This window comes from Elephas maximus, chromosome 8 (genome assembly GCF_024166365.1).
Source record: "Elephas maximus indicus isolate mEleMax1 chromosome 8, mEleMax1 primary haplotype, whole genome shotgun sequence".
Taxonomy (NCBI): Eukaryota; Metazoa; Chordata; class Mammalia; order Proboscidea; family Elephantidae; genus Elephas; species Elephas maximus.
Window position 1 is genome coordinate 85,547,655 of NC_064826.1, and position 272,757 is coordinate 85,820,411.

Below are 272,757 nucleotides of genomic sequence, written 5' to 3' on the forward strand. Positions count from 1 at the left end.
AAAATAGTTTACAAACACACAGTTTATTAATCTGAAAGGAGAGATGGAGGAATAGAATCAAAGAGATGGAGTGAGAAAAAAGACTTCTCTGACTCAGCCTTGTTATAGATATAGTTTTGGCTTTGGAATCATGTACATGTTCTACACATTAAAAAATTTAAATCAATACAAAAGAAAAATTATAATGCAAGTATTATAATTAAATGTGGGTAATTAAAACTATCTTATGCCAAGTGTTAAATAAATTCCAGTTTTGTTTGATTGTTTTTTAATATTTTAGAATACTCCACAGCAGGCTATTGTTTCAGGGTTTAGTATAAGTCTGAAAACGAACAAGGCCTAGCTCTCTGAAATGCTAGAGTGGTAATTCTTGATTTGATTTAAAAGCTGGAACAAAATTGTGAATGCTTACAAGCTCGAGCCCTAGGGAAACAAAGAAGGGAGGTAGAAAAGTGAGCAGCTGGAAAAGCACTCACTGTTATCCAAAACAAACAGATGTACTGCAGTTAGGCACGGACTAGCCTAATGGCCTTGGAATTAACAAAAATGTGTTTAAGAAGGCAGGTGGCTCTGTGAGCTAGGCAGTAAACCAAACGCCCAGACAGGGCCTCCACCCTTTTGGCCTTGGGCTGAATCAGTTATTCTGTACATTTAGTACTGGCCACTGCAGAACTATGAAAAATGAAGGATGAAGATGATTAAATAGTTCTCGATGTGTTTTATCCTGAACTTTAGCTTCTTCTTCCAGCCAATTAATGCCCAAGACTTTCCCAAATGGTCCTAACCTGATGAACCATTTGTCATCTAGTCAGTTTTGACTCACAGTGATCCCATGTGTGTCGGAGTAGAAGTGTGCTCCATAAGGTTTTCAATGGCTGTTTTTTTTTAAGTAGATCTCCAGGCCTTTCTTCCAAGGTGCCTCTAAGTGGACTGAAACTCCAACCTTTCAGTTAGCAGTCAAGTGTGTTGTTTGCACCACCCAGGGAGGTGATAGAGGATAATGGGAAGAGCCTTAGAATCCTCATCTTTGAGGGAGGCAAGGTGTCACCATGAGTCGGAATTGACTCTACCGCAACTAACAACAACACAACACACAATGAATAAAATTAATCAGAGAATTCTAACCCCCAATAGATCCTACTACCACCAATGGGGTCCCTCTAGTTTGGGAGATTCAAATTCAGCTCTGCCACTTATCATGTGAGTGTGGTCATGTTTCTTGATCTCTCTGAGTCTAAATTTCCCTCAGCTATAAATTGATGAGGAACCCTATTAAGTGGTTCTAAGATTAGATCTGATAAGGCACATGAAGTATGTACTACAGCATAAGTACTCAAAACCAAAATCCCATTGCTGTCGAGTCAATTCTGACTCATAGCAACCCTATAGGACACAGTAGAACTGCCCTATAGGGTTTCCGAGAAGCGGCTGGTGGATTCAAACTGCTGACCTTGGTTAGCAGCCAATCTCTTGACCGCTGCACCCCCAGGACTCCAGAAGTGCTCAAGCATGCTAATTATAATTATGTTACCATATTATATCTTATCTTTAAATATTACAAATAGAAAAAATTAGTGAGTGAAGTAGATGAGTATGGTATATGCTAGGTTCCTCACTAAGTATTTAAATAGCGTAAAATTTTATTTCTTTTATTTAATCTTTACACAGCCCCATGAGATTACAAATGAGGAAATGATGTTCAATGTCACAGTGCTAATAAGTGGCGGTGCAAGGATTCAAACCCACAGCTACCTGACTCCAGAAATTATTTTTATGCATCTACAAGAAAGCAATCACCAGGATGAAAAGAGAACCACACCAGGGTGATGGCCAGAGACTGCCAGGAACACATTCATCAGTCATTCATAAATGAGCTCCCCCCCGCACCAAGAACTAAGTAAAAGGGCTCACTCCCTCTTGGAACAGACAGAGCCAGTTCTATTTGCAAGATGGAGGTGGGCTGGAATGGACAAAGCGTGGGCAGGCTGTAGGTGGTGGCCTGGAGAACAATGCCTGGCACAATAAGTGAATGAATAGGAACATTTAATGTTGAAAAAAGGGTCCCCAGTCACTATGAGTCCTCTGGGTGGAGCTGAGGTCAGAATTTAGTGGGCCAGGAGAAACAAGAGGACTCAGACTGAAGGAACATGCATTGTGAACCAAAGCCAGGGACCACAGAACAAAGTGTCTTGAAAATGTCTTGAAAAACCCAGGAAAGATAAGAGTTGCTATGGGTATAAGCAATGGGTGGGCTCATCTTGATGATGACAGCTCAAAGCTTGCCTGAAGCCCTAGGTGGAGAAAATTATGTGGGGAAGGTATGGACCAATTGGGTTTGCAGTTCAGGTTGGGCAGTAGAATAAACAGAAGAAAATATAAACTAAGCAGGGAGTTACTACCAGCTTTCCTCTGTGGGTCCTAGGATAATGGTGATTTGCCTGCTATTCTGGTTTTAGGTAATTAATATTGTAAGTGTATGTATTGTTTCATCAAAGTTTCAATGAGTGTTCTGGGTGACACTGTAAAACATATTGTGAGTTTTTTTGTTTTTTGTTTTTTTGCTGTAATTGAGTGCTGTAAGTGAGTTAAGTAGATGAGTATGTTATATGCTAGGTCCCTCACTAAGCATTTAAATAGTGTAAAATTTTATTTTATTTAATCTTTATACAGCCCCATGAGATTACAAATGAGGAAATGATGTTCAATGTCACCAAGCTAATAAGTGGCAGAGCAAGGAATCAAACCCACAGCTACCTGACTCCAGAAATTATTTTTGAAATAATTTGAAATATTTTGAAAGCCCCTGCTTTAGGGAATATGGGACCTACTAGAAAATTACACTCTTGTCAATGGCAGTTACGGAAATGAGCTACAGTTGTTGATTAGTTGTTGGTCATGTTTCGGGGATAGCTTCCAGGGGCAGCATTACCTTGATAAAATCACCATGTTCCAAGGTCAAGTCCACAGCTCCACGTGTAAAGAAGCTTGATTGTATGGTCCATGAAGAAATGGCCAGTATATTAGAACTGACTCATTTATTAATTTAATGGCTGCCTGAAGCTATTCTGATCATTCACTCCCTATGGGAAACTCTGCCTGGAAAGTCACATGAAAATGAGAACGTGGCTTGGTGCATTTTGATTCAGAGGAACAGGAATTAGTGACCTTTGGGTATGAAAACTCCCTATGGTAATAATAACTGATAAAATCTAACATTTTTTGCGAGCTTACTACGTGTCAGGTATTGTCCTCAACACTTTATATCTTATTTAATCAGGGACATAGCCCTATTGAGACAGATAGGACAAAAGAGCTGTTCAAAGATTACCATCTAGAAGTTGGGTAAACAGAAACCACACCGTCAACAAGAGATTGAAACAACCCACGAATTACTATCTCCTTCTTTTTTTTTTTTTTTCTTAGTGTTTTTCTAGTCCCTTCTTTTTTTCCCCCCTTTACAGGCTCCCACACACACAGAACAAAGTATGACTGCTGTTTAACCTTTCTCTGCCCTCTGAAGATGGCAATGTAGTGCCAAAGATCAGTGTGCTTGAGCTATATCCCGTAACAGGTGATGCCAAGGGCTGCCGAGAGGACTCCATCTTGAATATCAGTGGGTTCCATCTTGGATTCCAGATGCAGAGCAACCTAATTAGCATACACTGCCATTCTGAGAAGTACCCGCCCCTTGAAAGAAGCCCACCAAATATTCATTCTTTATTATCTCCACTGAACCCATATAAGCCCCTTGCTCCCCTTTTCGAGTTAGTCTTTTGGAGGGGCTTAGATCGCTGCTGGCTCCTTTTGCTTGACTCAAGCAAAATAAAACTTGCTGAAGGTAAAGTTTGTCTTTCGCATGTATTCTTACTTGGGAAAAGACAAGGACCCTATGTGTCAGACTGGCGATTGGTAACACTATTAGGTTTTTCACTACAGAAATATACCTGCCAAGTAGATGGGATATTGATACAGTTAGTCAACCTACCCCTCTTCGGAACACACATTGACAAACTCTCTTTTTCACTCTGTTTTACTAAACTCTACATTAATCCTGCTTACTAACACTGTGTTCCCAACCTCACATAAGCATACTCTCCTAGTGGCATAGTGGTTAAGAGCTACCAAAAGGTCAGCAGTTTGAATCCATCATGTGATCCTTGGAAATCATTTGGGCCATTCTCCCCTGTCCTATGGGGTTGCTATGAGTCAGAATCAACTCGATGGCAGTGGGTTTGGGTTTTGGTAAAGGTAACCAAAGAATGTCAGCAGGAACACAAGTCAAAGAATAACATGGAGAATTTCCCACAGAATCAATTCTTATTTGATAGTAAACAATTTTAAACATTTGTGTATGAAATAAACTGGATATTTTATGAAGCACAATTTAAATGAATGTTGAGGATAAAACTCAAAAAAATTCACACTTGAAGTAAAATCTCTGTTTTAGGATAACCAAAATCCAAACCCGTTGCAATCAAGTCAATTTCTACTGGTAGCAACTGTCGTGGATTGAACTATATCTTCCCCAAAATGTGTGTCTCAACTTGGTTAGGCCATGATTCCCAGTATTGCATGGTTGTCCTCCATTTTGTGATTGTAATTTTATGTTAAGAGGATTAGGGTGGGATTGTAACACTACCCTTACTCAGGTCACCTCTCTGATCCAACATAAAGGGAGTTTCCCTGGGGTGTGGCCTGTATCACCTTTTATTTCTCAAGAGATGAAAGGAAAGGGAAGCAGAGTTGGGGACCTCATAAGACCAAGAAAGCAGCACCAGGAGCAAAGCAAGTCCTTTGGTCCCTGCACCTGAGAAGCTCTTCAACTAGGGGAAGATGAAGGACAAGGACCTTCCTCCAGAGCCAACAGAGAGAGAAAGCCTTCACCTGGAGGTGGCGCCCTGAATTTGGACTTGTAACCTAATAGACTGTCAGAAAATAAATTTCTCTTTGTAAAAGCCATCCTCTTGCGGTATTTCAGTTATGGCAGCACTAGATGACTAAGACAGAGACCCTATAGGACAGGGTAGAACTGCCCCATAAGGTGTCCAAGGAGCGGCTTGTGGATTCAAACTGCTGACCTTTTGGTTAGCAGCCAAGCTCTTAACCACCATACCACCACCAGTGCTCCTCTTTTAGGATACATGGTAGAAAAGTTTAAAAATTATAGTACTATCAGAAAAGGGCAACACAAAACAGCTAAATAGGGCTCAGTTTCCTGAATTATAATCACATGTTTGTCAACCTGCCTGCAAAATTGCCAGTTTATTCGTCATCCATGACTGAACCGGTTCAAATAGGTTCAAAGTCCTGGTCTGAATTAGCAAACAGTGAAGACACTCCAGGAGGCAAAGCTTCTGTCACTGAGACCTGCATTGGAAGAGACAGATGCTTCCCACGTCCATCAAAGCAGATCTTCCCTATCACTCTAGAGCAGTGTTTATCACTGAAGTTCATGACCAATTGGTGGGTCATGGAATCAATGCATGCTAAATAAAATAGGACAGAATAGAACAGGATAGGGTGGGATGGGATCTGGATGGGATGGGATGGAATGGGACGGAAAGGAATGGAATGGATGGGATGGGATGGGATGGGATGGGATGGGATGGGATGGGATGGGATGGGATGGGATGGGATGGGATGGGATGGGATGGGATGGGATGGGATGGGATGGGATGGGATGGGATGGGATGGGATGGGATGGGATGGGATGGGATGGGATGGGATGGGATGGGATGGGATGGGATGGCATGGGATGGGATGGGATGGGATGGGATGGGATGGGATGGGATGGGATGGGATGGGATGGGATGGGATGGGATGGGATGGGATGGGATGGGATGGGATGGGATGGGATGGGATGGCATGGGATGGCATGGGATGGCATGGGATGGGATGGCATGGGATGGCATGGGATGGCATGGGATGGCATGGGATGGCATGGGATGGCATGGGATGGGATGGCATGGGATGGCATGGGATGGATGGCATGGCATGGCATGGGATGGCATGGGATGGCATGAGATGGCATGAGATGGCATGGCATGGAATGGCATGGCATGGCATGGCATGGAGTGGAAAAGAAAGAAGACATAGCACATAATAAAAATAAGTGTTGTTTCATAATAAATTTGTTTCCATTTAAAAAAAAAATTGCCAGTTTACCTTGACTGAACTGGATGTTTCAAATTTCATGAGCCCTGTATAGAGTCCCTCTCTATATATAATTTTATCCATTAACATTTTTGCAAAATTAGCATTTTTTCTCTTTCCTCTGACTAAAAAAGAAATACTAATTAATTGTAGAAAGTTTACAAAATTAGAGAAACATAGAAAAAATTATTTTTTATACCTTAAGTTCACTATCCAGAAATAAGACTGTTAACATTTTTTGGTAGACAGTCATAAATATTCATTGACTAACTAATATGTTTCCAAAAACTCTTTAAGCTCTGAGGCTACACCATAAACTAGGTAGTCAAAATCCTGGCCCTCAAAGACATTCTACTTCTTCATTCTTAGATAGATTAGATAGATGGATGGATGGATGGATGGATGGTTGGATGGATGGATGGATGGATGGATGGATGGATGGATGGATGGATGGATGGATGGATGGATGGATGGATGGATGGATGGATGGATGGATGGATGGATGGATGGATGGATGGATGGATGGATGGATGGATGGATGGATGGATGGATGGATGGATGGATGGATGGATGGATGGATGGATGGATGGATGGATACAGGTATAGAGAGATATACAAATACACACATATTTTTATAAACGTGAGATAATATGAAACATTCTCTTATGACTTTTTATTTAATAATATAAATATTATTTTATTTTATTACATTTTCCTTTCACCACAGTTGTTAAAAGCTGCACAATAATGTATTGTAGGAACATGACATATATTACCTAATAAACCTCTGACTTATTGTTGGAGATTTAGCTTGTTTTCAATTTTTTATTTTCATAATTTTTATAATTCTTGTAATCATACTAAGGAGCCCTGGTGGTGCAATGGTTAGAGCACTTGGCTGCTAATCAAACCCACCAGCTGCTCCTCAGGAGAAAGATGTGGCAGTCTGCTTCCGTAAAGATTTATAGCCTTGGAAACTACATAGGGCGGTACTGCTCTGTCCTATAGTGTTGCTGTGAATCAGAATCGACTCCACGGCAGTGGGTATAAACATATTAAGGTGAACATCTTTTAGAGACAAATTTCTATGCACATCTATGGCTGTTTCCTTTGCTTGAATTCTTTTCAGATTAAGAGGATCCTCTTTCTGGGTCAAAGATTGCACATATTTTGAAGGCTTCTGACACATTACCAAATTGTACCTTAGAAAGGGTTATACCAAAAGCTGTTCATGAGAATGTCTGTTTTCCCACACCCTCAACAGCATTAGGTATTTATCATCAAAAAATTTAAACCAATTTGTAGGCGAAAATTGGTTTCTTGCCTTAATATGCTTTTTTGATTTCTCACAAGGTCGAACATTCATTGGCCTCTCCAGATCGTCTTTTGTGAATTCCCTTTTCATGTCTATGCTTTGGTCATTTTTCTACTGGGGTGGTTGTGTTTTTCTCTCCCTTTTGTAAGGGTTTTTTGTTTTTTGTTTTTAATAATGCACACAGTGACTTTTTTGCCCGTCATACATGGTACGGCTATTTTTCATTCTTTGTAACTTGCTTTTTATTTTTGTTGTTTTTAAAAAATACTTCGTTTTATTTTTGGTGAAAATATATACCACAAAACCCATGCCCATTCCACAATTTCTAGACATAATGATCAGTGACAGTGGTTACATTTTTCACATGGTGTCAACGTTCTCATTTCTGTTCTAGTTCTTTCACTCCTATTTACTTAAACCCCCTGCCCCCCGCTCCCCACCCCCCTGACTTGCTCATCTATGCTTTAAAATAGCTGTTGGCCCTTCGGTCTTATATAGATAAACATATTTTTTAAACAAAATACTTAAGGGTAACAATATATGTTCTTTGTGCTAAACTGTTACTTAGTTTAAAGGTGACTTCAGGGGGTAGTTTCAATTCAAGGTGTAACTTGCTTTTTAATTTTTTATTGAGTCTTTTGACCTTGAGGAGTTTTTAAATTTTATGTAGTCAAGTTTATTGTAAATTTCCTTTACAAATTCTGCTCTTGCTCCTGTGCTTAGGAAGAACTCTCCCACCTCAACATCTATTAATTACCTTTTGATTCTGGCTCCAAAAGACAACATCAGAAAATGTGTCAGACACATTCTGAATATCTCCCAGGTTTGAGGAAAGCAGTAAGATCCTTCAGTTGCGTAAGAAGGAATTGAGAAAGAAAGAGGAGAGAGGGATTGAGAGAGAGGATAGGCGGTGTTAGGTGAAGTGTAATACCTTGAAACATGAATATTCCTGCCTTTTCTTCCCCCAAACAGACAATCCTCTAGCCCAATGGTCTTGGGTAGGGCTCAAGCATTTACACTTCTAACAAGTTCCAAGGTGAGGCCGATGCTGCTCTAATCTAGATGAGAACACAGGGATTCTTTAATTTAATAACTGACTTGAATTGATTTATTATTCCTTTTCCAATCTAATGACTTTCTCAATCTGACACTTTAAGATAAGCTTATCAAGCGTGAGCAGATTTTCTCTGGTTTGCCTGTCAGCCACTCAATACAGACAACTCAAGACCTAGCTGAAGGGCCAGTGAGGAAAACCCTGTGCAGATGTGAGTTTCCAGAAAGTCTCTATGGTTCCCAGGACACCTGAGATGCTCCTGAGGATTCAGGCAGCTGTCAGTGGCTCAGGTCTGGTTCTGATCTGATTGGCTGCCAAAAGATGGTCTGTCCATTCTTTCGTGCTTAAGTAGCCCACTTTGTAGCTAACCTCTATGGCAAACGTTGATGTCAAACTACCCTCTGAGCAAGAAAGTGTTTTTTATTTATTTATTTTTCTTTTTAAGTAGCAAACCAAATTCTCACTTCTGAGATTCACATTTGTTTTTAAAAATAAGGAATGATGGCAAGTCAGATCTCAAAGCCAGTTAATATCACCATGTCTCTCATCCCATCACCCCTGTGTACATGCAATCTGTCTTGGAAGAAGTACAACCAGAATGCTCCTTAGAAGCAAGGGTGGCGAGACTACATCTCACATACTTTGGACATATTATCAGGAGGGATCAGTCCCTAGAGAAGGACATCGTGCTTCGAGGTAGAGGGTCAGCGAAAAAGAGGAAGACCCTCAATGAGATGGATTGACACAGTGGCTGGAACAATGGGCTCAAGCATAGAGGCGATTGTGAGGATGGCGCAGGACCCCGCAGTGCTTCGTTCTGTTGTGCATAGGGCCACTATGAGTCAGAAGCAACTCAACGGCACTTAACAATAACAAGGTTTCATCTTCCATCCACATTGCTCTGTACTTCCTCTCCAAAGACTGCTTTGCTGGCTGCTTCCTCCACTCTTCTTTCCCCATCTAAAAAAACCCTGCCATTTCCACTTCACTTCCTGAAATCTCTTGTTCTACTCCAAATTGACACCTCTACACCCTTCACTGTGTTTTCCTACATCTCAGGCCCTTTCCTCATTTCCACATGCAGTCACACACCAGGACTGGGAGGTCATATCAATATCTCAAAACAATCTGTTCTTTTGACTATCATTGCTATGGTTTTAATTCAAGCTCTCATAATCTGTCTCCATAGTACAGAAATAAACACACAAATGATTTGCTATCAGAAAGACCTGGGCTTGAAGCTCACATTTGCCCTTCATAACCACCTGACATCGGTTATAATGGTCATTTCATTCCATAAATTTTCATCAGACCCGACCATCTTTCAAATATTTCTTTTTAATTCTAGGAACTCTATTAGTTGATTATCTTAGATCTTTTAGAAAGACAATTTCATCACCTGTAAATAGTGATAACATTGCCTCTCCCTTCCAATACTAATACCATATTTCTGATTTCTCTTTCTTCTCTTATTGCACTGGCTAAACTTCTAGATCAATGTTTAACAATAACAGATATGACAGAAATTTTGTCTTATTTGGAGGAAAGATAATCCAATTAAGGGCTGTCTTGGTGGTGCAGTGGTTAAGCACTCAGGTGCTAACTGAAAAGTCAGTGGTCCAAACTCACCAGGTACTCCTTGGGAGAAAGATGCAACAGTCTGCTTCTGTAGAGATTACAGCCTTGGAAATTGTATGAGGCAGTTCTACCTTGTCCTATAGGTTTGCTATGAGTCAGAATCGATTCGGCAACAACGGGTTTGGTTTTGGGTTTAAGCTTAAATATGCACAAAAAATAATTAGTAAATGATCATTTGCTGCTCAATATATTGTAACAAATAACAATGGTAAACAATTATTTTTTTCTCTGAACAAGCAACTGTATTGACATTTTATAGGTTTTATGTATAATCCTTAAAACATTCTGCAAGATAGGACTATTATATCCATTTGTGAATGAGGAAAGGAAGTTTTTCATATATTGAAAAACTTACTCAAGTGTATCCAGCTCATAAGTAGTGAATCCAGAGGTAAAACCAAGATTTCTCTGATTCTAAACTCTTCTTTTGCACCATATTGCCTGTTTTTTATTAATCACATAGGCTTAACTCTGACATATGTAAATGAATTATCTGATTGGACAATTAATGTAGGTTGCAATGATATACTTTAATACATTTTAAGTATTCCACTTGTGAAAATTACATTTTGACTTAGAACAAGATGAATTATAATGTTGCTTCTCAATTTTAAAAAACTGGAAAGAGTTAATCAACTAACTGTTAAGTACTGTACCTACAATGTCAGTCTCTTCATACTTACTTAACTGTTTCTCTAATTTGGCATTTATTATATACTGATTGTATTGTGCCTTAATATTTCATATATCTAATACCTACTCCCTAAATAGATTGTCTATTAGCCAGAACTCTGTTTGTAACAAATGATAGAAACCCAATTCAAATTTGCTTAGGTTAAATATGCTACATTAAATAGAATTATGTGAAGCATGACTAAATATTCCCTTTTCTGAGTTTCTCCAAGTAAAAAGATAAAAAATGATCTTTCCTCTTGTGTTGTATATTTAAAAATCCAAGATTTTCTTAATTTGCTTAGCGTGTATACTTTGACCATTCCCTGTGGTTGAGGGAAGGGGGGCTATGATTGGCTAGACCTGGGATACATGACCACTCCTGTGATTTGAGAGCATGATAAGGGCACTGTGATGAGCAGCCCCACCAGAATCTAACGCAATGAGTACTGAAAGAGAAGCATATCCCCAAAGGATGAGAGGGGCTTCTATTATTGGAAGATATGGAAAGGAATATTAGTTAGATAAAAATAAATAACTACCATAAATTGTAAGCCCTTCTAAGTCAGCAAAGTTTCTTTTACTTAGTTGTATCACTCTGTTGTTTTTAGGTGCCTTTGAGTCAATTCTGACTCATAGAGACCCTATGTATAACAGAAAGAAATGTTGCCCAGTCCTGTGTCACCATCACAATCATTGCTATTATTTGAGCCCATTGTTGCAGGGACTATGTCAATCCATCTTATTGAAGGTGTCTAAGAGTAATACTCATACTCTGTTATGATTAAAAGCATGGAGATTTATTGAGGGTTTGAAAACAGTCCAGACTGGCAAAAATCTCTAACCTTACAGAGTGGAACAAACAGTTGGCCTTTTGGCATATTTGAGCAATATTTTGCTCCACCTCCCCTGTGGTGTTTATCCAAGTACAACAAGAGGTGTTTGCAACGGCACACACTCCTCCCTGCTGTGCAAGTAGGAAGTTTAGAGCAATTCTTTTATCCCATACAACTTTAACTGAATACTCTAGGGACTTCTGTTGTGCTTCTATGCTATCAGCAAGCCTATCAATTATTTGGCACATCCAAAAACCAAACCAAACCCATTGCTATCAAGTCAATTCCAACTCACAGTGACCCTATAGGACAGAGTAGAACTACCCCATAGGTTTTCTAAGGAGCAGCTTTTGAACTGCCAACCTTTTGGTTAGCAGCCAAACTCTTGACCATTGTACCACCAGAGCTCCATTTGGAGCACAGTAGCAGATAAATTGCAAATAGATTTTTCAAGTTCAGTTGGGTATCTTAATCCTCCACATTATAACGGAGAAAGGCTGCCCAACAATAATATACCAATGCAAAAAGTCAGCAAATGATGGCTATTATAAAAGAACCCCTTCAGGTACTATCATAGGATTATAGCAATGATTCTAATTTTAAACAAGTCGTTAGATCAGAATGACTAGCAGAGAATAATGCCAATGATATTTGAGCAGTACAGTGATAACATAAGGTAACTGCAAGAGAGAAAATGATAGCAAAAATGTCAATAGAAGACAAAAAAGCAATGAGTATTAAACAAAGTCCAAAAATTTCAAGAACTAGTGTTAGATGTGGGTTGAATATAGGCCTGACCCAGAGTCTTGGGGAGAGCAGTCTATACCAGATGTCATCTTCTTTTGATACTTGTAAAGTTTGAATTTCAGTTTAAGTCTTTTGGTGGGCTGGACAGTACAAACAGGAGTAGCAGCTTTCTTTAATTCAGAAAGGTGCATCTAAATCTTAGCTCCTTGTAATTTAGCGGCATAAGAATTAGTAAGGAGAATTACAAATGGTTCTTTCTGACAAGACTCCAGGGAATCTTAAACCTGGTGTCCTTTTTTTTTTTTAACACCCGTGGTTCCCTGGAACAATGTCAGGGATTTTGGTCATCAAAACCTCCTTTAACCTGTGAAAACATTTCTTAGAGAATCGGATTAAAGACAGACAATATTTAATAATAATATTAGAGTCAGTATAAGCAACATAAAAGAGGGCTCTTTGGTTTTGAAGAACTACTTTTCTCATCATAGTTATTTTAGCATTCATTTTTTTCTTGGATTCTACAGGTAGAATCACTTAAAACATTTTGAATGTAGTCATAACTTTAATATGTGTCATAACATGTTTTGATCTATAGAATATTTTGTAACCATCATAATGTTATTAGTTACTGAAATAACTGATTGTTATATTAAAAGAGGGAAAGGAAAATAAAAATTGCTTTGTATATCTAGAAATTAGAACATCGAACATCAGTAATATTTTCATAAAAACCTTACGGTAATCTTTTCAGTTTATTCAGTCCCACTAGCTAATTTTGGTTCCATGTTACTCTGGATCCATAGTAACTTAAAAGGAAAACCTTGACAGTTTTTACATGAGTTCTAAAAACCTTGATTTAGTCCAATGATATCATGTTTAAAATATTACAGCCTTCTTTATGACTTTGATATAGTCTATTTTTGTTGTGTTCTCAGTAAATCAGCAAAGTGAAACGTATCTGTGAATGACAGACTTAAAAATGGCTATGGTTAACCTATAATAATAATTTTTAAAAGTTGAAAGTCCTGATGGGGATTCACTATGAAAGTAACACAAAGCTAAATAAACTAAAAAATTAGACAAAAATATTTCTAACCATAATGATTAACCTGATTTTCCAAAGAGTTTCAGATATAACACATAATAATCATGAGACATCATACCACATGGTCACGACACATCAAGAATGTATTAAGTTAAACATTTGAATCGTAGTAAAAATTTTATGGGTAAATGATATAAATTTTCTAGTTAAAACCATTGACTTTGAAGATGCTAGGTTTCAAGAAAACAAAGTTGAAACCAAATTAGCAATTGAAATAATAAAACTTAACATAATATTATGTGCTTACTGTGCAACACTAGATAAACATCACTGATGTATAAAATTTAAGGAAAATTTGGCACTTTTCCTGATTTGACAACATGTTTTATATAATTAATAACACATTAAATAAATTTTTTTTCCTTTTTTATATAAAACAGAAACAAATTCCTTGTAGAATTACATGAAGTTTTAACGTTGTCAGGAGCTTATTATAGATCACTGAAAAACAATACTTAATTTTTTTTTATTAATTTTATTGAGCTTCAAGTGAACGTTTACAAATCAAGTCAGACTGTCACATATAAGTTTATATACACCTTATTCCGTACTCCCACTTGCTCTCCCCCTAATGAGTCAGCCCTTCCAGTCTCTCCTTTCATGACAATTTTGCCAGCTTCCAACTCTCTCTATCCTCCCATCCCCCCTCCAGACAGGAGATGCCAACACAGTCTCAAGTGTCCACCTGATATCATTAGCTCACTCTTCATCAGCATCTCTCTCCTACCCACTGTCCAGTCCCTTTCATGTCTGCTGAGTTGTCTTCGGGAATGGTTCCTGTCCTGTGCCAACAGAAGGTTTGGGGACCATGACCGCCGGGATTCCTCTAGTCTCAGTCAGACCATTAAGTATGGTCTTTTTGTGAGAATTTGGGGTCTGCATCCCACTGATCTCCTGCTCCCTCAGGGGTTCTCTGTTGTGCTCCCTGTCAGGGCAGTCATAGGTTGTGGCCGGGCACCAACTAGTTCTTCTGGTCTCAGGATGATGTAAGTCTCTGGTTCATGTGGCCCTTTCTGTCTCTTGGGCTCTTAGTTATCGTGTGACCTTGGTGTTCTTCATTCTCCTTTGATCCAGGTGGGTTGAGACCAACTGATGCATCTTAGATGGCCGCTTGTTAGCATTTAAGACCCCAGACGCCACATTTCAAAGTGGGATGCAGAATGTTTTCATAATAGAATTATTTTGCCAATTGACTTAGAAGTCCCCTCAAACCATGGTCCCCAAACCCCCGCCCTTGCTCCACTGACCTTTGAAGCATTCAGTTTATCCCAGAAACTTCTTTGCTTTTGGTCCAGTCCAGTTGAGCTGACCTTCCATGTATTGAGTACTGTCCTTCCCTTCACCTAAAGTAGTTCTTATCTACTAACTAATCAGTATTGAGTATCGTCCTTCCTCTTAGCTGCTAATTAATCAGTAAAAAACCCTCTCCCACCCTTCCTCCCTCTCCCCCTCGTAACCACAAAAGTATGTGTTCTTCTCAGTTTATACTATGTCTTAAGATCTTATAATAGTGGTCTTATACGATATTTGTTCTTTTGCCTCTGACTGATTTCGCTCAGCATAATGCCTTCCAGGTTCCTCCGTGTTATGAAATGTTTCACAGATTCGTCACTGTTCTTTAACGATGCATAGTATTCCATTGTGAGAATATACTACAATTTATTTAACCATTCATCCGTTGATGGACACCTTGGTTGCTTCCAGCTTTTTGCTATTGTAAACAGAGCTGCAATAAACATGGGTGTGCATATATCTGTTTGTGTGAAGGCTCTTGTTTCTCTGGGGTATATTCCGAGGAGTGGGATTTCTGGGTTGTATGGTAGTTCTATTTCTAACTGTTTAAGATAACACCAGATAGATTTCCAAAGTGGTTGTACCATTTGACATTCCCACCAGCAGTGTATAAGAGTTCCAATCTCTCCGCAGCCTCTCCAACATTTATTATTTTGTGTTTTTTGGATTAATGCCAGCCTTGTTGGAGTGAGATGGAATCTCATCGTAGTTTTAATTTGCATTTCTCTAATGGCTAATGATCGAGAGCATTTCCTCATGTATCTGTTAGCTGCCTGAATATCTTCTTTAGTGAAGTGTGTGTTCATATCCTTTGCCCACTTCTTGATCGGGTTGTTTGTCTTTTTGTGGTTGAGTTTTGACAGAATCATATAGATTTTAGAGATCAGGCGCTGGTCGGAGATGTCGTAGCTGAAAATTCTTTCCCAGTCTGTAGGTGGTCTTTTTACTCTTTTGGTGAAGTCTTTAGATGAGCATAGGTGTCTGATTTTTAGGAGCTCCCAGTTATCAGGTTTCTCTTTGTCATTTTTGGTAATGTTTTGTATTCTGTTTATGCCTTGTATTAGGGCTCCTAAGGTTGTTCCTATTTTTTCTTCCACAATCTTTATCGAAAAACAACACTTAATTTTTTTAACTCAAGTATTTTAAAGGTAAAAGCCTTAGTTTTTCAAACTATGTAACTTGGTTTTAACTCAAGAATTTTATTTTAATGAGAGACAAAACCCTTGTTTTTGAGGCAGAATAAATAAATTTAGAAGACAGAATAAAGAATTAATTTGGAAGACAGCTTCCTGGCCAACAGACTGGAAGAGATCCATATTTGTGCCCATTCCAAAGAAAAATGATTCAACAGAATGTGGAAATAATCAAACAATATCATTAATACCACACACAAGTAAAATTTTGCTCAAGATCATTCAAAAGCAGTTACAGCAATATATCCACGGGCAACTGCCACAAGTTCAAGCTGGATTCAGAAGAGGATGTGGAATGAGGGATATCATTGCTGATGTCAGATGGATCTTGGTTGAAAGCAGAGAATACCAGAAAAGTGTTTACCTGTGTTTTATTGACCTTGCAAAGGCATTCGACTGTGTGGATCATAAAAAATTTTGGATAACACTGTGAAGAACGAGTATTCCAGAACACTTAATTGCGCTCATGAGGAACGTGTACATAGACCCAAAGGCAGTCATTCAAACAGAACAAGGGAATACCGCATGGTTTAAAATCAGGAAAGGTGTGCATCAGGGTTGTATCCTTTCTCCACACTTATTCAATCTTATGCTGAGCAAATAATCTGAGAAGCTGGACTATATGAAGAAGAACTGAACATCAGGACTGGAGGAAGACTCATCAACAAACTGTGATATGCAGATGACACAACCTTACTCGCTGAAAGTGAAGAGGACTTGAAGCACTTACTAACAAAGATCAAAGATTACAGACTTCAATATGGATTGCATTTCAACATAAAGAAAACAAAAATCCTCACAACTGGACCAAGAAGCAACATCATGATAAATGGAGAAAATATTGAAGTTGTCAAGAATTCATCTTACTTAGATCCACAATTAATGCTCACAGACCCAGTAGCTGAGAAATCAAAGGGCGTATTGCACTGGGCAAATCTGCTGCAAAAGACCTCTTTAAAGTGTTCAAAAGCAAAGATGTCACCTTGGGGACTAAGGTGTGACTGACCCAAGCCATGATATTTGCAATCACCTCCTATGCATGTGAAAGCTGAACAATGAATAAGGAAGATCGAAGAAGAGTTGACCCAATTCTTTGTTTTATATGTTATTTGATATTAAACTTTAAAACATTTCTTAGGAAGTAACCTATCAAAATTTCAGTTGCAGTAAACAAGAACCTTGATTATATTAAACGAAAAATCCTTAAAAATTTTTTTCCAAATTCCTTGTCATTTCTCTATATTTTTATAGCATAATCCTCAAGTGGTAAATATATTTAGTATTAGACTTAAAAATGTATACACATATCTTTTCTCTGTGGCATAAGTTTAGCCTTCCTTCTTTAGTATCTTTAACTTTCTATTTAACTTTTCTCTGATCTTTTACTACCTTTTATATATCCATTTAAATTCTTTTCTCTTTCTTATTTTGGAACAATTCATTTCTTTCATTTTAGGACAAAATAACTATTTTTCGTTTAACAAAAAAAAATTACATATATATAATTTAGCTTCCACCAAACCAAACCCGTTGCCATTGAGTCAATTCCGAATCACAGAGACCCTATAGGACAGAGTAGAACTGCCCCACAGACTTCTCAAGGCATGTCTGGTGGATTCAAAATGTTGACCTTTTGCTTAGCGGATGTAGCATTTAACCACTATGCCACCAGAGTTTCCTTAATTCAACTTACCCATTACCAGTGCCATATTAGGTTACCCTAAAATTGTTAGAAACTATACTAAGTTGACATGTTATAAAACATGAAAACTTTACTAAAATATACTTTTATCAATTCATGGGAATATTAGTACTATTTCATTTCTATGAATGCTTATTTATTATTAAATTAATCAGAGCAATTTCTTTGAAAAAATACTGTAATTTAATAATACCATCCGGAGGTAAGAAATTATCATATGTCCATAACCTTATCTTCTGAATACTTTATAGGCTCCTTTAAAGAAGCAATTTAGAATACTTTGTTTCTTTTTAAGCCCTTGTTATATCAATTAAAATAAACAATTTATGCTTTTTAGTGCAATTTTTAAATATATTAATTTATATCAAAGTTTCTCAGAGTAATTACCAAAATCCCACATGCAAAAAATGGTTTTTCTTGGAAAAGACAACTTATGACAAACAGTAGCTGCCAGCCATGGCCTTCATTTGATGAAAAACAGAAACTTAAACGACATTAGAGGCAAGGTCTCAACACAAAATGAAACAGAAAAACTATAAGAATTTACCGAACTGTGAGGCCAGTTCTAGACTCAGGCTTATATAATATTATGCAATGTAAGTAATTCAGTTTCTTGGCATCAAACAAAACTTCCTCAAGGTTAAGAGAAGACACCACAAATGGGAACTTATTTTCTTAAAGTGATCACTGAGATTCTTAATTACTTCTAAGTATATTCAAGGTATAGTTGTTTTGAAATGTGAGCTTTAAATTAGTGTCTTGGTAGAGGGGCAATCCAAGCTCATTTATTAAAGATATTTTTTAAGTTTTTTAAAAATTAATTCATAAAATTATAGTCATCAATAAACAAATTTGGGAGAAGCAGCTTGTTCAGCTACTTGGCAATTAATTTTGAAGGTCAGAAGGCTTGGGTAAATATGGCAGAGTTTTTATTTATGGAGATAGACCTCCACCATTTCAAATGTAGGCATCATGGTGAGCTGGTAACACAGAGGCAGCTCTCCTTTTTTTTTTCTGGCTTTCTCCTTACTATTGCAGCAGTTTGATTACCTTGGCAGGGGCAGTTGTTGAGGAATTTCAGAGAAGGTCTCTTAAGGTCTCTTTGAGGTTGCTTTAATATAAGCTGTTTGGAAGGGCTTTTACTCTTTTTTTTTTTTTTAAATACTTTTCATTGTACTTTAAGTGAATGTTTACAAATCAAAGTCAGTCTGTCACACATAAGCCTGTATACACCTTACTACATACTCCCATTTACTCTCCCCCTAATGAGACAGCCCACTCCCTCCTTTCAGTCTCTCCTTTCATGACCGTTTTGCCAGTTTCTAACCCTCTCTACCCTCCCATCTCCCCTCTAGACAGGAAATGCCAACACAGTCTCAAGTGTCCACCTGATACAAGTAGCTCACTCTTCATCAGCATCTCTCTCCAACCCATTGTCCAGTCTCTTCCGTGTCTGATGAGTTGTCTTCGGGAATGGTTCCTGTCCTGGGCCAACAGAAAGTTTGGGGACCATGACCGCCGGGATTCCTCTAGTCTCAGTCAGACCATTAAGTATGGTCTTTTTGTGAGAATTTGGGGTCTGCATCCCACTGATCTCCTGCTCCCTCAGGGGTTTTCTGTTGTGCTCCCTGTCAGGGCAGTCATCAGTTGTGGCCAGGCACCATCTAGTTCTTCTGGTCTCAGGATGATGTAAGTCTCTAGCTCATGCGGCCCTTTCTATCTCTTGGGCTCATAGTTATCGTGTGACCTTGGTGTTCTTCATTCTCCTTTGCTCCAGGTGGGTTGAGACCAACTGATGCATCTTAGATGGCCGCTTGTTAACATTTAAGACCCCAGATGCCACACTTCAAAGTGGGATGCAGAATGTTTTCATAATAGAATTATTTTACCAATTGACTTAGAAGTCTCCTTAAGCCATAGTCTCCAAACCCCCGCCCTTACTCCACTGACCTTCAAAGCATTCAGTTTATCCCAGAAACTTCTTTGCTTTTGGTCCAGTCCAGTTGAGCTGACCTTCCCTGTATTGAGTATTGTCTTTCCCTTCACCTAAAGTAGTTCTTATCTACTAACTAATCAGTAAATAACCCTCTCCCATTCTCCCTCCCCCCTCCCCATAACCACAAAGGAATGTGTTCTTCTCAGTTTATACTATTTCTCAAGATCTTATAATAGTGGTCTTATACAATACTTGTCCTTTTGCATCTGACTAATTTCACTCAGCATAATGCCTTCCGGGTTCTTCCATGTTATGAAATGTTTCACAAATTCGTCACTGTTCTTTATCGATGCGTAGTATTCCATTCTGTGAATATACCATAATTTATTTAACCATTCATCCGTTGTTGGACACCTTGGTTGCTTCCAGTTTTTGCTATTGTAAACAGAGCTGCAATAAACATGGGTGTGCATATATCTGTTAGCGTAAAGGCTCTTACTTCTCTAGGGTGTATTCCAAGGAGTGGGATTTCTGGGTTGTATGGTAGTTCAATTTCTAACATTTTAAGAAAACGCCAGATAGATTTCCAGAGTGGTTGTACCATTTTACATTCCCAACAGCAGTGTATAAGAGTTCCAATCTCTCCGCAGCCTCTCCAACATTTATTATTTTGTGTTTTTTGGATTAATGCCAGCCTTGTTGGAGTGAGATGGAATCTCATCATAGTTTTAATTTGCATTTCTCTAATGGCTAATGATCGAGAGCATTTCCTCATGTATCTGTTAGCTGCCTGAATATCTTCTTTAGTGAAGTGTGTGTTCATATCCTTTACACACTTTTTGATTGGGTTGTCTGTTTGTCGTTGAGTTTTAGCAGAATCATATAGATTTTAGAAATCAGGTACTGGTCGGAGATGTCATAGCTGAAAATTCTTTCCCAATCTGTAGATGGTCTTTTTACTCTTTTGGTGAAGTCTTTAGATGAGCATAGGTGTCTGATTTTTAGGAGCTCCCAGTTATCAGGTTTCTCTTTGTCATTTTTGGTAATGTTTTGTATTCTGCTTATGCCTTGTATTAGGGCTCCTAACATTGTCCCTATTTTTTCTTCCATGATCTTTATTGTTTTAGTCTTTATGTTTAGGTCTTTGATCCACTTGGAGTTAGTTTTTGTGCATGGTGTGAGGTATCAGTCCTGTTTCATTTTTTTGCAAATGGATATCCAGTTATGCCAGCACCATTTGTTAAAAAGACTATCTTTTCCCCAGTTAACTGACACTGGGCCTTTGTCAAATATCAACTGCTCATATGTGGATGGATTTATATCTGGGTTCTCAATTCTGTTGCATTGGTCTATGTCCCTGTTGTTGTACCACTACCAGGCTGTTTTGACTACTGTGGCTGTATAATAGGTTCTGAAATCAGGTAGAGTGAGGCCTCCCACTTTCTTCTTCTTTTTCAGTAATGCTTTACTTATCTGGGGCTTCTTTCCCTTCCATATGAAGTTGGTGATTTGTGTCTCCATCACATTAAAAAATGACATTGGAATTTGGATTGGAAGTGCATTGTATGTATAGATGGCTTTTGGTAGAATAGACATTTTTACTATGTTAAGTCTTCCTATCCATGAGCAAGATATGTTTTTCCACTTATGTAGGTCCCTTTTAGTTTCTTGCACTAGTACTTTGTAGTTTTCTTTGTATAGGTCTTTTACATCTTTGGTAAGATTTATTCCTAAGTATTTTATCTTCTTGGGGGCTGGCGTGAATGGTATTGATTTGGTGATTTCCTCTTCGATGTTCTTTTTGTTGATGTAGAGGAATGCAAGTGATTTTTATATGTTTATCTTATAACCTGAGACTCTGCCAAAATCTTCTATTATTTTCAGTAGTTTTCTGGAGGATTCCTTAGGGTTTTCTGTGTATAAGATCATGTCATCTGCAAATACAGATAATTTTACTTTTTCTTTGCCAATCTGGAAGCCCTTTATTTCTTTGTCTAGCCTAATTGCTCTGGCTAGGACCTCTAGCACAATGTTGAATAAGAGTGGTGATAAAGGGCATCCTTGTCTGGTTCCCGGTCTCAAGGGAAATGCTTTCAGGCTCTCTCCATTTAGAATGATGTTGGCTTTTGGTTTTGTATAGATGCCCTTTATTATGTTGAGGAATTTTCCTACAATTCCTATTTTGGTGAGAGTTTTTATCATGAATGGGTGTTGGACTTTGTCAAATGTCTTTTCTGCATCAATTGATAAGATCATGTGGTTTTTGTCTTTTGTTTTATTTATATGGTGGATTACATTAATGGTTTTTCTAATATTGAACTGACCTTGCATAACTGGTATAAATCTCACTTGGTCATGGTGGATTGTTTTTTTGATATGTTGTTGAATTTTATTGGCTAGAATTTTGTTGAGGATTTTTGCATCTATGTTCATGAGGGATATAGGTCTGTAATTTTCTTTTTTTGTGATGTCTTTACCTGGTTTTGGTATCAGATACGGCGGCTTCATAGAATGAGTTAGGTAGTATTCCGTCATTTTCTATGCTTTGAAATACCTTTAGTAGTAGTGGTGTTAACTCTTCTCTGAAAATTTGATAGAACTCTGCAGTAAAGCCATCCAGGCCAGGGCTTTTTTTTTGTTGGGAGTTTTTGGATTACCTTGTCAATCTCTTTTTTTGTTATGGGTCTATTTTGTTGTTCTATTTCTGACTGTGTTAGTTTTGGTAGGTAGTGTTTTTCTAGGAATTCATCCATTTCTTCTAGGTTTACAAATTTGTTGGAGCACAATTTTTCGTAATAATCTGATATGATTCTTTTAATTTCAGTTGTGTCTGCTGTGATATGGCCCATCTCGTTTCTTATTCAGGCTATTTGTTTCCTTTTCTGTATTTCTTTAGGCAGTCTGGCCAATGGTTTATCAATTTTGTTAATTTTTTCAAAGAACCAGCTTTTGGCTTTGTTAATTCTTTCAATTGTTTTTCTGTTCTCTAATGCATTTAGTTCAGCTCTAATTTTTATTGTTTGTTTTCTTCTGGTGCCTGATGGATTCTTTTGGTGCTCGCTTTCTATTTGTTCAAGTTGTAGGGACGGTTCTCTGATTTTGGCTCTTTCTTCTTTATGTATGTGTGCATTTATCAATATAAGTTGACCTCTGAGCACTGCTTTTGCTGTGTCCCAGAGGTTTTGATAGGAAGTGTTTTCATTCTCGTTGCATTCTATGAATTTCTTATTCCCTTCTTAATGTCGTCTATAACCCAGTCTTTTTTCAGCAGGGTATTGTTCAGTTTCCAAGTATTTGATTTCTTTTCCCTAATTTTTCTGTTATTGATTTCCACTTTTATGGCCTTGCGGTCTGAGAAGATGCTCTGTAATATTTCTATGTTTTGGATTCTGCAAAGGTTTGTTTTATGACCTAATATGTGGTCTATTCTAGAGAATGTTCCATGTACACTAGAAAAAAAAGTATACTTTGCAGCTGTTGGGTGGAGTGTTCTGTATAAGTCTATGAGGTCAAGTTGGTTGATTGTAGCAATTAGGTCTTCCGTGTCTCTATTGAGCTTCTTACTGGAAGTCCTGTCCTCCGAAAGTGGTGTGTTGAAGTCTCCTACTCTAATTGTGGAGGTGTCTATCTCATTTTTCAGTTATGTATAAGTTTGTTTTATGTATCTTGTAGCCCTGTCATTGGGTGCATAAATATTTAATATGGTTATATCTTCCTGGTCAATTGCCCCTTTAATCATTATGTAGTGTCTTTCTTTATCCTTTGCAGTGGATTTAACTTTAAAGTCTATTTTGTCAGAAATTAATATTGCTACTCCTGCTCTTTTTTGATAGTTGTTTGCTTGATGTATGTTTTTCCATCCTTTGAATTTTAGTTTGTTTGTGTCTCTAAGTCTAAGGTGTGTCTCTTGTAAGCAGCATACATGGATCATGTTTCTTTATCCAGTCTGAGACTCTCTGTCTCTTTATTGGTGCATTTAGTCCATTTACTTTCAGGGTAATTATAGAGAAGCATGTGTTTAGTGCTGTCATTTTGATGCCTTTTTGTGTGTGTTGTTGACGATTTCATTTTTCCACTTACTTTTTTGTGCTGAGACATTTTTCTTTGTAAATTCTGTGTTCCTCATTTTCATACTATTTGGCTTTTGTTTGCTGAGTTGTTACGTTTTTCTTGGTTTTTATTTTGAGTTATGGAGTTGTTATACCTCTTTGTGGTTACCTTAATATTAACCCCTATTTTTCTAAGTAAAAACCTAACTTGTATTGTCCTATATCGCCTTGTATCTCTCTCCATTTGGCAGTTCTATGCCTCCTGTATTTAGTCCCTCTTTTTGATTATTGTGATCTTTTACATATTGACTTCAATGATTCCCTGTTTTGAGCTTTTTTTTTTTTTTTTTTTAATTAACCTCAATTTGTTTTTGTGATTTCCCTATTTGAGTTGATATCAGGATGTTCTGTTCTGTGACCTTGTGTTGTGGTAGTATCTGATATTATTGATTTTCTGACCAAACAATTTCCTTTAGTATTTCTTGTAGCTTTGGTTTGGTTTTTGCAAATTCTCTAAGCTTGTGTTTATCTGTAAATGTTTTAATTTCACCTTCATATTTGAGAGAGAGTTTTGCTGGATATATGATCCTTGGTTGGCAGTTTTTCTCCTTCAGTGCTCTATATATGTCATCCCATTGCCTTCTTGACTGCATGGTTTCTGCTGAGTGGTCTGAACTTATTCTTATTGGTTCTCCTTTGTAGGAGACCTTTCTTTTATCCCTGACTGCTTTTAAAATTTTCTCTTTATCTTTGGTTTTGGCAAGTTTGATGATAATATGTCTTGGTGATTTTCTTTTTGGACCAATTTATATGGGGTTCGATAAGCATCTTGGATAGATATCCTTTCGTCTTTCATGATGTCAGGGAAGTTTTCTGCCAACAAATCTTCAACTATTCTCTCTGTGTTTTCTGTTGTCCCTCCCTGTTCTGGAACTCCAATCACACTCAAGTTATTCTTCTTGATAGAGTCCCACATGATTCTTAGGGTTTCTTCATTTTTTTTAAATTCTTTTATCTGATTTTTCTTCAACTATATTGGTGTCAATTGCCTTATCCTCCAGCTTCCCCACTCTGCATTCCAGTTGCTCAATTCTGCTCCTCCAACTTCCTATTGAGTTGTCTAATTCTGTAATTTTACCGTTAATCTTTGGGATTTCTGAGTGCTGTCTCTCTATGGATTCTTGCAGCTTATTAATTTTTCCACTATGTTCTTGAATAATCTTTTTGATTTCTTCAACTGCTTTATCAGTGCGTTCCTTGGCTTTTTCTGTAGATTGCCTTATTTCATATATGAGGTCATCCCTGATGTCTTGAAGCATTCCGTAAATCAGTTTTTTATATTCTGCTTCTGGCAATTCCAGGATTGTATCTTCATTTGGGAAAGATTTTGGTTCTTTAATTTGGGGAGTTGTAGAAGCAACCATGGTCTGCTTCTTTATGTTGTTTGATATCGACTGCTGTCTCTGAGCCATCTATAAGATATTGTAATGATTTATTTTATATTTGCTCACTGAGTCTTATCTTGTTTTGTTTTCTTTCAATATACGTAGATGGGCTACTAGATTGTGCTGTCTTGATTGTTGTAGTCTTTGAATCACTTATGTCCTATTACCAGCTGGTTTGTTCTGTTACCAGATATACAAGCCTAAGAGTTTACTCACTATTTTTGAGTAGAATCTGATTTTCAGTCACCAAATGCATGGTGTAGTCTGTCACCTATTCACTTAGAGGAGTAGTGGTGATAGTTGTGTGCACCAGATTCTAGTAGCAGCATGGGGTCACACTCTGGGGGGGGGGGGCAGGATGCTGACAGGCTTCCCCCAAGTGCCAGTGAGGTAGGTGTGTCTCTATTCCTAAAGCACTTTGGTGGGTGGGCTCTGCAGGTGTACCTTAGTCACCCAATGCCTGTACCTCTACAGATTGGTAGGTGTCACTATCCTCAGGCTCCTATGGCAGTAGGCTAGGTGGTTTGGGTGGAGCTTCAGCCCTCAGTTCCCCGTTGTGGTTCAGTGAGGGCTCTGTTTAATGGTAGAGATATCAAACCTGGGAAACTTGTCTTTCTGTAATCTGCTAAAACAATTACAGGCAGATCACTGTCAGAATTGCCTTTGCATTATAATAGCCACCTTGTTACCTGTAGGGATGAAAGCCCAAGACTGTGGATCTCATATGCTTGGCTGGAGCTGGTTTTTTATTTTTAGTCCAGTTTTGGGAAGTCAGGGAAAGATTTTTGGTCCCTGGGTTTTTTGTAGCTGCTTCTCTCAGGGTAGGAGAATGGCTTAGGAAAAGACAAACAACAGCAACAACAACAAAAAAACCAGAGAACTCTTCACTCTCTGGCCCAGGAAATTGGGATCAGATATATAGGAGATAGTAGCACCCAGGAATATAGACAAAGTTACTTATCTTGCTTGGAGATGGCTGTTTTGTCTAAGATTCCCGAGGAGTGTGTAGCCTGTGTGCATTGGCTGGGTCGAGATTGCCCCCGAGCATCAGGCCTGCATCCTGTGCTTGTGCTGTCTCAGAAAAAAAAAAAAAAGCCGTGGTCAATTCCTCCGCTCCCAGTCCAAAGCCCAGCGCCAAGGTTCTCCAGCTGGGACGCTGCACCCCAGGCTCCAAAACCAGTCGCTGCCTCCCAGTGACTTCTCCTCCTATCAGCCGTGTTACTGCGCTGCCTGCGTGTGCTGGCTGGGCTTCCCCCAAGGTCACTTCAGGGAGCTAGGGCTGCGTCCTGTGTTTGCACCGTCTCAGGGTGCCGTGCTCAGCTCCCCTGTGCCCAGTCCAAAGCCCGGTGCCAAGGTTTTCTGACTTGGGTGCTGGCTCCAAGCTCCAAAAACAGTCGCTGCTTCCCCATGGTTGCTTGTTCTCTCGTTAACCCTGTCAGTGTGCAGCCCGCTTGCACTGGCTGAGTCTCTATGTAGGTTACCACAAGGGGCTAGGGGTTAGGGATGTGTCCTGTGCCTGCCCCATGTCAGCAAGCCACAATCAGCCCCGCCACTCGGCACCTGGGAATCTCGAGGGCTCAAGGCTATGGCGGAGGTTGGCAGTTCCAGAAGTGGTCACTGCTTCAGGGTGCAGCTTTTTGCTCCCCTGTCACTCAGGTCAACTCTTTAGATCTGTGTTTGATGGTCAGGGTTCGTAGATTTTCATGTATGTGATCGATTCACTTGTTTTTCCGAGTCTTTGTTGCAAGAGGGATCCGAGGTAGCTTCTACCTAGTCAGCCATCTTGGCCCCTTACTCTTTTTTTTGTTTGTTTGTTTTGCTTTGGGTGTTTTCAGTGTAGGGAACTTAGAAAGCTGTAATTTTTCTCAGTTCCTTGAGCCTTGCATTTCTTGTTTCTTTACGGCTTGAATTAGATCTTTTATTTTTAAAGTAGAGGGACTTCCCTTTGCCTAATTACTATATGCCTAGTTGGTGTAAGTCAGTGAGTCCAAGCTTCAATAAGCAGTTTACCAACTTTAAATTGCTCACAATCAGACAAACAAATGGATTAGGCATACTTGCAAGAACTATTAACCTGCATGTGTGAGCAAAATAAACAAACCAAGAAAAAAAAAAAAAACAGGAAACAAGAGCAGAAAGTTCAAAAGATTTTCAAAGTGGCCACCAACTTAAATTGTTCCATGTTATGGTACTAAAATAGAAGACAGGCAGGAGCTGCCATCTTCCCCCTGGGAATTGGCATTACCTATTATCTCCTTGCAGATTTCTGAGGATTGTGAGCTTAAACAAATACCCCCTCTGGAGTCCTTAAATGTGCACTCAAAATGAAAGAGAAAGTAACCTTACAAAACAGGCAGGAGCTGCCATCTCCCTCCCCCTGCAAATTGAAACTCATCAAAACATTCAAAAAAGTGAACTGACAAATGAAAGTACAGAAGAGAAACACAGACAGTATTCAACTATAAATCCCAAGGAACTGAATTCAAAGAGGCAGAGTTTGGGTAGCTGTCTACCTGGGGTGACCCTGCTGGTGTCCCAGGAACATGGAAAGTGCACACGAGGCTCATGTGCCACCACAGCTCTGATTTCATGATGTTCCAGGAAGTTGCTGAAGGTGACGTGCCTCCAAATCCCACTTCTGACACCATTTAATGTCCAAGTGTAGTAACTCATACGCCACTATAATAATAATATAAAAGATTTGAAAACAGTCCAGACTGGAGAAAACATATGATCTTACAGAGTGGAACAAATGCTTCCAAAATGGCGAAGCTGCAGAGACCTTTTAAAGGGTGAGAACAAAGAACCAAAGATTCACTATTTTGATTGCACATTACAAAAAAGATTAGTTACAGTGCATAATAGCATAGGAATGGGCTAATGGGGAGGGGGGGTTAACTAAGACATGCATCAATTCTTCTTCGGTGTTCCTTGTTCATTGTCCAGCTTTTTCATGCATATGAGGTGATTGAAATATTATGGCTTGGGTCAGGCACATCTTAGTATCATTCGTATCGACGAGGAAAATGATTATCCACTTGGTTAGAAGACATTCAAACAATGCAGTAAATACATAATACAATATATAACTGTCTTAGTCATCTAGTGCTGCTATAACAGAAATACCACAAGTGGATGGCTTTAACAAAGAGGAATTTATTCTCTCACTGTCTAGTAGTCCAAATTCTACAAGTCCAAATTCAGGGCGTCAGCTTCAGGAGAAGACTTTCTCCCTCTGTTGGCTCTGGATGAAGGTCCTTGTCATCTGTTTTCCCTTGGTCTGGGAGCATCTCAGTGCAGGAACCTCAGGTCCAAAGGATGCACTCTGCTCCTGGTGCTGATTTGTTTGTGGTATGAGGTTCCCACGTCTGTCTGCTTGCTTCTCTGTTTTATATGGCAAAAGAGATTGGCTTAAGACACTACCTAATCTTGTAGTTCTCATCAATATAACTGCCACTAATCCATCTTATTACATCATAGTAATAGTGTTTACACTATTTACAACACATAGGGAAATCATATCAGGAGATAAAATGATAGGCCATCATACAAGGGAATCATGACCTAGCCAAAAGGGCAGATATTTTCGGGGGACACAGTTCAATCCATGACAATAACCTATTGAAGTTGAGTTGATTCAGACTCGTGGAAATCCTACAGCATAGAGTAGAACTGCCCTATAGGCTTCCTAGGCTGTAATTTTTATAGGGGAAAATATTTCTCCCATAGAGCCTCTGGTGGGTTGAAACTGCTGATTTTTCAGTTAGCAGCTGAGTATTTAACCATTGGGTCACCAGGTCTCCTTCATACTATATATACATACAAATAATTGAATTGATTCAGGGTCAGCAATAAACCACCCTTAACAACTGAATTTGCATGCATGACTTGATTTTGTTTTCTCCTAAGAGTAAAAAAAAAAAAAAATGTGATGTATGAATCAAAATGTGCACCTTTTCTGTGTCACATGTTGGGCTGTCTAGGAGATGAATCCTGACACAGAGTTTAGTGAGCAGGATGTTTATTATAAGGGAGTGATCTTGGGATTAACACTTGTGGAAGGAAGGAGAAGCTAGCAGGACTGGGCAGAGAGAGAAGAAAATGTGTGATGCTCTGGCTAATCCCACAGGGAACTCTGGGATTAAAATGTCCTCTCAGGTGTGCCACATTGAGCTGAAATGGCTGGGCTTTTATACCCACCTCTATCAGTCATTAGATGTGGGCCACCCTGGGAAGGGATATCTTTGGGCCTGGAGGACTCTCTGGAGCTGAGGTGATCCCAGAGGGGCTACCAGCTAGAGGTTGTCTTTTGACACCTCTCTTCACAGCTGGGGTCACAAGTCTTTCCTTGAAGGCTGATCTAGGCAGGGCATCTCAGCATCTATGACATTCTCCAAGGAAGTTGAAACAAATGGGCACTAGAGGGGGAAAAATTGACCAATAGTTTTTGCAAAGCTCTGCTGTAGATAATTTATACAAACTGTGCTTAAAATCTGGAAACCCTTGTGACGTAGTGATTAAGTGCTAGGGCTGCTAACCATAAGGGTCGGTGGTTCGAATCTCCCAGGCACTCCTTGGAAACTCTATGGGGCAGTTCTACTCTGTCCTATAGGGTCACTATGGGTTGGAATCGATGGCACTGGGTTTGGTTTTTGTTTTTTTGGTGCTTAAAATCTATTTCATTTAAATCCTAGTGTTATTCTTTCAGTGGAAAAGTGGACTTAGACCTGATGAAACTGAACTGATGGTCTCCATTCTTTCCCACTTGGGAAGCACCATTTTCAAAGCAATGTGTTGAAGTTATGTAATGACCATGTACTGAATGAGTAGAAGAAACTCTTATTACTTTTTATTTATTCACTTATTGTTTCATTTATTATTCTTCTACTTCTTGAAAGGAATGGTTCAGAAAAATGTGTACTATTCTATAATATAGTTCTGCTATAACAGCAACAAAAATAGTATTTCCACAGATTATACATTGTTAAAATACATACACACACACACACACAGGGTAAGTTTAAAGATCATGGTGATGAATCTGAGTTAAATAACATGCTACAGAGAACCCTTGATTGTAGTGACTTGTACTGCAATTCATTACGGTTGAATGGACCTGAGCATGACAGAACACCCTGTGTATGAAATGTGGAAACAACCAAGAGCTTTGGATTCAAGCAGACTTGAACCCTTCCTAGTTCTTGAATCCAGGGCATGCTAACTTCACCCTTCTTTACTTGTTTCCTCATTTATAAAATGGGATAATAGTAATTAACAACCATAATGGGATATACTCTTTAAAGGGCTTAAAACAGTATCTGCCCCAAAGGGATGCTCAGAAAAAAAAAAAAAAAGTTGTATTACTCATTATTATTGCCAAAGCAGAAATTTTAAAAGACCTGGTCTTTGATATTTATTAACAGCTGATATTTTACAGAGGAACTAAGTGCCCATAAAAAAAAAAAAAAAAAAAAAAAAAAAAAAAAACCAGTGCCCATACTTCCTGGCATATAGATGGCCTCACTTTTAAATGGATCATTAATTTCTTAGTATTTTTAACAGCCAAAACAGCTTGCCCTACTTACCCCCTACACGCACACACACACGCACACACACGCCCTGCTTCCTGATCATCTTTCATTCACTTATTTAATGAAAATGTCTTAAGGCCCACTATATACCTTCTTCCACCACTTGTCTTATCAGCTTTTTGTACTGTGGAGGCTAGTGTATTGCTATGATGCTGGAAGCTATGCCACCAGTATTTCAAATACCAGCAGGGTCACCCATAGTGGACAGGTTTCAGCTGAGCTTCCAGGTGAAGACAGACTAAGAGCAAAGGCCTGGCGATCCACTTCCAAAAATTAGCTGATGAGAGCCCTATGGAGCCCAACAGAATATTATCAGAAATAGTGCTGGAAAATGAGCACCCTAGGTTGGAAGGCACTCAAAATACACAACAGCCACCACGGACTTGAATGTACTAATAATCGTGCAGATGACACAGAACTGGGCAATGTTCTGTTATGTTGTACATAAGCTCTCCATGAGTTGGAGCAAACTCAATAGCAACTACCTACAACAACATGTGTCCTCTTGACTTGTTTTTTCTGCCTCATGCACTCTCCCTAACCCTCTGGAGGAGCATCGGCCCCCAATTTTGGTCATTTGTTTTTGTGCTTTATCACTATTCAGATCCCCTTTTTGTCTGTGATGTCAAAGAACTTTTCATGAAGATGTCCCTGCCCTCCAGGACTCTATGCTTCTCTGCTCCTCCAGTGAGGCCAGCACATTATACTGAAACCATATTGTGTTCAATTTTTTAAAAACATTTTTCATACTCTTTTAAAACTTTCTTTTGATGCCTGAATAGAAGGGCTATTAATTTTTTCAACTTATACGTAAATTGGAGAGGTGGAATTTAGAGGCCAATTTTAAAGAATTGAAAATGGTTAAACAGATATAAAGGCTGTTTGTTGGTAGGATAAACTCAAATAGCTCTATTGGAGTCCCTGCCTGGAATCTGACTGGCCTTGTAAGAGCTTCTCAGCTGTAACTTGTAAATTTAGGGCCAAAAGTTAGGTATAATTAGCAACATTTTTTTAAGCCTAATTTTTGATTTAGTAGTCCTCTAACTTACAACTCTATGTGTTTCAATAAATGAGCACCTACCAAGTGCAATTCTCTGGCAAGTGCTCCAACGTTCCTGTACAAAAGGCAACACCTTGGCCCTTACCTACAAGCAAGATGGAGATGGAGCTGGTATGGTGGTAAAAGAGAATGCTAATACAAGTACTGGAAAACATAAATAATGTTGGGTGGCACACATGGCTGAGCGCTTGACTACTAGCTGAAAAGCTGGTGTTCTGAACCCACTCAGAGATGCCTCAGAAGACAGGCCTGGCAATCTACTTCTGAAAGGACACAGCCTTGAAAATTCTATGGAGCAGTTCTACTCTGCACACACGGGGCCGCCACGAGTTGGAATAGACTCAATGACAACAACTATGAAGCACAACAGAAAAAGGCCATAAGAGATCATCAAAGCGTTACATGAATTCAAAGGAGAGCAACTGCCTCTGTTTGAAGTGTGGCAGGAAAGGTTCAATGGAAAAGGAGGATATGACATGGGCATAGAAGGTTGGATTTTGACCAGCAGAGATAGGAGAAGGCATTCCTAACAAAACAGAAAGGTGGAAACATAAAGGTGCAAGATGAGACTAACAAACAATGTCCACATGGGGGAGCCTTGAATGTTATTGTGAACAGAGTCCCGTAGGCAGTGAGGAGGCAGGGAATAATATGCCTGACATCTGGCGTTCAGGTATAGATGGGATTAGAACAGGGAGACCCTGAGGCAGGGAGGTGAGTTGGGATATTTTCCTTGAAGGGTCAGCGGGAATGGAAAAGAGCATCCTTTCCCATGACATTGAGAAAGTGGACCTCAAGGGACCTTGTGCAGGCTGAATGTGTGTCTGCCAGGGAGAGGATTAAGAAGATGAAAGAAAAGGAGGTCGAAGGAAAGCCAGCAGGAAGAAATGGATTAAGATAGTGGAAGCAATGAATTTGACTTTAGGCATGTTCATTTGAGCTGTGGGTGGTTTATCCAGATGGAGATATTCAACAGGAAATTGGGACATGCCTCTGGGGCTCACAGTAGAGAAGAACTATAGATAGAGATGTGGAGGCATTGCTGATAGAGCCCTAAGGGTCCATGATATTTTTGAGAGAAACAGTGTTGCCTTCTCTATACTTTCTCCCTCAAAACCCCTTCCATTCTTAGTGGAATATTTTTATTTGAAAATATTAGAGAGTGGGAGAGATGAAGCCACAAGAAGTCAGAGAGGCAGGAGGTCCTGGGTTGTATGGTATCAGGAAAGTTGAAGGAAAGGAGAGGTTAAAAAGGTGGAGGTAGAGGGGTGAGGCTCCTCAAACTCTACAGAGAAGCTGAATTGCATGAACACTATGCAAACCTTCTCATAATTCCATGATGTCTTGTTAAGATTTCTGACATGGCACTTACCACATGATATTTTAATTGCTTTTTATTTCCCAATGTCAGGTAAGGAGTATTCGGTATTGTTAGGAGGACATTGCAGGTTCAGCAGTAGAATTCTTGCCTTCCATGTGGGAAGCCCAGATTGGATTCCCAACCAAAACACCTTATGGGTAGCCACCACCCATATGTCAGTGGAAGCTTGCATGTTGTTATGATGCTGAACAGGTTTTAGACAAAGACAGACTAAGAAGAAAGGCCTGGTTATCTACTTCCAAAAATCAGCCAGGGGAAACCCTATGGATCACAATGGTTTGATCCCCAACCAATCATGGGGGATGGCACAGGTCCAGATAGTGTTCACTTGTGCATGAGGTCTCCACAAGTTGTGGGCCAATCGGAATCCACCTAACAGCCACATTTAGTATTATTATTAGTTATTGTATTTCCAGCATTTATCATTAATAAATGAGTGAATGAATAAACATATGCATGAAAATATTAATGGTAATCTAAAGAGTAGTTTCAGTAGAGAGATGAGTTTGGATGCCAAATTCCAATGCTTAATGTAAATGATGGTGGTAAAGAGAGGCAGGGAGAGATACTGAGATACAGTTTTCCATTTGTAAGAAAAAAAAAACCCAAACATTTAAATTCTTACAATTGTTGGCTTTAATTGTGATGATAATAAAATGAACTGCCATTGTGTCCGATAATGTTCTTTCAAATAGTTTTGAGGAGAAAGTTCTTCTAAGAATAATGGTTCTGCTTATTTTGGGATTGTCTGTTGACCCAGTGAGACTTCAAAGAGGCTTAGATTACAAGAAAAGCCTCTGGCTGATACCTACGACAGCAAGATTAAAACAATAATATACAGAATCAACGTGATCCAAAGGCTTGTCAACCAGTGCCAGTCAGAATGCTCAGAGCTGGAAACAGCCATCTTCAGGCAGCCAGGTGAGACTAATCTAGAGAAGCTTTAAAAGACAGGAGATAAGTTTAAGCTGTTTTGAAAGGGGACTGTTCTAGTCGATTGGCAAAGAGTCTTAAAGCACAGGATTAGGTATTTTAATTTGATTTCTTAAGGTAATATGGAGCCACCTCAGTTTTCTCAGGAAGACTTGATAAAAATGTTTGGAAGATGATTCATTTTCGTGTTTCTCCACATTGGCTACATATCAGAATGACCTAGGGAGCTTTGAAAAATCCTGGTGCCCAGGCTGCGCCCTAGACCAATTAAATCAGAGTTTGTAGGGGTGGGCCCCAGCCATCAGTGTTTTTTGTTTTTTTGTTTGTTTGTTTTAACGTTCTTTGGGTGATTCCAATAAACAGCCAAATTTGAGAAGCACTGCTGTAAGCGTAAGGAGCCCTGGTGGTGCAGTGGTTAAAGCGATTGACTGTTGACCCAAAAGGTTGGCGGTTTGAAACCAACCTTTTGCTTCCGTAGAGATTTATAGCCTTGGAAACCCTATAGGATTGCTATGAGTCGGAATTGACTTGATGGTGGTGCGTTTGGCTTGGTTTCATTTGGCTCTAAGTGCAGAGGGCTCTTGTGGCACAGTGGTTAAGTACTCTGATGCTAACTGAAAGTCAGCTATTGGAAAGCCACCAGTGACTCTACGGGCAAAAGGTGTGGCAGTCTGCTTCCTTAAAGATTTACAGCCTTGGAAACCTTATAGGGCAGTTCTACTCTGTCCTACAGGGTCGCTGTGAGTCAGAATTGACTCCACAGCAGTGGATTTGGTTTGGTTTTGGCTGTAAATGTAGGGTAAACTGGAAGCTAGTGAGACAGAGCGACTAGAATTAGAAAGATTATCAAAGAGGCTGGAAATTGGAGTCTGACCTAGCTTTGCAAACAGAGATAAAAGGGGTGAAGCTAAATAAAGTATTCTGAAGGAGAATTTGGTTGGACTTTGTGATGTATGTCAGTTGCAATTTTGTTTATAAAGCTGTGCTCCAGGAGTGTCACTGCTGTTATTAGTTGGAAAACAAGCAGGTAAGACATGCTTTGCTAAAATTTGGGGCTTTTTACTCCCAGCAAAATTCTCAATTTCTGTAGCAACAAAGCAGGTCAGAAGAGAGAACATAATCCTATAAAAGGTATACAAACTTTCGTGTATATTTGAGGGAAGAAATGAAAGCCAGGGATGGATGTTGCTGGATTAAGAACCAATATTCAGACTTTAAACTGTGTTACACTTAAGAAATATTGGGCTGTGGTAAAATTATGATCACTTTAGAGTAACCTTGAAGGAAACGAAAAGTCAGACTATTTATTGACTCTGACGAGAAAGATTCACCATCATTTTCAATCATAACATTGACCTCTCCTGGAATGAAGAATTTGCACAGACATGGGAAACAGCTGGGTGGTGTCTCAGAAACGATGACCTCTTGGAAAGGGACCCTGGCAAAGCAAGGTGGGAGTTCTAAATTAATTACTTGAAACTTATTCTGATATATCCTACCTTTAAAGTTTAGAGAAAGGGCAAAATGTCAAAGTGGGACTGTTATTTATATTTTTTAAAAAGTAGCGTTTCATAATATAAACTGTATGAATATAAAACAGACACTGAAAGAGAAATTTCACTGGCAAGCGCATCCTGAAGAAAGGCAGTTGAAGGTATTTATCTGAGTGAAATATTTTCCTGCCTCTGAGTTTTACAGCTAAGCCTCCATCTAATAATTGCTGGCAGTATTTAGAGAACAGACTTGGACTGTAAATGAGAGACAATTGTGCCTGTATTCCTGCTCCCAGATGTTGGGTCTCTGGTGGACACTGAGCTAAGGTTGTTGGCCAGGGCTGGTCCTAGCTGTCAGGTAGGTCTACATGTTGATCTGAGGGGCACAGACTGCCTTATCTTCCCTCTGCCAAACTTCCCCCATTAACTTCATCCTATTTGCAGGGATTGGAGTGGGGTAGGAGGCTAGGGCATTGTTTCCAGATGACCCTTGAAAAAATAAAAGTGCACTGTAAGAAATCAGTAAGGTCCCTGGATGGCATTTGAACGTGACTACTAACCTAAAGGCTGGTGGTTTGAACCCATTCAGTGGCACCTGGGAAGAAAGGTCCGGCAACCTTCTTCAGTAAAGATTTCAGCCAAGAAAACCCAATAGAGCAGTTCTCTTAACATACAGGGGTGTCATGAGTTACAACAGCCTCCAGCGCAATGGGTTTGTTTTTTGGTTTGTTTGTTTATAAGGAGTAAATAACACACCTGGAGGAGCTCAGGGCAAGTATACTACCTGGCTAGGAGGCCGTGTAGTGAGGTTGGGGTCAGAAAGAGGAGAGAATAAAAGTTCACAGGCTTGGGTAGGGTGTAACAGGGAGGAGCCACTGGGCATTCTGTAGGAAGCAAGTGGGCTTGAGGCAGCAAGCAGGAGAAGAAAGACATGAAAGGTCTGATGAGACCCTGAGAAGAGAAGCCTCATCCTTCCGTTCTGCCTCCACCTTGCCTCCCTATTGGGCACATGGCCAGTCTGCTTCATTTCATCCACCTGGCCTGACTACAAGAGGGTCATAACACCTGCCCAGCATTACTCTGTGCCCCTAAGTGCATTCGAGTCTCCTCAAATGTTTCCCATTTATGTCCCTCAGGTCTGCTCTTCTAGGAAGGAGAGTTCTAAATGAACACTTCACAAAGTTCCCCTACATGTTAGTTTGCAAAATTAATGATCCTTGTGGAAAGGCAAATTAATCTTTGATGCTTGGTTGAAGCTACTGAGACAAATCACTGTTTCCGAGCCTGGGCCTTCTTAGTACATCGCATTCCTAACAGTCGCTTCTTCCCTTCCATGCCAGCCACAGTCACAAAGAGGGGAAACAATACAGCCTATATAACTCCATATCTGAATCCAAAGGGTCACGATGCATTCACTCCTTCTGCAAACATTAACCAAGTGTCTGGTTTGTGCAGGGCATGTGCAAGGTGCACGGGAGGAGCCAGGAAAGGCTGTGCAGGGGAGGCACCTGACGTGTGAAGTTCTATTTGCAATTTCTACATCCACGGTTTCACCAGACTGCAGTAAAAATTTTGTAAAATTGAAATACTATACAAGTAGTTTTCTTCAATTTAAGGATGAGCACAACAGCTTTTCCGAGTCATCTCGGTCTGAAGGTTCACAGCGGTCTTTTGGGATTTAGTTGTTAAGGAGGACGGAAGTTCTCTGACTGCCTTGCTTTGTTTTTTCTAGCCAGAGGCCTCTGCTGCAGTGTACTGCTCAATTCCTCTCAACTGAAAAATTAAATCTGCACTCCTGTCAGAATGTGTCATCTGCATACCCGGGCACTCATCACAGTTCACCCTGCGCCACGCAGTTCGGAAGAGGCTGAGCTGCGCATTGGATGGCATATTGGAATCGGACCTTCCCCACTAACAGGTCTGGGAAAGCCAGATGTTTGGGAGGAGCCGAACAACTGGTGTCTGGGGAGAGTCCGGCCAAAAGGAGTCAGGGACTTCCACGGAGACTCGGAGCTATGAACAGAGCTAGTGTCCGTCTATTTCCTCGTGTGTGAATCAGTCCCCGGCTGGGGCTTTGGGAGAAAATTCATGAACGACACAGCAAGTCGGCGCTGTAGAACCTGACAAATACAAATCAGAACCTCTGTGTGTGTGTGTGCGCGCGCGCGTGCGCGCGCGAGTGGATTTTCCAGAGGCTTTTCTTCGAGTCTATTTATCCTTTGTGTCCACGACCGGGTTCTTTGAATGTAAACTCTGAGAGGGCAAGGGAGCAGCCTCTTCTAGGCCCCCTGCAGCGTCTTGTCCACCGGTGACTGCTGAATGACAGCGGCGATTTCAGCCTGGAAGCCCCGGCGTTGATTGGGTGTGAAATGCCCTGTCGCGGGCGCAGGGCGGAAGCGGCCCTGCGGGCCGGGACCAGGAAGACCCAAGGGAGGACGACGGGCGCTGGTGGCACCGTCAGGCCCGCCCGGGGGCGCCGTCTGCGGGCGCTCGGAGGGGGCTCCACCTGGCCGCCGCGCCGCGGACCGAGGGGCGGGGCCGGTTTCCCAGCAGCGGCGGCGCCTCCTCGCGCCCAGCGCGCGCTCCCCGGCGTCCGGCGCACGCGCGAGGCCGGGAGGGAGCGCGCCCCGGCAGCGGCGGGCGGAGGAGGGCGGCGGAGGGGAGCTGGCCGCGCGCGCGGTGGTGGCGGTGGCGGCGGCGACCGGGGCCGAGGCGGAGTGGGGAGCGAGGAAAGGGGCGGAGGGAGCGGGCGGAGGAGGGGAGTGAGAGACGCATTTCCAATTCCCAACTACGAGCCCCGAGTTTGTAGATGGGGCTGCTCGGCAGCGCCTGCGGCTGAGCGAGACCAGCAGCGGCGGGCGAAGGGAGCGGCGGCGGCGCGGAGGCGGCCGAGGTGCGAGCCGGTGAGTTGCCGGGGCCCCCAAGCCGCTCGCGTAACGGTCTCGCCGCGCGGGAGCCGCCGTGCGCCGCGGCGGGCCGGGCTGGGGGAGGTGTCCTGTTGCTCGTCGCCGCGCGCCACGCGGGGACCCCGGCCCGCCCCGCCCCCTCGGCACCTGGGCTTCGACGGGACGGGGTCCGGCGGCCGGGGCGGCGGGGCGGGTGGCCGGGCGTGCCCGTCGCCCTGGGCCCGGCCCGCGTGGAAGGGGCCCTCTACTCCCGGTCTGCGGGCGGGCGGGCCGGAGCGCGGCAACGTGTCTGGCCCATGCTGCCGAGCGCCGTGCCGCGCGCCCCCTGCGCGGTCCCAGGGCCCCGGCGGCTGCCCCAGCTGGAGGCGCCAGGGGCCCCCTTCCGACGCAGCGCTCGGGCGCGGACCCCTCTGCGGCGGGAGTAGCGTTAAAGCGTGAATGGTGAGCCGCGCTGGGGGCGGTGTTGCTGTGACTGACACCTTCGGGGTCAGACCCGGGAAGGGGCGATTTCGCTGGCTTCTGGCTTTCTCCCGAGCTCCGAGTTCCTGGGGGAAGAGGGTTTCTGCAACTACTGCTGCTACTTCCGAGGCATGGGACTCCAGTTCTTTGGCCAAAGTAGCTGTGGGCCGAGCACACGCTGCTCCGGGGGCGTTCGCTGCTAAGGCAGTGCTTTACCAGCCTGGGTACGTTTATGTGGAACCAGAAAGGTGCCGGGGCTTTTCTTTTTTTGGAGGGTGGGGGAGCGAGGTGGGTGGAGGCCCGGAGAGTTGATTGAGGGATCCTACAGTGTGATGACAAGCATGTGGATTGGTTGGTGGGTATTTTTTGCTGAAGGACTTTTTAACACTTTATTGGGAGTTTAGTATATCCTACCAGCTCCTAGGGTTACAGCTCTAGATTACATCCATTAAACATATCGGTTGGGGTGTGCATTTGGGTGTGTGTGTCCAGGGTGTAGGGGTGGACTAGGAAGGAATTGAGGACTGATGGGAAGGCTCAGAAAATTCTCCGCATTACTTATAAACAGCCTGTTAAGGCCAAGCTAGCCACGTTTTACCCTTGCCTGCGCCTTTGGGGATTCTTGGCATTTTACTTTATGCTTCCTGAATTGGTGTTGTAATAATGGTTCCGAGAACATTTGAGGTGCGTTAAAATGCTGTTGAATGGAGTATGATTTAGCAGCCATTTCTTTACGTGAAATCATTCAAACGGTCCTTTGGAAACTTCTCTATGTTGAATTTGTTAGACGAGGTGATATAGTGTTACGAATGCGGAGATAGTTTTGTTATATAGGTGTTAACAACTGAACCTCAAGTGATTTTACTTATTTTGGGGGTGTGCAGTTATAAGGTGTTGGGCCTCATAGGAGTGTCTTGTGAGGCCTTATTACAGTAAACAAAGAACTTTTATGGGTTGTGACATTTTGAGGTCATTTCTACCTTAAATCTGTCATATATTTAAATACGTATAAAAAACCCGTTTCCGTCGGGTCAATTCAGACACATAGTGACCCTATAGGACAGAGTGGAACTGCCGCATAAGAGTTTCCAAGGAGCGCCTGGCGGATTTGAACTGCGGACTCTTTGGTTAGCAGCCGTGTCACTTAACCACTACCCACCAGGGTTTCCTAAATACATGTTTGAATAATATGTTACTCTTTCAGGTTCCTGTTTATTCTAGAATAAAAGGGTTACATAATATACAAAGGATAGCACTTTTAATTTCACTGTTTTGCCCAGTAGAAACTGTACACTAAACCTCTTTTTGAAAAAACACTCAGGGGTGTGTGTGTGTTTGTGTGTGTCTGTCCTTTTCTAAGTGATTTCACTTGATCCCTTTTCCACCTGGAATGTCAAAATGAATTACTTTATATTCTAGATTAAATCAACACTGGAAAAATTAAGGTGCATAATTAAGTCTGGTATATGATACAGATGATTTTTTTTGTTCTTTATGCCAACTGTTGGATTAAAAAAAATGGATCATATTTTTCTTAAACATTTGAGGGAGCAGTTTGCTTTTTTTTTTTCTTTCCTTAGTCTAATTTCAGGCTGAAATTGTTCCAGGCTACACAGCCTGCTTCTCGCCTTCCTCTCCCACCTTCCTCCTTCCTTCTTCCCTCCTTCCCTCTTTTTGCCTTCAGATAACCAAGAAAATCATAATTGTGAGACTGTGTATGTGTTACCTTTTGAAAAGGTGTTTTAAAATTGTAGTTGCTAGAGTATCTACCATCCGTTTATATACTTTACCATTTAATAATGAATGGTTAGCGGAAGACAACAGATGTTTTAATAAAATGCCTTTCACATTTTGGACATCTAAGTTTGTTAAGAGTAAGTAGCACCAGCAAATTAGTGCTAAGAGATTTGCAAATAATACAGGACTAGTGTTAGTCAAAGGTTATGTAGTTGTAAAAACACCAAAAAAGTAAATGTTGAAAGAGGCAAGAGGACCCATCTATACTTTTGATATCATTACTGTAATGTAGGTGATTTTTGAAAAAGTATTTTGTAAATTAGACATTAGGTATATAATGCTGATAATTCTTCCTTTGCAACATGATTGATTTGATTAGTGACCAAACTGTATCAAAACTCTAGGTAAGTGTAATTAACATACAAGGGGTGTTCTGATACTTATTTTAGGAAGAATGATAAAACGAATACTGGGCTGACTGAGGATATGGTATGGCCAGCTCTTCCTAAAAAAGAACTATACTAAGAAAAGGTATTCTCGTGTGGTTTTACCTGTAGGTTCTTTCCTTCCAAAAATAGTTTTCACACTTGTGAATGTCATAAGAGCAGGTAAGCACAAGCTATCTCTCTACAGATATGGTGCTAATATTGAATTAAAGATTTTATTTCTTAGTTGTGGTGATCTGTATTTGCTTGGAGAGTTTTTGGTCAGTCTCACCGACGCTGCAATGATCTCGCTGTTCCTGTTAGCTGTACATGACCACTGGAGGGAGACTTGACAATTTAGGTTGACATATCCTTGTTCCCATACACTGCTGCTAGCCATCTCTGGGCACTTTGCCAACTGCTGGAAATGTGTTGAGGAGGATGCACTCAGAATCAAGTCTTGATCAAGGTGTCTAATGGTTTTTATTTCTTTAACTCACACCACATTCACAAAGTGCTTCTCTTTATAGACTATGTTAAACAGTCTACATTTTAGTCTGCTATTTTTATTAAGTGGGCTAACCAAATACATCTCTAACATGGTGAAAGATAAGATGCATGAATACATTATAGTTTCAAAGATCTGACTTTCCTGACTAGTATTAATTTTTTTTTTTTTTTTAATCTTAGGTTTTAGTTACTTGCTTAGTGTACACAGACTAGTTATCTGGGAGGACCTGGAGATATCACCACTCTTCCATGAGGTGTATATATACTCTACTCAAACCTCTCTTAACAGGTTGGCCTCCTATGTTAATACACTTTCAGAGAAGGAAATACTGCGGCAAAGCATCCTTTGTCCCTAATTTTAGTATTCATTTCACTACATGGAGGAAGTTCTTCGTTTATCACAGTAAGAAGATTACAGCCTCACAACTTTGTTGCCCATTAGCTGGCTATTCTTGATGTTGTTGTGTGCTGTCACTTGGATTCCGACTCACAGCAACACTGAAGTCAGAAGAGCTTCGTTTCCACTTTTTCTCTTCTGAAAATAGTTTACCTTATTAGTGTCTGATTTCAGTAATAGTGAACTCACTAAACAAAATATGTTACGTTTGCAGCCAGAGAGAACTTAAGTTTTCATTACCTTTTTATAGAATAATTCAAAGACCTTTGCAGTCTTCCTCATACTGAATTCATTCACAGAATGATAAACGGGACAGGATTTGGGGTAGTCTCTTATCTTTCTATCCCCCTGGATTGTTTGCCTCCTTTCCTTTAAGATGGCTTTGCTTTTGTCCTAATAATTATTTAAAATAAAAGAAAAAACAATCTATCAGAAGAGATGTTTTCTACTTAGGAAAATGTTCATTCCTGTCTAGCCTCAGGATTATGTTAAATACTTAGGGGAATGGTACTTTTTAAAGGCTCTTCTGTTAAAGTTATCTTTGATTCAAGGCAGAATGAGAATTAAAGACAAATATAGTGAGTTTTCATAAAGCTTACTTATTTTCAAAGCCTTACAGCCACCTACTACATGATCTGACCTTTACATCACCAAGTTATATCTTTCCCTTGTAGACATTCCTTTACCATGTTTTTACCGTCCACCTCATTCACAACACTCTATCCACATTGCCCTTCTTTTAGTCCCTCAGAAATGCCATGGCTTATTTCTGACTTAGGGCTTTTGCGATTCTTTTTTCCTCTGTCTGGAACTCTCTTCCTAAATCATTATGCAACTGTCTCCTTTTCATCATTTCAGGTCTCAATTCAAATAGTACCTTCTCAGACAGGTATTACTATCTAACCACCCTTCCAGAATGTTACTGTCCTTGTTCTCCTCTATCCCATTACCTTTTTAATTTTCCGTAAACTATCACTGTATGAAATTATATTTTTTAATTGTTTTATTATCTGGCTACTCTCACTAGAATGTAAACCCCATAAGAACAGTGACCTTATCCCTCTTGTTTAATGCTACCTTTTAGAGACTTAGACCCATTTCGGGAACATGTTGATGTTGTTTTAGGTGTCGTTGAGTCAATTTCAATTCAAGTAACCCTCTGTATGACAGAATGAAACTCTGCCTTGTCCTGAGCCATCCTTAAAATTGTTGTTAAGCTTGAGCCCATCGTTGCAGCCACTGTGTCAGTCCATCTCCTTGAGAGTCTTCCTCTTTTTCACTGACCCGCTACTTTACCAGGCATGACGTCCTTCTCCAGGGACTGGTCCCTCCTGATAAAATATTCAAAGTAAATGAGATGAAGTTTCGCCATCCTTGCTTCTAAGGAGCATTCTGGCTGTACTTCTTCCAAGACAAGTTTGTTCCTTCTTCTGGCAGTCCATGGCATATTCAATATTCTTTGCCAGCACCATAATTCAAAGGCATCAGTTCTTCTTTGGTCTTCCTTATTCATTGTCCATCTTTCACGTGCATGTGAGGCAATCGAAAACACGATGGCTTGGGTTGGGAACACCTTAGTCTTTAAGGTGACATCTTTGCTTTTGAACACTTTAAAGCAGCAGATTTACCCAATGCATTGTGTCGTTTGATTTCTTGACTGCTGCTTCCAAGGACCTTGATTGTGGAATCGATGGAATCCTTGACAACTTCAATTTTTTCTCTGTTTATCATGATGTTGCTTATTGGTCCAGTTGTGAGGATTTTTGTTTTCTTTATGTTAAAGTGTAATCCCTACTGAAGGCTGTAGTCTTTGATCTTCATCAATAAGTGTTTTAAGTCCTTTCAAAAAAAAAAAATTTTTTTTTTCACTTTTAGGAAGCAAGGGTGTGCCATCTGCATATTACAGGTTGTTAATGAGTCTGTCTTCAATCTTGATGCCCAGTTCTTCTTCATGTAGTCCAGTTTCTTGGATTATTTGCTTAGCATACAGATCGAATAAATATGTTGAAAGGATACAACCCTGGCATACACCTTTCCTGATTTTAAACCAGGCAGTATCCCCTCGTTCTGTTCGAACAGCTGCTGCTTTGTCTATGCACAGGTTCCACAATTAAGTGTTCTGGAGTTCTCATTCTTTGTAATCTTATCAGTAATTTATTATGATCCACATGGTCGAATGCCTTTGCGTAGTCAATAAAACACAGGTAAACATCTTTCTGGTATTCTCTGTATTCAGCTGAGATCCATCTGACAGCAGCGATATCCTGTGTTCCATGTCCTCTTCTGAATCCAGTTTGAATTTCTGGCAGTTCCGTGTTGATGTACTGCTGCAACCACTTTTGAATGATCTTCAGCAAAATTTTACTTGTGTGTGACATTAATGATAATTGTCTGATAATTCCCTCATTATGTTAGGTCACCTTTCTTTGGAATGGGTACAAATATTGATCTCTCCCATTGATGATGAGTGAGCACTTCCAGCACTGCATCTGTTTGTTGAAACATTTCAATTGGTATTTTTTCTTCAGTTTTTTCAGCCTGAGAAATGCTGAGTTTATACATCCCTTTTGGTTTTCTAACTCTCGGTATTTGCACATTTCGTTATAATACTTTGTCTTCTTGAGCTGCCTGTTGAAATCTTCTGTTCAGCTCTTTTACTTCATTTTTTCCTTTCACTTTAGCTACTCTACATTCAAGAACAAGTTTCAGAGTCTCTTCTGACATCCAATTTGGTCTTTTCCTTCTTTTTTGTATTTTTAATGATTTCTTGCCTTCCTCACATATGATGTTCTTGATGTCATCTGATCTTTGGTCACAAGTGTTTAATGAGTCAAATCAATTCTCGAGATGGTTTCTGAGCCCTACTTTGGCTCTCGTGGACTTGTTCTAATTTTCTTAAGCTTCAACTTGAACTTGATAGTCTGTTCCAGTCGGCCCCTGGCCTTGTCTAATTGATGTTATTGAGATTTTCCATCATCTCTTTCCACAGATGTAGTTGATTTGATTCTTGTGTATCCCGTCTGGCGAGGTTCATGTGTATAGTTGCTGTTTTGTTGGTGAAAAAAGATATTTGATATGAAGCAATCTGCAGGTACAGTGCAATCCCATTCAAATTCCAATGGCTTTTTTTAATGAGATGGAAAAACAAATCACCATATGGAAAGGGAAGAGGCCCCAATAAGTAAATCATTACCGAAAAAGAACAAAGTGGGAGGCCTCACACTACCTGATTTTAGAACCTGTTATACCACAATGTAGGCAAAACAGGCTGTTACTGGTACAACAACAGATACATAGACCAGTGGAACAGAACTGAGAATCTGGACATAAATGTATCCACCTATGAGGAGCTGATATTTGACAAAGGCCCAAAGTCCATTAACTGGGGAAAAGGCAGTCTGTTTACCACATGGTGCTGGTGTAGCTGGATATCCATCTGCAGAAAAATGAAGTAAGACCCATACCTCACACCATGCACAAAAACTGACTCAAAATGGATCAAAGACCTAATTATAAAATCTAAAATGATAAAGATCACAGAAGAAAAAATAGGGACAATGCTAGGAGTCCTAATACATGGTATAAACAGAATACAAAACTTTACTAACAATATACAAACACCAGAAGAGAAACTAGATAACTGGGAGCTCCTAAAAATCAAACACTTATGCTCATCCAAAGGCTTAGCCGAAAGTGTAAAAAGACAACCTGCAGACTGGGAAAAAAATTTTGGCTACAACAAATCCAATCAGCATCTCATCTCTAAAATCTACAAGATACTGCAAAACCTCAACAGCAAAAAAGACAACCCAATTAAAAAATGGGCAAAGGATATGAACAGGTACTTCATCAAAGCAGACATTCAGGCAGCTACCAGATATGTGAGGAAATGCTCATGATCATTAGCCATTAGAGAAATGCAAATCAGAACTACAGTGAAATACCATCTCACCCCAACAAGGCTAGCCTTAATCAAAAAAACAAAAAATAACAGATGTTGGAGATGTTGTGGAGAGACTGGAACACTTAAAACTGTTCGTGGGAATGTAAAATGTTACAACCACTTTGGAAATTGATTTGGCACTTCCTTAAAAATCTGGAAATGGAAGTACCATACGGTCCAGCAATCCCACTCCTTAGCATATATCCTAGACAAATAAGAGCTCTCACATGAATAGATATATGCGCACCCATGTTCACTGCAGCACTGTTCACAATAACAAAAAGATGGAAACAACCTAGGTACCATCAATGGACGAATGGATAGACAAATTATGGTATATTCACACAATGGGATACTACGTAGCGATAAAGAACTACTAAAAAAAAAAATTTTTTTTTTTTTTTTTTAGTATGAGTCTGTGGAACATCTCATAACATGGATAAATCTGGATGGCATTATGCTAAGTGAAATTAGTCAGTTGCAAAAGGGCAAATATTGTATAAGACCACTATTGTAAGAACTTAAGAAAGGGTTTAAACACAGAAGAAAACATTCTTTGGTGGTTACAAGGGTTGGGAGGGAGGGCGAGTGGTATTCACTAAATAGATAGTAGACAAGAACTATTTTAGGTGAAAGGAAGAGCAACATACAATACAGGGGAAGTCAGCACAACTGGACTAAACCAAAAGGTAAGAAGTTTCCTGAGTACAAGCAAACACTTTGAGGGACAGAATAGCAGGGCGGGGATCTGGGAACCATGGTTTCAGGGGACATCTAGGTCAATTGGCATAACAAAGTTTATTAAAAGAAAATGTTATGTATCCCACTGTAGTGAGTGGTGTCGGGTCTTAAAAGCTAGCCAGTGGTCATCTAAGATGCATCAATTGGTCTCAACTCATCTGGCGCAAAGGAGAATGAAAAACACCAAAGACACTAGGAAAGTATGAGCCCAAGAGACAGGGCCACATAAACCAGAGACTCTTATCAGCCTGAGACCAGAACTAGATGGTACCTGGCTACCACCAGTGACAGCCCTGACAGGGAACACAGTAGAGAGTCCCTGACAGAGCAGGAGAAAAGTGGGATGCAGAACTCAAATTCTAGTAAAAAGATTAGACTTAATGGTCTGTCTGAGACTGGGGGGACCACGGAGGACATGGCCTCTGGACTCTCTGTTAGCCCAAAACTAAAACCATTCCCAAAGCCAACTCTTCACACAAAGATTAGACTGAACTATAAGACATTAAATGATACTTGTAAAGAGTGTGCATCTTAGCGTAAGTAGATACATGAGACCAAATTGGCAGCTCCTGTCCGGAGGTGAGATGAGAAGGCAGAAAGGGACAGGAGCTCGTTGAATGGACGCAGGAAACATAGCATAGAAAGGAGGAGAGTGCTGTCACGTTGTAGAGAGAGCAACTAGGGTCGCATAATAATGTGTGTATAAATTTTTGTATTAGAAACTAACTTAAACTGTAAACTATCACTTAAAGCATTAAAAAAAAAAAAAAAAAAGAAAATGGCTGGAGAGAGCGTACCTGGATATTTACTTTGAAAACAATGTTTTGGGAAAGTCTTTTTAATGGGCCTTCTGGTAATGCAAAGGAAAAACAGAAATCCTTTTCGTAAGTGTTAAGATTTAAGACAATGATCAGCTAAATTAGTTGGTGAAGTAAAATAAAAGACTGCCTTCGTTGTGAATAAGATAAAGTCTTTGAAGTTAAAAAAAAAAAGTTAGTCTGTCCTTCGCACCTCCCTTCCATGTTTTTCCATTAGTATTCCAAAACTATTGAGATCTATACTCAGCTCTAGAACCCTGTTGTATCCCATTTTACAGATAGAAAAAGGAATTCAGCTATGTAGATTAGACAACCACCTTTGTCATCTGATTTCAAAGGCATATGGATAATAGCCAACATTTATTGATCACTCACTGTAGTCCATGTACTTTGCACACTTATCATATTTAATCATATGAGAGAGAGGAGAGAGGAAGCGTGAGGGAGAGCAAGTGAGCCCTGGCGGTGCAGTGGTTAAGCACTTGGCTGCTAACCAAAAGGTCAGCCTTGGAATCCACCAGCTACTCCTTGGAAACCCTATGGAGCAGTTCTACTCTGTCCTATGGGGTTGTGAGTGGAAGCATTAGTTAAATAAAAATAGCTGGGAATATGTATACATTGATAAAGGTGTCTGTTGGAGAGGAGGAAGAACTAATGTATACCTTATTTATCTGAACACTAACTTGTATGGCTTTGTTTTAGGCTTTAGTCATGAAACAAATCCAGTTTAGGGTAAAGCCAGCAGTCCCTCCCTGCCCCTGCCACCATTCTTTTTAGGATCATATCTAGTTCCCCTTCCCAGATCCCCTTTTCTTCTGCCCTAGTATTGGTGAAGTTGTTTCTGACTCACTGATATTTCTGTATACTTTGTATCCTTCACAGAGCCTAGCACTTTGTTAGCTACTTAGTAGCTAGCACTAAGTGAAGATGGAATTGAATGTACTTAGCTTATTGGCTTTCTGTACAGCCAGTTCATAATTGTATGCTTTTAGAAGAAATCTTTTGTAAAGAGTGATTGACAATTTCACTTGGTAAATGCAGTCAAGTTAGAATAAATGGGCAGCAGAGCAGTTTTTATAAGTTCTGACTTATTATGTAGTATATTAGTGGGACTTTACTTTTACCAGGTTCCTTTGTTTTGTAAGATACTGTTAGATCTCATTTGGGTTGGATAAATGTTGTGAAAAGATGGGGGAGGGCAGTTAAAGATGCTAGGAATGTTCTAGACATGTTTGTGAGAAAGTGTGAGCAAGGTGCTTTTCTAAGGTAACCAAGGACCATATACTTAGGAAGGGAAAAGTGAAGGGTAAGGGATTAGTTTCCGGAAATTTTTTTGGTGGAACCCAGAGGGACTACATCTTGGGAGATGTTTTAACCTAGGAAATGCTAAAGTGATTTAGTTGAAGGCATACATCATCAAGGATACAATTTATAGTTTATGATATTTTATTCTGTAGATCATTTTTACCAGGAAGTGAGTATAGGTATAGAGGTTCTCCACCTAAGAGGGTATCAGAATCCTTGGAGTTATCTTGCACTGAAGGATTCTGATTAGTAGGTGTGAGACAGGAATATATTTTTGTTTTTTTAAGTCCCCGATAGCTACTATTTGGATGTAGAATAATAACATCCTATGGAATATTTTATTTATTAACTAAACCAGTGTAGCTTTTAGGGCCCTATATCTTTTAGAACTTGGTCTGTCTCTCCATGGTCTCTACTTTAGCCAGGCTCACACCTCCACAAGCATCTCTCTGCTCCATCAACTCATGTCTTTCTTGCATGCGTGTGTGTGTGTGTGTGTGTGTGTGTCAGAAATCTGCCTGTCTCTTCTAAGGACACTTGTGATGGCATTTAGGGCCCACCTGACCCAGTATAATCTCCCTATCACAAGGTCATTAATACAATCACATCCATAAGACCTTTTTTCTAAACAACATTCATAGATTCCAGGGATTAGGACTTGGATATCTTTTTGTTTTGGGGGGAGGGGTAGTGGTTAATTAAGCCTACCATCAAAAAAAGAAAAAAACCTAGAGCAAACCCATTTTGCCCTCAAGTCGATTCAGACTCACAGCAACCTTGTGCCACAATGATACTGAATTCAAATGGCTTAGAAAAGGAAGGTGGTGGTAGAAGTTGTCTTTTTACCTCCTCCTCATTCCTCTCTTTCTAAATCAGTGTTTCTTAACCAGCAACAATTTTGCTGTCCCCTTTCCCCTGGGGACATTGGCAATATCTGAAGACACTTTTGGATGGGAAGGGGTTGCTACTGGCATCTAGTGGGTGGAGGTCATGGATGCTGCGAACAGTGCCCAGGAAGGTCCCCACGACAAAGCATCATCCAGCCCAAAATGCCAACAGTGCCGCGGCTGAGCAACCCTGCTCTAAAGGTAACCATTGCCAACATTTTCTTGTGTATCATTGTAGAAAAAAATTATGCCTATATCAGCATGTATCATGAGTAAAAACCCTTTGATTTGATCAGGACTCCTCTAGTTTTTGGTTGATTAAAATTGATTAAATTTAGGAGTCATTAAAAAGTGATTCATACGTACCTTAAGTAATATATTTGTACTTAAAAAATATAGGTGTACATGCATATGCTAATCTTTTCTTTGAATATGGGTCTTTGGAGTGGAGCCCTGGGTCACCTTTCTTGTATAAACTAGTGCATTATCACTGATTACTAGCTTTAATTTTATAAGTAGAGTGAAAACTTAAAAGTTTGTGAAAACTAATTTGAGTATAGGATCCTTCCTGTCTTTATGATGCCTCAGTTGTTTACAATTGTCATGCTTATGCTTCATTATATAGCAGTTTGGCTTTTTGTTTTGTTTACCTTTGCTTTGCCACTTGCTTTCTTTGAGTCTTTCCAAAGTATTCAGCTTGATTTTCATATAAAGAACAATTACAATTCCTATGGTCTTGTAGTCTTGTTATCAAATTGTATGTATATATATATATATATATAGAAATCATATTTTGTACCCTCCCCCCGAAAAAAAATCATGATTCTCTGATGTACTGGGAATATTCCTACCTGTTGCAACTCATTTGAATAACTTGTAATCTGGTGACATGGTGAGGGCTAATGTAGAAGAAATTGAAGTTGTCCGTGATTTCATTCTACTTGGATCCGTAATTGATGTCTGTGCAAGTAACAGTCAAGAAATCAGACGATTTATTGCATTGGTTACATACGCTGCAAAAGACCTCTTCAAAGTTTTAAAAAGCAGAGGTGTCAGTTTGATGAGTAAGGTGCTCCTGATCCAAGCCATGGTCTTTTCATTCGCCCATATGCATATAAAAGTTGGATAGTGAAAAAGGCAGGCAGAAGAAAAATCAATACATTCCAATTGTTGTTTTGGTGAAGAGTATTGAATATACCATGGACTGCCAGAAGAATGAACAAATCAGTCTTAGAAGAAATACAATCAGAATGCCCCTCAGAGGCTAGATTGCAAGATTTAGGCTACCTTACTTTGGGCACGTCATCAGGAAGGAGCAATAGCTAGAAAAGGACATCATGTTTGGTAAAGTAGAGGACCTGGGAGAACAAGGGACCCCTCAATGAGATGGACTGACTCAGTAGCTTCAGCAGTGGGTTTAAATATACCAACGATCATGAAGCTGTCTCAGGACTGGGCAACCTTTCGTTCTCTTATACATAGGGTCACTGTGAGTTGGAGCTGATTCATCCGAAACTAACAACAAATGCTACCATAGCTTCCAAATCCTTGGATGCTTCAGAAAATTTTTCTTTTAGTACTGTAATGACAGAATCAGCAAGTTATCTATAAGATATAAGTGCAATATCTTGTTGATATTGCCAGCTTAATGCCAGTACCAATGGAAACACTGCTTTATTTTCATTAATTATAATAACTATTATTCGAGGTTTTGCTTATTAGCAAAATAATGTTTTCAATGCTTCTTATATAGCTAAATCATACAAGTCCTTGAATTTATGTATTATATTTTATTACTTTCTTTCTTGGCATAGTGGGGGAATTGAAGGTCTGGATTATAATCCCAGTTTTCCTATCTTCTAGCTCTTTTACTTTGTTCAGGACACAGAACTCTATTTGGCATACATGCTAAGTACTGCTGGTGGGGGGATTTGGAGTTACTGTTGAACTCAATATGCCTCATCTCTAAAACAGGAATTATAATATCTACCTTACAGGGTCATTGCAAGATTTTAATTGGGTAGTATAAGTAAACATGTCTAGCGCAGAGTCTGGTGCAGTCGAAGTGTTCAGTAAATGTCAGTATCTGAATTTCCGTCTTTTACTGTCTGCTACAGTGTTATATGAAGAGTAGATAATACTTGTCGAACAGACATGTTTTCACTTGCTTGTGCTTGATTCCTAACTTTCCAGTGTAAGAGATATGTCTCATTTAATAAATATTTTTTGAAGGAACTTTATTTTTATTTATTTACTTTTATTGTGCTTTAAGTGAAAGTTTATCAATCTCAGTCTCTTACAATTCCTATGGTCTTGTAATCGTGTATCAAATTACATATATATATATATATATATATATATATATCGACATTGGAAATCCTGGTGGCATAGTGGTTAAGTGCTACGGCTGCTACCCAAGAGGTCAGCAGTTCGAATCCACCAGGCGCACTCTAAGGCACACTTCCTCTCTACACTGTATTCCCTGTGTGCATTCAACCAGCTTCTGTCCCCCTCTGTCTTCTTATCTTGCCTCCAGACAGGAGCTTCCCACTTAATCTCAGGTGTCTACTTGAGCCAAGAAGCTCACTCCTCACCAGTATGATTTTCTGTCTTATAGTCCAGTCCAATCCCCTTCAGAAGAGTTGGCTTTGGGAATGGTTCCAGTCTTGGGCTAACAGAAGGTCCGGGGACCATGACCTCTGAGGTCTGGTCTTTTTCTGAGAATTTGAGGTCTGTATCCCACTGTTGTCCTGCTCCATCAGGAATTCTCTGTTGTGTTCCCTGTCAGGGCAGTCATCGGTAGTAGCCAGGCACTATCTGGTTCTTCTGGTGTCAGGCTGATGGAGTCTCTGGTTTATGTGGCCTTTTCTGCTCTTGGGCTTATATTTACCTTTTGTCTTTGGTGTTCTTTATTCTCCTTTGCTCCAGGTGGGTTGAGACCAATTGATGCACCTTAGATGGCTGCTTGCTAGGGTTTAAGACCCTAGACGCCACTCACCAAAGTGGAATGCAGAACATTTTCTTAATACATTTTGTTATGCCCATTGACCTAGATGTCCCCTGAAACCGTAGTCGCCAGACCTCTGTCCCTGCTGCTTTAGCAAACGAAGCATTCAGTTGTATTCAGGAAACTTCTTTGCTTTTGATTTAGTCCAGTTGTGCTGACCTCTCCTGTATTGTATGTTGTCTTTCCCTTCACCTAAAATAGTTCTGGAAATGCCGGTGGCATGGTAGTTAAGAGCTATGCCTGCCAACCAAAAGGTTTGCGGTTCAAATCCTCCAGGTGCTCCTTGGAAACCCTATTGGACAGTTCTACTCTGTCCTATAGGGTCACTATGAGTCAGAATCAACTCAACAGCAATGGGTTTTTTGTTTGTTTGTTTGTTTTAAATAGTTCTTGTCTACTATCTAATTAGTGAATACCCCTCTCCTACCCTTTCCATTCTTGCAATCATCAAAGAATATTTTCTTCTGTGATTCAGCTATTTCTTGCGTTCCTGTAATAGTGGTCTCATGTAATATCTGTCCTTTTGCAGTTGACTGATTTCACTCAGTGTAATGCCTTCCAGATTCCTCCATGTTATGATATGTTTCACGGATTCATCATTGTTCTTAATCGTTGCATAGTATTCCATTATGTGAATATATCATAATTTATTTATCCATGCATCCATTGATGGGCACCGTGGTTGCTTCTACCCTTTTGCTGTTGTAAACACTGCAGCAGTGAACATGGGTGTGCATATATCTGAAGAACTTTGGTTTTAAAGTATTGAAAAAACAGTCCTTGCCGTTGAGTCAGTTCCGACTCGTAGCAACCCTAAAGGACAGAGCAGAACTGCCCCATAGGGTTTCCAAGGAGCTCCTTTTGGTTAGCAGCTGTAGCACTTAACCACTGCACTACCAGTGTTCCCTGGAGTATCATAGTCTAATAAATTGTGTGCTGTTGGCTAAATTTAATGTCTCATTTTTATATGACATTTCAGTGTGTTTACAAAGACAAGTATTGAGTAGGTAGATAGACTAGAGGGCCTCAAAGATTTCTTCCAGCTGAATGTAAAGCTTCTATAAAATTCAAACAGTTGTGATGTTTTTTTTTTTTTTCTGTTGAAGTTACGGTTTGATAATGTAGCATTTTGTTTTAAATGAGAAAAATCATCATATGTATAATATATCCATAAGAGTTCATAAGGGACCCTGGTGGCACAGTGATTAAGCACTTACCTGCTAACTAAAAGGTTGGCAGTTCAAACCCACAAGCCATTCTGTGGGAGAAAGATATGGCAATCTACTTTCATAAAGATTACAGCCTTGGGAACCCTATGGGTCAGTTCTACTCTATCCTGTAGGGTTTCTATGAGTTGGAATTGACTCAACAGCAATGGTTTTTGGGTTTATTGCATAATAGAATTCTTTAGTATTTTGAATAAATGTGGTGGCTATCCTAAAAAGTGGATTTGTCTTTTTTTGAAAAAAAATTTTTTATTGTGCTTTAAGTGGAAGTTTACGAGTCAGTCTCTCATATAAAAATTTATATACACCTTGCTGTATACCCCTAATTGCTCTCCCTCTAATGAGACAACACACTCCTTCCCTCCGGTCTCTATTTTCGTGTCCATTTGGCCAGCTTCTGACCCCCTCCACCCTCCCATCTCCCCTCCAGACAGGAGATGCCAACATAGTCTCATGTGTTTACTTGATCCAAGAAGCTCACTCTTCAGTAGTATCATTTTCTATCCCATAAAAAAATCCCATAGTCCAGTCCAATCCCTGTTTGAAGAGTTGGCATTGGGAATGCTTCCTGTCTTGGGCTAACAGAAGGTCTGGGGACCGTGACCTCCAGGGTCCTTCTAGTCTCAGTCAGACCATTAAGTCTGGTCTTTTTACGAGAATTTGGGGTTTGCATCCCACTGCTCTCCTGCTCCCTCAGGGGTTCTCTGTTTTGTTCCCTGTCAGGGCAGTCATTGGTTGTAGCCAGGCACCATCTAGTTCTTCTGGTCTCAGGCGGGTGTAGTCTCTGGTTTATGTGGTTTTTCTGTCCCTTTGGCTCATAGTTACCTTCTGTCTTTGGTGCTCTTCTTTCCCCTTTGCTCCTGGTGAGTTGAGACCCATAGATGCATCTTAGATGGCCATGTGATAGCATTTAAGACCCCAGAAGCCACTCTCCAAAGTGGGATGCAGAATGTTTTCTTAATAGATTTTATTATGACAGTTGACTTAGATGTCCCCTGAAACCATGGTCCCCAAACCCCCACCCCTGCTACGCTGGCCTTCGAAGCATTCAGTTTATTCAGGAAACTTTTTTGCTTTTAGTTTAGTCCAGTTGTGCTGACTTCGCCTAAATAATTCTTATCTATTATCTAGTGAAAACCTCTCTCCCTCCCTTCCTCCTCCCTCCCTCCTCTCGTAACCATCGAAGAATATTTTCTTCTCTGTTTAAACTATTTCTCCAGCTCTTATAATAGTGGTCTTATACAGTATTTGTCCTTTTGCAACTGAGTAATTTCACTGAACATAATGCCTTCCAGATTCCTCCATGTTATGAAATGTTTCACGGATTCATCACTGTTCTTCATCCATGTGTAGTATTCCATTGTGTGAATATACCATAATTTTTTTATCCATTCATCCATTGATGGGCACCTTGATTGCCTCCATCTTTTTGCTGTCGTGAACAGTGCTGCAGTGAACATGAGTGTGCATATATCTGTTCAGGTAAAGGCTTTTAATTCTCTAGGATGTATTCCAAGGAGTGGGATTGCTGGATCGTATGGTAATTCTATTTCTAGTTTTTTAAGGAAGCACCAAATCGATTTCCAAAGTGGTTGTAGCATTTTACATTCCCACCAGCAGTGTATAAGTGTTCCAGTCTCTCCACAACCTCTCCAACATTTATTATTATTATTTTTAAATAATTTTTATTGTGCTTTAAGTGAAAGTTTACAAATCAAGTCAGTCTCTCACCCAAAAACCCATATGCACCTTGCTACACACTCCCAATTACTCTCCCCCTAAGGAGATCCAACATTTATTATTTTGTGTTTTTTGGATTAATGCCAGCCTTTTTTTTGTTTTGTTAGAGTGAGATGGAATCTCACTGTAGTTTTGATTTGCATTTCTCTAATGGCTAATGATCGTGAGAATTTCCTCATGTATCTGTTAGCTACCTGAATGTAGCTAATCAATTTTTTAATTGTTTTTTTTTTTTTTTTTTTTTTGTCTTTTTGTAGTTGTTTTTGCAGTATCATGTAGATTTTAGAAATCGGATGCTGATCGGAAATGTCATAGCTAAAAACCTTTTCCCAGTCTGTAGGTAATCTTTTTACTCTTTTGGTGAAGTCTTTGGATGAGCATAGGTGTTTGATTTTTAGGAGCTCCCAGTTATCTAGTTTTTCTTCTGCATTTTTAGTAATTTTTGTATACTGTTTATGCCATGTATTAGGGCTCCTAGCATTGTCCCTATTTTTTCTTCTGTGATCTTTTTTGTTTCAGGTTTTATATTTAGGTGTTTGATCCACTTTGAGTTATTTTTTGTGCATGGTGTGAGGTATGGGTCTTGTTTCATTTTTTGCAGATGGATATCCAGTTATGCCAGCACCATTTGTTAAACAGACTGTCTTTTCTGCTTTTAACTGATTTTGTGCCTTTGTCAAATATCAGCTGCTCATATGTGGATAGATTTACGTCTGGATTCCCAATTCTGTCCCATTAGTCTGTGTATCTGTTGTTGTACCAGTACCAGGCTGTTTTGACTACTGTGGCTATATAATAGGTTTTAAAATCGGGTAGAGTGAGGCCTCAAACTTTGTTCTTCCTTTTCAATAATGCTTTATTTATCAGGGCCTCTTTCCCTCCCATATGAAGTTGGTGATTTGTTTCTCCATCTCATTAAAAAATGTCGTTGGAATTTGAATTGGAATTGCATTGTATCTATAGATGGCTTTTGGTAGAATAGACATTTTTACAATGTTAAGTCTTCCTATCCATGTGCAAGGTATGTTTTTCCACTTATGCAGGCCTCTTTCGGTCTGTTGCAGTAGTGTCTTGTCGTTTTCTTTGTATAGGTCTTATACATCTCTGGTAAGATTTATTCCTAAGTATTTTATCTTCTTGGGGCCACTGTAAATGGTGTTGATTTGGTGATTTCTTCCTCCATGTTCTTTTTGTCGGTATAGAGGAATCCAACTAATTTTTAAGGGTTTATCTTGTATTCTCATCCTCTGCTGAACTCTTCTGTTAGTTTCAGTAGTTTTCTTGAAGATTCTTCAGGGTTTTCTGTGTATAAGATCATGTCATCTTCAAATAGAGACACTTCTACTTCTTCCTTACCCATCTGTATGCCCTTTGTTTCTTTGTCTAGCCTAATTGCTCTGGCTAGGACCTCCCGCACAATGTTGAATAAGAGTGGTGATAAAGGGCATCCTTGTCTGGTTCTGGATCTCAAGGGAAATGTTTTCAGGCTCTCTCCATTTAGGATGATGTTGACTTTGTATAAATGCCCTTCATTATGCTGAGGAATTTTCCTTCTATTCCTATTTTGCTGAGAGTTTTTTATCATGTATTGGTGTTGAACTTCTGTCAAATGCCTTCTCTGCATCAATTGATAAAATCATGTGGTGCTTTTGTTTAATTTATGTAATGGATTACATTAATTGTTTTTCTAATGTTGAACCATCCCAGCATACCTGGTCTGAATCCCACTTGGTCACGGTGAATTGTTTTTTTTGATATGTAATTGAATTCTATTGGCTAGAATTTTGTTGAGGATTTTTGCATCTAAGTTCATGAGGGATATAGGTCTGTAATTTTCTTTTTTTGTGGAGTCTTTACCTGGTTTTGGTATCAGGAATATGCTGGCTTCATAGAATGAGTTTGGGAGTATTCCGTCCTTTTCTATGCTCTGAAATACCTTTAGTAGTAGTCGTGTTAACTTTTCTCTGAAAGTTTGGTAGAACTCTGCAGTGAAGCCATCTGGGCCAGGGCTTTTTTTTGTTGTTGTTGTTGGGAGTTTTTTGATTACCTTTTCGGTCTCTTTATTTGTTATGGGTCTATTTATGTGTTCTACCTCTGTGTTAGTTTAGGTAGGTAGTGTGTTTCTAGGAATTCATCCATTTCTTCTAAAGTTTTTAAATTTGTTACAGTACAGTTTTTCATAGTAATCTGATATGATTCTTTTAGTTTCAGTTGGGTCTGTTGTAATAGCACCTGTCTCATTTCTTATTCGGGTTATTTGTTTGCTTTCCTGTATTTCTTTAGTCAGTCTAGCCAATGGTTTATCAATTTTGTTAATTTTTTCAGAGAACCAGCTTTTGTCTTGTTAACTCTTTCAATTGTTTTTCTGTTTTCTATTTCATTTAGTTCTGCTCTAATTTTTATTATTTGCTTTCTTCTGGTACCTGTGGGTTTCTTTTGTTGCTCTCTTTCTATTTGTTCAAGTTGTAGGGATAATTCTTTGATTGTATGTGTGTGTTTATTGATATAAATTGACCTGAGTACTGCTTTCACTGTGTCTCAAAGGTTCTGATAGGAAGTGTTTTCATTCTCATTGGATTCTATGAATTTCATTATTCCATCCTTCCTGTCTTCTATGACCCACTCATTTTTGAGCAGAATATTGTTCAGTTTCCAAATGTTTGATTTCTTTTCCCTGCTTTTTCTGTTACTGATTTCTACTTTTATGGCCTTATGGTCAGAGAAGATGCTTTGTAATATTTCCATGTTTTGGATTCTGCTAAGGCCTGCTTTATGACATAATATGTGGTCTGTTCTAGAATGTTTCACATGCACTAGAGAAGAAAGTATACTGGGCTGCTGTTGGGTGGAGTGTTCTGTGTATGTTTATAAGGACAAGTTGGTTTATTGTGACATTTAGATCTTCTGTGTCTTTATTGAGCTTTTTTCTGGGTGTCCTGTCCTTCACTGCAAGTAGTGTGTTGAAGTGTTATACTATAATTGTGGAGCTATCTCACTGTTCAATACTGTTAGAGTTTGTTTTATGTATCTTGCAGCCCTGTCATTGGGTGCATAAATATTTGATATGGTTATATCCTCCTGGTATATTGTCCCTTTAATCATTATATAGTATCCTTCCTTATCCTTTGTGGTGAAATTAACTTTTAAGTCAATTTTGTCGGAAATTAGTACTGCAACTCCTGCTCTTTTTTGATCATTGTTTGCTTGATAATTTTTTTCCATCCTTTGAGTTTTAGTTTGCGTCTCTAGGTCTAAGGTCTGTCTCTTGTAGGCAACATATACATGCCTTGTATTTTTTAATCCATTCTGCCAGTCTCTGTCTCTTTATTGGTGCATTTAGTCCATTTACATTCAGTGTAATATAGATAGGTATGAGTTTAGTGCTGTCATTTTGATGTCTTTTTTTGTGTGTTGTTGACAGTTTCTTTTTTCTACTTAATTTTTTGTGTTGAGTAGTTTATCTTTGTATGTTGTCTTTTCCTCTTATTGGTTGTTATTGATTTTGTTTCTGCTGAGTCTCTATTTTTTTCTTGTATTTTATTTTGATGAGTAGGATAGTTGGTCTCCTTTGTAGTTACCTTAATATTTACCCCTATTTTTCTAAGTTTAAACCTAACTTTTATTTCTTTATATCACCTTGTCTTCCTCTCCATATGAAAGATCTTTGACTACATTTCTTAGTCCCTCTTTATTGTTTAATGTTGTCTTGTTTTATATAATAACATCACTGTTTCCTTGTTGTATTTTTTTATCTTGATTTGTTTTTGTAATTTTCCTGTCTGGGTTGACATCTGATTGCTCTATCCAGTGTTCTCTTTTTGGGTTGATACCTGATACTATTGATCTTCTAACCAAAGAACTCTCGTTAGTATTTCTTGTAGTTTTGGTTTGATTTTTACAAATTCCCTAAACTTTTGTTTATCTAGAAATATCCTAATTTCTCCTTCATAGTTGAGAGACAGTTTTGCTGGATATATGATTCTAGGCTGGCAATTTTTTCCCTTCAGTGCTTTATGTAAGTCATCCCATTGCCTTCTTGCCTGCATGGTTTCTGCCAAGTAGTCTGAGCTTATTCTTATTGACTCTCCTTTGTAGGCGACTTTCATTCATCTCTAGCCGCTCTTAAAATTCTCTCTTTATGTTTGGTTTTGGCAAGTTTGATTATGATATGTCTTGGTGACCTTTTTTTTAACCTACTTTACGTGGAGTTCGATAAGTGTCTTGGACTGATATTGTCTCATCTTTCACGATATCAAGGAAGTTTTCTGCCAACAAATCTTCAACAATTCTCTTTGTATTTTCTGTTGTCTGTCCCTGTTCTGGTATACCATTCACTCGTAGATTATTTCTCTTGATTAAGTCCCACGTGATTTTTAAGGTTTCTTCATTTTTTTTTTAATTCTTTTATCTGATTTTTCTTTAAATATATTGGTGCCAAGTGCTTTATCTTCAAGTTCAGAAATTCCGTCTTCCACTTCCTTAATTCTACTCCTACTTTCAATTGAATTGTCTAATTCTGTAATTTTATTGTTAATCTTCTGAATTTCTGATTGCTGTCTCTCTATGGATTCTTGCAGCTTATTAAAATTTTCATTATGTTCTTGCATAATCTTTTTAACTTCTTCAACTACTTCATCTGTGTGTTCCTTGGCTTGCTCTGTATATTGCCTGGTCTTCTTCCTAATTTCGTTTCTGATGTCTTAAAGACTTCTGTATATTAGTCTTTTGAATTCTGCATCTGGTAATTCCAGGAAGGCACCTTCATCCAGAAGATCTGTTGATTTTTTGTTTTGAGAGCTCGTTAAGGCAATTATGGCCTGTTTGTTTATGTGACTTGATATTGACTGTTGTCTCCGAGCCATCTATAAGTTATTGTATTTGTTTATTTTGTGTTTGTTCACTGTATCCTAGCTTCTTGCTATGTTTTGATATGCCCAAATGGGTTGCTTGAGTGAGCTATCCCGTTTATTTTCGCCTTTGAAACTCTGACATCCTGTTACCAAATGGCTAGAGCTATTATCAGGTGTATCAGTCTAGGAGTCCATTCACTTTTCTTGTATGAATTCAGCTCAGGTGTCCAGGTAGCTGATCATCAAGTGTGTGGTACAGGCTCTGTCCTACAGTCTTAGAGGGGCAGGGGTGATTGGTGTAGGTACCGGTACCTGGTTGCAGCAGGGAGTCACACTCCTAACAAGGCAGGGGGCTGAGAGCTGTCCCCTGAATGTCTGTGAGGAAAACATGTCCCTGTTCCCTAGAGCGGACAGGTGGGTGGGTTCTGCAGATGGACCCAATGCTTTTGTTTGTAAGGACCGGGAGATACCAGTTTTCCTTGGACCGCTGTCATGTGTGGGTGAGTGACCTGAGGGGAGCCACCAGTGCTTGGGCCCCTGATGTGGGTAGGTGAGGACCCTATTTAATAGGCAAAGCAGCGTCAAATATCAAACACCCACCTCTTCACTGCACAGCTGAAACTGTTGCAGTCTGCCAACAAAGGCTTGTTCTCTTGAAATAGGCCCACACATGTTCATGCGGGGGAAAGGTATTCAAAGTCCACGGACTGTTTATGTCTGGAGGGTAGCTGCTTCTGTCCTGAGCTCCCCTGTTTAGTGGAGCTGGCAAATTGTCTTTTCCCCCAATTGTGAATTTATTCCTACCCCAAGCCTGGGAGGATGGCTCCGGGCACTCAGCAAGGCCTATCTTAGGCCCAGGGAAATCGACAGCCACTGAAGCCAGCTTGGGGGCAGGGGGGCGTGTTAAAATATACGCAAGTACTTAGCTTTTGGCAAGGGTGCCATTTTTCTCTGGTTCCAGAGGTTTGAGTAGGCTGTGTGGCCAGCTGCTTCTCCATGAGGAAACTGCGGCTGAACGCTACCACCAGCCCGCCGCTGCCGCTCTCGGGCATGGTGCCTGAGGGATCTGGCAATTCAGGTCTGGTAACTCCCTTCCGCTTCTGAACTGTCTCTCCTTTCCCCTGCTGCTCAGGCCATTTTCTACCTTTGCCTTTGATGTTCAGGGCTCCTAGCTTGGCATAAATATAATTGTTTCACTTGTTTTTTTGGATCTTTGTTGTAAGAGGGATCGCAGGAAGCATCTGGGTATTCCGCCATCGTGATCCTGCCTCTGATTTGTCTTTTTTTTTTTTTTTTTTAACTATAATACGTATGTCTACTGGCAGTTCAACTCTGTCTTATAGGGTCACTATGAGTTGGAATCGACTCGACGGCAGTAGTTTTTTTTTATATATATACATATAATATATTTTGGAAAATTTAACCTTAAGTACATAAATAAAATTGTTTTCCTTTTTTAAATTCATCCATCGACTATTCTTTTCTTTGGGACATTGTAATAAGAAATTTAGGTAATTGAATTTTTGTTAGGTGCCATCAAGTCGATTTTCTACTAATAGTGACCCCATATGACAAAGTAAAGGAGTTTAATTTATTGAAGCTGCTTATTTTAGAAATGATTATCATTTATATTTTTATATAAATGAATTCAAGTGTTTTCATTTTCTTTTAAAAAAAACAGTAATCTTTTGAAAGAGGAATAAGTTATTTATAAAAAACACATTTTTAAGAAGGTTGTAATATCTTATGAGACTAATGGGCAAAATGATCGCAGTATATACCCTTACCAGTCTTCAGAATTAGGTTCTTGAAAATCCCCAAGGTAAGAGAAATTTTCCATGAAGGAACTTAAGACTTCATGGAGGAAGTAAGGTTAAAGAGACTGAGATTGTGAATGAACCCATAAAAATGCTTGTAAAAGTAGCATAAGGGGGGGATCTGTCTTCCTCTAACTTTATGAGGGGAAGAGAGAATCATCATCAGCCTCCCAAGAATGATTTCTGTGAGGTGAAGGTCAGGTAGACTTCCTCTTTCCAACCTTTTTACCAATTCTGACACCAGCCTTCCCTCCCATGGCACTCTTTCCTTCTCTGCTAGGTTTGATACTTCATTGCAGTGGCCACACAGAACTCACAGACAGTACACACAATTACGGGATTTGTTAGGGAAGTAACAGGTTACAATTAAAGATACAGTTCTTAGGTCAGGACAGCCTCTCTTAGCCGTGCCTGCAGACAGGCCTCTCTCTGGTCCTCAGCCCCTTGGCCCAGCCTCTGCCCTGTTCAGGCAAGTGTTACAAAGCTCTTTAGCTCTGCCAGTAAGTGGCCAGGGGAACACCACTCTGCCAGCAAGCCTCCTGCCTGAAGGCACTCAGCTCTCTCTCCCCATGGGTCAGCAATCCTAGCTCCGTCAAGTGCCTGAAGTCACCCCACTCTGCCAGCAAGCCTCTTGCCTGAAGGTGCTCAGCTTTCTTGCTCTGTGAGCCAGGAAGCCCATCATGCCATCACCTGGTTCTGTTGCCTCTGCTTTTGCTGTCTCTCTGCCACTGCTGCTTGCCATCTCTGGTGTTACAGCTCTCTGTCTCTGTCTTCTGGGCCTAGGCAGTTTTCATCACAGGGAACCAGGGTCCAAAGGATGTGCTCCACTCCTAGCTCTTCTTCCTTGGTGGTGGTGAGGTCCTCCTTTTCTGCCTCTGGGATGGAGTATTTTAAGCCTAGTAGGGGGGCAAAACTGACCAATCCCCTTGTTAGGGTTTCATACATCTTATTTACATGGTCTCACCCCCACAAGGGTGCCATGCACTTTATTTGTATTACTAGCTAGCTGTTCAGTCCCCTCGGTGGGCCACAAGCACCTTATTTGCGTAGTCCCACCCAGTCATTTGGTGAGAGTTACAAGACCACGGTAAGAAAGAGCCTATAAAAGCAATGCATTGCATTGCAGTGCTTGTAAAGTTTTTATGTTTACCCGTTTACCCCATTAGAGCATTAAATAAGATATATCAAACTGATTATCAACAGCATTTTACACTTTTTAATTTGTAAATACCAAATGTACTATACAGTTAGTTTCCATTTACCATTAGTTTCTTGATAGAAACATTTTAGGTTTTGCAGTGTGGGGAAAAAAGTGATTATAAATTCTAAGAGACTATTTTTTAGGTTTTCTTATTGAAAGCCTTCCTGATTTTCACTTAAAAGCTACCGACTCCAAACTTCTGGTCCCAGTTGTTTTCCTGCAAATAGTGTAATTCCAATGTTTGAGATAAAAAATAAGCTTTTAGTAAACTTTATTTAACTCGTCAACTTGCTATAGCTGAGGAGATATTTACAGTTTGTTTCCACCCATGATAACTTTGTGCCAGTACTCATCAGAATGTAACATAGCGAGCACTGACTTGGCTGTCTGTCCTTCTTTTTCTCATCTGCATTCTCTCCTTTCCGACAGACTACATTTCTCAATGAAAGGTTGGAATTTGTCATACCTCTGGTCTCTGCTTCTGTTATCACTTCAAAGGCTACTACAAATGTCTACTTCAACTCTGACTTCTTTTTATTTCCTTTCTGTATTATCTTCCAAACTTGTAGTTGTATCTTTTCTAAAATATGTCTAAAAACAGCAATTTAGAATTTGTCAAACAAGTAGAAATTTTTGCCAGAAGTAAATCTGGGTGTACTGGAATTTCATGTAATACAAGGGTTACCTTATACAATTTATTTGAGGAGAGAAACTACGTGTGTCTTTGTACACCAGCAGCCATAGGCTATGATTAATGTTTATTATTGAATAGATTAGAAAAACATAAATTAGCATATAAATAGTGTTTTATCGTGTGCCATAGACTAAATTCTCTTAGAGTTCAGGAAAAGAAATTCTCATCTGTGATGGGGTGGGGGAGGGAGACTCTTGCTACTGAATTCGAATTAATTTTGATAGGAGTTCTAAAACTTCTTTTAGCTCTAAAACTTTGATTGCACGTATATAAGAGTTGGAACTGGTTAAGTGTTGAATAGCCAAGAAAAAGGGATATCCCTGAATGAACTGAGCAACATGAGCAAAGACTTTTAGGTGGGAATGAGATGTATGTACTTGCTAAGTATGTGTATGTTGTTGTTGGGTGCCACTGAGTCGATTTCAACTCATAGCAACCCCATATGACAGAGTAGAACTGCACCATAGGGATTTCTAATCTTTCAGATCACCAGGTCTTCCTCCCTCAAGCAGCTAGATGTGTTTGACTGCCAGCCGTTCTGTTAAGCAGCTGAGTGCTTAACAGTTGCACCAACAGGACTCCTAGTGTGGTGTGTACAGGAAGAAAAAAAAAAGATTAGTATTGTTAGAACAGAGAGTTTGTGTTGGGGAATAATAAATGAATAGATGGAAAGCTAGATTTTTTTCTTTTTTTTTTGAGAAGAGAGATCTGAACATTCCTAGGTGACAGAGAACCATAAATTTTTCTAATGCAGTATTATTTTAAAAAATGACTATTTGACATGATTGATGATAGCCTTAGAGTGAAGAAGAGAGTAATAGAGTCTTGTGGTGATAATTTAAAGGCAAAGTGATGAGAGCCTGAATGATAGTGGCCACAGGGGGAATATAGAGCAAGATGAACACGAGGGGATTGTGAATTCACTGCGTCACATCAAGTGACGTCAGAGGTATACTCGGAAGTCTTCAAGCGAGTCCTAAGCAAAAGATAGTTCCTGGATTTTCAGGGGTTGGGAATCTCCCCAAGATCCTGGTCTTTTCTAAGAGTTCTTTTAGGGTATTTTTTAATAAGGTATATATTCCCTAAATTTTTAAGGGTTGTTCTCACGATATCTGACCCCCTTTATTATTAATGAATAAACAAGGATGGAAAAGTTCTTTTGAGACTGCTTTACCTCGATATTAATTAGGAAGTCAGATGTCATTTATCCCTACACGATATACTGTTACTCTCAAAGGAAGGATGTTTACACTGATGGTGATGGATGAGCTAGGTGAGTGTTGCAACCAAAAAAACCCGTTGCCATTCAGTTGATTCTGACTCATAGCTAGGGGAGGGTGAAAGGCAGAGGAACTGTGAAAATTAGGGAAAAAGGGAAACTTAGAAAATCAAGATACTGATAGTACTGAGGAAAGTGAGAAGAATATTAAGGAAAAATATTAAAACAAATTTTCAAAGAGTTCAGATGCCAGACATATACTCAGCACAAAGTTAGATGTTGTGGAGAAATGTGAAAAGTGTGTGACTTGATTTTTACTAGTAGAAAGCTTATGTAATGTATGGTCATGGTTCCAAGATTTATTTACTGTACTGTTTGATGAAACTGAAAAAAAGTTATCAGAAAGGAAAAACCTTTAGCTATTCAATCAAGGTCTCTAGGAAGTCCAGCTAATACATACTCCAAAAAACCAAACCAAACCCATTGCCATCGAGTCCATTCTGACTCATAGCTACCCTATAGGGCAGAGTAGAACTGCTCCATAGCGTATCCAGGGAGCACCTGGTGGATTCAAACTGCTGACCTTTTGGTTAGCAGCCATAGCTCTTAACCACTATGTCACCAGGGTTTCCTAATACATACTAATATTTAATAGTTAATTTGTTAATGTTTATTGAGCTCTTACTGTGTACCATGCAAGTGGATTACTCAATTTTATTTTTCATGTGACTGAGGGAGGCACTGTTGTTACTCTCACCTTACAGGTGAAGAAAATATGGCACAGAGAGGGAAATAACGTGCTTAGAGCCATACAGCTAAAGTACGTGGTAGAAATGGGATTGGAGCTCAGGTAGGGTCACTATGAGTCAGACACAGCTGGGCAGTTACTGGGTGAGCAAGAAAAGTAGAGTGACTTGATGCTAGAAATGTCAAACTATATTAGCTTGATGCATTTATTTGTATTATGTAGAATATATCAGTGAAAAAAAAATTTTTTTTTTTCTCCAAGGGGGCAATTTTGGTAATGTCTGAAGACATTTTTGGTTGTGACAACTGGGGGAGGAAATGCTACTGGTATCTAGTGGGTAGAGTCCAGGAATGCTACTAAACGAAGCACAGCGAAGAATTATCCAGCTCAAAATGTCAGTAGCGCCAAGGTTGAGAAACTCTCGATTATAATGTAGGTACGTTCTCCCCTGGACAGTTTTGGAGACCGACATCAGTTTCCTAATTTCATTTTCTGGGTTTCACCTGTTAACATACTTTCTTCCAACAGCATGTGATACAGTGGATTGTTACTGTTTTCTTCTTATCCTGAGGGTGTATCTTAGACACTTTTATTAGACAAAAATTTTCAAATATTTTTGCCCATCTTAGCCTAGAGTGGTTCACTTTTACTAATTTAACTCTTGAGGACTGACCCTGTTTGCAAATTCTGGGGGCCTCTTGTTTTAATTTCTTAAGCATCCTCTATACTACCTTGGTTCCAATGCTTTCCATGTGCTTCAGGGTGCCTCATGTGCCAGGTCTGGGCTGACCTGGCTCTTGAGAATTACCCAAGGTAAATTTTTTTTTTTTCTGATAATATTCAAACTTACTCTAATTTTTTTTTAAGTTTATTTAAACAAGACGCTTCACTTAAAAGAAAAACCAGGATTTATTTCTTTTAGGATAATTTTATCCCCATTTAAAGACACAGATTGTCTTACATATAACAACTACAGACAGAAAGGTTTTAAATGATAAATGAAAAACATTGAAGTTCTAGAATGAAACAAGGTATGTAAGGATTTTTGTTTGATTTTATTGCTGCTGTTACACAGAACAAAATAACTCCCTGAAATGCAAAGAGTGAAATGAATATATTTGTAACGGAGAAACAGGATATTTTCAAAGAACCAGTTTATTTTTTCCTCACCCCATCTCAATGTAATCTTGATCTAAGCATCTTATTGGCCTTTTAGTAAAACATGAGGGCAGTGTACCTATACATACTAGCTGCTCTGTATACAAAAAGGCATAGAGAGTGAAAGCAAAAGTCTACAGGAAACTATAGTAGTCAGGATATAGTGGAGTCACACTGTGTGTGTATGAGTGTGTGTGTGTGTGTGTGTGCGTGTGTGCGTATTAAGAATTTGTCATCTGTGGGAGGCAAGGTTCTGGAGTAAAATGCAGGCTTTTTTAGTAGCCAGTTCCTGTCTGTTTCTGGTGTACATCAGTTGCATTTTCTTTTTTCATTTTCATCTGTGAAAGTGTTTTGTTAATTAGCCTTTCATTGAATTCAAAACTGATCTGCCTCATTGCTAGATCAGTGCTAAGCATAAACTTTAATTTTTTCACTAAGCGATGTATTCTTGAACTGCACCACGGGACCATTTGTCCCCACCACTTCAGATTTATATGGTCATTGTTTTGAGTTTTGACTCCTTTAGGCTTTTTGTCAGCTGGGAAAGCACTGGTATTGCAGCAGCTGCTTCATCTTCACTGTATGAGCACACAACTAGCATCATCAGTAAGCCTGTTTTAATTCTGGAGACATTTCAGCATAGAGATGTTTAAGCGTTTAAAGAGGACCTCTTCTGAGACTGGGAATTCCAGCATAGCCGAGTGCATTGCCTTTTATCTTTGGAGCTCTGAACATCCCAGTTTATCTAGAGGGAGGGATTTATATTGACTAACGAGCAGGACAAGGAGCCCTGGTGGTGCAGTAGTTAAGTGCTCAGCTGAAAGGTTGACAGTTCGAACCACCTGCCGCCTCCTTGGGAGAAAGATGTGGCAGTCTGCATCAGTAAAGAGTACAGCCTTGGAAACCCTGTGGGGCAGTTCGACCCTGTCCTTACAGGTTCGCTCTGAGTTGGCGTCAACCTGATGGCACTCAGCAACAACAGGGAGCAGGACAGCTTCCCCCTCCCATTACTTATGTATGGTAGATTTATTTTTAAATAGGTTTAAAAAGTACAGTAATGATGCACAGTGAAAGAAAATTAAATAGTGCAGAAGAATGCATGTACAATAAAAGATAAAAATTTCTATCCCTAGTCTTACTTGATAATGTTAATTGTTGCTAATAACAGTTTCTGATTTAGCTGCATTAGTGAAGCCTTTCTCAACAATTCATGGTTGGCATTTTTGGCAGTACTAGACTCTGCTGTGTGGAATTGTCCTGAACATTACTCAGTGTATGGTGCCCCTGTTCTCTACGACTGTCATTGAGATATTCATGGAGGCACTTACATTTCCAAATGCTCCTTGGGAAGGGGAGTGGTACTTACCCTGAGTGAGGGTATTAACAATTTTTAAAAAATGTACCTCTGTGTCTCAGAGTTTTCAACTTAACACGGTAACTAATGATCTACTATAAAAGAAGATAAGGTGAGCACACATATGCTTCTCAAGGGAGGCCCAGCGAAAGTCCCCTTAGGAAGAACTGTGCCCACCGCTAAGGTCTTGGATTACAACATTGGTTAAATCTTAGCTGCTGTCTTTCATAATAGTGTTATTTTCTTGTTTTTAATTACCTCCCCTTTTTTTGAGCGTGTGGTTGTTGAATTATGAGCTCATGCCTGGCTGGGTTTTAACCCAAAAAAACCCAGTGCCCTCAAGTCGATTCTGACTCATAGCGACCCTATAGGATGGAGTAGAACTGCCCCATAGGCTAGGTTTTAGTCAGTGGAAATCTGTGCAGCCTGGTTAAATGTTACATTCCTCCAGAATGTAGGAATGCCTTTGTGAAGGCTTTTCTTATGGGAAGTAACAGCCCAAGATCACATTGTAATTTCTCTGCTTTGGGTTTTCCGAAATAGGCAGGTATATTTGAACCCTAAATCCTTGACACTAAGCTGTAGTTGCAAATTCTCAGGCAATTACAAACTACCACATTTGTATGAGAAAACTGGAAATAGCCCTGTATGAGCTCTATTAAAAAATGAATCTCTGTAGACCTAGCTTTTTTTCTGTCTGAGCACTGTACTTAAATAAGGATACTTCTAGACGTAGTATGGAAAATGGAGATTGGGGATTAGTAGACCAGGTGTGGAGCTTTTTTTTTTTTTAAGTAAACATTTTTTTTTTATTATACTTTAGATGAAGGTTTACAGAACGAACTAGCTTCTCATTAAACAGTACACATACTGTTTTATGACATTTGTTAACAACCCCGTGACATATCAATACTCTCTCTTCTCAACCTTGGGTTCCCTATCATCAGCTTTCCTGTTCTCTCCTGCCTGCTAGTCCTTGCCCCTGGGCTGGTCTACCCCTTTAGTCTGGTTTTGTTTTATGGGCCTGTCTAATGGTTGAAGGGTGAACCTCAGCAATAACTTCATTACTGAGCTAAAAGGGTATCCGGGGGCCATACTCTCAGGGTTTCTCCAGTCTTAGGCCAGTAAATCTGTTTGTGTATGTGTGTGTGTCTGTGTGTGAGTTAGAGTTTTGTTCCACATTTTTCTCCAGCTCTGTCCAGGATCCTCTATTGTGACCCTGTCTGTGGTGGTAGCCGGGTACCATCTAGTTGTACAGCACTCAGTCTGGTGGTGGTTCATTAGTCCTTTGGACTAGTTTTTCCCATGTCTCTTCAGTTTTCTTCATCCTCTCTTGCTCCTGAAAGGGTGAGACTAGTGGAGTATCTTAGATGGCCGCACACAGGCTTTTAAGATGCCAGATGCTATTCACCAAAGTAGAATGTGGAACATTTTCTTTATAAACTATGTTACGCCAATTGAGCTAGATGGTCCCCGAGACCATGGTCACGGGGAGCTTTTTAAGTAGTCTAGGCAAGAGATGATACAGATTCTGAACTAAAGGACAGAGAGTGGAATTTTTTTTATATATATAATTTTTATTGTGCTTTAAGTGAAAGTCTCTCACACAAAAACCCATATACACCTTGATACACACTTCCAGTTACTCTCCCCCTAATGAGACAGCCCGCTCTCTCCCTCCACTCTCTCTTTTTGTGTCCATTTCGCCAGCTTCTAACCCCCTCCACCCTCTCATCTCCCCTCCAGGCAGGAGATGCCAACATAGTCTCAAGTGTCCACCTGATCCAAGAGAGAGTGGAAATTTTGACAGGGGTGAATTTGACACATTTATGAAGCAGAGTGAAAGTATTTGAAGAAGAATTAGATGTCTGGAGATTAGGGAGAAGAAAAAATTGGATAATTCTGAGGTTTAAGCTTTGGAGGACTGGTGGTTGGTGATGTCATAATACAAATGAGAGGTAGAGTCTGTAGTAGGAGGAGCAGCCTTAGTTAGGATAAATGGTTGGAGTTTGGAAAACGTAAGTTAAGGGCACCGTCTTTGAGACTTCCGGGGAGGGGGGAAAAAAAGGTAGTTAGAGAAAGATTAGTGCTATAACTAAAAATTGGAAGTCTTCTTCATATAGAAACTAGTTGATGCCCTGGAAGTGAGTGAGATCACTCAAGAAAAGGATGAAAACCTGAGGATACCAACAGCAGTGACAGTCTTCCTCAGACAAGATGTGATGACACAGACTATGTGATTGATTTGTCAGGTAGGTCATTCCTACTTGTACTCAGAGCAGTTGCAGGAGAGCAGTGGCTAGGGAAGGCAGACAGCCAGTGACTGAGGTGAGAGGGAGGGAGAAATGAAGAAATGACACAGTGCAGGCTAATCCTTAGAAAAGCTTGGTGGTGAAGAAAATAAGGGAGATAAGGCTGTGACTTAAAAGGAAGGTAGGATTCAAAATAAGGGTTTTAAAGAATTATTATATAAGGATGGGGAAGACTTTAGCAGAAGGATCAAATGAAAAGATATGGAAGCTTCAGGAGAGAGATACCTGATGGCCCCTAGTCCTACAGTGAGTGGGAGGGGCTTGATTCATTCAGCCTTGTAGAGGAGGAGGGGCGTATTTTCTTCTGAGATTTGAGGAAAAAAAGTAAGGAATGGTGCTGATGTATTTGAGTCAACTAATGGAGGAGGATTTCAATAAACCATAGATCATGGCCTCTTTTTTCCTTTCCCTTATGACAAAATCATTTACAAATGTAAAAGGGCTGACGACTGAATGTTTGAAATATGGAATATGAGAGCAATCTCAGGAGGGGCAGGTAATGGGATTGTGGAGCAATATTCATGGCCTTGCTTATTTTTGTGGACCAGGGTAGTTTGAGACTATCGAAAAACTTGGGGATAAGAGCAGGAATGGAAGACACTGAAATGAAGGAAAACAACAACAACAAAAAAAACCAAACCCCTTACTGTCGAGTCATTTCTGACTCATAGCAACCCTGCAGGACAAGGTAGAACTGTCCCATAGGGTTTCCAAGGAGTGCCTGGTGGATTTGAACTATGACCTTTCGGTTAGCAGCAGTAGCTCTTAACCACTACGCCACCAGGGTTTGGAAAGGGCTGTGGAAATAGCATGTGAGGGAGATGGAGACAAACTTGATTACTTCACACTTTGTTTAGGTATACTTATATTGAAATAAGTACAGGTAAGCTATAGCCAGGACACTGGGTGAATCTTTTTGTTGAGTCTAAATGTAAAAAAAAAAGCACATCATTAATATTATTTTATCAAACCAAAGCATATAAAGGTATGTTAAAAGAGAACGCTACCATTACAGAAAAAGGAATTAGTTAAGCATTCTGCATATTTGAACAAGTATTTTTATGTAATGTTTTAAAAAATTTATGAAGGACACAGATTGCTATATTTTTAGTTCATTTTATTGCCAGTATTCTCAGAAGAGGTTACCCAGGTCAATCCTGAACTTCTAGCAATAAAGGGCCAGCAAGAATACCCAATTATCTCTAGTGTTTATCCTTGCCACAGGGAAATTTGCAATGAGGAAAAGATATTTAAGATAGCAACAAAGTTCAATTTGTAATTTTATATATTTAGAATGTTCTTTCCTCACTTTGAACAAATTGCAATATTGCTTAAATTTCTTACAGCCAGAAAGTCTTTCAGATAAGAAATGTGAGGTTAAAACCCAAAATAATCTCTCTTCATTTTGGATAGGACATAATCTGCTGCCCTCACTATAAAGAACCAAGGTATGCCTCTTTGGATGTCATCAATTTCTAAAAAAAAAAAGGCTGTATTTCCTGCCCAGCTTTCATCTGGACACATCGAGTTGAAGTTCTGTAATGTTTGGACTGTGTTCTACCATTCTGTGTGAGGATTCCCCGTGTGGTATGCCTGTGTTCCACTGCTGTGACCTGAGTATTCATGCCCACAGAGGATTACTTAGTGCCATTATGCCTTTGGAGAAGAGTATTTGTTTCCTACTTCTCTTCCACTATCGAAAATAAATTTTTGTGCTTATTTTTAACACAGGGCTTTGTACTTGTTGTTAGGTGCCATTGAGTTGATTTCAACTCACAGTGACCCCATGCAACAGAGTACAACTGTCCCATAGAGTTTTCTAGGCTGTAATCTTTATGGGAGCAGATAGCCAGGTCTTTATCTCACAGAGCTACTTCATGGGTTTGAACTGCCAACCTATCAGTTCGCAGCCAAGTGCTTAACTTTTGTGCCACCAAGGCTCCTTGCTTTGTACTTAGTTTTATGTAATGTTTTGATCAGTGCTTTAAAGGATGGTATAAGCCTGAGTGTTATAGGGTCGCTATGAGTCAGAATTGACTCGACGGCAGTGGGTTTTTTGTTGAGTGAAGTCAGAATATAATTTCCAAATTGTTGAGCTGATTGTTGGAAACTCTGGTGGTGTAGTGGTTAAGAGCTACAGCTGCTAACCAGAAGGTCAGCAGTTTGAATCCACCAGGCACTCCTTGGAAACCATATGGGATAGTTCTCTGTCCTATTAAAAAAAAAAAAAAAACCAAATCAAACCCACTGTCGTCAAGTCAATTCCAACTCATAGCGACCTTATGGGACAGAGTAGAACTGCCCCATAGAGTTTCCAAGGAGTGCCTGGCAGATTTGAACTGCCGGCATTTTGGTTAGCAGCCGTAGCACTTAACTCTGTCCTATAGGTTCACTATAAGTCAGAATCAACTCGACAGCCATGGGTCTGGTTTTTTGTTGTTGTTGTTGTTTATACGGTATTTTTACATACTTTTATGTAATTTAATATAACATAACACTATAATCTGAATTGTATTGGAAACCCTGGTGGCATAGTGTTTAAGCGCTATGGCTGCTAAGCAAAAGGTCAACAGTTCAAATCCACCAGGCACTCCCTGGAAACTCTATGGGGCAGTTCTACTCTGTCTTGTAGGGTTGCTATGAGTCAGAATCGACTCGACGGCAGCGGGTTTGGTTTTTGGTATTTTTGGCAGGTCAGTGATTTTTGAGTCCCAGTTCCTTGTTACAGTGTAATTGGTAGGGTGCCCATTAAGAAGAATAATTTAGGTTGACGTTAGATAAACACAGTAGTAAGTAGAATCAGTTTTATGATGTCTTAAATAAGGTTTTTTTTTTTTTTTTTGGTTACGTTTATGAATGTAGAGAATAGCCATATCTTTACAATTTTTTAAAATATATTTATAGGTTTGTAAGTATTTTTCTATCTTATATTTTAATCTAATGCTTTGCTAAAATATATTTTATTTCATAATATGTACAAAGAAGAGTTCAATGAAGCATTTCATCTAAAGCCAACTTTAAACCTCTTGCCCAAATTTCTTCAGAGAAAAAGTCCAGAACGGTTACAATTCTATGATTTTGCTACATTCAAACTGGTTACTGTTTACATGTGATAGTTGTATTCCTTTGTTTTTCTTTAAGTATTTTTCCTTATTATTAAATTGTTAATGTATATGGATGAAAATCAATAATGCTTCCTAGCTCTCTATCTCTATCTTTTGCTCCCAAAGACTACCACTTTTGACCTTTTTTAGCTGATTCTTTTGGCAAGCTCCGTATCAGTAAATGACTTGCTTATGTTACTGATTCTTGATTTTTCAGTTTTAAGCATAATTAATATCTTCCCTTACGGAAGATGAGGATTTAGCTCTTTTTCACTCTATTCCCACCACATATACGTATACGTGTATGTATACTCTTATATGCATATGTGTATATATATATGTACCATATACACTTCCCATTCTGCAGTCTTCCCAGCATAATCATATTTCTAATTTTGATTAGGTTAGTATTCATTAGCTCATCTATTAGTAAACTGTAGTTACCTTTCTCTGTTCCTGCATTACTTTTTATTTTCTTTGAGTTAATTATTATTTATTTGCTTAGTCTTCCATACAGAGTACTTATCAGTATTTTAGCCCCCAAATCTCTGCTAGTTTTCAAAATCACCTTTCAATAGGTTTATTCAAATTCATCCATTTATTTTCTCAAAGGTGTCACTCCTAGAACCTTCTGACCTATCCAATATGAACTTGTTATTGTCTAAACCTGCTATATACTTGTCATCTTGGTATCTCTCCTCACCATCTTCCTGGGAATTAGCTTTGCCTATTTCCTAGGTCAGAAACCCTGGTGGCATAGTGGTTATGTGCTATGGCTGCTAACCAAGAGGTCGGCAGTTCGGATTCGCCAGGCGCTCCTTGGAAACTCTATGGGGCAGTTCTACTCTGTCCTATAGGGTCGCTATGAGTTGGAATCAACTCCACAGCAGTGGGTTTGGTTTTTGGGTTTATCTCCTAGGTCAAGTTTAGTTTCTGTATCCCATCATCTCCCCCTTTTCTATTTTGCTTCTCTGTTTCATGATCAGAGGAAGCATGTCCTTTTTTATCATCTGAGAAAAAGTGTATTTGGTGGATTAATTTTGTGAGAACTTACAAGCCTGAAAATTATTTTTAACTATCTTCATGCTTGATTGACAGTTTGGTGGTAAAGTATTTTAAGCTAAAAATCTTTTTAAAGGCATTGTTTCATCATTTCCATCTTCAGATGTTGTCATTGAGAAGTTCAAAACCATTCTGATTCCTGATTCTTGACATGTGAGTTTTTTTCCCCTTTGTCCGCCCTAGTGTTCTGAAATTTCACGGTGATGTGTCATGATATGCGTCTATTTTCATCTATTGTGCCGGGCACTCAGAGCCCCTTTTAGCCCAGCAACTCAAAGCTTTCAGTTCTGCAAAGTGATGAATTAACTCATTAAAGGTTTCTTCCCTTCCATTTTCTCTGCTCTTTCTTTCCAGAACTCATGGTTACTTACATGCTGTCTAATCACATCCTCTAATATTCTTCTTTTATGTTTTCCAACCTCTGTACTTTCTACTTTTTGTGGCATTTTTCCAGATTTATTTTCCATCATATCTCTTGAATTTTTATTGCTGCTTTTGTATTTTCCTTAGAACTTTTGTTTCCCTTGAATGTTCTTTTTTCTGTAGCAGTCTTATTCTAGTTTCATGAATACAATGCTGTCTTATCTCTCTGAGAATTTTAATGACTGTCATTTTCTTCACTCCTCATAGTTTCATTATCCTAGGTCATTTTTATCTGTTCAGCTGTTTATTTTGGTCTCTATCTTTCATGTTATAGGCTTCCTTAGCCATCTGATACCTCATGGTTATTAGCTCTTTGTTAGGAGTGGGGGCCTAAAAACTTAATTACAAGCTCTGATTGCGTATGTGAACTCTTGGTGCTATCCTGTGGGTAGGCTGTTGGGAGAATACCTAATCTCGATATCTGTGCCCTTCCTTTTTTTATCTATTCCTATTGCTTTTGAGTCAGTTCTGAGTCATAGTGACCCCGCGAGACAGAGTAGAACTGCCCCATAGGGTTTCCAAGGCTGTAATATTCATGGAAGCAGACTGTGGGTTCAAACCCGCAGACCTTTCAGTTAGCAGCCAGATCATATTCTCCAGATAAGACTCTTTACATCTACCTGGAAGGTAAAGACCAGCCTGTAGGCTTCTGATAGTCAGGTGAAAAGCGGGTGGAGGGATGTCTCAGCATTCAGTATATTCAATATTGCTAAAGTATATTTTATTTCATAATATATATGAAGAATTTAGTGAAGCATTTCATCTAAGGACAACTTTAAGCCTCCTCTGGGTTTTCTTCTTCAAAGAAGAATTTTCATATGATTTCCTTGCCCTCGGCCCAGCATAACCTCTAATCTTATACTCCCCAGAAAATAAACTCCTAGTTTTCTAACCTGGGTGGTGGGGTTGAGGGGCTGGCAGTTAGACAGCAAGGAGAGTAGGGGGTGGACCCTAGAAATCTAAATAGAAACAGATTTTATTTGATTCTCCTTATTGGAGCTCCCCTCACCTCAAGTACCTTGTGTAGCTAATTCCCAAGTCTTTTGAAGATTTTATTGTATAAATGAAATGGTTTTTTTTGCTTTTCCCATTGCTGGTTTAGGAGCCCTGGCGGTGCAGTGCTTAAGAGCTTGGCTGCTCACCAAAAGGTCAGCAGTTTGAATCCACCAGCCACTCCTTGGAAACCCTGTGAGGCAGTTCTACTCTGTCCTAATAGGGTCGCTATGAGTCGGAATCAACTTGACTGCAACGGGTTTGGTTTGGTTTCTTTTTCTAAATCAGGTTCCAAAGTAGACTTTTCTCTCACCTTTTCATCTTTGTGAGCTTCAGCCTTTAAAAATAAAAAAACTGCAAACACACACGCATACATCTTTATTGCATTTTAGAGGATTTTTAGGCAAGAGAAAAATTAAATGAGCTCACTGTCTGTATCTTTACCTGGGAAGACAAATATTTGTCCTCTTGAATAAAATACAAATTCAGTTGGCATTCGTGTTTATTTATATTTACTTGTCTTCCAAACTTGACACATAATTTTTCAAATCCAAGTACACTAAAATTTTGGAGCCAGTCACAGGAGGAGTTTTCTGCTTAGAAAACCATTCATAATTTTAATTTTGAATTCTGCCTTGGATGAAAGAAAGATCTTTGATGAAGAGCACCCTTCAACTTTCTTTTCCAAAAGAAGAGTGTTTGCTGCTAGAGACACTATAGCCATCTATGCTCTTGGGTGTTAACATCAAGAAATGAACTGACTCTTTTGGGATACCGATGCTATTACAAACTCAGGCTAATCCCAAAGAGACTTTGTGTTTTACTTTGCTATATGTCAGTTGGTTATACAAAATTTTGGCTCCAGTTAGAATTGAAAGCTAGAGAATAAAAATGAAAAAAAAATAATTCAGAGCATTAGTCATTCTTCACACAATTGTACATGTTTAGTAAGCATTTGTTGACTATACCAAGAACTATAGTATAATTATATAATTTAACTATAATATAATTTAAGAGAGAGAAATAAGGAGTGTACATTAAACAACTAGAATATCCTGGAAAACCATTCTTTTCCTTTGTTTTGCCAGGTATCTTTATTTAAAAACAATTGGGGAAATGGGAAAAGAAATTGTGAATATGTGGATTCCCTTTGGATCTTGGTTTCATGTATTAACCATTGTTGTTGTTAGGTGTTGCTGAGTCGGTTCTGACTCATAGCGACCCTACGCACAACAGAACTAAACACTGCCGGGTTCTGCGCCATCCTCACAATCGTTGCTGTGTTTGAGAGCCCATTGTTCTAGCCACTGTGTCGGTCTATCTCACTGAGGATCTTCCTTTTTTTCTTTGACCCTCTACTTTATCAAGCACGATGTCCTTCTCGAGGGACTGGTCCCTCCTGATGATGTGTCCAACATATGTGAGACAAAGTCTCACCATCCTCACTTCTAAGGAGCATTCTGGTTGTACTTCTTCCAAGATGGCTTTGTTTGTTTTTCTGGCAGTCCATGGTATATTCAGTATTCTTCACCAACACCATAATTCAAAGGCATCAATTCTTCTTCTTTGGTTTTCTTTATTAATTATCCAGCTTTTGCATGCATATGAGGCTATCGAAAATACCATGCTTGGGTCAGGATTAACTTAGTACTTAAGGTGACATCTTTGCTTTTCAACACTTTGAAGAGGTCTTTTGCAGCAGATTTGCCCATGCAATACATTGTTTGATTTCCTGACTGCTGCTTCTGTGAGCATTGATTGTGGATCCAAGTAAAATGAAATCCTTGACAACTTCAATATTTTTTCCATTTATCATGATGTGATAATGTGAGAATTTTTTTTTTTTATGTTGGGGTGTAATCCATACTGAAGGCTGTAGTCTTTGATCTTCATCAGTAGGTTATTTAAGTCCTCTTCACTTTTTAGCAAACAAGGTTGTGTCGTCTACATATTGCAGATTGTTATTCAGTCTTTCGCCAATCCTGATGCCACATTCTTCTTCATATAGTCCATCTTCTCAGGTAACTTGCTCAGCATACAGATTGAATGATGTGAAAGGATACAACCTCGATGCACACCTTTCCTGATTTTAAACCATTCAGTATCCCGTTGTTCTTGTGCTAACCATTACAATAGTCTTTTTCTGAATTATGTAACATACAGTGAAATAATTAAAATCTGTATCTGTTACCATTCTTCCTTTAGCATTTTTGTCATTCTTGACCAGTGCTAGTCTGGAATAATAATAATAATGATCTAATAATAATAATAAACTAATCTAGGTGGAAGACAATGGAAAACCAAATGGACCCGACTTGACAACTAACAACAGTAAGTGGCTTAAAGCAACATTTAGGATTCACTAAGTTATGGATAGTTAGGGAAAACACCAAGATGAATATTGAAGTAACTGATCTAGTTGGAGAGCCCTGGTGGTGGAGTGGTTAAGAGTTACAGCTGCTAACTAAAAGGTCAGCAGTTTGAATCCACCAGCCCAGCCACTCTTGGAAACCCTATGGGGCAGTTTTATTGTTCCTATAGTGTCGCTGTGAGCCAGAATCAACTTGATGGCAATGGGTTTGGTTTTTTAAATCTAGGCGGCAGACAGTGAACAGCTAAATGGACCTAAAAATGATATTAAAATAAGATAATCTACCAACTGACTGGAAAGTGAAATTAAAATAGTCTGTATATCTATGGAGCCCTGGTAGCGCAGTGGTTAAGTGCTCTACTGTGAACCGAAAGGTCCTTGGTTCAAACTCACCAGCTATTCTGTGGGGGGAAAGATGTGGCAGTCTGCTTCCCTAAAGATTTACAGCCTTAGAAACCCAATGTGCAGTTCTACTCTGTCCTGTAGGATCACTGTGTGTTGGATTCAACTTGATGGTAACAGGTTTGGTTTTGGTGTTTGAAATATGTATCTATAGTGGTATGAAGCAGGGGTGGATTATCTAATAAGCAAGGTAAGCACTAGCTTACATGTGCTTACTTACTAACCTGTAGTGAACAGTTTCACACAGGTGTCACCACATCATGCTTACCTTGCTTGCTGAGTCATCCACCCCTGTCAGGGATTGTTAATCTGCAAAGAGGCTTTGATTCTGTAGGAAGGTGCTGTGGGTTGAGAAAGAGTCAAATGCCAGCAATACCTAGAAACAGAATCTTTGATGTGGTGAAAAATGTGAAATTGTTTGCTATAGATGATCTGGTAAGCAAGGTAAGTACTGTGCTTAACTTAAGTATTGGATAATCCTCCCCTGCTTCTATCACTGACATCAGTTAATGGCTTTAGTTAAGTCAGTGCATGTAGGTGTGTGTTTATAGTACCCAAGCAGCCTGAAAGAGAACTCTTATAAAAGGATCTCCTTACAGTAACAATAGTAATAATTCTTCCTCAGTCACTTAGTATAAATAGAAAGGATTGTGTTTTACCATTTTACAATCATGGGAAAGTGATAGTATTACAGGAGAGTAAAAAAAGTCCTTATACCTGATAAATATTTATCAAGAATCAATATACTACTTAATTCTTAGTAATCTCAGACTGAATAGCCTGGAGCTATGTGTAGGAGTTACAGTTTTCATTTGCGTGTGTAGCTAAAAGTGGAAGATAAGTTTTATTTGTTCCCACAGTGCTTTTGAGGCCTCAATTTTCTTTCTGAAATATATAAAAGATATGATCAGGGTAAAATATGTTTGATTTAAAAAAGTTGATTTGTAGAATAACAGTTTAAACAATTTAGTGTGATCATTAATGGGTTTCATTTTAATTATTAACTGGAGGCATTAAACAGGTCTTGTGACCTATTCAAAGTACATCCGTTAAAATTATTAAAAAGTATTATTTAGCCACTAATAAACTTTAGTCCCTATACATTTGCCTTTTCTTGTCTTTTTTATATAAGTGAGGTCATATGATACATGTCCTTCTGTGATTGTCTTATTTTGGGTAGCATAGTGTATCAAGCATGTACTGGAGTGGGAGGGAGCGGGAAAGGAAGGGTTAACGGTGATGGAAAAATCACGTTGATTAAGAGTAGGATTGCTATCAGTAAGTAGTACACCTGTAAAAAGTTGAATTGGCAAAAGTTGTGTGTTGTATTTACAACAGTGACCAAAAGGAAAAAAAAAATTGCTGAGACTGCTTATATGCAGCCAAACACCTCATAGAATTTGGTTCCTTGGTTTGGAGGTTTAGGGTCATATTTCATGAGATATTCTAGTTAATTGGCCTAATAATGTGTTTGGTGCCTCTGTTCTACCTCCTAGTTTGTTGCGTAGTGCCTAGGGTCTTAAGAGGCCACCCAAGCCACAAAAATTGGTCTGTGTTCACCTGGAGCAACTGAGGAAGAAGGAGAGTCAGGAATAGGAAGAGGATATGAAATGTGTGGCTAAATGCCTCTATGAACAACTGCCTGCTTTGCCATGAGACCAGAAGAACTAGATGGTGCCCGGCTACCATTATTGAACATTTTGATCAAAGATTCCAGAGAATGGTCCTGCACCAAAAGGGGGAAATGCAGAACAGAATTTCAGATTCTCATGGACTGTAGACTTTCTGGAGCTATGGAGGGTAGATGAACTCCTGAAACTATCTTGAAACCAAAAATATCCCCTGAAGTCATCTTAACTGAAAGTTACTGAAAAAACCAAACCTTATTGCTGTTGATTCGATTCAGACTCATAGGCTTAACTAGTAAAGAAGTTCTGTCTTGAACATTATGCTCTTTTAAGAACTAAAAAAAAAGGTATTATTTAATGTAACAGACAAAAATGGCTTATTTGAAAAGAAACCAATGATAAAAAAGTACAAACTAATACATAAAAAAAAATAAATAGGTAAGGCATGGGTTAATTAAAGGATGAATCGTTCTGTAGAAGGAGGTTATCTTTGGAGAGATGAATCCATGAGTTAAGAAATGATGTCAAGCATGTGTTTCCTAATAAAATCTGCTATATAAGAGTACTTAATTCCATCAGGTAAAGTGGTTTTATCTAACCTTTATGAATCTGTATAGAAACCTCTGGAAACCTAATGATATTGACTCTTCAAATATGGAGTTCATGGCTTGTGTAACCTATTATTGTTTTGTTATACAACTATACATAAATGTATTAACTTTGTAAAAAAAAAAAAAATTCAGATATTAACCTGATAGATCCAAGAGCCTTTTAAAATATACTTTCCTTCAATCTGTGCTCCTTCCACAGAGGTGAAATCTTTTACCCGTTGGTTTGTATTTGTCCAGACCTATTCCTTTATATTTACAGATTTCTATCTGTAGAAAATATATTGTTTTATGTGCTTCATTTATATAAACAGCATTCAACACTATCTTTCTGAAATGTGTTTTTAATTAAATAAGTGTTTTGGAGACTTTTTATATCAGTACATAGAAATCTACTTTATTCTTTTAACTGTTGCAGACTATTCATAGTATAGGAAAAAAAACACTAAACTCATTGCCATTGAGTTGATTCCGACTCATAGTCGACCCGATAGGACAGAGTAGAACTGCCCCATAGGGTTTCCAAGGAGTGCCTGGTGGATTTGAACTGCCAGCCTTTTGTTTAGCGGCGGTAGCTCTTAACCACTATGCCACCAGGGTTTCCATTCATAGTTTGGGTATAGCTTATTTAGCCATTCCCCTGCTGAGGATCATTGAGATTGCTTTCTATTTGTTCCCTGTTTTCAAAGAATGCTACAATGAACATCCTAATAAATTGCCTCATTAGAAGTGCCATTACCTGTATTGTGATGACCACTTTGACTTGATATTCAAGTTGTGATTATAAAAGCTTAGTAAAATTAAAACTTTGAAAATCTTTTATTAAAAACATTGTTTGAATTCTAGATAATGGTGGTGTAAAGAAGTTGGCAGCTCCCCTCTACAAAAAGCAAATACAACACAGAACAAAATTGCAAAAACCATTTGGTGACGTCGAAAATTGACCAAAGGCAGTTAAAAATTCAGAAGCGTTTATTCTTATAAAACTTCTAGGACATGGGGTAAGAACAGTGCAAGCCCGTGGCCTTCTTGCCTGGAGCTGTTCCCATATATACCTCCCTGGACCCCCAGCTCAGTTGGTGAAAACTGTAGTTTTATCAGCTTGGGAATGATTGAGAAAGCCAACAGATTTGCTGCCAGAATGACTTGATTCAGGGTTGGGGAGAGTAAGAGGTGACACAAAAAACCTTTGGCTTTGCTGGAGGAAAATGGTGGATTTGGCTGGGGAAACCCAGGAGAACACAGTAAAAAGTGAAAGCCAAGCTTTAAGAACTGACTGCAACTTTGAAAACAATGCCTAATCCACACACAGATAACCCACTGAAAAGTGGAAGTCTTACAGGCTTGAGGTGTTTGAGCACGTTTGTCCAAATCATTGTTGACCATTAGCTATACAGACATAGGCACAATCCTTAGGGAGCCAAGCTAAAATATATAAATAAGAATAAAAAGACTGAACAGAGACATCCTGGCTACATACCATGGGGAGGGACAGATTCTGCAGTTCAGGCCAATTACTGGGGAAAAAATTAAAAAATAAAACTGAATACTATGTTAAAGTTTCATTTTCAACCAAAAATTGCTAGCCATACAAAGAAAAAAAGAAAACCCAGGGAAGTGCGGCCCATTATCCAAAAAAACAGTTAATAGAAACTGACTCTGAGGGGGTCTAGATGTTAGACTTAATAAAGACTTCAATTTGGCTATTTTAATTTTGTTCAGAGAATTAAAGGAATATATGCTAATAATGATTCAACAATTAGAAAATTTCAATAGAGAAACAAACAAGAAAAAAAAGTTTAGATTTAAAAATTACAGTAATTGAAATGAAAAATCCAGCGGATAAGCTTAACAGCAGATTTGAAATCACAGTGAATGTGTAGAGATCAATAAAAAGTATTCACCCAGAAAAAAAGGCGTAAAAAAAGTGAACAGAGCCTCAGAGACCTATGGAGCATTGCCATGCATTCCATTATACATATAATGAGAGTTCCAGATAGAGAGAAAGGAGAGAAGGAAAAGAATATTGGAAGAAATAATGGCTCCAAATATCCCAGATTTGATGGGAGAAAACAAACAAACAAAACTTCCAGTCCCAGGTAAGATGGAGTAAGCACCCTCCATTCTGTGTCCCACTGAATGCACTTATAAAACTGGACAGAATGCATGGAGTAGCTTTTTTGCAGACTCCGAAAAGTAGATAGTAGCAGGTAGATTGGAAGAAATACCTGAAAAATTTTTGAAAAATTTATTGTGCTTTAAGTGAAAGTTTACAAATCAAGCCAGTCTCTCGTACAAAAAGTCATACACACCTTTCTATGTACTCCTAGCTGCTCTCCCCCTAATAAGACAGCACATTCCTCCTCTCCACCCTGTATTCCCCATGTCCATTCAACCAGCTTCTGTCCCCCATTGCCTTCGAATCTCGCCTCCAAACAGGAGTTTCCCACATAGTCTTATGTGTCTACTTGAGCCAAGAAGCTCACTTCTCACCAGTATCATTATCTATCTTATAGTCCAGTCCAATCCCTGTCTGAAGAGTTGGCTTCAGGAATGGTTCTAGTCTTGGGCTAACAAAGGGTCTGGGGACCATGACCTCCAGGGTCCCTGTAGTCTCAGTGAGACTGTTAAGTCTGAAGCCCTGAAATTTAAGTATCCCTGAATCAGTGGTGAGTTTACCTTTTTTTTTTTTTTTTTCACTTTTGTATCTCCTGGCCTGAACTCAACTTAGCCTAAAGCCCAGAAGTGGGCATCAGAACGGGCAGAAAGAACTCCAGAATCTCTCTGGTTATGGCTTGATGAGAATGCTCAGTTGAGAGTACAGAAATGCTGCTTTTTTTCTTTCTTTTCTGCATTCTCTTGTATCCCAGTCTCCAGGAAATCCTGTGGCAGAAGTAGCAGTGGCAACAGCAGCCACAGTGGCCAAGAGGAACCTAAAACCAAGGGGCCAAAGGAAACTTCCTCTTCAGTTGGAGGAACTGTGGTCCTCAGAGAGTGGGATGAATCCCTGTTGTTTTTTCTCGTTTTATCCCACTTGGACCTGGACATGAGCACAGTTGTAGGAAGTACCTGATAGAGTGGCATAAGTAAAGCTGCAGACTTCTGGCTGGAGGATTGGAAAAGGGCATCCTAGAGAACCAGAAGTACTAGGCAGATTACAGAGGGGGAAAGGGTCTGGAAAGAGACCCCTTAAAGTTGTTTATGTACTCTGGGCTCACCCCAAGCTATGCATATGGGGATCTGACCCGAAAGAGGTCAGATCCCCGTATGCATAGCTTGGGGTGAGCCCAGCTATACATAGACTTTGAATAATAAAATATGGAGTAGATCACCATCCATGTTCCAGACTGGCTACTGAGAGGCACATATATGAGGTAGATCCAAATAGGACCATGAAATTTTCAAACAGCTTAGTAGTTTCTCAGTGGTTTCTTCTTAATTGTGGTGATGGTGTCCCAGGCATATATATGTCAAAACCTGGCGGCATAATAGTTAAGATTTCAGCTGCTAACCAAAAGGTCGGCAGTTCAAATCTATCAGCCACTCCTTGGAAACCCTATGGGGCAGTTCTGCTCTGTCCTGTGGGATTGCTGTGAGTCGGAACAGACTTGATGGCACCTAACAACAACAACATCAAATTGTTCACTTTAAATATTAATTTTGTGTCAGTTACATGTAATTTTTTTAACATTTCAAAAAAGATTATGCATGTGTATTATAAGTTGTTATTCTTTAAAGGGCAATTTTTGTCATATCTCTAAAAATTCACACACACATACTCTCTGATGCAGAGATTCCACTTCTAGAAATTTATACTAGACATACAACTATATACAACATTCATAACAATAATAAAAATAATGGGAAACAACTTAAATGTTTCCATTGGACTAGTTAAATTATGTTGTATCTACACATTAAGTGCTATACATTTTTACATGTCTACAGATTAAAATATTAAGCAGCTATTTAAAAAATTGACGTATGTGCTGATATGAAATGACCTCTAAAATATATGGTAGCAGGGAAAAGGTATATTATGATAAGTTGTAACTAAACCTGTTTTTAACCATACACACATATATAGGATATAAATATAGGAGCATATATATGGTGGTAGATATATCTACTTCTGTGTTCACTGACAAGTTGAACAAGAATACATGAAAAAAAAAAATACAGAACCATGGTATCTTATCCATAGTTACACAATCCAAACAGCCCTAAAAAAATGAGTTCTTCTTAACTCATTAGTGGCAACTGACTTGAACTGACCTGAGGATATTAATAATCTTTATCCCACTTAATTGTGAATATTTATGTTTCACTGCAGAAATTTTAGTGTGCTGCTGTGTTTTGACATACAAAGCCTAATGATCATCTGGCCATATCTACAAAGAAAAAGAAGCCTCCCGTGTTTTTCACAAATAACGTGCCCACCCATATAATATACACTATGAGTTAGAATTGACATGACGGCAGCAGGTTTTTTTTTTTTTTTGGTTTGATGCTGCATATGAAAATAGCACAGAGGGGGCTGTGCTGTTGGCAAAAATGTATAATGCATGCATTATTTGTGTAAAAATAGGGTGCATCTTTTATAAGCTATGCAATATTGGTAAACCAGTGACTACAGTAGTAAAATTATAATCAATATCTAGATTCTTCCACACTCAAATTTGTCTTCAAGATTTTATTTAGATAAAATATGAACAAATTTATGCCAATAAAGCTGGAAAATTCCTTGAAGAACACAACTTTGTAGAACTGACACAGGAGGAAGCAGAAAAGCAAGTACTGTGTCTTTAAAAGAAATTCAATCTGTAATTTAAAACTTTACAACAAAGAAAACTGTGCAGGTGGCTTCACTGGTAAAGAAAGAGAAATATGACATGCTTGTGTATATAGAAAATCCGAAAAGATTCCCAGATACACTGTTAGCATTAATAAATAAACTTGCTTGGATATAAAGTCAATAGAAAATAAAACTTAAGAAATGGTGTCTTTTATAATAGCATAAAGCGTTCAAGTACCTAGGAATCAGTCTACCAAAAAGCGTCAAGACCTTGACACAGAAAACACCAAGTTGTTAGAGAAATAAAGAAAACATTGTTTTCTGCATGATTAAAACAAGAAAAGATGTTGATTACCCTGCAAATACTTTATATTATGAGAGATTTTATATTTCTGTCCCACCTCTGTATCTGTCTTTAGGGGAAATAGGATTTTTTTTTTTTTTTTTTAAGAACAAAATGACTATATAGATGATAGAAAAAAAAATTTTTTTTTTTTTTTTTTTTTTATAGAAGAGGGCTTTAAGACATTATTTCAAAGAGAATTTAAGCTCCAACTTTATATTTTAGGCTGCTAGCTTAAAAAAAAAAAAAAAAGCTTTTATAGTTCAGTACTTTTTTTTCAGAATAACATTTTTAATTGCGTAAAATAAAATAACATAGGATTACAGATGAAACCAATTACATTGAAATAGTTATTAAAATATACAAACTGATATATATTTTAGTAGCGCATTAACACATTAAAAAGATCTAGTGAAGGGTCTGATCATTATCATAATTTCAAAGAAATAAGTATAAATAATATTTTTAGATATCTTCAACAACTGTAATATATAAAGATATCTGTGATGTTTGTATTGACAGAGTCATAGGTGCTGCTAATACTACAATGATTTTTTGTCTACACTTATATTCAAAGAAAATGGTAACTTCAGTTGGAGTTCAGTGAAAATAATACAAGTTCACGGACTCCCTGAATTCTCTCAATGTGCCCTTGTCTGTAAACCTCACGTTAAGAAGCCCTACTCTAATTCCTACTACCAGGCATATCTTCCATTCAACAGTTATTTATTGTGTGTCAAGACATCTGGTGTGTCAAGCACAGTGCTCAGTGTGCTAGACTCGGAGGATTCAGCGGCCTTTACCAAAAACTCCAATTCTGTTGCCTTCCAGTCAAGTCCAACTCATAGTGACCCTGTAGGACAAGTAGAACTGCCCCATATATAGTTCAGCACTTTTAACAGTCTAGAATATAGTTGTTTTCTGTTTTTTTTTTGTTTTTTTTGAGAGAGTTCTTTTCTGAAAGCATTGCACATAATACAAAATTGTGTGTAAGAAGGAGGATTGCCAGAAGGTTATTCTAGTTGCCTTTGGAAGGCATTTGGTTTGTAATATAGGAAGTGATGAGTTCATTAAAAAATAGTAGTTCACTTTCCTTTCTGAATTAAATTTGTCATCAGAATATGACAAGATGCAAAGTAATCAGTTAAGATGATTAAAATTGGGGAAAAAAACCCAACTACTTTAATACAGACAAGGCATTGTTAAATTGGAAAAATTTTAATTAAATTGCTATATTGAGATTAGTTTTTTATCGACTCTGAATAATTAGTCATAAGAAATGGTTGAAGATTGAGTTGCAGAATACAGATAACATTTAGCATTTGCATATAGATTAGTCAATTAATTTTCTTGTATAACCTTTCATTTTACTTGGATTCACTATTAACGCCCATGGAAGCAGCAGTCAAGAAATCAGACTATATATTGCATTGGGCAAATCTGCTGCAAAAGGCTGTTGAAAAGCAAGGATGTCACTTTGAGAACTAAGGTGTGTCTGACCCAACCCATGGTATTTTCATTTGTTTCATATGCATGTGAAAGCTGGACAGTGAATAAGGAAGGCTGAAGAAGAATTGATGCACTTGAATTATGGTGTTGGCAAAGAATATCACATATACCAAGGACTGCCAAAAGAACAAACAAATCTGTCTTGGAAGAAGTGCAGCCAGAATGCTCCTTGAAAGCAAAGGTGGCGAGGCTTCCTTTTATGTACTATGGACGTGTTATTAGGAGGGACCAGTCCCTGGAGAAGGACATCATGCTTGGTAAAGTAGAGGGTCAGCGAAAAAGAGGAAGACCCTTAACGAGACGGGTTGACACAGTGGCTGCAGCAATGGGCTCAGGCATAACAAGGATTGTGAGGATGGTGCAGGACCAGGCAGTATTTTGTTCTGTTGTACATAGGGTCACAATGAGTCGGAACCGACTCAATGGCACCTGACAACAACATGAGTCATATCTGTGCTATTTATATTTTACAGATAAGGAAATCAACTTATTTTTAAAAGATATTACATTGAGGAAGGTGAGATTAGAAATCGAAATTTAGTTCTTACCCTATTTTAATCACTCCTTTTGCTAAATATGTCCTCAGCGTTTTTATTGATGTGCCTTATCATGAAGTAAATCAATATTATTATAATAATAAAATGAGTGCCTCTTGGTGGACATGTAATTGATACAAACTGTTTAAAGGACAGTTTGACAAAATCTGACATTGAAAAATCACATATTCTTTGACCTAGCAGTTTCACTCTTAGGATTTACTTCCTAATGCAAAGGAGTCCTGGTGGTGCAGTGGTTAAGCAGCTTGGCTGTTAACTGAAAGGTTGGTGGTTTGAACCTAGCAGCCACTCCCTCGACTAGAGAAAAGATGGGGCAGTTCTGTTCGATCCTACAGGGTTACTGCATCTGATGTGACGGCAGTGCGTTTGGTTTTTTAATGTATGTCCGGGTCTGTATAAGGATGCTGATTATAACAGTGATTATAACTGCAAAAAATGGAAGGAACCTTTGTATCTTTCAGTGGGGGGTAGACTAAATGAATTTTGGTGCATTCATACAGTGAGTACTAGGTATCTTAAAAAGAATGAAATTCAGTATAGAAAGATCACTAAGGTATACAAATAAATAAGACAATCACATTCATGTACATAATGGATATATTAAAATACAGACATAACCTTGTCTAAATATTTGTTTAAATATTTCAATATAATTGGACTATTTTACTACATACTTGTGTTTATGTCTATAACATTTCATGTATGTGTGAATGTATAATGAATTTTTAAAAATAAATAACACTGATGTAAAAGTTTTTTAGTTATTTTTCATCAAAATTTTGGTATCTCTATTCCATTTTTTTGTAGTTTCGGTATTACCAGCGAGAAATGTTATGTAAGTCTGATTTTTGTACATTTTATGTAACTCGTTTTTTTTTTTTTTCCTCTATGGAAACCCCCACTTTTCCTCTTTTAATCCCTAGCATTCTGAGGTTTCACTTAGATGACTCTAAATCTGGGTCTTTTTTCGTTGAACATGCTTTGCACTTGCAAAGGCTCTCATTCTTAAGTTTTGTGTGTCATTGAAACCCAGGGGCTTTTTCTTCTAATACTTCAACTATTTCCTCCTCACCCTTGCCTCTGATCTTTTCTTACGAAACTCCTGATAGGAGTGTTGGACGTGCTTATGACTCGTAACTTTACTCTCATATTTTCTCTCTTTCCTGTTTGTTCTGCATTTGGGAGATTATCTCGACTTGATTTTCCAGATTATTAGCTTCAACTTTATCATTCTATCATTTAGTCTGTTTTTTTGGTTTTTTTTTTTTTTTACAATAACATTTTTAATTGCCAGGAAATTTTTCTTATCCTCAGTTTGCTCTGTATTCTCCCCCTTAGCAGCTTGCTTTTTTTATGAATGCCAATGGCCTCTCACATATCTCTGAGAATGCCAATACAAATAAAATTTTAAACTTCTGTTCTCAGCACCATGTGTTTCCCCCCATAGTTCAGTTTGTTCGGCCTTATCCACTGTAACTGTTGTTTTCTTCAAATATCTGGTGACCTTGTAACTGTTGGTTTCAATTTATGAATAAAGGGCTTGGTTGATTAATCCAGAATATATATCTGATGAGGGTTTCCTCTGTAGTTGTAGAGCCTGTCCCCCTTACCCACAAGTTGTCCCTGTGGAATAGGATGGCATTGAACAGGCTCTTAGTAGGGTGGAGCTTGTCCTCAGGCAGGCTTCTCCATAGACTTTGTAGGAAAAGAGCAAGTGGGTAGGCTGGGAACCCTTAAAATAGCTAAATTAAGAAGGAAGAATATACTCTGGAAATAGAAAATATTTTTGGAAGAGTAGGAGAGAATGTGGTACCACCCCTAAAAGTATTAGGAAGAGTGGTAAGGGGAGTTTTTAGTTGTCATAGTAACTGTGAAACACTACAGGCATTTGGTGGAGAACGATCCTGTGTAAAAGGGATTTTTTCCTCCCCAAGTGCCAATAACTTCCTGTTTGAGAAACACTGCTTTAGCGTCTTCACTCCTAGACAGAGTCACCTTTCCTCCACCCCTCCTGCTTCAGTGTCTGTTCTGAAGAACCAGATACAGAGTTACTATGAGTCAGAATTGACTTCACGGCACTGGGTTTGGTTTTTGGTTTAGTTTCTGCTCTCCCTTTTCTCCAGCCCCAGCGTCCACAATAGGAACCCTTCCCAAGCAGAACACCCACTGTCTTTAGAAAGAGGTTTGAGGTATTAAAAAAAAATAGTTATCATCAAGTCGACTCCAACTCATGGCGACCCCATGTATGTTTATCAAAACCCGCTGCCATATATGTTTAGCCAGGCCAAAAAGTGTGCTCTGTATTTGGGGCCCTAATTGCCCTGAATGACACCTCTCCAGTGTGCTGCCCTTTTCTTTTGTTGACTCCAAACTTGGATTTTCTCTAGAAATGCCTTGGGAAATAGAGCTCTACTTTGTTGTTGTTGCTAAGATTTTAAACTATCCATCTTAAATTCAGTATTGTTAGTGAGGTAAATTCAGTTTAATTATTTCCACTAGGATGCCTTACATTGTCGTCTCCCTCTGGCTTCCCGCCACCCCATCAAATAGTTAACCTTTAACTCCTTTTCTGTGTGCCCTCAATGTGAGTAATGCACTAGGAGGTATTGTTCTAAGAGTTCTACATGTATTATTTAGCAACAACAACCCTGTGAGATAGACACTATCATCATTCCTCACTTAACAGATGAAAGATACAGCCTTTGGGAGGTTGTTTACCCAAGTTTTCCGGATCATTAAGTGGTACAAGTCCAGGCTCTTAACCACTATGCATGTCACCACCTTACTGTGTGATTATTTGGTATTGTTCTTATCATCATGCTTTGTATGTTTGTTTACACATTTTGATCTACTCTACTTGATGCAGTTTTGGAGGGCAGATAGTGTGCCTTTGTACTTTCCTCAGCATTGAAGCATTGAAGCATGGTGCTTGCCTGGCATGTCAGCGCTTGGTAAATGTTGACTGGATTAGCTGAGCACTTAACAAAACTTTATTTTTCTTCTTTGATTCAGTATAACTAAATTTGAATTTTAAGGTGTTAGTCTGAGAGCTAAGGAATTGGCATCGTACTGTTGTTTTATAGAAAACAATTGTTTTTATTTTTATGGACTTAAATGAACTCAGTTGTCATGGTCAAATCAGTTATATGAAAACAGTCAAAATTTAAACCTAAATAAAACTAGATAGGTACAAATTTTAATAGGTACCTTTCTATATCAATTCTTAGACATGTATTTTAAAATAATTTTACTGTTTTATTCTATTGCAAACATATTAGAAATAGTGCAAATGACTTCTAGGTATTTCATTAGAAATTATGTTTAAATATCTCCAGATACACATAGAATGACTTTTGGTTTTGCATTTCCTGTATTCTGTAAATTGTACTGCATGGATTGGTGAGATAATCTTTATTTTATCTGTAAACTATAAGAGCAGAATTAATTTTTAACATTTTATGAAAACTTAATTTAGCTGTTGTGTTTTTAATGGGGAATTCAGTTGTTGAAGTGTGAACATACCATGAAATGTGGTTACAAAAGCATTTTTAATATTAAAATAGAATCTAGTGCTAATTTATTAACAATAACTTATTTAATTTTCTGTAGTTCTAAAACTGGGTAGAAATACTTTTATAAAGCAGTTTTAGAAAATGTTGAGGACAGACTATAGGTGGGTAAATTTATTTTTATTAAATTTATGTAATGAAGTATATTGAGGAAAATTAGATATTTAAACATGTTAAGTTTTACTGTAAAAGGTTTTCATTAGTTACTATTTAAGCATTAAAAAATACAATTTCTGTATTAATGGCTTGTCACGCAGTCCAAGGGAACTTTACAGTTTTAAGATTGTTGTTGGGTGCCGCCTAGTTGATTTCAACTCATAAGCTACCCCATGTGACAGCATAGAACTGCTTCATAGTGTTTTATAGACTGTAACCTTTACTGAGGAGCCCTGATTGGCACAGTGGTTAGGTGCTCAGCTGCTAAATGAAAGGTCGGCATTTGAAACCCGGTTCAAAGCCACCAGCTGCTCCGGGGGAGAAAGATGTGGCAGCCTTGGAAGCCCTACGGGGCAGTTCTACTCTGTACTATGGGGTCACTATGAGTGTAATCAACTCAACTGCAGTGGGTTTTGTTTGTTTTTTGGTAATCTTTATTGGAGCAGATCGCCAGGTCTTTCTCCTGTGGAGCCGCTAGGTGTGTTCAGATCGCCAGCCTTTTGATTAGCAGCTTAACTGGTATGCCACCAGGGCTGCTTGTTTCAAGATTACATGCTGTGTAAACTGCACCACATTTTGCTTCTTCCAGGTATTACATTTACAAATAACAATATGTAATTTAAAAACGGTTCTTAATTTTGGTAATAGAGAGCTATTACATTTTTGTGACTGCAGCTGTATGATCGAGAACTTACGACGTGCAGGTGCTGGGGATACAGATCTGAACAAGGCAGATAGGATTTCTGTGCTCATCAGACTTGCAGTTTCGAAAGGAAATCATACATTAAACAAATAATTACCAAAATATTTGACTGTAGGTTTATCAGAATTATAAACCATAGGGTACTATGAAAACATATAATAGAAGAACTTATCCTACTTGGGGCAGGGAGGGAAGTTGAAATTCTGCTCCTGAATAATGAATATGAATTAGTTACACAAAGGTGCTTGTGCCTATATGGCAGTCAGTGGGGAGAGGGCTCTGCATCAAGGCAGGGGAAAGATTAGTGTGGCTTCAGCTACCAAGGGTGGTGTCGATTGAATCTAGCAATGTATTAAAAGAATCATAGGTCATAAATTTTACATTTTAATTAGTTTCTTATGGGTTATGTATAGATAGGAGGCTGTTGTGGTAGTTTAGGGAAGAAAGAAATGATGTGATGGTTAGGACTCTAGGGAGTGATGAAGAGAAATTGATAGATTGCAGAAATACTTGGGAGGGAGGCAGAACCTACTTCCTTTGCTTTCAGTTAAGTTTCTACTTCTACCATTTTCAACCTTTTTTTTTTTTTTTTTTGCTATTTTATGTCTAATGTTTTCTCTTTAACCATTCTCCTTGTTCTTATGGGTTTATTATTTTTTAATCTTTATTAATACTTTGCTACTGTTTTAATAGCAATTCTGGAGGGAAAGAAAATAAACTCAACTAGTCAATCTACCATAACTGAACCCTACTGCACTGATCTGAAATGTCACTTTAGCATGTATTAAATCCCATGTAGCTACTCTGTTTCAAGATTTGTCTGTTGCTGTGCCAATACTACACTGTTTTAATTTGTAATGTTTTTATGCTTGATAGCCCAGGTGCTTCTTTACATTTATTTATGCTCTTTCCAACAAACATGCCGTCTAGCTTTCCAATGTGTTTGAAGTTTTCTGTAGTATTAAAAATTGTGGTTTTGACTAGGGTTTATTCGTTCTTTTAGAATAATCTGGGGGAACTTTATGATAGTGAATCTGCGTGTCCCAGAATATAGTCTCTTTATTTAATCACCATATTTTGTGTGTCCTTTAGTTTTATAATTTTCTTCATATTTGTCTGAACATTTGAATTTTAGCTTTATTTCTAAATGTTTTGTAAATTTTTGCTTTGTAAATGGGAATCTCTCCCCACCCCACCCAATTTTCTAATTGGTTGCTGCTAATATTTAGGAAAGCTGTTGATTTTCCTGTATTACTCTTATGTCTGGTCACTTAGCCAAACTCTTGGAACTAATTTTAATGATTTCACAACTGATGTCTTGTAACTTTTTAGTGATTTCCTCTTCGATGTTCTTTTTGATGACGTAGAGGAATCCAACTGATTTTCGTATGTTTATGTTGTATCCTTACCCTCTGCTGAACTCTTCTATTAGTTTTGATAGTTTTCTTGAAGATTCTTTAGGGTTTTCTGTGTATAAGATCATGTCATCTGGAAATAGAGATAACTTTTACTTCTTCCTTGCCAATCTGGATGCCCTTTATTTCTTTATCTAGCCTAATTGCTCTGGCTAGGACCTCCAGCACAATGTTCAGTAAGAGTGGTGATAGAGGGCATCCTTGTCTGGTTCCTGATCTCAGGGGGAATGCTTTCAGACTCTCCATTTAGGATGATGTTGGCTATTGGCTTTGTATAAATGCCCTTTATTATGTTGAGGAATTTTGCTTCTATTCCTATTTTGCTGACAGTTTTTATCATGAATGGGTGTTGAATTTTGCCAAATGCCTTTCCTGCCTCAATTAATAAAATCATGTAGTTCTTGTCTTTTGTTTTATTTATATGACGGATTACATTAATTGTTTTTCTAATGTTGAACCGTGCCTGCATATCTGGTATGAATCCCACTTGGTCATGGTGAATTATTTTTTTGATATGTTGTTGAATTCTATTGGCTAGAATTTTGTTGAGGATTTTTGCATCTAAGTTCATGAGGGATACAGGTCTGTAATTTTCTTTTTTAGTTGTGTCTTTACCTGGTTTTGGTATCAGGGATGTGCTAGCTTCGTAGAATGAGTTTGGGAGTATTCTGTCTTTTTCTATGCTCTGAAATACCGTTAGTAATAGTGGTATTAACTCTTCTCTGAAAGTATGGTAGAACTCTGCAGTGAAGCCATCTGGGCCAGGGCTTTTTTTTGTTGTTGTTGGGAGTTTTTTGATTACCTTTTCAATCTCTTCTTTTGTTGTAGGTCTGTTTCATTGTTCTACCTCTGTGTTTGTTTAGGTAGGTAGTATGTTTCTAGGAATTCATCCATTTCTTCTGAGTTTTCAAATTTGTTAGAGTATAGTTTTTCATAGTAATCTGATACGATTCTTTTGATTTCAGTTGGGTCTGTTGTAATATCACCCATCACATTTCTTATTTGGGTTATTTGCTTCCTCACCTGTTTTTCTTTTGTCAATTTGACCAATGGTTTGTCAATTTTGTGATTTTTTTCAAAGAACCAGCTTTTTGTCTTGTTAATTCTTTCGGTTGTTTTTCTGTTTTCTATTTCATTTAGTTCTGCTCTAATTTTTATTATTTGCTTTCTTCTGGTGCCTGAGGGCTTCTTTGGTTGCTCTCTGTTTTTTGAAGTCGTAGGGATAATTCTTTGATTTTGGCCCTTTCTTTTTGTACGTGTGCATTTACTGATACAAATTGACCTGTGAGCACTACTTGCACTGTGTCCCAAAGGTTCTGATAGGAAGTGTTTTCATTCTCATTGGATTCTCTGAATTTTTTTTATTCCATCCTTAATGTCTTCTATAACCCAGTCATTTTTGAGCAGGGCGTTGTTCAATTTCCAAGTGTTTGATTTCTTTTCTCTGCTTTTTCTGTTATTGATTTCTACTTTTATGGCCTTATGGTCAGAGAAGATGCTTTGTAATATTTCGATGTTTTGGATTCTGCTAAGGCTTGGTGTATGACCTGATATGTGGTCTATTCTAGAGAATGTTCCATGTGCACTAGAAAAGAAAGTATACTTGGCTACTCTTGGGTAGAGTGTTCTATATATGTCTATGAGGTCAAGTTGGTTTATTGTGGCATTTAGATCTTCCGTGTCTTTATTGAGCTTCTTTCTGGACATCCTGTCCTTCACCGAAAGTGGTGTGTTGAAGTGTCCTGCTGTAATTGTGGAGCTGTCTCTCTCACTTTTCAATGCTGTTAGAGTTTGTTTTATGTATCCTGCAGCCCTGTCATTGGGTGCATAAATATTTAATATGGTTATATCCTCCTGATATATTGTCCCTTTAATCATTATATAGTATCCTTCCTTATCCTTTGTGGTAGATTTAACTTTAAAGTCTATTTTGTCAGAAATTAATATTGCCACTCCTGCTCTTTTTGATTATTGTTTGCTTGATCTATTTTTTTTCCATCCTTTGAGTTTTAGGTTGTGTCTCCAAGTCTAAGGTGTGTCTTTTGTAGGCAGCATATAGACGGATTGTGCTTTTTTATCCATTCTAACACACTCTGTCTCTTTATTGGTGCATTTATTCCATTTACATTCAGGGTAATTATAGATAGGTGTGAATTTAGTGCTGTCATTTTGATGTCTTTTCCCTCTTAATTTTTTGTGCTGAGTAGTTTATATATTGTCTTTTCTCTTATTCATTGTCATTGATTTCATTTCTGCTGAGCCTCTATTTTTTTCTTGTATTTTATTTTGATGTGTAGGATAGTTTGTATCCTTTGTGGTTACCTTAATATTTACTCCCTTTTTCTAAATTTAAAACCTAACTTTTATTTCTTTATATCGCCTTGTCTTCCTCTCCATACGAAAGATGTATGACTATATTTCTTAGTCCCTCTTTATTATTTTAATGTTGTCTCCTTTCACATAATAACATCACTGTTTCCCTGTTTCGAGCATTTTTTTTATTGATTTATTTTTGTGATTTCCCTGTCTGGGTTGACATCTGATTGCTCTGTCCAGTGTTCTAGTTTTGGGTTGATACCTGATATTTTTGATTTTCTTACCAAAAAAACTCCCTTTAGTATCTCTTGTAGTTTTGGTTTGATTCTTACGAATTCCCTCAACTTGCGTTAGTCCGGAAATGTCCTGATTTCGCCTTCATATTTAAGAGGCAGTTTTGCTGGTTATATGATTCTTGGCTGGCAATTTTTTTCCTTCAATTTTTTATATAAGTCATCCCATTGTCTTGCCTGCATGGTTTCTGCCGAGTAGTCCGAGCTTATTCTTATTGGCTCTCCTTTGTAGGTGACTTTTTGTAATCTCTAGCTGCTCTTAAAATTCTCTATCTTTTGTTTTGGCAAGTTTGATTATAATATGTCTTGGTGACTTTCTTATAAAATCTACCTTATGTGGAGTTTGATGAACATCTTGGATAGATATCTTCTCATCTTTCCAGATATCAGGGAAGTTTTCTGCCAACAAATCTTCAGCAATTCTCTGTGTTTTTTGTCGTCCCTCCCTGTTCTGGTACTCCAATCACTCATAGGTTATTTCTCTTGATAGAGTCCCACATGATTCTTAAGTTTTCTTCATTTTTCATAATTCTTTTTTTCTGATTTTTCTTCAGATATATTGGTGCCAAGTGCTTTATCTTCAAGTTCAGAAAATCTGCCTTACACTTGCTCAATTCTGCTCCTCTGACTTTACTATTGAGTTGTCTACTTTTGTGATTTTATTGTTAATCTTCTGAATTTCTGATTGCTGTCTGTGGATTCTTGCAGCTTATTAAATTTTTCGTTATGTTACTGAATAATCTGTTTGATTTCTTCAACTACTTTATCTGTGTGTTCCGTGGCTTGTTCTGCCTGATTTCCTCCCTGATGTCTTAAAGGGTTCTGTATATTAATCTTTTGTATTCTGCCTCTGGTAATTCCAGGAAAGTACTTTCATCTAGAAGATCCCTTGACTCTTTGTTTTGAGAGCTTGTTGAAGTGATCACGGTCTGCTTCTTTATGTGATTTGATATTGACTGTTGTCTCCGAGCCATCTATAAGTTATTGTCTTAGTTTATTTTATGTTTGCTTACTGTGTCGTAGCTTCTTGCTTTGTTTTATTTTGATATGCCCAAGTGGGTTGCTTGAGTGAGCTAGTTTGATTACTTTCACCTTTGGAGCTCTGACGTCCTGTCCCCAGATGGCTAGAGCTGTTATCACGTATATCAGTCTAGGAGCCCATTCACTTTTCTTGTATGAATTCACCTTAGGTGTCCAGGTGGCTGATCATCAAGTGTGTGATATAGGCTCTGTCCTACAGCCTTAGAGGGGCAGGGGTGTTTGGTGTAGGTGCTGGTATCTGGCTGCAGCAGGGTGTCACACCCTGAACAAGGCAGGGGCTGAGAACCATCCCCCAAGTGTCTCTGAGGAAAACTTGTCCCTGTTCCTTAGAGCATACAGGTGGGTGGGTTCTGCAGACAGACCCATGGGCACGCAGTGTTTTTGGTTGTAAGGACTGGGAGGTACCAGTTATCCTTGGACCCCTGTCATGGGTGGGTGGGTGACCTGAGTGGAACCACCAGTCCTTAGGCCCCTGATGTGGGTAGATGAAGACCCTGTTTAATAGGCAAAGCAGTGTCAAACATCAAATACCCACCTCTCCCCCACACAGCTGAAAGAGTTGCAGTCTGCCAACAAGGGCCTATTCTCCTGAAGTAGGCCCACACAGGTCCATGCAGGGGGGAGAGGTACTCAAGTCCACAGACTGTTTATGCCTGGACAGGAGCCACTTCTGTCCTGAGCTCCCCAGGTTAGTGGAGCTGGCAAATTATCTTTTCCCCAAATTGTGAATTTATTCCTTCTCCAAGGCCAGGAGGATGGCTCTAGACACTCAACAGGGTCAATCTCAGGCCCAGGGAAATCAACAGCCACTGAAGCTGGCTTGTAGTCGGGGGGAGACATGGTAAAATATACACAAGTACTTAGCTTTTGCTGAGAGCGCTGTTCTTCTCTGGTTCCAGAGGTGTGAGTAGGCTGTGCGGCTGGCTGCTTCTCCCTGAGGAAACTGCAGCCAAACGCTAGTACCAGCCTGCTGCAGCTGCTCCCGGGAATGGTGCCTGAGGGCCCCCGGCGATTCAGATCTGATAACTCTTCTCTGCTTCTGTACCCTCTCTTCTTCCCCCTGCCGCTCAGTCCGTTTTCTAACTTTGCCTTTGATGTTCAGGGCTCCTAGCTTGTCATAAATGTAATCACTTGACCTGTTTTTCTTGGTCTTTGTTGTAAGAGGGCTTGCTGGAAGCATCTGTCTATTTCTCCATCTTGGGCCCGGGTCTCCTTGTAACTTTTTAAAGTAAGTAGTTATATCATTTTTTTTTTTCTTTCGTCATGTCTTAATACACTGTATAAAACTTTCACTACAGATTTGAAGAGTAGTAGTCTTAATGGGCCTTACTGCCTTGTCCCTGAATTTAATGGTAAAGTTTCTGACACTTCCCCATTAAGCGTGATATAGATTCTGGTATGAAACATCTCTGATTCTCTTCTGTTCTTACTAAGGTAAGATTGTCCATCAGAATTCGGTTTTGAATTTTGTCTAATGTATTTTAAGCATTGAGATGATTATGGAGTTTTATTCTTTTAATAAGATAATATACTAAATTACATATATACATATATTCTTTTTTAAATTATTTTATTTTTGACAATATACACGGCAAACCATACACCAATTCAGTAGTTTCTATGTGTACATTTCAGTGACATTGATTACATTCTTTGAGTTGTGCAACCGTTCTCACCCTCCTTATCGGAGTTGTTCTTCCCTCATTAACATAAACTTATTGCCCCCATAAGTTTCCTATCTAATCTTTCAAGTTACTGTTGTCAGTTTGATCCCATATAGATAGATCTTAAAAGAGCATAATGCTCAAGGCAGACATTCTTTACTAAACTATCATTACATTACCAGGATAAGCCGTGTTTGCCCATTAGTCCTTATATTTTGAAAACAGTGCTAGATTCAATTTGCTAATGTGTTATTTAAGATATTTGCATCTATAAGTAAATTTAGTGTATAATTGTCTTTTTTACTGAGTTTTGAAATACACATAGAAGAATTTGGGATTTGTCTTAGTTTTGTTTAAAAAAACATCAGTTATCCCTTTCTTGAAGGTTTGTACAATTTAGCAGTAAATTTATTCAAGGCTATTGCCTTTTTAGAAGAGTAGTAGTTTGAATCAACCTTTTCAGTTTCTTGTGCTGTAATCTATTTCCATTTTTCTCCTAAGCTTTGATAATCTCATTTTCCTAGAAAATCATCTACTTGACTACATTTAAAAATAAAATTGTTCATTGTATTCTTTTCAGTCTTCTCTATACCTCTTTTCTTAATCAGACCAGCCAAGTATTCCATCTCTTTTTATTGGTCTTTTGCAAGAGCTAACTATATATTGGCTTATCGATCAAATCTATTGTTCTTTCCTTTTCAATTAATTTCTGCTTTCCTTTTTATTAATTCCTTCTATTTTCTGGATTTCCTATTATCTTGTAAATTGTGGTCTTTCCTGGCCTATATTAGTTTTCTCATACTTTCCTTCTCCTTGCCCTTTTGTAGTGGGAGAATTAATTGTTCAGCTTGATCTTCTAACATATTATAATTTAATCTTTTGCTTTCTTTCTTTCACTCTTTCTCCCCCCTCCCCATAGTAATTCTGTTTCTTTGTAGGTTAGTGCTTCTGTTTGTTGAATTTGGTGAGTCTCATCATGCTACAACTTTTCATAAATGTTTAGTGATTCTTGATTTATTTGCAGTTATAATTGAAGTGTTTAGATATAGTATATTAATTTATTACTAGCACAAATGAGAATCCCATTCATAAATCATTGAATCTAGGTTTGATCAAAAGTCTCGTTGCTAACAATTACTGAGGAGTGATGGGCTTGTAGGTAACTTACCTTCTAGGGGCTTTCCTTTCTTCCTGGAATCTCTACATAAATTGGGGGCACTTCCCTGCTTCTCTGGCTGAGCCTCAACTTTGCAAGGTTCTTGTGTCACAATTCCCACTATAAAGAGCTTCCTGTTTCATATATTAAGCTTCTACATATAATCAGGTTGTCTTGTGGTTCTTCATATCTGACTAATTGTTGTTGTTCTTAGGTGCCATCAAATTGGTTCCAATTCATAGCAACCCTAGGTACAACAGAGTGAGACACTGCCTAGTCCTGCATCATCCTCACAACTATTGCCACATTTGAGCCCATTGTTGCAGCCACTGTGGCAATCCATCTTGTCGAGGATCTTCCCCTTTATTGCTGACCCGTTACATTACCAACCACGAGGTCTTCTCCAGGTCCTGGTCCCTCTTGATACTATATCCAAAATATGGGAGACAGTGTTGCCATCTTGGCTTTTTAACTTGAAAGAGGTCTTTTGCAGCAGATTTGCCCAATATGATAAATTGTTTGATTTCTCGACTGCTGCTTCCATGGGTGTTGACCATGGATCCAAGTAAAATGAAATCCTTGACAACTTTAATGTTTTCTCTGTTTTTCGTGATGTTGCTTATTGTTCCAGTTGTGAGGATTTTTGTTTTCTTTATGTTGAGGTGCAATCCATATGAAGTACAATACATATGAAGTCTGTAGTAGTCTTGATCTTCATCAGTAAGTTCTTCAAGTCCTCTTCAATTCTAGCAAGCAAGTTTGTGTCATCTGCATATCACAGGTTGTTAATGAGTCTTTCTCCAATCCTAATGCCACGTTCTTCTTCATATAGTCCAGCTTCTCAGATTATTTGCTCAGGATTCAGAATGAATAAGTATCGCGAAAGGATGGAAACCTGACATCACCTTTCCTGACTTTAAACCATGCAGTATCCCCTTGTTCTATTCAAACTATTGCCTCTTGGTCTAAGTACAGCTTCCGCATGAGCACAATTCAGTGTTTTGGAATTTCCATTCTTCACAATGTTATCCATAATTTTTTATGATCCTCACAGTCGAATGCCTTTGCATAATCAGTAGAAGACAAGTAAACATCTTTCTAGTATTCTCTGCTTTCAGCCAAGGTCTATGTGGCATCAGCAATGATATCCCGCATTCCACGTCCTCTTCTGAACCTGGCTTGAACTTCTGTCAGTTCCCTGTTGTACTGCTGCGACTGTTTTTGACTTACCTTCAGCAAAATTTTACTTGTGTGTGATGTTAATGATAATGTTCGATAATTTCCACATTCTGTTGGACCACCTTTCTTTGGAATTGGCACAAATAATGGATCTCTTCCAGTCGGTTGGCCGTCTGTCTTCCAAATTTCTTGGCTTAGACTCCAGTGCTGCATCCAGTTGTTGAAACATCTCAGTTGGTATTCTGTCAATTCCTGGAGCCTTGTTTTTCTCCAGTGCCTTCACTGCAGCTTGGACTTCTTCCTTCAATACCATCGATTCTTGATCATATCCTTCTTCCTGAAATGGTTGAACATCAACCAATTCTTTTTGGTAGAGTGACTGTATTCCTTCCATCTTCTTTTGATGCTTCCTGCGTCATTCAATATTTTGCCCATGGAATCCTTCAAAACTGCAACTTGAGGCTTGAATTTTTTCTTCAGTTCTTATAGCTTGAGAAATGCCGAGTGTGTTCTTCTGTTTTGGTTTTCTAACTCCAAGTCTTTGTACATTTCATTATAATACTTTATCTTTTCAAGCTGCCCTTTGAAATCTTCTGTTCAGCTCTTTTACTTCATCATTGCTTCCTTTCTCTTTAGCTACTCTCTTTGTTCAAGACCAAGTTTCAGAGTCTCTTCTGACATCCATTTTGGTCTTTTCTTTCCTGTTTTTTTTAATGACCTTTTACTGTCTTCAGGTATGATGCCCTCCCATAATTCATCTGGTCTTCGTCAGTCATTAGTGTTCGGTGTGTCAAATCTGTTCTTCAGATGGCCTCCAAATTCAGGTGGGATATCTTCAAGATCATATTTTGGTTCACAAGGACTTGTTTTAATTTTCTTCAGCTTCAAACTTGGACTTGCGTATGTGCAGTTGATGGTCCGTTCTGCAGTCAGCCCTGGGCCTTGTTCTGGCTGATATTGAGCTTTTCCATTGTCTGTTTCCACAGTTGTAGCTGATTTGATTCCTGTGTTGTCCATCCGGTGAGGCCTACGTGTAGTTGCCATTTATGTTATTGTGAAAAGGTATTTGCAGTGAATAAGTCCTTGGTCTTACAAAATTCTATCATGTGATCTCTGGAGTGATTTCTGTCATCACATATTTTCCAATTACAGATCCTTCTTCTTTGTTTACAACTTTTACATTCCCATCACCAGTAATTATTAATACATCCTGACTGCATGTTTGATCAACTTCAGAGTACAGAAGTTGGTAAAAATCTTCAATTTCCTCATCTTTGGGGTTAAGTAGTTGGTGCTGAAGTTTGAGTAATAGTTGTATTAACTGGTATTCCTTGTAGGCATTGTACTTTAAGATAGATCTTGAAATGTTCTGAGTAATTATTATAGGTGTATTTGATTTTTTAGTATATTATAGGGCTAAATCTCACATACTGTTATAATTTTCTCACATATTTTTTCTCATTTATATTTTTGGATAATCTAATAAAGAGAACTAATCCTATTAGTTCACCCTATTGTATTTTAATTAGAACTCCATTAAACCTGTACATTAGTTTGGGAATATTTGGTAACTTTATAATAATCAGGATTCCCTTTCCAGGACATATGGGAAGTTGGCAGACTTAATGGTTTTTAATTAAATTTTATATAATCAGGAACCAGTAACAACTTCTGAAGATCTTTAAAATAACCAAGGGTATATTTCACATTCTCCACCACTTAAGCACCAATATAAAAAATTAAGTACTTCAAGCACCAATATAGAAAATACATTTTAAAAAATCTTTAGTACAACTGGAAATTTGAATACTACTGACTAGATATTTGATGACATTAAGAAATTATTATTAATTTGTTAGGTGTGTTAACAGTGTTTTGGTTATGTTGTATAAAAAAATCCTTATGTTTTGGACTTACACACTGAAATACATCTGGGATTTGCTTTGAAGTTACACAGTGTGTTATGTATGTGTGGGTATGAAACAACATTGGCCATGAGTTGCTGATGATTAGGTCTGATAGTTTGGTTCGTTAGAGTAGTCTGTTTCCTTTTGTACATGTTTGAAATTTTCCATAATAAACATTAAAAGTACAGACAAATTTAGAATGTTAAAGAAAAATAAGTGATCATGAGAAACAGAGGTAACTACATTTATATGCACAGGGCAAAAATACTTTTGAAGACTGATTCTATTGTTCTGTGCCCATTTAAAGATAAACATTGGACCTTAAGTGAAATTATGAAATAGCCTTTGCTTACATTCTTTACTTCTACCATCTTTCTTCATCTTGGTCCAGTACCGGTTTTCCTTCTCTGTTTTAAGTACATGATATTCTGTGTTCACTCTTTACTGCCAAAATTGATGTCTATTTATACACACTGTGTAGGAGACCTAGTGGCCAGCCTGTCCAGATTAAGGTAGAAGAGAAAGTAGGGAGGAAGATGAGGGAATAGGTCTGATAAGAGTATTAGAATAGTATTGGAGCATTTGGGAAAATTACTGATAGAACTGGAAAAAGTGAAAGTTTATTTGAGCATTTCGAAAAAACTTCAAGCGTCCCATGTGAAAAACACTAATTTGATTTTATTAAAAAAAAAAAATTCAGACTCTGGGGATATGAGAAGGTGAAAACTTAATCCCCAAGTATTCTAACAGAAAATAAAATAATGTCCAAAATGGGTAAATCAGAAAGTAGGAACATTGGTATATTGCCAAAAATATAGCTAGGATTAAAAGAAATTAACAAATTCTAAGTAGTTGCTTCTAGGGAGTAGATAAGTTGGGAGGGGGCCATCTGGTCCATTCTGTACAACCTAACATTTAGCAATGTATGTTTTATTTTGATAAAAATAATTAATATTGAAAGCAAACAACTGCAATATTAGTAGATTTACTTTTTTTATTATTATTGTGCTTTTTTTTTTTTTTTTTTAGGTGAAGTTTACAATTCAAGTCAGTTTCTCATACAAAAACTTATGCACACATTGTTATATGACCCTAGTTGCTCTCCCTACGATGTGACAGCACAGTCCTTCTCTCCACCCTGTATTTCCTATGTCCATTCAGCCAGCTCCTGTCTCCCTCTGCCTTTTCATCTTGCCTCTAGAAAGGAGCTGGCCACATAGTCTCATGTGTCCACTTGAGCTAAGAAGCGCATTCCTCACCAGTATCATTTTATGTCTTATAGTCCAGTCTGTGTTGGCTTCAGGAATGGTTTTAGTTTTGGGCTAACAGAGCCTGGGGGCATGACCTCTGGGGTCTCTCCATTCTCAGTCAGAACATCAAGACTGGTCTTTTTACTAGAATTTGAGGTCTCGATCCCAATTTTCTCCTGCTCTGTCAGTGATTCTCTGTTGTGTTCCCTGTCAGGGCAGTCATTGGTAATAGCTGGGTACCATCTAGTTCTTCCAGTCTTGTGCTGATGGAGTCTCTGGTAGTAGATTTATTCTTAAGAAACATCAAGAAGGGATAAGACTGATCAAAGTAATCCTAACAAAATTAAGATACTGATTTTGAATGAGGAAGGGGTCCAATCTTATTCTTTTTGAATGTATGTATCTAGTTGTCCCAGCGCCATCTGTTGAAGAGACTATTCTTATCGAATCTACTTGACACCTTTGTCAAAAATCATTTGGCCATAGATGCATGGGTTTATTTCTGGACTCTCAATTTTATTCCATTGGTTTTTATGCCTGTTCTTATGATAGTACCACGCTGTACTGATTCCTGTAGCTTTGTAGTAAGTTTTGAAACCAGGAAGTGTGAATCCTTCAGCTTTGGTCTTCTTTTTCCAGATTGTTTTGGTTATTCTGGACCCCTTTCAATTCCACATGAATTTAGGGTCAGCTTTTCCATTTCTATAAAAAACGTTGTTGAAATTTACATAGGGATTGCATTGAATTTGTAGATCAATTTGGAGAGTACTACCATGTTGGCAATATTAAGTCTTTTATTTTGTGAACATGGGATGTCTTTTCATTTACTTAGGTCCTTAATTTCTTTTAGTGGAGCTTTGTAGTTTCAATGTCCAAATTTTACACCAGTTTTGTCAAATTTATTTCTAAGTATTTTATTCTTTTGATGCTAGTGTAAAATAAATGGTTTTCTTGATTTTATTTTCAGGTTGTTCATTGCTAGTGTATAAAAATGTAATTGATTTTTGTATATTTATCTTATATCCTCTAACCTTGCTGAAATCATTTATTAGTTCTAATAAATATTTATGACTTAGAATTTTCTAAATACAAGATTATGTTATCTGCACAGAGGGAGTTTTATCTTTTCCTTTCCAATCTTTTATTTCTTTTTCTTGCTGATTTGCCCTGGCTAGAACTTCTAGTAGAATGTGGAATAGAATTGGCAAGAGTAGACACCCTTGTCTTAGGCTTTATCTTAGGGTGAAGGCTTTTAGTTTTTCATCATTAAGTATGATATTAGCTGTGGGTTTTTCATAGATGTACCTTATGTTGATGAGTGTTCCTTCTATTCCTAGTCTTTTGTTTTTGTCATAAAGGATGTTGGATTTTGTCAGATGTTTTTTTCTGCATCTGTTGAGGTGTGTTTTTAGTTCTTTGTGCTATTAGTAAAGTAGGTTACATTTGTTCATTTTTGTATATTGAAACAGTCTTGTATTCCTGGGTTAAATTCTGCTTGGTCATGGTTTATAACCCTTTTTGTATTTTCTGTATCCAACTTGCTAGTATTTAGTTAAGGATTTTTGCATCTACATTCTTAAGGGACATTGACTACAGTTTCTTTTTCCTGTGATGTCTTTGTCTGGTTTTTGTATTAGGATGATAATGATCTTGTAGAATGAATTGGGAAGTGTTCTCTCTTCAAATTTTTGGAAGTTTGTGAAGAATTGGTGTTAATTCTTCTTTAAACATTTGGTAGAATTCACCCATGAAGTCCTCCTGGTCCCAAGCTTGTTATGAGAAGTTTTCTGACTACAAATTCAATCTCTATTCAGATTTTCTATTTTTTTAAATTGTGATTTAAGTGAAAGTTCCCAGAGCAAATTAGTGTATCATTAAAAAGTTAACATACAAACTGTTTTATGACATTGGTTGCCAACCCTGCGATGTGTCAACACTCTCCTCTTCTCCACCCCAGGTTCCCTGTTTCCATTAGTACAGTTTTCCTGTCCCTTCCTGCCTTCTCATCTTGCTTTTGGGCTTGTGCCCATTAGTTTCATATACATGATTGAGCTATGAAGCACATCCCTTATGTGTGTTATTGTTGGCCCTGTAGGCCTGTCTAATCCTTGGCTGAAGGATGAACCTCAGAAATAACTTCAGTACTGAGTTAAAAGGGTGTCCGGGGGTCATACTTTCGGGGTTTTCCCAGTCTCTGTCAGACCAGCAAGCCTGGTCATTTTCATTTTTGTAAATTTAAATTTTGTTTTAAATTTTTCTCCTAGTCTGCCTGGGACCCTCTATTGTGATCCCTGCCAGAGCAGTTGGTGGTGGTAACTAGGCACCAACTAGTTGTGCTGGACCCAGTCTGGTTGAGGTTGTGATAAGTCGTGGTCCATTAGTCCTTTAGACTAATCTTTCCCTTGTGTCTTTGGTCTTCGTCATTCTCCTTTGTTCCAGCTGGGATGGGATGAGTAGATGTGCCTTAGATGGCCTCTATCAGGCTTTTAAGACCCCAGTGGCTACGCACCACAGTTGGATGTAGAACATTTTCTTTATCGACTTACGCTGATTAAGCTAGATGTCCCCCAGGACCATGGTCTCCAGCCTTTAGCCCAGTAGCTCAGTCTCTCAGGGAGTTTGAATGTGTCTGTGAAGTTTCTATGACTTTGCTCTGGTTCTGTTACTTCTTGTGTGGTGTTTTTAAATTCGAAAAATACAAAGCCAAGTGTACAGTAGGTAAGTATGTATAAGGTAGTCCTGTGAAGCCCAAATTGAGTATAAGAACGAGTCCTACTACTAATTTCATGGGAAGTCAATTTGGAGCCTATACCTATTTAACAATTCCATTTTTTAAATATGATTTTTAAGAGTGTTAATGTCTTTTACTTGTACTATTTTATAATCTTTATTCCGTAGTGGCTTGGAATTTAAATTTTCTTTTTTTATTGCTTTTTATCTCAGCAGCAATGCAGCAAGTGTTGGATAACCTTACGGAACTGCCCTCATCTACGGGAGCAGAAGAAATAGACCTAATTTTCCTCAAGGGGATTATGGAGAATCCTATTGTAAAATCACTTGCTAAGGTAATATTGGTTTATGCGTAAGATTACTGAAGAATTGTTTTTAAAATTGTTTTTTGCAGAGGTCTCTTTCAGATACTACTATTTTAGAATTTGGTTGATATACCATAGGCTTTCCCATTAGTTAGCAAATAATAGCACTTATCACATCACATAATGAAATCTTAATGTACATGAAACTTAGACCACTTTTGCCTTTTCAATGCTGACTTTAAATATAGCATAAAATGACTCTAGTTTTGACCTAACACTATTATTGTTTTAGGGGAATCTTAACTGCATAATCCTGTTAGAATACCAAACAAAAACCAAACCCATTGCCATCGAGTTGATTCCAACTCATAGCGACCCTATGGGACAGAGTAGAACTGCTCCATAGGGTTTGCAAGGAGCAGCTGGTGGATTCGAACTGCTGCCCTTTTGGTTAACAGACGAGCTCTTAACCACTGTGCCACCAGGGCTCCTCCGTTAGAATAGAGCCTGTGAAAAAGATCCTGTTTATTTCTCAACAACAGCAATGAACTGATTTTCTTCTGTTATGTTAGATTATGTACTTGTTTTCATATAAATTCTTGCCTTCCTATTAGTACTTTTCAGAGTACTGTGTTTTCATGCATAACCCTGATATTTTAAGTCTATTTCCATAGTCAACTCAGTAATTTCTTCTCAACTTATACAATAAGTATACTTTTGTAACCACTTTTTGTCCAGGCCTATTACACTTATACTACTTTTCTGTTTTAATAAACATCCCTAAAGGCTAGTGTATTAACTACTTTACAAACGTGCTATACCATTCTTTAGAGCCCCCCACATGATTCTCGTTCTCTGTAATCTTTACTAGAATATTGGTTTACCCTGTACCATGTTCTTTTTTATCCACAGCCTATTACTTATTTTCTAAGGCTACTGAAACTCATATCTTTTACAGAATCTTCTGTTAGTAAAAATAAGTTAATGATGCAGAATCTTCACTTCATTCGCATGCTTACTGATACTAAGATCACGTGCTTTGGCTCCTAACTAGAAACTAATCCACTTGTAGATCACTTAACTGGAATTTTTATCTTAATCGTTTTTGATTGTGTTCCTATATTTTATTAATAATATGCAGGGCACAATTTACTTTCAGAGCCAAGCTTTTTGTCCTGAACACCAGCCACTGTATTGTGTTGTAGTAAAGTAATAGCATCAAGGTCTGTTGAAATAAGTAGGGACTGTTTGATTCTGTATTAAATAACATACTCTAAGTTCTTGTTGGTACTTTAAAAATAGCTTTTCAGCTCTTCCTTTGATGTCATACTGTTGACTGTCCTTTTTTTGTGTGTGTGAATATATATTATACCCTGTATCCACTTCTGTCTAATTTATGGCTTTTGATCTGTTGTAGATTGAGAAACTAGATAAGAATCATTTAAGTCATTTTAAGCAGTGCCGATAGTTTACAAATGTCTCCAAAATATACGGTTTTTTCTTTGCAACAACTTTACAAATTGAAAACTAAGGCTAAAAGTAAATAAATGGTTTGCCTAAGGTCTCTTTGCTAGTAAATCAGAGATGGTGTTTAGGCCAGATCATCTGTCTTCAAATTCTCTGCCCTTTCTGCCATAACACAGGGCTTGACTATATATATAAAATCATAATAAAGAAGTTTTGAGGAACTTTAAGAACTTCTCTATGGGTAAAAATTTATTGACCTTTGTGCCTCTGACATTGGCCTCTCCGAGGATCATCTTGTTCATGATTCTTAACATGAAGTGATTAGGTGACTTCTGAGCAGGTGAGAAGCTACTTTGCTTTTTGATGATAAAAATGAAATAAAGAACAGAAACACCCAGGAGTATCCAACATTCAGGCAAAAAAAAAAAAAAAAAGGTTATTAATAAAGAGAGGCAATGATAGTTCGGCGCTCCACAATGTAGGTTAAGGAAGGACTTCTGCTTTCAAGAAAAAGGTAATTAAGTCACAGCAGGCCAACACTCCCAGTACAATAAACCAAGAAAACCATTGCTGTTGATTGCAACTCATAGAACTCATAGCAACCCCATGGGACAGAGTAGAACTGCCCCATAGGGTTTCAAAGGAGCCGTTGGTGGATTTGAACTTCTGATCTTAGTTTAGCAGCTGCTCTCTTAACCACTGCACCACCAGAGCTCCAATAAGTAGGAAATAAATGGATAAATTGGTGAGGAAACAAAGAAGCATGCATTGCTAGACATGTGTAGAGGCACAGACAGGTGACTAATAATCATGAAAAAAATAAAGAGTAGATGGATTCCCAAAGATGGTCCTTTTATCAGAGTTTGTAAACAAGGATTGACAAATGCAGTATCTGAAGTTAAGGGCTCATGATGGGTTTGCTAGAAGACCAGGCACAGCAGGATACAAAGTTAGTGAATATGAAGACAGGTCAATAAGAGACATCCAAACTGCAGCTCAGGAAAAAAGAACGGGCAGGGACAGAACAGAGAATATGTGAGACATAGTCAAAGGATCTAAAGTGCGTGTAGTTAGTATTCCAGAAAGAGAGGAGATGGAGAAAGGGGCAGAAGAAATAATTGAAGATATAATGGCCAAGACTTTTCCACAACTAGTGAAGAACAACACCTGACAGATGCGGGAAGCTCAGTGAACCCTCTGAAAAGAGAAATATAAAGAAAAGCACACCTAGGAACATCATAGTAAAACTCTTCAATGTCAAAGATGAAGTGAAAATTTGTGAAGTTCCCACAGAAAAAAGGCACATTTCTTTTTTTAGGAAACAAAAGATTTATATAGTTTGATTTTTAATAAAAATTCTAATATGAATTATAATCATTTTCAAATTTGCATGATTTACGTTTGTTATTTCATACTGTGAGTTTTATTCATCACATCACTGTGCTAAATACAAGCCCTCTTAAGGGTAAAAAAGTCACTCAAATGTTCGCTTCAATTCCTTTAACATGGCGATAGCATAATTTTGTTCATATATCCTCACAGTTCACAGTTTTTCTCCATGAAATATAGTTATTGGTTCACAATTTTAAAAAATAAGAATGAATTATACTTGTTATTTTTTATTTGCCCCCCCCTTCCATTCTCCACCCTTAAATGGGTGTACATTACCCGTTTAATATGTTGACACAAGTACCTGGCAATGATTTAATAATCTGCTTGGGTCACTAATTGAAGGCTGGATTCAGCAGTGGTTTACAGTCACTTAGGTTGAAATGCTGGAATCCCCTTGACATTCTGTAGAGTCCAAAGTCTTGTAAAGATGGGAATATTGAAGGGCATCTATATGTGCAACCTGTCCTAGGGTAAAAATATCACAAAATTATAGCAAAGCAAAAAGAACCATTTTATTTGGCACATGTTCAAAGAGGCAAAAGAGAGAAATAGACAAGCATGCTGCCAGAGCTATGTCTGCCCAAGTCCAAGGAATATTACAGAGTCATCAGTATATATTAACATTACAAATGGGTAAAATCATTGAAAGCTTCACCTTTTCACAGATTGGCTAAAAACTGCTAAATCACTCCGATTCTACATTTTGAATTATCTTAATAATCATTAGTACAAGCTTTATTAACAACACTCAGGAGGCCCAACAAATCTTGTTGTTGTTAGGTGCCGTCGAGCTGATTCGGACTCATAACAACCCTATGTACAACAGAACGATAAACTGCCCAGTCCTGTGCCATCCTCACAATCTTTGTTATCCTTGAGCCCATTGTTGCAGCCACTGTGTAAATTCATCTCGTTAAGTCTTCCTCTTTTTCACAGACCCTCTACTTTATCGAGCATGACGTCCTACTTAGTGAGACAGAGTCTCACCATACTCGCTTCTACTGAGTATTCTGGTTGTACTTTTTCCAAGACAGATTTCTTCATTCTTCTGGCAGTCCATCATATATTCAGTATTCTTTGCCGATACCATAATTCAAAGGCATCAATTCTTCTTCGGTCCTCCTTATTCATTATTTAGCTTTCACATGCGCATGAGGCGATTGGAAACACCATGGCTTGGGTCAGGTGCACCTTAGTCCTTAAAGTGACATTTTTGCTTTGGAACACTTTAAAGAGATCTTTTGTAGCAGATTTGGCAATGCAACGTGTCTTTTGATTTCTTGACTGCTGCTTCCATGGGTGTTGATTGTGAATCCAAGTAAAATGAAGTCCATGACAACTTCAATTTTTTCTCCATTTATCATGATGTTACTTATTGGTCCAGTTGTGACGATTTTTGTTTTCTTTGTGTTGAGTTGTAATCCATAGGGAAGGCTGTAGTCTTTGATCTTGATCAATATGTGCTTCAAGTTCTCTTCACTTTCATCAAGCAAGGTTGTGCCATGTGCATATCATAGGTTGTAAATGAGTCTTCCTCCAATCCTGATGTCGATCCTTCTTCATATAGCCCAGCTTCTTGGATTACTTGCTCAGCATACAGATTGAGTAAGTATGGTGAAAGAATAAAACCTAACGCACACCTTTCCTGACTTTAAACCACTCAGTATCCCCTTGTTCTGTTTGAACGACTGTCTCTTGGTCTAAGTACAGGCTCTGCATGAGCACAGTTAAGTGTTACGGAATTCCCAGTCTTTGCAATGTTATCCATAATTTGTTATGATCCACGCAGCTGAATGCCTTTGCATAGTCGATAAGGCACATAAATACATCTTTCTGGTATTCTCTGCTTGCAGCCAAGGTGCATCTGACATCTTCAATGATATCCCTTGTTCCACTTCCCCTTCTGAATCCAGCTTGAATTCCTGGCAGTTCCCTGTCAGTGTACTGCTGTAACTGCTTTTGAATGATCTTCAGCAAAATTTTACTTGTGTGTGATATTAATGATATTGTTCGATAATTCCTGCATTCTGTTGGATCTCCTTTCTTTGGAATGGGTACAAATATGGATCTCTTCCAGTTGGTTGGCGAGGTAGCTGTCTTCCACATTTCTTGGAGTAGATGAGTGAGTGCTTCCAACACTGCATCTGTTTGTTGGAACACCTCACTATGTCTTCCATCAATTCCTGGAGCCTTCTTTTTCACCGGTGCGTTCAGTGCAGCTTGAACCTCTTCCTTTAGTACCATCCATTTTTGATCATATGCTACTCTATGAAATGGTTGAATGTCAACCAATTCTTTTTGGTACAGTGACTCTGTGTGTTTCTTCTATCTTCTTTTGATGCTTCCTGCATTGTTTAATATTTCCCCTGGAGAATCCTTCAGTATTGCAACTCGAGGCTTGAATTTTTCTTCAGTTCTTTCAGCTCGAGAAATGCCAAGTGTGTTCTTCCCTTTTGGTTTTCTGACTCCACGTTTTTGCACGTTTCATTATAATACCTTACTTTGTCTTCTCAAGCTACCCTTTGAAATCTTCTGTTTAGCTCTTTTTACTTCATCATTTCTTTCTTTCACTTAAGCTACTCTACATTCAAGAGTAACTTTCACAGTCTCTTCTGACATCTATTTTGGTCTTTTCTTTCTTTCCTGTCTTTTTAGTGACTTCTTGTTTTCTTCATGTATAATTACTGGCTATTAGAATGTGAAAGTTGGAAACAAAGCAGGATTTGTAGTTGGAAAACATGGCTTTGGTGATAGAAACAATGCTAGAGAAAACATGATAGAATTTTGCAAGACCAATGACTTCTTCATTGCATATACCTTTTTTCAACAATATACACAGTGACTATGCACGTGGACCTCGCCAGGTGGAATCAAATCGACTACATCTATGGAAAAAGATGATGGAAAAGCTCAATATCATCAGTCAGAACAAGGCCAGGGACTGGCTGTGGAACAGACCACCAATTGCTTACTTGCAAGTTCAAGTTGAAGTTGAAGAAAATTAGAACAAGCCCACAAGAGCCAAAGTATGACCTGAATTTAGAGACCATCTCAAGAATGGATTTGATTCATTGAATGATGATGACCAAAGACTAGATGAGTTATGGAATGACCTCAAGGATATCAAAAAATCTTACTGGTTACTAAATGCTAATAGAAAAAAATAAGAGTGGAAAACATATGGGTCTTTTCTGCTGTGAAAGTAATGACTGGAAGAGATCTATATTTGTACCCATTTCAAAGAGAGGAGATCCAAGAGAATGCGAAAATTATCAAACAATATCATTATGTTGGTGTAAAAAAGTTAGCATAGTGCATTTACGAAAATACCTCACTGGGAGAGCATGTGGTTGGCAAACAATGTAAGTGTGCGTTATTTGTGTAAAAATGTGGTAGTTTTTTTTTTTTAGTTTTCATTATTGCCTTTTATTGTCAGTATCTTTATAAGTCTGAACTTTGGATATTGGAAACATTACATGTAAACTGACAGATATGTTTTCATACATATGTAAAAAATACACAGAGCATAAAAATTTACTCTGACAATGTTATGGATTGAATAGTGTCCCCCTAAAATGTATATCAACTTGGCTAGGCCATGATTCCCAGTATTGTGTGGTTGTCCACCATTTTGTGATATGATGTGATTATCCTATGTGTTGTAAATTCTAAACTCTATGGTATTAATGAGGCAGAGTTAGAGGCAGTTATGTTAATGAGGCTCCAAGTCCTCTTCACTTTCAGCAAGCAAGGTTGTGTCATACGCATATCTCAGGTTGTTACTGAGCCTTCTCCAGTCCTGAGGCTGTGTTCTTCTTCATATAGTCCAGCTTTTCGGGTTACAGGGTTAAGTTGTATCTTGAGTGAATCTCTTTTTGAGATGTAAAACAGAAATGAGCAGAGAAGATAGGGACCTCCTACTACCAAGAAGATAAGCTGGGATCAGAGCATATCCTTTGGACCCAGGGTCCCTGCACCTGAGAAGCTCCTAGACCAGGGGGAACATTGATGACAAGGACCTTCCCTGAGCTGTCAGAGAGAGAAAGCCTTCCCCTAGAGATGGCCCCCTGAATTTGGACTTCCACCCCACCTAAACTGTGAAGGAATAAATTTCTGTTTGTTAAAGCCATCCACTTGTGGTATTTCTGTTGTAGCGGCACTAGGTAACTAAGACAGATGAGGAGAAGAGTTGGATGATGTTGGCATTTTGTTAGTTGTAGTAATAAGTCCACTTGTGGAAGGTTCTGGATCATCTGGATTATCCTTGGGAACGGGGATGATGTTTCTAGTTCGAAAAATTAGTGGAAGTTGCCTGTATGGTCCTTTTCTTTTTTTCTTTATATATTTCATGATAACATCTCACAGCCTACCAAATCTGCCTGCCAGCTTTAGCAAAGTGATCAGCATCAGGGTCTATGTTTTCAAGCAGCTGAGTCCCTGATTAGTTTAGAAAACTAAATCTGTATGGCAGTGTTTTGAACAGTAAATCATAAAATTGAACATCTGTGAATGAGCATCTGAGAATGATAACGACAGCAAATTTTGCTCTGCAACATTGCACATGTACGTATTATGAACCGTAAGCTGTACCCCCTGCCCCCCCCCCAAAAAAAAACCTGCCGTAAGTACAGTTCATCGTAACTTGAATATGTTATAAATCGGGGACTACCTGTAATCCCTGCTGAGGGCGGTAGTATTTCACCATCATCAGTAAGTGCTTTAAGTCACCTTCATTTTTGAACAAACAAAGTTGTGTCACCTGCATATCATAGGTTGTTAATGAATCTTCCTCCAATCCTGATGCTATGCTCTTCTTCATATAGTCTGGCTTCTCAGATTGTTCAGCAAACCGTACAGTGAGATGTTATCCTGAAGTATATGGGAAAAAAAGAAAAAAAGGGGCCATACAGATAACTCTCACAAGTTTTCTAACTAGAAATGCCACCCCCATTCCCAGGGATAATCCAAATTGAATAAATAAAGTGAAAGGATACAATTTTGTATCAGGCAGAATTCCCTTGTTCTGTTTGAATGACTGCCACTTGATCCATGTACATGCTCTGAATGAGCACAGTATAAAGTGTTCTAAAATTTCCATTCTTCTTAGTGCTATCCATAATTTGTTATGATATACACAATTGAATGCCTTTGTGTAGTTGATAAAATACCAGTAAATATCTTTCTGGAATTCTCTGCTTTCAGCCAAGATCCACCTGACAGTATCAATGATACCCTCATTCTACGTCCTCTTCTGAATCTAGCTTGAACTTCTGGCAGTTCCCTGTTGATGTACGGCTGCAGTCGTTTTTTAATTATCTTCAGCAGAATTTTGCTAGCAGATGATGTTAATTATATTGTTCAGTGACTTTTGCATTCTGTTTGATTGCCTTGATTTTTTGCATTTGATTCTGTATCAGCACCTCATTCTTTGTAAAGACTGCGTAATATTCTATTGTATGAATATACCACAGTTTTTCAGCCCGCCTTCTGATAGACGTTTAGATGAACCTGCTGAATATATGTATAGGATAAATATTCAGAAGAATTGCTATAATTTTGGTAGATATCATCTGATTTCTCACCAGCGTATATTTCTACCAGGCATGGATGAGAGCACTCATCTTCTCTCATGTTCTCACCAACATGCTGTGTTATCAGACGTTTTACCTTTGCCAATCTGCAAAGGAGGAAAAGGGTATTGTGGGTGTCCTTTTTGTGAACTTTTTGTACATATTCTTTCCCAGTTTCTCTTAATGACTTTTAAATCCTTTTTTTTTTTAAATTGATTTTTAGAAGTTATTTATATATAGGAAAATTAGCATTTTGTGAGACGTGGCTTGTCATTTGTATTTTGACTTTGCCTGATTTTTGACAAGAAAAATTTTTAAATGTTCACGCAGTTAAGTTTACCAGGTTTTTTTCCTTCTTTCTTTCTTTCTTTTTTGGTGTGATTTATAGCTCCAGATTTTGCATCATAGTTGGAAAGGTCTTTCCCACTCAAAGATTATAAAAAGATTCTCTTACGTTTTCTCTGAATACTATTAAAGCCAAGCTTTCAAAAATGTTCTCTCTCCTCTTGAAAAAAGTATAACAGATTCCCACTTCTAGTTTTCTGACATCTGTGTGATCTCTGTAATCCTACAGACACTCCTAAGAGGTACTTAGCCATGTTATTTAGAAACTGTCTTGGTACCTTGAGATATAATTTGTCTGATTTAGGAATTTGAACTCATTTTGGTTAAAAAGATGCTTCCTAATATTTTTACTCATTTACTGATAATTATTCCGTCCTTTTATTTTCAGAACAAAGTTCATTGTTTTTGACAGAAGGTGTACAAAAGGAAAATAAAAATTGGGTTCTACTTCTACACAAATTCAAATTTATTTTAAAGTATGAGGCCTTATCTTGATGTTTCTTGTTCTCAGGTGGAAGAGAATGACTCTTGACCACAGAACCAAACCTATTTCCCATGTTCTTAGATTTTTCAAGAGCTATTTAATGGGCTACTACTACATATAAACTCACTGCCATTGAGTCCATTCCAACTTATGGTGACCAGGACAGAATAGAACTGCCCCATAGGGCTTTCAAGGCTGTAAATCTTTACAGAAACAGACTGCCACATCTTTCTCCCACAGAGCAGCTGGCGGGTTCAAACAGCTGACCTTCTGGTTAACAGAGGAGCCACATGCCTCCTGAACTACTACATATAGACCTGTTATAATGTGGTCCTTGCTTTTAAGGAAAGGCAAGCCTACTACACATGATGTTATTATTATTATTAATATTAGATTATAGTATTTGTCACTTTAAACATAGCCTACAACTTTTGTTAAAAACCTTATTTGCAAGAGTGGTTGGACTGTGCTTGGGTGAAATACTCAAAAGTCCTGAAAGACCTTTTTCTTCTCTGTAGTTCATTTTTCTAAGACGTAGTGATAAATAGGATTCTCAGAATTAGACATACAAGAAGGCTAAGCCATAACTGTGTCAGCTCCAGGTGTTCTACGAACCCAGTTATGACATGTTCTTCCAACCACTTGTGGCAGATGAAATGTATGTGTGTGTGTGTGTGTGTGTGTGTGTGTGTGTGTGTGTATTTGAGTTACATTAGCTTTCAGTTTTTCCTTAATGGAAGACAAGACCCATTTAATCAAACGATGTCTGTCTGGTCAGGTTTCAATGTTTCCTTTGTCATTTTTTTAGTTTGTTAAATTCAGGCTGGTACTTCCCTCTTGAAAGCTATTAAATGAATTCTGACTTTAATGTGAATTAAAGGTCCCAACTTCTTTCACAGTTATCTTAGAGCTTGAAAAGTTATTTATTAATAAATGCAGTGGAAAAAATATATATGAACCTGTGTTTGCTTTCTTGTAAACAGTAAAGTTGATCTTGATCGAACCCAAATATATTTCAGAAATTGGTTTTCCATGTTAATGTAATTATGGCTGCCATTTCTTTAGGAAGAAAACCATATTTTTCCCCTGAGAATTTCTGTATTTTCTAGTGAGATTCTTTTCCTATCATAGCACCAGTCTGTGAGGTTGATAAGAAAAAGCCTTCAGGTATGTTTTTTTATTTTGATAACATAATTCTGCCTTCCCACTTAACTTCCTCTTTCTCTCTTGTGTTACTCCTTCCACATTCTCACTTGTTCTCACCCCAATTTGGGAGTCATAGTGATGGATGAACATAGAAAAAAGGGGAAGATACATTAGAGTTTGCTATTCATTGGTCATTTCTTTTGCTTTACTTGCTCCAAAGTCCTGAGCTGAAGCAAACTCAACCAGTATCTAAAGTATTGTTACTGTGTGCTGATCATATAGCACAGGACTGTGGATATTATAGAATATGTGGTGCCATAGTACCTGAAAACAGTAAGCCAATCATCATGTTTCCTGTTTGCTTTTACTTAGAGTGAAAGAGTGAAGGTTGGAGGAGGGGGAGAGGTGGCATTCTCGGAACCCCAGGAGTGTAAAATAACTATGCGGGTAGTCTGGGCCAACTGGGATTAATTTATCACATCTGCACTGAAGGAGTGATACTGAAGAAGCAGCAACTCAACTAGCAGTCAGTCAGAGCGTATCTCATCCATTGAAGTTAGTAAGAATAAAACATCAGATGTGAGATTGAATAATTCACTGCAAGATGTTGTCAGAGTAGCTCTTTGTAGAGTAGTGAAATGCAATAAGCTTTAGTAGGTAATGTCCAAGCGTTGGTGTCGGACTGCCTGACTCTGTCAATTACCAATAGTATGAACTTCACCTTTGGTATCAATGGCTTCATCTGCAGAGTGAGGATGGTGAGAGAATGCCTGCCTTTGCTTAATACACCCCCCCCCGCCCGGCCCAACACACATCTTAGAATGTAGTTCCCGTCACAGAGAAAGCCCTCAGTAAATGTTAGGTTTTTTTTTCTCTTTTTAAAGCTTTTTTATACTCCTGTGAAAGTATTAAGGGTATTATAAAATTAAAGATGCTAAGTTGAGTATTTTCTTAGCAGAAAATATTTGTATGTACACAATTGGCAATTCTAGCTTGTCGTGTGAGAGTTAACTGATCGTGTCGATTGTTTGTTTTTTCCAGTGGTGACTGTCATTCCATAACATCATCTGTTGCCTTCGCATCACCCTGCCATTCATTATCTGGTTGTATTTCTACTTCCAGAAAATTACAGATTTACCCCTTCCATTCTTTGTGGCATTTTCTAGTCTTCCTGATTTTTTTTCTCATCTAAATCTAACAGAAATGTCTTCCTCTGTTTAAATTATATTAGATCTTTTTGGCATTTTTCCTTGTAATTATGATTTCTTCTTTATCAGTCTGTTTCATATGACTTTTAAAATTTGTTCCTCTGAAGTTTTTCTCAAAAATATTGCTTAATGTATAGCTAGCTCCTTTTTCACTTAAAATTTTACTCTTGTGAGCCACCTAGGAAAAAAAATACATTTAAAAGAAAAAAATTGCCTTTTTAAAATTAGAATGTGTGTTTGGAATCTGAAGGATCCACTCTGTATAATGTATTATGTAGTCACTGTACACCATCGAGTCAATTCAGACTCATAGCGACCCTGGAGGACACAATAGAATTGCGCTATAGGGTCTCCTAGGCTGTAGCCTTTACAGGAGCAGATTACCGGGTCTTTTCTCCCATGGAGCTACTGGGTAGGTTCTAACTGCCACCTGTCAGTCAGCAGCCCAGTACTTAGCCATTGTGCCACTAACCAAAACCAAAACCAAACCCAAACCCATTGCCATCAAGTCGATTCCAACTCATAGCAACCCTATAGGACAGAGTAGAACTGCCCCCATAGAGTTTCCAAGGAGCTCCTGGTGGATTCGAACTGCCAACGCCTTGGTTAGCAGCTGTAGCACTTAACCACTACGCCACCAGGGTTTCCACTGTGCCACTAGGGCTCCTTAAAGTATTATGGTTATCTGATAAATTTTGATACTGTTACCGCTTGAAATTTAGAATTTGATTCAGCACTTACAGAAATGAATCTTAAACTATAAATGTAAGATTTGTCATCTTATATTGTTGGATTTATAAATTAAATCTTAATAATTATGCTTTGCCTTTCTTCAAAATCAGACAGCAAATGTTTATCAGAAATGCAAACAACACTTAAAAATGACGCCTGCTTAATGTTCATTCTCAGTTTAAATTTAAGACTCTCTTTTAATAAACAATAATTAGGATTACTTATTTTCTGTGACAGTGATTCATGGTTCATTTTCTGTGGGAAAAATTGTAGATTAAAAGTACAAACAATTTAGGCTATAAGGACTTGAGGAGATCACCCCCAATTAAATCAGATGGTCCTGTGATCCTTTGAGGCCCAGTTTAAGGGCCACCTGCTGTAAACTGACTTTTTGCTGATTTTCAAAATTAGAAAATTGTACTTTAGAATTCTGGTGGGGTTCCCAAAATGACTTTTTTTTAACTGTTAGTCCATACCATGGTTATGCTCCTATTCTTTATTATTCTTTGTCATATTTATTTTAAGTATAAAGAGTAGATGTAGGGTTTGAGCCTAGACTACGGTCATTAGGAAATTCTCTTAGTAGGTAGCAAATACAATGTTTTAAAGATAGTCTTCTGACTTACTCTCTTTTTTTATGGATGACTTATAAAAATGAGTTTTCTGTGACTTTTAGGATAGGAATAAAGGCTAAGATTTATTATATTGCATGATATATTTACTGTAAAATCTATATATTGCTTCTGGTGAAAACTTAAATTTGGTTTCAATCAATCAAACTCTGAATAATATTTTTTAAAAAACTTTCTTTATGAAAAAGAAATGAATCAAGAAGAAAACCAGAGTCTAGAGTGAAATAATATGGTGTTATTACTTTAATACACTGTTGTCTTTTCAGGCTCATGAGAGGCTAGAAGATTCAAAACTAGAAGCTGTCAGTGACAACAACTTGGAATTAGTCAATGAGATTCTTGAAGATATCACTCCTCTGATAAATGTGGATGAAAATGTGGCAGAACTGGTTGGTATTCTCAAAGAGCCTCACTTCCAGGTAACTTTGCCCTGTTATTCTTTTCCCCAAGTCCTATATCCTTTACTAGTTAAGTTTCAGTTTAAGGTGATGTTTTTTAGGGTTATTTAGGATAGTATTTATAAATATGTGAATTCTAACTAAGGTATTTTAATATCCTGATAAGCTGAAGATTCATAAACAGATACACATCAGAATGGATTTCCTTTGTGTAATTAAAAAAAAAAAAATTCCTGATTCACCATAGACTACATGCTAGAGATATTTTTCTCATGGTGATAATGGATTTTGCCCACTATCACTCTGTGTCCCAGCCCTCCTTGTGACCAGTAATGTACATTTTCAGTGTTGCTGCTTAAGACTGGTGTGCGTTCGATGACTGGAATAAAAGAATTGTGTAATCATAGAAACTTATATAACACACTCTCCGTAAGTACACAAATAAGTGTGATTTAAGCATTTAGCCTTAGTTTAACTTAGTTTAACTTAGTTTAACCATGAAGAATCACTCTCAAAAGAACAAGGTGGAAAGATTTCTTATAATGATGAAGACAGTGTGGTTTTGGGCAGTGTTAGAAAAATAGACTAATTCAGTAGAATGGAAGTCCAGAAATAGATCCACACATACGTAGAAACTCAGGTTATGACAGAGATGTTACATTTTAATGGACTGTCAATTAGTGGTGCTGAGGTAAAGAAAATAAAGTGTTACCTGCTTTTCATTTGCAAATCCTAGTATTGAAAATCAAATGGTAACACCACTTTGCTCTTTCTCAGCTGAAGTCTTTATGTGACTCTCCACCAATATTACTGTAAAATGTGAAGACTTATAGTGAGATGGTTCTTACATAAATCTGTCTTAGGTACAAAAAGAGATACCCTTTATGCAGGGACCAGTTGATTGAGGTCTTAGAAAACATACTAAGGTGTTTGGACTTTATTCTGAAGACAATGAAAACTCTTGAGGCGGGGGGTGTATATTAACCAAGGAGAGGTCAGATTTGTAGAGCAAGATGGTTATTACTCAGGCAAGAAATTGTGATGGCAGTATATGTAGTGAGAAATGTGAGGATTTACAAGTTTTAATCAGTAAAATCAATAGGACTTGGTGATTAGTTAGCTATGACAGGCACAGAATAGAGATGTGGGAAGAAAAAGGACAAGATTTCTGGCATAAACAATTGAGGATCATTGACTAGGATTGGGAAAACCCTAGGAGAAGCCGTTTTGGACCATGGTAATTTTGTGATACCTCTGAAGCACCTATGTGGAGCTTTCAGCCATGCTATACATATTTTTTATTTTTTGGAGTTCTGGTGGCACAGTAGTTAAGAGCTCAGCTGCTAACCAAAAGGTCAGCAGTTTGAATCCACCACCCGCTCTTTGGAAACCCCATGGGGCAGTTCTACTCTGTCCTGTAGGGCCGTTATGAGTCGGAATAGACTCAATGGCAATGGGTTTGGTTTTGGTTTGATTTTTATATATTTTTAATAAAAACCAAATCAAACCATTACTGTCCAGTCAATTCCGACTCATAGCGACCCTATAGGACAGAATAGAACTGCCCCATAGAGTTTCCAAGGAGTGCCTGGTAGATTCGAACTGTTGACCTTTTGGTTAAAAAAAAAAAAAAAACACTGCCATCAAGTCGATTCCGACTCATAGGTTAGCAGCTGTAAATCTTAACCACTAAGCCACCAGGGTTCCCGTATTTTTAATAAAAACCAAACCCAGTGCCGTTGAGTTATTCCGACTCGTAGAGACCCTACAGGACAGAGTAGAATTGCCCCCATAGAGTTTCCAAGGAGCACCTGGCGAATTTGAACTGCCGACCCTTTGGTTAGCAGCCATAGCACTTAACCACTCCACCACCAGCGTTTCTGTATTTTTAATAAGTATGTAAAATTTAATAAATATATAAATTATATAAACTTTAATACATAAAAGTAGAAAATACAGGTAAGAAGAATTATAAAAATTAAAGCATTACATTGTACTACCCAAATCGCTGCTGTAATATCTTAGTGGATGTTCTTCCATACTTTTTCTACATACAAATATGTATATATTTCTTTACTAATTTGAGATAATTTGTACAGCTATTTTGTAATTTGCCTTTTTTTCAGTTATTGATTTCTTTTCCATTTCGGTAGATTTCTATTTCATATACTACATGTAAAAAAAACTCGAATTTCTCCCCGTGGTTTGTCCATATCCATTTACTATCTAGGTCCGTGTGTGGCATCAGATTGCACCCTCTACCTCCCCTGGCCTATTGAAGGGACCAGGCCAGTTATCCTGCAGAATGTCCCACTCTAGATCTGTCTGGTTGTTTCCTTGTAGCTTAGTTGTCCTGGTGGTTTAGTTATCCCACTATCCTTTCTATTACCTCTAAATGGAAGTTCTTCCTAAAAGGTTAATGATTCATGTTAATTATAGGGGCTAGAATATATCTTAAGTGATGTGATGCAACATGAATTATGCAGCATGTTTGTATTATCAGAAGACATATTAACTCCTGGTTTCTCCACCACTATCAGTGCTAAAACTGGCCCCATGATCACAACCTGATCATTCCTTTGAAATAGTTTTCTTTGTGTAACTAGGAAGTAATTAATCTGTGTTGATTTTAGCATTATACAAATATTCTTTTCTATCAGCCATTTACCTGATGATGAACACGGGTTAATAACCTTTACCTGAATCAGTACTTTCATTATAGGTTGCAAAATAATACCTTCCAGGTTCTCTCATTCTACATTTATGAGCTGATGATCTGTACAGTGGAATTGCTCCGCATCAACTGGGGCTAACAGTTACCCTAAAATGTGTCTGCTATTGAAAAGGCAGGACGAACATTTGGTTCTGACCCTTACCAGTTTCAAAGTAAAGAGATATTTCGAACAGTAGTCTTCAACAGTGACAAATGAGTGTATTTTAGTTGTCCTGGTTTTTTTTAAATATCATTATGGATTTAGGATTTTTCTATTAATTCAGTGTGTTTCAGCATTCTACAATCTTTATTTTGATTTCCAAATTGTCATGTCTTTGGCTGTTTGTGGGCAGATTTTAAAATTGGAAGTTATCAATGTGTAAATAGTGGTTCAAGTCATGAGAGTGGATAATATTGCCTAAGAGAGTATAAGGTCGTTATGAGTCAGAATTGACTCGACTGCAATGGGTTTAACTTTGGAGCCCTGGTGGTGTAGTGGTTAAGAGCTTGGTTGCTAACCAAAAGATCAGCAGTTCAAATCCTTGGAAACCCTATGGGGCAGTTCTACTCTGTCCTGTAGGGTCACCATAAGTCAGAACCAACTTGACGGCACCTAACAAGAGCATAATGTGAAAAGCGAGGTAGCCCAGGTTAGAGCTTTGAGTAACTTCCAGCATCTGTTAGAAGCATTCTCATGTATCAGTTTGCAGTTGTTCTTATTCTTTTTTATTTTTTTCTCCAGTTTCTTACGCATATTTTCATGAAGCAACCAAAAATTATGAATTAACCCAATATCCTGATTACCTTTATTCTGACTCATTGACACTTGCTCCCTTCTTTCTATTTACTATTTGGAATTTGCATTTCATCCACTCAAAAATAATTTCTTTTAAACCCAGTTATGTTGAGTGTGACAATAGCAGCATTAATCATTCTTATAGGATAAGGAATGAAAAATAAAAATAAATAATACTTAAAGAAAACTGCAAGAAATTCTTAGAAGACTAATTCAAAGTCATCCTTGATGAAAGCACAAAATAGTAAGTGTAGATACTGAGAAGTATATTATCTTTAGGACTATTACTGGCTTATCCTTCCTCAGCCCCCAAATATATCTCTTATACACCAAAATTTTCCATCACTGATATAAGACGCTGATAGTATCCATTTTTTATTGTATGTATCTTTAACAGACATTTTGTACATGTAAAAAACATATGGTATTACTAATATAACAACTTCAAGATAAAAATTTAGAATCCTAGCCATTTGAGTTTATATAATACTCAAGAAATATTCTTTGATAATCAATATTAATAATGATGATAATTGCAGCAATGAAATCCAGTGCCTTCATTATACCAGACTTGGAAGCCTAAGTTCAATTTTCATTGCACATGCAACTTAAAAAAAAAAAGTCAGTAAATGATTTGTCTCTTCAAATTCAAAGCAAGAAATGCTATAATTGATGATAATAAAACTGTGTTTATATTTCTTGAAATGACACTATGTTTATTTGATTTAACTCATACATGGCAAATTAATAATATGTGCCTTGGATATTTTTAGTATCCCACTGGGATAATGAGCTAACAATATCTTTAATATATTAATTTATTCTGTCAATAGTTAATAACCATAGTCTATTTTGACTCCTTATAGTCCCTCTTGGAGGCCCATGATATTGTGGCATCAAAGTGTTATGATTCACCTCCCTCAAGCCCAGAAATGAACAATTCTATCAATAATCAGTTATTGCCAGTGGATGCCATTCGTATTCTTGGTATTCACAAAAGAGCTGGAGAGCCATTGGTGAGTAGATAAATCAGTGCTTTCTTAAATCTGAGATCTGACATATGTGACTCAATCAATACTCTTATCTCAGTTTTTTTCCTTTTGATAATGGTATTATTATGAAAACTGTATTCATGTTTATCAGTCTTTTTTGTATGTGTGTGAGTACACAGCTTGTGCTCTCAACTTAATTTAGTATGCAAAAATTAAAAAATTAAACTGAAGCAAAAGCTAGAAGTGTGCCAGTTGGTAGCAGAAATTTCAGAAGATAGCTACTCCTTCTCTTCCTATCTTTTGAGGAAGGTTGCTTGCTAATGACAGCATCCAAACACAGAAGAAAGTTGTTATTAAAAATAGAAGCCTCTGTTAGTAGGGAAATTTACTATTTCCTGCTTAAATTCTTATTTCTAGATCCCAACTATAAGAACTGAAACAGAAAAAAAAAAAAAAAGGTCAGAAGCAAGACCATCAGAATACACAAATACCTGTACTTGTTCTCTTGAGCTTCCTTTTATCCTACAGAATGTAGCATAGATGCTAGTGTATCAGTTTCATTTTTAAGGTTAACCTTACTATGGAAGACCTTTTCTTATGGGATGGCATATGTTGTCACAGTTGCCATAGCTCATTGGGATTGGAAGATTGAGACAGAACATGGGAAAGGTGGGAGTGATTCACTCACCTATTTTTAGATTTCCTTTGTTATATGTATCCAAATATTTCCTTCGAATGATCTAAAATAAATGGTAATGTTATTTTCTATAGGGTGTAACATTTAGGGTTGAAAATAATGATCTGGTGATTGCCCGAATCCTTCATGGAGGAATGATAGATCGACAAGGTCTGCTTCATGTGGGAGATATCATTAAAGAAGTCAATGGCCATGAGGTTGGAAACAATCCAAAGGAACTACAAGAATTACTGAAAAATATTAGTGGAAGTGTCACCCTAAAGATTTTACCAAGCTATAGAGATACTATTATTCCTCAACAGGTAATAAAATTCTTGGTAATATTAAGATACTTTTATTTCTTTAATTATACTGTTGGATGTCCTGTAGAGTCACTATGAGTCAGAATCGGCTCGTCGGCAATGTGTTTTTTGGGGCGGGGGGGCGTTGGATGTAACCACCAGTGTTTACTCTTTTTCTAAAGAAATGTGAAAAAACAGATTTAATTGTTCTGAGTTGCTTTATTTCGTTAAAGGTGAATTTTTAGATTTTAAAATAGTTAACAGTATTCTGCTATTATAAAGAAAATAATAAAGATTATTTGTGAACACTCATGAACCTTAGCATTAGAGTAACCTACAGGTAGATATCAGAAAAGCCAATCAAGCCTTTTAATCATCAATTTAGCAAACATTTTTGACACCTGTTATGTTTAAGGCATTGTTTTAGGCACCATGAAAGGATAAGAATACAGTCCGGATTGCCTCTAGCTTAGTGTTCATGCAGTGGGCTAAATGAAGAATGAGACCATGAGGGGAGGACAGGTCTACGTTGAAGATGATCTTTACCTGGTTTGCATACTTTTGCTTTGTATCTTATAACTAGTTTTTAGGTAAAATAGATTATTGAGCAGGGCATTGCTTAAATGCGAGTGGTGCTATATTAAGATTCATCTGTCCTCATTATATTAAGTGAATTTCAAAAAGAAGAGCGTTGAGATGGTGTATCCAGGTAGAAAACTGTTCAAGGTATGAGGTGATGTGTGAAAGATAACTCTGTTGAAGGTTAGGAGGACGGCTTAGGTTAAATTACTAATATTGCCACTGAACAGCTGTTTCACTTTGGGCAGGCTGCTTTGCCTCTCTCTGCCTCATTTTCTCATCTGTATGTTTAGGGATAATATTTCCTTTCTCAAAAGGTTGTCCTGAGAATGAAATGAGTTGATTTATATAAAGATCTCATAACTGTGCCTGGCACACAAGTGCTCAACAAGTCGTCGTTTTTGTGGTGATGGCGAAGTATTGGTGGTATAATAGAGTTGTAAAGAAAGAAAAGGTAACAAAGTAATTGCAAGAAAGAATTGACGTTTATTTAAATACGGTAGAAGTGTTGGAGCTGAGAGAGGGTTTTCAAGCTTAGGTAATGTAGAAATAGGAGATTTCTGTCAGTTTTTTTAGATTGATGCCTTTAATATTTAGGTTTATTTCAGAAATTTATTATTTGATAAATGTATGGAATTATAAGCTTTCTTACATAAAATACTGCCAATGTACCTTATTTTTGTGTTTTTAATATAAGAATTAAAAAGCCTAGTTTTTAAATTTCCATACAGTTCTTCGAAATGACATGTGTTGAATGCCTGTTTTATACTATTCTTTGGAAGATAGGACAGAACACTTAGTCACGAATTTTAGCACATGAATTGGGTTTCTGAAAATTAGTAGACTTGTAATGAACTTTGGTGGAAATGAAGGCAGAGAGACCTTGTTTTCAAGGAAAAGAATCATGAAAGAAATGGTATTACAAGTGGTGTTACGTTTCATATGACTAGCACCTCTCAGACTACCTCTGTTCCTCAATAGGTACGTTTCCATTGGTGACGATATGAGATCTATGTTAAGCCTGAGTAGACTGGAAGAATAAAACCTAAGATTAATTTGTTATTTTTTATTATTATGTGTTAATTGTGATATTTAGGAAGATTTTTTTTTTCGTGTGGTCCAAACTCTAGAATTCTTACCAGCTCACCATGGTTGTAATGGACTTTTATGGGCAAAATAAATTTTTATAATATTAATAGCTAGGCTTTGGCCCAAATTCCTATGTAGATTCTGCACCTGACAAATTGGTCCGAAGAGCATGAAATGCAGACATATTTAGCCTTGGCTTAAGTCCTCTGGAGAACCAGTGGCAAAGTGGTTAAGCTTTTAGCTGCCGATCAAAAGATAAGCAGTTTGAATCCACCAGCTCCTCCTTGGAAACCCTATGGGGCAGTTCTACTCTGTCCTATAGGGTCTATATGAGTCGGAATTGACTTGACAACAGTGGGTTTGGTTTTTGGTTTTTAAGTTCTTTAAAAAAAAATAAGAGACTAATAGCATGAAGAATTCCCAAAAAAGGATTAAGACATATCCAAATTGAGACATTTTTGAGAGCGAAAGGAGGAACTATTACTAATTATACTAGAACAACAGGCATAAACTAGGCATATTTCCTGGGCAAACCATAGTCATCCTAAGAGATACTGTGGGGAAGGAAGGACTTTTAGCCTCTTCAACCGTCCTGTTAGGAGCTGTACCGTGTAGTACTCTGGAGACTATCTCAGCTCCTCTTCTGGATTAATGTGAGAACAGATGGAAGCCAAGAGGTCTCCCTAAAAGGGCGGTGTTTTTCAAATTATGGTTAGTAGATCATCTTTATCGAATCGTTTGAGCTGCTTGCTAAAAGTCCAAAATCTTTTCTGGATCCTAAGGATCTGTATTTTTAAATTTGAGAACCAGGGTAAGTTAGAGGTTGTAGCTAAGTCTGAAGCTCTTCAATTTACGTGTAGGTAGTGGGTTTTTTAGGGTTCCTAAAGGCAGCTCATAATTCTATTTGCTCATTAAGGCCAAACTGATAGAAATTCTCTCTTAATCTTTAAGGCCAGCACGACCCTGATACCAAAAACATTATAAAAAAATGAAGTGCCAAGTCTGTTTCACTCAAGAATATATATGTAAAAATTCTAAGCAAAGTATTAGTAAATCAAATCTTGTGGTGTATAAAAAAGATAATATACCATGCCCAAGTTGGGTGGTATGCAAGGGTAGTCTCGTTAGGAAATCCATGTTGTTGTTACTGTTGTTAGGTACTGTCAAGTCGATTCTGACTCATAGCAACCCTATGTACCATAGAACAAAACTCTGCCTGGTCCTGTGCCATCCTTTCAGTCATTGTTATGCTTGAGCCCATTGTTACACTTAGTGTGTCAGTCCATCTCGTTGAGGGTCTTCCCCTTTTTTGCTGACCCTCTGCTTTACCAAGCATGATGTCCTTCTCTGGGGACTAGTCTCTCCTGGTAACATGTCCAAAGTATGTAAGACGAAGTGTCGCCATCCTTGCTTCCATGGAGCATTCTGGCTGTCCTTCTTCCAAAACAGATTTGTTCGTTCTTCTGGCAGTCCATGGTATATTCAGTATTCTTTGCCAACACCATAATTCAAAGGTGTCAATTCTTCAGTTTTCCTTACTCATTGTCCAGCTTTTGCATGCATATGAGGCGATAGAAAACACCATGGTTTGGGTCAGGCACACCTTAGTCTTCAAAGTGATGTCTGCTTTTTAACAATTTAAAGAGGTCTTGCCCAGTGCAATATGTTGTTTGATTTCTTGACTGCTGCTTCCATGGGCATTGATAGTGAATCCAAGTAAAATGAAGTCCTTGACAACTTTCAATATTTTCTCCATTTATCTTGATGTTGATTATTGGTCCAGCTGTGAGGATTTTTGTTTTCTTTATGATGAGGTGCAATCCATACCAAAGGCTGGATTTTGCATATCTATCGTTTTTCTCTGCCTCATCTCAAACACCTCTAACTTCTTGCTACTATCATTTACAATTTTCAGCTATTATATGCTGTGGAAAGTTAATTAGGGAGGCAGTTTCTTTACCAAATGAGTAAAGTAATAAAATGAGCCAGTAGTTTATTTATATTTTATTAATTTAGAGTAACTTAAAATCTGGCTTTATTTATGCAATTGAAAAATGTATTTTTAGAGTTGCGTCAGTATGGAGAGGCATCCAGCACACGTCCATCAGGTACGATGTCATTCCAGGACATTCTCTGGTACTCTGTTTTTCTGTCTTATCAGCCAACTAAATTTACCTTGATTGAGCTTAATCATTTTGTTGTTGTTGTTTTTTTTTTTTAATTGCCAATACATTAAGCTGCATGCCATTGTCAAGTTAGCCAATTGTCACATTTTAGCAATATTAATAATATTTGTACGCCTGCTTTTTAGATACTTCTAAAATTGAATACCAAGAAAAAAAATTATTGGCTTACTGATTTTTTTTTAAGCATTAATATTTAGCTTTTTCAAATTTATTGAAAATGTTCTGAATGCTTTCTGTCACAATCACCTCATTGTGTAAATTACTAAAGTTTTGTCACATGATCCCAAATTTAGTTGTTTTTGAATTTTAATGTACATAGATCACATTACATCTTACTGTACTACTAATATTATGTATCTAGTTGCCGTATTTGAATATCTTCTTTAGTTGTATTTATAGAAGTGTGATAAACAAAGAGAAAAATAGCACATGGTTATTTTGACTAGTCATGTGCTTTCCTGCTTATTAAAGCTGATTAATGTTAATAGGAAAAGGCCATTCTTGAGAAGATAAAACTTGAATTTCTATAAATATGTGTGAAACAAATGTTTTAAGAAAATGATTGGTATAAAGTTGTCATCAGATACTGTAAATTTAGAATTTAAATTAAAGCAAATCAGCAAAATATTCCAAATATTACAGATCCTAACTAATAGTGGTGAGTGACTGACATTCTTTTACCAATAAAGCAAATTTAAAAGAAATTTGTAGAGTTAAATGAATTTAAATTGGAAAATAGTTTCCAGGCTGTTTCCATATTTCTCTTACAATTAATTTATTGCAATGGTCATATAAATCAGAGCAAGATTATTCCAAAAAAGTATTTCAACACCAGTTTTGGCCAGTATAAATTTGTGTGGTTAAAAAATACATATATTACCAGAGATAAATTAGATTTTTAATTTTTTTAAGGTTGCCAAATACATTCAGGTCTGACTTCAGCATGGACTTTTCTTGTTTAATTTTGGTTTTGGGGGTCCTTTCACAAAGTCAGTCCTGACGTATGTGAAAATGTATGCCTTATATCAATTTCATATATTATTTCAGGATGTTAATTGGAAAATAGCATTTACTTGCAAAAAATTATACAGCGTTGGTTAGAAAAATCATGTGAATAGATTAGGAGAAGTGGGAGAGTGTTGGAATAGAATGATTGTCAAGCTCTTTGTTGATTCAGAGTTAGAAATTAAAATAGAAAAGCAAGTTAAAGTAGTATTTTTTTTCATACTTTCTTTTCTGATACCAAATTATTAATAACGTGATTTATATTTGTGAGAAATAAGTTCCTTAGCTGAATTCTAAATACATTGTCAAAAACAATTAAATCACAGCGGTATGAAAAAAAGATTTCAAAAAATCCAATGGCAAATGATACATTTAAAGCTTTTTTAATTGTGCTGTGTGTTTTAGGTATTTGTGAAATGTCATTTTGATTACAATCCATACAATGATAACCTGATACCCTGTAAAGAAGCAGGGTTGAAGTTTTCAAAAGGAGAAATTCTTCAGATTGTCAACAGAGAAGATCCAAATTGGTGGCAGGTTAGTATGCTTCTCAACATTTCCTCAACTGCTTTTCTATTTTTAATCTTGTTCCAGTGATTTTTCCTGCATGAGCAGCTCCTGCTTCATGGCTCTGAATTTTGTGGACAGAATACCAAATTAAGAGGGAACTTGTGAGTAGCAGTTAATAAACGTAGAATTCACCAGCCTGTGGTAGTGTCCCATTGGTTTAGAGATCAGACCAATTGGTTCTTCCACTTAAGGGTGTTCATGGGTGATAAGGAAAATACACTACTGGGCAAGAAAAACTCACTTGGGGTCACTCCTTTTCTATGTTTGGTTTTTTTTTTTTGTTTTAAATAGGAGTATTTACTGTGGATATTGTCTCTCTTGTCGCCTCTCCCTCTGGTACATTCATGGCAAGTAACACATAATTTCTTAAGCTCTTAAATCTGCTTGCCCACCTCTTCTCAGTTATTGAGAAATGAAAGTTTACTATATCAGTTTTGTTCGGTCTTGAATTAAAACCTGTGTCTGCGGAAAGGGACTTGTGTTATCACTTTTCCCTCCCTCTGTTTTCCAGATCTGTGTGTAAATATTCTTTTTCCCTTCCCTGAAGACAGCTTGCAGAAATCTCTAGCAGCAGCAAGAAGTCTATTTTCATAATTGTTTATATCAGCTAACTACCAGAGTAGCCATTCACTGGAGAAAGTGACAAATCAGAATGTCTGAAATCACTTAAACTGTCATAACAAGATGCGAGAAGAAAGGGCCAGAACTCACTGAACTCTCAGTTTAACTGAGCTTTCAGTAACTCATAGGGTCCGACTCATAGCGACTCTATGATTCGGAATCAACTTGATGGCAATGGGTTTGGTTTTTTTTTTTTGGTATCGGTAACTCACATTAGCTCAGTAAATCATATAGGCTTCTAAGGGGAGAGTGATCATAGAATAAAAACAATCTTACTAATATGTCTTTAAATTTACGTTAAAGCATTGTTATGTACTAGGGTACTCTATGGTGAGAGAACTAAGAAATGGGTGAGTTAGACAGAATCCATGAGTTCAGGAGATTTCCACTGAGCCCTCATCTTAAAAATCTGCTTTTTATGTCTGTTTCCTCTACTAAATTTTTCCAATTTTCTGTCTTTTTTTTTTTTTTTTCTATGAATTCCCTCTCAGTTTTCTAATCCTGTCAGCATTATCTCAATCACTTCCTGCATTTTCATGGTCTATTACTTTAATTCTATGTTTCACTGTTTTAATTGCTAAAAGCGATACCAGATTTGTGGGCTAAGCCACGAGCAGCCAGTTCTCCAGCCACTGTTCAAATGTATCGCTTCATTGCATTTTGTTTTAAAAGTTAGTTTTTTGGCATTAAGTGGATTTTAACTTATTTTAAACTTACTATCCCTTTTTTTTTTTTTATCCCTTAGGATTTTCAGATTTCTGGTAGCATAAATTAAATTCTCCACTGTCTTTTCTCAGTATTGTCACCTTTTCATTGCTTTGGCCTCAGGAAATACCAACATAGTAGGATTAAGGTTAATAATAAATATATTAGTAAAGCGTGGTAGGTGAAATGTCTTAACTTGTCTTATTATAAAATAACATTTATTTCTTTTCTATAATCGACTCGACGGCATTTTTGGACTGGCTTAGTATTATAAATAAAAAGTTTCACTAATTTAAAGAGCCAATATACCTTTGTATTTTGGTTCCAATGGTTCACTACCAGATGGCAGATATTAAGAATCTTAGGTGCCAATTGATTCCTCAGCGCTAAGGTGTTTAAACATTTTAACTAACAGTGCCATGGGGTTTAAATCTCAAGGTCAGTTTTTAACAGCAAATGTGATTTCTTTTATTGACTACTGCTTGTCCTACTTATTAGAATATGGTCTCAAGTTTTGGTCACTGAGATATACAATTCATTAATTTGATTCTAGGCTAGCCATGTAAAAGAGGGAGGAAGCGCTGGTCTGATTCCAAGCCAGTTCCTGGAAGAGAAGAGAAAGGCATTTGTTAGAAGAGACTGGGACAATTCAGGTGATGAGTTCGCCGCAATAAGTTAACAAGTAGTCCTTTATGGCCACCTTTCTTTGCCTTTTCCATCTGAGTAAGAATTGTATTTATTTAAAATATCTCTAGAATTAATCTCCCCCTCCTGGTTTGCCTCTCAGAAGTAAACTTTTTGGTCCCTTTCTGCCACCTGCTGGTATAGTATCAAAATTCAGGGGCTCAACTCACCCCTACCCAGTTCTGCTTCATAGGATGCAACATTGGGAAGATAGCTTTCTCACCCCTGTATAATATCATAGGGCAATTTTAGCATATTCTGCCATATTGCTTAAGGTATATCTATCTTCTTATCCCTCAGGACCTTTTTGTGGAACCATAAGTAGCAAAAAAAAGAAAAAGATGATGTATCTCACAACTAGAAATGCAGGTAGGTTTTAAGTAGTTTCTGAGAAGTCCAAGTGAAATAGCTTTATATTGTTAGTGTGGCATAAACTCTAAATGTCTAATTGAAAATGAATGTAATTCAGATTAGTACCCAGTTGCAAGGAGCTGGGATAGGAACCCATAGCACAATATAATATAAAGAAATTATTTAAATTCTGATGTAATATACACTTGTAATACTGCCAGTGTGCTTTATTTTATAACTATAGTTTACAAAGAAATAAATAGATTTATGCTTGTATTAATGAAAGAGAGATGTCATAGTTGAAACAATTCACTCAAAAACTTTGAAATAGTAATTTATGTGTAGTTTGTAATGGGCAGAATGCCTTTATGAAGATACTAAAAGAGTTATCATTAAGGTCAATTATATTCTGCAGTATACAGTGCAGTGTCCATGATACTTTTGGAAAAATAGTACTGGTCCAAATGAATCTTAGTCTGATCCAGTGGAATTCGTCCTTAAATCCTTTGCTCTTAAGAGAGATAAATATGGAAACTGCCATCTTCAGTCTTCTCAGGTGTAGAGGCTGATAGGAATGAAATGCAGCTCTTTGAATCAAGAAGGCTCTGATTCAGAAGCCCCTGGGGACTTAATCAAAGGAATTGGCAGTATCTACAGTGCTTGCTTTCTTGACTTCAGAGCTGCCCCTATACTGATGATAAACTAAATTGTACACTATAAAGGAAGTAATATAGAAGGGGAAATAGACTTTTTCTCTTAATATTCGTTTAATCTACTGTGGAGAAATTACGCAAAAAAAAAAAAAAAAAGAGTTGCCATTCAGATAGTAACCTAAGGAAGAAGTGTTATTACTACAGATTGAGAGCTACAGCAATAATAAAAACCCAGACCCACTGCTGTCGAGTTGATTCTGACTCAGAGTGACCATATAGGACAGAGTGGAACTGCCCTGTAGGGTTTCTAAGGCTATAAGTTTTTACAGAAGCAGACTGCTGCATCTTTCTCTTGCTGAGCGGCAGGTGAGTTTGAACCAATGACTTTTTGATTAGCAGCTGAGCGCTTTAACCACTGTGCTACCAGGGCTCCATAGCAATAATAGGTAATGTAATATTCCAAATCTACTTTGGCCTTATTGTAAAGTTTCTTGCAAAACAGAAAATTTGTCATTTTCCACTGACCAATTTTGGAACATATTTCCACTAAAAACAGTTTGGACCTAACATTTTATTTTATACACAAATTTTAGAATCTTCATATTTAAATATCAGTATATTGTTGATAAGGACCCCTGGTGGCACAAAGATTAAATGCTTGGCTGCTAACTGATGGGTGGTTTGAACCCACCCAGCGTTCTGTGGGAGAAAGACCTAGATAGAGACTGGCTTTTGTAAAAATTGAACCCTAGAAAGCTCCATGGGGCAGTTCTCCTCTGTCACAAGGGTTCACTATGAGTTGAAAATCGATGCGACAACACCCAGCAACAACAACATGTTGTGCGTATGCATTTTATTAATCAAACTGATACTTACAAAGTCACCACACATTATTCATGTATTTCGTTACAAAGATGTACTCATTCCATGGAACTCATTTCAACAACCACCCTGCATGTACTGTTGTCCATATTTGATATATACTTGTTAGTTGAATAAATCATACAAATTTGTAATTCGCTTATTTATATTAAAGGAATTATTTCTACTGAAAAATTGATAATAAAGAGGTTTCAGTGGGTATCTGATAAGGATAAGGCACGGGGATTTTTCTAGCTTGGTTAGACAGATTTTTAAGGGCAAATGAATGGAAGCAGGTGATTAAATGAAGATATAAAATAATTTATTGTACTTCACCAAATTTGTAAAGACATATCTGTACTGAGTGGAACCATTCAGGTGATGTTTAACTTCAAGACAACTGGGCCACTAGTGCACAGAATAGCAGAGAGCTCTCATGCATATAAAGGATAACTGAATATGTTTTCCAATTTTCTTTTGTATTTAGAATTTGACCGCCATGAAATCCAGATATATGAGGAGGTAGCCAAAATGCCTCCCTTCCAGAGAAAGACATTAGTATTGATAGGAGCCCAAGGTGTGGGCCGAAGAAGCTTGAAAAATAGGTTCATAGTGTTGAATCCCACTAGATTTGGAACTACAGTGCCATGTGAGTTTTCTGTGCTTTCTTTGCTATTGTCAAGAAAGAGTATGGGTACATGGGAGAAGAGAGGATTTGTTGTTAATAATAATAGTAACAGTTTTTTATTACACCAGTGAAAATGAACAAATAGAAGATACTTATAAAACTCGGTAATTCTGTAGTTGTCTTGATATAGTGTCGTAGCCCTTGTTGGCTTGCTACCTAGTGGCATTTGGTTCCCCAGACTGTTCAGTCCAGAAATTTTAGGGTTAAGTGCATGTGTTTAAGAGTTGTGGAAAAATCAGCATCAATTTAATATTTTCTTGTACAATTGACTTTACTCTTTGCACCACCCGGGGACTCTGTTCACCTATATTTTAGCATAAAAAAAAAAAAGAGGAAAGCTTGCTGGCTCCTCAGATAGTCTCTGTGTGGCAATCTTTGTGAAATGTATATGTCTGGCATGTAGCTCTCAATCCTGTAAGGTCATAAACCTGCTTTTAAACCTAGCATATCAACAGCGATTCATACTCCAGAGCAGGAAGCATTAATTAAGGTCACAAAGATTGATGTGTAAAATAAAACAGAATAGTGATGGAGAAGTATAACCACGTAGTGAACCACTCATTTTGTGATCTTTGCACTGTTTTCCCTGTTTGCATATTTACATGGAAAGTCAAACAGTGATGCTAGAAGTTTGCTTTTTGAGAATGGAATTATAGCAAGGAGATGATATAACTGACTGTTACAAGGACTGATACACATTTGTCTTTATTTTGGAGCTGTATGGTGGCGCAGTGGTTAAGAGCTTAACTGCTAGCCAAAAGGTCAGCAGTTCAAATCCACCAGCTGCTCCTTGGAAACCCTATGGGGCAGTTCTACTCTGTCTTATAGGGTCACTATGAGTCAGAATCAACTCGACGGCAGTGGGTTTTACAGGTGCCTCTATCCACCAGGCGCTTCTTGGAAACTCTATGGGGCAGTTCTACTCTGTGCTATAGGGTCGGTATGAGTCGAAATTGACTCAACGGCAGTGGGTTTTTGTTTTTTTTTTTTTCCTACCTGTGGGAATTTACTTGCCCTGGACAGTGCAGGCAATGAGCTAATGTTGCCTCTCACTCCCTTTTCTGCACTTCTGTTGCAGACCACGCCCCCTTTTAATTAACACAGTATTTCTGTAACTATATTAATGCCTTTAAGCTTTTTTGAGTCAAATCTTAGCCTGAGGCCATTCCATTTCTTGTGGACTAATTTTAGAGTTTCTTTGCTTTAGTCCACTATGTTTTAAGGTTTAATTCTCAGTGAGTAATTTTACTGCTAAAATTCTTAGAGGTTGGAGGAGTAACCTTTCCATTGCCCACATGTTCTACTTATAATCTCTCAGGGTAAGGCTTTGAATTCCGTTATACCTGTTGCTGTCGAATCGATTCTAACTTGTAGCGGCTGGTGGATTCAAACTACCAACCTTTGGTTAGAAGCCGTAGTTCTTATCCACTGTGCCACCAGCATCCTGGATTCCATTATAGGCACTATAATTATAGGCATTATAATCAACTAAATTAGTAGTTACTAAAATAAAAATTTCACTGTGATAAAAGTATTATAAGGCTGCAGTTATGAAATAAGGAAAAAGTCTTTCGTTTTTATCAAATTAATATATGCACTGTTTGTTAATCAAGCCATTCTTAAAGATATATGATGAAAAATAATCCTTTGTCTTCCCCTATCCCACCTCCAGCCCAGTTACCACAAAGAGCTGATTTTCATTCTTTTTGCCCTTTCTTTTGGTAGTCTCCCATATTTTTCAATCATGTCTTTATTCTACTGTTTCTTGCTTTATCCACTTACTGCCTTATCTCTTGACTTCCTGTCTATCCCCCCAACATAATAGCTCTGTTTTCAGTTAATTCAATTTTACTTTCTTAAACAGCCTCACACCCAGCAGTCAATGAGTTCTTTTTTTCTTCCTCTTTTTACCTTGGCTTAATGTGTGTGTTTATATAGGGTTTTAAGTGTGTCTGTGTGTGTTAAACCAAAGACTCCATTATATGACTTATCCAGTAAGTTGTGATTTTGTTCTTGGAGACATCTGTCTCAGAACCCTGCCTTCTGCTTCCATGAGGACTACATGCTATATAAAGCTGCCCAACTGTTAACAATGAAGTATTTCCCTTGTTGCTCTCCTGGATTGAAGCTGTTGTTCCTATCTCCAGTGTCTCTTTCTTGGTTTATTGGCTTGTTTTGCTGGGGCGCATCCTCTTGTAACTTCACAAGAAAGGATATGTGGGATATAATTTCTGTGTCTTTATTTGAAAATGTCTTTTTTCCTGCCGTGTACCTGATTGTTTAGCTGAGACTAGAAATTCTAGATTGTAAAACTCAAAAGATGTTATTCTTAAATACACTTTTGTTGAGAAGTTCAATGCCATTCTAATTCTTATTCTTTTATATACCCTGATTTTTCTTTCAGAAACATTCAGGCTCTTTTATTTGGTTTTTTAAGTATTCTGAAATGTAATAACAATGTACCTTGGTGTGCATCTTGTTTTATTCATTGTGCTGAAGATTGATGGGCTCTTCAGTTTAGAGATTGTGTCCCTCAGTTCTGGGGAAATTCTTAGTGTTTCTTGAATGATTTCCTCCTTTTCATTTTCTCTGTTTACTTTTTCTGCGATTTGTATTATCTGGATGGTGAACAGCCTTGATTGGTCACTCTCGGTCTCTTAATTTTTTTTATCATATTGTCCCTTCATCTTTTTATTCTACTCTTTAAAAGATTACCTTGACTTCTTTATCTTCTATCTTATCAATGTTTCAATCACAATAATTGTACTTTTTCATTTTAGGTTTATTTTCTGTTTTTTTTTTCCCCAAAGCATCTCCTCCCTCACTCCCTTCTTTCATTCCTTCCTTTAGTAGGAACAATCTTTTCTGTATCTCTAAGAATACTAAATGGAGCCCTGGTAGTGCAGTGGTTAAGAGCTTTGCAGTGGTTAAGAGCTGGTTAGAGTTTGAATCTACCAGCTGCTTCTTGGAAACCATGGGGCAGTTCTGCTCTGTCCTGTAGGGTCTCTATGAGTCAGAATCGATTCAAGGGCAGTGGGTTTGGTTTAGGAATACTAAAACAGTAATTCTTTTTAATATTTTCTTCTACAGGCTGAATTATCTCTACTTCCTTTTTTCTGTTTGTATATGGTTTACGCATAATGATTCCCTTTTATGCAGGGGGGCTTTTTACTTACATGTACTGATGCTTGGTTATACATTCATGCTTAAAAGTAAAGTGCTAAATCTGCTTGCAAGCTCTGGGCAAGGCTTGACAGCTGGCTGAACTTTATTCTAGAGAATGGGTGAGGAGCTGACTGTTTTGTTGGGAGAACCCAAAATCTTGGTAGATGAGGTACTTTTCTTTGGAGCTGTTGAATTCCTTCAGAGAAGAATGATCAGATATCCTCCTACTGAGATTATTCCCGAATCAAGATAGAGGGGTTTATTTTATCATATATGTAATTAATTAAGCCTCCCAATTTTTAGTTTCTTGCCTCTGATTCTCACTGAACTGTTTTGGTACCCTTGTCAAAAACCAGTTGACTGTACATGCGAGGATTTATCGACTCTTCAATTCTATTCCATTCATCTATGTGTCTATCCTTATGCCAGTATCACACTGCTTTGATTAATGTAGTTTTGAAGTAAGCATTGAAATCATGAATTAGAGTCCTCCAAGCTCTTTTTCAAGATTGTTTTGGCTTTTCCGGGTCCTTTTTATTTCTATATAAATTTTAGGGTCAGCTTTCAATTTCTGCCGGAAAAGCAGCTGGGATTTTGAGAAGGATTACATTGAATCTCTATATCAATTTGAAAAGTATTACCATTTTAACAATATTAAGTCTTCCAATATATGAATGTATGTGGCTATTTCTGCTTATTTAAGCCTTCTTTAATTTTTTTCACCAATGTTTTGTAGTCTTCAGTGTACAAGTGCATCTTTGGAGTTAAATTTATTCCTAAGTATCATCCTTTTTGATGCTATTTTGAAAGGAATTTTTTTTTCTTTTTTGTATTGTTCATTGCTAGTGTACAGAAATACAAATGATTCTTGTATGTTAATTTTGTATCTTTTAACTTTGCTGAAATGATTTATTACTTCTAATAATTTTTTTATGGATTCCTGACAATTTTTTTATGCTAATCTTATCATTTGCAATTAGAGTTTTACTTCTTCTTTTCCAATCTGGATACCTTTTATTTTTTTTCTTGCCTAATTTCCCCATCTAGAACCTCCAGTACAATACGGAACATTAAGTGGCAAATGCAGAATCCTTGCCTTGTTCCTGATCTTAGGAAGAAGGCTTTCAGTCTTTCACTATTAAATGTGATATTAACTGTAGGTTCTTCATAGATGCCCTTCATGAAATTTAGAGAGTTCCTTCCTATTCCTAGTTTGTTGAGCATTTTTACCATGAAAAGGTGTTGGATTTTGTCAGAGGCTTTTTCTGTGTCTGTTAAAATGTCATGTGTTTTTTTTTTCTTTGTTCTGTTAAATTGCATTGATTGATTTTTGTATGTTGAACCAACTTTGCAGTCCTGAAATAAACTGCATTTGATTATGGTGTGTAATTCTTTTGACATGTTTCTGGTTTCAGTTTGCTAGTATTTTACTGAAGATTTTTATGTCTGTATTCATAAAGGATATTGGTCTGTAGTTTGTTTTTCTTGCGATGCCTTTTGCTGGCTTTGATATCAGGGTAATTCTGAACTAATAGAATAAGTTGGGAAGTGTTTCTCTTCTAATTTTTGGAAGTGTATATGAAGGATTGGGGTTAAATCTGCTTTAAATATTGGTAGAATTTACTCATGAAGCCATCTGGTGCTGGGCTTTTCTTTGTGGGACGTTTTTGATTAATAATGCATTCTTTTTACTTGTTATATTCAGATTTTCTATTTCTTTTTTAGCCCATTTTAGTAGTTTGTTTCATTTCATCTGTATTATCTAATTTGTTGGCATGTAATTATTCATAGTATTCTTTTGTAATCCTTTTTATTTCTGTAAGATTCATAGTAATATCTTCTCTTCAATTCTTGATTTTAGTAATTTGTGTCTTCTCTCTTTTCTTCTTGGTCAGCCTAGCTAAAGATTTGTTTTAATTGTTTATTTTTATCTTTTAATGAATAAACTTGGTTTGGTTGATTTTTCTGTTCTCTGTTTTATTATATCTGTCTTATTCTTTATTATTTCTTTCTTTCTGCCTGCTTTGGTTTTAGTTTTCTTTTTCCAATTTCTTTATGTGAAAGGTTAGGTTATTGATTTGAGATCTATATTTTTAACATAAGCATTTACAGTTGAACATTTTCCTCTTAGCACTATGTTAGCTGTATCCCATTTTTTTCTTTTTTCTTTCATGTTTTGTTTTTGTTTTCATTAATCTAAAAGTATTTTCTAATTTCCATTATGACTTCTTTGACCCATTGGTTATTTAGGCATGTATTGTGTGTATTTTGGAATTTCCCAAATTTCCTTCTGTTACCGATTTCTATTTTCATTCAATTTTGGTCAGAGGGCATGTTTTGTATGATTTCAGTCCTTTTAAACTCATTGAGGCTTGTTATATGGCCTTACAGATTTGTCTTATCATGAAGAATGTACGTTCTGCTGTTGTTGGGTAGAGTGTTCTCTGGATGCCTGCTAGGTCTAATAGATTTATAGTGTTGTTCAAGTCTTCTATTTCCTTGTTGATCTATGGCCTACTTGTTCTATCCATTATTGAAAGTGGGATATTGAAGTTTCACACTATTATTGTTGCATTGTCTATTTCCCACTTGAATACTATCAGGTTTTGTTTTATGTACTTTGGGACTTCGTTGTTATGCCTTCCATTTCATTTCTGATGACGTCCAGTTTTCCTAGATTCATATGTACATTCCAGATTTTAATTATTAATGGATGTTTGCAGCTGTTTCTTCTCATTTTGAGTCATGGCACCTTACCAAATGAAGGTCCCTAAAGTTTGACTCCATCCACATCATTAAGGTTGACTCTACTTTGAGGAGGCAGCTCTTCCCCAGTCATACTTTGAGTGCCTTCCAACTTGAGAGGCTCATCTTCTGGCAGTATACCAGAAAATGTTCTGCTGCTATTCATAAGGTTTTCACTGACCAATTTTTTTGGAAGTAGACCGCCAGGTCCTTCTTCCTAGTATGTTTTAGTGTGGAAGACCTGCTGAAATGTGTCTACCGTGGTTGACCTTGCCAGTATTTGAAATACCAGTGGCATAGCTTCCAGCATCATGACAACACACAAGCCACCGCAGTATGACAAACTGGTATAGGTGTGGTTCTATTACTCTCCCACTATATCCTCTTTCTGTGACTTCTGGTTTCTCCGGAAGAAATGGGGATTAAAGGAGAAGGTACAAAGTGCTATCATTTAAAATCTTGCCTATTGGAGTCCTTTCTGTCACAAATGTCCAAATATTACTTCTGTTTGGCAAGGGCAATATCATCTCCATGACACCCACCACCTCACCCAAGCCTTAATCCCATATTGTAGAATCTCTTTTTGCTTGTTTCCCTTAGCCGTTATACTGTCTTTCTGTGCAGGATACCTTCAGAACAGTTTAGGCCTGACTGTCTTTGGATAAACACACATGCATGTATACATATATCTCACAGGAATCTCATTCTTGCTTTGCCAAACAATGAGAGTAAAGCCTCCGCACGGCTACAGCATCTCATTATGGGCCTTCAGAATTCTTTAGAGAGAATTATCTTACCATGAGGTCAGGAGAAAAAAAGAAAGCATTCCCCCCTGAACCTATGATTCATTGCTTCAATGACTCCTTCTTGAAGATACATAAGATACAGGAAGGTGATGGTCCGAGGACCGGATTGGCCACTTTTTAGTAAACTCTGAAGGAGGAGGCTGTAGATCCTTGGCTTTGTAGCACTTACTTGGAACTTGAGCAAAATTCTGAGATTGCAAGAAAAGTCTCATTCAACATTATAAGTATAATGAAGACAAAATAATTTCTAATTAAAGAATTTATAATTACAATCATGTTGTACATATAAATTTTGTGTTTTTTCCCCCACTTAACACATCATTTTTTCTTTTCCTGAAATCCATTGAGTTCATTGTTCAAACCTTTTTTGTTCTTGTTGGTCACTCTGCCTGGAACAGTGTGCCTCCCGGATCTTCACATGCTTGAATTATACTTTTCATTGAAGGTCTCATTTTCTCAGAGTTCTTCACTGACGATTCAATCTAAAGTAGGCTCCCCAAGTCAATAAGACTAAGCTCGGAGTACTCAGCAGAAACCATGCAGGCAAGAAGGCACTGAGATGTCATATATAAAGCCTTGAAGAAAAAAATTGCCCACCAAGAATTATATATCCAGCAAAACTCTCAAGTATGATGGTGAAATTAGGGCATTTCTAGATAAACAGAAGTTTAGGAAATTTGCAAAAACCAAACCAAAATTACAAGAAATACTAAAGGGAGTCCTCTGGTTAGAAAATCAATAACATCACATAACCTTAGACTAGAACACAGAACAGAGCAACCAGATATCAACCCAGATAGGGAAGTCACAAAAATAAATCAAAGCTAAAACACTGAAAATAGGGAAACAGAGGCATCAATATGTAAAAGATGACAACATTAAAACAAAAAAGAGGGACTAAAAAATGTAGCCATAGATCTCTCATATGGAGGGGATGGCAAGGCGATATTAAGAAATAAAAGATTGGTTTAAACTTAGAAAAATGGAGGTAAATACTAAGGTAATCACAAAGGAAAGAAGTAATCCAACACATCAAATAGAAAACAAGAAAAACATAAAGACTCAGCAAATACAAAATCAGCAACGATGAAAATACATAAAGAAAAATGACTCAGCATAGACAATTAAGTGGAACAAAGGAACTGTCACCAGCACACAAAAAAAGACATCAAAATGACACGCTAAACTCGTAACCAAAACCAAAACCAAACCCAGTGCTGTCGAGTCCATTCCAGCTCATAGAGACCCTATAGGACAGAGTAAAACTGCCCCATAGAGTTTCCAAGGAGCACCTGGCAGATTCGACCTGCCAACCCTTTGGTTAGCAGCTGGAGCACTTAACCACTACGCCACCAGGGTTTCCCACTAAACTCATAGCTATCAATAATAGCACTGAATGTAAATGGACGAAATGCACCAATAAAAAGACAGAGAGTGACAGAATAAATAGGATCCATCTATATTCTGCCTACAGGAGACACACCTCAGACTTAAAGACATAAAGTAGACTCCCCAACACCTTGCAGCTATGTTTTAGCACTTAATTTAAATTCTTATTTGTTATTTGACTACTCATCTATCTCCATGTTCAAGAATATATTCCCCAAGAACAGAGGGCCTGTCTGTCTTTTGCACTTCAGTAGACTCAGGTTCTAGAACGTAGTCTGGCACATTGTATATACGCAGTAAATATTGAATGAATGAATGAATGAACATTGTATCATGAGCTTTTACTCACAAGTCATCAGCTCTGTAACAGGTGTGTATGTGTGCGTGCGCGTGTGCTACATTTTGTTTAACCATTATTGCTGTTGCCCATTTATATATAGTTTTTGGGGGTGGATTATTTGTGTTATAAATAAAGCCATGATAAAATATGTATACAGAAATCTCATATGTAGGATTATTAGATCAAAAGGTATTATAAATGCTTCAGTTTCTTGATTTCTCAGTGCCAAATTCATATTAGGTGAGGTATACTATTTTACCTTTGAACAGACCTTTTATTTTGAGTAAAGATTCATATCTGAATTTTTATATACAAAGATTTAGGTATACTCATGTCACATCAACGCTCACCTCGTTACGTAGTGTAGATTGTTTTACTTTCCTTCAAATCATTTACACTCACATAGCATATGACATTTGTTTAAGCCTCAGAATCAACAGAGAGAAGAAACAGTGATTTCGGTGTGACAAGCTTGCCGTACTTCTGATACAGAATATTGTGGTGCACATTACTAGGTGGTTAGGCAGCCCAGGTGGAGCGATGGTTTAAGCGGTCGGTGCTGACTGAAAGGTTAGCAGTTTGAACCCAATCAGCGGCACCACAGGAAAAGAGACGTGGCAATCTGCTTGCGTAAAGATTACAACCTGGGAAACCCTGTGGGGTAGTTCTGTTCTGCCATACAGGGTCGCTGTGAGTCCGAATCGACTCGACAGCACACAACAACAGCAACAGCATGGGCGGAGAAGAAAATAAATGCTGATGTTTTAAAAATTCAATTTAAATGTTTTTATACATTATAAAAGGATTCTAAAACAGAAAAGCATTTTTATCCCTGGGGGCATAAACTACTTTATGAGTCATGTTTTCTCTTTAACATTGACCCCTCGAGCTTAGTTAACAAATTGTTACTTTGTTGGTTGTTTCCTCATTATATGAAAAGCTATTAAAATCTGGAATTTTGTCTATCAACCACAAAAATTAAATTCTAAGAAATCACATTGTTTAACTGGTTAATGGATAAGCCTAAGGAATCAGTTGTAGTCAAGCCACCCTGTTGTAATTCCTCTTAGAAAGGGGTCAAATATGTGACAATACAGATTTTTTTTTTTTTTAAAAAAAGTGTTCCATAGAGAATGGGATTGTGGTTAAAATTCACTTGTAAACTAAAGAACATTTTGCCAAGAATTAAGATTCCCTCAACATGCGGGGGGGTGGACATTAGGGTAATGTGCGTGCATCTGTATGTTGATCTCAAGCAGCCCATTCTCGTGCATGGTTTCACTGTAGGGCTTCACCAAAAACAATATTCTTCTAAAATTATGTTCACAGATATTGAGCAGGTCCTAGTATACATTTATCTTGAGAGTTCAGGATTGCCTTAGAAGTTTTATCATACCACCTTTGATGAGTAATTCCAGAAACCTTAGAGATCACATAGTTTTGGACATGAAAAGCCATTGTAGCATCTTGAAGATTCTTGAAGATACTTTATAAATATTGTCCACAGTGTCCTAGAAAACCACCTTCAAGGTCAAACCAGAAAATAACAGGGAACACCTGTTGTATATAATGATCTCATTTATGAATTACACCCCATATTATTGAGCTTGAGTTTGAAGTCGATTTTTCCTTGTAAAAGTTTTCGTGATTAAAAAAAAAATTTTTTTTCTTTCTTTTTTTGTTACAGGATCATAATACTGTCAGTTTTTTTAATCTTGGTTACTTACTAATTCTATTTTCATTGCTTAATGATTTGAATATCTTTATTCTGCATCTGTATTCTTCATGTAAGGAGCCCTGGTGGCACAATGATTAAAGTGCTCAGTTGTGAAACAAAAGGTGGGCCGTTTGAAGCTATCAGCTGTTCCGCAGGAGATAGATGTGGCAGTTTGCTTTCGTAGAGATCACAGCCTTGGAAACCCTATTAGGCAGTTCTACTCTGTGCTGTGTCGGGTCTCTGTGAGTCAGAATTGACTTGATGGCAATGGATTTGGTTTTGGTTTTTTATTCTGCATCGATAGGTACTTGGTTAATAGAAGGATACTTTTTTTTTTTTAAATCTCTGGTCCAGCCAAATTCAGATTAAAGCTTAACACTCCAAAAAATTATTCTTTTCTTCCAAGCTAGTGTTAACAAGTTGGCAGAGTACCTAGCTCTGCACCTTTGCAACAGTTATTTTATACCCTAGAATCTCATTGTACAAATTCTCAACCTTATTTTGTGTAGTTACTTCACGGAAACCAAGGGAAGATGAAAAAGATGGACAAGCATATAAATTTGTGTCACGATCTGAGATGGAAGCAGATATTAAAGCTGGAAAATATTTGGAACATGGGGAATACGAAGGAAATCTCTATGGAACCAAGATTGATTCTATTCTTGAAGTTGTCCAGACTGGAAGAACTTGTATTTTGGATGTCAATCCACAAGTAAGCTGAAGTGATTCCAAAGCTTTTTTGTTTGTTTTTTTCCTACACTTTTATTTCCTGTGGAGTTTATTAAATGATAAAGAACCTTATTTTGCATCCATAGCTAGTTACATAAATCTCTAACCAATTAGTCAACAGAAGCTTAGATTGCAATAGAAACCATGTCATTAGGTCTGTGGTAGAAGTTTATTTATTTACTTGCTCAAGTAATGTATGAATGTATATATTAGGAAATGTTAAATTTAAAAGTCAAACAAGGCTGTAATAAAAGAATAAAAAATTGAAGTTGCCCCCTCCCACCAGATTCTCTCTCTCTCTCACACACACACACACAAACACAGAGGTAAGTACGTTCATTTCATTCTCATTCTTTGTCTCTTGCCCACCCCATTGCCACTCAGCCCAACTTCACTTCCCTACTCAGAAATAAATATTAATAGGTATGTTTCTTTCTAGTCTTTTTACTATACCTTCTTGTTGTTGGGTGCCATCGAGTAGATTCTGACCCATAGCGACCCTATATGACAGAGTAGACCTGCCCCATAGGGTTTCAAACCACCCACATTTCAGTTAGCAGTACAGCACTTAACCATTGTGCCACCAGGGCTCCTTTGCTATGGCTTAAACACACACACATACATAATATAATGAGTTTTCTATTTTTGTTGTCTCTTTTTTCCATAAATGGAAAATTCTCTACAGGTTATTTAAATTTTTTCATAAAACTATTTGTCAAAGATCTTTTCATGTCAGTTACTGTACATCTGTTTGGTTCTTTGTAATTGCTATATAATATTTCACAATATGGATGTGCATTGATTTATTTAACTATTAAATTCCCCAAATTAACAGACATCTATGTTATTTCTACTTTTTCAGTACTAACAGAATGCTGCCATAAACATAGAGTGGGTTGACATCACTCTTGATTTTCAGATCATTAAGTTTTATACCTTCTCTTGTTCAAGAGAATCAAAGAATAGTGAAACTGGGTTCAGAACAAATAATCAGTAACTCTTTTAGGAAAGAACTGTATGGAACCAAAAGGGCAAAGGTCGGGGGGGCAGGTACAAGTATTAAAATATATTTTTAATCTGTATGAAGGAAGAGAACAGATAGGTATTGATTTATATTAAAGGGTTAACATGATTCAAATTCTAATACCATATAAATTGGTTTATAATCATCCTCCACACAGGCACTGAAGGTGTTGAGGACATCAGAGTTCATGCCCTATGTTGTATTTATTGCTGCCCCAGAACTGGAGACACTGCGAGCCATGCACAAGGCTGTGGTGGATGCTGGAATCACTACCAAGCTTTTGACGGTGAGCAGTTCTTTGTTTTTTTTTTAGCTTTTCTTTTTCTTTTGAGCATATTTAATTCTATAACACTCATAAAATAAACAGATTATATAAGGTATTATGGACTAAAAATTCATTCAATAGCTGTCCGTTAGGATTTGGAACAGATTGCTTTAAGTTGAAAATCAGTGTTCACTTTATGTTAAAACAAAACTTTACTTCTTCTATATAAAATGAAATGAACCAGTATTAAAATATGCATATTAATTCAACCCACTTATTTTACTAATGAAGAAACTGAACCCTAAGACTAATTAACAGCCATGTTCACCACATGGTTTATTACTGGTTAGGTGTTTTGATTCTTAGTTTCTGTTGCATGCTTTCTCTTCTTCTAACTTTTTTCATACTGTGGAAAATTTTAAGTATGTACAATAGAGGGGAAAAAATGAACCCCCACGTGCCTATCACCTAGCTTCAATTACATGTAGCCGTGCTTGATTCTTTAGACCTCTACTTATTTCCTCCCTCACCTTGAATTATTTTGAAGGAAATCTTCGATATCATATCATTCGCAAATACTTTAGTATTTATCTTTAAAGAATAAGGAATTTTTTTTAACCATGGTACCATTAACACATAAGAGTAATTTTTTACTGTCATCAAATATACAGTCTATATTTTTCATTTCCCCAAGATTTATAATTTTTTAGAATTGATTTGTTCAAATCAAAATTGAAACAACATCACCACGTTGCATTTACTTGAAGTCTCCTAAATCCATTTTCTTCCCAACTTAATTGAGGTATAATCGACATACAGTACACTGTATGTAACTGAAGTATACAACTTGACAAGTTTTGACCTAGGTACACACCCTTGAAATCATCATAATCAAGATAATGAACTTACCCATTACCTCCAAAAGTTTCTTCATGCCCCGTTGTAATCTCTCCCTCCTGCTACTTTCACTTCTTCTCACATCATGGCTTGATAGTAAGCTTTGAAAGCAGGTAGTGTCAGTCCTTTAACTTTGTTCTAATGTCACTGTCTACTAATTCTAACATTTGTGTCAGTTGTGGGTTGTTTTTGATTGAAGGTCTTTTCTCCACATCGTGAATCATGTTTTCCTGCTTTTTTGCATTCCTGGTAATTTTTTATTGGGTGTAAGATATTGTGAGCTTTGCCTTGGAATGCAGTTAAGTTACTTGGAAATCGTTTGTGCCTTTCAGGTCTTTAATATTTGTCAGGTGGGACCAGAGCAGGCCAGTCATTCCCTACTACTAAGGCAAGACCCATCTGGGTACTCTACCATATGGCTGGTGAATCATGAGGTTTTCTATTCTGGCTGGTGGAAATAGGTACTATTCCTGGCCCAATGTGAATACCTCTAATCCTTCCTGGTGGTTCTTTGTGTGACTTTGGGTAGTTACGCACATGTACTGTTAGCTAAGTACTTGAAGGAGGGCCTCTGCGAATATCCAGAATTCTTTCTCTGTGTTGCTGTCTTTTTCTGGTATGCTGTCCTCCAAACTTTAGCTGCCTTGGTCTCCCCAGGCTCTCAGCTATGTCGTTAACTCAGAGACTGGCAGGCTTTCCCTGGGATCCCCTTCTTTGTCCTGCAGCTGGGACATCTCCAAGCCAGTAAGCAGGGACGATCAGGAGGGCTCACCCTGTTTGTTTCCTACCTCTCAGGGATCTCTGTCCTTGTTTAGTGATGCACAGTGTCTTAAAAACTGTTGTTTCGTATGTTGTGTCTGTGTTTTAGTGATCAGGTGGGAGGGCTAATCTGGCTCCTATTATTCCGTCTTGGCTGGAAGCAGATGTCCTTAGTCTCTTTTTATCTACAAGTTCTCGCTGCACTCTTCCTTGTAATTTTATAATTTAGTTGTTGAGAAATCTGGTTTATTTATCTTCTAGACTGTTCCATATTCTAGATTTTGACAATTCTGCCCCCATTTCTCCATTTAACATATTCCTCTGTCACTGGTATTTCTTAGGGCACAAAGAAGTAGGTATAGAGACTTAATCAGATATAGGTTCAAATTTTTTTTTTTTTTTTTGGTAAGAATAACTCATCTGTGATACTTCTTGTTTTATTCCATAATCAGCCAGCTAATGACAGGCACCCTCTCTTTTTGTAATCATAAGGTTAAACAGTGGGCTCAGATGTTGTTAGCCTGATCTGTAATGTTCCCCAGTAGCTTTTCACCTAATTTAGCAAGCTTTATTAATCTTTGTTTAGATCAGTTATTTTTTAAGGGATCACAGGTAGTAATATTCAAAGTTTGTCATTCCTTCTGTATTTATAAACTAATTCTTCTAAAAAGAACTTTTTATCTTCAATAGTTAAATTACTCTGAGGTACAGTTCATGCAGAAAAGGCAGGATAAATGTTCAATACTTTTCCTTTATGGGTAAGTTTTTAGAATAATAGGTTTGTTCCCTAAGAGCCTTCAAAAGTAACAGATAAATAATGAGGATTGTTGTCTTTGGTTTTTAGTTTCAGCATGAATACATGAGTTTAAATTTATTTGAAGTGTTTTACTCCATTGCAGTTATTATCCTTTTTTGATGCTCGAGTTGTCTCAGCTTTGGCCAATAGGAGCTTAGAGTGTGGCCCTTGAGACCTTTGTTCGTGCATCTAATAATCTTGGGTAGCAGATGGTCCAGGCTCATCCTGTATATTTCCTGTCCCAGGCCCCCTATCAGTCATTTCTCTAAGATGCCATGGTTCCTTTTAGGGTAGAAGGAATTTTAAGGCCATAAAAATAGGAGTGGGGTACACATTGTCATAGGGTTAATTGTTTGTAGTAGATGTTTTAGGTAGAAAGAGCCAGGATACATGCTTTTCACCTTGTTAAGTTTGAAGAAAAATATATCATGAATTCATATTGATACTTCCCATTCAAATGCAGGATTACAGTTTTTACTTAACCTCTTCTATCTCATATGTATAACTCATTTCTCCTACGATGAATATCCCGGTTTTTAAAAATACTAGGAATGTTAGACTGTCACATCAGTGCTCATTTGCTTTATCCCACAGCACACACACAGCAGCCTGAGAATAAGTGTGCCAACACTATCACCAGTGGCATTATTACTGTGAACAGCTTTCCCCCTCCCCCGCCCCGAGGGTATGTCCCACTGGATATGTACAGTCAAATTGCTGTGTTTTAAAGTCACTTGGAATACTTTCTCTCTGTGTACTTAGGTCAGTTATTATTCTGTTTGATGTTCACGTTGCCCAATCTTCAGCTAGTAGGAACCTATTCAAGTGGGTTTTGAGCTTTTTTCATAAAACCACAGTAGTCTTTGATGATCCCTTTGTCCAAAAAGCCCTGGTTCCTTTGAGTCGGAAATGATATTTAGAGATAATCTACATCTGTGGAAAGACAGTGGAGGAGTTGTTGAGTATCCTCAGTCAGAAGGCCAGGGGCTGACTGCGGAATAGATCAGCAATTGCTTAAATGCAGGCTCAAGCAGTGGGAAATTTGAAAACACTTGAAATTTTATGAAAAGCTTTACTTGCTCATGCAGAACCCATTGCTTGCTCAGTTTATTCCCACATCATTTCAAAATGACTAGAAGCACTTTGTAAAATATAAATAATACTAGCTCAAAATAGATAAATAAAAATGGTTTTAGTAGAGGATGGGCAGTATATAAAGTCAGTCTTCAAAATACCTTTCTAAGATTCCCTGGCTTTGCTAGAGGTAGGCTGCAAATTTGACTTTGAGCTTACCAGACATTGCAAATTGGGTTCCATGATTTGCAGAGTCAATGAAATCAAAAAATCTTTCAAAAAGGATGATATAGTTGGGCCAGAAACCGATCAGCTGCAGTAATTCTTTTATTAGCTTAGAAAAAAAAACCTGTTGTCGTCAAGTTGATCCCAGTTCATAGCAACCCTATAAGTCAGAGTAGAACTACCCCATGGGGTTACCAAGGAGCACCTGGTGAGTTCAAACCGCCAGCCTTTTGGTTAGCAGGCGAACTCTTAACCACTGCACCCTTAGATTCACCCTAAAGCTATGGTCAGCAGTCTTTTAAGAATCTTACCCTAATATCAGCAAAACAGAGTATTACAGAGCACTCATAAATGCATACATGAATACAGTTGGAAAGATGAAGATATGAACAGATGGTAATGTCTTTTTTAACATTCCATATGGACTAGGAGGATTAATATCAGAATTACAATAAACAGGTATCCAACGTACTTATTCTTTGTTTACTTCTAATAGATGTTTGAGCAAGTAAATATACATTATAATATAAACATGTCCTTTTAAAACTCTTCAACAGGACTCTGACTTGAAGAAAACAGTTGATGAAAGTGCCCGGATTCAGAGAGCATACAACCACTATTTTGATTTGATCATCATTAACGATAATCTAGACAAAGCCTTTGAGAAACTACAAGCAGCCACTGAGAAACTGAGAATGGAACCGCAGTGGGTCCCAATCAGCTGGGTTTACTGATAATTCAATAAGGCTAGCAATCAAAATGAAACTTAAAAAAAGTGACTGCAACAAATAAACCTTCTGCTGAGAAAATACAAGCTGAGATAGAAGATACCTGCCACGTCTAGGCATTTTTATTGTGTAGATTGAAATAACAGTACACTACTCTGAATTTTTATATAAAATGTGGTTGGGAAAGTGTACTAATATATAATTTATCTTAATTTTTCTAACTTTTTACGGATAACCTTTCTATTCATATCACATAAAAAAATGCGTTGAAGCATTTTGTATATGTTTTGATTTAGTACTCTTGCCTTTTTCATCAAAGGAATTTGCAAATCACTCACTCTAACATTGGTGTCACGTTTTCACTGTGATAATGAATACTTGAAATCATTTTGTAAAGCCGTCACTTAGTTCAGTGTTTAACTAGGGAAGGGTCAGTTACTCTTATTAGGAGAAAACAGTAATTATTTCCTTCATTTCTTTCAGAAGCAGAATTTTAATGTCAGTGCTACAGGTAGTCTCCTACCATCCGGATCTGACATCGTAATTCTGCTAAATGCTGTATACTTCCATTACATCAGAGATGTGTGGCTGTCCATTCTCATTTATACAGATACATTGGTGGTTTCCCTTCATTTCTGTCTTTAGTGAAAAAATGAAGAGCAATACCTTGCACTCTCTCATGAAGTTATTCTTTTCCTCTGTTGCAGTGACACGCTGATGCTAACCGCTTTAACATGCACAGTCCCTTCTGAGATCTAAGCAAGGTCATGCACACCGAGAGAGTGCCTTATCCTATAAAGCCCTACAACAAAATGACACCTGAGGACAGCTGACTTACTTTCACATGTAAAAATTTAACTGACTAAGTGAACCTCCTGTTTTAGAAAGCTTTTTATTAGGATATGGTCAGCAATTGTATCGTGCCTCTGCACATTTCTATGACATTTAAAGATGCCTCTAAGTTTGCAATTGTGAATGATCAGTGTGCTTTTTAAAGTGTCATGTGATCATTAGGGTATCTGTTCTGTTTGTTGTGTTGAGAGCCAGATCCATTGAACAGTTTATGAAATCTGGAAGTAATTGCCAGCTATTTGTTCATACACGCATGCACACTATACATAAGCATACATACACACAAATATTAGTACATTATATAATATGCATTAGATAATATATGTTAAATAATATTTGACATTTCTGTTAGGAAATGTGGTTTTATTGATTAGGAAAAAAGCTCTCTCCCTTTAGATTCATTAATGTGCAATTTTTACATTTACCTCAGTTAATATCTTCCTTTAGGATTCTTGGGTAGTATAAATTCTTCCTAAAACAGATTCAGAAGTTCAACTCAGCAATTAAACTAGTTAACCATATTTTATATTGCTGCTAGCTTTTCATATAAACAGTGTGCACACTTACAAAGAGTTTGGTGCTTAAGTATGGGTGATCATCTCTGTCTGGTGACAGGCATCAGACCCCTGAATGTGTTTTCCCCCTCAGCCAAGTGATCTCATAGGATGCCAGCTGGGAGGACTTCGAGGGAAGACAAAGTCCATGGCAATAAGCAGTATTCTCACACATTGTTCTAAATGTCTTTCACAGTCAAACTCTCAAGTTGCTATGTTGTTAAGACAGAAAACCTTTAGGCATTTTTTTAATTCCAGAATTTCATAGCCAGAACACAAATTCATATTCTCGGTCCTAGGATAGGAATTTGGTGACAAAATGGACCATACTCTTGTAATAACTTCGGAAACTTTTAAACCACATATGTTTGCAGCAAACTTGGCATCTTCTCAAAGCAACGTGAATCCAAGCACAGTATCAAGGCGCTGTCCCAGGATTTAGGGTTTTACTCCCGCACTCTCAGGAACCATGCAGTCAGAGTCCTTCCTGCTGCTGCACGGAGCCTCTCGGAATAGCACTCAGATAACGGGAGTGGTGTGAGAAGATTATCTGCAAAATATTCCAACCATCATGACAGTGGAGATGAATTTTATATCATATGTATTTTAGCCTTATCGTGTGATATAAAAATGCATATTATTTAGAAAATAGTCTGTACTTAAAAGAATTGTTTCTATTATAAACAGTATCCAGGACTGAATAACTACTAGGTCAAGTTAATAAGTATTAGATTCCTCTTAATATAAAAGGAAATAATAGTTTAGTTCACATCAGTCTAGATGCCAGACCTAAAGAGAATACATTTAGAAAAGTTCATTGTATCTCCATAGAGTTACTGAACTTGAAAGTCCTGTCTGAGTCTGTAGAACCGAGCAGTGCTCTGCTGGGGTGGGGAGGCCTGGAGGACCCAGGATTGTCCCTAGGTCATGGAAGTGTAGCTGTGATCAAGAAAATGTGAACTTCTCTTGTGGGAAAGGCCTATGATAATTAGCTTTACTGAAGAGAAGTAGTTTATAGTGATAGTAAACAGTTGGTTATAGTTAAATTATAGGCACAAGCACATACGCTTTTGGAAACATGATGTGCCAATAGTAACACGCCTGAAGATCCTGTGTGGACTGGTGAGTGTCCGCACTCAGCGTTCAGGACATGACTGTATACACCTCAAGTTGTTGTTTTTTTTTTTTCCAAATGCACAAATGCCCATAAAAGTGATGTTCCTGGATAAGTCATAATTTGTATGAAATATATATGCCGCCCTATAAGCCAGGCCTTTATTATGCAGTCTTGAGCTCCATTTGGATGTTTGGGTAGTATCAAGTACATCAGGACTTTGTTTTTCTTTTGACCAACTCTGTGCAATTGCTGAACATAGCTTTCTAAATACAAATTCTACCAGAAACCCAGTATGACTATAGCAATAGTAGCCCAAACCCTAGATTCTAGAATCTAGTGCATTTATTTATCATACAATCAATCCAATCCTGTTGCTGTCGAGTCAATTCTGACTATAAAAACAAATTTTCTTTAAAACAACAAATTGGCTATTAAGACGAATTTAGAAAATAACCAAAGTTAGCAATAAAATAGAGTGACATTATAAGTTATGGGCAGATACTAACTGCTTTGACCATTATATCCCAATGAAAATAAAAGATTACTTACTTTAAAAATTAATCAAAATGGTGGTACTTTTTATGTATAACAGTAAATGTCATGATCCGGTAATTGGGCTTGATTTCCAAGATGGATAGCCATGGAGTTAGGTACAGTTATTTTGAATTGGCAGACACTGAAGATAAAGTTTTGCAAATTGGTTAAAATAATAGTCTACTTGTACTTTTATGACTTCTGAAACAATACTCCATTATCCAGAAATCACAGGCGAGAGAGCCAATAATTTTGTAGTGATGAATCTTTTTGGAAAAGGCAGTCCTGAAGTTTCATGTACATAGATAATAGGTTGTTTTTTTTTTTTTTAATGTTTGATTCATCATATATATATAATATATACAGCTACATGTATAATATGTAAAATTCTCCCAAAGTACATGCATCATAAAATGTATTCACCCATGTAATTCTAACTAGTGTTCTAAGAATTTTGATTACTCAAATGTCTAGATATTCTGAAACTACTATTTTAAAAACTCTGGTTCTACCTTGAGGTGGATTCTGATTTCTGGAAAATGTATGAGGAATTAAACTTATAAAATTATCATTCGTTATTATAACTTGATTTCCTTAAGGAAAGAAGGACGGAGTCCTGGATGAGAAACCTCTTGGGAAACACTTATTTGACCTTCTGCATGAATTTGTAATATGGTTCAGGTTTACAAATTATGGTACCTACCCTCCTCTTGTTACAAGGAATTCGGAGAATTCATGTAAAATGTGTAATATATTTGGAGTTCTTGAGGGCAAGTCAGTTATTTTAAATAATGGGGTAAGATTATTTACAAACTTTGAAGAATACATTGGACTAATAAGTCAGCATCAGATCGGTTGAGAAAGATGACAATTCTATAATTTTTTAAGGTAAGGTTATTTTTAAATCACATTTTTGTTCTACTGTTTTCAAGTTTTATTCATTGTTTTCAAATTTCCCATGACTCATTGTGTGCCTTCTGTGTACCTGGAGTGATTTCTGAAGAATGCACAGAGTCAAAAATGAGTCCTTAGCACACTAAAAATGGAAGGAATGAGGACATCACATTTCTAAGGTAAGAAACTAAAAGCATGGTTTGCGCCACCTCAGTATTACGCCGCAGTACTTTCTTAGAAGTACTCAAGTACCTTCTTACAATGTTTCCTCTTGTGATCAAAATAGAGAGGTGTACTTTGACTACCAGAGATCCTAATTCTGACTCCTGACCATGTGACCTTCGATAAAATTTCTATCTCCCTGGTCACCGTGAGTTAGAATCAACTCAGTGGCGACTAGTTTACTTATTACTCTGCTTACTTTATCCTTTTCTTCTGTGCATCTGGTTTATTGAGGGTGCTTATCCTTTAGTTCTTGTAAAGTGTGTCTCTTTCTGAAGTAATGTAGTGAGTGATGAACACCATCAGGGACCCCACCTTCAGCTTCAGAACAGCTCCGAGGATGTAGTTGCAGCCTGGAAGAGGGTCTGCTCTGCTCTCTTAGTGCTCCTCGTCAGGAGGTCCATTTTAGTTTTCCATTGCTAGGTCCTTCTAGTTCCAGATCCTTAGCAAGTTCTTGCTGCTGGACAACTCACAAATCAATGTAAGCGACCCGATACTGATTTACATCAGAAGAGTCCGATCTTTGCTTCCTAAAGCTGCCCTACCTTATTCTTACACCTGAAACTTATCACTGCCACTGTATTATTTAACCCATACTGTTAAGTTTAAAAGGCATCTGTCTTTTTATAGGGAGGAATATTCATGATTAGACTGTTAGTAGACACCAAAGCCCAGTTATTACTTTCTAATAGCTTCTCAGTCATCATTGGCTGGTAATGCAAAAGCCAATGAGGAATATGACTTACCTCCACACCCAAAAGTCTGTCAGAGGTTACATTTTTCTTTTTTTCCTGCTAACTTTTGCTGTTTTCTAATCTCCAGCCCAAACTGCATGACTGTGCATCTACAGTTAACAGTAATGTCACCTATAATTTGGCAGATTAAATGACTCAGTGCTTGTAAAATAACTGTCTTTGTAAAACCACAGAATAAGGGATTTTTTGGCTTGTTTTTGCTACCACAGAGTAGAAGCCAAAAGGTCTTATTTTAAAAGTTGGAAATGGAGGTCTTTCGTTGCATTTTAGCCAATAGCAAGTCAGGGTTAGTGTCTTAGTTATCTAGTGCTGCTGTAACACAAACACCACAAGTGGGTGGCTTTAACAAACAGAAATTTATTTACTCAGTTTTTTGTTGATGTTGTTAGGTGCCATTAAGTCTGTTCCGACTCATAGGGACCCCTGTATACAATGGAATGAAACACTGCCTGGTCCTGTGCCATGCTCACAATCATTGCTATGTTTGAACCCATTGTTACAGTCAATGTGCCAGTCCATCTTGTTGAGGGTCTTCCTCTTTTTCACTGTCCCTTGCTTTACCAAGCATGATGTCCTTCTTCAGGGACTGGTCCCTCCTGATAACATGTCCAAAGTACATGAGACAAAGTCTCTCCATACTTTTTCTAAGGAGCAGTCTGACTGTACTTTCAAGACAGATTTATTTGTTCTTCTGGCAGTCCTTGGTGTATTCTGTATTCACCAATACCATAATTCAAAGGCATCAACTGTTCTTCCGTCTTCCATATTCATTGTCTAGCTTTTGCATGCATATGAAGCTACTGAAAATAGTTTTTTTTTAGGTCAGGCGCACTTTAGTCCTCAAGGTGACATCTTTGCTTTTCAACACTTTAAAGAGGTCTTTTGCAGTAAATGTGCCCAATATACCACATTTGAATTCTTGACTGCTGCTTCCGTGGTTATTGGTTGTTAGTCCAAGTAAAATGAAATCCTTGACAACTTCACTATTTTCTCCATTTATCATTATGTTGTTTATTGGTCCAGTTGTGAGGACTTTTGTTTTCTTTATGTTGAGGCATAATCCGTATTTGATCTTCATCACTAAGTGCTTCAAGTCCCCTTCACTTTCAGCGAGCAGGGTTGTGTCATGTGCATAACACGGGTTGTTAATGAGTCTTTGTCCAATCCTGATGTGTTGTTCGTATAGTCTAGCTTCTTGGGTTATTTGATCAGCATACAGATTGAATAAGTACAGTGAAAGGATACAGCCCTGATGCACACCCTTCCTAATTTTAAACCATCTTAATGGTTCCTTCCACAGTCGGCCCCTGGCCTTCTTCTGACTGCTGATATTGAGCTCCTCCACCATGTCTTTCCACAGATGTAGTTGATTTGATTCCTGCGTATTCCATCTGGTAAGGGTCACATGTATAGTCGCCATTTATGTTGTTAAAAAAATGTATATCCAATGAATTGGTCATTGGTCTTTCAAAATTCTATCATGTGATCTCCCACACTGTTTCTGTCACCAAGACCATATTTTCCAACCATGATCCTTCTTTGTTTCCAGCTTTCACATTCCAATCACAGGTAATTACCAATGCATCTTGATTGCATGTTTGATCAATTTCAGACTACAAAAGTTGGCAGAAATCCATTTTCTTCCTCTTTGGCATTAGTTTTGGTGTGTAAATTTAAGTAACAGTTGTATTAACTGGTCTTTGTAGGAGTATGGATGTTATGCTATCATTGATGTCATTATATTTCAAGATAGGTCTTGAAGTGTTCTTTTGACAGTGAATGTGATGCCGTTTCTCTTCAACTTGTCACTCCTCGTATAGTAGGCCATATGATCATCAGATTCAAAATGGCCAAGACCAGTCCGTTTCAGCTCACTAATGCCTAGGGTATCAATCTTCAAGAGTTCCATTTTTGACAACCTCCAGTTTTCCCTGATTCATACTTCGTACATTCCACATTCCAATTATTAATGGATGTTTGCAGCTGTTTCTTCTCATTTTGTGTTGTGCCAAAATGAGCTGTCTCAGAGTTTAGGAGGCTAGAAGTCCAAATTCAGGGCGCCAGCTGGGGGAATGCTGTCTCTCTGTTGGCTCTGGGGGAAGGCCCTTGTTTCTTCAGCTTCGGTTCCTTGGCTCTCTGGTGATCTTTATGTGGTATAGCATCTATCTTCCCCCATATCTGCCAGTTTTCTTGCTTGATCTGCTTCTTTTGTATCTCAAAAGAGATTGACTCTTGACACACCCTACACTAACATAATAACATAATTAACATAATAAAAAACTCATTCCCAAATGGAATTATAACCATAGGGGTTAGGATTTAAACAACACATATTTTGGGAGGAAACAATTCAATCCATAACAGGTAATACCATAGATGGCAAGCCTTACCTGAAATTTGTTGTTGTTAATTGCTGTTGAATCTATTCAGGCTCTTGGTGACCCCATAGGGTCTTCAAGGCTGTGGCCTTTCAGGAGCAGATTGCCAGGCCTCTCTTCCAAGGCACCTCTGGGTGGGTTCGAACTGCCAAACTTTCGGATAGTGGTTGAATGCTTAACCTTTTGCACCACCCAGACTCCACCTTAAATTTGGCTTTCCTTAAATCAGTCAAGGTGTCCTGGGAGCTTGGAAGAAGCCTTATGAACTTCAAGAGGGAAAAAGGAGTATAGCATTAAAAAAAATTCATCAGTTGTAAATTACCAACATTAAATCAGAAGCCTTTACCAGTTAAAATGTATGGTTTTTGTCTTACTCTTTAATAGGAGAGGTGGGCAGTAGTATAGATGGCATTGCTTTGAAGCTAGAAAGCTTGTTCTGGCAAACATAGTCCAAATGAGGAATGCCTTAGTTTTTTCATGTAGAACCAGATTTGAGGCTCATCTACAGCTGTACTCACAATACAAGATAAATTCTTGTGGGTGTGTGTCCTCTCTTAAAAAGAACTGCTGACTTACCCATGATTCTTCAGTAACATTGATTTATAAAGAAGTGGTACCATGGAAAATACAAGGATCATTTTCTACATGTTCTATTGAGCTCTGTGAGAGCCTGTGGTATTTGATGTGAAAACTTCTCTTTAGGATTTCTTACTTGGTTCCCCCCTCTTCCTGCTCCTTTTTTTTTTTTTTTTTTTTGGTATATCTTGACACTGAACACAAATGCATGCTCTTTTATCCTCTAGTCTTTGAAGTAACTGTAGAAGAAAACCTTTTTTTTTCCTTAATGGAGGGCAAAGTACTTGTTAGCAATCTAAAAACCAAACCTGAACAAGCTGCTACAATAAGTTTCTAATGAAAAAAATTAAAACTTTAAAGTTAATTGCTACTACTTTCTAAGTTATTGTATTACTGGTTCCTGTGTAAATGAATCATTACTGCTGTCCTTGTATAAATAAAATCTTCCTGCAGTGCAATTAAGTATTGACTTTTTAAGAAACTGTCCCCATATAAATCCTTTCTTTTCACATCCTTCCATGTTGTCCAAAAAATTATTGAAATATTGAGTCTGTGAGATTACATATATCCTGGTAAAATATTTTTGTATATATAAAAAAATAAATATTTAATATTGGAAAAATGTAGTGTTTCATTTATAAGTAGAACTCGTGTTTAGAGATAATCAAATACAGAGGATATTGAACCAACTTTGATAATTGTTTTAAATGCTGAAGTCTGTGTAAGAGCCTGTAATGTCTTACAGTTCTTCCCAGAAAAATAAGTATGTTTTTCACCTGGCTCTGTCCTTCAACAAGGGAACCCTAACCATTGTTTCCTCTCTCCCAGCCCAAGGGCTGTCAAAAGAGGACAAGCTCAAGGAAGCAGCAAGGAAAGAATTTCAGAAGTGGGGAAGATTAGAATATGGAATCAAGAAAAGAAAAAAAGGCTTATATGCTTAGATGGCATGGGATACTGTGACCTCTTCAGCTGCCCAACAAAGAGAGAAACCCTGGTGGGAAGCCAATGAGCTCAAGCAGCTCTTCTCTCAGCTCTGCCCAGAGGCTGCAGTGGGAGGAGTAGGTGCGTCCCACCAGATGGGCCAGGAGAGAGACGCGGCAGCTTTGGGGTGAGTGCAGAGCCCTTTTCAGTATTTTCCCCTCTTAGGCTGGGTTCACTAGAGAAGCAGTAAAGTATATAAATATATAGAGAGATTTATATCAAAGAAATGGCTCAAACGATTGAAGAGGCTGAAACGTCCCAAGTTTGTGGATTAAGATAGAGGTTTCTAATAGTTTAAACTGAGAAGAAAACATTCTTTTGTGGTTACGAGAGGGGGGAGGGAGGGAGGGTGGGAAAGGGGTATTCACTAATTAGATAGTAGCTAAAAAAAAATTTTTTTTTTTTTTAAGAATTACTTTAGGTGAAGGGAAAGACAGCACACAGTACAGGGGAGGTCAGCACAATTGGACTAAACCAAAAGCAGTTTCCTGAATAAACTGAATGCTTCGAAGGCCAGCGTAGCAGGGGCAGGGGTCTGGAGACCATGGTTTCAGGGGACATCTAAGTCAATTGGCATAATCTATTAAGAAAACATTCTGCATCCCACTTTGATGAGTGGCATCTGGGATCTTAAATGCTAGCAAGCAGCCATCTAAGATGCATCAATTGGTCTTAACCCACCTGGATCAAAGGAGAATGAAGAACACCAAGGACACAAGGTGATTACGAGCCCAAGAGAAAGGGCCACATGAACGAGCGACTACATCATCCTGAGATCAGAAGAACTAGATGGTGCCCGGCTACAACCCATGACTGCCCTGACAGGGAACACAACAGAGAACCCCTGAGGGAGCAGGGGAGCAGTGGGATGCAGATCCCAAATTCTCATAAGACCAGACTTAATGGTCTGACTGAGACTGGAGGGACCCCAGTGGTCATGGCCCCCAGACCTTCTGTTGCCCCAGGACAGGAACCATTCCCGAAGCCAACTCGTCAGACGTGGATTGGACTGGACAATGTGTTGGAGAGGGATGCTGTTGAGGGGTGAACTTCTTGGATCAGGTGGACACTTGGGACTATGTTGGCATCTCCTGCCTGGAGGGGAGATGAGAGGGTGGAGGAGGTTAGAAGCTGGCGAAAAGGACACGAAAAGAGAGAGTGGAGGGAGAGAGCAGGCTGTCTCATTAGGGGAAGAGTAATTGGGAATGTGTAGCAAGGTATATGGGTTTTTGTGTGAGAGACTGACTTGATTTGTAAACTTTCACTTAAAGCACAATAAAAATTATTAAAAAAAAAAAAGCCTTCTCCTGATTCACATAGCAGCAGGGGCTGGTGAACCCAAGATCGGCAGGTGGGGGAGCAGGGCTCTCCGCTCAGAGGGTGTGAAGATCTATGAATCCCAAGATGAGCAGATAAGCTGATAGCTCAAGTTCCAAGAACCAGAGGTTGGATGAACAGGAGGCAGCTGCAGGATCCAAACAGAGCAAAAAGCCAGAACATCTGCTTATATATGGATGCAGGCCACAGCCCCAAGGAAAATCCCTTTCAACTGACTGGCTACTCACAGCCGATCCCATCATGGGAGTGATCACATATAGACGCTGAGAATCATGGCCCAGCCGAGTTGAACACAATCTTAACCAGCACATCCCCCAGGCTAGTTTCCAGGAACCATGCCTCAGGCTTCAGAAACTGCTAATGCAGTGTATTTCTGATGTCTCCCAAAAACTCGGTTTTTTATTATTTATTCTTCCACCTTAAAATACTTGCCTTATTTTTCTGTGTGAAGTCTTTGGTTTTTTTTTTTTTTTCCTTTGGTTTTTTTGATTTAGAGGATAATGCAACCAAAATTCAAACAGGAAGAAAAAGGTAAAACATCCCCTGAAGGCCTCAGTTTCTAAGCCTCTCTCCCCAAAGTAGCCACTGTTAGGCCTCTTGTGAGCTCTTAAAAGGTATTTCCCATACTCGTATCAACCTGTTTTTTACACAAGGAGGTTCATATTACACATTGTATTTGCAGTTTTACTTTATTGTTATTTCAGAAAACCAGACAAATAAAAAGGCAGCTATAGATAGTGCCACCATCCTAGCACAACTCCTCACTTTTACATATTCCTTTCCCATCTTTGTGTATAAGATGCTTATTTTTAAATAGTTGCCACTAAAATGTACAACTTTGTATCCTATTTTCCTACTTTTGCATAAGATTGAGTCTCCTTTTTTATTGTCGTAAATATATATATAAAACAAAACATTTGCTATTTCAAATTTTTTTACATGTACAATTCAGTGACTTAATTAGATGCATCATGTTATGCGATCACCACTATCCATTTCCAAATTTTCCATCAACCTTAACAGACAGTCTCCTTTGTATAGAGGTGAGGAAAGGGTTAGCTGCTTCACTTCTTCCTTGTTAACACGTATTAAAATCTGAAGGGCAGAAAGGAATAAGCAGATGATGTTGACGTAAAAAAGAACATGTGCTGGGTAACCTGCTTCTCATCCAACAATTGCTACTCCTGTCCCCCCCGCCTCTTTGCTCCAAAAGTGAAGCAAATTATAGCTCCTGGTCTTAGCTGCTTTTTGCTAACGGAAAGCAGAAGTGGCTTCAGGTTCTTGAAGGGTGTTAGCAGATCCTGCCAATGGAGTCTAGGGCACCAGGGAAACCGCCCAGGCAAAACAAAATACCATCCATCAAAACAAAATAAAAAGCAAATATACACATACAGTCATACACAGTTCAAAGTTTTCTCTGATATTCTACATAGTATTATATAAATAAAATTCCCAGAATGCATGGGAAATCAATATATTGTTCTGAACATATAATCAGTATGTTCATCAAAGAATAGCATGGTAAAATAAAATGCATATACTTAGTACCCCAAGCAGAAGTGCCTTGTTATTAGATTTTTTTTTAAGTATAATTTTATTTAACAGAGGAATATCTGTACACTAGTGGCATTTACAGCTCATTTTTCAACCGCCATATAGCATACAGTGCATTTGAAACAGCTCTTCTGTGAAGAGAAATGGACTTCCCAGAGCATTCACAAGTTAAAATGAATTTTTGGATCAAAGTGTCAATCTCCTGTTTTTGTATAACAGAGTGGGAAATGCAAGAAAGTGATGTTTTAGTTCAGGAAAAATGGTCTGAATGTGTATTAGCTTAGAATTCTCAACCCTCCTCTGAGTTAGTACGCTTTTGTGCTCTTAGGAGTCCGTGGGTGGTGCAAATGATTAGCGCACTTGGCTGGTAACCAAAAGGTTGGAGGTTTGAGTCCACCCAGAGGTGCCTGGGAAGAAAATCCTGGTGATCTACTTCCTAAAAATCAGCCACTGAAAACCCTGTGGCACACGGTTCTACTCAGGCACATAAAGGCTGCCATGGGTTGGCATCGACTCGATGGCAACTGGTTTGCTCCTCAGGGGCTGGGATTTAACTTAGACACAGGGTCACCAGCTGCAGAGGGCCTCTCATGAAAGAGACGCTGTTTAAAGGCACCTGGCCATTAAAAGTGAGGTCATTCGTAGTGCACCACTTATTAAATTGTTTTGTAAATTCATTTCCTTGATCAACTTTTAACATGGAACTGACCTAAATCCCAAAATATCATCTTAACCACTGCTGAAAAACACCCAGCCTTGGCCAATAATAACCCATTGCTGTCGAGTCTCACTGACAGTGACCCTATAGGACAGAGAAGAACTGTCCCATAGGTTTTCCAGGGGGCAGCTGGTGGATTCGAACCACCGATCTTTTGGCTAGCAGCCAAGCCGTAAGCCACTGAGCCACCAGGGCTCCTGGCCAGTAATATATACTGCTGACTCATTGTGACATTACGCGTCTCCTCTGCCTAAAGCATACAGTCCATTCAGGGTGATACAAAGAATCAGTGGGAGAACACTCGGGTGCTCCAGGATGACAGCTTTCATGGATGACTGCAGTCTCTCCAGGCTGATGTCGGCCAAGGCGAACAAGCGCTGCACAAGCCCAAACCTTTCTGCATCTTTCAGGGGAGCCAAGGTTGGCTCTTCAAGATCACACAGTCCATCATCAGACAGGGCATGAAGCTGAAATTACACATTTAAATAAGTTCATTTGAAAAATGTTACAGAAAATTCATATGGTTGGACAGTAATGCAGTTCTAGGTAATTATGGAAAAAATAAATTGTTGTTTCCTAAATCCCCTAAACGGAACAAGAAAATCCTTAAGATGTAACAAGGCCTTGACCCAGGCCAGGACCTGAGACCTGATTTTTTCCCACTAGCCTGGAGTCCTCTGTCTGAATCTCTGCTTTCTGAACTCTACCTTTTAACTGGAGCTATTAACTCAAGTAGGTTAGAGGGGTCAGAGTGTACCCTTTGTCACCAAAGGGTATGTAGGGTTTGTTTGTCTTTAATTTTAATGAACATATTAGAATTTTTATATATTTGCACGAACTTCTCAAAGGTAGGAACCACAGTTTAATCATGCTTCTTATCTCAACAACCCTTGCCCTTGTTCTTCCTCCCACCTAGAATACTCTTCCTCCAGATTTTCATAGAGACCTTCCCTCTTGTCACTAATTTATCAGTTGAAATGCCATATCAGAAAGATCTTTCCCAATCCCCTCTCCATATATCTACTCCCTAGCCCCAGATTAAGGAGCCCTGGTGCTGCAATGGTTAAGTGCTCAGCTGCTAATGGAAAGGTTGGTAGTTCGAACCCACCAGCGACTCTGCGGGAGAAAAGACTTGGCGATCTGCTCCCGTAAAGATTTCAGCCTAGGAAATCCTATGGGGCAGTTCTGCTCTGTTCTATAAGGTCACTAGGAGTTGAAATCAATTCAATGGCGTACAACATCAACCCCCAGATCCCAGCCACTGTTACATTACTCCATTATATTGTCTTCATAAACTTACTGACACTATCGTCTTGATTGTCACTGTTTAGTCTAGTTCCCCTTACTAGAACATCAGCTGCTCATGAGACGGGGACCTTATCTGTCTTGCTCACCATTTATCCTCCTAGACACAGACACTCAGCTATCAAATGAGTATTGGAAATGGCTCTAATTCCAGCAAGGTTACTGCTCAAGATATATTTGAAGTTTTACTTTTAGGGTCTCAATCAGGCCCTGTGGCAGTTTCATTTCTTTAAATATTTTCAGTAAATACAAGTTTGCCAGATTTGATTTTGAAACAGCCATTCAGAAACAAATCAGATTATCAATGTAGTAAGTCAAATTTAAAATAAAAAATGAAATAAGCCTATAAAGTCTGCATGAATTTTAACTGCAGGTCCGAAGGGAATTCCAACAGAAGAATCCCAGAAATGTTCTGAGCAGTGGCAACCTTCCTGAAAGTAACAGGCAGCTGGCCCAGGTGACTGAAGGGCAGCCTCGTTTGAATATAAAAGCACTTGTGTGTCTATTATCAAAATCAGCCCTTATGAATCTACACCTTGTAGATTTGCCAAATACAACTCACACAGCATAACCACAGGCTTAGCATCACCGTTTGGCCTGGACTGGAAACCATCCCTTGTGCTTTAGAGAGTGGATCTGGCTGCTGCATAAGCACAGGGTCCACATCCTGGTGATGTTAGGATAAGCTGTGCCGGCATAGCTGGGCGGTTGGCATCTCCACAGTCTGGTTGAGAAGCACTCAATAGCAATGAAGCTCCCTTCTCTAAACATCTGACAGCCCACCTGCCCACAGGCACTTTTGGTATAAAAGGACTTACGGCCACCCAAGCGGGGCTTCAGAAGCCCTGAAGGCGCCCTGGGTAAGTGCTGTGCTGCTAACTGAAAGGCAGGTGGTTCAAACCCACCCAGTGGCTCCGTGGGAGAAAGGCCTGGCAAGGTGCTTCTGTAAAGATTACAGCCTAGAAAACTCTATCACAGGGAGTCACTGTGAATCGAAAGTGACTTGATGGCACCTAACAACAACACTGATGACTCTAATTCACCTCTTTACCAGTGCTGGGCAAAGGTGTTTCTGTATGTGGCACTGTTTTCCCAAAAGCCCTTCAAAAAACTTCCCTCAAAGTTTTACTTAGACAAGGATGGAGGTAGACTTTGCACCCTGTTCTAAGTAAATCTCTTTAAGAAATACATGACACCTAAATCCCTTCAGGAGGCAGCAGCCTCCCTAGCTTGAGAAAACCTGTGCGATATCTAAGGGGAGATTATGCAAAGACACCCAGGAAGGCCTTTAAAGAAAATTCCGTTCTTTGACTGTGCTGAGCAGCCACAACAGGCAAACGAATGCCTCTGTGGGTGGGTAAACCAGTTGCCATTGAATCGACTCCACTCATGGAAAACTCACGTGTTGCAGAGTAGAACTGCTGCATAGAGTTTTCAAGGCTGTGACCTTTTGGAAGCAGATCACCAGGCCTTTCTTCTGAGGCACATTTTGGTGGGTTCAAACTGCCAACCTTGCAGTTAATAGTGAGCACTTAATTGTTGGCACCACACAAGGACTCCTTTGCAGGTGGACAGTCTTGTGCAAAAGGAGATACCTTCAGCTTAGGAACTTTGAGTGTGCTCCAGTGGCTCCCCTTAGAACTCCCAACTAGGGCAAAATTTGGAGGCAACACAAAGATAAAATCATAGAGTTAATGGGCAGGAAGGTAACAACTAAGTGAGTGTGAGTGGTCAGCCAATGTGGTCTAGGCAGCATTTTCACTTTTCTCTACTTCCTGGTACAGCTGACGACTGTAAATACTTGGTAAATGCTGAGCTCTCAGCTGCTGCAAGAGGGAGCAGGCTATGGAAGCAGAGCTATAGTCTTGCTCATCAGTGCATACACTTAGGCTAATGATGCATGTTGTTTCCACAGCCAAGCTAGCCACCACCCTCTGTCCTCGGCTGGCAGCAGGGCACACGCATCGGCACATTTTCAAGTTGTTGCGGTCAATGTACAAGAAAGCAGCACGCCCCTGGGGAGGCACAATCTGGTTTCGGTTGTGAGTGATGTATAAACTGCTCCCTGGAATAATGCCAGGCCACAGTCTTCCACTGTCCCTGTTATGCAAGAAGGCACCAGCCCCACCAACCATAGCACTCAGTGTGCTCAGTGGAGCTGCATAACAAATGTCCAGGTCCCATCTAGGAGCCCTGGTGACGCAGTGGTTAAGAGCTTGGGTGCTAACCAAAAGGTCGGCAGTTCCAATTTACCAGCTGCTCCCTGGAAACACATGGGGCAGTGCTACTCTGTTCTATAGGGTCGCTATGAGTCAGAATCCACTCCACAGCAACAGGTTTTTTTTGGGGGGGTGGGCTGTGGGGGGTCTAAGAAGTCTGGAGTCCCTGGGTGGTACAAATGGTTAACACGTGCAGTAGCTAACCAAAAGGTTGGAGGTTCATGTCCACTCAGGCACCTCAGAAGAAAGGTCTGGCAATTTACTCCCCCCAAAATCAGCCATTTAAAACCCTATGTAGCACAGTTCTATTCTGAAACATATGGGGTCGCCATGAGTCAGTCAGCTCAACAGCAGACAGCAACTGGTTGGTATCTAGATAGTCTACCACAACTCCTGTTTCCCAGATCTGAGCAGAGCTGAGCTGTGGTCCTTGGACCCACATAACATGCTGGCCTGGGCCCTTGTCACTGGACCTTAAAGTAATTAGGCGAGGAGTGCTCTGCTCCTCTGCCCCAGGCTGAGCAACACCTGCAGAAGCTACCTTAGAGTGATCTCAGGGCAGCTGCTTGATGGTTCCTTTTATTAATGACCCTATTTGTAATTTAAAAAGGAAAACTTAACCTTGAACCTCTGGGGCTAAACTTATCACTACTAACACCTGCTCTTGTGATGACAAACCCGAGTGCACCAAACTAATGATATTCTTCGTAGAAAATGAGAAGGGCTGACTAGGTCTCCCTGAGACAAAGCCGTCCTCTTGAATTGCTCCTTGTAAACTCGACACACAGCAAAATCAAACTGGTCTCAGCACAGAACTGCCATTGCAGGTAATAGGGTGCCAAGCCCCTTCCTGCAATTTTGCATCAAGACCAGCCTTGGCCAAGATTCCCTCCAAACTATGGGACAAGCAAGAGATTTGGAATATAAAGACAGGGCTGGTGTCCTGGCCATGCTAGCAGGCTCTCCAAACAAATTCTCTCTGGGCCTCAGTCTCCAGACACGTATGTATACAAGTAAGATTAATATTAATACCTGTTTAACTTATCTCAAAGAAGCCTGGGTGGCACAAGCGGTTTGTGATTGGCTGCTAACCTAAAGGTTGGCAGTTCAAACCCACCCAGCAACTCTGTGGAGTTCTGTGCCAAGACTGGTTTGATTGTGCTGTGCGTCAGATTCACAGGGAGCTTAGTCAAGAGGACAGCTTTGTCTCAGGGACACCTAGTCAGCCCTTCTCGTTCTCTACAAAGAATATTATTAGCTTGGTGTCCTCGGGAAATGTCATCACAACAGCAGGTGTTAGATAGTGATGAGTTTAGCCCCAGATGGTCAAGATTAACTTTTCCTTTTTAAATTACAAACAGGGTGATTAATAAAATGAACCATCAAGGTGTTCTGGTGATAACCTGCTCCCATAAAGATCACATCCAAGAAAACCCTATGGAGCACCGTTCTATTCTGTAACACACGGGGTCACCACGAGTTGGTATCAAATTGAGGGCAATTTTTTTTTTTTTAAATCTACCTTGAAGGGGGAGGAGCCCTGGTGGCTCAGTGGTTAAACACTCGGCTGCTAACTAAAAGGTTGGCTGTTCGAACCCACCAGTGGCTCCTTGGGACAAAGATGTAGCAGTCTGCCTCTGTAAAGATTACAGCCTTGGGAACCCTATGGGGCAGCTTTAGTCTGTCCTATAGGGTTGCTGTGAGTCGACAGCTGCGGGTCTATCATGAAGGCTGTTCCGGATGAGAATTCCTAGTGGTCATGAAGGGCTGCTGAGCATGAGAAAGCCTAGTGGTGTTTTATCAACTAGTAAGCATCTACCTCTTCATTTCCCCATCCCTACCCACCCCCACCTGGAAGTTCCTTACCAAGTGGCACAGCGTGGGAATAATCTGGAGCTTACAGCAGGTGCTCAGCAGAGCTGCTGCGTTATCTGGCATTTCTGCAGGAGACAAAAGCCATAGTCACTTTCCAAAAAAACAGTCCATGGGAACAGAGCCGGCCCCTGGATTATACCTAATTTATGCATTATTTTGCCCCAGCCTGGCAAAATAGGTGCTCAAGAAATGCTGAATAAATGAATGAATGGTGCTAAACAGGCAGCAAAGGCCTTTTTGAAAACAGATGTCAGAGTCGTGTAACCAGCTATGCTTCACCAGAGGATGCTGCTTGACGTTCCATGTGCCAGTCAAGAACTGCGCAGACTCAGGGGCAAGGGAATCCGTGTGGGAAAACAGAAAAAGCCTGGGGTTTGGGATTAAGGATCTATGTTTAAATCCCACCACTAATTAGAGACGTGACCTTGTGTAGGCCTCGCTTGGCCTCGGTTTCCTTATTTGACTTACCACAGGTTTTTGTTTTTTTTTTTTAATGTCAGTGCATTGTGTAAGCTATAAAGAGTTCTACCCATGTCACGAGTCATTTGAAGAGGAAAACACGGTGTGGCCTGACTAAGGGGTGGCACAACAGACTTCCTGAGCCCGGGCTGTCCACAGCGCCCCAGCCCACCTCAAGCTTAGTGGGAAGTACCCAAGGGTATCGATGGCAGATGGCTGCGGCACAGAGCTGTGTGAGGCGGGGGCTGCGCCTGAGGGCCCTGCCCAGCCCCAGGGAAGGAAAATGCAGGTCAGTGTTATTCAACACAGGTTCTAGATGCCTCCCAGGGTAAAACAGCTGCAGTTCCTAAAAGGACCCCAATCCCCTCGGAACATCAGCAAGCCACCTTTTGAGCCTCAAAAGGCAAAAAAGAAAACGAGTCAACTGCTGAGTCATTTGGCCCAGGGGCTGCTTATGAACTCACCAAGCCTCCTTCCTTCATTAGCAGCCCTATTTATAAAGTGCAGCACTCTGCTGCTAGGGCTGTGACCCAGCAGAGTTCAGTGAACGAATGGTGGCTTGTTCCCAAGGGAGGTGAAGTCTGCCAGGAGGATGGGGCAGCCCCCGGGGGGGGATGACTTCACCAGAGAAACCCCTAAAATTGCATTCAGGTGTTGCATGTGTATTCTCCTACAGAGAAGACCCACAGTTTTCAACTAATTCTCAGGCTCTTATCCAAAACCAGTAATATGAAGATGGAAAGTATACGTGGCCTGGTGGAGAAAGTCACCGGGGGCGTGAAGTCCTGGCTGAGCCACTGGCATAGGCATCTCACCTAACCTGTGCTTCAGCCCCCTCACTTTCAGGGGGGCTCCCAAGCTCCATGGAATCATCATGATCCCTTGTTCTTGTAACATGTTAGTTCCATGTTACTCATTTAGCCACTCACTATTTTGAGAATGTAGTCCCTGGGTGGCAGAAGTGGCTAAGTGCTCAGTCGTTAACCAGAAGACTGGCAGTTTGTATCCACCCAGAGGCACCTCAGAAGAAAGGCCTGGCAGTCTACTTCTGCAAAACCAGCCATTGAAAACCCTATGGATCGCAGTTCTACTCTGACATACATGGGGTCGCCATGAGTTGGAATCAACTCCACAGCAACTGGTTTGGTTTGGTTTTTATTCTGGGTGTGGTGCTAGGTGTTCTGGATATGGGATCAACGAACAGCCTCTGCCTCACAGTGCTTACCGTCTAATGCTACTACCCAACCCTGATTTTCCTGAGGGCAAGAACTGGATGTCATCTCCTACCTCTGGGCCCAGCAGGGCCTAAAACAGTAGAGGCTCCTGCAATGGCGTCTGAACTGAAAGGAATGATTCTGGCTGCTCCTGCACGTACTGTTTCTATTTTACAAATGAGGTCAGAGAGTTCGGGACTTGCTTAAGGTCACAGAGTGGTGTGGCAGGCTTTCCAGGAGAAAGGTCAGATGCTGGGACTGGAGTACTTTAAACAGGGAAAAGCACTACAAAACCGAAAAGTTAACTTAGATTACTTAGAAAGCTGGAAAGAGGACCTGAGAAGAGCCAATCATCTGCTCCAGCACTTTCCCCAGATTCTAAGGGGAGAAGACCACGCTGTCGTAGCAGCTAAAGGTCAGCTCACAAGGGCTGAGTATTACTGAGAAAACCAAAAACCAAACCCCCTGCCATCGAGTCGGTTCCGACTCATAGTGACCCTATGGGACAGAGTAGAACTGCGCTGTCGAGGATTACTGAGGGCACTAATGAAAGAGCTTTACACCGAAGCTGACCTCTGCTGCGACCTACATATACATGAGACCGCAGTTCAGCCAGCTGCGAAAGGGCATCTTTGGCTTAGAAATTGGCTGTGAGATTTTCAGCTACATTTAAAGATGACACAATCCTTGAGTTTACAGCTCAGAAACAGCAAATATGCTTAATGTTATGTATCAACTCCGAGAGGCTGCCTGAGTACAAGGTTACAGAGAATCTGAGGCCATGTCCTTCCTGCCTGGCTCAGGCGGAAGACGGCTGTGGTGGATTCGAAGTATCTGATATCATTGATCAAGCCTATTGATAAAAATGTTTCAGTAAGTCATAGGTTATGTGAAGAAAAGGCTTCTCACGAGATGGAGAATCTGGCGTGTGGATTAGCCCCTGACAGATGCCTGAACCCAGAGTCTGACTGATAAACTGATGTTAACATTGGAACAGGTCTCTAGGGCTCTGTTTTACATCCTGTCCCAGTCGACCAGTCAAAACTTTTGTCCATGACTTGGCACAAGACATAGAGCACACATCCATCAGGTTATAAAGCTGAGAGAGGCATTCTCTCTGTTTAATCCTTTAAAGACGGAAGGTTCCTAGGCCTTCGTTCCTGAGTTGAGGTGCTGGGGAGGAACCCTGATGCATCAGGAACCCAGGGCCCTGACTCGCATCACCTTGAAGGAATGCTGTGGGGACTAGGAGGCTGGTTTGCCACATCTTACTTTCCTGAGAAGGAAGTGAAAGCTCAGCTTCCTCATACAAGGTGACCACTTCTCACACCACAGGCCCCTGGTGTGGTGAGCTCTGGAGGGGAATGGTAGCGAGGTGGTGGGGAGGGAAGTGTTGTTACTCTTGATTTCACCACTCACAGTAACAGGATGCCACTGCCCTTGGGGGGCCATTTCGTGACTGGTGGGGAAGTTGTGGAGCCTTGCTGGGCCCAGCCACAGCTCAGCTCAGCCTCCAGAGACTCTCAGGGCCCTCCCTGCCCCCGACAGTGACCACACTGCACTCAGGGAGGGAAGGTAAGTTTGCAGCACAAGAGGACCAGAGGGCTGAAAGGCTGGAGAAGATCAGTCACCAAACGAATGTTGCTGCCACACCGCTCACCTGGTGGCACGTGTGAATCACAGGCTGTATTTTTAGAAGGTTATTTCCTGTGTTGGCAAGGGGTTGTGCCCACGAGAGCCCCTCCAGGAAGCGGGGAGAAGTACTTTTGGAGGTGGTGGAGAAGGCTCGAGGAGGGCAGAAAGGCCTCCTTGGTGCTAAAGTCTATGATTTTGCATGGTAAGCATGTAAACATCCTCAGCTTTCCACTTGTATTGCTGAAAGGGAGGGAATGATGTGTATCAAATTGCCCACAATTATTATAATTTCTGCATCCCCAGAAGCATGTACAGTAAGCAAAGCGATTTCAAAGCAACAGCCTTTTTTTTTTTTTTTTGCATACCTGCTAGAGCACTGACCAAGAAGTAGGCTGTTGAAAAGAGCTCCTGGTTGCTGAGGGTGTCCTCCTGTCCTGGGCGCCCGCCCTGCGGCAGGCTGCACCCCACCAGCTGCAGGAAGGCTGTGAGGTCTTCCTGCTGTGGGGGCTTCAGCTCCCCCACCACTGCCAGCGGGGGCGAGAGGCCGCTGGCCACGTCATCACACTGGAGGGCAGAGGGGAGAGGAGGCAGGGTGGTGAGCCTGGAGTAAGGTGGGATGCAACACACACCCCAGTCTCTTCACCACCTCCCAAAGGAAACAAAAAGAAACCTTGGCAGCTAACCTAAAGGTTGGTGGTTCGAACCCACCCAGCAGCTCCGAGGGAAAAGAGACCTGTCAATCTGCTCTTCTTAAGATTAATTAAAAAAAAAAAAAAAAACCACTGCCATCCAGTCGATTCCGACTCACAGCGACCCTACAGGACAGAGTAGAGCTGCCCCATAGGGTTTCCAAGGAGCACCTGGTAGGTTCGAACTGCCAACATTTTTGGTTAGCAGCTGTAGCACTTAACCACTGCACCACCACGGCTTCCTTGTTAAGATTACAGCCTACAAAACCCTATGTCACGTGGGATCGCTATGAGTTGGAATTGACAGAGGGTCACCCAACAACAAAGGAAGAAGACCCTGAGCTTTCAAAATTACTAATCTTTGGGGTTAAATGTCCTCATACAGAGACAGCAAACTGAGCTTGCCCAGCAGGGGAGGAGGTGTGCAGGGACTATTAGATAGAAACTTCCAGGCCAGGGTCGGGCTGTAGAATTGTACCGGGGACCAGGTACAAGTGATCACATGCACAAGGTGGGGTTGTAGTTGTTAGTTGCATTGGGGTCGATTCTGACTCATGGGGAGAGGGGAATATAAAGAGTCATCATGGTTGTTATGGACTGAATTGTGTCCCCACAAAATTTATGTGTTGGAATCCTAACCCCTATACCTGTGGATGTCATCCCATTTGGGAATAGGACTTTGTTATGTTAATGAGGCTCTAAGAGTGTAGGGTGTGTCCTACATTTATAAAAAGCAGCATAGACAGGCAAGCACAAATAGAGGAAAGATGGATGCCACGTGGAGATCTCCAAGGAGCCAGGGAATGCCTGGGTTACAGAAGCTGAGGCAAGGGTCTTCCCCCAGAGCTGACAGAGAAAGAACCTTCATCTAGAGCTGGTGCCCTGAATTCTGACTTCTAGCCTCTGGAACTCTGAGAAAACAAATTTCAGTTCTTTAAAGCCAGCCACTTGTGGTATTTCTGTTATAACAGCACTAAGAAACTAAGACAGTGGTGCTTAAGCTTTCAAGTTAGCACCCCAGCCCCCAGCCATGCTCCCTGCTAGGCCCTGGGCAGCCACATCCATCGAGTGGGGCCCCCTGTGGCAGCCCTAGTGGCCTGGGCACCACCTTCTGGTCCCACGCCTTCTGTACCTCCGGGTACAGATCCTTCTGTATGAAGCCACCTGTTCCCCCACCACCCAGCCAGCCTGTTCTCCACAACTGACAGGGTGGCTGATGCTCTTTCCACAAGGTGCTGGCCTGACATTTTCCTCTCAGAAGGGGCTATTTTCAGAAGTAAAAGTCGATGAGTTTTTTGAAATGTGTGTTTCCCTGGGGCTAGCAGGCCCTTCCGCAGACTCCACATCCACCAGAATGCACAGGTACCCTGAGCTGCTAGACCATTTCAACCACCGCTGGTTCAGCACTGGTGACTCAGCTCTTTATGGCACAATCTAATTTCAAGAGGGAAAAATAATATGCATGTTTTCCTGAAAACCATAAAGCATTACATCAGAGCTCAAACTCTCCGCGTAACAGAGAAACAAGACAAAAAACAAAACCAGAGTAAGTCAGATTCCTAGAGCCTCAGCCCCCTTAAGTGAAGAGGAACACAAAATGTGAGTGCACAGAGGTTGGCAGCTGGCGTGTCCCTCATCACAACTCACAGGAGCTCAGCCTTCCCGGGAAAGCCTTCTGCTGTGAAACAGAAAAATACAAAGGCCCACTTCTCTGTTTAAATAAAATAGGGTGACTTTTTGGACTCTGCCACATAGCCCCTTTGTACTGGGTTAAATAGTGGCCCCCTGAAATACATGCCCAACGTGGAGCCTCAGAATGAGACCTCCCTTGGAATAAGGGTTTTTGCAGATGTAATTAAGGTAAAAATCTCTAGAAGAGATCATCCTGGATTGGAGTGGGCCCTAAATCCAATGATAGGAGTCCTTATAAGAGTCATAAAAAGAGAACATATACAGAGACACAGAGAGAAAGGCCACGTGAAGAGGGAAGCAGAGATTGGAGCGATGCTGCCACAAGCCAAGGAATGTAAGGAGCCACCAGATGCTAGAAGGGACAAGGAAGAATCCTCCTCTAGAGCCTTTGGAGGGAGCGTGGTCCTGTCAACACCTTGATTTTGGAATTCTGGCTTCCAGAACTCTGAAAGATTGAATGTCTATTGTCTTAAGTCACCAAGTTGGTGGTAATGTCTTACAGCTGCCCTAGGAAACTAATGTACCCCTCTATTTCTGATGTCAGCTACCTTTCTGTGGGTAGAAAACCAAGGGCCTGGAAGTAAGAGAGAAAGAAGACAAAGTTTAGGGTTCAAAGGATGTGGGGACATTTTTAACAGAATTTCAGAGTCTTGTCCCAAGAGGTCTGGCCCATCCACGTTTCTAGAAAACCCAGGGTGGAGACACTGCCTTGAGAGGTCTCTGGCCTTACCACTCTTTCCAGGGCCATAAGTAATTCATCATCAAGGAGGACTCTCTGCAGGATGTTGTTCAGAGCTGTCTGCTGTTGCTCTGGCAGCTCCACAAAGGGGTGGAAATTCTTCTCCAAGAGCAGAGCCTCTGTGAAAGCAACAGAACATACTCAGTCTTAGAACGGGTGTGCATGACTTATAGCAAAGAACAGCATCTTTGCTTTTTATAGCTCATTGTCATCAGCTCTTTCATAGATATTTCCACCTGCAAAGTCAGAGTGGGACTCTGTTTCTCAATAACCAACCAAACTGTTATCAGAAGAAAGGAAGGGAGGGACAGAGGGAGAGAGAAAGAGAAGTCCACCTTTGTATTTCAGGTTTTGGTGTATTCTCTGATGACTCACTAGATGTTAATTAAGTCTACTCAATTCTCTTCTGGAAAAGTCATCTAGACCACTTTTTAGCACGATTTCTGTAGAAGTAAATCATCAAGGCTCAATTCGTAAATATAAGTCAGTACTTTTATGTTGCTTCAGAGCTGTACAGATTCCAAAATACATTATTTTTCACATCCATTCTTCTAATGCATGGCAGACTTTTTATCCTCCAATATTCAATGCACATTTTTCAAAGGGGCTGGCTCTCTGGTCTCATGGCAAACACAGCTATCCCATCCTTTCCTTCTCCACCCCTCCTCGGGACGAGCACTGAGGTCCATTCTGCTGTTGCTTCCATTGTCTACAGGCCGCTTGAGGGCCTCTTCCCTTATAATCTTTTAAAAATTATTTTTAAGATAGTAAAAAATTTGTAATAAAATTAAGTGGGTTAAAAAAAAAACTTGATAAGACAATGCTTTCATATGCAGGGACATAATAATAGCTAAATGTACCACCTCAGTGGATGACAAACTCCAGCAAACAGTTGTAGAAAGCCCTATAGAGAGGGATGGGTACAGGAGTAGCCAACATATGCAGAAACGCTCCCAATAAACACAAACTGGGTGTCACAAATGGTTAAGCACTCCACAATTATCCAAAAGGTTGGCAGTTAAGACCTCACCCAGAGGCGCCTTGGAAGACAGGCCTGGCAATCTGCTTCTAAAAGGTCACAGCCTTGAAAACCCTATGGAACAGTTCTACTCTGCACACATGGGGTTGCCATGAGTCACAATCAACTTGACAACAACTAACAACAACAAGGTCTCTGCTGGAGTCCATGGGTAGTGCAAATGGTTAATGGGCTTGGCTGCTAACTGGGAGTTTGAGTCTACTCAGAGGTGCCTCAGAAGAAAGGCTTGGCAACCTACATCAGAAAAATCAGCCATTGAAAACTCAGTGGAGCACAGTTCTACTCTGACACACATGGTGATGCCATGAGCTGGGGTGACCATGAATCAGAGCTGACTTGATGGTACTACTAAGTCTCTGCCAGCCCCAGCTTACCCTGCACTGTCCTGGTTGGCCTATAATCCAAGGACACAAAAGCCAGGCCAGTCCCCTCCCCACTCCACTCACAGGCTGACTAAAATGGACAACTTAGAGGGTGACCTTGTAGGAAGATTATAGAAAGCAGCAGCTCATGGGCTGTCTCCACTTCCCTGTAGTGCAGGTCAAGGCTGTGAAGCCACTGCTGCTGGGATCTAACTCACCACACTGACCACGTAGCACCTGAAAAATCACACCTAATTATCAGGGCTTCAGACAGGTTATTTCCAGTTCGAACCACTGCTGACGATTTGCATTGCTAACAAGTGCCCAGGAAGTTACACATAAGAATCACCTGGCGATCTTGTTAAACTGTGGATTCTGATTCAGTATATTTGGCAAGGATATTCTGCATGAGATGGGGAAAGACCAGTTGCCATCAAGTCTGCTCCAACTCAGGGCAACCCCATGTGTGTCAGAATAGGGCTGTGCTCCACACAGTTTTCAATAACTGTGACCTTTCAGAAGTAGATCCCCAGGCCTTTCTTCTGAGGCATCTCCGGATGGACTCAAACCCCCAACCTTTTGGTTAGCAGCCAAGCACATTAACTGTTTACACTGCCCAGGGACTCCTAGGATGGGAAAACCTTCACTGCCATGTCTTCTAACATTGACCTTTTTGACAAAAACATTTTCTGGTTTGGGCCCCACTGAAGCCTGACAGTCAACTCCTCTAACCCTTGTGCAAGCCAGAGCGCATTCTGAGCTTTCCCAAGTTCTTTCTCCTGAGCTCATACCTAATTATGTTTTCTCCTTTTCCTTGCCCAGCTCCCCAACTCCTCTACTTTTACTGCCCCCCTGCACTCCCCCAACTACCAAAAAAACCCCAAACCCAACAAAAGAGCTTTTTAAAACACAAGGTGCCGTGGGGAGCAAAGGACTACGGCAGGCGTGTCTGGGTAACTGCTCCTCCTCCTCTGTGGACACCGTGGCACCATGTCTTCACGCCGTACGGATGAAGAGCCTCTGTGAGAGCAGTGTGCAACACTGACAAAGTGTTGTTTATCTTGGCACTGAAGCTTAGAATATAACGAAGCAGATGCAAAACTGGGGTTCTCTATCCTTGCTGCTGACTAGCTATTCTTAGTAGTCAACAAAGCTTCTGTGGTTAAAACGAAACAAAAATGCCAGGCCCCTGGCTCCTTTACTCCTCAATCTCCCACCCCTGCCCCATTCAGGGTAGAGGTCCCTGGGCAGCACAAATGGTTTGCACTTGGCTACTAACCTAAAGGTTGGTGGTTCAAACCCACCCAGCGGTGCCTCAGAAGAAAGCCCTGGCAATCTGTTTCCATAAAGATTACAGTCAACAGAGTCCCATGGAACAGTTCTACTCCATAACACATGAGGTTACCAGGAGTTGAAATCAACTCAGTGGTAACAGGTTTGTTATTTCCCCCCGCTCCCACCCTTTCCTCAAAATATGGTGTCCACAGCTGAGGTCCCCTAGGATCCCAATCAAGGTAAATCCTGACGAGGTGACCACAGTTGTTGGAGGCACCATCCTCTCTGTTTTCAAATGTTTTCCATGGGGCCACTGAGAGTCCTTAATAAAATGGGGAGATGTTGACGCTAAAGGTCACACCAACTCTTGGAGTCTATGCTCAGTTAGCCACTCACCCACCATGCCTCCACTATTGGCAATACCTTGTTTTAAAGCACTTAAGGGCCCGCCCGGGGAAGACACTCCATGCCCAATATCTGGCATGTCCGCAAAGGCAAACATTCTAAAGACCGTGTGGTCCAGGTAGATGGAGTCATTTGTCTTCTCGTGCTCAAAGCCACCGTGCTTCCCTCGGAGGAGACAGAATTCTGTAACACAGGAGAAAAGGACAAACAAGGCACAGAGTCACTTATTGGTACATCTCAGACCCTTGGCCTTACCTAACTCATGGTAGAGTAGGGAGACACGCCCACTCCCTTACCCTTGTAAAACCTGTTTTCTATGTAAGTTATGCTCTGTTTGAACAAAATACCCAGCCACATCCTACAAACACAAATACATGGTTGTTCGTAACATAAAGCTCAGTAGTGTGTACTCTGAACAGGCAGGAATCAATCTTTCAAACAACAGAAATATTACCTTATCCTGATTTGAACAACAACAAAAAAAACCAAACCCTTTGCCGTCTAGTCAATTCCAACCCATAGAGACCATACAGGACAGAGTAGAACTGCCCCATAGGGTTTCCAAGGAGCAGCTGGTGGATTCGAACTTCCGACTGAACTACCAGTTAACAGTCGAATGCTTAACTGCTACGCCACCAGGGCTCCAGATTTCAATAAGCCAACCCTAAACAAACAAAATGCTACTCGTATGAAAGACTGGGAAAATCTGAACACTGATGACAATAAGGAATTCTTGTTAGTATATTTAGGTGTATAAACGGTGATTACGTTTTTAAAAAAAAGTCTCAATTTTTTTCATTAATAAATAGAATGATTAAAAAACAAAATAATAGAATGATACACAGGAGTAGAAATGAACTATTGATTTCTGTAATCGTATGAATGAATCTCACAAACAGTACGTTGAGTGAAAAAGTCAGACACAAAAGAAAACGCTCTATATGAATCTATTTATGTAAAATTCAGTAAAGGCCAAAAGAAAAAAAAACCAAACAAAACCCAAATCAAATCCATTGCTGTCTCATCAATTCCGACTTATAGTAACCCTACAGGACACAGTAGAAATGCCCAACAGGGTTTCCAAGGAGCCACTGGTAGATTTGAACTGCCAACCTTTTGGTTAGCAGCTGAGCTCTTAACTGCTGCGCCACCAGGGCCCCAGTAAAGGCAAAACTAGTCTTTTTTTTAAAAAAAAAAAAAAAAAACCCTATCTTCTAACAGTATAAAATACTGCGGAAGCCAGCACAACTGGTCTAATGCAAGGGCATGGAAGCTCCACAGATACTTCCAAACTCCCTGAGGGACCGAATTACTGGGCTGAGGTCTGTGGGGACCATGGCTTTGAGGAACATCTAGCCCAACTGGCATAACATAGTTTATAAAGAAAACGTTCTACATTCTACTTTGGTGAGTAGCATCTGGGGTCTTAAAAGCTTCTGAGCGTCCATCTAGGATACTCCACTGGTCTCACCCCGTCTGGAGCAAGGGAGAATGAAGAAAACCAAAAACACAAGGGAAAGGTTAGTCTGGAGGACTGACAGACCACAAGTACTACAGCCTCCACCAGACTGAGTCCAGCACAACTAGATGGTATCCGGCTACCACCACCAACTGCTCTGACAGGGATCACAAAAGAGGGTCCTGGACAGAACTACAGAAAAATGTAGAATAAAATTCTAACTCATACACACACAAAAAAAGACCAGACTTACTGGCCTGACAGAGACTGGAGAAACCCCGAGAGTATGGCCCCCAGATACTCTTTCCACTCAGTAATAAAGTCACTCCCGAGGTTCACCCTTCAGCCAAAGATCAGACAGTCCCATAAAACAAAAAGAGACTAAAGGGCCAAGAATGAGAAGGCAGGTGGGGACAGGAAAGCTGTTAATAGGGAATACCAGGTCAAAAAGGGAGAGTGTCGACATGTCGTGGGGTTGGTAAACGATGCCACAAAACAATATGTGTACTAACTGTCTAATGAGAAGCTAGTTTGTTCTGTAAACCTTCATCTACAGTACCAAAAAAAAAAAAAAACTATCTTTTATAAATACTGAAATATTTATAGACAAAACAATATAATGCTGGGTATTTACTCCACAATAATCCATTGGGGGTGGGACAGGTGGGTGAAGGCATGGATGAAATGTGACTTGCCCTAGCTATTGAAGATGGATGGTAGATATGTGGGGATTCTTTATATTTTTATCATTATTTTGTACATATGTGAAATGTTTCATAATAAAAAGTATTTTAAAAATGATAAAAAGACACATTTCCTTAAACATTTCTGTATTTGAGAGCCCAGCTAAGGTATCTAACTTTTGGTAAAAATCTAATAGTTACGTCTTTACTAAGCAAAAACGATAAATCAGCACATGAATTTGGGTTCTCTTTAAGCTTCTATTTGATAATTTGTCCCCTTAAGCAAGGGCTATCAAATAAAAACATGCTGAGCCTGGTATTTGCATGAAACATGGGTGGCTTGGATCTTAGTACACATTTTCATTTGCTTGTGGGCACTCCCAAAAAAACCCCAAACCCGTTGCCATCAAGTCAATTCCAACTCATAGTGACCCTACAGGACAGAGTAGAACTGCCCCATTGGGTTTCCAAGGAGCAGCTAGTAGATTTGAACTGATGACCTTTTGGTTAGCAACCAAACACTTAACGACCCCACCACCCATAAAGGTACAAGGTCTGTCTTAAGACAAGTGAATCAATCCTTCATCTATTCAGTCAGCTGATTCCCACTTGCTGGGCATGCAGGTGTCCCAGGCTCTGCCCTTTGCACCAGGTGCTGGAATAAGTGTGACAGGCCCCCAGGTAATGACTCGGGTCCCTATCCTTCCAGCTCCAGCTTCAGGACTGTTCTCAGCACTTAGCATGCAGGCTCAGTGATGAGAGACCACCTCATCCCAGAACTCGATGGGATTCATGGCAGGCAATCAGATTGTTGTCTCAGACCATTCCCCCTTTTCCACAGAACCACAGCTGAATGCATTATTTATTGAAAGTAACACACCCACACTACATGGAGGAAAGACTTCAAACCTGAGTAGTTTTCTTCCTTCAACTGAAGCATAGAAATAAAGGAAAAAAAGGTGAACAGTCATTTGTTCTTTTCTGTTAAGTCCAGGTCACTGGCCCAGGGAGCATGGCTGGCCAGTATTTACGGAGACAGGGCAGGAAGAGAACAAGAAGACAGGGGCCATGACTGTTTTACAGCCATAAACACAATCAGGAGCCCTGTGCTGCCCTTAAAATAATGCTGAACCAACTGGGACTTTCAGAGTCCATGGCACCAACACCACTCTTGCCTGACACAGGCACAGCCCCAGAAGGCTTTCATCAGTCTCCTTCATCCATAGGATGTGAAAGAACCCTCTACTCTGTGCCAGGCACTGTACTGGGGGCCACAAATACAAAAGGACTAAAGCACAGGCCATGACACTAAGTATGGGAAGAGGGAGCATTGGGGCTAACGGTGGTGCTGGAGGAAATAGAAATGCTCCTGAACACAGAGTGGCAGGTGGGATGAGACCAGCAAAGGCTGCTTGGGTGATGCAGATTCCAGAGGAGTGAGCCAGGCAAAGACAGGGAGTATGTGTTCCAGACAGGAGAAGCAGCAGGCATAGCACTCAGGAGTAAGAGACAAAGGGGCTCATTCCAGGACAGCAGGCTGACTGTGGCAAGACCACCTGGTTGACTGGTGCTGGTGACGAGAGGGAAGTCTGGAGACATAGCTAGGTTAGACCGTCACGCACCCAGAAGCTCAGACTCTATCCTTGGGACAACAGGAGCCATGGAAGGCTGTACAAGCAGGGGAGTGAAACGATCGCATTCCTGTGTTAGAATCTTCACACTGATACATAGCTAGGATGGAACAGACGGGGAAAGATCAGAGAGGCGGAGGAGCCAATGAAGAGTCTGTGGTGGGAACACAGGGGGAGATGCTGGCCTCTGAGGCAGTGGGCCTGTGGGAAAGTGGACAGACTCGGGACATAGGTGGGAAACAACAGATCCATGTCCACAGGTCAGCCGATGGGAAATTTCAGCCAAAAGGACACTGGAAAAACCCTAATTGTAAGTTGTTAGAAGTGGGGAGCCATTGTTTAGGAAGCAGTGAGTTTCTGTTCATGGTGATGGGAAACTTGGCAGTGGATATCGGTGACGCGTGCACAACATGATTAACGTAATTGATGCCACTAAATTGCACACGTGGAAAAGGTTAAATTGGCAAATGTGGTACAGATATTTTTACAACAACCAAAAAACTAAAATAATTTTTTTAATCCCTAATTGTACAAAAAGTACAAGGCTTTTTCAAGACAATAAAAAAGGTGTTTCTGATTGTCTACATGTGTGGCCGGCAGGGGCAGGGGGTGGTGGCACTGCTAGAGAGGAAGGGGCCATACTGAGTGGCTGAGATGCCCCTCCCAGCTTCATCAAAGGACCCTGGAGTTGGCCTCCTCTCACTGTTGAAAAGGACAAACAGGACCCCTCTCAGAGGGTATCCTACCCAGTAGGTAGGGGAGAGATCAGGCACCCTCATAATGGTCCTTCCTTCCAGCCCCTGCAAGTCTATGTTTATGAAGCTGGATCAGAACATTCTGTGGCAAGAGTGACGGAGGACACAGATGGGCAAAAGAAGAACTGGTTTAAAAATCAGGCAGTGAGTCACACAAACAGCGCCTGCCCTCCAAGCTGCAAAGGCACTGCACTTGGCAGGGGTAAAGAGCAAGGGAGCTGCCACCTAAGGCCAGGGTATGGGAGAGGAGCCAGAGGGATGGCTGAGAAACCCCCAAGGGACCTCTTTTCTCAGCAGCACAAAGAGTTTATTTTCAAAGACAGCGGAAGCAAGCAAGAAAAAAGGCTTGAAATTGAAATGCAAACAGGAAAGCCACACAGAGCAAGGCTGTGTCTTAGAGGCCCCTGAGGGATCCACAGACTGCCCTGGAGCTACAGGCCTAGCAGGGCACAGCTGCCTCCCTGGGCAAACAGGAAGGGGCTTGCTCTGGCTCCCGGCCACCAAAGGGTCCGGAGAGCTCTCATGGGCATTCTCAAGTGAAGCTAAGATTTCAAAAGGCCTTAAAACGTGACACATGCGCCTTCAGTAAGGCTGACAGGATAATTAGGGCCTAAGTGCCAGGGCTGCAGTCGCATCAGCTGATGGGGTAATACTGCTTGTCATATACAGACAAAGACAACAAAGTGAGGTAAAACTGAATCATCTTAATAACTGCAGTTGTTTGGTAAACAACATTCTTTCAAAAAGAAAAAATTAAATAATCGTTTCTAAAATCCCCGTGATGACATAAAATTTGGAATTACGGGCCTGAAGGCTGTAGGTCGTGGCTCTTGCCCTTGTATCTCATGTGGCCCTGACTTACCTCTCTAAGCCTATTTCTTAAAATAGACACTGTTTCTTCCACTGTTCCTCAAACACCCACTGACTTTTCAACAGTCACATAAGCCCAGCTAGCATTTTGGTCTGTTCTGAGTCCCACAGTTGTAACTCAGTGGTATGTTTACAGTGACTCATTGTGGGCTTCATAACTGCCAAAGGCTAATTAATTGAAAACTCACTCCTGAACCTACCTCTTGACTGATAACAAATGGGAACAGCAGGAGTTAGGAACAGACATGTGCATAGTTCACTATGGCACATACTTTAAAAATGTTTTTATTATGAAAAATATCAAATTGTACAAGAACAGAGAGAACTGTGTAACGATCCATAGTCCAGCTTCAACAACTATTAACTTCTGGCCAATCTTCTTTCACCCCAACCCCTCTCCAACACATACATACCCCCTATACTCCACCCATATTATTTTTTAAATCAAATCACAGGCATATTACCATTTCATTGGTGAATATTTCAGTACGACTCCTCAAAAAACAAGTAGTCTTTTTTTTATAAACATAACCATAGTATCATCTTTAAAAAAAAAAAAAAAAAAAAACCTGTTGCTGACCCTATAGGACAGAGTAGAACTGCACTATAGGGTTTCCAAGGAGCGACTGGTGGATTCGAACTGCTGACCTTTTGGTTAGCAGCCGTAGCTCTTAGCCACTGCACATTAGGGTTATTACATTATATTTATTTATTTATGCCCCCAAGAAGTGACTAGTTTTCTTGGGCTCAAGCCTACCTCTTCTCGGGAGGAGCGTGAGGGAAGCGTTGTGAGCATCTAAGATCAGCAGACACTAGCTAAATTAAAGCCCTTATTTTCTTCTAACTGCGGCAATGACCTTCTAACTACGGAGCCCTGGCGGCACGGTGGTTACAAGCTCAGCTGCTAACCAAAAGGATGGCAATTTAAATCCACCAGGTGCTCCTTGGAAACCCTGTGAGGCAGTTCTACTCTGTCCTATAGGGTCGCTATGACTGGGAACCAACTTGATGGCACCTAAGAACAACAGCAACATGGCAATGACCAGGATCTCCAAAGCTCTGGGCACATTTATTATCAGCAGAGGAGGGATAGTTTATTTTTGACTTTATATTGAAGGAGGGAGGGATAATAATGGTAATTTTAATAGCTAAGGTGGTGTACTTAATAAATGACCTCTGTGCCAGGCATTTCATATCCTAATTTAATCCTCACCATAGCCTCGTGAGGGAATCTTTCACCTTCTGAAAAAGGGCAAGCTAAAGCTTAGCGAGATCCAACAGCCTGCCTGAGACCTCAGAGGATACAGTGGTGCGGGGTTGATGCCCCGTCTGTCTGACTTCTTAACCCCATGCCGTGCTGGTGAAACCTTGCCCTACACCAATGACTGGGATAGGAAGGTGGAGCTGCTCTTCACATCCCCTCCCCAAGGCCACCCAATGCATCCCACAGGTCCAGGAACCAGGTCATGGGACATCCTCTTCTGCTCTCTCTTGCTTCTCTTCCCATATCCCACAAAGCAGTAAGGGATCCTATACAAGTGTGTGTCTCAGGGAAAGAATACATGCCCCTCGACAGTCTCCTGAGAGCCCCAAGCAAGAGGCCAGCACTCACCAAACTGGCCGTCCAGCTTCACATACAACTCGATGACGCCGTAGGCAATAGTGGTGGAAGCTGGGATCTCCAGCACCACATTGGAGTCCTTGAGCACGTTCCCATCCTCCGTTGCTGACACCTGTGGGCAAGAGCACACTCGTCTACCAGGATACTAATCACCTGTGAACTCAGTCTCGGCCTGGCTTCTCTGGGCATCCCCACGGGGCCAGCCTTATGCCTTGCACACAGGTGCTCAGAAAATGTCTACTGAACTGAGTGGAGAAGAGGCAGAAGGAAGAAGGCAGAGGCTAGGGTTTAACTTTGTCAGAATCAGACTTATACATATTCCCAAGTGGTCCAACAAACCCCTGGCACCAAAACCCAAAGTGTGGGAAACAGTGAAATTAGATCTATGTTGCTGAATAATGAAGATAATAAAGAAGATAACTTCCCATTTCCCTCACCAAGGGTTATGGAGCCAATTTTGAGATCCTAACAATATCAAAGCTTGGCTGGGGGAGCCTAGCTGAGAGAGAACCCCCAAGCTCATCATTCCAATGTCCGGCCTTGTGGGTTAAACAAAAGTGGGGGCAGAGGTGGCCGTGGGGAGAGGAGAGCAGGGTTAGAGAAGAAAACTGCCAAGAAATCAGGCATCAAAACTGTCTCCTGCAAACACTGTCACAAATATGATCCCTTCCCACAACACCCGAAGGAGAGGAAGATAAGAATTTCTTCCTATTTGTTGGCTCAAAACTGGAGATGAAAGAACTATTTTAGGCCACTTGATCCTGGTTAGTGTGATGCTTTGGGTCAAGAGCTGGCAGCTGGCCCCCTGACTCCCTGGTAGACTCCAGGACTTTGGTGGGTGGTGACTTCAGGCAGAAGCATCAGCAGGGTCAACCTAAGCCACTTCCCACCAGGCACCTCCCACATCACTTCTGTCCTGCCTGCCTGGCCAGCTTTCCTCCGGGAGAGCTCAGGCTCTAGACCTATAGCTCCATCTCCTTCCAAATACGACCTCCCTGGGTCCTCTAGAAAAAGTCAAAAGTTAACCCCAGGATTTCTGGAGCCACTGAGACCGCATGAACCCCCAAAACTATTGCCCTGAGATAAGCTTTAAACCTTAAACCAAAAATAACCCCCAAAGTCTTCTTTAAACCAAACAATAGCTTAATTAGTATGGAATGTCTGCCATGAGCATTATGCTCCTTTAAGAACTATCTGCGTGGGATCAGGACATCTGGTCAAGAGCTTGGCTGCTAACCAAAAAGTCAACAGTTCGAATCCACCAGCTGCTCCTTGGAAACCCTATGGGGCAGTCCTATAGGGTCGCTATGAGTCGGAATAGACTCAACAGCAATGGGTTTTTTATATGGGGTCAAACAGACAGCAGCAGCTCAAAAGATTAGATAGGAAATTTAGGGGGCAGTGAGTTTAAGTTAATGGGACAGGAACAATTTGGAAAAGGAGGGTGAGAATGGCTGCACAACTTGAAGAATGTAGTCAATGTCACCGAATTGTACATGTAGAAACTGTCGAATTGGTGTATGTTCTGCTATGTATATTCTCAGCAACAACAACAAAATATATTTAAAAAAAATGTCATGGCTTGAATTATGTTCCCCCAAAAATGAGCGTATCAGTTTGGCTGGGTCATAATTCCCAGTATTCTGTGGTTGTCCTCCATTTTGTGATTGTAATTTTATGTTAAAGAGGATTAGGGTGGGATTGTAACACCCTTACCCAGGTCTCATCCCTGATCCAATGTACAGGGAGTTTCCCTGGGATGTGGCCTACACCACCTTTTATTTCTCAAGAGATAAAAAGGAAAGGGAATAGAGCAGAGAAGGAGGACTTCATACTACCAAGAATGAAGAGCAGGAATACATATCCTTTGGACCCTGGGTCTCTGAGCTCAGAAGCTCCTCAGCCAGGGGAAGATTGATGACAAGGACCTTCCTCCAGAGCCAAGAAGAAAAACCCTTCCCCTGGAGCCAATGCCCTGAATTTGGGCTTGCAACCTATTAGACTGTGAGAGAATAAATTTCACTTTGTTGACACCATCCACTTGTGGTATTTCTGTTATAGCAGCCCTAGATGACTAAGACAAATGAGAAGTAAATCTCTAAGGGTGGAACACTGTGGCAAGCTGGAGGGAAAGTCTGGGGTTGATGGTCACTTATTCCACTGAAGTTTAATACTGGCTCATGGGTCAGCCTGGGAAGACTGTCTATAATTTAATCCAGAGTTATCTGTTGATATACTGATCTTTACCTGCCCTAACTCAATCCACAAAGGATTTGAGGCAGTTGATCACAAACTAATCATTTTGAGATACCTGGCTCTGGGCGGCTCTGTGATTATCTGTGGATTTGGCCTGATCAGTACCCGTTACCTCAGAGAAGCCTCCCTCCCACAAGGAAGGCATGTGACCCAGGCCCACCTGACCAATCTGAATGTCCTGTTGCCCTGGCCTTGGTTCTGCTTCAGGAATGGACACGACCCAGGTTGGTCAGGTAAGAGCAGGCCCTGAGGTACTCTTTCCCCTGGGTCTGAGGAAAGCCTGGGGCTGCCAGCACCACAGGAGGGAGCCTATCTGAGAGGGAATCAGCCCAAGGGCAGGCAGCTCACCCATCCTTTAAATCTTACAGTCCTAAACTGAACAGCGGTTGAAGCCAGATTACCCCCCATGTTTTGGTTACATGAGCCAATACATTCCTCGAGTAAGCCAAATTGAGTTGGATTTCCATTAACGCACTCCAGAGTCCTGACTAATGAAGACATCCCCTCAAAAAAGAGGTCCTTGGCCAGGTATCCACTGCTGGGTCCAGAGAGGCCACTGTGGCCTGTGACCTGGTGACCCCTACCCCCTGGACACTCACCTGTATGGTCTTGGTTTGGATCCCCACCATGCCGCCACACCTCTCCTCAACCTGAACGTGCTCAGAGATAACACACTTCTGCGTCGTCACGATCTTTTGTATCAAGATGCACAGAACCTCATTCCTCCTCTCCAGTACCTGCTGCACCAGAGGGTTTTTCAGATCTATTGCTCTGAAAAAGGAAAATGGCCATGAGTGGCCCAATGTCTCAAGGCAGACTAACGCGCCTAAATGTTCTCTTACACAGCTGGCAGCTGAGGAGTGAACAGGTGACAACTGGCACCACTTATTTCCTGGAGAGGAGAGAGGGGGCAATTCATCCAGTAAGGCATAAAGCAAACTCTCCTGGGGCCAGCACGGAGCTGCCAGGCCTCCAGGAACAGTCTGGACATGGCAGGAAGCAGGGCTCTCTCTGTCAAACGACAGTGCTGGCTTCTCAAGAAGGAAGGGAAAAAAACAAAAAACAAAACACAGCTAGTAGAGCAACTCAATCCATCTGCTTGAGACCCTGGGAACTCCACTTTGTTATTTTATCAGGGGCGGAGGTACAGCATCCCAGCCACAGCCCACAAAAATATAGGGTGATTACGGGTGAATAGAAAACCCTGGTTGCGTAGTGGTTAAGTGCTACGGCTTCTAACCAAAGGGTCGGCAGTTCAAATCCGCCAGGCGCTCCTTGGAAACTCTATGGCGCAGTTCTACTCTGTCCTATAGGGTCTCTATGAGTTGGAATCAATTCGACGGCAATGGGTTTGGTTGTTTTGTTTTGTTTTTTAATGGGGGAATAGTGACCAGTTGCTTCTCACAGAGGAGAATGGAACAGCCTTCAAGTACAAGTAAAAAACCAGTTGTCTCCCAGTCAGTTCTGACTTATGGCAGCCCCGTGTGTGTCAAAATAGAACCGTGTTTCATAGGGTTTTCAATGGCTGATTTTTCAGAAGCAGATGTCCAGGACTTTCTTCCGAGGCTCCTTTGGGTAGACTCAAACCACCAACCTTTTGCAAGGAGGAAATCTGATTTAAATTAAAAAGGAACTTCTTTATTTTATTTAATTAGTTTTTTTTTAATAATATTTTATTGTGTTTTAGGTGAAAGTTTGAACAGCAAATTAGGTTCCCCTTTAACAATTTTTTTACAAATCGTTCCATGCTATCGATCACAGTTTTTAAAATGTGTCAGCATTCTCATTCCCGTTCTGTTTGTTCTGTTTTCACGAATCCAGCTTCCCTTCCCCTCCTTGCCATGTCATCTTTGCTTATGGGTAATTGTTCACCGTTTGGTCTCATATAGCTAATTATTTAAAGGAGCACATTACTCATGGTTGACATTGTTTGTTTTATAAGCCAATCTATTATTTAGTTGAAAAATGACCTGCACAAATAGCTTGAACTCCAAGTTCAAAAGAGTATCTTAGGGCGATAGTCTCAGCAGTTGCTCTACTCTCTATCAGTCTCTCTATCTGGTCTTTTTTAGAAATTTGAGTTTTGTTCTACATTTTTCTCCCACTATATCCAGGACCTTCTATTGTGTCACTGGACAGAAGAGTCAGTAGTGGTAGCTGGGCACCATCTAGTTCTTCTGGTCTCAAGGTTAGAAGAGGCTGTGGTTCCTGTGGGCTGTTAGTTCCATGGACTAGTTTCTTCTTTGACATTTTGATATCCTTCATTCTCTTTTGCTCCATACAGGTAAAGACCAATAGTTGTATCTTAGACGGCCACTCACAAGCTTTTAAGACCTCAGATGCTGCTCACCGAACTAGGATGTAGAACATTATCTTTGGCAACTAAGTTATGCCAATTGACTAAGTTGTTCCCTGAGGCTATGGTACCACGCCATCTGACCCAGTAAACCAATCCTGCAAGTTGTTTGGATATGTCTAGGAAGCCTCCGTAACTGTGCCCCCTATGTGTTATATATGTGGATATATACATGCAGCACACACATATATATACAAATACCTACAGATATACCTATACATGCACGTGTATTTACTCAAATAGGCCTTCCTAATACTACACATGTATCCATATCTACCTAGGTAACCACACATATATTTTTTGCTGTTGTTGCAAAACTGTATGTTATGGCATTTACCAAAATTGTACCTTTTCCTCATGCACTTCTTAGCGTCTTTATGTAGCTTGGTCAGGTTGTGCTGACTTCACCCATATTTGGATTCCCTTTCCCATGTGGAAAATTAAGAAAAGTCTACTATCTAGAAAGTGATTCCCCCTTCCTATCCCTCCCATCCCTAGTAACCACCAAAGAACTGTGCTTTCTGTGTGTCTATTCTTGACTTTTATAATAGTGGGAACATACAATATTTGTCTTTTTGTGATTGACCGATTTCACTCAGCATAACGTCCTCCAGATTCATTCATGATACGTTTGGCGGACTCCTCATTATTCTTTATGGTTGGGTAGTATTTCCTCATATATATGTACCACATTTGTTTATCCATTCATTCACTGATGGGCATTTAGGTTGTTCCCATCTATTCGCTATTGTGATTAATGCTTAGATCTCTAGGATGTATACCTAGGAGTGGGATTGCTGGATCATAAGGTATTTCTATTTCTAGCTTTTTGAGAAAGCGTCGCAATGTTTTCCATAGCGGTTGTGCCATTTTACAATTCCCCACAACCTCGCTAGCATTTGTTGTTTTCTGTTTTTTTGATCATTGCCATTTTTGCAGGGGTAGGATGGCATCTCATTGTAGTTTTAATTTGCATCTCTCTAACAGATAATGATCACAAGCATCTTTTCATGTATTTGTTGGCCACCTAAATGTCCTCTTTGGTGATGTGCCTGTTCCTGTCCTTTGCCCATTTTTTGACTGGATTGGTTGTCTTTTAGCTGGTGAGTTGTTGAAGTTTTCTATTTATTTTAGAGATTAGACCCTTATCAAATATGTCAATTGTCAAAGATTTTTCCCCAGTCTATAGTTTCACTTTTTCCTATATTGATAAGGTCTTTTGATGAGCATAAATATTTAATTTTTAGTAGGTCTCACTTACTTATTTTCTGCTGTTTGTGCATTTTTAGTTTTGTTTAATAGGCTCTTTATGCCAAAAATTAGGTCCTCTCATTTTGGCCCTGAGTTATTTTCCAGGAACTTTATAGTTTTAGGCTTAACATTTAGGTCTTTGATCCATGTGGAGTTAGTTTTTGTGCATGGTATGAAGTAGGGATCCTGATCTTTTCTTCTGCATATAGATATCCAGTTTTGCCAGCATCATTTGTCAAAGACACTGTTTCTTGCCCATTGAGTGGACTTTGACCTTTTGTCAAAGATCAGCTGCCCAGACACAGATGGATTTACTTCTGGGTGCTCAGTTCTATTCCATTGGCCTATGTGTCTGCTGTTTTGATTACCACGGCTGTAGAGTAAGTTTTGAGACTGGGAAGGGTGAGGCCTCCTACTTTGTTCTTCTTCTTCAATTGCTTTAGCTACTTGGAGCCTCCTTCTTTCCATATAAAGTTGGAGATTAGTTTTCCCATTTCATTAAAGAATGTTTGTTGGGTTTTGGATAGGGATTGCATTGTATCTATAGATGGCTTTTGGTAGTACTGACATTTTTACAGCATTAAGTCTTCCAAACTGTGAGTATGGAATGTTTTTCCATTTATGTAGCTCTCTTTTAGTTTCTTTAATGTTTTATAGTTTTCCTTGCATAAATTTTTTATGTCTCTGGTTAGGTTTATTCCTAGGTATTTTATCCTTTTGGGGGCTACTGTAAATGGTACGGTTTCCCTGATTTCCTTTTCAGAGTCCTCCTTGTTAGTGCAGAGGAACCCAACTGATTTTTTTGTGTTGATCTTGTACCCTGACACTTTGCTGAATCCTTCTATTAGTTCTCATAACTAATGGCATCTCTGGGATTTTCTACGTGTAGGATTATGTTATCTGCAAATAAGGATAGTTTTACTTCTTCTTTTCCAATTTGGATACTCTTTACTTCCCTTTCTTGCCTTACTGCTCTAGCTAGGACTTCAAGTACAGTATGGAATAAGAGGTTATAAGGGCATCCTTGTCTTGTTCCCATTCTCAAGGCGAATACTCTTAATCTTTCTCTGTTGAGAATAATGCTGGCTGTTGGTTTTGCATAAATACCCTTAATTATGTTGAGGAATTTCTCTTCTATTCCTATATTGCTGAGAGTTTTTCTCAGGAAAAAGTGTTTATCAATTGCCGTTTCTGCATTGATTGAGATGATCATGTGGTTCTTTTCCTTTATTTATATGATGAATTACATTGCTTTTCTGATGTTAAACCATCCTTGTATCCCTGGTATGAATCCCACTTGATCATATTATTTTTTTGATATGCTGTTGTTGAATTCTGTTGGCTAGAATTTTATTGAAAATTTCTGCATCTATATTCATGAGGGATATTGGTTTGCAATTTTCTTTTTTAGTGATGTCTTTGCCTGGCTTTGGTATCAGGGTTATGCTGGCTTCATAGAACGAATTAGGGAATATTCCTTCCCTTTCTATATTCTGGAATAGTTTGAGTAGAATTGGTGTCAAGTCTTCTCTGAATGTTTGATAGAATTCTCCAATGAAGCCATCTGGGCTAGGATTTTGTTGTTGTTGTTGTGAGGTTTTTTTTTGTTTTTTTTTTTAACGACTTCTTCAATTTCTTCTTTTGTTATGAGTCTGTTCAAATTTTCTACCTCTATTTGTGTTTTGTTTTTTTTTTTTTTGTGTTAGTTTAGGTAGGTAGTGTGTTTCTGGAAATTTGTCCATTTCTCCTAGGTTTTCAAATTTGTTGGAGTACAATTTTTCATAATATTCTGTTATGATCCACTTTATCTTAGCTGGTTCTCTTGTAATGTTACCCATCTCATTTGGTTATTTGATCTTCTCATTTTCTTCCTTTGTCAGTTTGGCCAGTGGTTTGTCAATTTTATTGATGCTCTCAAAGAACCAACTTCTAGTTTTATTGATTCTTTCTATTGTTTTTCTGTTTTCTGTTTCATTTATTTCTACTCTGATCTTTATTATCTCCTTTCTTCTGATGACTGTGAACCTCTTTGCTGCTCCTTTTCTATTGGCTCGAGCTGTAGTGAAAGCTATTGATTTTGGGTTTTTTTCTTCCTTGATATGTGCATTCTCTTGTGAGCACTGTTTTTGCTGTGTCCCAAAGGTTTTGGTATGTTGTGTTTTCATTTTCATTTGACTTTTAAGAATTTTTTAACTTCATTTTTAATGTCTTCTATTATCCAATAGTTTTTCGGTAAGGTGCTCTTCAGTTTCCACGTGTTTAATTTTTTTCCTTATTCTTTCTAGTTTTATAGCGTTATGATCAGAGGAGATGCTTTGTATTATTTCGATGTTATTGAATTTATCGAGGCTTGCTTTGTGACCTAAAATATGTTCTAATCTGGAGAATGATCCATGTGCATTGGAGATGAATTTGTACTGTGCTCCTGTTGGGTGGTGTGTTCTGTATATGCCTATGTGGTCAAGTTGGTTGATAGTGTTATTTAGATCATCTGTATCTTTGTCGAGTTTCTTTTTAGTTTTTCTGTCCATCATCAAAAGTGGTTTGTTAAAGTCTCCTCCTACTACTGTAGGCCTATATCTCTTTTCAATTCTGTTAGAGTTTATGTATTTTGGAGCTGAGCCATTTGGTGCATAAATATTTATTATGGTTACGTCCTCTTGGTGGACCCTTTAATCATTACATAATTCCTTTCTTTGATGCTTATAATGGATTTTGACTTAAAGTTTATTGTACCAGCGATTATTACTACCACTCCTGCTCTCTTTTGAGTATTGTTTGCTTGATATGTTTTTCCCATTCTTTGACTTTTAACTTATTCATGTCTTTGTGTCTAAGGTGTGTCTCTTGTAGGCAACATATTGATGGGACATTTTTTTCTATCTCTCTTGACTGGTGTATTTAAAACATTTATATTCAGTGTGATTATTGATAGTTATGAGTATACTGCTGCCATTTTGTTATGCTTTTTTTGTGCAGTGTTAACAGTTTGTTTCACTTAATTTTCTGTGCTGAGTTCTTTTTGTTTATGGATTTTCTTTTCGTATTCTTCATTGCTGTTGATTTTGTGTTTACTGAGTATTTTTTATTTTCTTCTTTAAGTAGGTTTATTAATTTTTGTGTGTGTGCTTACTCCTGAAATTTGCCTTTATCTTCCTAAGTTTAAAACAATCTATCTTGATATCGCCTTGACTTCCTCTCCATATGGAAGTTCTACAACTACACCATTTATTCTCCCTTTTTGTTTTAAGTTGTCATCATTTACATATTGACATCTCTGGTTCCTTGGTTTCAATTTTGCAGCTCTATTTTACTTTTTAGAATTCTTTATCTCAGTTGGTATCTGGGTGATGCTATACTGTGTCTTAATCTCATGTTGTTATCTGTTGCTGGTTCTCTGTCCAAAGGACTCTCTTTAATATTTCTTGTAAGGTTGCTCTGGTTTCTAAAAATTCCCTTAATTCCTATTTTTCTGGGAATGTCCTAGTTTTGCCATCATATTTGAAAGAATTTTGCGGGATATAGGATTCTTGGTTGGCAATTCTTTTCTTCCAGAGCTTTATTTATGTCATCCCATTGCTTTCTTGCCTGCATGGTTTATGAGAAATCAGCACTTAGTCTTACTAGTGTCCCTTTGTAGGTGATATTTAATTTTTTCAAGGTGCCCTCAGAATTCTTTATCTTTGGTTTTAGGAAGTTTGATTATGGTATGTCTTGGTGACTTTCTTTTGGGGTCTATCCTGTATGGGATTCATTGAGCTTCTGGGATGGAAATCTTCTTGTCTTTTATATTAGGAGAGTTTTATGCCAATAAATCTGCAAAAAAATTCTTTTTCCTCCTCCTCTTCTGAAATTCCTATTATGCATAAATTATTCCTCTTGATAGTGTCCCACATAACTCTTAGGCTTTCTTCATTTTTCTTGATTCTTTTTTCTGATTGTTCTTCAAACAAATTAGTATCAAGAGATTTGTCCTCTATTTCACTGATTCTTTCTTCCATCAATTCAATTCTACTTCTATGTCCTTCCATTGAGTTATCTAATTCTGATATTTCATTATCAATCTTCTAGGTTTCTAGTTGTTGTTTCTGTATGGTTTCTAATTATTTTGGTATTTTGTTCTTGTATTGTTTTCTTGAATTCTTCTAGGGTTTTGTCTGTGTTTTCCTTGATCTTTTTGTGGATCCTACATGTAAGTTTTTTCAATTCTTATCAGGTAGTTCTATTACCATTTATTCCTTAGGAAGGTTTTCTGCCTCCTTATTTTGCTCACTTGTTTGAGCCATATTTCCTGATTCCTCATATGATTTGCTATTGTCTGCTTTCTCTGAGGCATTAAGGTGTTAGTTTATTGGTTGATTGATTGTATGTGTGTTTGTTTTGTGCTGATTTTTTTGTTTTGTTTTGATGTATCTGGAGCTATTTTTCGCTTTCTCTTTAGAATGTCTTTCTTCTTTTGTATTATTTTAATTGTTATTTTGTGGTTCTGGTCTATATGAGACTTTGGTGGTGTCTGTTGGCTAGGAGTGATTTCCTTTCACTAATGGGTATGGTGGGTCACACCCACATGCGAGTCCTCTGTGGTTAGGCTCATATGTCTTCCCTTACAGGATTAAGTGGAGGTGGGAAAGCAGGTTCTTTCCCTGATTTTGGGTGACAAGTTTTGGGTGCTCCGGGTCCCTCCACAGTGCTTGTGGGACTGTGGGGTCTTTCCAGGTTGGTGCTAGCAGTTAATGTGTTTTTTTGAGGTCAGGGCAGGATTTCTCTGTATCCACTGTGAGGAGTGCTACCCAAATGGAAGGGGTAGGCCCATTATGCATGCATCTCAGTAGGTAGTGGGGTATCAAGTGGTTTCAGTGCAAGTGCAGGCAGCCTGCAGGAACTGTTTAGGTGTGAGATGTGTGACACTGAAGCTGGGCAAACACTGGATGAGGGCAGTAGGATCTCCTGCTTATTGTTTGGCAAAGTTGTGGATGGCACCTGTCAGGATGTAACTGGCGTTGCTGATGAGGTGATGTGTCTGTCCAGTTGGTCACTGGGGCACTGGTGTAGGGAACGTTCTCACCAGTCACTGGGCTGGGTACTGTGTGTGCGCACTGCTGGTTTCTACGTGGTCAGGGCAAGGGTTCACAGGTCACCAGCCACTGAGAGGGTGGTGCAGGAACTAATACGGCTGGTCACTGAGTGGGTGGGGTGGCTGGGGCAGGGAAGAGGGGGTCTCACACCTCCGATCACTGGTCTGGCAGTGGGAACATATGCCACCAATCACTGGGAGGGTGGGGTGGCACGGAGGTGGGCAGAAAGGGCATAAGCCTCCAGTCACGGGTCTGATGGCATGACAGCATGCACCACAGATCACCAGGTATGGGGAGGGAAGCACACTGCTGGTCCCCCAGTCTCTGGCATGATCATCAGGGCACTCCACACAGAGAGCAGCCCAGCCCCAACCAAATGCAAGGACAGGGGTCTGTCCAGAGTTCAGTTGGGTCAGGGATCTCTAGCCATCACTCCAAGGATCCTCCACTCCACCAGCACCACCTGCCCAAATGTTCAGGGGCTGCTGTTGGTGAGTAGTCCTGTCCCTGTTTTCTGGCTCCCTCCCTGCTCTATGTTCTGGTCACCTTACTTCACTCTGGGTTTGTCTCTACTGTATCTCTGTCTCCTATTGCATATTCTGTGAAGTTGCCTACCTGTGCTCCTCACCTGGGAATGCTGCTCACTTTGTCTCAAGATGGCCATGCTGGGCACGGCCAGCTGATAGGGTGCTTACATTCTTTAAGTCTCCTCGTTTGCTGTTTTCATTCAGTTTCTCCTTCCCTTCAGTGTTCAATCTAATTCTTCATCCTTCCATTTGCTGTTCTGGGTTCCCAGATTGTTATGTTTCACTTGGTTTCTTGGTTCTTTGCTATAGGGGGATGGTATGGTGTGTGTGATTAAGCTGCCATCTTGGGCCATATAAAAAAGTAATTTCTTAACCTAAAGCTTATTAGGCACCTGATCTGGCTATGCCAAAAGGATGTGTACTCTCTTAGAAGGAGTTTTAGGGGCCATCTGGCCCAAGCAGGTCATTTTGCAGATGGGGAAAGTGAAGCCAGTGAGGCAGGGCCTGCCCAGGATCACCCAGCCAAGACTTGGGGCTCCCACCACACTACTCCAGGGAATTTCAAGAACAGATTAAATTTCCATCTACAGGAGATGATTTCATGCTGAGAAGCAAAAGATGAAATAACGTCTCCAGAGATCTCATACAATGCTATGAGTCTACGAAGTGGAAAGGAAAAGAGAACCAAATTAGAGTTGGTGTTTGCACAAAAAGGATCATAGTCATCAGTCTGAGCTTTTTAAACAGTTCAAACTAATTATCTTGCAAAGCTCAGCATACAGCCCTAACTACACACACAGTGGCTTGCCTATTCCTTGGCAGACAAAACTTTGTCAGGTTCAGAAACGATCTGCGGAGGCACAGAGCACAGACAGAAGGCAGGAAGGTCAGATTAACAGGGGACAGGGGCCAGACCACATAGACCTCATAACCTGGGCAAGGAGTTTAGTTGGGATGTAGTCATTGAAGGCTTTTAAGCAAGGGAGTGACATGAAAAAGCACCTCGGACTCAAATTAAGTGGCCCATGTTGTTATTATTATTGCTGTTGTTGTCGAGCTGGCCCTTGACACATGGCAATTCCATATACAATGGAATGAAAAGGATCTGGTCCTGCACCATTCCCACAATTGGTTGTGATCCATATGGACTGTTATGATCCATTGGGTTTTCATTGGCTGATTTTTCAGAAGTAGATTGCCAGGCCTTTCTTCCTTGTCTATCTTAGTCTGGAAGCTCCACTATAACCTGTACAGCATCACAGCAACACACACACAAGCCTTCACTGACAGACAGGTGGTGGCTGCATATGAGGTGCATTGGCCGGGAATCGAACCTAGGTCTCCCATGCAAAAGGTGAGAATTCTTGTCAATGAACACATTGTGGCTTTGCATTTGTGAGCCTCAGTAGAGGAATATGGACAGCAAATCTCTGGAAAGGTGTTATCTCAACATAAGAAGCTGCCCAGGGACTTCACTTCCAGGAAGGAGTATATAAAGCAGGGAGCCTAGAGCCTGCCCAGCTGGGGGTCAAATCCCAGCTCTGGCCCTTTAGTTGGATGACCTTGAGTTACTTCATCTCTACACCTTGGTTTTTTCATTGATAAACTGATGGTAACACTCCCCTTCCTCATGCAGTTGTTGTAGGAATTAGATAATGTCATGGGTTGAATTATGTCCTGCCAAAAATAGATATGCTGAACTCCTCACTCCCAGAACCTTATTTGGGGAAAGGGCCTTTGCAGATGTAATCAGTGAAGTTAACATGAGGTCGTACTGGTCTAAGGTGAGCCCTAATGCAATATGACTGGTGTTCTTATGGAGCCTTGGTGGCACAGTGGTTAAGAGCTACAGCTGCTAACCAAAAAGTCAGCAGTTTGAGTTCACCAGCCGCTCCTTGGAAACCCTATGGGGCAGTTCTACTCTGTCCTGTAGGGTCGCTATAAGTCAGAATCAACTCGATGGCACCATGTTTGGTTTGGTGTCCTTATAAAACGAGAAGAGACACAGAGACAAACACACAGAGAGAATGCCATGTAAGACAGAGGCAGAAATTGGAGTGATTCATCTACAAGCTAAGGAACAGGTAGGATCTTTGGCTGTCACCAGATGCTAAGAGAGACACATGGAACAGATCCTCCCTCAGAGCCTTCAGAAGTAATCAATCCTGCTGACATCTTGATTTTGGACTTCTGCCTTCCAGAACTGAGAGAGAATAAATGTCTGCTGTTTTAAGCCACGCAGTTTGTGGTGCTTTGTTTCGGCAGCCCTGGGAAACTCACACAGATGAGATGACATATGGTGAGCAGTTAGCGGATGCTGAGCACAGAGTAAAATGCCACACAGACTCTCGCTGGCTCCAGCCACCTTCCTGGGTTCTTTTACGGAAGTCCACAAATATGAAGCCACAATGCGTGCACTGATGGGAATTATGGGCCATCAACTGGGTAGGAAATACTTTTTCATGTCTCTCCCTCACTTCAAAGCCTCCAATGGCTACATCCCATCAAAATCCCTTGCCCAGAGTCTTAGTTATCTAGTGCTGCTATAACAGAGATACCACAAGTGGGTGGCTTTAATGAACAGAAATCTATTTTCTCAAAGTTTAGGAGGCTAGAAGTCTGAATTCAGGGTGCTGGCTCTAGGGGAAGGCTCTCTGTACACTTGGGGGAAAATCCTGGTCTCAGCTTCTCTTGAATTCTTCTTTTGATCCTTGGAGATCTCCACAGGGTATCTATCTTTCCCCATTTGTTGTGTCTTCTTGCTTCTGTGCCTAATCTGCTCCTTTTATATCTAAAAGTTGATTGGTGAAAGGCACACTCCACACAGATATGGCCTCATTAACATAGCAAAGAGAACCCTATTCTCAAATGGGATTACCTCCACAGGTAGAGGGGTTAGGATTTACAACACATATTTTGGGGGAACACAATTCAACCCATTAATTTTTTTTATGAGGGCTATGTGACCTGGCCTCTGCCCCTTGTTGAGCTAACCTTTCAGCCCTAAACACACCAAGTACATCCCCACCCCACGATTTTGGCACTATGCTCCCCCTGACCCCATACCTTGCTGACACATTAGCTACTTCCTCAGGGAGGTATCCCCTGGACACCCTGTGTAGAGCAGCACCCTGTCACGCTATCACATCCAAAGGCCCACGTCTGCGAGCACATTTCCATATGATATATGTCTAGCGCATTAGTTTATTTGTCCATTGTTCATTTCCTTCCTCTAGAATATATAAGCTCCTTGGAAGTAGGAGCTACGTCCCTTGCTTACTTCAAGCCTGAGAGCAGTGCCTAGTACAAAACAAGGCTCAATAAATACTTTTGGAATAAATGAATAAACAAAACTTGTGGGTTTTTTCCTTCGTCTATTGGCTTTAATGAATGTGTGCATCTGTGCATGAAAGAGAGAAAACATATGGAAGATGGGAGAAATAAGGATTAGCATTTTGGTTTAAAGAATAGTATACGACCCCCAAAACTGTTGCCCCGAGATAATATTTAAACCTTAAACCAAAAATATCCACGGAAGTCTTCTTTAGACCAAACAACAACAACAAAAAAACAGTTTAGCTTAATTAGTAAAGAATGTCTACCTTTACTATGATGTGAGCTTTGTGCTCTTTTAAAGAACTATCTACATGGGATCAAATTGGAAATAGCAACTTGAAAGACTGGATAAGAAACTTGAGGGCTGTAAGTTTATGTTAATGGGAAAGGAACAATTTGGAAAAGGAGGGTGAGAACCTGAAGAATGTAGTCAACGTCACTGAGTTGCACACGTAGAAATAGTTGAATCGGTATATGTTCTGCCATGTATTTTCAACAACAACAAAATGAAATTATTTAAAAAAAGAAAGAAGGATGGCGTGTAGATTTAAATCTTCATGAGAGATGATGCTTTGGTCTTAGAGGCAACGACTGCAGAGTGTTGTAATGTGTATCTATGGTTAGAACATAAAAGTGAAGCAGCATTTGCACCTTCTAGCAGAGTCTTGAAAACCCATTCCCTCAATTACAGTTAAGGTATTGGCTCGTCTCCATTTGAACGCACACATCAGAAGCAGAAATGCAAGCCTGACAGCCTCATATCTACAGAGGAAAATATCACAGGCCCAGTTACATGCCTTAAACAGGCTCCACTAAAACATTTCAAGCTATTCCTAACCAATGTTAAATTGTCTGAAAAGAAAAAACTCACCCTAGACCACCCAAGACTCTGCTGCTTAAAGTGTCTACCTCCCTACAGAGCCCCTACTTTACCCCACCCTGAACACCAAAAAACAGGGCGGAAAAAAAAGTCCGTTGAAGGTGTGTAAGTTCCTTCTGCATAGGATGCTTGCCCACCTGAGCACCCGTGAAGCTGCATCAGTCCTCAGGACTCAACCCGTGGGGCAGGACCAGACACTCGGCCATGCACACAGCTTGCCTGTCTGCCCATCTCCATGCAGGCTCAGGAGACTGGAGAGGAGAGAGGAACACGGCTACAACACACAGCCAACAGGGAAATAATTCACTGGGCTGCAAAGGCAGGGCTTGGGGACAGGCAAGCGGCATCCACTGGCAGCAAGCAGTTCCAACTACTGGGACGAGGTCCAGGCAGGTCCCACACCCCACCTAGGTGCATGGGATGCTGTTTCTCAGGACAGTGCTGCCACCTTTTGGGAACTGAATGCTGGACAAATCTGAGAGTCACCTCCTTCAGTGGGGGAAATGGATTGTCCATTTGACTCTTTGCAAGGCAATCCCGGAGGGAATTCTTCCTGAGCCCCTCCCGTAGTCAGTCCCCAAGTAGCCCCAGGGCAGGACCAGGTGCCTCCGTGGGGACAGTGTCCTCAGGTGCAGACCCAGCACAGCTAATGGGAGCCAAAGAAGTTGAAGACAGTAATCAGAGTCACACAGCTAGGAAGCCCGGGTTGGTCTTTCACAAAGCCCCTGCTGGCCACAGCAACCCCCATCACTGCTCTCTCCCTCCCTGGAATCAGGGCACCCTCAGGTTACACCAGGAATATAACCTCCATCTCTAGGTTTGTTTGCAGCTTAACTCTTGTATGGCTCTGCACATTTCTATTATTGTTGTTGGATGCCGTCAAGTCGATTCCTACTCGTAGCGACCCCGTGTGACAGAGTAGAACTGCCCCACAGAGTTTCCTAGCCTGTAATCTTCATGGGAGCTGATCGCCAGGTCTTTTTTCCAGTGGAGAGGCTGGTGGGTTCAAACCACTGACCTTTTGGTTAGCAGCTGAGCACTTTAACCACTGCTCCTTTGTGGATTTCTACACACAGGTAACTAGACCAGTGGCTGGGGACTGGAAGGGAGGGATTATGCCCACATCCTCCAGAAAACTTTTCCAGATTATCCCTGCCAGTCCTGTCCTCCCAACTCACCTCCTGATGGCTAAAGCCATGTGCCCTTTGGAAGGAAGGAAATTCTTCCCTGAGCTGTCTTGGTTTGCTCATCTCTAGCAGAGTTGGCCCCACGAAGAACCACTGAACAATACGCACAGAACGTCTTTGGAAAGAGACACAAGAAACTATTAACAGTGATTGCCTCTTGAGTGGGAAACTAGGTGGTTAGAAGATAAGGGCTGAGAGTCTTTTCACCTTTTCTCTGTTGACTTTTTGACATTTAACCCATGTGACCAAGTCACCTATTGAAAAAATTTTTAATTAAAAAAAAAAAGATGCTCTGGACAGACTGTAAGCTCTGGAGGACAGAGTACCCTGCTCCTTTTACATGTGCCAAGCCTTGTGCTACGGGGGCACTGGTGGTTCGGTGGCAGAATTCTCACCTCCCATGCAGAAACCCAGGTCAATTCCCAACCAATGCACCTCAAGTACCTCGGCGCAACCGCTACCTGTCAGTGGAGGCTTACACGTCCCTATGTTGCTGAACAGGTTTCAGCAGTACTTCCAGACTAAGACGGACTAGGAGGAAATGCCTAGGTAATCTACTTCTGAAAATCAGCCAGTGAAAACCCTTTGAAGCACGATAATCTGATGTGCAACCAATCATGGAGCTGGTACAGGACCAGGCAGCATTTCGTTCCACTGTACATGGTGTCTCCACAAGTCAGGGGGAGGGCACACTCTCTCACAGCAGCAGGCCTGTGCTATTCACTCAGTTGGCGGATAAATGAATAATGAGTTACATAAATCCTGTGGTCACAGTTGGATTAAGGCTCCTCCTCCCCAAAGTCCAGCAGGGGTCAATGCCATAGACAGAGAAAAGGGGCAGAAGTTCTCCCACAAGAAAATGCATAGCCAGATGGTCTTAGTCCTCTTCACACATCTTTGTAAGGGCAACCTCTAAAACCCAAGGTCTCTTTCTCTTCCTGAAGGGCAGCGATATGACAGCGTGAACAGGAGGCCACCGAGGCAGAGGCTTAGTACAGTCAGTAGCAAACGGATGCAGCTGGGTGAGGACAAGGGCAGGGGACTACAAACAAATAGGTGAGAGGAGCTCACTTGCCGACCCAGTGGGCTTGCTGAAGCTCCCCCGCCGCCACCTACTCTGTGCTCATCCTACTTCTGTGTAACATAAAGACCTGTAGCCAGACCTCGAGCTGGTCCCCGGCTTCCCCTTTTATCAGCTAGGTTACCCTCTCCCACCTCTGAGCCTCAGTCTGCACACCTGTAAAAGGAGGATTTGCTCTGTGGATTGTTTAGTGAGGCCTTGGGTGAAGTGACCCAGAGTATACCCAGCACAGGGCAGGTATGCCATAAATATATCTTTCCTTCCACTGTTGGCAGGGAAAGCAGACCAAGATCCCTTCCCAGGCTGGCCAAAGACTACCAGTACTGGTACCAGTTGCCGTTGAGTTGACTCATGGCGACCCCACATGTGTAAGAGTAGAACTGTGTGCCATACGGTCTTCAGTGGTGGATTTTTTTGGAAGCAGATCACCGGGTCTTTCTTCCAAGGCACCTCTGAGTAGACTCAAACCTCTAATCTTTCAGTTACCAGCTGGGTCCAATCACCGTTTATACCAACCAGAGACTCTTGGTCAAAGACTATGGCTCCAACTTTCAGGGTGCCTCTTAGGGTGAGCTGCAGCCAGGAAGCGGACCCTCAAAGCAATTAAGGAAACAGCTGCTGGTCATTCACAGCCATAGACACAGAGCAGGAGTTGGCTGGGACAGCAGACTGAGAGCAGGGGGTGCTGGGAAGCAGCTGGCAGTGATGGCGGCAGGGGAAGATGGCTCAGAGCCCAGCCCTGGCTGCTGGGGACCAGGCCGTGTGCCACAGCAGCCTAGCAGGAAGGGAGACTCCACATCTAAAGCATTCATCAGCTCCCCAGGCCCAGCCCTCATGAAGCAGCTTCTTCTCCCAGGCTGAAGTCTTCAATTTCCATTTTTTCTAAGGCTTTGAACACAACCTCAGAGAGAAGAAACCCAGAGAAGACACTTAAAACTCTCACAATATCCAAGAAGAGGGGAGGAGTTTTCTTTCCCAAAGTATAAATGCAGTCCCTACAGGATCCCTGAGTGGTGCAAGCAGTTGAGCGTTCAACTACTAGCTGAAAGGCTGTTGGTTCAAACCCACCCAGAGGAACCTAGGAAGACAGGCCTGGCTATTACAACCTTAAAAACCTTATGGAGCACAGTTCTACTCTGCAACACATGGGGTTGCCATGAGTCGGCAACTAAAAACAACAACAGGATATGTCCAGTAGAGACGGGGGAGGCAGTGCTCTCTCATGCAGACCACCACATTGTCACTCTCTTTCATTCAAGTCCACAAATAATCACTGAGCCCTAGGATGTTCCAGAAGCCCTAGTGGTGCAGTGGTTAAGTGCTTGGCTGCCAACTGAAAGGTCAGCAGTTCAAACCCACCAGCCTCTCCACAAGAGACAGATGTGGCAGCCTGCTTCCATAAAGATCTCAGCTTTGGAAACCCAATGGGGCAGTTCTACTCTGTCCTACAGGGTCACTGGGAGTCGGAATCAACTCCATGGCGATGGGAGGATGCTCCAGGCACTGTGTTCTCAGTGAACAGGACCAAAGCAGTCACTGTCGGCACCATCCTTCTCTCGTATATATAACCTTTTTTTTTATTGTGGTACAAATATATATAACACAACATTGGTCATGTCAACAGTTTTCGCATATACAATTCAGTGACACCGATGACATTCATCATGTTGTGCAACCATCACCATATCCCCTTCCAAATTTTCCATCACCATTGTATGTACAGTCCTTGATAACAAATGTAGAGGAATAGGGCTTCCGATGGAGCTCTGATAAAGCTCTCCAAAGAGTAGGGTACATCACAGCAGAGCTGGGGGAGTCAACTTCTACGGTGTCTGCTGTAGAGCAATTATAAAACTCTAAGAGACTCAAGGGATTACCCAGTTCTGGGATGGAAAACCAGTTTCATTTGAACTATGCCCTCTGATTGATCCGTCCGCAGTGCTGAGTTCCCTGGGTCTAGGCTGGGGCAGTGAGAGCCAAGAAAGCTGTGACTGAGTCATAATGTCTGCGTGGACACAGGAAGGTTTTCAGTTTCCCAGTGCTGCTGTAACCCAATACCACAAGTGGGTAGCTTTAAAGAACAATTTATTTTCTCACAATTTAGAATGCTAGAAGTCCAAATTCGGAGCACTGGCTCTAAGGGAAGGCTCTCTCTCTGCTGACTGGGGAAGATCCTTGTCTTAGCTTGTGTAGCCTCTGTGCTTGTTCCTCAGTTCCTTGGTAACATTCATGTGGCACCTATCTCTCCCCTCCTCCCCCCCACCCCCATTATGTTTGCTCCTGTGTCTAATCAGCTTTTTTTATAACTCAGAACTGATTAGGTTTAGGACACACCCTATACTGATATGGTTCATTAACATAACAAAGAAAACAACCTATCCCAAATGGGATTACACCTACAGGTAAAGGAGTTATTTTGGGGACACATATTTTGGCAGGACACAATTTAATCCATAATAGATGGGGATGGTCCAGCTCACCCTGATCTAATCCAGTCTCTCTGCCCATAGATGGAGAAGGAGCCCCAGGAGGTGACAGACTCGCCTGAGTCACATGGCGTGTCTGCAGCAGCGCCAAAACCAAGGTGCAAGTCTCTGACTCTCAGTCCACTGCTCTTCCCACCTCACTGTTCTAAGGACAAACAACAGGAAGGAAATGTGTACATGCACTCCAAAGAAACAGCACGGTACTGCCAGCAGTGGTTTCAACATCTCCCCAGAAACAACGGTTGGGAAACTAAAAAGAGCCAAAAGATGGTGGCCGGCCTGCCATTTGCAAGACTAATAAGAATTACTAACCCACAGAAATGGAGATATACACTGATGATTAAGGCTTTAGTATTTTAGGTATTTCTCCCAAAAGGTTTTCATTTATTGACTAAAGCTGCTGTTAAAAGAGAAGCAAACGTGTGCTCACAGACAAGGCGGATAGCAGAAAAATTAGAAAGGCCTTTGAGACTAGGTCCATGCACACTGCCCGTAAATTCCTTGGGTTTGCTCTTCTGACATTTCATCGAGCCAGAAAGTCTGGTTCTCTTTTGAGAGCCAACTGCCTTCAGTCTGGAGAGGTGGCAAACACCCCACCAAGCCTGGAGGAGAGTTTAATTTCTGAAACTGCCTCCTAAAATCCTGAAACCCAGATGCCAGGGCCACTTTCATTGGCCTGTTAACCCCTCCAGGGAGATACCCCTTTAATCCTTTCAAGGTCTGTAATGGAGCCCTGGTGGCACAAAATGGCTAAAGTGCTCAGCTGCTAACCAAAAGGTCAGCAGTTCCACCCACCTGCTGCTCCATGGGGGAAAAGGCCTGACTGGCAATCTGCTCCCGTAAAGATTACAGCCTGAGAAATCCTAAGGGGCAGTTGTATTCTGTCTTATAGGGTCGATATGAGTCAGAACTGACTCAACAGGACCTAACAAAATAATAAGATCTGTAACCAGGAAACACCATCCTAACAAAAACAACAACAAGGAGGCCTTGTGGCACGACAGTTAATTAAGCACTCAGCTGCTAACTGAAAAGTTAGCAGTTCAAACCCACTGAGCGGCTCTGCGGATGAAAGACCTGGCAATCTGCTCCTGTAAAGATTACCCCCCCAAAAAAAACCCAGTGCCGTCGAGTCAATTCCGACTCATACCGGCCCTATAGGACAGAGTAGAACTGCCCCATAGAGTTTCCAAGGAGCGCCTGGCGGATTCAAACTGCTGACCCTTTGGTTAGCAGCCATAGCACTTTACCACTATACCACCAGGGTTTCCCTGTAAAGATTACAGCCTAGAAAGTCCTGTGGGCAGTTCTACTCTGTCACGTGGGGATGCGATGAGTCAAAAACTGACTGCACGGCACGCAACAACAATGACAAGCTCCTTGAGAGGGAAAGGTGGAAAGGAGCACTTGCAATGTCCCCCGCTGTGTCTGTGGGCACTGCACTGGCACTCTGAGCCCACGAAGGCTCAAACCCTCCTGAGTGTGGTGCCATTACAAGTTCCCTACCCCCCCCCCCCACAATCTTGGTTCAGATTTGGGAGACTTGTGCTAGAGGAGGAAGCTGGGGACAGGATCAGCCTTGTGGATGAACCAGGCTTTACCTGGGAGCCAATCCCGGTAACCCCACTGTTCCCATCAGGGCCCGGGTGAGCAACGAGCATCCGCTGCAATTCTGACCGTCGACACCTGAGGAGAAGTCTGTTGGGAGTTTCTGGGAAGACTTTTCTCCTCAAATGGAGGCGTAAGCAGTCTGAAAAAGCTACATACTGTTTGCCTCCAACTATATGACATTCTGGAAAAGGCAAAACTATAGAAACCACGAAAAGATCAGTGGTTGCCAGGGGCTCAGGGGGAGGGGGAGGGATAAACAGACGGAACACAGGGCCTTTTTAGGGCAGTGAAACTATTCTGCATGATGTTTTAATGGTGGACACATGACATTATGTATTCGTCAAAACACACACAGCTGTACGACACAAATTGTGAACCCTCATGTAAACGATGGACCTTAGTTAATGACGACGTATCGATACTGGCTCCTCAGTGGTAACAAAGGTACCACACTATGGAAGATGTTAAGAGGAGAAACAGCGTGCAGAGCGGAGACAGGGTATATGGGAACTCTCTGTACTTTCTGTACAATTTTCCTGTAAACCTAAAACTGCCCTGAAAAATAAAGCCAAGCCAGTTGCCAACAAGTTGATTCTGACTCATGGCGGCCCCATGTGTGAGAGTAGAACTGTGCTCAAGAGGGTTTTCAATGGCTGTTTTTTCCAAAGTAGATCACCAGGATTTTCTTCTTTTGGTTAGCAGCAGAGTGCATTAACCAAACAACAACAACGAAAAAGAGGCACAAAGTAGACATTTCTGTCTCAGGGCCTGGTTGTCTGCGCTGTGGCACCCACTTGGACATCAAGAGGAGAACTAGTTCCCAGGACAAGCAACTGTGGAAGCCGCCACAGTGGCATTCACAGAGCTGCCGAATTAACCAGCCGCCACTAAGCACTCAATTAACCGTGGTTCACCCTACCGTGGGGCTTTTTCTTATGTGAGGTAATAACAAATTTTTTTTGCCACTAAAGGCACCCTAACTGGAAGGTGAATTCTTATCACCCTTATTTCACAGAAGGGCAGGAAGCACAGAAACTATAAGCCAATGAACCAAGGATGCACCGCTAATAAGTGTGCAATGAGAATGACCTGCACCTGACCATCTTCCATCTCCCTCCTTGACTTCCCCGGCCTGCATACAGAAGGTATAGGTGTTGTTAACTAACAAGCAGCCTTTCTGATCAACCTCCTTTGACAGCTTCTAAGAGGCTGACAGCAGATGCTCTCTGAAACCAAACTAGCTGATTCCTCAGCACCAACCAACACTCTCCATTTCTACCATAAAAGAAACTTCCCCGCACATTAGAGGTGCTTAACCTGCAGTCAGCGACAGGAAATCTCTAGAAACCTGAGCCACTGTGCCCTGGGGCCTCCACTTTCAACACACTGAGGAAACACCCTGCTGTCTCTCACTAGGCTGTGGTGAAGTCGATTTAAGGATTGTAAACTGCCTGCAAAATAAAATTGGAATAGAAAGCTAACTGCTCATTATTAGCCAATGCATCAGCCCCCGACACCCCAACACACACTGTGACTTCACCACCTCTGCCTCCATTATGGCCTATAGTACCTTATCTTACCTGCATACAATGATGCACAGAGAGGAAAAAATGGCCAAGCAATTAACAGACTTTGAACCTTTTAGACAGAGTAATTAATTAACTGCCTCCAGTTTATGAGATGCCAAAACCAAAAACCAAACCCAGTGCCATCGAGTCGATTCCGACTCACAGCGACCCTATAGGACAGAGTAGAACTGCCCCATAGAGTTTCCAAGGAGTGCCTGGCAGATTCGAACTGCCGACCTCTTGGTTAGCAGCTGTAGCACTTAACCACTACGCCACCAGGGTTTCCTTATATGAGATGCAGCAGGCCTGCAAGATAGTGCACCAAAGGAAGCTGCTGCAGAGAGCGGTGGATCCATGCAGGAGCCCTCGACACATTTTTCTCGTTCCAAGATCGGCGCCTCAACACCTGGCGTGGAAAAACTAAGTGTTTTGTGGAGTCAGGCCTGGGCTTAAATCCCGAGTCCAGGCAAGCTAATTAATTTCTGAGCTTCAGGCTCCTCAGATGCAAAATGAAGACAAACCAATTATCTTTTTCAACCAAACAGAGCTTAATATGCTGCAGGCACTCTGCCAGACCCAATGGTGACTAGAGAGGCACATTTCAGGGGTCAGAGACACAGAATCAGGCAGTTACAGTATCATCTGCAGTACATAGTGGGTACTGTCCCAATGGGGAAATTGTGGGACAGCAATGTGGCAGAATTGACTAGACAGCAACAGGTTTGGTTTGGGTTTTTTGGTGGCTTCCTGAAGGAAGTGGGGTTAAAGAATAATTAGGAATTGGTCAGGTGGAGCAGGGTGAGTGGGTCTGTGTGTGTCCTTGTGTGTGGACAGGAGGAATGGAACAGCCTCTAGACAAGGCTTGGAGGTAAAAAAGAGCTTGGTGCACTAATCCCAGGAACTGAAATAAGTTCACGGGACTGGCCTGGAGAGTGTGAGGGGACAGTGATGCCAGATAAGGCTGGAGAGCTTAAGTGGAAGCTTGTCAGCCAGAAGGGATGGGGTGTCACCCTAGGAAAATGGCAAGCACGCACGGCTGTGAGCACGACACTGATGTGATCAGAATGGCTGTTGCGCGGAGAATCACTTGGAAGGGGCGAGGCTGGGTGCAGGGATAAGAGCCAGGAACTGTGAGCACTATGAATGTTCAGGTAAGACAGGGTGTAGGCCTCTGCCAGAGAAATGGTTGTGAGGATGGGGCAAGTGAACCCAAACCAGTTGCCATCAAGCCAACTCTGACTCACGGAGACTCCATGTGTGTCAGAGAGGAACTGTGCTCCACTGGGTTTTCAGCAGCTGATTTTTCAAAGGTAGATTGCCAAACCTTTCTTCCAAGGAGCCTCCAGATAGATTCAAACAGCCAATCTTTTGGTTAGCAGCTCAGCACATTAGGCATTTGCAGCACCCAAGGACTAAGTGAACAGAAAAGACTGGTATTTAAGAGGTGCAAGCAGGAGAAAAGGCAAGGGAGGAGGAGGAGCCACGTCTGATACTCAGATTTCTGGCTGAGGCAACTGGACTTAAACCTCACCACCTTGAGGAAGGAGTCGGGCAGAGAATTGGGTTGAGAGAGATGAGAAGTTTGGTGCTGGGAGAGTCCCTGTGTGGGACACTGTATGGACAGAGCCCACATGGAGTACACGTTTCTTTGCCTGAATTCTAACTCCTGACTCAATCCAGACAACCCAATTTTGTATATTGCATCCTGTCAATTCTAAGGCACTTTTTTTTCCCCCACATTTTAACATCTGTGAAATCAGGATGTTTTAAAATTGATGGTCGACATGGTTTTTAATTGGCAGTGTTTTTTCTTAGTGGAACCTGAAATGAAGCTGCATTTTACAATGGATGCATCTTAGATTTGATGAACTGTGAAAATTTCTATCAATTTTAAAAGAAAATAGTACTTGAATGTCTTAAATCCCACCTAATTCTTTTGGCTGTTTTTGTCGTTGTTAGGTGCTGTTGAATCAGTTCCGACTCATAGCAAACCTACATACAACAGAATGAAACACTGCCTGGTCCAGCACCATCCTCACAATCTTTGTTAGGCTTGAGCCCATTGTTGCAGCCACTGTGTCAATCCATCTCATTGAGAGTCTTCCTCTTTTTGCTGACCCTCTACGAAGCATAACGTCCTTCTCCAGGGACTGATTCCTCCTGACAACATGTCCAAAGTATGTGAGACACAGTCTCACCATCCTTGCTTCCAAAGAGCATTCTGGTTGTACTTCTTCCAAGACAGATTTGTTTGTTCTTTTGACAGTCCATTGTATGTTCAATAATCTTCATCAACACCACACATTCTTCTGGCAGTCCATGGAATATTCAATAATCTTCACCAACACCACAATTCAAAGGCGTAAATTCTTCTTGGGTCTTCCTTGTTCATTGTCCAGCTTTTGCATGCATGTGAGATGATTGAAAACACCATGGTTTGGGTCAGGTGCACCTTAGTCCTCAAGGTGACATTTTTGCTTTTTAAGACTTTAAAGAGGTCTTTTGCAGCGAATTTGCCCCATGCAATACATCTTTGGTTTCCTAACAGCTGCTTCCATAGGCACTGATTATGGATCCAAGTAAAATGAAATCTTCGACAACTCTACAGAGTCGCTATGAGTCGGAATCGACTCAGTGGCATTGGGTTTGGTTTTTATCACGATGTTGCTTATTGGTCCTGTTGTGAGGATTTTTGTTTTCTTTATGTTGAGGTGTAATCCATACTGAAGGCTGTAGTCTTTGATCTTCATTAAATTGTTAATGAGTCTTCCTCTAATCCTGATGTTGAGTTCTTCCTCATATAGCCCAGCTTCTCGGATTAGTTGCTCAGCATACAGATTGAATAAGCATGAGAAAAAGATACAACCTTGATGTACACCTTTCCTGACTTTAAACCATGTAGTATATCCTTGGTCTGTTTGAACAGCTGCCTCTTGGTCTATGTACAGGTTCCTCATGAGCACGATGAAGTGTCCTGGAATTCCCATTTTTCACAATGTTATCCATAATTAGTTATGATCCACACAGTCAAATGCCTTTGTATAGTCAATAAAACATAGGTAAACATCTTTCCGGTATTCTCTGCTTTCAGTCAAGAGCAGTGATATCCCTTGTTTCACATCATCTTCTGAATCCAGCTAGAATTTCTTGCAGTTCTCTGTCGATGTACTGCTGCAACCATTTTTGAATGATCTTCAGCAAAATTTTACTTGTGTGTGATATTAATGATATTGTTCGATAATTTCCACATTCTGTTGGATCATCTTTCTTTAGAATGGGTACAAATCTGGAACTCTTCCAGTCTATTGGCAAGGTAGCTGTCTTCCAAATTTCTTGGCATAGATGAGTGAGTGGTTCCAGTGCTGAATCTGTTTGTTGAAACATCTAAATTGGTATTCCGTCAATTCCCACAGCCTTGTTTTTCACCAGTGCCTTCAGTGAAGTTTGGACTTCTTCCTTCAGTACCGTCAGTTCTTGATTATATGCTGCCTCCTGAAGTGGTTGAACATCGACCAATTCTTTTTGGTACAGTGACTCTGTGTATTCCTTCCATCTTTTTTTTGATGTTTCCTGCATTGTTCAGTATTTTCCCTGTGGAATCCTACAATATTGCAAATCAAGGCTTGAATTTTTAGTTCAGTTCTTTCAGCTTGAGAAATGCGTGTTCTTCTTCCCTTTTGGTTTTCTAACTCCAGGTCTTTGCACTTTTCATGATAATACATTACTTTGTCTTCTCAAGCCTTCCTTTGAAACCTTCTGTTTAGTTGTTACTTCATCATTTTTTCCTTTCACTTTAGCTACTCTACATTCAAGAGCAAGTTTCAGAGTATCTTCTGACATCCATTTTGGTCTTTTCTTTCTTTCCTGTGGGGTGCAATGAGTTACTTAATATGGCTCTTCCAGCCATAGTCTTTGTGACTCCCACAAAATGATTGGGTGGGACCATGCAAATAAGGTATATGGAACCTGTGATGGTTACAACTTGGCTAGGCCAAATTACTTAATATGGCTCTTCTAGCCATAGTCTTTGTGACTCCCACAAAATGATTGGGTGGGACCATGCAAATAAAGTATATGGAACTTGTGATTGTTACAACTTAGCTAGGCCACAACTCCCAGGATTTTGTAACTGTCCTCCATTTTTGTGATCTGATGTAACTGTCCTCCATTTTATGGTATTGTATGTGTTATAAATCCTAAACCTCAGGATTAGGATGGGATGTATTTTGAGTCACACCTTTACTAAAGGGCATGACACAAATCATCACCTTACTCAAGTCACACCCTTGCTCAAGTAAGGGGAGTTTCTCTGAAAAAGTTATCTCTCTCACTCTGGATCTTGCATCTGGTTTGTCATCATCTGACCTCCAGTTATTGGAGCTTGAGCCAGCAGCCATCTGGGCCAGTGGCCCCATGGGACAGCGGTCTATCATCAGACCTGATTTACCAGCTTCCACAGCCTTGTGAGCCAGTAGTCTGTTGTCTTGCCTGCCAATTTGGGTTCGTTGGCCCCTGCGGCCACATGAGTCAGGAGAAGTCTATGCCTGACCCATGGATTTGGGACTTGCCAGCCTCTACAACTACACAAGTCATTTCCTGGATACGTTTGTGAGTTCTTTGACACATTGCAACAAATTACAGAACCCAAAGACAGGAAGGAAAGTACTGAGGGGAGGGAGAGTAGTTGATGTTAGAAATGATGGAGTGGTACAGCAGTTTGGAAAATTGGATATTTGGGACATCTTTAACCTCTGTCTCATAGGAACTGGCTTTGTGCTGATCCTTGTAAAAGAAATGATTCATTTAGCTTGGAAGAAGTGAGCATCAAAATTGCTACATGTCAGAAACTCCAAAAGTTTTACATCATTTTGGTTCTGAACCTCTGCATCTCTCTACCCCGAGCACTGAACACTCAGTCACACCTCTGGACGTGTAAGTCACAGCTCTGATCTTTCCCAGGTTTGGTAGCCAGGCCCTACTTAGAACTATTGATAATAGCAATCATTATCGAAGTATTAACAATAATGGCTACCTTTAATGAGAACTTGCCATGTGGCAGGTGCTAGTCCAGAAGCTTTATTTAGATTGTCTCATTGAATTGTCACAGAAGCGCCTTGGTAACACAACTCCCACTTGGCTAATGAGGTCCTGGGCAGTGAAGGCAGAGCGAGATGGCTCCTGAGTCTTGATTTGAAGAAAAAAGTCTTTTCTTAAGGGGATAGGAACCATATTAGTGTTTATTATATTATTCCTTACACCTTCTATATATTTAAAATATTCCATAACTATTTTTAATTATAGAAAATAATTCTGTTTATCATGTAGTTCGATTATTATCATTATCCATTTCCAAATGGCAAATATCTTGTTACATTTATATTTACCACAATTTTTAAAAAGAAACATGATTAATAATTGATATCATTAAACTGTACACCTGAAAAATGCTGAATTGGCATATGTTGTGTTATATATATTTTTTATAACAATAATTTTTTTAAAAAGAGACTCAAGTTTACCACCCTGCAATGGGCCTACAAATACCCCTACCTTTTTTAATGCCTGGAGATAGAAAACAAAAAGGGAAGAAGACGCTTAGCATTTCTCAAGCTGAAAGAACTAAAGAAAAAATTCAAGCCTTGAGCTGCAATACTGAAGGATTCTACAAGGAAAACATTAAACAACACAGAAAGCATCAAAAGAAGATGGAAGGAATACACGGAGTCACTATATGAAAAAGAATTGGTCCACATTCAGCCATTTCAGGGGGTAACATATGATCAGGAACCACTGGTACTAAAGGAAGAAGTCCAAGCTGCACTGAAGGCATCGGTGAAAAACAAGGCTCCAGGAATTGAGGGAACACCAACTGAGATGTTTCAACAAATGGATGCAGCACTGAAGTGCTCATTCCTCTATGCCAAGAAACTTGGAAGACAGCTACCTAGCCAACCGACTGGAAGAGATGCATATTTATGCCTATTCCCAAGAAAGGTGATCCAACCGAATGCAGAAATTATCAAACAATATCATTAATATCATATGCAATCAAAATTTTGCTGAAGATTATTCAAAAGTGGCTCCAGCAGTATATGGACAGGGAATTGCCAAGGCATTCGACTGTGTGAATCATAACAAATTATGCATAACATTGCGGTGAATGGGAATTCCAGAACACTTAATTGTGCTCATGAGGAATCTGTACATGGATCAAGAGGCAGTCGTTCGAACAGAACAAGGGGATACTGCATGGTCTAAAGTCAGTAAAGTTGTGTGTTAGGGTTGTATCCTTTCATCATACCTATTCAATCTGTATGCTGAGCAAATAATTCAGTAGATGGACTATATGAAGAACAGGGCATCAGGATTAGAGGAAGACTCATTAACAACCTGCAGTATGCAGATGACACAACCTTGCTTGCTGAATATGACAGGGACTTGAAGCACTTGCTGGTGAAGATCAAAGACCACAGCCTTCAGTATGGATCACACCTCAACATAAAGAAAATAAAAATCCTCACAACTGGACCAATAAGCAACATCATGATAAAAGGAAAAAAAAAAAAAAATTGAGGTTGTCAAGGATTTCATTTTACTTGGATCCACAATCAACAGCCACGGAAGCAGCAGTCAAGAAATCAAAAGATGCATTGCATTGGGCAAATCTGCTGCAAAAGATCTCTATAAAGTGTTCAAAAGCAAAAATATCACTTTAAGGACTAAGATGCACCTGACCCAAGCCATGGTGTTTTCAATCGCCTCATATGCATGCAAAAGTTGGACAACGAATAAGGAAGACCGAAGAAGAATTGATGCCTTTGAACTGTGGTATTGGCGAAGAATATTGAATATACTATGGACTGCCAAAAGAACGAACAAATCTGTCTTGGAAGAAGTACAACCAGAATACTCCTTGGAAGCAAGGAAAGCGAGGCTGTGTCTCACATACTTTGGACATGTTGTCAGGAGGGATCAGTCCCTGGAGAAGGACATCATGCTTGGTAAAGTAGAGGGTCAGCAAAAAAAAGCAAGACCCTTAACGAGATGGATTGACACAGTGGCTGCAACAATGGGCTCAAGCATAACAGCAATTGTGAGGATGGTGCAGGGCCGGGCAATGTTTCGTTCTGTTGTGTATATGGTTGCTATGAGTCGGAACTGACTTAACAGCACCTAACAACAGGAACAACCACTGCCAAGAGAATGGTGTGAAGAGGCACTGCCTGCCTCCCCACCCCAGACCTCAGGATTCCTTTACCTGGCTTATTTTGACCACTTCAAGCCTGCCCCTGAAGGAGAGACAAAGAAAAAAGAATACGTGAAAGGATCAGGTTCAGGAAACTCTTATTCTCCAGGTATATGTGGTCAGAGGTCTTCAAATTGTTAGGAACCAACTCTGTTTATTAAAAATAATGATGCCAGCACTGAGCAGAGCAAGGAGACAAATGGAATGATTTTCAAAATCTCTGCAAGCCACAGGGAAATTTATCAAGTAGAAAGGAAGACCAGTTCAAACTTTACTGCACTTTTTGTTTTTTTTCTGAAGAAATGGGCCCTCAAATTCCTCCCTTTGAGAAATTCCTAAATAAGAGTTGATGGCATGTTGAAAGAGTACTCAAGAGAGTCCTTTAGAAAGGTCAAACATGGGCCATAAGAAAAAGCAGTATTTCGTAAAATTTCCTTTGTGTAAAATTTATAGAATTTGGGGGTATTTAGAAGTATTAGGACTTACAGCATAATTTTACAATATTTAAAGTATTTTAAATAATTTTATCATTGCCATACCACTGGTTTCATGATGTATTATATTCATGTACAGTGAAACCTGTGAGAGCTGGAATGCAAAGGGACTGCCTTGTTTCTCTGGGTCTCAAAAATTTTCCCACCTTTTTGACAGGGTACAGTCTTACCACTCTTCTATTACTGGAAAATATTTGAGTTTTCCTTCTCTGATAGGTTTCCATCTTACACAGGTTCTGGCTTTCGCAGATTTTACTGTAATTCATTTGATTTAGAATTCTTAATGAAGAACTGAACTTCTCATTATCATCTATAAATAGAAAATTTGCTTTACAATACTGCAGAAAATCAGAGTGACACCTGTCTTTATGATAACACCCACCTCAACTCTCAAATAGCCAGGAAAGCACAAAACGGCCCTGTCTCTGGATATTAGCTGGCACCAAGCCCAGGAGTCAAGGAGAAGGAGCTCATGTGTGTACTTCAGAGTCCACTCACTTCTAGACAGATTATCTAGTCCAACTATCTCAGCTGTTAGCAGGGGAAACCGAGGCCAAGGGCTGAAGCGACTTACTACGTCCTCATAAATTGTTTACCAGGAATAAACTTCCCCAGATCCTAGAAGATTAGAAGCAATAAATGGTTGGCTGAAGTAGGAACATGGCTGTTACACTTAAAAAAAAAACAGTGACAAATGCCAGGTGACAATGAAGATGAGACAGAAAAACTAAAAAGTTTATTACAAAAAAATAAGGGAGATTGAGAACAAAGCATGAATCTGAGTCATTACAAAAGGTCTAACTAAGTTTTTTATTCTCCATTAAAAAGTAAATTAAAAAAAGTACGTGCTATCTTTCAGAAGGTTTCCATCAAGAATTTTTCAGATAAACATAAAGTTCTCATTCAGGGCGGTAAGATCCAGGTCTTGGAAAGCTCATTCCTATGGAATGTCTTCTTGCCCAGCAATGCTAGAGAGATGTCGTATATGCACACACACTTGCTTTTTCACAGATAGATGATGTTTGTTTTTGAGATTTACACACATTTCACAAACAATAAGACTTAATACTCTGAATTCTGAGGGCTAAAAAAACTTGTATAGAAATGGCAACTTATCTAAATTACCTGAAATAAAAATGACTGACTGCAAATGAGTCCTCAAGAACATACAGTACTGAAGCATCACTAATCACCGCTCCCAAGGCCACCAATGTATATAAAACGGCACCTTATCAGTTCCCGTGATGTTGTGGGAGTCCAAAGATAGGAGACAGTATGAATAAGGCTATGACTAAGTATTATTCCGGTGAGAAATAACACGAATGATCTTATATGATGTCCATCCCAGGTTTGGGAGTCTTCCCTTCCCTCCCCTCACTTACAACTCACCTTTAGTAACAGAACAAAGAAGGGGTTGCTCTGTGATAACACCCCTCTTTGGTTTCTAGGCTTAAATTCATTATCATGCTCCTGGTGTTGCCCCTTCCCCCAATCACCTCCACAATTAATAGGATTTCTGGAGAGTCTTCCCAGGTGATCTCATCCCTGTGTCTGGGGTCCAGGTGAGCAGGATCTCATCCCTGTGTCTGCTCAGGACAGTGCACACTCCACAACACACCAGGTATCCTCAATGGGGGCTAAGATTCATGCCTCTGTCTTTAAATTCTGTGGTACAATTTTAACCACTTTTACCTCAGCCAGTTTCTTTTCTTCACGCTCACTTTAAGCGTGACTTAGAGGAAAGAACAGGAGCTTTGGAGCCAGAAAAACCTGGGTTGAAGCCCAGTTCCAGCACCCAGATTGAGCTATGTGGCTGTGAACAAGTTATTTCTCCTTCCTGAGCCTTAGTTCCCTCAAGTGTAAAAGCAGTTGGGCGTATAGGATAAATGAGATGATATACATAAAGTGACTGGCACAGAGTATATGCTCAGCGGATGCGCCTCCCCCCAGCCCCCATTTCCCCACTTGTGTCTATCGGCTCTAGCCTCTCTCTCTTCGGAATGTTTTCTCAAGTCACTACACACTGATCTCTCCCCATATGCTTCCTCTTGGCAGTATCTTCTATACCCGAATCATGAAGAGTATTTGAAAATCCTTTATCAGGAAACGTGGTTACAGAGCATTGCCAAACTGTGGTTCTTGAAATAGCAATAAGAAGACTGCAAGATAGGCCTGGGCCAGAGACGGCCATCTGAAGACTGAGAAGACAGAGGAGGCCCCTGGACTCTCTCAGCCCTCCTGTCTCCCTCACCCAGTAGAAAGGGCTGCAAACAAAAATAAAAGATGCTGTGAAAATTTCACTTTAGATAAACAACACCGACTTTTCTAGTATGTCCCAAGTATTGCAGCAGAGAAGGAAAGACTGAGGCTACCAGAGAAAGGTGCCAAAGAAACCTGGTGCCACCAGAGAAAGCTTCAAGTTCTCTGACAGAGAAAGGAAACTCCTGCTGAAGTCAGAACTCAGTGTAGTCTGGAGTTCTGGAAAGTGCCAGGAGGCTAAAGAGGCAATCAAACTATGTCCATGGTCTTACAACTCCACGAAGCGTCAGAGGTTACTGGAGAGGTGAAAGGGTTTAAGACCACAGTGGCCCAGTGGCGTTCTCAATCTGTCTACCCAATGCTTGATACATGAGTTTTATGTTATTTTTTACTCATTAATTTCTTTTCCTCTTTTCCCCATTAATTTTTAAACATAATTTCACATAATCCTAAGACTGTTGGGAAAGAGGCGATAAGCCACTCATACTAAATACAAGTGAATTCTCTGAATTTATTTGGATTTGAATTTTCTGTTTTAAAAAAAGAGGGGTGGTTAAATGACATATGAAAACACACATATGTTATCACACAAACTCTTGTCAGGATTGTTGCAATAACCTCCAAATTAGACTCCCTGCTTCCGCCCATTCAATCTTTTCTCAACCCAGCAGCCAGGATGATCCTTCTAAAAAGCAAGTTAGATATGCCACTTTCCTGCTCAAAATCCCCCTCTGGCCCCCCATCTCACTCCGAGTAAGAGTTAAAGTTCTTCCAGTGACCTCTAAGGTCCTTTGTGACCTGGCTGCCTACTCACTGTCCCCTCTGACCTTACCTCCTCCTGCTCTTCCCCAGGCTTACTTTGCGCTAGCCATAGTGGCCTGTGCCCACAACGTTCTTGCTCAGGATATCCCCACGTTCCTCCCCTTCCCTCCATCGTGTCTTTGCTCTAATACAACTTCTCCCTAATGCTTCTCTGACCACGCTTTTAAAAAACATAGTCCCCACTCCTTTAGCCTGACCTCTCCCTGTTCCCTGCCATATTTTTCTCCACACACCTGGTCCCCGTCAACATACTATATATTTTGCATAGTTGTATACTTTCTGTGTTGCTCCATGAGAATGTAAGGCAGAAATTTTGTTTACTGCAGCATCCCAGTGCAAAGAACATGGCACACAGTAGGCACTCAGTAAAACTAGTTATTGAATATTGAATAAGCATAAGATAAAAATATTGATGAGTTATATGGAAGAAAGCCTTGGTGAACTGCTTCTGTAAAGATTACTGTCAAGAAAACCCTACGGAGCAGTTCTACTCGGTAACACATGGGGTCGTCAGGAGTTGGGGCCAACTTACGGCAGGTAACAACAACATAGAACATACTAAGGTAAAATGTACTTGCTGAAACCCAAACACATAAATAAATGTGTGGTTTTCCACTGAAGCCCTTCACTTGTTTTCTTCTTTTCCTAATCAGAAAGTTATAAAGAGCTGGAGGGCATTGTAATTTTCCTACTTCTGGGATTAATATTAAAAAATGCAGGACAGAGCATTTTCACTATGGACATTTTTTATAAGTCATACAGAGTCCCCAGGTGGTGTAAATGGTTAATGTGCTCAGCCATTAACTGAAAAGCTGGAGTTTTGAGTCTTTCCCGAGGTGCCTCAGAAAAAAGGCCTGGTGATCTATTTCCAAAAAATCAGTCACTGAAAACTCTGTGGAGAACATGGTCACAAAAGCAACAGTTGGTACTGCCATTTCTTCCGTCCCCGGTCTCTGCACCTTTTGCAGAGCCTCCAGCAGCGCCGTGCTGGGGCCGCGCATCCATGAGTTTTCCACCTCTGTGGTTCCCAGGAGCCATTATAAGAAGGGCCCAGGGAAGGATTTGCTATTTTCAGTGGAAAACAAGTGTTGTTTACTAATTATCATGATTTTATACTTTGAATCTGGGTTTGCTGCATGTTTCTTTATACTAAGACACCAACCACTTAAAAAATAAGGATGTTTAAGTTCATCCGTGAAACAGGTAAGAAGACAAGCATATTAAAAAGTGCAATCTTTGAAAAATGGATCAAACTCTGTTGAACTCATATACCATAGTGGATATGTTGGCAGATAAACTTACTACACAGGGGGAAAAACCTACAGAGTACAGCTCTGCTCTGACATACATGGGGTCAGCATGAGTTGGAACTGACAAGCGGTGGTTACGATTGATAAAAGTACATCTTTGTCTGAAGTAATGTCCTTTTAAAGTGCTTCCCAAGTAGCCCCTCTTAGGCTACGAACAGGCAAGAAATTTCAGATTAAAGGCATGCTCCCCATAAAGTTTCAGCACAGAGGACATTCAGTAAATATTTGTTGATTGGCAAATTTCCCACCTGTCTCCCTTTTAACAAAGGTCCAACTCAACAACCTTTAAATGTGAGATGTGTCAGAATCCAAAATGCCAAACAGAATTCTCATTACCTCTCAACAGAGTCTCGGATGAGCTGCTGCAAGTCCGCCTCCTGCTTCCTCAGGGTTCCGAATGAAGACTGACTCTCCACGAGGCCTCTGCCTCCAATATTCAGTTTGACCTTCCCAAGCACCGTCTTGATGGTCCCACTCACATGATTTTCAAACTTGCTCTCGTATTTCACGAAGTCCGACTCCACAACCACTGGAATGAACGAGACGTGCAGAGGAATTGGATGACAAGCTGGACACCTCTGAGCCTTGGGTCACCTAGTTTCCCAATCCCGTAGAGACACTTGGGGAACATGGGGCTTGTGTTCAAAATGGAAAGGTGGCAGTCATGCTGTGTGCATGTGTCAAAAGAAAATGGGGCCACCACTTCCGTGAGCTGACTGAGAGCATGGGACAAACTGGTGGCCTGGGGCTCACTGGGTACACTTTTGTTTTGTTTTATTCCAATATATATTAGAATTTTTTATATTAGGAAGGTACACGAAACATATGTGTACAGTTTAATGAAAAATTTTAAAGTGAACACCCATGTAACCATTATTCAGGTCAAGAAACAAGGTGACCATTGAAAAGGAACTACAGTGAAACCTGTGAGAGCCGGAACGCAACAGGACTGCCTTCTTTTTCTGGGTCGCACACGTTTTCTGCCTTTGACAAGGTGCAGTCTTACCACTTTTCTACTGCTTGTTTTAGTGGAAAATATTTGAATTTTCCTTCTCTGACAGGTTTCTGCCTTACACAGTTTCTGGCTTTCACAGATTTTACTATATATGAGAAAGATGGTTAAGCAGAGAGAAAATAGCAGCCCCTGCCCCACGGACCACCTTACTCAGCATCTGGCAGGGCTGCCCCAGCCTTGCCCTGGGGCATCTTCTCTCCCCACCCACCAGTCTTGTGAAACATTCCCCTGGCCTTCATTGCCATCTCCTTGCACACAAGTTCCTTCTTGTATTCATTCTTTCCATATGTGACCTCTGCCTGGTCATTTAATTCTTTATCATGCAATTCTCTATCTTTGCCTTCCTGATAACGTCTGTGGACTTGCCCTCCCTTCTTCCCTCCAACACCATCCTGTAGTACATAAGCTCCCAAATTCTCTCCACCCTTCTTTCCTGGCTTCCCAGGTACTAAGGAATACTCTGCTTCCCCGCCCCCCACCTAGGAACTCTCATGCCCCTCCTCTGGCCATATTCAAGTGATTGCTATCAGATTGTCTTCAAGATTTGCCCTTTTTATCTGGACCCCAAAGATAAATTTCTGATAATCTCATACCTGAACTGTAGCCTTTTCACATGGCTCCAGGTTTCTACTTTTCTCATGTTTAATCTAACCACATACCATCATAAAAGTACTCTTAATTAGTCATCGTCCTTCAGTAAGGAGTCAGCTAGGAACTCCATACTGGGGATCTCTCATTTCTTTGATCAAAGGCTCTCCTTGGCTCCCGGTTGCACTTCATATGGGATTCAAATCCACCCGATTTGAATCTGAAAGGCTTCTTTCCATCTACTCAGTGCCTCCTCTCCCTTCCTCCCCTCCACACCTTTATTTCTTTCTCTCCAGTCAGGAAAACTCACTCCTCAACCAGGATTAATGAGACTTAATCGCCATTCATTACCTTTAGAGTTTACAAAGCAAGGAGCCATCTCCCCACCACTACCAAAAAAAAAAGCTTTAAAAATGCCTCAATTCAAAATCTATTCCTAGTAACATTCACTGACTATAAACACTTTCAGAAATGCTTTTGGAGGCAAGCTAGAGTAATTGTCAAGAGTACAAGATCATACCCTCCCATGAGATGGATTGGCTTGGTGGCTACAACAATGAGCTCAAACATACCAAAGATTGTTAGGATGGTACAGGACTGGACAATGTTTCATTCTGTTATGCATAGGTCATCATAAGTTGGAGTCAACTCAAAGGCAAGTAACTACAACAACAACAATAATATTACTAAATACAACCAGAATGATCCTCAGAAACATGAACAGTGCAACTTGTGCTCACTTACTTTGGACACATCACCAGCGAAGGCCAAACGCTAGAAAAGGAAAATACAGAGAGCAGGGCAGTCCCTCAAACTGGTCCAAAAATGGCTAGAGAGAATGGGGAAAAGAGATGAACTTAGAGTTTTTATTGTGGTTAGGGAATGTGACTAGGGTGAAGGTTCTAGTGTATAGATTGGGGCTTGAATTGTTTGTTTGGTAAAGAAGAGGGTCAACGAAAATGAGGGAAACCCTCAATGTGATAGACTGGCACAACAGACACAGTGAACTCAAACATCAAAGATCATGAAGATGGCACAGGATTGGACAACATTTTGTTCTGTTATGCATAAGGTCACCATGAGTGGGAACTGACTTGATAGCAGCTAACAACGACTACAGTATTACTAGCTGAGACCTTGGGTAGCATTTGTCTCCCTGAAACACAGGTTTCTCATATGTAACTTGAGGGTAATTAATAACTCCTCCCTGGTGGAGTCTATTGCAAGTTGATATATGCAAAGCATGTACTACAGAGCCCAGCACATAGCAAGTGCTCAATCTAGCCAGGACAACATTATTGTCTGACAAGCAGGACAGTCCCAGGTTCAACAAAGTACTAGCCAGACAGAGATTCTACTTTCAGGAATACAGCCATGGTTGCATCCAGGCTTCTTACCACCTGTGGAAACTGTCCCCAAGGCTGACCTCACAGCAGGTGGGGACAATCAAGAGTTTGGCTGTGCACTTTGAAAAGCCAGCCTAAAAGGATGTCATCTGTGCACACTTTTGTGTCAAGTCTCGTCTGCTGGTGGTGGAAGAGAGTAACTGAGGGCACTGCCATGCTATATCTGGGATTGCCAACGATCAAACAACGCCCTCAAACTCCACATCTCTGGGCAACACAAACACACTGAGGTATTGTGTGTGCCAGAAAATAATGAAGCTGAAGCATCTGCTCAGCAGGCAAGGAAGTGACATCATGCTGTCCTCTCATCACAGCCCTAATGCCAATAAGAAACAGGATCAGGGGAGAGTGTTGGCCTCTCGTGATTAGAACACCCAGGGCTTCTCCATCCGTAGTGACTGTGACTAGCCTCATTGATCTTTTAGGATACCTTGAAAGAGGCACTTTGGTAGCACGGAGCAGTTTCAGCACTTAGGGGGTCCATGGTCTATTTGGTGAGTGATTTTTGTCTTGACCCTGCTAACGTTTAGTCATCTTGCCACTCAACGGCAGTTCTACCAGAAATAAAGGACAATAAAATTAATATCAATTCATTTTCCCATTGTTTGGCAGCTCTGATAATGAGCCTGGCTGAAGAGAGCACTGGCAGGAATGCCTGTCTGCAACAGAGTTTGGGGGATTATCTGTAAACTCAAATTATCACCTGGATCGCTCTTCCCCTTTAATACAGATGCTGTCGGAATTAGAGACCTGAAGACCTGAAAGAGGACTCAGACATCATTTAGTCCAATAATTAAGAATTGATTATACTTTCATATATCACCATGTTCCAAGAAGTAACACAGCAATGGTACAAAATCTTCAAAAAGTTCCTCACTTCTGGCCCAGTAATTCTATCTCCAGGAATCTATACAAAGGCAGCTGCTTACGCAGAAAAATAATTCAAACAAAATGTTCATTGCAGCTTCGTTTATTAAGCCCTAAATTGGATCGGTTAAACAAATGACGATGTATACACACAATAGAATACCTCGTTTGTTAAAACAGTATTAGAAAATATTTAAACCTATACAGGAAACCTTACATAAGGTTAAATAAAAATAAATGAATATATAAAATTATACATAGTGTGTTTCCAACTTTGTTTTAAAATATTAGATGCATAGGAAAAAAGACTGCAATCTAAGAGTTAGTTAACAATTGAAGGTGGAATTTTGTTGATTTTTTATTTTCTTCTTCATTTCTCTCTATACTTTATAAATGCTTTACTGAAATAAACAGTTTAACTCCAGTTTTGATGTTTGATTGCTGTTATGGATTGCACTGCGTTCCCCCAAAAATATGTGTTATAAATCCTAACCCCTATACCTGTGGATGTAAGATTTTGGGAATAGGGTTTTTTTCTGTTACATTAATGAGCCATATCAGTTTAGGGTGTGTCTTAAACACAACCACTTTTGAGATACAAAAGGAGAAGATTAGGCACAGAAGCAAGCAAGCATAAACAGGGGAAAGATAGATGCCACTTGGAGATTCCCCCAAGGAACTCTTAAGAAGAACACTATAGGAGCTGAGACAAGGATTTTCCCCCAGAACGGACACAGGGAGCCCTCCCTTAGAGCCAGCACCCTAAATTTGGACATTTAGCCTCCTACACTGTGAAAACATAAATGTCTGTTCACTAAAGCCACACACTTGTGGTATTTCTGTTATAGCAGCACTAAGAAGCTAAGACAACTGCTGACAGCTTTCAAATTCTACCGTTCCCCTTTCCCCTTCTGCTCCACTTCTGGGTAAGCTAGTAAGAAAGCTCAGGTACTTGCTCCTTTGGTGCTGGAAGGACATTCAAACCACGCAAGCTCCAGTCTAAACACTGGAACCTTCCCCCCTAATCCTACCCCCTAACCACAATAAAAACCCCAAGCCCCTCTCTTTTCCCCACTCTCTCTAGCCATTTTTGGATGAGCTTGTGGGCCTGCCCTGCTCTCCCCAGAAAGCCTCATTACATGAGTAATAAACCATTTCATACCTTCTTGGTACATATTTGGCATCACTAGCCTCAACATCTGAACCAAATCTGGGGTCGGGGATCCATCCCATCTCCGTGGAATGCCTACATCTAAAACGAGCATGTCTTACTTTTACACCAAAAACTGAAGTACTTAAAAAAAAAAAAAATAATAAAGCTGTAACTTTTCGTGTCAGCCAGGCCTGCACCATTTTCTTCATTTTCAAGAAAGCACATATTTTAAGACAGCAGTCCAAGAAACAGGAGAATTTGTTATAAGGTAGCAACTCTGGATTCAAGACAACACGTGTCTAGAAGAACCATCTTCTATTCTGGGGCTAATTGTAGAATATACCTGAAGAAACATACCTGGACTCAGAAATGGATCTTCTATAAGTACATCTCCAATGGTAACAGATAAAAATTGGTACTTGGGTCTCTGCCACCACCAGAATCTCTTCTTTTTGGTCACCAGACTTAGAAGTTGTATCTTATCAGAGTCATTCAAGTTCGATACTGCAATCAAGTTACCACCAGCATCAACTTCTCTAAGAAAATTCCTTGTTGCCTTGGCAAACATTTCGATGGCTCCAAATTACCTGAAAAAATAAGGTTCTCCCAAAGTCAATAAGAAGTTACTATTTTGAGGCTTTTGTTTTAAAATTACCTCATTTCTCCCTAGCCTCAATCGGTTCACAATGAAATAATACCTTATCTCTGGAAAAGCCTCTAGTTTGAGTTCAGCTGATGACAAAGAAATCATATTGAGATATTGAAAGAGAATATGTGCACCAGTCAGCATAGGCTAGGTTATGCTTCAGAAAAAAAATCACCCAAATCTTAGGGGTTGATTAACTACGAAGGTTTTTTTGTGGTTTATACTATATATCCAACACAGGGCGAGAGGAGACCTTTGCTCATGATAGTGATTCAGGGATCCAGACTAATGGGACAGCCTCCATCTTGGGCATTATTGGTCATCATCCAACAAGAAAGAGAGTTCTGGAAGGTCTCATACCATCAATTAAATGTTCTGGCCCAAAAGTGACACACGTCATGTCTATTCACAACTTATCAGAACCAGTCACATGACTACCTCAATATGTATCTTAGTTATGACTACTTCTTTGAAGAATGAAACATACTTTTTCTCTATACTGTGTGATTTCTCCTGTTCAGAAATGAAAAGCACTAATTTTTACTTTTTAACCAGGAAAGAAGGAAGTACAATCATGCTTCAGATGGAAGAAAAAAGAAAATACATTGGAAGATATAAAAAAGTATGCTGTATTCAGTGGAAGCATAGACTATTCAGTAAATGGCGTTAGAGCAACTGGGTAAGCATCGGGAAGAAATAAAGTCAGATCCCCATCTCACACCACACACAAGAACAAATTCTCAATGGATTAGAGGAAAAATGAAACCATTAAAACTAGAAAAAAAAATATGGACAAATATTTATATCATTGTCAGATAAGATGGACATTTAGAAATATAACACAAAAAGTGGAAACCAAATTGAAAGCAATCGATAGTCTCAGCTATATGGATATAACATGAAAATTTTAATAGTAAATCATTGTAAAATACAAAAGGCAAACTGAGAAATACTTGCAATATTTATGACTGAGGTAGAATCCTTAATGTATAAAACATTTTTACAAATGAATTTTTTTAAAGCACTGCAATAGAAACATGGGCAAAGGTTATAAACAAAGATTTAACACACATATAGATTGCACTTAGCCTATACATGCACACACTCTCACATACACAGATGTATGTGTGTGTGTATACATACATGTAAAATCATATTACTCAAAAAGTACAAATTGAAATAACGTTTTTAAAGCTATCCAGGGTCAAAAATTAAAATGTCTAAAAACCCCATATGAGTTTAAGGACAAGAGCTATGTTTTATTTGCATTTTTACCCTGGTGCCTGGGACAGTCACATGGGCCCTAAAAAGAGAATTAAGAGCTGAAAGTAATCTTAGACCTTAACTAGCTCAACCCACTTTCTTTAACAGGAATCTCCTCTAGTGCATCAGGGAACATTTGCCCTTCTTATCACTATTACCATACCTGTTGCCGTCTAGTCGATTCCTACTCATAGCAACCCTATAGGATAGAGTAGTACTGCCCCATAGAGTTTCCAAGGACGGATAGTGGATTTGAACTGCAGACCTTTTGGTTACCAGCCGTAGCTCACTGTAGCTCTTAACCACTGTGCCACAGGGCTTCCCAAACCAAACCCATTGCCATGGAGTCAGTTCCAACTCATAACCACCCTATAAGACAAAGCAGAACTGCCCCACAAGCTTCCATGGAGCGGCTGGTGGAGCCAAACTCCTGACCTTTTGGTTAGCAGCCAAAGCTCTTAACCACTACACAACCAGGCCTCCCTCCAATCACTAGTTCTTCTCTAAGTACATTTTCTTAGATTATTTTGAAGTAGTAGCTACCTAATCTCATTTGATAAAGAGTGAACTGCAAAGAACAACTAAATATGCTTATTCTCCTATCTCTAATTAATCCCTCACTATACTTACCATAACAAGCTTGCATGAAATGGAACACTCATTTATTCATTCACCAAATCCTTTATTGAGCCATTCACTGAGTCATTTATTAATTATCTTTGAATACTGACTATGCCCCAGCTACTGTGTTTAAGCATGTCGGATACAGAGATTTAAAAAAAAAAAAAAAGTCTCTCTCTTCAGAGAGTGACACGACAGAGAAGTAAACAGGCAAGTTCTTTGTTAGATACTATCATAGACTGCTTTGGGGGAAGCACCAAGAAGATGACATCTAAATCCAGTCTGGACCAATAAGCAACACCATGATAAATGGAGGGAAGATTGAAGTTGTCAATGATTTCATTTTACTTGGATCCACCATCAACATCCATGGAAACGCTGTCAAGAAATCAAAGGACACATTGCATTGAGCGAATCTGCTGCAAAAGACCTCTTTAAATTCTTAAAAAGAAAGATATTCCTTTAAGGACTGAGGCATGCCTGACCCAAGCCATGGTGTTTTCAATCGCCTTGTAAGCACTGAAAGCTGGGCAATGAATAAGGAAGACTGAAGAAGAATTGATGGCTTTGAATTAGGGTGTTGGCAAAGAATATTGAATATAACACGGACTGCCAAAAGAATGAACAAATCTGTCTTGGAAGAAGTACAACCAGAATGCTCCTAGGAAGCAAGGATGGTGAGGCTTTGTCTCAAATACTTTGGACATGTCATCAGGAGGGACCGGTCCCTGGAGAAGGGCATCATGCTTGGTAGAGAGCAAAAAAGAGGAAGACACTTAACAAGATCGGTTGACACAGTGGCTGCAACAATGGGCTTGTCAAGAATAATGATTGTGAGGATGGCGCAGAACCGGGCAGTGTTTCGTACTGTTGTACATAGGTTTACTACAAGTCAGAACTGACTCGACGGCACCTGACAACAACACCAGCAACAATGAATCCAACTAGAGAGAGGTATGGGGTCACAGAAGTCCTTTAGAAGCAGCTGGCATTCAAGCTGTATTTTGTAGGCTAAGTAGAAGTAAGACAGGCAAACGAGGGCTGTGAGGGCACTCTGGCAGAGGAGCAAAAATTACAAAAGCACAGAGTTTGCAGGTGGTGGAAGAGTAGGGGAAATAGTACAAGGCAAGATTTGTTACCAGCCAACTCATGACGGTCCAGAAGACACTGTATTGTGTTGAGATGGCCAACCACCATTTCCTTGACAGACCTGGAATTGCTTAAAAAGCTCTGGGATTGATGCCTGCAATGGAATTCTAGCATGGCATTCTAGAATGGCAAAAGGCAAAGGACAAGGCTGAGGAGGCCTCCGGTCCAGGTCCTCAAGGTCCATGCCTCCTCTGCTGAGGAGACAGGCAGCAGAAGCCACTAGAGTATTTAAGTATGGAGCAATGTGATCAGAATGGCCATTTAAAAGATCACCTTGAAGCAAAATAGGAAGTGGACTGGAAGGGAACAAGATTAGAGATAGACAAGAAATGATGAGATCCTGAACCATGTCAGTGGCATAAGTATAGAAAAGATTTGGTGGTTTTTTTCAGAACTCTGGTTGGATTTGCAGGTGGTGATGAACGAAAGGAACCTCTCTAGGATGTCCTCCAGGTCTCTCAAGTGTGGGTTGAGTGATGGGAGGAAGATCCCAGTTACCAAGAGAGAGAAGAAGCAGATTGATAAGGTCATTAGGCAATAACTGCTGAGATTGTATCTAGGATACCAGTACCAGTTGCCATCAAGTTGATTTCAACTCATGGCAACCCCACATGTGTCAGAGTAGAAGTGTGCTTCACAGGTTTTCAATGACTGATTTTTCAGAAGTAGATCCCCAGGCCTTTCTCCCAAGGTGCCTCTGTGTGGACTTGAACCACCAGCCTTTCAGTCAGCAGCAGAGCACTCAGCCATTTGTGCAACCCAAGGACTCCGTATCTAGGATAAGTTCTGGGATTTATATTGCCAAAAGCAAGGAAAGAACCTTTAACAACAGCAACAGAAACAGAGTTTCCCCAGTGATCTGTGGGAATTCATCCTGTTGTCCCACGAGAAGAGCACAGCAGCGTCTGTCTCAGTTTACCACTGGTGTCAGAGTGTCTATTTTTATGGTTTCTATTCTTTTCTGGGACAAGCTGAAAGGGAGTTTGCTCACTTGCCTTCAGATCAAACAGGTGACTCTAGAAGCCAAATCAGGCATGCCATTGAAAAACAAAACTAAATCAAATAAAACCCATCTGTTGTGGGCAGTGAAGTCTTAGTGATGACACCAATCCTCCCATGAGCAATTGATTAGAGAGTGAAAAAAGGGAAATCCTAAATTAATTTTTATTTTTTTCTCATCTAACATCAAACACAGCTCCATTTGCCTTCTTAACAAGATGAGATGCTTCATGGAGTGTTACTGGAGATGGCTATTGCTTCTGTAGATTTTTATCAGAATCAGAATATTCAGTCAATCATGGAACTCTAAGAATATTCTCCTTGTGAAATAAATTAGAGCTTTGTTATTATTAATATACATTATTAATATACATAATAAATTTACATGGCCCAAAAATCTAAACTATGTAAAAAGATATACATTGAAAAAGCACATTGCTGCCCATGTCCTACCTACCTTTTAACTCCCCCCTGCTTCAGATAACCACTTACATTAGCTTCATGTTTCCTTACACAGACACAAGTAAAAAATAACCTACATGTGGTTCTGCACCTTGCTTTTGGTTATGTAACAATATGTCCTGAAGAAGTACCTTCTTCTTTACAGTTACATAGTACTCCATACTCCATAGTTTATTTAACCTGTCCCCTAAGAAAACAAAACAAAACCAATTGCCACTGCACTGATTCTGACTCATGGTGACCCCATATGTTGCAGAGTAGAACTGAGCATAAGGTTTTCAATGCTGTGACTTTTCATAAGTAGATTGCCAGGCCTTTGTTCCTAGGTGCCTCTGGGTGGATTCAAACCACCAAACTTTTGGTTACAGCCAAGAATTCAACCGTTTGCACCAGCCTGTCCCTGAGTTCTAGGTTATTTCTAAAATTTTGTTATTAGAAAAAATGGCACACTAACTATTTCTATATGTGTTTGTTCTTCATATCTGGGCAAGTGTATCTAAAGGGTAGATACTTAGAAGAGGGATTGCTAGATGAACAGGTAAATGCATCTATAAGTTCAGTAGGCGATGTCAGATGTCCCTTCATAGTGGCTATACCATTGTGCAGTCTCACCAGAGATACACGAAAATGTCAGTCCCAGCAACAGAGTGTGTAATCAAGCTTTTGATTTTGCCAGTCTAGTAGGTGAGAAACAGTATTTCAGTATAGTTTTAGGCTATGTAATTTTAATATAAATGAAATACAGCATCTCTTATCTCGCTTAAAAGCTTGTTGTAGTTTTTCTTTAAATGTTTGTGTCTTTCGCTCGTATTCTATTTGTTCCCCCCACCCCCTTTATTTCTGGAAACTTTTGATATAATAGATATCAGCCAAGATATAGGCTAGAAATTCAGTACAAAAGATTTGATAACGTGGCACTGGGAGACAATAAGCTGCTACTGTCAGTCTCAAACATCTAAAGTAACTGGTCCAATTACTGGCATGAATCAAAAAAAACAGAAAATAACAAATGTTGGAGAGGCTACGGGGAAATTGGAATTCTTATGCACTGCTGATGGGAATGCAAAATGGTACAACCATTTTGGAAAATGACATAGTGCTTCCTTGAAAAGTTAGAAATAGAAATACAATTTGATCCAGCAATCCCATTCCTAGGAATATATCCTAGAGAAATAAGAGCTGTCACAAGAATAGACATATGGACACCCATGTTCATCGCAGCATGATTCACAATAGCAAAAAGATGGAAACAACCTAGGTGTCTATCAACATATGAATGGATGAACAAACTATGGTATACACAAACAATGGAGTGCTACGCAACAATAAACAACAATGATGAATCTGCAAAGCATCTGATAACAGGGATGAATCTGGAGGGCATTATGTTGAGTAAGTCAATCACAAAAGGACAAATATTGTATGAGACCACTACTATAAGAACTCATTAAAAGATTTTACACACAAAAAGAAACAATCTTTGATGGTTACCAGGGAGGTAAGGGGAGGGAAAAACACTAACTAGACAATAGAAAGTGGTAACTCAGTGAAGAGTAAGACAGTACACAACACTCAGGATGCCATCACAACTTGAGGAAGGCAAGGTCATGGAAGCTTCATAGACATACCCAGACTCCCTGAGGGACCAAATTACTGGGCTGAGGGCTGTGGGGACTATGGTCTTGGGAACCGTTATCTCAATTGGCATAACATAGTTTATAAAGACAGTGTTCTACATTCTACTTTGGTGAGTAGCATCTGGGGTCTTAAAAGCTTGTGAGTGACCATCTAAGATACTCCACTGGTCTCACCCTGTCTAGACCAAGGGAGAATAAAGAAAACCAAAGACACAAGGGAAAGATTAGTCCAAAGGACTAATGGACCACGAGTACCAGAGCCTCCACCAGACTGAGTCCAGCACAACAGATGGTGCCTGGCTACCACCACCAACTGCTCTGATAGGGAGCACAGTAGAAGGTCCTGGACAGAGCTGGAGAGAAATATAGAACAAAATTCTAACTCAAAAAAAAAAAAAAAAAAAAAACGAAAGGCCAGATTTACTCATCTGACAGGGACTGGAGAAGCCCCAAGAGTATGCCCCCTGTACACCCTTTTAGCTCAGTAATGAAGTCATTCCCGAGGTTCACCCTTCGGCCAAAGATTAGACAGGTCCATAAAATGAAACAAGACTAAATGGGCACACCAACCCAGGGGCAAGAACAAGAAGGCAGAAGGGGACAGGAAAGCTGGTAATGGAAAACCTAAGGTCAAGAAGGGGAGAGTGTTGACACGTAGTGGGTCTGGTAACCAATGTCAGAAAACAACATGTGTATCAACTGTTTAATTACAAGCCAATTTGCTATGTAAACCTTCATCTAAAGTATAATAAAAATAAAACAATACATTAAAATGAAAATAAATAAAACATTTATTTTTGGCAAAAATAAAATAAAATAAAGTAACTGGTCTAGCTAAGAGAAACGAAATAACACGTCCAGGTCCAACTAAAACCAAGGGCCTAGAACCCAAGTTGGCTGACACAGACAAGCAAATTCCATCTCAGTTAGCCAGAAGAAGGCTTCAAATTCAAACTTGTGGAATGTACCAACATGAAAGTATATGAAAGTGGCCTAGAGGGGAGATATAGCTCAAATTGCTCATGGCCAAAAACTCACTGCACATCACAGGTAAAACACAGATCCTGGGGCACTGACACAGGGCCTTAAAAATTATATTAACAAAGCGTCCTTACACACCTGTTTAATCTGGCTTCTCAGCTCAAAGCAGGTTAGAACTCAGAGGGCCACGGTAAATATGGTAAGGACAGTCTAACTTGGGTCAGACTCCTTGACAAGAAACCGGAGGAAACAGACCAAGAAAGCAAGATGATGACAAAGAATTAACAAGGTACTGGGACTGTCAGCTTGTTGGAACAAAGAATCCTAAAAACAGTCACCAAGGCCATGACTGCATGAGAAGATGCTAACATCACTTGAACCTGTCCTTAAGACCAATTCAGAGTCATGGGATTATCAAGTCTGTAAGTGGAAGAGATCCAGTTCTTCCGAACACCCCATTTAGGTTTCTTCTGCAGGGCAGCTTTGGTTGGTCATTGGGCCTGTTTGAACAGTTCTAGGGAAGAAATCTCAACATTGAAATAGTAGGCATTGTCCACATTTTCCAGACGTGGAAACTGAATTTCAAAGATGTTAACTTACCCAAGATCATGAGAAAGAGAAAAACAGTCTTGGTATCTGGGATCTGGCCTGGTACTCTCAGCTGGGCCCTGGTGTTGCTAGGACATGGCCTGTCACTCACAACTAGGCCCCGGTGTTCTCCTGTTGAACATGAACAATTTTACTGTAATTATGATTATACATAATTATGTCTAAACACAGACAAAACAAGCACATTGTCCAAACAACAAAAATGACCAAACAGCCCCTCTCCTGGCTAATGAGTAACTGCTGCTTCTTTATCAATTACAGCTTTAAAACCAACCAAGCCAGTTGCCTTTGAGTCAATTCTGACTCACAGCAAGCCTACAGGACAGAGTAGAACTGCCCCATAGGGTTTCCGAGAAGTGGCTGGTAGATTTGAACCGCCAGCCTTTTGGTTAGTAAACGAACACTTAACCACTGCGCCAATCACAGCTTTAGCCTCACTGTAATCTGTCCTCCCAATAGATAAGATTTATTAAGACTCCCAATCATAGAATTTCCCCCACTTCCTAACAGCATCCAATCCAGAGGAATGGCCTGCTTGCTTAAATCCTCCACAAAATCACCTACCATAAGCCTAAATCCTATAGTAGGTCCTTTCTAACACCTTCTTACTGAGACACCCTATGTTCCCCATGGTGTGAGGTCTCTCTTACTGCAATGAACCCAGCCTATTCAACTGAAAGTGTGTTCCCCATGGTCTTTGGCTGGAGGTCATTGACAGTCATGCAGAGAATTAGTGGTGAGCCAAGACTTCAACCGAGGTTCACCTGATGTCAAAGCCTGTGCTCTTGACCACCCTGCTTAGCTTTCTGTTCAGCAGTTTTTATTTTTGTTTTCTTGGTTTGGTTTTGGGCTACATATGATTCACACTGTAAAGGTAAGATGTATGCTTGAAAGGTAAACATTTTTGTAGGAAACAAAAAGCATTGCTGTGGAACATATTATTTCCTCACTTTCTGGAGAAATGAGACTTTGCTGTACTTGTCTCACCTTAACAAGTTCAGCACATTTTGAATTATTTTTAGTTTTCTAAATAACAAAGTAAAATTGAGCCAGTTAAATTAAACATAGGTGTCATCCTTTTACATCTTTCTGTACTTACAGCCCAGTACCTGAGCTCATTTCTAATGAGAAGACAAAAAAAAAGTACTCTATCATATGTGAAATAAAAAATATGATGGTTACAAACCAGGATTAGCTTAAAAAAGGAGCCGGTGAGGTGGAAAAAGCTTTTGGGAGGTGGAGTTGATATGAAAAGAGAAAAACTGGCTAAGAATGGTATCTTAGGCAGGCTTCTCTAGAGAAGTAAAACCAGTAAAGTAAACAAATGTATATAGAGAGAGATTCGTATCAAGGAAACAGCTCACACGACTGTAGAGGCTGAAATGTCCCAAGGCCTTGTATCAGGATAGAGGTTTCTCTCAATTCATGCAGCCTCGGGGGCTGGTGAATCCAAGATTGGCAGGTCAGGGTGCAAGTCTCCTGCTCTCAGGCTGTGAAGATCAATGAATTCCAGATCTGCAGATAAGCTAAGATATAGCTCAAGTCCCAAGAGCCTGAAGTCAGACGAACGAGAGGCAGCACAGGATCCAGAGTCAGCAAAAAAGCCAGAATGTCTGCTTATATTGGGATGCAGGCCACACCCCCAAGGAAATTCCCTTTCAACTGATTGGCTACTCACAGCAGATTCAATCATGGGAGTGATCAAATATAAACACTGAGAATTATGGCCCAGCCAAGCTGACACACAATCTTAACCATCACAGTCTACCCCTTGTCAACTTGGTACATGTACACATCTCCTTAAACCATACATAATCCCTGAATAAAGACAATTATAAAGTTATAATTGCACCTAACATGATAAAACTAACATGCATACAACTGAAAACACACTAGCCCTGTTTACACCTTAGAAGAAAACAAAAATATTTGATGCACACATACAAAGCAGAAATACTCATAACAATTACAGTATTCGTTTCTGCAACTGGTCACGTGGCTGTAACTGGTATTTAGAACTACCTTCTTCCACCACCCATTCCATATTCCCTTTCCCCTCAGCAAGCACCTCAGCTGGTCATGGTTTTTTGTCTGGTGGGGTGACCAAAACCTTCATTCCTGGGTCATTAATAGTCCTGTCGGAATTGGGTTGCTGTAGTTTTCCATTGACTTTAAACACAGGGCATGGTAGTACTAAGAGATGCCTAAGAGATCTTCTGCATTCCAGACATACTCTTCTTTACCTCCATTATGTAATATCAATCCAACTTCCTCTTGGTAATCAGGATCAATCACACCAGCCGGTATGATAACTCCCTTCCTTGCCTGTTGATCCAGAGACATAAGGAGCCGAAAGTGGCCAGGTGGCATTCTTAGCTTCCAGTTCAATGGAATCAGTGATGTGCTTCCAGGTGGGAGCATTCCTCCCTTTGGAACTAAGACCTCTAGATCTGCAGAGCATAAGATCGCGGGGACAGGAAGCAAAAATCTTGCGAGTGGGTTGCTAAGGGTAACGGTGAGTGGTGCCACTTCCATTTCCACACCTTGATTCCTGGACCCACGAATCCTGGCTGTGGGAGAAACAGTACCATATATTGGACACTGGTTTAAAGCAAATACAGCCTCCTGGAGAACACTGCCCCAACCCTGCAAGGTATTGCCACCTAGCTGGCACTGTAACTGTGTCTTTAGAAAGCCATTCCATCGTTCTATCAAGCCAGCTGCTTCAGGATGATGAGGAACATGGTAAGACCTGTGAATTCCATGAGCATGGGCTCACTGCCACACTTCATTTCCTGTGAGGTGAGTCCCTTGATTTGAGGCAATGCTGTGTGGAATACCATGACAGTGGATAAGGCACTCTGTAAGTCCATGGATGGTAGTTTTGGAAGAAGCATTGCGTGCAGGGAAGGCAAATTCATATCTAGAGTAAGTATCTATTCCAGTAAGAACAAAACGCTGCCCTTTCCATGACGGAAGTGGTCCAATGTAACCAACTTGCCACCAGGTTGCTGGCTGATCACCTTTAGGGATGGTGCCATATTGGGGACTCAGTGTTGGTCTCTGCTGCTGGCAGATTGGGCACTCAGCAGTGGCTGTGGCCAAGCCTTGGTGAGTGGAAGTCCATGTTGCTGAGCCCATGAATAACCTCCATCCCTGCCATCGTGGCCACTTTGTTCATAAGCCCATTGAGCAAAGATAGGAGTAGCTGGGGAAAGAGGATGACTGGTTTCCACAGAATGTGTCATCTTATTCACTTGATTGTTAAAATCATCCTCTGCGGAGGTTACCCTTTGGTGAGCATTCACAGGAGACACAAATATCTTCACTTCTTTGGCCCATTGGGAGAGGTGTATCCACATACTTCTTCCCCATAAATCCTTGTCTCCAATTTTCCAGTCATGTTCCTTCCATGTCCCTGACCATCCAGCCAAACCATCGGCCACAGCCTATGAATCAGTATACAATCACACATCAGGCCATTTCTCCTTCCAAGCAAAGTGAACAATCAGGTGCACTGCTGGAAGTTCTGCCCATTGAGAGGATTCCCCTTCACCACTGTCCTTCAGGGAGGTCCCAGAAAGGGGCTGTAGTGCTGCTGCTGTCCACATTTGAGTGGTGCCTGCATATCCTGCAGGACCAGGTACGGGTTTTCTCTTCTTCAGTCGACTGATCATAAGGAACTTCCCGTGAGGCCATAGGTGCAGACTGGGAGATGGAAGGTAATCACATATAAATACTGAGAATCATGGTCCAACCAAGTTGACACACAATCTTAACTATCACAAATAGAAAAGAACCCTCCAGGTGCATCCAGCCAAGTTGACACACAATCTTAACTATCACAAATAGAAAAGAACCCTCCAGGTGCCCTGGAGGTCCAGAAAAAACAAAGAAAAAAGCACTTGGAAAATGTAAAGCTTCCTCTTAAAACAGACGAAATAAGGGACAGCAGGCTAGGAATTTGGGTTAGTTCTCAAATATGCCTAATTGTCTGGGCTCAACTCCTCTGGGACATTTTTCATAAGAACAGCTTGTTGGTGGGTGGATTTTGAAAACGACTTATGTACTCCACATTTATTCAGCTTCTCCAACTCCACAGCACTTTTTTACATTCCACTCTGCCTGGGTCATCTGTTTGTTTCTGTTTCTCCGTGAAGGTAACAATGCCAAGACATCCATCCCTCTCTTCACTTTTTTTTTTTTTTTTTAAAACTATAGGTGAAGGTTTACAGAACAAACTAGTTTCTCATTAAACAGTACACATATTGTTTTATGACATTGGTTAACAACCCCACGACATGTCAATACTCTCCCTTCTCAACCCTGGGTTCCTTGTTACCAGCTTTCCTGTTTCCTCCTGCCCTCTAGTCCTTGACTCTGGGCTGGTGTACCCCTTTAGTCTCATTTTATTTTATGAGCCTGTCTAATCTTTGGCTGAAGGGTGAACCTCAGGAGTGACTTCACTACTGAGCTGAAGGGGTGCCTGGGAGCCATACTCTCAGGGTTTCTCCCATCTCTGTCAGGCTAATAAGTCTGGTCTTTCTTTCTGAGTTAGAACTTTGTTCTACATTTTTTTCCAGCTCTGTCTGGGACCCTTTATTGTGATCCCTGTCAGAGCAGTCAGTGGTGGTAGCCGGGCACCATCTAGTTGTGCTGGACTCAGTCTGGTGGAGGCTCTCATCCACTGTTGTGAACAGAGTTGCGGCTCAAAAAGCGATTCTTTTTTGAAGTCTAAAACAAATGCCCTTCTAAGCACAGCCCTCTAGTCTTCCCCTCTCTTTGATGCAGATGAGAAAAGAAAGGGTCGTAGTCCACAGGTTGGGCCAAAGGAAGTCATGCGTGCCGGCAGGTGTTAAAAGTCATAAACACACAAGCCATTAAAAGTCATACACACACACACACACGCTGTTAAAAGTCACACACACACACCCCCTGCCAAGGCCTTAGCAGCTCCCAGAGGAGAAACCGGAAGACAAAGAATGAAGGCGTACAGGGGAGGCCCTTGCAACATCCAAGGAAGAAGTGGCAGTGGGGAATGGGGAGGAGTAGAGATGGTGAGTGGGGTACCGGGGAAGGGACAGGATTATGGGATGGGGGCTGAGGTTGGTAATGTGAAAAGGGATGGGAGCCCGATGGGGCCAGCTGTTCCAGCTGCTGGGCAGCCAGACCTCCTTAGGAGGGAGAGAAGAAAGGAGTGTCCCAGAGAGAAACGAGACGCACACACTTGGCTTCGCTCGGCCTGGACGCCCAGAGAACAGAGCAGGAGCCCCCGCCGGGCCCGCAGTCCGCCTGGCCGTGCACTTACCCGCGCACCCGGCCTGACGGCCCTGCAGCCGCGCGCTTTCTGCCCGGCGCTGGCCGGAGTCGGAAGAGCTCCCGCCGGGCGGGGGCTCGGGAAGCAGGCGGGAGGGGCGGCTGGAGACCTTCGCTCTGTTCCCGCCTCCTACCGTCGCGGGGCTGCGCGGCCGGGAGAGGCGGAGCTGAGGCACTGGCCGCTGTGGCGCTGCGAGGCCGGGAGGAGGGGGGCGCGGTCGGGAGAGACCAGCGAGAGCGAGCCAAGGGGTGCGGGCTTCAGCCTGGGTGCGGCCCAGCAAGGCTGCTTGAGGCCAAAAAGGCCCATATCTAACTGGTTGGTTCCGTTTCTTCGTGTGACTCCACCGGAGCTGGGTCGCTTATGCTTTAACCAAAGTCCCCAGGCACTGGAAATGTTAGGGCCTCACCTGAAAGTGAGCTCGGCCTTTCATAAAGGCTTCTCCTCCCACCCACCGGCACAGTTCCTCCCTCACCGAGGGGCTCTGACCTGCCACCAACAATGGGTTCACATTGGGCACTATGGCTTCACGATGTCACTAGGAAAGTCCGAGGCCGCTCTAGTCTATGTTGTTGTAGGGTGCCGCCGTCTAGTCTGTTCCAACTCATAGCGACCCCATGTGACAGAGTAGAACTGCCCCATGAGTTTTCTTGGCTGTAGCCTTTACTGGAGCATATGGCCAGGTCTTTCCCCGAAGAGCCACTGGGCGGCTTCCAACCGTAAACCTTTTGGTTAGCACTCAGAAGAGAAGAGAAACCGGAAGACAAAAGAATGAACGAATCCGGGGGGGGGGGGAAGGTACCACCAGCCCTTGCAACATCCAAGGAAGAAAACCCTATGGAGCAGTTCCCTGTCTGAGAGCGTGTCTGTGAGTCGGAATCGACAGAATGGCACACAGCAACAACGATCTTTATTTTATGGAAGCAGATGGCTGGGCCTTTCTCACTCTGGAGCCGTTGGGTGGATTCCAACCACCGTTTCTGTTAGCAGCCTAGTGCTTAACTGTTGTGCCACCAGAGGTTTTTCGCTAGGCTGCCAAACCAAAAAAACCAACCCCCTTGCCATCGTATGGATCCTGACTCATACAGACCCTACAGGACAGAGTAGAGCTGCCCCACAGAGTTTCCAAGGCTATAATCTTCACAGAAGCAGACTACCACATTTTTCTCCCACAGAGTGGCTGGTGGGTTCTAACAGCCAAACTTTGGGTTAGCAGATGAGCGCTTAATCATTGCACCACCAGGGCTCCCTTCTCAAACCTACAGGAGCCCCTAATGCCTTCCTCTGTGAGCATCTGCATTTGCGGTGTGACTGTCACCACACTTTTGTCCTGATGCTAATTAATTCATGTAGACTATGCTCCAGTGGTGCAAAATTAACCATACTTGGCTGCTAACCAATAGGCTGGAAGTTTCAGCCCACCCAGAGACACCTCAGAAGAGAAAGGCCTGGCAATCTATTTTCAAAAAATCAGCCATTGAAAACCCTATGGAGCACAGTTCCATTCTAACAGACGTGGGGTCGCCATGAGTTAAAGATGACTCCAGAGCAGCTAGTTTAAGCTTCTTGAGGGCACGACAGCACTTCTCACATACTAGGTGCTCAATACTGAGTGAGTGAATTTGAGCATAGTTGGTGCTCAGATATTGCTTGTTGATTGATCGACTTGAATATCACATCCTTTCAGTCAATATTTACAGGTCATCTCTGTGTAATGTATCTACTAGGCCAGGAGCAATGAATAAGAGACAAAATTTCCACCCTCAGAGAACTTGAATTTTGTTGTTGCCTTCAAGGGATCAGGGAAAAAGGCAGAGTGGGATAGGGATGCCAGGTGGGCTTTCCCTTGGGCTGCCATGTACTTTGTGCCTATCTCTAGATAGCACTGTACTTACCTCAGTACGGTCTTCCCTAATTATGCAAATTAAAAGTGCATCCCACCTACCCACCGACAGGAACTCTCCTGGCTTTATTTTACTCCTTTGCACTTATCATCATCTGATCGTATATATAATACTTATATTATTTACTATCTTTCTCTTCCCTAGAATTCAGCTCTAGGAGGAGAGAGACTTTTGTCTGTTTTGTGCACTACACCCAACATCTAGCAGAGTACCTGACACATGGTAGATATTCGTCAAATAGTTGTTGAATTAACGAATGGATCTCTTTGTTTCTCCAACTGGATTGTGGACCTTTACTCACCTGTGCAGTGCCTGGCACAAAGTAGGTACACAGTTAATAGTTATTGAATAAGTGAATGAATAAAAATGGTCAAGAGTGGTGGTCCCCTTGGGTCTCTTGCCTTGCCGAAGTGATTAAGCATTGAAAGAAACCAAGAGTCAGCCCAAGCCTTGTCAAGAGACCTTTGACCTATGCTATTGGTTCTATAAACCCATGAGTCAATTCCAACTCGTAGTGACCCTACAGGACAAAGTAGAACTGCCCCATAGGGTTTCCAAGGCTGAAATCTTTACAGAAGCAGACTGCTACATCTTTCTCCCGAGAAGAGGCAGCTGGTGGGTTCAAACTGCTGACTTTTTGGTTAGCAGGGCTCCTGTTGGTTCTATGCCTTCCTATTGGTTCTACATCCTCATAAAATTGTAAAGTAATAACTCTGACTTGTTATCAGAGATTACTGCTTCCTGGTCTAGGGCATTAACCTTAAGAACTCACAGCCAGCATGTTCATGAAGTCTGGGCCCCACCCCCACCCCACCCCCACCCCACCCCCAAACCCCAGTATTCTACCTAGATAGGTTAAGGTTACCACTTCTTTTGAGATTGCATGAGTTAGTGACTTCAAATTCTTTCACTCTTTTTGTCATGTTCAGTGCCTTTTAATTCAATGCCTGAGGAAGATAGTAACCAAAAAACCAAAATCAAACCCACTGCCATCAAGTCAATCGCAACTCATAGCAACCCCATAGGATTTCCAAGGCTGTAAATCTTTACAGAGCCGCTGGTGGTTTCGAACCGCTGACCTTTCAGTTAGCAATCAAAAGCTTTAACTACCGCCACCAGGACTCCTTAATAATAGTAACAACAGCTAACATTTATACAACACTCTTTATCTACTGCCACAGGGCAGGGTTCTGAGTACATTACATGCACTGATTGACTCGTTTAATCCTCACGACTCTCTCTTGAGAGTCCAAATTAGAGATGAGGACATTGAGGCCAAACTGGGTAGCTCACTCAACTGGGAAGAGTGTCAAGACCTGAATCCAGATAGTTTGGCACCATCTGTGCTTTTAAGCACTGTTCTATACAGACTCTCCACCACAGAACTGAGGAAGCAGCATGCAGGTTGCTCCTGTGTTTGAAAGCACAGCGCCTATGCGTTCACGGAGGGGGCTGTGTTTAAGGAGATTTTCCCCTGTCCTGTGGTGGAAAAAAAAATTTTTTTTTTTTTTGTGGTGGAGGATCCAGAGCATCCTGGCACCGCCATTACTGGGTCTCCACTTTTATGTTGTGTTTCTCAACAGTTGTGCTTATTATTATTAAATAAAGTATTTGAAGATTTCAGATGGAGCAATACAAGAAAGGAACTTTTAGGCCGACGAGAAAAAAGTGAATAAAAAGAAAACACGAAACCCCTCACTCCTTTAGAGGTATCTTCTTATTAAGAAAATGGAAATAGGAAATGGGGTGTCTTCAAAAGATAAACTGGGGGTGCCAATAGTGATGACAAGTTTTTGCTTTTAGAAAGATTCATTACATAAATTGTGTTTCAAGTTACAGAACTTCTGAAATATACCTAGGGGGCGTTGTATGTCCCCAATCTACCTCCAGATCCTTACTGTGTAAATGATGTGTAAAGGTCAGCAACAATCGATATCTTCATTAGTGGGATGTATTTCAGAAATGCATGGCTCTGCGTGGCTGCCATTACTACCTCCTAGCTCTTTGGCAAGCACTTTTGGAGAGACGTGGACTCTTTCAGATGAGTTGCCTCTGCAGAAGAGAAAGAACACAGGCTTTGGAGTCAGTTGGATTTGTGTGGAATCCAGCTTACCATTTACCAGCTGAGTAATCTTATGCAAATTGTATAACCTGCCATGTAGAAAATTCCTTATGAGACTGTCATGAGATTAAATCAGATGATGTATGCAAAGCACATAGTAGGCCCTCAACAAAAAATAGTTTTCTTCTATTAACTATTATTTCAGTAGCAGTAAAAGTTAAAGCAGACCTTAATCTAAGTCTGAGTTTTATCACCTTGCATAAATTTGTCTTTTGCAAAAAATTTGACTGCTTCCCAGGTGTACATAGCTACTAACATAAATTAAAATAAAATAAAATTTGGCATACATTGATATATATTTTTTAACTGATTTAATTTACCTCCCTAAATCTCAAAAGTGCTTTTGTAACGAGAATCTGCATTGTCAAAGAATACTACCAATTACCACTTTAAAATAAAAAGCTTTATGGAGGATTAAATATGGTACAGGATTAACCGTTTAGTGTTGCAGCCATCTCTTGCTGAATTGCAAGATGCAGACAGAGACAGGAGAGGAACTGAAATTTACTTGGTGGCCAGCAAATGATCAACCAAAATTACAAGTCTCAGTGCAAATATCAATGGACAAATAATGAAATACGAACTAATCTGTTGTTCCAAGTATCAATTGCTCCACAACAAACTACCCCAAAACTCAGGGACTTGAAACAACAACCATTTTATTATATCTCACAATTTTATTAGTTAGGACATCAGGCAGATCTCAGCCAGGTGATTCTCCAGTTCTATGGGGCACTGACTGGGGGTCTCTCAGTGGCAGTCAGCTGGTGAATGGGCTGGTCTGGAGGGCCTAAGACAGCAGCACTCATATGTGTGGTGCCTTGGCAGGGACGACTGGAAGGTTGGGCTCATAGGGCTCACTTAGGATTGTTGACCAGAGCACCTACACGTGGCCTCTTCAAAGACCAAGTCATAAAGAGCCTTGTCTTCTGCCTTGTTCCCTGGAATACTTGGTTTTAGAGCCCTGGGCCTCCATTGGAATTGGGAAGTCAGAATTCCAATGGAGGCTCAGGGCTCCAAGATCAAGTATTCCAGGGAACAAGGCAGAAGACAAGGTTCCTTATGACTTAGTCTTTGAAGACCCAGAATGTAACTTCGAAAGCATTCTATTGTTCAAGCAAGGCATTGAAGCCAGCCTAGATTCAAAGACAGGGGGACTCTACCTTTCAGTGGGAGAAACAGCAAAGAATTTCTAGACATCTTTAATCTATCACGTTTGTGTTTATGAAGGAGAATGGCATTAACCAACGTTTTAAAAAACTCCTGTATTTCTGCCCATTTTTCATGTAGACACATATATCATCAGCAGCATTAAGAAAATTTGCAACGAGGACCAGTAGTCACTTACCAGATTTCAGAATAACAGGAATATTCCAGAGTAATATAATTCAGAACTGTACAAGCTTTTCACACCCCACTATCATTATTCTTAAATATTGTTCAAGTTTGCAGCACACTATATGTTGTTTGTTGTTAGGTGCCATTGAGTCAGTTTCGACTCCTAGCAACCCCATGTGACAGAGTAAAACTCCCCTATAGATTTTTCTTGCTTATAATCTTTATTGAAGCAGATCTCCAGGTCTTTCTCCCATGGAGCTAGCTAATAGATGGGTTCGAAATGCCAGCCTTTCAGCTGGCAACTGAAAGCTGAACTGTTGTACCACCAAGGCTCCTGTACCCGGCATAGAGAAAGGCAATGTGCATGCATACAACATTTTGCTAATTCAACAAATATTTATTAAGGGCCTGCAATGGAAACTTTGGTGGCATACTGGTTAAGAGCTACAGCTGCTTACCAAAAGGTCAGCAGTTCGAATCCACCAGGTGCTCCTTGGAAACCCTATGGGGCAGCTCTACTCTGTCTTATAGGGTTGCTGTGAGTCAGAATCCGATCGAAGGCAACGGGTTTTTTTTTTTTCACAATATGCCAGGCACTCTGCTAGGTGCTGAGGGTAGGTGATGAGCATGGGAGATGTGGCTCGTGCCCTCCGGTAGCATGTAGTCTATCTAGGAAGGCAGACAGACAATAAGAATAAAGAATGGGAAGTACAGTGGTCAGGTACCAGAGGACTGTTTGGCTGGAACACTAAACATGATGGAAGAGGATGAATAAGTGGATCAAGGAAAGTAAATTAGTCAGGGTAAGCATTGGGCAAATCTACTGTGAAAGATCTCTTTAAAGTGTTTAAAAAAAAAAAATCAAAGATGTCATTTTAAGGACTAAGGTACACCTGACCCAAATCATGGTATTTTCAGTCACTTCATATGCATACAAAAGCTAGACAATGACTAAGGAAGACTGAAGAAAAACTGATGCCTTTGAATTATGGTGCTGGCGAAGACTTTTGAATACACTGTGGGCTGCCAGAAGATGGAAAAAATCTTTCTTGGAAGAAGCACACCCAGAATGCTCCTTAGGAGCAAGGATGGTAAAACTTTGTTTATGTGTTATATGATCAGACAATAAATTATTTAAATGAAAAACAATTTTATCTGTCTGTGTCACCCCAGGTGGAATCCTTTACAAAAGTTTTGAGTTTGGGCAACATCTATTTTATCCTCTGAAAGCATTTTGTATTCTCTGAAACCCATTTCTTCTTTCCTGGGCACAAAGATTACCTTTCTTTCCCTCTCTTGCAGCTACAAGGGACCATGTGACTGATTTCTAGCCAAAGGAAGGTATGTAAAAGTTCCTAGACCATAAAAGTCTCTCATGAGCAAACCTGTAGCTTCTCTCCTTCTCTGCCTGCTAGAGATGTCCATGCCCAGGGCAGCCTTGGCAGCTTCGAGTTGAAAATGGTAAAGTCTCCTTCAACCTGGGCTCTGGAGGAACAGAGACTACCCTCTTTCGCCACCTCTCTCCACAATGTGAATCTGCCTTAGACTTTTTACATAGTGAAAAATGGCCTCTTGCCTTTTGGAGTCCCTGGGTGGTGCAAAGAGTGTGCTCAGTGGCTAACCGAAAGATAGGTAGTTGGAGTCCACCCACAGGCACCTTGGAAGAAAGGCCTGGCAAAAAAAAAATCAGCCATTAAAAACTCTATGAAGCACAGTTCTACTCTGACACACATGGGATTGCCAAGAGTCAGAATTGACTTGATGGTAAACGATATTTGTTTATTTGTTTGTATTGCATTTGAGCCATTATAATTTAGGTAGATATTTGTTTTATTAGTTGCTGTTGTTATGATTGTTAGGTGCCATTGAGTCAGTTCTGACTCATAGCAACTCTATGTGCAACAGAACGAAACACTGCCAGGTCCCGTGCAATCCTCACAATCCTTGCTATGTTTGAGCCCATTGTTGCAGCCACTGTGTCAATCCACCTAGTTGAGGGTCTTCCACTTTTTTGCTGACTTTACCAAGCATGTCCTTCTCCAGGGACCAATCCCTCCTGATAACATGTCCAAGGTATGTGCTAATCTGCTGCAAAAAACCTAAAGTATTAAAAAGCAAAGATGGCACTTCACTTTAAGGACTAAAGTGGGCCTGGCCCAAGCAATGGTGTTTTCAATCACCTCATATGCATTTGAAAGCTGGGCAATGAATAAGGAAGACTGAAGAAGAATTGATGCCTTCAAATTATGGTGTTGGCGAAGAATATTGAATATACCATGAGCTGCGAAAAGAACAAACAAATCTGTCTAGAAAGAAATACAGCCAGAATGCTCCTTAGAAGCAAGAATGGCAAGACTTCATCTCACATACTTTGTAAAAAGAGGAAGACCCTCAACTAGGTGGACTGAAAAAGTGGCTGCAACAATGGGCTCAAACATAGCAAGGATTGTGAGGGTTGCACGGGACTCGGCAGTGTTTCATTCTGTTGTACATGGGGTCGCTCTGGGTCAGAACTGACTCGATGGCACCTAACAACAATAACTGATAAAACAAGTATCTCCCTAAATTATAACGGCTCAAATGCAGTATAGACAAACAAACAAATAAATGCCAGTTACCATCAAGTCAATTCTGGCTCACAGCAACCCCATGTGTGTCAGAGTAGAACTATGCTTCATAGAGTTTTCAGTGGCTGATTTTTTTGGAAATAGATTGCCAGGCCTTTCTTCCAAAGTGCCTGTGGGTGGACTCCAACCACCTACCTTTCAGTTAGCCTCTGAGCATGCTCTTTGCACTACCCAGGGACTCCCAAATGCAAGAGGTCATTTTTTACCATGTAAAAAGTCTAAGGTAGATCCACATTGTGGAGGGAAGTGGCGAAGGAGGCTAGTCTCTGTTCCTTCAGGAGCCCAAGTCGAAGGAGGCTTTACCATTTTCAACTCGAAGCTGCTGAGGTTGCCTTGGGCATGGATATCTCTAGCAGGCAGAGAAGGAGAGAAGCTAGAGGCTCACTCATGAGAGACGTTTATGGGCTAGGAACTTTTGCATACCTTCCCTTGACCAGAAATCAGTCACATGGTCCCTTGTAGCTGCAAGAGAGGGAGAGAAAGGCAATCTTTGTGTCCAGGAAAGAAGAAATGGGTTTCAGAGGATACAAAATGCCTTCAGAGGATAAAATAGATGTTGGCCAAACTCAAAGTTTTTACAAAGGATTCCACCTGGGGCAACCCAGACAGTTGAAATTGTTTTTCATTTAAGTAATTCATTGTCTGATTATACAACACATAAACCAAAACCAAACCAAACCCACTGCCGTCAAGTTGACTCCAACTCATAGCGACCCTACAGGACAGAGTAGAACTGCCCCATAGGGGTTCCAAGGATGTAAATCTTTACGGAAGCAGACTGCCACATCTTTAGCAGCTGAGCGCTTTAACCCCTGTGTCACCGGTGCTCCCTATATAACACATACTTTGAAAAAAATTAAGCCACTGAAAAATGAAGACTTTCTTAATCCTACACCTGCTTTAAAGGATATTTAAGAAAACATGGAGAAATTGGTGATAGAGTGGGGGAGGGTGATGTTTTCATCTTCAGCAATTATTGCTGACAAATTCTTAGCTGAGTTATAATTGGAGGGGGAGAGTGGGAATTGTATACACATTTGTGGGTAGGGAAGGTCCTTAAAAAGGCTAATTGCAATGGAAAAAGCAACTTGGCAAGGAAAAATTACCTTGGCATCTAACTCAGCCTTGACTGATTGCTAAAAGCACCAGCACAATCAATTTGTTAATCTGAAGAGTGGAAGAGGAAACAGTTTGGGGAGTTGAGCTGTTGCCACCCCCTGGGACCCTCTAACACATAGGAAGATTTTACGTTATTCGAACTGCTGGTAGCAGTGGAATTTTTTTTTCTAATAGTATACTTTGAAATTTTCAAGCCTCTTTTTTCTCCCCCAAGAACTGTACCTGTCATCACACAGTGAGGTTTCTTCGAGGATCTAGAGCCGATAGGCAAAGGCTGTGCCGGGACTTCAGAATTCAAGAAGGCTTGCTTTCTACAAGAGCCTGGTGGCGCAGTGGTTAAGAGTTTGGCTGCTACCCACAAGGTTGGCAGTTTGAATCCACCAGCCTCCCCTTGCAAACCCTGTGGGGCAGTTCTACTCTGTCCTGTAGGGTCACTATGAGTCGGATTTGACTTGACGGCAACAGGTTTGGGTTTGGGTTTTGTTTTCTGCAAGGAAAGCCATCTTCCTTTCCTAACTTTCTCATACTAAAAAAAATAAAAACATCGACAACCAGCCAAACAAGCGAAGCAACCTCTAGTCCCAGTGTCAGTATGAGCCCAGCTAACAAGCAGCTGACAGGGACTCTGCTGTGTCACAATTTTGAAGTTGGCACAAGGCTAATATCTGAGTCCCATTCCCTACATGCTGTTATGAATTGAATTGCGCCCTCCAAAAGTATATGCTGTAACTTAACCTCTAAATCTGTGGACATAATCCTTTTTGGAAATAGGTTTCTCTTTGTTATGTTAGTGAGGCCATATCAGTTTAAGGTGTGTCCTAAACCTAATTGAGTTATAGGGAGCAGCATAGACAAAGAGACTAGCAAGCACAAAAAGGGGAAGATAGATGTCATGTGAAGAATGCCAAGAAAATGAAGAACTTTGAGGCTACAGAAAAGCTGAGACAAGGATCTTCCCCCAGAGCTGACACAGTCTTTCCTCAGCACCAGTGCCCTGAATTCAGACTTCTAGCCTTCTGAACTATGAAAAAACAAACTTTAGTTTTTTAAAGCCACCCACTTGTGATACTTTTGTTACAGCAATTCTAGGAATCTAACACACCCCCTTTCCAAGCCTAAGTTTCCTCACCCATAAAATGGAAGTGATAATACCTACCCTACAGAGTCAAAAAGAACATTTTAAGATCTATCCTGAAGTAAAATGCTGTCAATGATGGGATAATCATCATACGCCTACAAGGAAGACCAGTTAATACAACTATTATTCAAATGTACACACCAACCACTAAGGATAAAGATGAAGAAGTTGAAGATTTTTACCAACTTCTGCAGTCTGAAATTGATCAAACATGCAATCAGGATGCATTGATAATTACTGGTGATTACAATGCAAAAGTTGGAAACAAAGAAAGATCGGTAGTTGGAAAATATGGCCTTGGTGATAGAAATGATGCCAGAGATCACATGATAGAATTTTGGAAGATGAGCGACTTCTTCACTGCATATACCTTTTTTCCACAGCATAAATGGCGACTATACAGCTGGACCATGCCAGATGGAATACACAGGAATCAAATCAGCTACATCTGTGGAAAGAGATGGTGGAAAAATTCAGTAACATCAGTCAGAACAAGGCCAGAGGCCGACTGCAGAACAGACCATCAATTGCTCCTATGCAAATTCAAGTCAAAGCTGAAGAAAATTAAAACAAGTCCAAGAGAGCCAAAGTACTACCTTGAGTATATGCCACCTGCACTTGGACACCATCTCAGCAATAGATTTGAGCATTGAACACTCATGATCAAAGACCAGGCGAGTTGTGGAATGTCACCAAGGGCATCATATGTGAAGAAAACAAGAAGTCATTAAAAAGAAAGAAAAGACCAAAATGGATGTCAGAAGAGACTCTGAAAGTTGCTCTTGAACGCAGAGTGGCTAAAGAGAACAGAAGAAATGGTGAAATAAAAGAGGTGAACAGAAGATTTCAAAGGGTGGCCCGAGAGGACGAAGTAAATTATTATAATAAAATGTTCAAAGACCTAGAGTTAGAAAACCAAAAGGGAAGAACATGCTCAGAATTTCTCAAGCTGAAGGAACTGAAGGAAAAATTCAAGCCTCAAGTTGCAATAGTGAAGGATTCTATGGGCAAAATACTGAATGATGCAGGAAGCATCAAAAGAAGATGGAAGGAATACACAGAGTCACTGTACCAAAAAGAATTGGTCTACATTCAATCATTTCAGGAGGTAGTATACTATCAAGAACCGATGACACTGACAGAAGTCCAAGCTGCCCTGATGGCATTGGCAAAAAACAAGGCTCCAGGAATTGATGGAATACCAATTGAGATGTTTCAACAAACGGATGCAGCACTGGAAGCGCTCACTTGTCATCTATGTCAAGAAATTTGGAAGACAGCTACCTGGCTAACCAGCTGGGAGAGATCCATATTTATGCCTACTCCAAAGAAGGTGGTTCAACTGAATGTGGAAATTATCAAATAATATCATTAATCTCTCACACAAGTAAAACTTTGCTGTAGATTACCCAAGTGGTTGTAGTAGTATATCAACAAGGAACTGCCAGAAATTCAAGCCAAATTCAGAAGAGTACATGGAATGGGGGATACCACTACTGACGTTAAATGGATCTTGGCCAAAAGCAGAGAATACCTGAAAGATGTTTATCTGTGTTTTATTGACTACACAAAGGCATTCGACTTTGTGGATCATAACGAATTATGGATAACATTGTAAAGCATGGGAATCCCAGAACACTTAATTGTGCTCATGAGGAAACTGTACATAGATCAAGAGGCAATTGTTCAAAAAGAACAGGAGAATACTGCACAGTTTAAAGTCAGGAGAAGTGTGAGTCAGGGTCGTATCCTTTCACCATACCTATTCAATCTGTGTGCTGAGCAAATAATCAAGAAGCTGGACTATATGAAGAAGAATTGGGAATCAGGTTTGGAGGAAGCCTCATTAACAAACTTTGATATGCAGATGACACAACCTTGCTTCCTGAAAGTGAAGAGGACTTGAAGCACTTCTTGATGAAGATCAAAGACTACAACCTTCAGCAAGGATTACACCTCAACATAAAGGAAACAAAAATGCTCACAACTGGACCAATAAGCAACATCATGATAAGTGGAGAAGATATTGAAGTTGTCAAGGATTTCATCTTACTTGGATCCACAAACAGTGCCCATGGCAGCAGCAGTCAAGAAATCAAAGGATCCATTGCATTGGGCAAATCTGCTGCAAAAGACCTCTTTAAAGCATTAAAAAGCAAAGATGTTACTTTTAAGACTAAAAAGGTGCACCTGACCGAAGCTATAGTATTTTCAATCACTTCATATACATGCAAAAGCTGGGCAATGAATAAGATAGACTGAAGAAGAATTGATGCCTTTGAATTATGGTGTTGGCAAAGAGTACTGAATATACCATGGACTGCCTGAAAAACAAACAAATCTGTCTTGGAGAAGTACAGCCAGAATGCTCATTAGAAGTAAGGAAGGCAAGACTTCGTCTCATGTACCTTGGACATGTTATCAGGAGTGACTAGTCCCTGTAGAAGGTCATCATGTTTGGTAAAGTAGAGGGTCAGTGAAAAAGAGGAGGACCCTCAACAAAATGGATTAACACAGTGTTTGCAACAATGGGCCCAAGCATAACAACAAACGGCAACCCCACATGTGTCAGATTAGAACTGCACTCCATAGGGTTTTCAATGGCTGAGTTTTCAGAAGTAGATCCCCAGGCCTTTCTTTGAAGGCCCCTCTGGGTGGACTCAAACCTCCAACCTTTCAGTTAGTAGCTGAGCTTGTTAACCTTTTGCACCACCCAAGACCTGCAGATATAACTACTTTTTTGAATGCTTCCTTCGTGTCCAGTGTACTTCCTTCTGTACATGGTTTCATTGAATCATTTGACAATTCTAAAAAGTATCTCTATTTTACAGATGGAAAAAATTGAATCCCAGAGAAGCAGTCGATGAGTCTAGCTCAACTTCACTCAATTGAGAGTAGGATTTGAACTCAGATCTGAGTCCAAGCACTTACTCTTGACTACTGCCTGACAGGTAAATTTTGGGAGGAAGGCAAATATAATCCTGAAAATTTCACCTTCAAGTAAGTTAATATTCATCTACTCAAAAAAGGTTATTATTTCTTCTGTTCTTTGGAGTTCTCTGGCATAGTCATTCCTAAAACAATCCCTGCAGTCCAGTCTAATGATTTCTATTGCCCTGATAATAAAATACATTTTTTTTCTATTCCTTTCGGAAATCTCCTTTTCTAGGCAAGTGGGAAGAACTGGTGAGCATGGCTTTGGCTAGATTTTCCAGGGAGAAGGAAGTAGTAGGGGCTTCCTTTTATTTCTACTAAAGCTTTTGTCATTTCTCCTCAAATTGCCACAAATCACAGTCATCGTAGGAAAAAAAAAAAATCTGGGATAAAACTAGATTTAAAATCTTTTATCATCCAACGTCCGCAAGAGCCTAAAGCATTCTCTCACACGGTAATTTAGAGGCTGATTTCCTCTTTCATGTCTTGTCTGATAATTCTCCATTAAAGGTCCTTAAAAAATGCTTTTGATGACTTTCAGGCATGTTTATATAATAATTTATTAAATGCCATCTGGCTGTTGCTACAGATCATATAGACTCTCAGATGAGTTGGTTCTTGCTCATCAATAAATCATCAAGTTTTATCATTAGCGAAAGAGAAATTAAAGCAGGCAATAGAAAGAGCAGGACCAGGACACTCATGTCGCAAGTCTGCCCCCAGCTGGTCTTGTGGCCAGCAGGCCCCTCTGCCTCTCTGGGCCCCATGCGTTTCATCTAAGAACGGAAGGTGGGCCCAATCTCTGGTACTGCTTCAAACTTAAAAACTCTGGGTCCGAAACTCAAATGCATTAGGGCTGTGGACCAAGGACACTGGAGCTCCAAAAACAAAACAAAAACAAACCTGTTGCCGTGGAGTGGATTCCAACTCATGGTGACTCCATATGTTACAGAATAGAACCGCTCCATAGGGTTTTCTTGGCTGTAATCTTTACGGAAATAGATTGATCTTTTTTGCTACCCAGGGCCCTTCCAGGAGTACACATCTGGCCTGGGACCTAATGGAAGAACAGGAAGATTCTGGATGGGCAGAGAGAGGAAATAGCATAAGCAGAGCCAAGTAGAAGCACCGTAATCTCCAGGGAATGACAGCATTATGTATGGGGCTTAGGGGAGGGTGTGGAGAACTGAGGCTGGAAAGAGAGGCAGAGAGCAGATGGGGAGAGTTTGAATAACAATGAGAACTGTCATTTTAAATGACAAATTCAGATCTTTTCTCTACCCTACTTTTTCCCCTTCTTGGCCCTAGTTCTTTTTGATCTTGGAAACTGTTGGTTTCCTAGGGCTGCCTTGACAAAATTCACAAAGTGGGTGATTTTAAGGAACAGAAACGTATTGTTTCACAGTTCTGAGGGCTGGAAGCCCAGATCAGGGTATGAGCAGTGTTAATTTCTTATGAGGACTCAGAGAGAAACTGTTCCATGCCTACCTCCTAGCTTCTTGTAGCTCCTGGCAACCCTTGGTGTTCCTTGGTTTACAGCTGCATCTGCTTCATCGTCACATGGCCATCCTTTCTCTATCTCTGTCTCTATGTCTGCTCTCCTCCCTTATAAGACACCATTCAGATGGGATTAGGACCCACCCTAAATTGCTTATCTCATTTTAAGTGATGACATCTTCAAAAGCTCTATTTCCAAAAAGGTCACATTTACAGGGGTTAGGACTTCAACATATCCTTTGGTGGGGCACAATTCAGTCTGTAACAGGAACCATTCAAATAGGCCTAGCCAAACAGATTGGTCTCTTTAGCAAGCTAAACATTACCCTTAAAGCAAAGTTTCCCAACTGTTATAGCACAGAGGTAACAAGTGGGCCTAGACATTGAGGCCTCAGCACTAGAGACGTGAGCCTCTGGCCAGCTATTGTATGAATACTTTTATTTTCTATGTCTGTCATGATATGGCAAAAATTGGAAAGCACTACCCTGAAGCAATCTGGTCTACCAAGTTAATTTGCTTTGCAAATGTTTTTCATCAGTTCAAATATAAACAGCATTTATTTTAAATTGTATTATATTATTTAAATGAATGAAGATAAAGAGATGAAATTCAACACTCACTGAGCCTCTAGCATGTGCCAGGCACTGTGCTAGGGCCTGGGGACACAACTGTGAATAACAGACAAAAACAGAACATCCGCCCTCATATTCTAGAATTCTAATAGATGAAATGACAGTAAACAGGACATTTAAAGAAAATATAAGGTGTGTCCAAAAAAAAAAAAAAATGCCATTGAATCGATTCTTACGCATGGCAATCCCATGTGTTACAGCATAGAACTGCACTCTAAAGGGTTTTCTTGGCTATAATCTTAACAGAAGCAGATCGCCAGTCTTTTCTTCCATGGTACCACTAGGTTGAGTTCAAATCACCAACCTTTAGGTTAGTACGAGAGCATGTCTTAGTTATCTAGTATCGCTATAACAGAAATACCATAAATGGGTGACTTTAACAAACAGAAATTTATTTTCTCACAGTTTTAGGAAGTGAGAAGTCTGAATTCAGGGTGCCGGCTCTAGGGGAAGGCTTTCTCTCTCTGTTGGCTCTGGAGGAAGGTCATTGTCTTTGAGCTTCTGCTCCTGGGCAATCCATATGTGGCTTGGCATCTCTCTTCCCCCATCTCTGCTTCTTTTGCTTGCTTGTTTAATTTCTTTTATATCTCAAAAGAGATTGATGCAAGAGATATCCTACACTAATCCTTCTCATTAAGACTACAAAAACAATCCATTCCCAAATGGGATTATAATCACAGGCATAGAGGTTAGGATTTACAACACATATATTTTGGGGGACACAAATCAATCCATAATAGAGCACTAACCATTTGTGCCACCTGTTGCTGTCATTGTGTGCCATCAAATCAATTCCAACTCATAGCCACCCCGTAGGACAAAATAGAACTGTCTCATAGGGTTTCCTAGGCTATAATCTTTATAGGAGCAGGTTGCCAGGTCTTTTCTCCAGTGGAGCCATTGGGTGGGTTAGAACAGCCAACCTTTTGGTTAGCAGCAGAGCACTTAGCCATTGTGCCACCATGGCTCCTTTGTGCCACCAGGTAGTAAATGCTAAGGGAAAAATATAAAAAAGGGGCTAAGGAGTTACAGGCAAGGAAAGAGGGGTTGTTGTTAAGTACTGTTGAGTAGTTTCTGACTCATAGCGACCCTCTGTACAACAGAATGAAACACTGCCCGGTCCTGCGCCATCTTCACAATCAATGCTATGTTTGAGCCCATTGTTGCAGCCACTGTGTCCATCCGTCCTGTGAGGATCTTCCTCTTTGTCTCACCTTCTACTTTACAAAGCGTGATGTCTTTCTCCAGGGACTGGTTCCTCCTGATAACATGTCTAAGGTACTTAAGACAAAGTTCCTTCATCCTCCCTTCTCGGGGGCATTCTGGCTGTACTTCTCCAAAGACAGATTTGTTCATTCTTCTGGCCCAACCCACTGCCGTCGAGTCAATTCCGACTCATAGTGACCCTATAGGACAGAGTAGAACTGCCCCATAGAGTTTCCAAGGAGCACCTGGCGGATTTGAACTGCCGACCTCTTGGTTAGCAGCTGTAGCACTTAACTACTACGCCACCAGGGTTTCCGTATTCTTCTGGCAGTCCATGATATATTCAATACTCTTCACCAACACCATAGTTCAAAGGCGTCAATTCTTCTTCGGTCTTCCTTATTCATTGTCCAGCTTTCGCATCCATATGAGGCAACTGAAAACACCACAGCTTGGGTCAGGCACACCTTAGTCCTCAAAGTGATGTCTTTGCTTTTTAACACTTTAAAAAGGTCTTTTGTGGCAGATTTGCCAGTGCAATGCGTCTTTTGATTTCTTGACTGCTGCTTCCGTGGGCATTGATTGTGGATCCAAGTAAAATGAAATCATTGACAATTTCAATATATTCTCCATTTATCATGTTGTTACTTATTGGTCCACTTGTGAGGATTTTTGTTTTATGTTGGGGTGTAAACCATGCTGAAGGTTGTAGTCTTTGATTTTCATCAACAAGTGCTTCAAGTCCTCTTCACTTTCAGCAAGCAAGGTTGTGTCATCTGCATATTATAGGTTGTTAATAAGTCTTCCTCTAATCCTGATGCCTTGTTCTTCTTCCTATAGTCCAGTTTCTTGGATTATTTGCTCAGCATACAGATCGAATAAGTATGGTGAAAGGATACAATCCTGACACACACCCTTCCTGATTTTAAACCATGCAGTATCCCCTTGTTCTGTTCGAACAACTATCTCTTGGTCTATGTACACGTTCCTCATGAGCACAATAAGTGTTCTGAAATCCCCATTCTTTGTAGTGTTATCCATAATTTGTTATGATCCATATAGTCAAATGCCTTTACATAGTCAATAAAACACAGGTAAACATCTTTCTGCTCTTCTTTGCTTTCAGCCAGCATCCATCTGACATCAGCAATAATATCCCTTGTTCCACGACCTCTTCTGAATCTGGCTTGAATTTCTGACAGTTCCCTGTCAGTGTACTTCTGCAACCACTTTTGAATGATCTTCAGCAAAATTTTACTTTTGTGTGATATTAATGATACTCTTGGATAATTTCCACATTCAGTTGAATCACCTTCTTTGGAGTAGGCATAAATATGGATTTCCTCCAGTCAGTTGGCCAGGTAGCTGTCTTCCAAATTTCTTGACATAGATGACAAGTGAGCGCTTCCAGTGCTGCATCCGTTTGTTGAAACATCTCAATTGGTATTCCATCAATTCCTGGAGCCTTGTTTTTTGCCAATGCCATCAGGGCAGCTTGGACTTCTGTCAGTGTCATCGGTTCTTGATAGTATACTACCTCCTGAAATGATTGAATGTAGACCAATTCTTTTTGGTACAGTGACTCTGTGTATTCCTTCCATCTTCTTTTGATGCTTCCTGCATCATTCAGTATTTTGCCCATTGAATCCTTCACTATTACAACTCAAGCCTTGAATTTTTTCTTCAGTTCTTTCAGCTTGAGAAATGCTGAGCGAGTTCTTCCCTTTAGGTTTTCTAACTCCATCTCTTTGCACATGTCATTATAACACTTTACTTTGTCTTCTCAAGCTGCCCTTTGAAGTCTTCAGTTCTTTTACTTCATCATTTCTTCCATTTGCTTTAGCTACTCAATGTTAAAGAGCAAGTTTCAGGGTCTCTTCTAACATCCATTTTGGTCTTTCTTTCTTTCCTGCCTTTTTAATGAACTCTTGCTTTCTTCACGTATGATGTCCTTGGTGTCATTCCACAACTCGTCTGGTCTTTGATCATTAGTGTTCAATGCGTCAAATCTATGCTTAAGATGGTGTCTAAATTCAGGTGGGATATACTCAAGGTGGTACTTCAGCTCTTGTGGACTTGTTCTAATTTTCTTCAGCTTCTACTTGGACTTGCATATGAGCAATTGATAGTCTGTTCCACAATCAGCCCCTGTGCTTGTTCTGACTGATGACACTGAGCTTTTCTATCATCTCTTTGTAGTCAATTTTATTTCTGTGTACCCCATCTGGCAGAGTCCATGTGTATAGTTGCCATTTATGTAGTCGAAAAAAGGTATTTGCAATGAAGAAGTCGTTGGTCTTGCAAAATTCTATCATGTGATCTCCAGCATTGTTTCTATCACCAACGCTATATTTTCCAACTACCGATCTTTCTTTGTTTCCAACTTTTGCATTGTAATCACCAGTAATTATCAATGCATCCTGATTGCATGTTTGATCAATTTCAGACTGCAGAAGTTGGTAAAAATCTTCAATTTCTTCATCTTTTGTCTTAGGGTTTGGTTTGTAAATTTAAGTAATATTTGTATTAACTGGTTTTCCTTATCCAAAAAATTCCAAATTCATTGCGGTCAATTCTGACTCATAGTGACCCTATAGGACGGAGGAGAACTGCCCCATAGAGTTTCCAAGGAGTGCCTATTATATTTGAACTGCCGACCCTTTGGTTAGCAGCCGTAGCACTTAACCACTCTGCCACCAGGGGTTGGTCTTCCTTACAGGGGTATGGATATTATCCTATCACTGACAGCATTGTACCTCAGGATAGGTGTTGAAATGTTCTTTTTGAGGATGAATACAAGGCCATTCCTCTTCAATTTGTCTTTCCAGGCATAGTAAACCATATGATTGTCCAACTCAAAATGGTCAATAGGAGTCCATTTCAGCTCACTAATGTTTGGCATAGTACCTGGTATATATTTGTTGCCTTATAAATCATAGGTGTTGATTTCATGGACATCTATCTCATCAGGAGCCCTGGCGGCACAGTGGTTAAAAATTCAGCTGCTAACCAAAAGGCCAACAGTTCAAATCCTCCAGTTGCTCCTTAAAAACCCTAGGGAGGAAGGGAGCCAAGAAGGCTGACTAGGTAGACGCTACCTCGGATCCCTCTTGCAACAAAGACTCAGAAAAACAAGTGAATCGATCACATACATGACAAACACAGATTTAAAGAGTTGACCTGAGTGACAGAGACTGAGAACGAACAACTACGGGGAAGCAGCGACTGTTTTTGAAGCCTGGACCCAGAGTCCCAGTCAGGAAACCTTGGCGCCGGGCTTTGGACTGGGTGCAGGGGACCCGAGCACGGCATCCTGTAATGGCACAAACATGGGGCGCAGCCCTACCCCCCTGAACTGACCTCGGGAGGGGGCCCAGCTGGTCTGCGCAGGCAGCGTGGTGACACGGCTGGCGGGAGGAGAAGTCGCCAGGAGGCAGCGACTGGTTTTGGAGCCAGGAGTGTAGCGTCCCAGCCAGGGAACCTCGGCGCGGGGCTTTGGACTAGGCGCAGGGGAGCTGAGCATGACATCCTGTGGCGGTGCAGACACGGGGCGCAGCCCCAACCCCCTGAACTGACCTCGGGAGGGGGCCCAGCTGGTCCACACGGGCTGCGCGGCGATGCGGCTGGTGGGAGCCGGGAGGCAGCGACTGGTTTTGGAGCCGGGAATGCAGTGTCCCAGCCGGGGAACCTTGGCGTGGGGCTTGGGACTGGCAGCAGAGGAGCTGACCGCAGCTTCTGAGACAGCACAAGCACAGGACGCGGGCCTGACCCTTGGGGCAATCTCGACCCAGCCAGTGCACACAGGCGACGCGCCCCTCGGGAATCTCAGATAAAACAGTCATCCCAAGCAAGATAAGTAACTTTGTCTATATTCCGGGGTGCTACTCTCTCCTGTTTTTCTGAACCCTCCCCTCCCCTTCCCAGGCGGCTTCATTAACATTGGAATTTCCTGAGCCAGAGGGAGAACTGCTCCGCGGTTTTTTCTTTTCCTTTTTCTTTTTGTGGTCTTTTCCTAACCCATTCTTCTGGTCTGAGACAAGCAACAACAAAAAACCCAGGGACCTAAACTCCTTCCCTTATACAGCTCCAGCCAAGCATATGTGATCCACAGTCTAGGGCTTTCATCCCTACAGGGAACAAGGTGGCTATTATAATGCAAAGACATTTCTGATAGGGATCTGACTGCATTTGTTTTAGCGGATTTACTGGAAAGATAAGTTTCCCAGGTCTGATATCTCTGCATAATCAACAGAGCCCTCACTGACCCACAAAAGGAAACTGAGGGCTGAAGCTCCCCCCAGACTACCTAGCCTCCTGCCTTAGGGGTCTAAGGAGGGTGACACCTACCTATCTGTAGAGGTACTTGCATTGGGGGCCTAAGGTACAGCTGCAGAGCCCGCCCACCAAGGTGCTTTAGGAATAGAGACATGCCTACCTCACTGACACTTGGGGGAAGGCTGTCAGCATCCTGCCCCCCCTGGAGTGTGACCCAAGCTGCTACTAGAATCTCCACTACTTCTCTAGGTGGATAGGTGACAGTCTGCATCACACACTTGATGACCCAAAATCAGATTCTACTCAAGAATAGTGAATGGACTCAGGCATATATATCTGGTAACAGCCCAAACCAGCTGGTAATAGGTCATAAGTGAGTCAAGGGCTACAACAATCAAGACAGCGCAATCTAGTAGCCCATCTACGTATACTGAAAGAAAACAAAACAAGATAAGACTCAGTGAGCAAATATAGAATAAATCACTACAATATCTTAGTGATGGCTCGGAGACAGCAGTCGATATCAAACCACATAAAGCAGACCATGACTGCTTCTACAACTCCCCAAAGTAAAGAATCAAAATCTTTCCCAAATGAAGATACCATCCTGGAATTGCCAGATACAAAATATAAAAAAACTAATTTACAGAATGCTTCAAGTCATCAGGGATGACCTCAGAAATGAAATAAGGCAAGCTACAGAAAAAGCCAAGGAACACACTGATAAAGCAGTTAAAGAACTAAAAAAGATTACTCAAGAACATAGTGGAAAAATTAATAAGTTGCAAGAATCCATAGAGAGACAGCATTCAGAAATCCAAAAGATTAACAATAAAATTACAGAATTAGACAACGCAATAGGAAGTCAGAGGAGCAGACTCGAGCAATTAGAATGCAGAGTGGGAAATCTGGAGGACCAGGGAATTAACACCAATATAGCTGGAAAAAAATCAGATAAAAGAATTAAAAAAAATGAAGAAACCCTAAGAATCATGCGGGACTCTATCAAGGATAACTTGCGTGTGATTGAAGTCCCAGAACAGGGAGGGATAACAGAAAACACAGAGAGAATAGTTGAAGATCTGCTGGCAGAAAACTTCCCTGACATCATGAAAGACGAAAGGATATCTATCCAAGATGCTCACTGAACCCCATTTAAGATTGATCCAAAAAGAAAAACACCAAGACATATTATCATCAAACTTGCCAAAACCAAAGATAAAGAGAAAATTTTAAAAGCAGCCAGGTGCAGAGTTCTACCAAACTTTCAGAGAAGATTTAACACCACTACTACTGAAGGTATTTCAAAGCATAGAAAATGACGGAATACTACCCAACTCATTCTATGATCTCCCTGATACCAAAACCAGGTAAAGACATTACAAAAAAAGAAAATTACAGACCTATATCCCTCATGAACATAGATGCAAAAATCCTCAACAAAATTCTAGCCAATAGAATTCAACAACATATCAAAAAAATAATTCACCACGATCAAGTGGGATTTATACCAGGTATGCAAGGCTAGTTTAATATCAGAAAAACCATTAATGTAATCCATCACATAAATAAAACAAAAGACAAAAACCACATGATCTTATCAATTGATGCAGAAAAGGCATTTGACAAAGTCCAACACCCATTTCTGATAAAAACTCTCACCAAAATAGGAATTGAAGGAAAATTCCTCAACATAATAAAGGGTTTTTATGCAAAGCCAACAGCCAACATCACTCTAAATGGAGAGAGCCTGAAAGCATTTCCCTTGAGAACGGGAACCAGACAAGGATGCCCTTTATCACCGCTCTTATTCAACATCGTGGTAGAAGTCCTAGCCAGGGCAATTAGGCTAGACAAAGAAATAAAAGGCATCCGGATTGGCAAGGAGGAAGTAAAATTATCTCTATTTGCAGATGACATGATCTTATACACAGAAAACCCTCAGGAATCCTCCAGAAAACTACTGAAACTAATAGAAGAGTTTGGCAGAGTCTCAGGTTATAAAATAAACATACAAAAATCACTTGGATTCCTCTACATCAACAAAAGGAACATCAAAGAAGAAATCACCAAATCAATACCATTCACAGTAGCCCCCAAGAAGATAAAATACTTAGGAATAAATCTTACCAAGGATGGAAAAGACCTATACAAAGAAAACTACAAAGCTCTACTACAAGAAATTCAAAAGGACCTACTTAGGTGGAAAAACATACCTTGCTCATGGATAGGAAGACTTAACATAGTAAAAATGTCTATTCTACCAAAAGCCATCTATACATTTAACGCACTTCCGATCCAAATTCCAATGTCATTTTTTAAGGTGAAAGAGAAACAAATCACCAATTTCATATGGAAGGGAAAGAAGCCTCGGATAAGTAAAGCATTACTGAAAAAGAAGAAGAAAGTGGGAGGCCCCACTCTACCTGATTTCAGAAGCTATTATACAGCCACAGTAGTCAAAACAGCCTGGTACTGGTACAACAACAGGCACATAGACCAATGGAACAGAATTGAGAACCAAGATATAAATCCATCCATGTATGAGCAGCTGATATTTGACAAAGGCCCAGTGTCAGTTCACTGGGGAAAAGATAGTCTTTTTAACAAATGGTGCTGGCATAACTGGATATCCATTTGCAAAAAAATGAAACAGGACCCATACCTCACACCATGCACAAAAACTAACTCCAAGTGGATCAAAGACCTAAACATAAAGACTAAAACGATAAAGATCATGGAACAAAAAATAGGGACAACCTTAGGAGCCCTAATACAAGGCATAAACAGAATACAAAACATTACCAAAAATGACGAAGAGAAACCAGGTAACTGGGAGCTCCTAAAAATCAAGCACCTATGCTCATCTAAAGACTTCACCAAAAGAGTAAAAAGACCACCTACAGACTGGGAAAGAATTTTCAGCTATGACATCTCAGACCAGCGCCTGATCTCTAAAATCTATGTGATTCTGTCAAAACTCAACCACAAAAAGACAAACAACCCAATCAAGAAGTGGGCAAGGGATATGAACACACACTTCACTAAAGAAGATATTCAGGCAGCTAACAGATACATGAGAAAATGCTCTCGATCATTAGCCATTAGAGAAATGCAAATTAAAACTACGATGAGATTCCATCTCACTCCAACAAGGCTGGCATTAATCCAAAAAACACAAAATAATAAATGATGGAGAGGCTGCGGAGAGATTGGAACTCTTATACACTGTTGGTGGGAATGTAAAATGATACAACCACTTTGGAAATCTATCTGGCGTTATCTTAAAAAGTTAGAACTACCATACAACCCAGAAATCCCACTCCTCGGAATATACCCTAGAGAAATAAGAGTCTTCACACAAACAGATACTTGCACACCCATGTTTATTGCAGCTCTGTTTACAATAGCAAAAAGCTGGAAGCAACCAAGGTGTCCATCAACGGATGAATGGTTAAATAAATTGTGGTATATTCACACAATGCAATACTACCCATCGATAAAGAACAGTGACGAATCTGTGAAACGTTTCATAACACGGAGGAACCTGGAAGGCATTATGCTGAGCAAAATTAGAGGCAAAAGGACAAATATTGTATAAGACCACTATTATAAGATCTTGAGAAATAGTATAAACTGAGAAGAACAGATACTTTTGTGGTTACGAGGCGGGGAGGGAGGGAAGGTGGGATAGGGTTTTTTACTGATTAGTTAGTAGATAAGAACTACTTTAGGTGAAGGGAAGGACAATACTCAATACATGGAAGGTCAGCTCAACTGGACTGGACCAAAAGCAAAGAAGTTTGTGGGATAAACTGAATGCTTCAAAGGTCAGCGGAGCAAGGGCGGGGGTTTGGGGACCATGGTTTAAGAGGACTTCTAAGTCAATTGGCAAAATAATTCTATTATGAAAACATTCTGCATCACACTTTGAAATGTGGTGCCTGGGGTCTTAAATGCTAACGAGCGGCCATCTAAGATGCATCAATTGGTCTCAACCCACCTGGATCAAAGGAGAATGAAGAACACCAAGGTCACACGATAACTATGAACCCAAGAGACAGAAAGGGCCACAGGAACCAGAGACTTATATCATCCTGAGACCAGAAGAACTAGTTGGTGCCCGGCCACAACCGATGACTGCCCTGACAGGGAGCATAACAGAGAACCACTGAGGGAGCAGGAGATCAGTGGGATGCAGACCCCAAATTCTCACAAAAAGACCATACTTAATGGTCTGACTGAGACTAGAGGAATCCCGGCGGTCATGGTCCCCAAACCTTCTGTTGGCCCAGGACAGGAACCATTCCCGAAGACAACTCATCAGACATGGAAGGGACTGGACAGTGGGTAGGAGAGAGATGCTGACAAAGAGTGAGCTATTTGTATCAGGTGGACACTTGAGACTGTGTTGGCATCTCCTGTCTGGAGGGGGGATGGGAGGGTAGAGAGGGTTGGAAGCTGGCAAAATTATCACAAAAGGAGGGACTGGAAGGGTTGACTCATTAGGGGGAGAGAAAGTGGGAGTATGGAGTAAGGTGTATATAAACTTATATGTGACAGCCTGACTTGATTTGTAAACGTTCACTTGAAGCTCAATAAAAATTAAAAAAAAAAAACCCTAGGGAGCAGTTCTACTCTGTCCTATAGGGTCACTATGAGTTGGAATAGACCTGACAGTAAGGGGTTTGGTTTTTTGTTGTATATCTCATCAGATGCTAATAGTTTACATGACTAATTTTGTTTACGTTTTTGTAAAGACTGTTGGGATTTTAGGAACGGCTTTCTATATAGTTAGTAACTTTTTAGAAGTCCCAGTTGCTAGAACTAGTGTTTAAGTGCTGGATTGATAACCAAAGGTCAGTGGTTCAAACTCACCAGCTGCTCCATAGAAGAAAGATGTGGCAGCTAGTTTCCGTAAAGATTATAGCCTTGGAATGCCCAGAAGGCAGTTCACTCTGTCCTAAGGGGTCACTGTGAGTCAGAATAGACTCCACGGCAATGGGTAGATTTAGAAAGGTGGTTTTTTTCTGGCTGAATTGCCCCCCTTCTATATGCTAATGCATCTTTTACTCATAAAAAGACCATGAGATAAGGCTTGTTCTTAAAAGATTTAAGAACCTAAGTGCAAAGGATTTGGGTGGAATCAAGCAATGAAACACCTCTTAGCATTCAAGGGCCTATGGTGTCGGGGTGGAGCTGATGTGGCAGGTGCTCGTTACAGGTTCTGTGAGTTGCACTCGAAGAGTTGTTCTTGAACCCTAGGCTGCCCTTCTGGCCTGGGAGGCCTCAGGCCCAAGAGGTGTGCGAGTCAGCACCCCACAACAGAATAAGCTTATTCTTTTTCCCACCTCCATTCTTGAAGAGTCTGTTTTTAGTCTCCTGGAAACTTACCAGTGACAGTACAAAAAAAATAATTTTTTTTTTTTAGTATCTTATTTCCCTCATAAACTCAATTCCATTCAGGTGCTTCTAAGTTCTTGGGTATAAAAGAACTCAGCGTTTAGTCTTATGCAGATGTTTAAAATCGTTTAGGCTATAATTCTATTTTATGATTTAGACATCTCAAGTTATATAGCCAGTACGTGAAGCACATTGGAAAAAAATTAAGTTTGATAGCTTAAGATAAAGTGCTATTATTATTCTCTCACATTTTAGGGCAAATCATAAATCCACATATCTATGGCCTTCATTTTAATATAGGTTATGACTAATTCATTTTACTTGTATTCATATTTGGCTGCAATGCATATTGCTCTTCCATTTACTGATTCATAATCAGTTCTTATTTTCATATGCTTTATTGAGACTCTGTTTCAGATATATTATGCAGATCTAAAGAATATTTAATTCACAAAGGATTAGCAGTCATGGTCATGTTATAATTTGTCAGTATAGTTTCCCTCTCCCCACTTCTGTAAGATCCTTTCTGCATCTTCTAAAATAGTGATCATATGTCCCCTTGGGTTTTGCAGAGCCAAGGAGCTTACACACATACAGATAAAAACACCCCCTGGAAGAAACTCTTCCTAAAATCTAGTACTAGGAATTTGTTCTCCTTCTGAGTTGATTTAACTTCCTTGGTCAACTATGTAAAGCTCTGTGACTCCTCCTATTTCCTGTTACCAGAAGGCTCAAATGCCACAACCAGATCTTTCCTTTGTTATTGCTAGTTACCCTCGAGTCCCCTCCCGCTCATGGCAGCCTTACTTATAACAGAAGGAAATGTTGCCCCGTCCTATGCCGTCTTCTTGATTATTGGTATATTTGGGCTCATCTTTTAGCACTTATATCAAACAATATTCTGTTTGTGACCCATAAGGTTTTCATTGGTTAATTTTCAGAAACAGATTGCCAGTCCTTTCTTCCTAGTCTGTCTTAGTCTGGGGGCTCTGGTGAAACTTGTTCACCATGGATATTTGAAATACCAGTGGCATGGATTCCAGAATCACAGCAATATGCAAGCTACCATAGTACAATAAAGTGACAGACGTGTGGCAGACATCTTCCTAGAACAACCCTCTCCTGCCTTTTCTTCACGATTTCAGAATCATAAAGCTTTTATGCTCCTTTAGGTTTTGAATAGCTGATTTTTTAGAAGTAGATTGAAGTACCTCTGGGTAGACTCGAACCTCCAACTTTTTGGTTAGTTGCCAAGTACATTAACCATTTGAGAAGCCTGTCTCTCAACATCAGTTATGAGGGACTCCGAGGTCCCATTCATCCCCCATCTCCTCCATAACCTGACCCTGGCCAACCCGAAGAAGTGATCTCTCTCCAAATTATTTCCGGTTGGCACCAGTCATTTGCCACCTGGACTATTTTCCTAGGACTGCCATAACAAGGAGCACTGCTGGCACAGTGGTTAAGAGCTCAGGCTGCTAACCAAAAGATTGGCAGTTCAAATTCACCAGCCACTCCTTGGAAACCCTATGGGGCAGTTCTACTGTGTCCTCTAGGGTCTCTATGAGTTAGGATCGACTCGATGAGGAAAGGGCTTGGTTTTGGCCGTATGGTACCATAAACTGGGTAGCTTACAAGAACAGAAATGTATTCTCTCACAGTTCTGGAGGCTAGTATTCTGAATTCAGGGTGTCAGCAGGCCCATGCTCTCTCCGAAGGCTCTAGGGGATGATCCTTTCTTATCTCTCCCAGCTTTTGTAGCCCCAGGTGTTCTTGGCTTACAGCTGCAGCATAGCTCCATCTCTGCCTTCCTCTTCACATGGCCGTCTTCCCTCTACCTGTCTCTCTGGGTCTCTTCTCCTATTTTATAGGACACTACTCAGATTACGTTAGGACTCACTGTTCTCCAGTAAGACCTTATAACTTAACTGATAGCATCTTCAAAGACCCTTTTTCCAAACAAGGTGATGTTCACAGGTACCAAGTGTTAGTATTTCAACATATCTTTTTGGAAGGCACAATTCAATCCATAACATCACCTTACACGCATAGTATCATGATAATTTGTTCTGTTTTGTTTTGCAACCCATATTTCACCTCAGCTTTTAAACAAGGTCCTCCTCAAAGATTTATGCATTTCCTGGGACTTCAATCTCACATGCACTTCTAGTTCGAAGATACTAGGTCTGTGAATTCACCCACACTCACCTAATCTCTCCTCTCTTTGGAACTAATCCAGATGTGGAATCCAGCCTCTTGTCTTTAATTTACACAAATACCACCCACACAAGGCATATGTGTGTGGAAGGTGTTACTGAATGCTTGGGGAAGTAGAGTGTATGAAAAAGCAAAACAAGCAACTAGAAATTGAATAATAGGTGGCCCTGGGATTTTGCCATCTCTGTGGTTTCTTTGTCTCCTGCCAATCCACACTTGTGGAGAATCATATTTTACCCAGAGTGTTTTATCAACTTATTTTGCTCAGTGAAGACAGTTCCTTTCCTAAAAGGAATTCCAATAACAGGTTTTACAGCATTTTTTTCCTCATCCTTTTACAAAATATTATACAGACACATTATCTTCCTAACTCTACTGTAAGTCTAGGAAGCGAAGACCTTCTTTCAGATTTCTTAGTAACTCAGGAGAAGGGAGAGGAGTGAATATGGACCATCTGCTATGTGTCAGGCACACTGCTAAATTTTTTTTTTTTAGCTTATGCTATTAAATCTCTCCGCAATGAATTCTGGGTGTTCATCACTATTTCTCTGACTTGGAAACTGAGGCTCAGAGAGATTAAATAATTTCCCCAAAATCTCATAGTTTAGAATGCAAAATCAACTTGTATTTTGCCATTTGTGAAACAACTAGAATTTTAAGATGCGTCAAGCTTGCGAAGGGCTGCTGAGGACTTCTTGAGGTTCCGACCCACCTCCCCACCCACCTGCTTCAACTTGCCTCTTAGAATCTTTGTGGTAAGGAAGAGTTCCTGGGTGCTGGCAACGTGGTGGTGGCGGTGCTTCTGGGAAAAGAGAAGTCTCAGAAATGGGAAAATGGTAGGGCCTGAATCAGATTTTACCTATCTCCATGAGCCAGCTCCTGGATTTAATTGTTGTTTGTTTGCTTTACATTTTTTATTATGAAAAATGTTAAACCTATACAAAGACAACAGACCAACATAATTATCCTCCCTCTTTCTGTCATTCCCCACCACTGGTCTGTCAATTCCTCATATTATGGTGGCTTGCATGTTGCTGGAAGCTCTGCCACCACTATGTCAAATACCAGCAGGGTCACCCATGGTGGACGGGTCTCAGTAGAGCTTCCAGACTAAGACTAGGAAGAAAGGCCTGGTGATCTACTCCTGAAAATTAACCAAAGAAAACCTTATGGATCATAACAGAACCCTGTCCGACTCACTTGGAGGGATCAGTTGCTAGAGAAGGACATCATGTTTGGTGAAGTAGAGAACCCACAAGGGAGAGGAAAACTCTCAGTGAGGTGGATTGGCACAATAGCCACAAGGATGGACTTGAACATGCTGGTGATCATGAGGACGATGCAAGACCATTTTGTTCTTCAGACAATGTTTTTTTCTGTTATACATAAGTTCTCCATGAGTTAGAGTTGACTGGACAGCAGCTGTCTATCTCTCTCTCCATCCACCATCCAGCTT

The 272,757-nt window shown here is 40.1% G+C and overlaps 3 protein-coding genes across 13 annotated transcripts; 2 read left to right on the top strand and 1 right to left on the bottom strand.

Annotated features, from left to right (window-relative positions):
- The first annotated feature begins 38,345 nt into the window (after positions 1-38,345).
- On the top strand, positions 38,346-155,189 carry PALS2 (protein associated with LIN7 2, MAGUK p55 family member). 6 transcript variants are annotated; one of them, XM_049893402.1, is made up of 13 exons: positions 38,346-38,499; positions 108,441-108,559; positions 121,772-121,924; positions 126,279-126,428; positions 127,176-127,403; positions 131,117-131,158; positions 132,647-132,778; positions 134,691-134,790; positions 135,122-135,190; positions 137,174-137,335; positions 148,046-148,248; positions 149,447-149,575; positions 153,863-155,189. In XM_049893402.1, the coding sequence occupies exons 2-13, from the start codon at positions 108,443-108,445 to the stop codon at positions 154,037-154,039; spliced, it is 1,662 nt and encodes a 553-aa protein (XP_049749359.1). In that variant the 5' UTR covers positions 38,346-38,499; positions 108,441-108,442; the 3' UTR covers positions 154,040-155,189. The 6 variants fall into 6 exon arrangements, with proteins under 6 accessions (XP_049749359.1, XP_049749364.1, XP_049749363.1 ...); XM_049893405.1 differs by lacking the exon at positions 38,346-38,499 and adding an exon at positions 38,870-38,943; XM_049893403.1 differs by lacking the exon at positions 38,346-38,499 and adding an exon at positions 38,894-38,943 and having other exon boundaries at positions 108,438-108,559.
- Positions 155,190-164,918: 9,729 nt separating this feature from the next.
- Positions 164,919-243,026, bottom strand: GSDME (gasdermin E). Of its 6 annotated transcripts, XM_049893410.1 has the most exons (13): positions 242,883-243,026; positions 239,818-241,282; positions 238,939-239,127; positions 237,566-237,685; positions 229,565-229,794; positions 224,515-224,707; positions 191,289-191,460; positions 188,425-188,545; positions 181,433-181,597; positions 178,325-178,452; positions 175,579-175,777; positions 171,897-171,970; positions 164,919-166,973 (listed from the first exon to the last, which is right to left on the bottom strand). In XM_049893410.1, the coding sequence occupies exons 5-13, from the start codon at positions 229,773-229,775 to the stop codon at positions 166,740-166,742; spliced, it is 1,497 nt and encodes a 498-aa protein (XP_049749367.1). In that variant the 5' UTR covers positions 229,776-229,794; positions 237,566-237,685; positions 238,939-239,127; positions 239,818-241,282; positions 242,883-243,026; the 3' UTR covers positions 164,919-166,739. The 6 variants fall into 6 exon arrangements, with proteins under 6 accessions (XP_049749367.1, XP_049749369.1, XP_049749368.1 ...); XM_049893412.1 differs by lacking the exon at positions 238,939-239,127; XM_049893411.1 differs by lacking the exon at positions 238,939-239,127 and having other exon boundaries at positions 239,643-241,282.
- Positions 223,772-224,044, top strand: LOC126082087 (cytochrome c oxidase subunit 7C, mitochondrial-like). Its single transcript, XM_049894536.1, has one exon. The coding sequence runs from the start codon at positions 223,772-223,774 to the stop codon at positions 224,042-224,044; it is 273 nt and encodes a 90-aa protein (XP_049750493.1).
- Positions 243,027-272,757: the final 29,731 nt, after the last annotated feature.

Bases quoted from the DNA above. Each gene is read 5' to 3' on its own strand.
- GSDME (XM_049893408.1), bottom strand. From the start codon at position 229,775: ATGTTTGCCAAGGCAACAAGGAATTTTCTTAGAGAAGTTGATGCTGGT. The intron at 181,598-188,424 runs GTGAGTGCTGGC...CCTGTGTTACAG, and splicing joins GAAGCTGGACGGCCAGTTTG to AATTCTGTCTCCTCCGAGGG. The intron at 166,974-171,896 runs GTAAGGAACTTC...GTGTAATTTCAG, and splicing joins TTCCCACGCTGTGCCACTTG to CTTCATGCCCTGTCTGATGA.
- PALS2 (XM_049893402.1), top strand. From the start codon at position 108,443: ATGCAGCAAGTGTTGGATAACCTTACGGAACTGCCCTCATCTACGGGA. The intron at 132,779-134,690 runs GTTAGTATGCTT...ATTTGATTCTAG, and splicing joins AAGATCCAAATTGGTGGCAG to GCTAGCCATGTAAAAGAGGG. The intron at 137,336-148,045 runs GTGAGTTTTCTG...TATTTTGTGTAG, and splicing joins ATTTGGAACTACAGTGCCAT to TTACTTCACGGAAACCAAGG.
- LOC126082087 (XM_049894536.1), top strand. From the start codon at position 223,772: ATGGTCACAAAAGCAACAGTTGGTACTGCCATTTCTTCCGTCCCCGGT.